This window comes from Oncorhynchus masou, chromosome 26, assembly GCF_036934945.1.
Source record: "Oncorhynchus masou masou isolate Uvic2021 chromosome 26, UVic_Omas_1.1, whole genome shotgun sequence".
Lineage (NCBI taxonomy): Eukaryota > Metazoa > Chordata > Actinopteri > Salmoniformes > Salmonidae > Oncorhynchus > Oncorhynchus masou.
Genome location: NC_088237.1, coordinates 9,090,192 through 9,372,216, shown reverse-complemented (window position 1 = coordinate 9,372,216; position 282,025 = coordinate 9,090,192). Strand labels below are relative to the sequence as shown.

Here is a 282,025-nt window from a genome sequence, read left to right as displayed (position 1 = left end):
TGGAAGGCCTTCTGCCAACTCATGGGGGCTTCTGCCAGTCTATCTTCAGGGTACCATCCGGAGTCCAACGGCCAAACAGAGAGGATGAATCAAGAGCTGGAAACCACCCTCCGATGTATGACTCGTAACAACCCGTCCACATGGTCGTCCTTTATTGTTTGGGCCGAATACACGCACAACACCTTGCGCTCCTCCTCCACTGGTATGTCCCCGCACGAGTGTCAGTTTGGCTATGCCCCTCCATTGTTCCCGGACCAGGAGGCAGAAGTCAGAGTGCCTTCAGCCTTGAAGTTCGTCAGACGCTGTCGGCTTATGTGGAGGAAGACCCGTCTTAATCTTATGCGTTCCTCACAGAGGTACCAACAACAAGCCAACAGACGTCGCCGTCCCGGGCCTACCCTGCGCCTCGGCCAGAGAGTCTGGCTCTCCACAAGAGACTTACCACTACGGATGGAGTCTCGCAAGCTGTCCCAAAGATACATCGGTCCCTTTAAGGTTGCCAGGAGAGTTAACCCAGTTTCTTATCGCCTACACTTACCCAGATCCCTTAAGATTAATCCCACGTTTCACATTTCCTTATTAAAACCTGTTGTTTTTTCTCCCCTTGTCCCGGCAGACAGACCTCCCCCTCCGCCTCGTGTCATTGGAGGCCAGCCGGCTTATACCGTCCATCGGATACTGGATTCCCGCCGGGTGCAGCGGTCCTGGCAGTATCTGGTGGACTGGGAAGGCTACGGTCCTGAGGAGCGCTCCTGGGTTCCTGCCAAAGACATACTGGACCCTGACCTCATTCGTCAGTTCAGGGCCCTCCACCCCGAGAGAGCTGGTAGGAACCGTTCCTAGGGGGGGGATTCTGTCAGGATTTGGCCAGGGTTGTTCCGGTTTTTGGTCACTAGATGCCCCCATTGTGCTTTTTGACCTTTTGCTTTCCCTTGATCCCCATTATTATTTGCACCTGTGCCTCGTTTCCCCTGATTGTATTTAAACCCTTAGTTTCCCTCAGTTCTTTGCTCTGTGTTTGTATGTTAGCACCCAGCCCTAGTATTCTGTGAGCTCTTGTTGATCCCGGTGGACGCTCTTGTGGAATTCTGTTTTTTGTTCTTGTTTGTTTGTTTTTGAGTATCTTTTGAGTCTTTTTGTGCTATACCTACCACCTTGTGGATTTGCCTTTCTGTCTTGGAGGATTACCTTGTGGATTACCTTGTTCTTGTGGAATTCCTTTTGAGGTTGTGGAGTTACATGTTTTCCTGAAGGACTTCACTTTTTACTTTATTAAATACACCGTCTCAAGTACTGCTGTGTCTGCCTCATCTTCTGGGTTCTGCCGACTATTCGTGGCTCAGTTGGTTAAGTGACTGTTTCTCACTCCGGAGACCCGGGTTCGTAACCGGGTCCTGACACTTCTTAATGCTTTTGAGCCAATCAGTTGTGTTGTGACAAGGTAGGGGTGGTATACAGTAGATACCTGTCACGGATTCCCCCGGTACTGCTGCTCATTCCATGCACCAGTCTTGGATGTCTATGTCACCGGCCTCTCGGCGTCACTGAATCGTCTCATTACGCACACCTGAATACAATTCCCCTGAGTAGTAATTGTATATATGTGCCCTCTTTTCACCCTTGTCTTGTCGGTTATTGTTCCCATGTCCGTTCGTCTTGTGAGTACCTGTGCATTGTTGTTTCGGCTTTCATGCTGCATGTATTGTGTACTCATTATTACGGGTCTCGTCCCATGTATTGTTATTACGTGTCTTGTCCCTTGAATTTATTAGAGGTTTAACCTCGCTCTTTTGCTTGGGTTACATCCCTTTGTTTTTGTATACGTGTTTGTTTTGGGCTTTGTCCTCGTGTCTTTTCATGGCATGTTGTATTTTTAGGTGGAGTATTAAAACCCCCTGTTACGTATTCCTGCGCCTGTCTCCAATTCTTTATAGAACGTGACAATATCCCTATTTCGTAAAAGACCGAGTCCATATTATGGCAAGAACAGCTCAAATAAGCAAAAAGAAACAACAGTCCATCATTACTTTAAGACACGAAGGTCAGTAAATACAGTGGGGCAAAAAAGTATTTAGTCAACCACCAATTGTGCAAGTTCTCCCACTTAAAAAGATGAGAGAGGCCTGTAATTTTCATCAAATGTACACTTCAACTATGACAGACAAAATGAGGAAGGAAAATCACATTGTAGGATTTTTAATGAATTTATTTGCAAATTATGGTGGAAAATAAGTATTTGGTCAATAACAAAAGTTTCTCAATACTTTTATATACCCTTTGTTGGCAATGACAGAGGTCAAACGTTTTCTGTAAGTCTTCACAAGGTTCTCACACACTGTTGCTGGTATTTTGGCCCATTCCTCCATGCAGATCTCCTCTAGAGCAGTGATGTTTTGGGGCTGTTGCTGGGCAATGCGGACTTTCAACTCCCTCCAAAGATTTTCTATGGGGTTGAGATCTGGAGACTGGCTAGGCCACTCCAGGACCTTGAAATGCTTCTTACGAAGCCACTCCTTCGTTGCCCGGGCCGTGTGTTTGGGATCATTGTCATGCTGAAAGACCCAGCCACATTTCATCTTCAATGCCCTTGCTGATGGAAGGAGGTTTTCACTCAAAATCTTACGATACATGGCCCCATTCATTCTTTACTTTACACAGATCAGTCGTCCTGGTCCCTTTGCAGACAAACAGCCCCAAAGCATGATGTTTCCACCCCCATGCTTCACAGTAGGTATGGTGTTCTTTGGATGCAACTCAGCATTCTTTGTCCTCCAAACACGACGAGTTGAGTTTTTACCAAAAAGTTATATTTTGGTTTCATCTGACCATATGACATTCTCCCAATCTTCTTCTGGATCATCCAAATGTTCTCTAGCAAACTTCAGACGTGCCTGGACATGTACTGGCTTAAGCAGGGAGACACGTCTGGCACTGCAGGATTTAAGTCCCTGGCGGCGTAGTGTGTTACTGATGGTAGGCTTTGTTACTTTGGTCCCATCTCTCTACAGGTCATTCACTAGGTCCCCCCGTGTGGTTCTGGGATTTTTGCTCACTGTTCTTGTGATCATTTTGACCCCACGGGGTGAGATCTTGTGTGGAGCCCCAGATCGAGGAGATTATCAGTTGTCTTGTATGTCTTCCATTTCCTAATCATTGCTCCCACAGTTGATTTCTTCAAACCAAGCTGCTTACCTATTGCAGATTCAGTCTTCTCAGCCTGGTGCAGGTCTACAATTTTGTTTCTGGTGTCCTTTGACAGCTCTTTGGTCTTGGCCATAGTGGAGTTTGGAGTGTGACTATTTGAGGTTGTGGACAGGTGTCTTTTATACTGATAACAAGTTCAAACAGGTGGCATTAATACAGGTAACGAGTGGAGGACAGAGGACCCTCTTAAAGAAGAAGTTACAGGTCTGTGAGAGCCAGAAATCTTGCTTGTTTGTAGGTGACCAATTACTTATTTTACACCATAATTTGCAAATAAATTCATTAAAAATCCTAAAATGTGATTTTCTGGATTTTCTTTTCTCATTTTGTCTGTTCTGGTTGAAGTGTACCTATGAGGAAAATTACAGGCCTCTCATCTTTTTAAGTGGGAGAACTTGGTGGCTGACTAAATACTTTTTTGCCCCACTGTATGTGCAGTTACCAGCCTCAGAAATTGCAGCCCAAATAAATGCTTCACGGAGTTCTAGTAACATCTCAACATCAACTGTTCAGAGGAGACTGTGAATCAGGCCTTCGTGGTTGGTTTGCTGCAAGGAAACCACTATTAAAGGACACTAATAGGAAGAAGAGACTTGCTTGGGCCAAGAAACACAAGAAATGGACATTAGACCAGTGGAAATCTGTCCTTTGGTCTGATGAATCCAAATTTGAGATTTTTGGTTCCAACCGCTGTGTCTTTGTGAGACACGGAGTAGGTGAACAGATGATCTCCGCATGTGTGGTTCCCATCGTGAAGCATGGAGGAAGAGGTGTCATGGTGTGAGGGTGCTTTGCTGGTGAAACTGTCAAACCATCTGATTCGCACTTAGTGGGACTTTAATTTGTTTTTCAACAGGACAATGACCCAAAACACACCTCCAGGCTATGTAAGGGCTATTTGACCAAGGAGAGTGATAGAGTACTGCATCAGATGACCTGGCCTCCACAATCACCCGACCTTAACCCAATTAAAATGGTTTGGGATGAGTTGGACCGCAGAGTGAAGGAAAAGCAGCCAACAAGTGCTCAGCATATGTGGGAACTCCTTCAAGACTGTTGGGAAAGCATTCCTCATGAAGCTGGTTGAGAGAATGCCAAGTGTGCCAAGCTGTCATCCAGGCAAGGTTGGCTACTTTGAAGAATCTAAAACATATTTTGATTTGTTTGACACTTTTTTGATTTGTTTGATTTGTTTGACACTTTTTTGGTTACTACATGATTCCATATGTGTTTTGATGTCTTCACTATTACTCTACAATGGAGAAAATATTTTTAAAACTTGAATGAGTATGTGTCCAAACTTTTGACTGGTACTGTATATTCACGGATTGCACGTTGCATCACAATACTGTTTTGAACGTTTGATTTAGGATTGATGCCCAACTGAGCATTCTACATCCTCATTGGGCACTGATGAAGATTTGGTGTAAAGTGCATTACTGTAGCTTTAAAACACAAATACTTAGCAGGAAAACCTTTTGTAATCATTTTGATGTTGCCAGATTGACTTTAGTTACAGACTTTAGTTACACAATTTAGTTACAGCTAGCTAGCTAAGATTAAAGGGATATCTTCAGATTTTAGCTAGCTAACATTATTTTTGAATAACTTTGCTAGCTAATGACAATATTGCCATCTGTCCAAAATAAATTTGACAACATGATGATTGCAACGTTGTTTCCTACTAAATATGTGTATACTTTAGCAATGTTATTGTATTCCCAAGCCCCTGTAGTGTAAATTAGATGAAACAGTAATTCGCCCTTGTTTAAAGTCCTTAGTCCCCATCCTAATTATGAGCATCAACATGGCTACGTGACTGAGTGACGGAGCAACCCTTATATAATAAATGTTTCATTAAGTTCTGAATAGCACCCCAGACCTAAACCCAAAAAGAGCCAGCTCAGGCAACAGTGGTAAGGGAAAACTGCCTAGTTAGGAAAAAGCAGATACTTGATTCCAACAGTGTGTTTCTATGATTCACTGGGTCATTGTAATATTTCCCTCATCATACTGTCCTGGTATGTGATATAACATTACGACTTGTATGAAAAGTGTGGTGGCTCTGCTAAGCGTGATACTTCTAGAATAAAGAATGTATTAGTGTTCTATTCCAAATTGGAATGTAGATGGTATGATCAACTCTTGTCTCAGGTAATGGTGTGTGTTTGTGTGTGTGTGTGTGTGTGTGTGTTTGCTACCTCGTCCTCATCCTTTCACCCTACTGCAGTTTGTCATTACCTCTAGGCCCTAAGTACATTATTGTTTAATGTTACAGGGGTCAGAGCACAATGATGATGCATACCCTGTTCTTATCTCTCCATCCTCTTATGATGGACACTCATCCATCTGTTTTCACCTTTCCCACTCTTCCACATGGTTTTAGAGAGGCTTTGAGACCCTTCCATAAATCTGCAGATTACTGCCAAGAGGCACTTAACCCTCCTGGATTTACCATTGTCTTCTGTTCTTCATCTCATCGGTCTCTACTGCTTCTCTTCTCATATGTCTCCTCTGTTTTTCAATCTCTCCCTCTCAGCCCCCCAACACACTGACCGGCCCAGGCCCTCTTTATGTCATAAAGATGTCAGACACGTTTTGATAACGATGCTATAACAATGTTATAGAGTTAGGGGATCATTTCTCTGGTTTTACCTGACTAGATAAGATGTGTGTAAATGTGTCTAACTATGAGCCCTTCAGGCCATCTACTGCCTCCTGCTCAATAATCCACAGCCGCAAATATGTGATAGCCCGCAGGCTCATTATTACACATTTACGAACCTAATTTCATTGGACGCTCACGGATGTATGTCAAATTTACCGCGCAGCTCGGCGCCTTTGAACTCAGTAGCACACTCTGCTGTGCTCTGCTGAACCCAGTCCTCTGTGTTAATGACTGTCAATCATTGAAAACTAATTTAGAGGTACACTAATACATCAGAAAAAAATACATTAAATCAAAGCGTTGATGTTGGTGACTGATAACGCACCCCAGGCTAATCGTAAGCTAATTACAACAGACTGATCAGAGAGAGAGAGATGCCAACCATAGTTTGTCCTGTGTAATTAAGCATTTGTAAAAATATATATATATTTTTTAAAGTGTCTGTTACAGGCTTTGGTTTTTACATTTTGAGGTTGGACATTAGCACGTAGGGTGCACCGATTGGTGTCACCTCGTTAGTCAGAACACTGTGCTGGTTGGTCAGCTTGTTAGTGGGAAGGTGTTTCTCCTGTGCTGGCCCAGGTGCTATTTAAGAGTGGCTGGCCCAGTTCTTCAGTTGTCTTGAGAAACATAGAGGGTTAACACCTTTAGTTGGTTCTCCCAATTTCATTTCCAGACAAACAATCTTTTATCTGATCTTCCCTGTTTTTGTTTTGCGTCCTGTCTTTAAGTTTGGTGTGGGATTTTCCTTTGTTTGCCTCTTCTTGGGCAAATTTAGTGGGTGCTGATAGTAGATGTCTTTTAGGTCCCAGTTCTTGCTGCTAGTCAACTTACAGTGGACACTCCCATGAGTGTCTATCAAAACACCTCCTAAATCCCCACCAATTTGCTCTGTTTGTCACGCACTGATCTGTTTCACCTGTCTTTGTTATTGTCTCCACCCACCTCCAGGTGTCTCCTGTTTTCCCCATTAGTCCCTGGGTTGTCACGGATCCCCCCGGTACTGATGCTCATTCTGTTCACCAGTTCCTGGGGTCTACGTCACCGACTTTCTAGGCTTCACTGAACTGGATTCATTATCATCAACCCCGGACTGTCTTGTCTGATTACACACACCTGGTTCCCATTTCCCCTGATTAGTATGTTATATGTGCCCTCTGTTTTTGTTGGTTATTGTTCCCATGTCCGTTGGTGCAGCTGTTATACTGCCTACTTTATATATTGTGTATTACGGGTATTGTCCCGTTTTGTTCAACGAGGTTCACCCTCGCTCTTTTGTTTGGGTGCAACCCAGTGTTTGTATACGTGTTTGTTTTGGGTGTATTAAAAACCCATATTGTGTATTCCTGCACCTGTCTCCAAATCCTTTACACCAGCGTGACACCAGTGTATTCATCCCTTTGTTTCCTGTCTCTGTGCCAGTTCGTCTTGTTTTGCCAAGTCAACCAGCTTTTCTTCTCGCTCCTATTTTTCCTAGTCTCTTTTTTTCCCTAGCCCACCTGGTTTTGACCCTTCCCTGTCCTGACGCCGTATCCACCTGCCTGACCACTCTGCCTGTTCTGACCTTGAGCCTGCCTATCCCCTTGTACCGTTTGGACTCTGACCTGGTTTATGAACTCTCGCCTGTCCCTGACCTACCTTTGCCTACCCCTTTTGGTATAATAAATATTGGAGCCCACCCATCTGCCTCCTGTGTCTGCCTTTGGGTCTCGCCTTGTGCCCTTATAGTCCGAACTAGCCATGACAGACCCATCAGACTGGGACCAGCTCGGTCACTCTGTCTCTCTGCAGGGAGCCACCATTGGGAGGCATGAGGAGTTACTGCTGGACCTTTTGGAAGGGCTTCGTTCCCTGACAGAACGCCACGACCAAGGGTTCAAGGCTAAAATGGAGCAAATCAGTGAGTTAGCTCATAGACAGCCCGCCACCTCTGAGACCTCCCAACCACCCAGTAACCTTTCTACTACTAGTGGATTTGTTCAACCTACCCCAGCTCCCCGAGAACCCCGCTTACCTCCTCCAGAGCATTATACAGGCCATCCTGGTACTACGGGCATTTCTTTCCCAGTGCTCCCTCATTTTCAAACTCCAGTCCTCTTGTTCCCATCGGACCGATCGAAGATAGCTAGATATTTAATCACGCTAATGTCCGGAAGGGCGCTCTCCTGGACAATGGCTGTGTGAGAGCAGCAATCTGCTGTGTGCCATAGCCTGGAGGAATTCATGGCAGAAGTGAGGAAGGTTTTTGATTCTCGAGTGAACGGGAGGGAGGCAGCTCAAACTACTGCAGGTACATCAGAACTCCAGTAATGTGGCAGACTACGTAGTAGATTTTCGCACATTGGCCACCGAGAGTTCCTGGAATCCGGAGGCTCTGTTTCACACCTTTCTCCACGGTCTGTCGGAGGGGATAAAGGACGAGCTCGCAGGTCGGGATATACCACCGGACCTCAATTCCCTCATCGCCCTGGCGATTAGGCTTGATGGGCGCCTACGAGAATGCCAGTGTGAGGTCGGGTCTCATGAACAAGCGTTCGTCTGCTGATGCTGGTGCCTGTCCGAAAGGAATCCCGAAATCCCCGAAGTTTGTATTTACGATGAGAGCTGAAAACACCAGAGGTTCCCAGAGAATAATCGGTGACGGGTGAGTTGGATACTCCCGAGCCCATGCAACTGGGAAGAGCTAGGTTATCGTCAGTTGGGGAACACTCACATAGAATTAAGCATAACTGTTGTCTGTACTGTACGGGACATTATATAGCCAGTTAAGAAACCCTTTTCTTTAGTGGGTACAAGTACTCTGGTGAACCAGACTGGGAGTCCCCTAACTTCCATCACCCGTAGCAGAGTCACCCACAGCACTGTTCCCGTTCATATACGGGTATCAGGAAACCACAGTGAGACCATAACAGTTCCTCATCGATTTTTATTTTTTATTTCCCCCCCCCCCCCCCCCATGTTCCTGTGGTTTTGGGATTTTCTTGGCTCCAGAAACACAATCCTGTTATTGACTGGACCACGAGCTCCATCCTGGGTTGGAGCCCGTTTTGTCATTCTCATTGCCTAAAAGTGGCACAGCCTTCCTTGAGACGTTCCCCTCAGGACGTAAGCAAGGCCATAGATGTTTCTGCCGTCCCCACTGAGTACCATGACCTCCTGGAGGTCTTCAGTAAGGCACGGGCTACTTCTCCTCCCCCGCACCACACTTATGATTGTGCCATTGATCTCCTCCCAGGCAACACATCACCTTGTGGTCGGCTATATTCTCTATCCGGCCCGGAAACCAAGGCCATGTTCTTCGTGGAGAAGGCCAAGACCCTGCGCCCGTGCATTGACTACCAGGGTCTGAATGATATAACGACCAAGAATCGTTACCCCCTACCACTCCTCTCCTCAGCATTCAAACCTCTACAGGGGGCTACCATTTTTTCCAAACTGGATCTTCGGAATGCCTACCACCTGGTTCGGATACGCGAAGGCGATGAGTGGAAGACAGCCTTTAACACAGCCAGTGGACATTATGGGTACCAGGTCATGCCGTTTGGACTCACCAGGCTCTAGTAAACAATATGCTCCAGGACATGCTAAACCGTTTTGTGTTTGTCTACCTTGACGACATCCTGTTTATTTTTCCGGTCTGCCCAAGAACACATTCTTCATGTCAGACAAGTCCTTCAGCACCTCCTGGAGAAACAATTGTTTGTGAAAGCCGAAAAGTGTGAGTTCCACCGCTCTACAATCTCCTTTCTGGGATATGTCATCGCTGATGGAAATGTCCAAGTGGATCCGGAAAAAGTGAAAGCATTGGTAGAGTGGCCTCAAACTACATCCAGGGTGCAGTTGCAATGCTTCCTGGGGTTCGCTAACTTCTACCTCCATTTCATTCGGGTCTACAGCACCCTGGCGGCCCCCCTCTCTGCACTCACCTCTCCCAAAGTACCGTTCACATGGTCTCCAGCGGTCAACAGGGTGCCTGTCACATCGGTCGAGCCTTCGTGGACCTGAAGTATCGGTTTCATCACAGCACCCATCTTCGTCCATCCAGATCCGTCCCTCCAATTTGTGGTAGATGTTGATGCTTCGGATGTTGGAGTGGGGGCCATCCTGTCCCAGCGATCTGCCCAGGACCAGAAGCTCCATCCATGTGCCTTCCTGTCCCATCGTCTCAATCCTGCAGAGAGGAACTACGACGAAGGCAACCGAGAACTCCTGGCAGTCAAGATGGCGCTGGAAGAGTGGACGCACTGGCTGGAAGGCGCAGAACAGCCATTCTTGGTTTGGACCAACCATGAAAATTTGGAATATCTCCATACAGCGAAGCTCCTTAACTCCAGGCAGGCGCGGTGGGCTTTAAGGTTCACAAGATTCAACTTCACCATTTCCTGCCACCCAGCATCCAAAAATGTGAAGTCTGACACCCGCTCCAGCCTATACAGTTCCTCTGCCACAACCTCGGTCTCCGAAAGCATTCCTCCTACCTCATGCCTTGCAGCTTCAGTGGATTAGGGTATTAAAACCTTGGTCCGCAAGGCACAACGTTCCCAGAATTAACCAGAAGAGGGCCCGGGCTAACCGGTTGTTTGTACCTAACTCAGTCTGGTCCCTGGTCCTGGAATGGGCTCATTTCTTCAGGCTGACCTGTCATCCAGGTTCCTGTCATACCCTAGCCTTCCTACGACAATGTTTCTGGTGACCCACATTCGTTCCTGGCATCTCTGCCTTCGTCGCAGCGTGCACAGTGTGAGCTCAGAACAAGACTCCATGGCAAGCTCCTTCTGGCATCCTTCAGCCACTGCCTGTCCCTCAACGTCCCTGGTCCCATATCTCTCTGGACTTTGTCACTGGGCTTCCCCCGTCTGATGGCAACACCATCATTTTGACAGTAGTGGATCGGTTCTCCAAGGCAACCCATTTCATCCCTCTCCCCAAACTACCCTCTGCCAAGGAGAAGGCCCAGCTTATGGTGCAGCACATCTTCCAGATCCATGGACTCCCATTGGACATGGTCTCCCACCGGAGTCCTCAATTCTCATCTGGAAGGCGTTCTACACCCTTATTGGGTCGTCGGCCAGCCTGTCCTGCGGATTCCATTCCCAATCCAACAGCCAGTCGGAGCGAGCTAACCAGGACCTAGAAACCACCCTAAGATGCCTGGGCTCAACGAACCCCACTACCTGGAGCTGACAACTGGTCTGGGTGGAGTATGCCCGGAACACCCTTCCCTTTTCAGCCACGGGACTCTCCCCTTTTGAGTGCTCTATGGGGTATCAACCTCCACTCTTCCCTCGGCCCAGATGTTTGTCCCACGCTGTTGGCGTACCTGGAGAAGAGCAGACCAGGTATTGTCGACAAGAGGACTGCCACAGGACTCCAGCTCCCCGCTACCGCATTGGGCAGAGGGTATAGCTTGCCACTCTGGACCTGCCCCTTTGGGTGGAGTCCCGCAAACTGTCCCCCCATTTCCTTGGTCCTTTTCCCATCTCTAGGGTGCTTAGTTCCACTGCTTTCCATCTTATGTTACCCTGTACCTGCCATATTCACCCTACTTTCCATGTGGCTAGGATTAAGCCTGTCTCATAGCCCTTTGTCTTCTGTCTCTGTGTCATCGATGGCCATCCTGCATACACGGTGAAACGTCTCCTGGGTGTTCGACCACGGGGCAGTAGTTTCCAGTACCTGGTTGACAGGGAGGGTTACGGCCCGGAGAAGAGGTGGTGGGTTCCCACTAGAGACATCCTGGACCCGCTCCTCATCTCCAACTTTCCCCGCTGACATCCCGGTCAGCCAGGTATGCGCCCAGGCAGGACGCCTGGTGGCATCCCTAGAGGGTGGGTGGGGGGGGGGGGTGCTGTCACTTCCTGATCTGCTTCACCTGTCTTTGTGATTGTCTCCACCCACCTCCAGGTGTCTGATCTCGAGCCTGCCTATCGCCTGGTACTCTTTGGACTCTGACCTGGTTTATGAACTCTTGCCTGACCTGCCTTTTGCTTTCCCCTTTTGGTATAATAAATATCGGAGCTCAACCATCTGCCTCCTGTGTCTGCATTTGGGTCTCGCCTTGTGCCCTTATAGTGTTTTTTAGACAAGTGAAACCCAATCTTTCCTGAATAAGTTCCTCAAAATCCTTTTGCATATAGATTATTCAATGCTTCTTTAGTACATTCATCCACATGATGTGTAATGTTAGATTTTCTGTTGTAAATCTTTTCTCTTTTCTCTTTTGTATTTGAAATTAAAATTGTATTGAATGGCCTTTAAAAAGGTACATTTAAAGGCATCCCATACGATAATTGGGTCTGCTGAACATGTATTGTGCTAGAATTTTTATAAATTCCTTAGTTTCTGTTAAGAAAGTACTGTCAATCCATAAACCCTGGTTCAATTTACAATATCCCTGTCCTTGTGGAAAGTCTGTCATAGGCATAAGGAGGAATATAAGTTGATGATCTGATTGAAGGACTGCTACTTAACTTGGCAGACTTCCGTAGCTGTGCTAATTTATAGACACTCCTGTGAATCTCAAATGGCTGCAAATCAATCAGGAAGACAACTTTGTGCAAATTGTCCCCATGGCCTACAAGTCGGAACGTGGGTCTCAGTCTCTCTATGCAATCAAATTCAAACAAGATTTAATATATTGTAAATGATGAATGATAAAAAATCACACACATCCAAAGCAGAGAGCTGCAAATCCAATTAAAGGTCCAATGCAGCCGTTTTGGCAGAAAGGTTTGGAACATTGTGATGCTACTATGGAAAGTGGAAACTCCCGCCCTTGCAAACCTGCTGAATAGAAGGTCCTTGTAGATTATATTTTCAACCAGCAACTATCAGGAAATAACACTACACTCTTAGAAAAAAAGGGTTCTTCAGCTGTCCCCATTGGAGAACCCTTTGAAGAACTCATTTTGGTTGCAGGTAGAACCATTTTTTGTTTCTGGCAGAACCCTTTTGGGTTCCATGTAGAACCATCTGTAGACAGGGCTCTACATGGAACCCAAAACAGTTCTACCTGGAACCAAAATGGTTTCTTCAAAGGGTTCCCCTATGGGGACAGCCGAATAACCCCTTTAGGTCCTAGATAGTAAATGTTTTTATTGTAGCTATGTTTCCATGCAAATATTCTAAAATCCGCATACAGAAATTGCTGCGGCTAAAAATCATTACGTGATGACATGCAGCACACAAAATGTACTTTTTTGCGAATGTTTTCATGTACTGAATAAAAATCTAAAGTTCAGTGTGTTTCTATCACATTTTCAACTCTACGGATTGTTTTGTCACAAAACTGTTGAACAAAATAGCAAATGTGCCTACTCTGGTCTAGGCACGTGCTCTCTACCCAACAGCTCGAAGATACAGTGCGGGTAGGCTAGTCTACATTTAATTGATTATTATGGATAAGAGCGAGAATATTTGAGCGAGTGGCACAGCGGTCTAAGGCACTGCATCTCAGTGCGTCACTACAGACCCTGGTTCAATTCCAGACTGTATCACAACTGGCCGTGATCGGGAGTCCCATAGGCGCACAATTGGGGGGGCTTTACTTGGCTCATCGTGCTCTAGTAACTGCTTGTGGTTGTCCTGACGCCTGAAGGCTGACCTCGGTCGTCAGGTGAACGGTGTTTCCTCTGACACATTTGTGCAGCTGGCTTCCGGGTTAAGAAGGCGGGTGTTAACAAACGTGGATTGGCGGGTCATGTTTTGGAGGACGTATGACTCGACCATTGCCTCTCAAGATGTTGGGGAGTTGCAGCGATTTAACAAGATCCAAATTAGGGAGAAAAAGGAGGGTAAAAAAATGGTATTGGTTGATTGGCCGATACACTTGAGTAGGAGTGCTGATCTAGGATCAGATCCCCCCCTGTCCATATAATTGTATTCATCATGATCTAAATCAGGCAAAACTGATAACAGATCAGCACTCCTACTATGAGACTTTCAGAGTAATTGTGAAGACTTTCTATGAATGTGGCCTGATTTAGGCCTTTTTTGTGAATCGGTCTCTATTCCCCCGAAATGTGACCTGGAATTGTGAGGGTGGGGATGTGGTGGGATTGACGGATTTCACACCATTCTGGCTCCTCAGAGGAGGAAGGGGAGGACCATCCTCAGTGAAGTTCAGAAAAATAAACATTTAAAAAGTTATCCTTTTTAGATAAAACTACACAAACAACATTCACTCCACCAAATAATTGATAACACACTATTATGCAATGAAGGTATACAGTAGCCTCAACAGCACTCTGTCGGGTAGCACCATGGTATAGCCTTAGGACACCTAGCTTCAGTCCTCCTCTGGGTACATTGACTTCAATACAAAATCTAGGTGACTCATGGTTCTCACACCCTTCCATACACTTACACTGTAATTATGACAACTTCCAGATCACATTCTTCAACCTATCAGAGGTCTTGCAGCATGAACTGACATGTCCGCCCAATCAAAGGATCAGAGAATGAATCTAGCACAGAAAGCATACAGTGCATTCAGACCCCTGGATTTTTTTCACCTTTGTTGCGTTACAGCCTTATTCTAAAATGGATTAAATAAATAAAAATTCTCAATCTACACACAATACCCCATAATGACAAAGAGAAAACGGGTTTCTAAAAATGTTCACAAAATAAAAACAGAAATGCGTTATTTACATAGGTATTCAGGCCCTTTGCTAAGAGACTCGAAATTGAGCTCAGGTGCATCCTGTTTCCATTGATCATCCTTGAGATGTTTCTACAACTTGATTGGAGTCCACCTGTGGTAAATTCAATCGATTGGTCATGATTTGGAAAGGCGCACACACCTGTCTATTATATTAGAAGATCCCACAGTTGACAGTGCATGTCAGAGCAAAAACTAAGCCATGAGGTTGAAGGAATTGCCTGTAAAGCTCCGAGACAGGATTGTGTCGAGGCATAGATCTGGGAAAGGGAACCAAAACATTTCTGCAGCATTGAAGGTCCCTAAGAACACAGTGGCCTCCATCATTCTTAAATGGAAGAAGTTTGGAACCACCAAGACTCTTCCTAGAGCTGGCCGCCCTGTCAAACTGAGAAATCGGGGGAGAAGGGTCTTGGTCAGGGAGGTGACCAGGAACCCGAATAGTCACCCTGACAGAGCTCCTCTGTGGAGATGGGAGAACCTTCCAGAAGGACAACCATTTCTGCAGCACTCCACCAATCTAACCTTTATGGTAGAGTGGCCAGACGGAAGGCACTCCTCATTAAAAGGCACATGACAGCCAGCTTTGAGTCTGCCAAAAGGCACCTAAAGAACTATCAGACCATGAGAAACAAGATTCTCTGGTCTGATGAAACCAAGAGGAAGCCTGGCACCATCCCTACGGTGAAGCATGTTGGTGGTATCATCATGCTGCGGGGATGTTTTTCAGTGGCAGGTACTGTGAGACTAGTTAGGATCGAGGGAAAGATGAACGAAGCCAAGAACAGAGAAATCCTTGATGAAAATGTGCTCCAGAGTGCTCAGGACTTCAGACTGGGGCGAAGGTTCACCTTCCAACAGGACAACAACTCTAAGCACAGAGCCAAGACAATGCAGGAGTGCCTTCGGGACAAGACTTTGAATGTCCTTGAGTGACCCAGCCAGAGCCCGTTCCTAAACCTGATCGAACATCTCCGGAGAGACCTGAAGTTGCTGTGTGGTGACGCTCCCCATCCAACCTGACAGAGCATGAGAGGATCTGCAGAGAAGAATGAGAATAACTCCCGAAATACAGGTGTTTCCAAGCTTGAAGCATCATACCCAAGAAGATTTGAGGCTGTAATCGCTGCCAAAGGTCCTTCAACAAAGTACGGCGTAAAGGGTCTGAATATTTATGTAAATGTAATGTTTTTTATTTTGACTACATTTGCAAAAAAACTGTTTTTGCTTTGTCATTATGGGGTATTGTATGTAGATTGATGAGGAAAAAACCCAATCTGGTTAATTTTAGAATAAGGCTGTAACGTAACAAAATGTGGAAAAAGTAAAGCGGTCTGAATACTTTCCGAATTAGATTTTGTGTAATTGGCCTACCCCCAATGCCCAATCATGTCAAAGTGGAATTATGTTTTTAGAAATAATAAACAAAAAAAAATAAGAGCTGAAATGTATTCAATCCCTTTGTTATTGCAAGCCTAGATAAGTCTTGATATCTTATAGTCTGGGAACATGGCAACAATGTTGATCGAATATTCTCCTAACCATCAGAAAATGTTTTTGCACCATCTCTTGAAACTTTGTCCAGAACATTATATTGTCTCTGAGGACCAGAGGGGGCTGGTGGGAGGAGCTATTCCATACATTACAATGATCCCATCCTTCTATAGTTTCTCTCACCAGCCTTCTTTGCTGAACACATGGTAACCACATTCTAGGTGCGTTCTGTTTGGCAAAACATGCTAAATAGGTTCTCATTGGTCTTTTTCCAACATACAGTTGAAGTTGGAAGTTTACATACACCTTAGCCAAATATATTTAAACTCACTTTTTCACAATTTCTGACATTTAATCCTAGTAAAAATTCCCTGTTTTAGGTCAGTGAGGATCACCACTTTATTGTAAGAATGTGAAATGTCAGAATAATGGTAGAGAGAATAATTTATTTCAGCTTTTATTTCACTCATCACATTCCCAGTGGGTAAGAAGTTTACATACACTCAATTAGTATTCGGTAGCATTGCCTTTAAATTGTTTCAAACGTTTCGGGTAGCCTTCCACAAGCTTCCCACAATAAGTTGGGTGAATTTTGGCCCATTCCTCCTGACAGAGCTGGTGTAACTGAGTAAGGTTTGTAGGCCTCCTTGCTCGCACACGCTTTTTCAGTTCTGCCCACAAATGTTCTATAGGATTGAGGTCAGGGCTTTGTGATGGCCTCTCCAATACCTTGACTTTGTTGTCCTTAAGCCATTTTGCCACAACTTTGGAAGTACGCTTGGGGTCATTGTTCATTTGGAAGACCCATTTGCGACCAAGCTTTAACTTCCTGACTGATGTCTTGAGCTGTTGCTTCAATATATCCATGTCATTTTCTTACCTCATGATGCCATCTATTTTGTGAAGTGCACCAGTCCCTCCTGCAGCAAAGCACCCCCACAATATGATGCTGCCACCCCCGTGCTTCACGATTGGGATGGTGTTCTTCGGCTTGCAAGCCTCCCCTTTTTCCTCCAAACATAACGATGGTCATTATGGCCAAAAAGTTATATTTTTGTTTCATCAAACCAGAAAAAAGTACGGTCTTTGTCCCCATGTGTAGTTGAAAACTGTAGTCTGTCTTTTTTATGGCGGTTTTGGAGCAGTGGCTATTTCCTTGCTGAGTTGCCTTTCAGGTTCGGTCGATATAGGACTTGTTTTACTGTGGATATAGATACTTTTTTCCTGTTTCCTCCAGCATCTTCACAAGGTCCTTTGCTGTTGTTCTGGGATTGATTTGCACTTTTCTCTAGGAGACAGAACGGGCCTCATTCCTGAGCGGTGTGACGGCTGCGTGGTCCCATCGTGTTTATACTTGCATACTATTGTTTGTACAGATGAATGTGGTACCTTCAGGCGTTTGGAAATTGCTCCCAAGGATGAACCAGACTTGTGGAGGTCTATAATTTTTTTTCTGAGGTCTTGGCTGATTTCTTTTGTTTTTCCCATGATGTAAAGCAAAAAGGCACTGAGATTGAAGGTAGGCCTTGAAATACATCCACAGGTACACCTCCAATTGACTCATGTAAATTAGCTGTTGTGGGGGTTCTAAAGCCATGACATCATTTTCTGGAATTTTCCTAAATGTTTAAAGGCACAGTCAACTTAGTATATGTACATTTCTGACCCACTGGAATTGTGATACAGTCAATTATAAGTGAAATAATTTGTCTGTAAATAATTGCTGGAAAAATGACTTGTCATGCACAAAGTAGATATCCTAACCAACTTTCCAAAACTATAGTTTGTTAACAAGAAATTTGTGGAGTGGTTGAAAAACGAGTTTTAATGATTCCAGCATTACATACAGTACCAGTCCAAAGTTTGGACATACTAACTCATTCAAGGGTTTTTCATTTTATTTAGACTATTTTCTACATTGTAGAATAATAGTGAAGACAGACTATGAAATAACACATGTGGAGTCATGTAGTAACCAAAAAGTGTTAAACAAATCAAAACCTATTTTAGATTCTTCAAAGTAGCCACCCTTTAGCCTTGATGACAGCTTCCTGTTTATTAGTTGCAACACGCACGCACATGGTGCTAGCAACCCAGCTCATCTCGAGGTGATATATTATACCCATGACCCACCTGGCAACCCTGGTCTTGTGGATCAAAGGTGATGTTAGATGTTGTGTAATTTGTCTCCATTGCTCTCACACCCTTCAATCCTTCTTATTTTATCTCCTTCTGTTTTTCAATTCAATTTTATTTTCAATTTACATTTAAGGGATTTATTGGCATGGGAAACACACGTTAACATTGCCCAAGCAAGTGAAGAAGATAATACATGAAAGTGAAATAAACAATAACAATTAACAGTCAACATTACACTCACAGAAGTTCCAAAAGCATAAAGACATTTCAAATGTCATATTATGTATATTACATTTACATTTACATTTAAGTCATTTGGCAGACGCTCTTATCCAGAGCGACTTACAAATTGGTGAATTCACCTTATGACATCCAGTGGAACAGCCACTTTACAATAGTGCATCTAAATCATTTAAGGGGGGGGGTGAGAAGGATTACTTTATCCTATCCTAGGTATTCCTTAAAGAGGAATATACAGTGCTGTAACGATGTGCAAATAGTTAAAGTACAAAAGGGAAAATAAATAAATATAAATATGGGTTGTATTTACAATGTGATGGCGCACTGTGGTATTTCACCCAGTAGATATGGGAGTTTATCAAAATTGGGTTTGTTGTAGAATTCTTTGTGGATCTGTGTAATCTGAGGGAAATATGTGTTTCTAATATGGGTCATACATTTGGCTCTGTTTCTCTCCCTCAGTCCTCTCTCTCTCACTTCTTCATTGTCAGACAGACCATAATTATCCTACTCCGTAGACACTTAAATACCACTGCCTGTTAGTGAAAGAGCATCCGTGCATGCCTGAGTGCTGGCGTATGTGTTCAGACTATGCAGATTAGGTCAATGTAGTTTTATTGTAGTAGTATGGTGAAGTGTCATTAACCGTCTGTTGTGGAAACCCAGAAACAAAGTTTCTTGGTGCTAGGTGTTGACTGGGGCCATAAAGAAGTTTCGCCAATCAGATGACTAAGCTGAACGAGCCACTCCATCTCTGGGGGTGTGTCTCTGTTGCTATGCCATCTCTGGCTAGAGTGAACCGCTCAGAACTAGAACCATGAGACAGGTTTACGGTCGATGATGAGCATTCAACCAAGGAATTATGTAGAGCAGATGGACATTTTGGAGAGGGACATGTTTTGAAAGCAGTGACCTACAGTACTACAGTCATGCCTCTTTGTGCTAATTCAGACCCGGCCTCGCTTCCACTCTCTTTCTCTCACACTCTTGATCTCCGTCTGTCTCTCGCTCCCTTTCTCCATCTCTCACTCTATCTCTCTATCTCTGAAACACAAGTGCAAACAAATAGATTCAGTACACTAAAGCTCTAAGTAAAACAATATGTCTCCCAGGTGGCTTGAGCAAAGCAATGAACATGAACACAAACACACAGCCAACACTGACTTTGACTGTATCATTTAATCTTGACACAAATCAGCGGATAGAAAGAACACTGAGACCTAGACCTACAGGCCGCACTCTGCTCACACACACACACACACACACACACACACACACACACACACACACACACACACACACACACACACACACACACACACACACACACACACACACACACACACACACACACACACACACACACACACACACACACACACACACACACACACACCTGGAAGGGTTACATATCAACACCTAGCATATCTGATCCTGTATTTCTAGTGTGTGATGTTGAGCTTTGGGGGACTATACTGAAGAGAACATTGATTATGTGTTGTGTCCAGCGATCCCAGGCACAAACAAGCTACTGTAGATCACTAGCTGTACATGGTCCCTGTCAAATAAACAAATGGAAAGTTTCGAGAAACTTTGCTTGTCACAGTAATCTATGAGCTATTTGCAAAGTTAACAGCATCTTTAAATTAAGCACTTGGGGTTGTTGACCCAAGCACTAACTTCCAGTTCATTGGGAGGAACGAGGTCAGGTCACTCTATATGACAAACGGTAATGGTCTTCTCTGATGTGTTCTCCATTTGGCCGTGTGTCTGTATTTTACACAGTGGTGGATTTAGGTATAGGCGACATGGGCAGCCGCCCAGGGCGGCATCTTGCCGGTGGCAGCACGAAGCGCCCACACAATTTTGGGGGGGAATGGTGACATTTGCGAGATCAATTTTCTATTGCTCATTTGCGCGTCACGTCAATAATATCATGTCACCGTGTGGGACTGTGGGTTAATTAACCTTGTCGGAATGGGCCCCTGATTCTAGTTGGGCCCCTGAGCTAGGTAGGCTACTGCCTGGGAAGGTCTCCCCACTCAGAAGTACGAGATGGGGCGGGGGTAGGTTGACCTCAGGTCTCCCCACTGGAAGCCCGAGGTAGGGGGAGCGGGGGAATCTATCAAATAGCACCCCTCTAACTTTGTACAGTACTAATGCAATTAGTAAAATCAGTCACACTACGAAATGCTACCAAATAAACCACAATTCATTCATAATACTGTGAATATATAGTTTCACAGACATATAATTTTTTACTGGTTTGTTTTCGAAATCGTTAAGAATAATATAAAACCAGTCTGCACACACCCAAGGTGAATTGCTTTAGTCTTGACTTTTGGTTGACTGTGTTTGGGGATGGATAATGTATTGATGCTCGAGTGCCAAATCAACACATTTGTTTCTATTTATCTTTGTTACTTATTTCTGATAATTCTGAGTCTTTTTTTACATGATTTCTGTATATATTATCTATATAAGTATATATTTTTATACTTATATAGGGGGGGGGGTGAAGGGGGGGTTCGCCCAGGGAGCCATACAAGCTAGAACCGCCACTGACTTTGCATCTCGTGTTCTTAAGCCAACTCTGTCCCTCGGTTATTGGTGATTCCAGTCTTTTCTGTCTGGAATTCTGTGTCTGCGTGTGCGTGCACACATTTGTGCGCGTGTGTCTGACATGTCAGTGACGATGTGGCTGAGGGATTCTGTTCCAATGTGATTTTGATCGAATCCATGATTCTTTCCAGCTGTAATCCAAACAACAAGTCAGTCAGTCTCTCCCTGGTCAGTGTACCCGGAGGAGCAGCAGTCAGGGAGAGGGAACCCTCTGCACCTCCTACGGTTTGTTTGTCAGCGGCACGGACCACAGCAAAACACATAAGCCATGTTTCAGTGCAATTCTGTGTTATTGATAACAGTGTCTGATTCTGCATCTAGCAATTGACCCCAAGGGAAACTGGACACACGGAAATGTAAATAAGACATTAGGTCCCACACTCTGGACTGTTACACTCACTCAGTTATGGGAGTTTATGAGTTATATATGTGTAAGGTACAGTACACTATATATGCAAAAGGTATGTGGACACCCCTTCAAATTAGTGGATTCCCCTATTTCAGACACACCCTTTGCTGACAGGAGTATAAAATTGAGCACACTGACATGCAATCTCCATAGACAAACACTGGGAGTAGAATGGTCTTATTGAAGAGCTCAGTGACTTTCAATGTATGCTCTGGATAAGAGCGTCTGCTAAATGACTTAAATGTAAATGTAAATGTATCACCGTCATAGGACGTCACCTTTCCAACAAGTCGGTTCGTCAAATTTCTGCCCTGCTAGAGCTGCCCCGGTCAACTGTAAGTGCTGTTATTGTGAAGAGTGAAATGTCTAGGAGCAATAACAGCTCAGCCACAAAGGGGTAGGTCACACAAGCTCACAGAACCGGTGAGGGCTGAAGTGTGTAAAATTCAGTTTGGGACTACAGAGTCCCAAACTGCCACTGGAAGCAATGTCAGCACAATAACTGTTCATCGGTAGTTTCATGAAATGGGTTTCCATGGCCGAGCAGCGGCACACAAGCCTAACATCATCATGTGCAATGTCAAGTGTCAGCTGGAGTGGTGTAGAGCTCACCGCCATTGGACTCTGGAACAGTCGAAACGCGCTCTCTGGAGTAATGAATCAGGCTTCACCATCTGGCAGTCCGACGGACAAATCTGGGTTTGGCAGATGCCAGGAGAACGCTACCTGCCCCAATGCATAGTGCCAACTGTAAAGTTTGGTGGAGGAGGAATAATGGTCTTTCTAGACGATTCTGTGTTTCCAACTTTGTGGAAACAGTTTGGTAAAGGCCCTTTCAGCTTGACAATTTTCAGCTTGACAATGCCCCCGTGTACAAAGCGAGGTCCATACAGAAATGGTTTGTCGAAATCGGTGTGGAAGAACTTGACTGGCCTGCACAGAGCCCTGACCTCAACCCCATCGAACACCGTTGGGATGAATTAGAACGCGGACTGTAAGCTTAAATGCCCAACATCTGTGCCCGACCTCACTAATGCTCTTGTGGCTGAACGGAAGCAAGTCCTGCAGCAATGTATCAACATCTAGTGGAAAACCTTCCCAGAAGAGTGGAGGCTGTTATAGCAGCAAAGGGGGGACGAACTCCATATTAATGCTCATGATTTTGGAATGAGGCGTTCGACCAGCAAGTGTTCACATACTTTGGGCCATGTAGTGTTTGTATACTGTGTGTATGTGTGTGTGTTGTATCAGGTCGCTGTTGCTCCTCTGTCTGTTCCACCATCCCTCTACCTTAACATCCCTTATTCCCAGTTGGCCTTTACCCTGCTCCTGTCTCCCTCACTCTCTCTCGCTCTCCCTTTTTCCCCTCGCTGGAGTCTTTCGTGACTTTTAAAAATCCATTATCCCCATGTACGGGAACTGTGTCATTTCGCTCTCACACTCACACACTGCTCTGTGGTTTCGTCCTGGGCTCTGGTGGTGATTTAAATCTCTAATGGCCACTTAAGGAATTCTGGAATTTTGTTGATTGTTCAGCCAAATGAACCTCAACTCAGAAGTCAGAACGCTATGTACTCTATGGATGTGACCAGAGTATAACACACACACACACACACATGCACGTACGCACACACACTCCCTCAATAACATATCTTTGAATTCATTGTCATTTGAGAAGTGAAACCCCTGAATTAAATAGAAGACGTACCTCTGTAAGTGACAGAAAGATGAATCCATAAAGATAATTAACCCCTCTCCTCTGGCTCATATAGCAAGGATCGCTACAGTGCCCCCCCAACAGAACAGGAAGGCATGTCCCTGTGCTTCGACTTTCTTTCAAGCCTCCTCACATGTCCACCTCTGGATTTCGATAGCCTCATGGCCGCAATCCCACTTCCGATACCAGTGTAACGAATGGTGGGGCAGGGAAGCGAACAAGGTTCGCTAGCGTGAAAGGCAGACACCATTCGCATCGCGTCAATAGGGTTAACCTTGGTGAGAATTGTAACGATTGCTACAATATAACTCACACACACTCTCTCTCATAGACACATACTCATATACACACACTCCCTCACTCACATATCTCTGAATTCATTGTCCTATGAAAAGTGTGTCACGCCCTGGCCTTAGGTATCTTTGTTTTCTTTATTATTTTGGTTAGGCCAGGGTGTGACATGGGCGATTTATGTGTTTTGTCTGGTCTAGGGGTTTTGTATGTTTACGGGGTGTTTTCTAGTCTAAGTGTTTATGTAAGTCTATGGTTGCCTAGATTGGTTCTCAATTAGAGGCAGGTGTTTATCGCTGTCTCTGATTGGGAACCATATTTAGGCAGCCATGTTCTTTGGGTATTTTGTGGGTGGTTGTCTTCTGTCTTTGTGTCTATGCACCAGATAGGACAGGTTTTTCACATTTGTTGTTTTGTATTTTGTAGTGTTCAAGTTTATGGTCTTTATTAAACATGTTGAACACTAACCACGCTGCATTTTGGTCCTCCTCTCCTTCAACGGAAGAAAACCGTTACAAAGTGAAACCACAGAAGGAAATAGAACTCTTCTCTATGGGTGACACAAGGATTCATCCATAAAGATAAATACCCCTCTCCTCTATATATTACTCATATACCATCTTAGACAGCTTCTGTTAATGTTCGATGCCCATAAGTAATCTCGGAGTCAAATGGTCTGTCATCTCCTAACTGTTCCCCGGGGGCCGTGGCTCGTGGTGTTCATATGAAGTAATCATATCATAGCACACCAAGACAGTCATGAAGAGGGCACGGGTCCTCAGATACTCGAAAGGTTCTATAGCTGCACCATCAAGAGCATCCTGATGTGTTGCGTCACTGCTTGGTATGGCAACTGCCCGGGCTCCGACCGCAAGGCACTACAGAGGGTAGTGCGTATGGCCCAGTACATCACTGGGGCCAAGCTTCCAGCCATACAGGACCTCTATACCAGGTGGTGTCAGAGGAAGGAAATTGTGAAAGAGTCCAGCTACCCTAGTGGTGCCCCAAGCCATAAGACTCCTGAACAGCTAATCAAATGGCTACCCAGACTATCTGCATTGCTCCCCTTTTACGCTGCTGCTACTCTCTGTTATTACCTATGCATAGTCACTTGAATAACTCTACATGTACATATCAATTACCTCGACTAACCGGTGCCCCCGCACATTGACTCTGTTCCCGGTACCCCTTGTATATAGCCTCGCTATTGTTATTTTACTGCTGCTTTTAATTATTTGTTACTTTTATTATTTTTTTTGTTGGTATTTTTCTTAGAACTGCGTTGCTGGTTAAGGGCTTGTAAACTAAGCATTTCACTATAAGGTTTACTACACCTGTTGCATTTGGCGCATGTGACAAATAACATTTGAGTTAATTTGATATCTGACTAAGTACAGCTCGGTAAATAGACTCCTCCTCACCAGCCCCAAGGAGAGGATACGGTGGTTCTGTCCTTGTCAGCAAAGAGAAACATTTTGATGGCTCCGAGAGTTCCATTTGATCATTTGGATAATGTCATCAAAGTACAGGATGTGTGTGTGTCTTTGTATTATTTTTTTGTGTGTGATGTGAGTGTGTGTTGTTTGGTGAGAGTTTAAGGGTGTGACTTTTCAGCAGGCAGGGAGTGACCACAGGCTCCGGGTCAGTATGCTGCTAGCTAGTACTATGCAGCGAGATACCCACCAGACAGTTTATTAGGTACACCACCCCGTTCCCCAAAATTGATTGCTCATACAAACAGCCAGTCACGTGACATTCAGTTGCTGTTCGATTGAACGCTAGAATGGGCAAAACGAGGCGCACCGGATCCAGTATGTCAGAAACGGCCGCCCTCCTGGGCTTTTCACCCACGGCGGTGTCCGGGGTTTAACGGGTGTGACAAACAAAAAACATCCAGTCAACAGCAGTCCCGGGCGTGAAAAACGTCTCGTTGATGAGAGCGATTGAATGAGAATGGCAAGAATCATGCAAGCTAACAGGAAGGCAACAAACAGACAAATAACGGCACATTACAAGAGTGGTGGGCAGAACGACATCTCGGAACGCACAACTCGTCGATCCTTGTCACGGATGGGCTGTTGCAGTGACCACAATGTGTTCCACTTCTGTGGGGAATGCTTTCCTGGCACACGTTAGGGCCATTGATACCAATTGAGCAACGATTGAACACCATAGCATATCTAAACATTGCTGCCTACCAAAGCCAATAGAGCATCTTTGGGCTGTGCGCAGTATGAATGTACCACCGTCCAATCTACAGCAACTGCGTGATGTCATCGTGTCAGCATGGACCAACATCCCTGTGGAACGTTTCTGGCACCTTGTAGAATCCATTCCCTGAAGAATTCAGGCTGTTCTGGAGACAATGGGGGGGAGGGGGGGGTGTACCTAATAAACTGTTTGGTGCGCGTATAACACTCACATGGTAGGAAAGTTCCATCTTCGTCAATGTTTCCGCTCAGGTAATGATCATGGAAAGGTTCGATTTAATGTATGGGTATGGTCTACCCACTCTAACCCCCTGATTTCCGTCTTTCTCAAGCCCCTCTATCTCCCTGCACTACCTCTGCTCTCCATCGCTTGCTCCCTCTTTCTCGCTGCCCCCTTCTATCCCCCTGCTCTACCTCTGCTCTCCATCGCTTGCTCCCTCTTTCTCGCTGCCCCCCCTCTATCCCCCTGCTCTACCTCTGCTCTCCATCGCTTGCTCCCTCCTTCTTGACTCCCCCCTATATCCCCCTGCTCTTCCTCTGCTCTCCATCGCTTGCTCCCTCTTTCTCGCTGCCCCCTCTATCCCCCTGCTCTACCTCTGCTCTCCATCGCTTGCTCCCTCTTTCTCGCTGCCCCCTCTATCCCCCTGCTCTACCTCTGCTCTCCATCGCTTGCTCCCTCTTTCTCGCTGCCCCCTCTCTCCCCCTCATGCCACAGTATGACCATGTCAGCACTCCCACACTCACAGCCCATGTGTCAATCCTGCATCTGCTTAACGCTTCCTAATCTATACCAGAACAGTGTGAGTTCACCATGTGTGTGTCTGCGTACACATAGTATGCGATGTGTATTTGTGTGTATGTGCAACAGCGCCTAGTGAAAGTCTACACACCCCTTCGAGTCTTTCCATTTTGCTTCCTTAGAATTACATTAAAAAAAAGAGATTACATTCGATTTTTCTTCCTGCAGATCTACACAACCAATGTCACACCCCGGCCTGACCAAATAAATAAAGACAAACACAATATACTACGAACAGGGCGTGACAGAACCCCCCCCTCTAAGGTACGGACTCCTGGACGCACACCAAAACCATAGGGGAGGGTCTGGTTGGGCGTCTGTCCATGGTGGCGGCTCCGGCGCAGGACGTGGACCCCACTCTATCAATGTCTTAGTCCCTCCTCCTCGCTTCCTTGGATAGTCCACTCTCGCCGCCGACCATGGTCTAGTAGTCCTCACCCAGAACCCCACTGGACTGAGGGGCAGCTCGGGACTGAGGGGCAGCTCGGGACTGAGGGGAAGCCCAGCACTGAGAGGAAGCTCAGCACTGAGAGGAAGCTCAGGCAGGTAGTTGGATCCGGCAGATCCTGGCTGGCTGGCGGTTCTGGCAGATCCTGGCTGACTGGCGGATCTGGAAGATCCTGGCTGACTGGCGGATCTGGAAGATCCTGGCTGACTGGCGGATCTGGAAGAGTCTGGTTGACTGGCGGATCTGGAAGAGTCTGGTTGACTGGCAGATCTGGAAGAGTCTGGCTGACTGGCAGATCTGGAAGAGTCTGGCTGACTGGCGGATCTGGAAGAGTCTGGCTGACTGGCGGATCTGGAAGAGTCTGGTTGACTGGCAGATCTGGAAGAGTCTGGCTGACTGGCAGATCTGGAAGAGTCTGGCTGACTGGCGGATCTGGAAGAGTCTGGCTGACTGGCGGATCCTGGCAGACTGGCAGCTCTGGCTGCTCCATGCTGACTGGCGGCTCTGGCTGCTCCATGCAGACTGGCAGCTCTGGCGGCTTCTTGCAGACTGGTAGCTCTGGCGGCTTCTTGCAGACTGGCATTTCTGGCTGCTCCATGCAGACTGGCATCTCTGGCTGCTCCATGCAGACTGGCAGCTCTGGCAGCTCCTTGCAGACTGGCAGATCCTTGCAGACTGGCAGATCCTTGCAGACTGGCAGCTCCTTGCAGACTGGCATCTCTGGCTGCTCCATGCAGACTGACATCTCTGGCTGCTCCATGCAGACTGACATCTCTGGCTGCTCCATGCAGACTGACAGCTCTGGCTGCTCCATGCAGACTGGCGCTCTGGCTGCTCCATGCAGACTGACATCTCTGGCTGCTCCATGCAGACTGGCAGCTCTGTCTGCTCCATGCAGACTGACAGCTCTGGCTGCTCCATGCAGGCTGTCAGCTCTGGCTGCGCTGAACAAGCGGGAGACTCCGGCAGCGCAGGAGAGGAGGAAGGCTCTGGCTGCGCTGAACAGGCGGGAGACTCCGGCAGCGCAGGAGAGGAGGAAGGCCTGGGCAGCGCTGGAGAGGCAAGGCGCACTGTAGGCCTGATGCGTGATGCTGGCACTGGTGGTACTGGGCCGAGGACACGCACAGGAAGCCTGGTGCGGGGAGCTGCCACTGGAGGGCTGGTGCGTGGAGGTGGTACTGGGTAGACCGGACCGTACAGGTGCACTGGAGCTCTTGAGCACCGAGCCTGCCCAACCTTACCCGGTTGAATACTCCCGGTCGCTCTACCAGTGCGGCGAGGTGGAATAGGCCACACTGGGCTATGCAGGCGAACCGGGGACACTGTGCGCAAGGCTGGTGCCATGTAAGCCGGCCCAAGGAGATGCACTGGGGACCAGATGCGTAGAGCCGGCTTCATGGCATTTGGCTCGACGCTCAATCTAGCCCGGCCGATACGCGGAGATTAATCAGTCATTGGGGATTAATCAGTCATTACATTTCCCTGTTTAGAGACAGACTCATCATTTGCTCTCTCTCTCTCACTCTCTCCATCCCTTCCCATCTCTCCCTCCCTCATATGGAACAGTTGGGGAGTGGCGTGAGGTAAAGGAATGTATGGTATTCTAACTACAGATAGGCAATATAGGTAGACGAGAGACAAAGTGTGTGTGTTTGCATGTGTTTGTGTGGTCCAGCTTCCCTCTCAACCTTGTGAAAAGGGTCTGGTGTGACTCTGATATACGAGTATGTTTACAGAGAATCCCTCAATGTCCCTGTTGACCTGAGAGCCAGTGATGACCCATGACATGACCGGTGAGGGGGTTCAGGCTGAGCCCTCTGTATCTGACCCCCTCATATCAGAGTTTACTAGGACAGGGCAGGGAGAGCGTGAGTTAGTGGACATGGGAAAGCCCTCTTATTGGGTCATCCACCTCAAAGTGAGTCTCACATTGTCAATGGTAGGTCAATGGGGAACTCCCTATGAAGACAGACAGATTGCTCACCTCTTTCCCTCTCTGAGCTCCCTGCATTCATCTCTCGCTGAGCTCCTGCCCTCCATCCTTCATTCTCTTCCTCTTTCATTTCCTGTAGGAAATATTTCCTTAATTCAATGTTGATATACTCACTGGAGCTCAGACATATTTATTTCCTCACCTCTGTAAGGATTGGGAATCAGCTTCTGTGTGTGTGTGTGTGTGTGTGTGTGTGTGTGTGTGTGTGTGTGTGTGTGTGTGTGTGTGTGTGTGTGTGTGTGTGTGTGTGTGTGTGTGTGTGTGTGTGTGTGTGTGTGTGTGTGTGTGTGTGTGTGTGTGTGTGTGTGCGCGTGTGTGTGTGTGTGTCATTTTGTGTGTGTGTATGTATTTTTTAAGGCTCTGCCATAGAACAACCTGTTTTCCAAGGCATGCAAAAGTGCAATCTGTTTGAACTCAGGAGAGCGGAAATGAGGGAATGAAAGAGAGAAAATGATAGAGGGAGATTGACAAAAGAAGGAGAGAAAAAGATGAGAGAGAGATCAGGACTGCTGCTGTGGGGGACAGTGATTGGAAGGAGAGGGACCCATTAATGAGGTTACATACAGGAAACAGTGAGGGGTAGATTGTCTGATCGCAGACAGCCTAACTACCTTTACTTCAGTTAGGACTGCTGTTAGCTCCAGGTGTAGAAAATCATTCCCAGACAATAGCTTCATTGAACCATGTCTTTTTAAAGGCAGAATGGAATCTAATTCCCCTTTTTCGGAATCTAACCCCGGACTCCGGTGGTGACATGTTCCCATGTTTTGAGTGAGTTTCTTTTAGTTTATTTCAGGTAGCTCTATGCTTGTCTCCTTTTATCAAATCATCCCCTTTGGGCCTCCTTATCTACATATTTCTTGGGTGGCCAACCCTTTTCTACCCCTGTCGCTCCAGAGTAATGTCTGTCTATTAGTCATACTGGAATCGGATTTCCTCAGGGGGAAAGAGAAAGAAGGCTGTTTATGTACTTTTCTTATGTACAAATACACAGATAAGCTCCATGCACAGATAAGCTTGGACAGGAAACTATAGATCAAAAACAGACCATCAAAGCACAAAATGCCTCTAACCATCCACAACAGATCCACAACTCCATATGTTAGTCAAATACACACATCCACTAATTTGCTGCTCTGTACTCATATAGACAGTGAGCGACACGATGCTTTAAGCCAAACACACCAGAAACACAGCCTGCGATCCAAAAACGGCACCCTGTTCCCTATATAGTGCACTACTTTTGGCCAGTGCCCAAGTGCACTATATAGGGAATGAGGTGGTATTTGGGACTATACCACAGTCTATCTATCATTCAGATCTGGTAAATGAGGGTTGTGTAACATGGACATGGTCCTCTCCTCTCTCGGTCCGTGGCTAACCTAATAGAGCTGGGCCTGTGGCTGGCTTAAGTGATGTGATGAGGGCACTTACTGCCTGGTTAGCCTGAACAGTCCTCAGGGGCGTCGAGTAGCCTCGTGGGGAGAGGAACAGGGAGTTTCTAGGATTTGTTTAATGGGGTGGCCAAGGGGAGACCAGGAACCAGTCATTGGTGGCCATGGGAAATCAGCAAATTATATCACAAATAGCATGACAAATTGGCTTAAACAATGATGCATTGTATTGAATAACTGTTTATTTGTATCTGCCTCTTAACCGATAGGCTACCTGTTAACCTTTTTATTGGAACCAATTTTATTTTTGTAAATCAACATTTACAATTTTTATTCCGAAAAATAAAGACAAATGGCATTGACACAATGATTGGCATCCCGGAGCTAGTCATGGTTGCACAGCCTTTGGCCAAGATAACTGCAGCTGAATGCTTATTGTAGCCAACAATGAGCTTGCTGCACCTTTCTACTGGCAACTTGGCCCACTTCTCACCAGCGAAATGCTTTCAATTATTTCATATTTGAGGGTTACTCTCTATTGCTGTTTTCAGAACTCGCCATAGGGTTTGGTTGTGATTCAGATTTGGACTTTTCTTTGGCCAGTCCAGCATCACTTAACCATTCATGGGTGCTTTTAGATATGTGTGTTTGGGGTCTTTCTCTTACTGGAAGACCCACAACCTTCAATGGAGACCCACCTTGTGGACACTAAGTTGAACATTGGACTATACAAAACACCTGATAATCATGATGCCTTGCGCAAGTTCACGGCCCCCAGTACCAGAAGCAGCAAAGCAACCCAACGGCATTATCAAATCTCCTGCATCTTTGATTTTAAGGAGGGTGTTCATGTCATTGAATGTTTCAAATTTGGTTGTTAGTAAACACAGCGCTGATCTGTATTGCCGAAGAGCTTTAATTGTGTTTCATTGGGACACAGAACTTTTCCCCAGGATTTAGGCTTGTTTTCAATTCAAATGAGGCTTTCTTGTGTCTCCTTCAGCAGTGGGATCTTTTTGTATTGTTTATAAAAGATAAAATAACATCTAAACATAAATGTAAAAATAGAACACCCTCCAAACAATAAATTATTGGCGAGGTTTGATAATGCTGAGAAGTGCAAGGATGCCGATATATTTTGCCACAACTGTACATAATGCACGTGCTCAGCACCAGGATTAAAAACTCTAGTTTAGTTTCCTGTCAAGTTAAACAGCAGTTACCTAGCCATCTTCTACCTTAACTACAGTATTTTATGTGAATTGTATGCTCCATACTTGTTAGGGGAGAGTAGGGTAAGTTGAGCCATTTTTATATTCAACATGACTACATCAAGGTAAATATAGTATTCTTTCCAACAAAGTTATCTACAGATATTTCAGGATGTTGTGTATCCCTGGAAATAATCATAATTCAAGTACACAAAACAGTTTTGAAAACATTGCAAAACTTAGCTAGCCTCGTACGAACCATCATGACCTTGCGAGCTCAACTTTTTATTTATTTTTACGTTACAGCGTTATTCTGAAATGTATTAGATTATTTTTACTCATCAATCTACACACAATACCCCATAATGACAAAGCAAAAACGGGTTATACATTTTTGCAAATGTATATAAAAATATTTTTAAAATGTAAATATCACATTTACATAAGTATTCAGACCCTTCACACAGTACTTTAATAAAATAAAAAGCTTTGTTGAAGCACCTTTGGCAGCAATTACAGCCTCAAGTCCTTTTGGGTTTGACGCTACAAGCTTGGCACACCTGTATTTGGGGAGTTTCTCTACAGATCTTCTCAACTTCTGTCAGGTTGGCTGGGGAGCATCGCTGCACAGCCATTTTCAGGTCTCTCCGGAGATGTTTGATTGGGTTCAAGTCCGGGCTTTGGCTGGGCCACTCAACGTGTCCTCCAGACCTGACGCTTGGCATTCAGGCCCAAGAGTTCATTCTTGGTTTCATCAGACTAGAGAATCTTGTTTCTCATTGTCTGAGTCCTTTAGGTGCCTTTTGGCAAACTCCAAGCGAGCTGTCATGAGCCTTATACTGAAGAGTGGCTTCCGTCTGGCCACTCTACCATAAAGGCCTGATTGGTGGAGTGCTGCAGAGCTGGTTGTCCTTCTGGAAATTTCTCCCATCTCCACAGAGGAACTCTGGAGCTCTGTCAGAGTGACCATCGGGTTCTTGGTCACCTCCCTGACCAAGGCCCTTCTCCCCCGATTGCTTGATTTGGCCGGGTGGCCAGCTCCAGGAATAGTCTTGGGGTTGTCCAAACTTCAATGATGCAGAATTTATTTTGGTACCCTTCCGCAGATCTGTGCCTCTTGTCTCAGAGCTCTACAGACAGTTCCTTTGACCTCATAGCTTGGTTTTTGCTCTGACATGCACTGTCAACTGTGAGACCTTATATAGACAGGTATGTGCCTTTCCAAATCATGTCCAAATCAATAGAATTTACCACAGGTGGACTCCAATATAGTTGTTGAAACAGCTCAAGGAAGATCAATGGAAACAGGATGCACCTGAACTCAATTTCGAGTCTCATAGCAAAGGGTCTCAATACTTGTGTAAATAAGGTATCTGTTTTTTATTTTTAATAAATTAGCAAACATTCCTATTAACCTGTTTTTGCTTTGTCATTATCGGGTATTGTGTGTAGATTGATGAGGAAAAAAAGTTAATGAATACATTTTAGAATAAGGCTGTAACGTACCAAAATGTGGAAAAGGTCAAGGGGTCTGAATTCTTTCTGAATGCACTGTATGCCTTCATTCAGATCAGTGGTGGTCAGTGCCATTTAAGATGAGGGAGGATGATTATTTTTTTCATGAGCATGGCCTTATTTCTATTACAGCATATTGGATGACTGTCATTCATATTCTATTCACCCAGTTCAATGTAACATTGATAGGTTTAGGCTACTACATGATACTCTTACTTTTCCCTATACCCATCTATGAACAAAAGTTTACAATGTAGCTGAACACAGGTCGAAAGAAAGATTTGAGGTGACAGAAAGGGACACATGGACAGACACGTTCAATACTACCTTGCACACTCTTGCCTGCATCTAGCTGACCCAGGATGTAATCATTAGTCCAGAAGTTGCAAACGAGAACTTCTATTGGACAAATTCAGGTATGTTTGTCCCAGTTTCGTTCCGTTTGCTTCCATTTAAGAAACGTTTTTCAACAGAATCGGAAGAATGAATACAAATTTGATCACATGTAAACAGTCAACTTTCATAGCTACATACAAACAGCTTGTTGTATTCCTTCTTGCAGCTATGCACTATTTTCCTCTCACCTTTTCCCTTCGCTTGTGGACTCAATGCACAACACATCAGCTGTCTGTGACCAGGCAAAAAAAACTTTCCAAGCCAAACCTTCATATCATAACCGCTACACATAGCCTATATCATTGTCACCATATTAACTAAAGTAATGTCATAGTCAACATAGCTAATAGAACTAACACATTAGTAAACTCGCTACAATCATGCAGTACAGTGTACAGTCAGTAAGCAGTTTAGCAGTTATGCCGGCGGGCCCCGGTGGCAATACATTTGCAAAACCAAAAGCTTATCTGGACTTGAAAGAGTTCCAGTGTTGGATAGTCATACCCAGCTAGATAACATAACATACCTCTTTTTGACCCAGGTGTTTGATTAGGCAAGCTGAATTTTCTAGCTATGTAAGTGAAAGTGAAAAGAAAATGAAAAAAATATATCCTCTCTCGCTCCTCCAACTATTGTTGTTCTCTCTATTTACACTGCACTGCAGTGCTAGCTAACTTATGCTTTCAGTACTATATTAATTAGCTGATCCTTTGATTGGGTGGACAACATGTCAGTTCATACTGCAAGAGCTCTGGAGGATGTCCTCCGGAAGTTGTCATAATTACTGTGTAAGTCTATGGAAGGGGATGAGAACCATGAGCCTCCTAGGTTTAAAAAAACCCTCAATGTACCCAGAGGAGGACGGAAGCTAGCTGTCCTTTGGCTACACCATGGTGCTACCCTACAGAGTGTTGTTGAGACTACTGTAGACCTTAATTGCAAAACAGTGTGTTTTACTTAATTATTTGGTGAAATGTTCATACATTTTGTATAGTTTTATCTAAAAAAAGGATAACTTTTTTTAATGTTTCACTATTTTTATGAAATATACTCAGTAGGATGGTCCTCCCCTTCCTCCTCTGAGGAGCCCCCACTGATTCAGATATAGTAGAGCTCTGTTCAGTATCACTTGCTTGACCAGTTGTCTGGGACTGGGATGTTGTTGTTTAGAAGTACCAGTTCATAGGAAAGTTCTCTGCATTTGAAGCCCATGAAACTGGACCACCAGATTTGTGATATGTTAAGCAAGCTAAGACTCCATGTCATCAGATAAGACATTGTGTGCCTCTGCTACTCTATCATAGCCTCTCTTTTGCACAGATACATGCTATTATTGTCAATGTACCTCTTCAGGGTCATTCAGTCTATTTTTCTATCCTTGCTGCTGCGCTAATGGATTTCTTCCCTTCTCTTACTTCCTTGGCTGCTTGGCTGCGCTTGTTTTATGTTTGTGTGACGCACACAAATATACAGTGCTGCTTGAAAGTACAGTATGTTAACTCCTTATGCAATTACAGATTATTTAAGTTATGCCATTAAATCTTCATTTAGAACCAGTCTTTTGATCTGACATAACAGGTTTATATTCACCAATACCATATGTGACCTGTTTCCTGCATCCTGTCTCCTGCTTTGTTTCTGAGAGGAAAGGATGTGAGGAATCAAGGAAGCACTTTTGAGATTCATTCAAACCCTAAACATATTATTGCCTGTCTTTTTTTTAACATGTAGAGATTTGCAGCGGGTCACTACTTCACAGGAGAGCCGTTTGAACGTAAACTTTTTTTTAAGTAAAATTTGTTTTTTGGCCTTCTTGAACATGTGAACTTTCATGTGCCTTAATAACAAAACTTGTATGCCATCTGTAAATACAAATAAAATTGTTAAAATTACGAGCCTAGTTGGTGTAGCCACAGAAAAAGTCAACAACCTTCCCGCTAGCCATGATTGGCTGAGATAATGAGTGGGCTTGACATGCTGAGAGATGAGCTTGGATTGGGCTGCCATATAGTACACTTCTGTCTATTTGAGCTCGTCAGTATGTGTAGGTCTAACGCTGCTTTAATTTTTTTTGTTGCGTAGTAAAACTGCATAAATGTGGCTCTCCACTTTCTGGAGGACCGAGTTTTGAAATCGGTGGAATTCGAGTATGATAGCTAAGGAGATGGAGAAAACACCTGTCTCCCGATTACATCTTCAAACTAAGGGCAACCATGGCATCTGTGACAGGCTCAGACCAGGAGACGGATAGTCTAGCTAGCTACATTTTCAGATATTACACGTCTCTAATTTTGACAAAGTGGTTTCATTTCAAGGTAAAGTGTACTGTTAGCTAGCTAACGTTAGCTGGCTGGCTCGCTATGCATATGATCTTATTATTCCTATCTCAGAGCCATTTGCTTGGCTAGTTATAGCCTAATGTTAACTAGCGAACATTAAACCTGGTTGGTTAGCTACCTGCAGATTCATGCAGGGTAGAAACGTCATGAGTTGGAATTATGGTTAATTGTTTAGCTAGCTACGTGTCTTAACAAAATACTCCCCTATGCAAGTATCCATTTCAATAGAATGTCACTGCAACAAATGTTTCAGAGCACTCTCATCTGAGTGTGCCAGAGCGCAGAATAACTGATGAATTTACAAAACGCTCAACACCTGTTGAATATGGCTGGTGTCAGTAAACGTCGGGGGAATAAAGCGTAATTGTTGCCAGGAGCACAGTTAGTTACCAACGCTCTGGATAACATGAAAACAGCCTAACCAGCTCTGCTAGGGTGAGTAAAATGGTCCGAGTTTTGGTCAGGGCTAAGGCTTAAGATGATTCTTGTGGCATTGCACACAGTCAGTGTGAAACAGAGTGACTTGACACAACGGGCCAAGCAAGCTGTACAAACAAAACGGAAATGACACAGGACATCTTTTTAATGAAAAGGGTTGCAGTCTGCCATGAAGCATTCATATATGTATACGGAGGACATTAGATGGCTGGCTCGCTAGCTGACATTGCGTTTATGATCTGCGTGTAGTAATGTTCTCAGAATGCCATTCTGTTTTTCTGCTACACGCATGATTTTTCCTCTGTACCAACATTGGTGTAGAGGAAATCATGCATGTAGCAGAAAACTAAATTAAAAAGGAATTAGTGCAGGTGCAAAAATAAGTGAACCCCAAGTTGCATTGGTTAAATCAAGTAGGTAAGTAGAATCAGGTGGGTAAATCATTGGGTACCAAATGAACCAATCAAAGCAGAGAGGAAAGAGTTTGAGCGGGACTCTGATAAATAGAGATAAGAAATGTGGCAAGTTTGGTGTTACCCATCCAGGTGAATGCAAAGCAGACCATGCTGAGAGGAAAGGAGAGCTCAGAGGACATCAGGACGAGGGTGGTGAGGGCACATCAGTCTGGGGAAGGCTATAAAATCATCTCAAAAAGATTTGAGCTCCATCAGTCCACTGTGAGGCAAATAATGTATAAATGGAGAGCCTTTAACATGACAGCAACTCGGCCTGGAAGTGGACACCCTTCCAAAATATCTCCAAGAGTCACAAAACAATAATAAATCAGGTAAAAGCCAACCCAAACATAACATGTAGAGATTTGCAGACCTCCCTTGCTGCATCTTAGGTAAGAGCGTCTGCCAAATGACTTAAATGTAAATGTAATGTAACTGTGCATGCTTCAACAATAAGAACACGGAATCGAAATGACATTTATTTCACTTGGCAAGTCAGTTCAGAACAAATTCTTATTTACAATTGACGGCCTACCAAAAGGCCTCCTGCTGGGACAGGGGCTGGAATAAAAAATAAAAATATAGGACAAAACACACAACAAGAGAGGCAACACAACACTACAAAAAAGAGACGTAAGACAACAACATAGCAGGGCAGCCATTAATGGGAGGGTTGCTAGGAAGAAGCCTCTGCTGTCAAAGAAAGAACCAAACTGCCCGTCTTAACTTTGTCAGAGACCACCTGGACAAATCTGAAGGTTTCTGGAAGTCCATTCTCTGGACTGATGAGTCCGAAATTGACCTTTTTGGTCACAATCAACACCGGTATGTTTGCCGAAAACCCAACACTGTCTACCACCAAAATAACCTTATCCCAACAGTCAAGTGTGGTGGTGGGAATGTCAAGATCTGGGGCAGCTTTTCCTCCTCTGGACCTGGACGACTCCACATTATTATTAGATGTTTTACCTTTGTTTAACTTTAACCTTAATTCCCTTAATTTAACATTAAGGGAACCATTGATTATTAGGTATACCAGGAGATTCTTGAACAGAACGTCAGGCCATCAGTCAATGAAGTTGAGCTGGGCCAAAAATGAGTCTTCCAACAAGACAACGACCCAAAGGATTCAAGCAAATCTACCAAAGGGCTCAGGAGAAACAAGATTTGTGTTTTGGATTGGCCAAGTCAAAGTCCTGACCTAAATCCAATCGAGATGCTGTGGCAGGACCTGAAGAGGACAGTTCATGCCAGCAGTGGCGGATTTAGGTATCGGCGACATCGGCAGCCGCCCAGTACAGCATGTTGTCGGGGGTTAAACGGGGCACACACACAAATGATTTTTGGAATGGCGACATTTGCGCGATTGGTTTTCTATCGCTTATTTGCACATCACATCAATGATATCATGTCACCGTGTGGGACTGTGGGTTAACTAATCTTGTCAGAGAGAGCACCCTGATTGGTAAGATCTCCTCACTCAGAAGTACGAGATGGGGAGGGGGGCGGGGGTAGGTTGATCTCAGGTCTCCCCACATGGGGGAGCGGGGGAATCAATCAAACAGCGTACCTCTAACTTTGTACAGTACTAATGCAAATTAGTCAAATTGGTCACACCATGAAATGCTACCAAATAAACCACAATTAATTCATAATACTGTGAATATATAGTTTCACAGACATATTGTTTTCAAGGAGTGCGTAACCGGTGGCATGAAAGTCAAACACAGGAGAGCAGAACTTGGTAAATAGCCGAAGCCATTTAATGTACATAACTACCGGCATACAAAAGTAACAAAACACATGGGCACAACAAACCGCATCGCACCAGTCACATAAAGCACACGTTTTAACAATAAACAATTCCCGACAATGACATGGGGGAAACAGAGGGAACATATACAACATGTAATTAGGGGATTGAAACCAGGTGAGTGCAACAACCAGACAAAACAAATGGAACATGAAAAATAGATCCAGGTTAGGGTTTGGTAGGCCGTCATTGTAAATTCGAATTTGTTCTTAACTCACTTGCCTATTAAATAAAGGTAAAATATGTTTTTTTTAATCTGGTTTGCACTTAGTGGGACTATCATTTGTTTTTCAACAGGACAATGACTCAATAACACCTCCAGGCTGTGTAAGGGCTATTTGACCAAGAAGGAGAGTGATGGAGTGTTACAACAGATGACCTGGCCTCCACAATCATCTGACAACCCAATTGAGATGGTTTGGGATGAGTTGGACCGCAGAGTGAAGGAAAAGCCAACATGTCATGTGCAATATTAGAATCAAATTATTGAGATGGTTAACTACATAGCCCATGAGTTTGGTGGTCTTTGAAAGCAATTGAAAAGTTTTAACCCGACTGAAAAACTGTTTGGCATTTTCCCCATTGTAAGTAATGAATGTTGGCTAGGTTGCTAATGGTTTATATGTAAGAGAAGGGATTAAGATGGCGTCTGAACTTTTTGTACAATGTTTTACGTCCTATTTGTTTTATTTTCTATGAACAAGGGCTCAGTTTAGTTCAAGTAATACAGTATATGTTAATATGTGATGTCACGATAAAATATGTTGTTAATATTAATATGGAAATAGCATTTAACAGTTTGCTAGATTTATGCTAACCAAATTTAGCTTGGCTAAGGACTAACTAGTTCTAGTCTAGGCTAGTTGGTTTCAGTTCATGTAAGCTGACATGTTAATGTTTATGATGCAATGATTGTGGCATTGTTTAGCACAGGCCTCCAGTCATTTATAGCGGTTTCTAAATTGACACTAATAGTACATTTAAGCAATAAGGCCCGAGGATGGTTTGGTATATGGCCCATACACCACGGCTAAGGGCTGTTCTTATGCACTATGCAACGCAGTGTGCCTGGACACAGGCTTAGCTGTGGTATATTGGCCATACATCACAAACCCTCAGGTACCTTATGGCTTTTATAAACCGCTTACCAATGTAATTAGATCAGGTAAAATAAATGTTTTGATGTACTCCTGGTATATGGTCTGATATACCACGGCTGTCAGCCAATCAGCATTAAGGGTGCAAACTACCCAGTTTACAATGACTTATATATAATGTGAGTGTGTAGATGTATGGTGATAGTTTTTTTGAGACCTTTTATTTTTGATACTTGGTTATGGAATGGGGAGAATTAATAATACAATGAAGTTGTAATCTACTGTTTCATTGATTTTGAGAACAAAAAAAGATTAACAAAAGAGAACAATATTTTAATACATCTTGGAGAGTGCCTACGACTAAACACTAACGTTTCTCCGTCTCATCTCACCCTGTTAGTTCAGGTTTCTCATCTGCTGACCACATCTCAGTCCAAGGCGTGTTACATTTGTATACATTGGGCACGAAGATAGTCCATTTTTATTGTTACAAAGCAGATATCTTGAGTTCATACGCATGATACATTGCACAAATACTATTCATATGGAGGGGATTCCAACCTGAGTTATTCATGAGATAATGGAACTTAATTCCCTTTTGATTCCCTATGCGTATACTGACCTTGAATTTAAGCATGAGAATGTCATACTATTCACCCGCTATTCTATAGATACTCCATATTCTGACATATTCCCTCATAATGCCACCATATTTACCCGCGATGAAACCGTGAAAAAAGGTTGAGCGAACCGGATCAAAGTAGAAAAAACTGCTTTCTTTCCCCCCTCCCCAATAGAAATAACAGCATTCTCCAATCACTGTAATGTATAAATCGATAAAGAGATAGGTAAATGAGTAATCCGTTTGGAGACCGAGATTGTAAATACAAAGAGTAATTGTTTTAGATTATTTTTCCTTATGATCCCTGGAGACTAATGTGAAACCAGTCATATGAAAGCAAACTGAAAATCATTACAACCTGACATGTATTGCGGCCCATTTTCCACAGTGAAGTAGGCTATAAATAGCTGTGCCTTTATTCAAAACTTTAATTGTGATTTGCGGGAATGAAATTTGCAGACTCAAGGGAAGGGAAAGGAAAATCGAGTCAGTTGCAAAGCATAATGTATTCAATCAAAATGTATCTTCTGCATTTAACCCAACCCCTCTGAACTAGAGAGGTGCGGGGGATGCCTTCATCGGCTCCGGGTAGCAGTTGGGGGTTAACTACCTTGCTCAAGGGCAGAACAGAATATTTTTCCAACTTGCCGGCTCGGGGATTTGAACTTGCGACCTTTCGGCTACTGGCCCAACGCTCTTATACGCTAGGCTGCACCAAGCTATAGGCTTTTGTAACGCCGAACCGATCAAGTTGATTTTTGCGCATTATTTTTTAATGATATGCCCTGTCTTTTCTCAGTTGTATTTTACAATTAGCAGAATGTTAAACATTAGCCAATATCAGTAATGCCCATATAATTGTAACTTTAGTGTTCGTTTCCTTCAATGTGTAGACTAAATGTTGCATCATTCCATTCCGTTAACCTTTCTCTGTCACATCCGTGTAGTTGTTCCTGAGGGTCGCTATAGTAGATCATATTAGGCTAACGTTGTGCAATAATTTGGGACATGTAGCCTATATGAATCCTTATGGAATGCAGACCATACGTAGCCGTATGGTCTGGAGCCTGGCGCACGGTTCACGATGACTGACCTTGGTCATTACAGTTCCGTTATTACTGAGGATTAGGGTAGAATAATTGGACTAGCCTATTGTTCAACCCCTATTGTACACTTTTTTTCACCTTCCAATATTTAACGGTTTGAACTTGAATATTGCAACTTTCAGGATGAATTCAACCAAAAAATGTATTCATCAATACATTGTGTGTAAAAGCTCTCCAAATACTTTCCTAACCTTAAAATGTGCCTAAACAATCTACAAAAAAATCAACATTTTATACCAGCTGGTGCCGAAACGGAGACAAATATTCATACATTTAGATGGCTTCCTTTCATTGATCACTAATATTCTGAAATGTTATGTCGATGCATTCTAGTGAGTCTATGACCAAATAAAAAGGTATTTAAAGGGATGGCTTAAGGTTAATGTACTAAAACTCAATTGAATGAAAACTCTACAAGAAAATCTGTTGGAAAATCTGTTGGCCAGCAAGTGGGAGGGTTTTCGGCGGTTTAATAAAATGTATTCAGACTGTGGAAGGGAACCATGCTTTCAAAGCCGGTTACGCGCCTGCATAAGGTAAGTCTGAATACCAATTACTGAGAACTGCGTAGTAATGACATGCGTAGGGAAAACGTAAATTTCCTAAGTCTGAATCGGCTTCATATGCATAAAAGAGACAATTTACCCCATGGACATTGGCTCAAGTTACCCCAAAGCAAACATTTGTACTATTTTAGCCAACACAGCTACAAGGATGCACTTTTATTCTAGGTTTAAGACCTCATATTGTAGACCCCAACTGATGTAATGAACAATCTTAAAAACAATTTTTCAACTAACTTTACCTGGCGAAAACATTACTCCCTCTCAACCTGGAAGTTACCGGTGTCTTCATCTCCCATCGATAGATGGAATGTAAGAATTTAGAAAATTCTCTTAATAAATTGAATACATTTTTGCTCCATGAGGTAATTAAATTCATGTAAATAAATGATAGTGAGAAGCTGAGACTCTGATTGGATGAGACATCCATCAATGTCAACAGTGCAGGTTTGTTTGCATGAACACCATAGTAACAGCATACAGCAATAATACACATAGCCTGTATGACTGACTATGCACGGATTCCTGCAGATGAGCATATGCTCTGAACCTCTCAACCAGGCCCAACATGATTGATTGTTCTCTGTCTGTAAGGGGCCTGTGTGGGTGCAGAGTTTTATTCCAGCCCAGTAGCATGAAGTACTTTGAACCTGATCGTGTATACCCCTCCCACAGTATCATGTCCTACATCCTCTCTATCCTTAATTTATCAAGCTAGATGTGGGAGACCACTAGGGCCAACACAACAGCACTGCCTGACAGTGGGGTTCTGACATATTATTTAAAGGGTAATTCTACCACTTGTCAACCTCATATTCATTATCTCCACCAAGAAACCATGTATTATATAAATATCTATACACACTATTCTATAAAGAGCTAGGTCCAGAGGATGTATAAGTGGAGTAACTAGCAGGACTCTGCTGGCATCTGGTGGCAGGGCCATAGGCAAGACTGCATCCTGAAGAGGGTTCTGTAGATATGTATAGTGTCACTAGATGGCAGACCAGTCTGCATCAACACACAGCGGAATGTGCAAGTCCTGGGGGCAGTGTAGATGTAAATCTTGGTGGGGCAAAGTAAAAAATAAATAATAATAATAATAATGTTTTAGATTCATGCCAGCAAACCCATTACACAACAATAAACAATACATGAATTGCACTATAACGGTGACAAACGGTTCCCACAAACTGTTTGGGTCTACATAAAGCTGTCCCAACAGCAGTGGTTTCTTTTCAGCACCCTGGAGTGAATCCTTACCACCGCTATACCTGGCTATCAGCAGAGACTTGTCTGGCAGCGAAAGTTAATTCAGCCTCATTTACTGCCTTTAAAAAAATAACAATAAATGCTGATATTACTGACTTCTTGGTGACAGGGGGGCAGTATTGAGTAATTTGGATGAATAAGGTGCCCAGAGTAAACTGACTGCTACTCTGTCCCAGATGCTAATATATGCATATTATTAGTAGTATTGGATAGAAAACACTCGGAAGTTTCTAAAACTGTTTGAATGATGTCTGTGAGTAGAACAGAACTCATAAGTCAGGTGATAACCTGAGACAAATCCAACCAGGAAGTGGGAAATCTGAGGTTTGTAGTTAGATTTAAGTGATTGCCTATCCAATATGCTGTGTCTATGGGGGCAGATTGCACTTCCCAAGGCTTCCAGCAGATGTCAACAGTATTTAGAAAGTGGTTTGAGGCTTCTATTGTGGAAGGGTGTCAAATAAGAGCTGTTTCAACAAGTGGACTAGGCTGAGGCCAATCAGTTGTTTACTGCGTGGTCACGCGCAGTAAATTTCACACGCAATTTCACTGGCTGTTGGCGAGGTGGGACGCTAGCTTCCCGAACGATCCCAGAGAGGTTAAACAAATGTGGTTTCTACTGACAATTGAGATGTACAAACTATTATATAAAGGAACGATGAGCAGATCAGAAGCAATCAGTAATTTTGATGAAGACAATGAGCATGCTAATACGGATGTAGTCAATATAACTATTTGTTAAGTACTTTTGAAATGTACAGAACATGGGCAGTTCTTACAGTATTCTCCCTGTACACCAAGTCAGAATCGTAGGATAAATAAAGGGGTCATATAAGCAGACAATGAAAGCTCTTACAAAATTCGATAACTTCTTGGGGCTGAGATCCCGCTAACGGGATCGATATGACAACAGCCAGTGAAAGTGCAGGGTGCCAAATTCAAAACAACAGAAATCTCATAATTAAACATCCTCAGACATACAAGTATTTCACACAATTTTAAAGATATACTTCTTGTTAATCCCACCACAGTGTCCGATTTCAAATAGGCTTTACGGTGAAAGCACCACAACGATTATTTTAGGTCAGAGCCAAGTCACAGAAAAACACAGCCATTTTTCCAGCCAAAGAGAGGATTCACAAAAATCAGAAATAGAGAGAGAATTAATCACTAACCTTTGATGACCTTCATCAGATGACACTCATAGGACCTCATGTTACACAATACATGTATGTTTTGTTCGATAATGTTTATATTTATATCACAAAATCTCAGTATACATTGGCGCCTTATGTTCAGTAGTTCCAAAGACATCCAGTGATTTTGCAGAGAGCCACGTCAATTTACAGAAATACACATAATGAACATTGATAAAAGATACAACTATTATGCACGGAATTATAGATTCACTGCTCCTTAATGTAACCTCTGTGTCAGAATTCAAAAAAGCTTTACGGAAAAAGCAAACCATGAAAATAATCTGAGTACGGCGCTCAGAGCCCAAACATGCCGAAAAGATATCCGCCATATTGTGCAGTCAACAGAAGTCAGAAATACCATTATAAATATTCACTTACCTTTGATGATCTTCATCAGAATGCACTCCCAGGAATCCCAGTTCCACAATAAATGTTTGTTTTGTTTGATAATGTCCATCATTTATGTCCAAATAGCTACCTTTGTTTTTGCATTTTGTAAACTAATCCAAAGTCACGTAGTGCGTTCACTAGGAGCAGACAAAATGTCAAAAAGTCCCGTTGTAGTCCGTAGAAACATGTCAAATGATGTATAGAATCCATCGTTAGGATGTTTTTAACATACATCTTCAATAATGTTCCAACCGGAGAATTCCTTTGTCTTCAGAAATGCAATGGAACGTGAGCTAACTCTCACGTGAACAAGTGTCACGAGCTCAAGGCATTCTGGCAGAGCCCTGACTCATTCCCCTCTCATTCGGCCCCACTTCACAGTAAAAGCATCAAACAAGGTTCTAAAGACTATTGACATCTAGTGGAAACATGACCAATATCCCACTGTATCTTCAATATGGAATGAGTTGAAAAACGATCAACCTCAGATTTCCCATTTCCTAGTTGTATTTTTCTTCTCAGGTTTTTGCCTGCCATAGGAGTTCTGTTATACTCACATGCATCATTCAAACAGTTTTAGAAACTTCCTAGTGTTTTCTATCCAAATACACTAATAATATGCATATATTAGCAACTGGGACTGAGAGGCAGGCAGTTTACTCTGGGCACCTCTGGGCACCTTATTCATCCAAGCTGCTCAATACTGCCCCCAGCCATAAGAAGATAATGACATTTCTCTAAAACAGGCTAGAGGCTACATGTGCACCACCAACTCAGAACAGTAGGCTAAGTTATGAGGCGGAAAGGAACCACATTATTAGGGTGAGGCACATATACTGTAGCTAAGAAAGTAATACTAAGTGTATCTCCCTGGCATATTACATAATTCATGCAGCAGCATACAAGACATTTTTGGACTCAACTTGTTGTGCTGTGCTCACTTGAAAAGGAAGATGGCGCGGCAGTCCTTCTTGTGGGCAAATTTTGTCATCAAAGTCTCATTTCTCAGTTTCCAGTTGTTTTGAACACGGCAGAAGTCATGCTGGATTGACAGCATGACCGATGTAGTCAAACATTTCTGGCCCATGGTGTTGCATGTGACTGTTTATCATTTTAAGCTTAAACCCAGATTTGGACCACACACCCTCTCCACTGAATAGCAGGCTAGTGATTGCTTTGCAACTGTTGCGGTTAGCCACTGATTAATTCCAAACCACTCATTGTTGAAATTGCGATTTGCAACATGTTGTGTAATGTTTATGTATGTATGTATGTATGTATGTATGTATGTATGTATGTATGTATGTATGTATGTATGTATGTATGTATGTATGTATGTATGTATGTATGTACACACACACACACACACACACAGTACCAGTCAAAAGTTTGAACACCTACTCATTCAAGGGTTTTTCTTTATTTTTTACATTGTAGAATAATAGTGAAGACATCAAAACTATAAAATAACACATATGGAGTTATGTAGTAACCAAAAAAAGTTAAACAAATCAATATATATTGGCTTTATAGCCTTTGATAGCTTTGCACACTCTTGGCATTCTTTCAACCAGCTGGAATGATTTTCTGTCTTGAAAGATTTCCCACATATGCTGAGCACTTGTTGGATGATTTTCCTTCACTCTGCAGTCAAACTCATCCTAAACCATCTCAATTGGGTTGAGGTTGGGTGATTGTGGAGGCCAAGTCATCTGATGCAGCACTCCTTCACTCTCCTTGGTCAAATAGCCCTTACACAGCCTGGAGGTGTGTTGGGTCATTGTCCTGTTGAAAAACAAATGATAGTCCCACTAAGCGCAAACCAGATGGGATGGTGTATCGCTGCAGAAGGCTGTGGTAGACATGCTGGTTAAGTGTGCCTTGAATAAATCACAGACAGTGTCACCAGCAAAGCACTCCCACACCTCCTCTTCAAAACTTCACGGTGGGAACCACACATGCGGAGATCATCCGTTCACCTATTTTTCGGCTCACAAAGAGACGGCAGTTGGAATAAAAAATCTCAAATTTGGAGTCATCCGACCAAAGGACAGATTTCCACCAGTCGAATGTCCATTGCTCGTGTTTCTTGGCCCAAGCAAGTCTCTTCTTCTTATTGGTGTCCTTTAGTAGTGGTTTCGTTGCAGCAATTCAAACATGAAGGCCTGATTCATGCAGTCTCCTCTAAACTGTTAATGTTGTGATGTGTCTGTTACTTGAACTCTGAAGCATTTATTTTGGCTGTAATTTCTCAGGCTGGTAACTCTAATGAACTTATCCTCTGCAGCAGATGAAACTCCGGGTCTTCCTTTCCTGTGGTCGTCCTCACGAGAGCCAGTTTCATCATAGCGCTTGGATGGTTTTTTCGACTGCACTTCTTGAAGGTTCTTGAAATTTTTCGGATTGACTGACCTTCATGTCACAAAGTGATGATAGACTGTCGTTTCTCTTTGCTTATTTGAGCTGTTCTTGCCATATATGGACTTGGTATTTTAACAAATAGGGCTATATTCTGTATACCACCCCTACCTTGTCACAACAGCTGATTGTCTCAAACACATTAAGAACCAAAAGGACCAAAAGGCTACTCAACAGCTTCTACCCACAAGCCATTAGACTGCTGAACAATTCATAAAAATCGCCACCCGACAATTTACATTGACCCCCCATGTACAGATTACCTCAACTAGCCGGTACCCCTGCACACTGACTCAGTACCGGTGCCCTCTGTATATAGCCTCGTTATTGTTATTCTTATTGTATTACTTTTTATTCTTACTTTTTATTTTAGCCTCCTTGGTAAATATTTTCTTCTTCTTGAACTGCACAGTTGGTTAAGGGCTTGTAAGTAAGCATTTTACAGTAAAGTCTACACTTGTTGTATTCAGGCGCATGTGGCAAACAAAGTTTGATTTGATGGAAAGAAATTCCACAAATTCACTTTTATTAAGGCACATCTGTTCATTGAAATGCATTCCAACTACCTCATGAAGCTGGTTGAGAGAATGCCAAGAGTGTGCAAAGCTGTCATCAAGGCAAAGGGTGGCAACTGAAGAATCTCAAATCTAAAATTTATTTGGATTTGTTTAACACTTTTTTGGTTACTACATGATTCCATATGTGTTATTTCATAGTTGTAATGTCTTCACTATTATTCTACATGTCGAAAATAGTAAAACATAAAAGAAAAACCCTTGAATGAGTAGGTGTGGGAAGGTGGTATTTACCACATACGACTGGGAAAAAACCACATGCTGACCTATGACGTAAGTAATTACCTCGATAACAGCATTTTTTGGCAGTTAAATGCAACAAAACATTATTTATAAAAAGCAATCTTGGTTTAATATGGTTTTTGAACACTATAATTTGTTTACAAGCATGATAGCTGTACTTTTAGTTTATGGTTGACACAGCTTGTTGCCATTAGCCAATCAAATCAAAATCAAATTTGATTTGTAACATGCGCCGAATGCAACAGGTGTAGACTTTACCGTGAAATGCTTACGTTTGAGCTCTTTCCCAACCATGCAAAGTTCAAAATAAGAAAATAAAAACATGAGGAATAAAATACACAAGAATGAATCTACTGTATATACAGGGAGTACCAGCACCATATTAATGTGCAGGGTTATGATATTTGTGGTAGATATGCACAGTGCCTTCAAAGTATTCATACCCCTTGACTTATTCCACATGTCGTTGTGTGACAGCATGAATTCAAAAATATGTAAGTATTCACACCCCTGAGTCAATACACGTTAGAGTCACCTTTGGCAGTGGTTACAGCTGTGAGTTTTTCAGGGTAAGTCTCTTAATTTCCCCAAACTTAACTCTTTGTATTCAGGACATGAAGTTAATTTCTTTGCCACATTTTTTTGTCATTTTTACTTTCGTGTCTTATTGCAAACAGGATGCAAGTTTAGGAATATTGTTATTCTGTTCAGGCTTCCTTCTTTTCACTCTGTCATTTAGGTTAGTATTGTGGAGTGACTACAATGTTGTTGATCCATCCTCAGTTTTCTCATATCACAGCCATTAAACTGTTTTAAAGTCCTTCCTCTCTAGGTTAGGAAGGACACCTGTATCTTTGTAGTGACTGGGTGTAGTGACACACCATCCAAAGTGTCAGTAAGAACTTCGCCATGCTCAAAGGGATATTCAGTGTCTGCTTTTTTTTTACCCATCTACCAATAGGTTCCCTTCTTTGCGAGACATTAGTGAACCTCGCTGATCTTTGTGGTTGAATCTGTGTTTGAAATTCACTGCTCATATGAGGGACCTTACAGATAAGTGTTTGTGTTAGGTACAGAGATAAGGTAGTCATTAAAAAGGTGATCACTGTTATTGCACACATAGTGAGTCCATGCAACTTATGTGATTTGTTATTAAGCACATGTTTACTCTTCAACTTATTTAGGCTTGCCATGACAATGGGGTTGAATACTTTTTGACTCAAGACATTTCAGCTTTTCATTTTTAATGAATTTGTCAAAATGTCTAAAAACAATTATTCCATTGACATTATGGGGTATTGTGTTTAGGCCAGTGTAACACAACAAAGTGGAAAAGGTCAAGGGCTAGGAAAATACAGAGATTATGTTCCTAGGTCAAGGCCAATACTTTCTGAAGCCACTGTACATGTAGGCAGGGGTGAATTGAAACAATCTACATTTCTCATCGAGTTCAAAGCACGTGAACACATCCAACTGGTATTTACGGCTTCACAACTAGGCCTATTTTAGGTACTCCAGATATAACTAACTATATTTATGACAATTTTCCATAGGATAATTCTTGGTAGATTTCAGTTAGTTGGTTGCCTTTCTAATTAATGCTTGGCTAAAGTGAAATCCAGTACAGTGTCCTCAGAATAAGAATTAAAAAATCTACATTTGCTGCATTTACACACATTTGATCACTTTTTGGCTGTTTCAGACTGCAGGAAAAAGAACAGATTCGAATAAATAAAATAAGATGTGAGTCACTTCAAACTGCCAATGTGAACAGGGCATAAGTGGTTACGGTAGGCCTTACTGTCAATCATATCTGGGTACCCGCCCCCGAGTCCCACCCTTTCCCATGGCATTGAGCAGCATGCTGGAGCGGAGTAGCGTAGCCCATAGTTTGTGTGAAAGGTTACTACAGTGTTAGATCACAGACACATATTGTTCATAGTACTCACGCAAACACCCCAAGAGAGACTTGTACAGGAGAAACTCCGGCGAACGAGAGACCAGGGTGTGCACCGCTGGAAAACCTAGTGGGCGTGCACCCCTCTCTTACCGCAGCCCAGTGTGTGTGTGTGTAGGCTACTGCCGCTGCCTCTCCCGCGCTCTTTGAGCTCGCTAATGGGAAATTGTTTCTACCTGCTTCCCAGTTGACAGCTCACAGAGAACCTAAACTTAGCATGGCTCAGGCAGTCACTGTTGGCTCTATGGAGAGGGTGATTCTGGATAATTGAGCATTTTATCCGCCATCCCTTGGGGAGGAATAATACATTCTGTTGTTGCGGCAGTGAGTGGATCTATTCCCTAGTATGTAACCTGTGGTTTGGGATAGCGCCTCGGGCATCGTAGACGCGCGGTGGAGCGGAATAATCAAGGTTTGGACCGTTATCTGATTGACCATCGTTAGTGCGCCGACATGTCGAACCTGGTCAGGAGCAAGAAGGACAAAGAGATAATTGCAGAGTATGAAAGCCAGGTGAAAGGTATGCTTTTTATTTGTTTTATTAGTAAGGCGTCACACGCACGCGAACCTGCACACACTGATATGCACGCACACATATACACCCCTCTCTCATAGGCACATTCATGTATATATATACACACACACACACACTACACCTGCCTATGTTATGTCTGATTCTACTGCCTCACACACGGCTTGTTTGGAGAATGGATGTGTAGTGGGGATGACACCTCAGTATGAGACGTCAGTATTTCTGGGTTCATCCTGAGTGCTGCAAGGTGCCTGAGGGGGAGAGGAGAGGGGGAGGAGCGGAATCTGCAGAGCCCTTGATCATTCTCAGCCATGTGGAAGTGTGGGTGTTTGACAGTAGTAGGCTACATTACAGTCAGTGGGTATAGAGTGGAGTAGTAGGTGGGTATAGAGTGGAGTAGTAGGTGAGTATAGAGTGGAGTAGTAGTGGGTATAGAGTGGAGTAGTAGTGGGTATAGAGTGGAGTAGTAGTGGGTATAGAGTGGAGTAGTTGTGGGTATTCGCCATAGCTGGGAGCTCTGTCTCTCTCTGTCTGTGTTGGTTCTGTTCCACTGTTGGTTTACCTCAGAGGTTGTGACTGCAGCAGGCTCCCCCCGGTGTGTGTGTGTGCGTGTGCGTGACGAACTGTATATAATGAGCACTGCACTCTGCATATGGTGGGAGAGGACACAGCGTAGGTTTCATCGTCTTGTCAACCCCACTGATGTCCTCGGAGAGAGGCTTGATGTGGTTACTGTGACAGTGACAGTGCTGTAACTATGGAACTGCCCCCCCCCCCCTCCCCACCATGATGCCCTGTGGAACAGTATGAGATGAGGGGGACACCTGGGGACTGCACTGACTGACTGTGCAGGTGTTCCACGTGAGACCGATTCTGTTAAATGTCACGTCTTCCGGATGGACGTTGGACACAGACTTGTATCACGGGTGACCTGGCTGACTAGTTTGTGTGGTGAGCGTTCTGGCGCCCAGGGCTGCTGGGGCATCACCATCCTACACTGTGTTACACAGAGTGGAAGAGGAGAAGTGCAGTGGCTGTAAGACTTGTCCGCTTCAAGATCATCCGCAGACTCCATCACCATCATCTACCACCCTCTGACCACCTCTCGTCATTCACCCATGAACTGACCTTCACCATCTTCGTAGGATGCAGCTGTCAAGGACTTGTTTGTTTTTTGATTTTTGAAATTCTTTGAGATTCTATGAAAAGCGCTATTCAAATGTAATGTGTTATTTATTATACTAAGGACTGCACACAGAACAGTAGGACATTCCAACCAAGATGGTAGCCAGGCCACAAAACTGAACATGGCTCTACACCCATCATAATTACATTGGCATGTTGCAAGGGCTGTGTGGGATGAACTCTTCCTCTCTCACTCGCTCTCACTCACAGCACCACAGAGCACATAAAACATTCTCACTTTATCACCTGCAGTGCCTTCATGCCCACGTGATCACTTATCTCAGAAAAGGAAATGGCTTTCACTTTTCACAGGAAAGAGCTCCACATTGTGAAAATGCCTGATGTCCCCTGCAGGTTGATATCAAAGAGAAAGGAGGAAATGGAGACGCTGTTGGAGAGTTTGGACTGAAATGATGTGTGTGTGTGTGTGTGTGTGTGTGTGTTTATGCATTCTGATCAGGAAAGGTCATGAATACATCCTCAGCTCAGCCACGCACACATTGCTGAAATTCTCATCTCTTTCTCTCCCTCCAACGGTGCTCTTTCTGTCACTGAGGAACTCTGAATGCACAGGCTCTTCCCTGGGCACACACACACTGAATCGACATCGACACAGTGACTTTGAGTGATTAGATTTAATGGAGAGCACCGGAGAGCGTGTGTGTGTGCGCGCCCATCCCCAGTCTGGCAGCTGGCCAAAACACTTGGGGATGCCCTGCATTACAATGACCACTTAAAGATACAGTGCCCGCTTTGCTGCTGCTCTCTCCCGTCTTAGCGGAGGTACCTGTATGTATCTGAATTGTCGCTATGTGGCTTTGCAGTCTGCCTTCCCTCCCCGGGCTGTGATTGGTCGGGAGCAGCTGTGTTTATGAGGGGGCAGTTCTATTCACGTGATGATGTCACAGTGAGAGTGTTGAGTGTCACGTCATCAGTGAGAGGGTGGATCTGAAGCCCAGGTATACCCAGGTATTCAGACCTCTGCTATGTATTCCACCATGCTAATGTCTGGCTGTCTCTGTGTGCAAAGATATGGGAGATTTTTCAAATGTTTGATAACATCAAGTGATGGCTTGGATCATATAAGCCTGAATGATGAATGCAAAATAGGGAGAGAGAGTGGGGAGAGAGGAATGGAAGTAGAGTGGGAGGGGGGCCCCTGTGAAAGTGAGCTCTGCTTTTGCCTGCGTCTGCATGTGTGTACGATTACTGACCCCACATCTACATGCCTGGGAGAGAACGAAGGGGGGAGGAGGGAAGAGAGGGAGGAAGCAAATAAGGAGAGAGAGAGAGAGAGCACTCACAAGAGTGTGTGGTTGTGAGACTGAAGGAAGAATAATTTGGTGGCCAATGCCAACACTTCTGTGTGTGTGTGTCCCTTTATGATCATCCAGCGGTGTTCTGCCCTTGTGTCCTTGGACCTGGTTGTCATGGAAACGGGCCAGGATGAGATTCCTCTTCCTGTTCAGCTGTGACATCACACACACACACCCACCCACTCTCTCCAGGTGTCTAAGCCATGAAAGGTAATCTAGTGTCAGATTGGTGAAATGAATTGTTCCTAGCTTGTGCAGAGTTGTCTTATTCACAATCATACATTCATACCAAAGACACCCTCCACTAATCTTAGACCACAAACAAGAGCAAAATCATTGTGGAAGATTTCTACAATGTCCAACAGAAGTTGTGTATCTCACTCACTCCTCAGGCCCGCTGTCTCACTCCCTCCCCTGTGTCTACCCCTCCATTTCTCCGTCCTTTCTTAATCTCTCTCTCAGCACGTCTGTCTCTAAGGAGTCATCTTGGACCGCATCCTTTGGCCACAATAACATTAAAGAACACGCACACATTAAACCCACACACCAATCCCACAGTCAGCATGGCAGTGCACACTTCAGTGGTTGTGCTGTTTCAGAGCGAGGGATCTATCTGACACAGGAAGGAGAAGAGAGGACTGGCAGAGAATACACTGATAACTCCCCCTTCTCCTCTCCCTCTCACACATACACACATTATATATTTCTCTCTCCTTATCTCAGTCTCTCCCTTTCACACGGTCTCTCTCACACACACACACACACATGCCCACGCAGACACACCAATCTCCAGGGGACCCTCTCCACTCCACTACCTGTTGTCTTGGCAACCACACACTGTGTGTGAACCATGTGACGGAGGAGGTGAAGACGGAGCTCAGATCTGCCGCATCGACATTGACACACAGACATACATATGCACAGATATGCTTCATAAAGATTCCAATAGAATAATATCATGGCCTTTAGCCTGAAGAATCTGATTTCCAGTCATGCATGCTCTCTCGTGCATGTGTGTGTGTTTGCACACGCATGCACGTCCCCCACTGTGATAGTGGATATCTAGTGGGCATGTGTTCTAACGCAAAATGGCTGCCATGTGCATCACCCAGGTGGGTGCCTAGCTTCACATTAGTGGGTGATGGAGAGAGGTGTTCCCATCATCTGTAAAGGGCTTTGAGACCTGGTGAAAAACACTATACGAATACAATTCATTAGTATATGGGCCAGTAGTCTGGAAAGGTGTTACGTCTGCATATGTTAGTGAGTGTGTATTACTAGAGGTGTCTGTGTAACTGAATGATTGTGTTTGTCTGTAGCGCTCTGGTTTAGGGTGTGTGCATGTGTAGTGGCTTCCTTTCCTCTTTACCATAGCCACTGCCCAAGCCTGAAGTGGGGTTGTTTGGTACGCATACAGTCCACACTCAAGGTTTCCAAACATTCAATGACATCCAGGGATATGGTGCAACAAAAATGTTTATTCTTCTTATATCTAACAAAGAAATGATTCTCCAATTAACTTAAAGCATAGATAGATTACTTGATATGGAAAATACATAATATGACCTGTCTGTATGTATGTTTGTATGGTCAAAAAACTATACCGCACCCGCATCTAGCAAGGAACCCCCGAAGGCCCAACTTCCTGCCTTTATCCTAACACACTTACCACAAAACAACGAATGGGCAAGAGGGGGGGGGGGGGCAAAAACTATATTTATCTCAATCAGGTAAATATAAATCATAAAGGTACGTACCTAATATTTCATAATGTACATGATTATTTAATATATTTACACAAATGTCCATGGAGCTCGGTATGTTCAGTCTTTTATACAAATATGTCCAAATCGTCTCTAACATACCGGCCCCTAATTGTTGACTGCACTGAATGCACAACAATTACTTAATATTCAAACATAGAGCCAATACACAAAACATTCTATACCAGAGCACTATTACAGTTCATAGCTATATACAAATATACAAGGTGCCATATAGGAAAATAGTCCATAGATCTCAGTCTGAGTTGAAGTGTAAAGGTGTTCAACTTCCAAAAATGTATGACTATTACATCAAAGAATGTAAGAGTACGACATCAACGAATCAGAGGTGCACGTGATTCTAAGATGGAGCACTGTGTGTGTATGTGTGTGTGTGTGTGTCACTCAGTCACCTCAAGGAGCAGACAGAGTTTATTGATAGGTCTCTGTAAGATATTGGTCTTAGTCTTAACCATGACGCTCCGGACAAGACCTTTGGCCCCTGGCAACTCCTCCACCACACGCCCCATTAGCCAAGAGTTCCTTGGGGCGGTGTTATCGACGATGCCCACAAGGTCACCAGGACTGAAGTTTCTCTTAGTTTTGTTCCACTTGTTCCGCTCCTGCATGAGTGGAAGATACTCCCTGATCCATCTCTTCCAGAAGAGGTCAGTGATATATTGTACTTGCTTCCATCTCCTTCGTGAGTATAGTTCTCTTGTCTGGAATAGTCCTGGTGGCAGGACTGGCTTTGCTTTCAGATGAAGGAGATGGTTCGGAGCCAGGGGTTCTAGATCATTAGAATAATTTGTTACACTAGTGATTGGTCTGTCGTTCATAATCGCCTCAACTTCACACAAGGCTGTCTACAAAGCCTTGTCATCATCCAGTACTTGCTCTTTAAGGACTGAATAGAGGATCTTTTTCACAGTCGGATCAACCTCTCCCTTACCCCCCCATGGTGGGCTCCAGAGGGAGGATTGAATGACCATGTCACTCCTTCCTTCAGTGATTAATTTTGAATCTTGTGATCCAGCTCTTTCAGAGCTTCTCCTAGCTCTCTGTGTGTTCCAACAAAGTTGGTGCCATTGCCTGTTCTGATACTTGTTACTGGGCCCCTTCGGCAGATGAACCTGCGCAGGGCATTGATGCAGGAATAAATATTCAGATAACTAGCAACTTCTAGATGGACAGCTCGACTCACAAGGCAAGTAAAGATCACACCATACCGCTTCACATGAACGCGGCCTCGCTTCACCTCTATGGGGCCAAAGTAATCTATGCCCACATGGGTGAAAGACGGCAAATCAGGTGACACCGGATCTTGTGGAAGGTCGGCCATCTTCTGTTCTCCAGCTCTAGCTTGCATCCGCCTGCAGAAGACACAGCTCTTAAGGATCTTCCTTGCTAAGGAGTTGGCACAGGGTATCCAATATTGCTGGCGAAGTCTAGAAAGCATGTGACCTCTCCCAGAGTGGCCAACCTGCTCAAGGATGTGGAGTAAGATCAGTCTGGAGATGTAGGAGTCTTTGGGCAGGATAATAGGATTCTTTAGTTCCGTAGGCATAGCAGCTTTTGCTTAACTTTCCTCCTACTCTCAGAATGCCATTGTCAACAATTGGATCAAGCTTACAGATTGAGCCGCTTCTCTTGGCACATTGTTTTCCTTTCAACACTAGTGTAATTTCTTGTTTAAAGTGCTGTCGTTGCTCAAATCAAATGATGACCTTTTCTGCTTCATCTAGGTCATCCAGACAGACTTTCTTTTCCAAATGTCAGTTTGAACTTGTCAATTTGTTCCTTCAATGAGTTTGTCAGACTCTGATTTGATCTTGGATCAGTTTGAGAGAGAATTTTCCTTTTCTGGCTTAACTGTAGAAGACGCCTCCGTTTCAGCATGATGGGAACTGCTTTCTTCAAGCTGTTCCATGTTGAATAGTACTCAATCAGTTTGCTGGTTGGACTCTTTTCTTCCACACTTGTACTGTTTACGATTACGTCTTTTCTCACCTCTGGATCATCCGAAGGGATGGAGCCAAGCTCCTCGGGGACTTTCGGCCATTGAGTTTCTGGTTTCTCCAGGAATTCTGGTCCTTTGCGCCATCTCTTTGAGTTCAGGAAATTTTCAACATGTAATCCTCTTGAGGCATCATTGGCTGGGTTGTGTTTGGAGTTCAAATACCTCCACTGTTTTGCTTTCGATAGGTCACAGATCATAGCAACCCTATTAGCCACAAAGGTATGGAATCTCTTGGTATCATTGCGGTTGTATTTTAGCACAGACTGGCTGTCTGTCCAGAAAGTTGACTTCTCAAGTTCAATCTGGAGCTCCAACCTTAACATCCTGTCCACTCGCACTGCCAATGTTGCTGCAGCAAGTTCCAGTCTGGGGATCGTCATCTGCTTGAGTGGAGTCACCCTTGATTTCCCCAGTATGAATGCAATGTGGACCTTTTCCATACCGTATGTGAACCGAAGGTAGCTTGCCGTGCCATAACCTTGTTCACTTGCCTCACCGAAGTGATGCAGCTGTGTGGTCTTGACTTGACCAAAGGTCTCAGGCATCATACACCTGTATCGGGAATCTGGAGAGCTGGTCCAGCTCTGAGAGCCATCTCTTCCATGAAATAGAGTGTTCTTCAGGGACTTCGTCCCATCCACACTTTAGCTTGCAGAGCACTTGAAGAATTTGCTTTGCCTTTAATACAAATGGGGCGAGGAAATCTAATGGATCATAAATAGAGCTGACAGTTGAGAGAATACCTCTTCTTATAAGGGGTCTGTTCTTGACAGTGACTCAGAAGGTAAACACATCACTTTCAATGTTCCATCGGATTCCAAGTGCTCTTTCAACAGGCAGCTTTTCTCTGTCCAGGTCCAATTCTTTTATCTGCTTGGCTTTGTGTTCATTGGGGATAGAAGCCAGCAGAGTGCGGCTGTTGCTGAACCACTTGGTCAATTTGAACCCACACTGAGAGCACACACCCCTGTTTTTCTTTTGTGAAAGCTATGGCTTGTTCTTCTGTGGCCACTGACTTGAGGCAGTCATCAACATAGAAGTTGGACTTGACTGTTTGAATCACCTCTTCATCGTACTTCTCACAGTTGTCTTCTTTCAAAGTGCAAAGTTTGCACAACTTGGAGAGGATATAGCACCGAAAAGATGTACCGTCATTCTGTACTCCTCCAATCTTTTGTTAGTATCACCGTCCGGCCACCATAGGAATCGCAGGAAGTCTAAGTAATCTTCATGGACGTGTACTTGAAACATTCCTTCAATGTCTGCCATCATGGCAATGTGCTCTTGCCGAAATCTTAGCAAGACTCCTATAAGCGTGTTTGCCAGGTCAGGGCCTTGAAGGAGTTCAATGTTAAGAGATGTACCTTTATAGGATGATGAACAGTCAAACACCACTCGTATCGTTCCTTTGCGCTTATGGTGAACGCCATGGTGTGGTATGTACCATACCTTGCCTTTCTCTCTGAGGAGCTGTTCTTGTGGTACCTTCTCGGCGTAACCTTTTGTTATCATCTCTTCCATGAAGCCTTTGCACTCTGCAGCGTAACCTTTGCCCTTCTTGAACTTCCTGATAATATTTAGAGCCCACTGCTTTGCCATGTCACGATTGTTTGGCAGGACTACATCTTTGTTGTGAAAGGGCAACGGTAAGTAGTAGTGATGGTCTAGTAGTGATGGTTTAGCTTGATACAATCTCCATAAACCTACGATCCTCAGCTCACATCTCACTTCTCTTCATACTCTCTCAGGGAAGTCATGGTTGTAGTGATTTACAAGAAGAACCCCCAGGTCGGCCAGTGAGATACGATTGGCCATCACCGTAGGATGCCCGGATTCTTCTGCCATGGTACAACTGTTAAGAGGACCGTTCATCACCCATCCAAAGAGGGTTTTCATTGCATACGGTCCGTTGCCTTGACTATTTATGATTTTCCAGGGTTCCATTGCCTTTGGAGCATTTACGCCTATCAGGAGTTCGACGTCGGCATCAATTTCCTTCAACTGAACCTCTCAGGTATGGCCACCTTTTGAGATCTTTCTGAGTGGGAATATTCTTATCTTATTTTGGGTGTAGACCTTTGGTAATGCAAGAAATGTGTCGCCTTCCACATTGCCAACCTCTAATCCAGATATCTCACAGCTCTTGGTAGGACTCTCCTGCCCCATTGTGCATAGCAGAATTTCAGTCTCACTGCCTTTAGCTTGCAACTGCCTCATGAGTCTCTCCGTACAAAATGTTGCTGAGCTACCAGAATCGAGAAATGCATAGGTTAATGCAGAGTTGCTTCCATTTGCCATCTTTACTTGAACTGGCACAATTGCAAGTGCACAATCTGTACCGGCCCCGCTATCTTCACCAGCTTTCAGTGAAACAAGAGCACTGCTGACAGTCTTCTCCCGCTTTACTGCTACACCCCTCGTATCTGCCTTCAGAGATCTAAATCTCTCTCTTCCTTCAATGTGCAGGATAGTGGGGTGCTTTCTTTGACAGCTCTGACAGGTCATCCTTCTTTTACATTCTTTGCTTAAGTGTCCTCATCAAACAGCCAAAACAAAGGCCTTTTGATCTCAGAAACTCAACCTTGGCTTCGTGTGGCTGTGCCTTCACCTTCAGAAATGCTCAGCAGCGCAAAATACACATGAGATACTGGGAGCATCAGAAGGGTAGGTGCCTGGTTTCTTGACTTTGAATGTTTGTGACCCTGAAAAACCTCTAAAAGAACAATCTGCCACTACAGCTACTGCAGTGGCAAAGCTGTTTCCCCTGCTCTTGGACTTGAACTGCTGTCAGCTTCTGTTTTGGTTTATAACAATTTTTTGTTGGTCAGGGGATCTTGAATATCTCCGTACAACAAATCCTGCAGTATTTTGGCCTATTTTTCCATGAACGTCACATGCCATAGACCTCCAGTTTGTAGGGAAGTTTTGACATGATCAACTTTATGTTGGAGGGAAGATTAAGCTCTTCCATGTTCTGTAGGTCTTGCATAGCATTACAGCATCCTCCAGTCCCTTTCCATCATCCGGTTTGATGTTTGTACAGTTCAAAGCTTTTTCCATGTAAGCAGTGATGACTTTGATTCCATTGCCAAAGTGTTCATTTAACAACCTCTGAGCCTCTGCTGGCTTCCATATGCAGTCAACTACGGACCAGATCCTTGAGCTGACCAGAGGTGTACTGTTCCAGGTAATAGAGCCTATCCTGGTGACTGCTTGTCTTATCTTCTATAGCATGCTCAAATGCACGCATAAATGGCCTAAAGTTTAGAGGATCCCCGTCAAACATAGGTGTCTCCCTAACAGGGAGTGTGGCCTGTTTGTGCTGTAGTACAAGGAGGTCAGATATTTCATTCTGCCTTTGCATGACAGTAGAGAGGTTATCATGGCTGGTATTATGGCTGATACCCGCAGTGTTGATTCTGTGTTGATTGTTAGACCTTGATGTTGGCTGCTGAAGTGTGTGGTTTATGACTGTTTTCTGAATAGGTTTTGATGGCTTTGTGGTCGGTTGTTGTAAACCCCTTTGTAAATGGGGTCTTTGGAGCTGCTCCTAATGCAGCAAACTCAACAGGTGATGGTTCGGGTTCCTCATAGACCTCGGGTTCCTGGTTCTCAAAATAAGAGTTCATTCCATCTTCTTGGCTTAGAAAATGGGCTGCCACAGCATGGGATTGAGAAGTTGACTCAACACTCTCCAGGACCTTCAGTTTGGCATTATATGCTGCTATGTCCGTTTCCAGTGCCATTTTTTCCATCCTAACATTCAGTTGAGCTTTCTGTTGTTCCAGTTGAGCTTTCTCCAGTTCCAATGCATGCTTGTCCTGTCATGATGCTTGGCGAGCTAGTAGAGCTGCTCATTCTGCCTCAGCTTTTAGGCATGCAGAGGACACTGAGGAAATGCTGTTGTGTGGCTCAATGAGCGTTTGTGGCTCAACTTCAGCTTTTTTCAATATTTCCACCTAATTCAGGAAATGTTCATAAGTTCTCATTCTTGAGTGATAATAGTTCATGCTCTCCTGTTCCTCCTCTGTCACCAGCTCTAGCACAGATTCATGAGCATTCTTAAAGTCATTGAGAACAGCATCAAATGCTTCAAGACCCTCATTCACAGTTTCAATGTTTCCTCCATGTAGGTAGAGTTATTAAAGTGACTATGCATAGATAATAACAGAGAGTAGCAGCAGTGTTCCGGAGGGGGGCAATGCAAATCCTCTGGGTAGTCATTTGATTAGGAGTCTTATGTCTTGGGGTAGAAGCTATTTAGGAGCCTCTTGGACCTAGACTTGGTGCTCTGGTACCGTTTGCCATGCGGTAGCAGGGAGAACAGTTTATGACTAGGTCGGCTGGAGTCTGAGACCGCCTTCCTCTGACACCGCCTGGTATAGAGGTCCGGAATGGCAGAAGCTTTGCCCCGTGATGTACTGGGCCGTACGCACTAACCTCAGTAGCGCCTTGCGGTCAGAGGCCGAGCAGTTGACAATACCAGGCAGTGATGCAACCCGTCAGGGTGCTCTCGATAGTGCAGCTGTAAAACCTTGAGGATCTGAGGACCCATGCCAAATCTTTTCAGTCTCCTGAGGGGGAATAGGCTTTGTCGTGCCCTCTTCACAACTGTCTTGGTGTGCTTGGACAATGTTAGTTTGTTGGTGATGTGGAAACCAAGAAACTTGAAGCTCTCAACCTACTCCGATGCAGCCCCGTCGATGAGAATGGGGGCGTGCTCGGTCCTCCTTTTCCTGTAGTCCACAATCCTCTCCTTTTGTCTTGATCACGTTAAGGGAGAGCTTGTTGTCCTTGCAACACACGGTCAGCTCTCTGAACCACCTCCCTGTAGGCTGTCTCAATGTTGTCAGTGATCAGGACTACCACTGTTGTCATCAGCAAACTTAATGATGGTGTTGGAGTCGTGCCTGGCCATGCAGTCATGAGTAAAAAGGGAGTACAGGGGGGGACTGAGCACGCACCCCTGAGGCCCCCGTGTTGAGGATCAGCATGGCGAATGTGTTGTTACCTACCCTTACCACCTGGGAGCGGCCCGTCAGGATGTCCAGGATCCAGTTGCAGAGGGAGGTGTTTCGGGCAGTATGGTGTTGAACGCTGAGCTGTAGTCAGTGAATAGCATTCTCACATAGGTGTTCCTTTTGTCCAGGTGTGAAAGGGCAGTGTGGAGTGCAACAGAGATTGCATCATCTGTGGATCTGTTGGTGCGATATGCAAATTGGAGTGGGTCTAGGGTTTGATGTGAGCCATGACCAGCTTTTCAAAGCTACAGACGTGAGTGCTACAGGTCGGTAGTCATTTAGGCAGGCTATCTTAGTGTTCTTGGGCACTAAGAATGCTAAGGTAACCTGTGTCCATATCAATGCAGGGACGTGTGTAAACATGTCTGATTGGTTTTCAGTATGTCTCTCTATAATCGTATGTGTGTATATACTCATAATCAGAGATGCACTGTGTCTGTGTGTAGATGTGCGAGCCCAGCTGGTGGAACAGCAGCGGTGTTTGGAACAGCAGACAGAGATGAGGGTGCAGCTGCTGCAGGACCTGCAGGACTTCTTCAGGAAGAAGGCTGAGATCGAGACCGAGTACTCCAGGAACCTGGAGAAACTAGCTGAGAGGTTCATGGCCAAGACACGCAGTACCAAGGACCACCAGCAGTACAAGTAAGAAGACGTGTGTGTGTGTGTGTGCATAGCTCATACTGTATGTGGTTACGCATAAACAGTGGCTTAATGCATGTGTTTGTGTTGATTTGAGTACAACCTCTGCGATCTTTCTCTCTCCTACAGAAAGGACCAGAACTTGCTGTCTCCAGTTAACTGCTGGTACCTGCTGCTGAACCAGGTAATGAAAGTGTTTATTTGAATGTGTGAAGGCACATATTGCTGACATGTTGGTTCTCTTCATTAAATAGTTGCCTGTGTTTAGGCAATGTAAACACTTGATCTCTCTCTCTTCAGGTGAGGAGGGAGAGTAAGGACCACGCCACCCTCAGTGACCTTTACCTGAACAACGTCATCACCCGTCTCACGCACATCAGCGACGACTCCGCCCGCCTGCTTAAAAGAGTGAGCCAATCACAGCCTCTTCTCATGCACGTGTCACAGATGACTTTCCCAAGGAAATAGAGGATTTTATAGCTGTAATGACAAGTCTGTTAGTATGAGAGGGAGCAAGAAGAGGACTAGAAGAGTTAACGTTTTCGAAGGAAAGGTAAAGGCTCATATTTCCCCGTGTATTTTCCCAGAAGCCTCTTGGTTTGAGAGGGAGCTATAAAAGGAGCCCCAGAGTTAACCTGATGGGCTTTAATCAAAAGTACAGAATCGGCCCACATTTTCCTCTGTGTATTTGAGTGTTTTCCCCTGTGTATGTTCAGAGAAGCCTGCCTCCCGAGTACTGTAGAACACGTTAAACACACACACCCACACAAACCCCTTCCGAGTTCAACTCATCATGTTCATTATTAATCTCTCTGTGGCTCCTGTTTTATTAATGAGAGCTAAAGTGCTGAGAGACCTGATAGCTAGTAGCTACATAAAGTACACCTAGACATATAAGCTTCGTAACTGTGTTATAACTGCTTATGAAGCTTTGGTTTTAGAAGTGGGGGGACATAATGTTTTGTGTATATTTTTTTTACAATTGGATAAACACTCCACTCTACCCGACCGCTCGGATGCGTCCGCATGGTCCTAAAGCACATCGTTGCCTCGTTTTGTATATCATTCCAATGATAAAACTGGGGGGGGGGGGGGACAAAAATGCAATTTCAGAATGTGGGAGGGACATGTCCCCAACCCCAGTGAAAGTTGCGCCCCTGTATGAAGCTCTAGAACACAGATGACACTTGTCAGTCACTGTGAGTGTGCCCAGGATGACACCGGCTGGTGACCATGACACCGCTGAGTTTCTGACAGCCTGGTGTCCATGGTGACAGGCTCAGCTGGTCCGCCTCACAGTAAGAAGGCTAGTGGAATGGGATTCATCCATTCTGGGATTTCAGAGTCATTTGGCTTAATGCAGTATTCATGCTGTACAGAATGCTATAACTCAAACTCCCAAACTGGAAGGAGCTGTTTAATACATGAGGACTCTCTCTCTCTCTCTCACACACACACACACACACACACACAGGAGCTACAGCCCAGCTCCTGTCACCATATGTTTTATTTATGGATTCATCAGTTTATGGATGTATTTATTTATCTGATTATGAAACGTTTCTCATTTGCAGTGATGACCTGTGTGTGCATTTCTAAACTCTACAGAGTTCTCCTCCCTTCTCCACTGGGTTGATGAAATATCTCTCCCCTATCTCTTCCTCCGTTACCCCTCTCTCATCTACCCTCTCCTCCTCCCCCCACTCTCAGAGCAAAGAGATCACCTTTCAGCTGCAGGAGGACTTGATGAAGCTCCTTAATGAACTCTACACCGTAAGTGACATCATCTATAACTGCCACACGCAGTCTCCATTAAACATTTCACTTTAGGGCTTTTTTTTACTGTCACTTTCCCTGTGCTTAAGCAAGACATCAGAAATGGCCACACTTCATTTTAAAACATTGCGACATGAACTTTTGAGGAATGAGTCGCTTTTGTGATTTCAGCAAAATGCTGCAAAGGAAAGTTGCTGATTGGAGCATTTAGTTAAGTGAAAGCTTGGCAGCCTTAAAAGCTGCTGGTGTAAATAAAGAAACACATGAGCTAACAAGAACTTAGAGAGGGGACAGATCTGTTCCGAACCTCGCAGGGGAAGGGTGGCGTACAACATTTATCAGGTGCAGTTCTATAGGTGATTATGCTATGAGCAGTAAGGTCACGTTCAGGAGGCACGAAACAGGAGGGAACCCTTTCAAAACAGAGGAGGTACTACCTGAACTTGTCAAATGAGGGGCATTCTTTCTGCCTTCCATGTCAAAACGTTTCCGACCATTAGTGCCTTCTGAACACGGCCCAGATGATTTGCCTGGGCAGACTTGTTGACAGATTGATGCATTGTGGGCTGTGGTTGCTAGGTGATGAAGACATACCACATGTACCATGGGGAGACACTGAATGCGGAGACCAAGCTGAGGGATGCCGAGCGTCAGGTGGGGGTTGGCAAAGTGGGGCCTGGTGGGGGAGTGGAGCCGTTATTCGGCATGCGTATAGAGGAACGCCACCAGAGACGCAACGCCGCCCGAAAGATGGAGAAGATGAGGGAGAAGGTACAGAGACCCACACACTCCTTTCCTGCATTCATTTAGATTTTTTTTTTACGAGTCTCTAAAAAGTCTCACTGTTATTTTCTCCCCACCTTCTCTCTTGCTCTATCTGCTCTCGCTACAGAGGAAAGCTAAGTACTCTGAGAACAAGCTGAAGTCTCTGAAGGCCAGGAACGAGTACCTGCTGACGATGGAGGCCACCAACTCCTCTGTGTTCAAATACTACATCCACGACCTGCCCGATATCATAGATGTGAGCACACACACAAACAAGCCGATTTCACTTTTACCAAAGCAGTGTTGGCAAAAAGTGTTAGAGAAAGAAAGACACATTACCATCTCATCTCTCTCCCTCCCTCAGTGTTGTGACCTGGGGTACCACTCCAGTCTGAGTCGTGCGTTGAAGACCTACCTGTCTGCAGAGCTGAGTCTGGAGGCCTCCAGGCGGACAGGGTTGGAAGTACTGGAGGGGGCCGTAGAGGGCCTGGATCCTGCCCGAGACAGACAGCGCCTGCTGGGCCTCTACCCTACCGCCTTCTGCCCCCCGCCACGCTTCAGCTTCCAGCCCCACATGGGGGACCCGGTGAGTGCGCAAAAGTGCAAAAACACACAAGCACGCATGCACACATATACATACACTCACACAGACATACGCACACCCAGTGACACACAAACCCCCCAGGTAAGCGCCCAGTCATGCTGTGTGTTGTTCCTGTTTCCTGTCAGGTGACCCAGATAGCCGCCCAGCCACAGGTGCAGGCAGAGCTCACATCTAGGCTGCAACAGCTCCAGTCACGCCTCTCCACCCTGAAGATCGAGAACGAGGAGGTGAGACACACACACACAGTCATATGTACTTCAGTTTCCCAGTGTGCTTTGCTGTAGTTTGGTTGATTCTCAGACTCCATGCTGTGGGAAGAAGGAGAGGAAGGTTGGGTTGATTTTATAACAGATGTAGACCTACAAATAAACAGTTTTCGTGCCCTGAAGCTATAGCTTTTTTGGGTTATGTATAGTGTGTTTTTGGAGTGTGGATTACTGTTGAGCAGATTGTATATGGATTGTTGTGGAATGGGAGGGCAGCTGTTGTCTCACCCTGAAGGGCACAGAAGTGTTGGAGACTGGAGTAATGAGCTGCATCTGCAGGTTTCAGCACACACACACACACACGCACACACACACCGTAATTACCATACACAAATAAACACCACCTGCACCATACAGATTTAAGATGTGCGTAAACACTCGCTCAAACCTCATATCCACAAATACATGAACAGACAATCTGTGAGTGATTACTTTGGTCTAACTCGATTTCCCCTACACCCAGGTGAAGAAGACATGGGGGGCCACTCTCACCACCCTTCAGGACATGACAGTGCTGGATGACTATGACGTTTCCCAGAGTTTCACGCACAGCCCCTCTTCAGAGTCAGTCAAGTCCAGCGTGTCGGACGGCTACTTAAACAAACCAAGCCTCGCCAAGCGCCGTGCCAACCAACAGGAGACTGAGCTCTTCTACTTTACGGTGACACACACACACACAGGCTAGATGATATAGACAGTTAGGTAGATGTACAGTTAATGAAAGCTGCATGTTCTTCTGTCTGTGGTCCACAGAAGTTCCGTGAGTATCTGGAGGGCAGTAATCTGATCTCCAAACTACAGGCCAAACACGACCTACTGAAGAAAGCCATGGCCGAGGGTAAGAGACACTCTCTTGCTTTCTCATTCTTTCTCGCTGTTGACCCTCTTTGTCTCTGTTAGCCTGGTCCACCATCTTGAACGCTGCACTCTCGTTTTGTTTCACTTGAATCCATGTCGTGAAACAGAATGTAAGTTCGCAATATCAGGATGGTTGAACGAGGCTTTCTCTCACGGCCTCTTTTACGGCTTAGAAATATGCCTTGTGTGCTAATGCCCTCCCAGTCTGACAATTAAACTCCTCTCTCTCTGTCTGCCTGTCTTTCACATCTCTCCAGGGTATATAGCAGACACGCTGACTACCAGGTACAGCTCATCAAGTGTTATTGACTGAAGCACTGTTTAAATCTTTTAGATTGTCCCACGTCTTGTCTTTTGAGCTCTGCAAAACAAAACTGAGTCACTCGTCTCTGTTTCTCTCCTTCTAGCCGTGGACGAAAGAACTCCCATAGCAAACACCAGGTAATGTTTCCACTCTTCCTCCTGCTGGTTGTGTGGTTGGCCTCTGCTGGTTGCTTAATTGCCTGGATGTGTTTTTTAGGATTCGACTAAAGCCATTCCTCTGCTGGTAGAGAGCTGCATCCGTTACATCAACCTCCATGGTGAGTCCGACTGTTGAAAATAACATGGTGGATCCTCCACTTAGCCTATTTAGGGGCTAGGGGCCAAATTCATACCGCTTACACCTATCAAGCCCTTTCAAGTTCCTCTGATGTGTACTGACTAGACTCATAACCGCCTCCCATCTCCGTCAGGTCTTCAGCACCAGGGCATATTCCGTGTGTCGGGGTCACAGGTGGAGGTCAATGACATCAAGAACTCATTTGAGAGAGGTGAGAGGTCATTGTGAGGTCATCATACTTGTGCTTCCAGGTCAGGGGAGAGGAAACTGACCATGTCCGTTTCTCTGTTGTCAAGGTAATGACCCCCTGATTGACGAGGAGAATAACCATGACATCAACTCGGTGGCCGGTGTACTGAAGCTCTACTTCCGGGGGCTGGAGAACCCCCTCTTTCCCAAGGAAAGGTTCAACGACCTAATTTCCTGTGTCCGTGAGTAGCATTTCCTTTCTCTATGCTGTGGGAAGGTGGCGGGACAGGAGGACAGGGGTCACTGTTTTAACGGGGGTGGGGGGGGGGGGGGGTGTTTTTTTGTGTGTGTATGCAATTAGTGTGTGTGTTTTGAAAAAAATAAACAGCTGTGAAAGTTTTGTGATTTACAGTGACATTTGAACAGCTCTAACATGCAATGTGTTGCAAAAACAACCTTATCAGCAGTCGATACGGCCCATCAAAACTTATTTAAAATGCAACAGATTCCAATTGCTTTGCATGCTTCACTTAAATGCAACTGTTTGTTTTAGGTCTCCATAAATTATCAGCGGCTGTTCATTGACAAAAAGAGCAGTTTTGAAATGCAGTAATAAAAAGTCTTATGAGTAATACATTCCATTTTGGCACTGTCAAAATGGGTCCCTCTCTCTCTCTCTCTCTCTCTCTCCCACACACAATCTCCCAGTCCCATTTCTTTGTCTTCAACTCAGTTTCTTTCTGTCTTTCTGAAACACACACAGAGCTATCCGCCTCTGTGGGCTGCTTATATTTCAGGATGTGTCAGGATTACACCTCATGAGTTCCTGGGAATATTACTGACAGCTGGTGTGTGTGTGTGTGTGTGTTCCCACAGGTATAGAGAGCCTGTATGACAGAGCTCAGTGTATTCGTAAGATTCTACTGGGTGTTCCACGGGTGACTCTGGTCGTGATGAGATACCTGTTCGCTTTCCTGAACCAGTGAGTGTCTGTACGCTAACACAGAACCGCATATTAACCACGTCTGGGTTAATATAGAACCCACAGAACCAGTAATGAGCAGAACCAGGTCTGGACTAGTCTAGAACCATGCAGAACCAGGTCTGGACTAGTCAAGAACACACAGAACCAGGTCTGGACTAGTCTATAACATAGAAACACACCGAACCAGGTCTGGACTAGTATAGAATCCAGAGAACCACACAGAACTAGTACTGGACTAGTGTTGAACACACAGAACCAGTACTGGGTTAGTTGAGAACACAGAGAACCGGTACCGGGTTAGTCTAGAACATATAGGTCTGCAATAGTCTACATCACACACACAACACCGTCTGTCTGTATTTGGCTGAACACGATGTCTCATCTCTGCAGCTCCAAATAGAGATGGAGGAGGAAGTGTGAACGGGGGGAGAGGGAGAAGTGTGAGGTGCTGGTGTGATCTACCACAGCAGAGAATGTTAGATTGCAGAATGTTAGATTACAGTATTCGGTACGAGTATGATGGACATTCAGTTTACTTCTATTTGTATCCTGTAGTGTTTTACTTCCTGCTTTTATTGCTGGCTCAGTAGCCCACATGTTTTATTTAACATTGTTATCGGGAAGTATTCCAAAAGCATGGAAATCTACATATGTGCTGCCACTCCATAAGAGTGGGGATAGAAATGATCTTGACAACTGTCACCCTATTTCAATACTACCTTCTTTAGAAAAGATTCTTGAATCCTTGGTTAATGTACAACTTTGTTGTGTTTTATCTGATAATTGCATTTTCATATAAACCAATCAGGGTTTAGGCCTGGGTGTAGTACTACCACAGCAATCATGCTAGTTGTTAATGATATTGTCAATGCATTGGATGCTAAAAAGAGCTGTGCTGCCTTGTTTATTGACCTGTCAAAGGCGTTCGACATGGTTGATCATTCTGTTTTGCTGAAGAAGTTATTTAACAAATAGGCCTGGGATATACAGCCAGTTTATGGTTTCAGAATTATTTTAGCGACAGAACTCAGGCCATCTTGACAGATTGGTTTGAATCGGAATTTCTTGAGAATCAAAAAGGTGTTTGTCAGGGTTTGATTTTGGGTCCATTATTGTTCACCTATATTAATGACATAGGAAACACTGTTAATACTTGGAACATTCATCTCTATGCAAATGACAGTTTTGTATTCCTGTGCCAACTCGGTGCAGCAGGCCATTCGTGAACTTCAGCATGACTTTGTTTCAATTCAGAAATCACTTACAGATCATAAATTGGTGTTAAAATACAAGTAAAACCAAGCTGCTGCTGTTCTCTAGGTCACGAAATGTTGACCCTGAGGACCTGCATAATTGCGCTACAAATGGAGCCCAAATTGAGCATGTTTCTCAATATAAAGTACCTGGGTGTCTGGATTGATGACAAATTGTCCTTCATAACGCATATAGAAAATCTGACTAAGATAGTTTTTTTTTTTATATCGAAATAAATCATGCCTCGGTATTGAAAATGGGAGAAAGATTGTTCAAACAACGCTTCTCCCTGTATTGGATTTTGGTGATATTGTTTACATGCACGCGGCAGCCTCTATTTTGAGACCTTTGGACGCAGTCTACGATGCCGCAATACGTTTTATCACAGGGGACAATTTTAGGACTTATTGAAGTCTGTATAAAAATGTGGGATGGAAGAGAGTAAGAAGAGAGCTGCATTCTCTTATTGATTTCCAAAGCAATCTGACAGACACTCCCTGTAACTTCATGAAGTTAAGAATCATAAGTTACCAAATCCCTTCTCAGGAATAGATAAAAATAGGTCTTCACGGATTTGGGAAAATCTGCATTTTTGCCTCTAATTTGTGGAACAGTTTGCAGAGATCACTGCAGTGCTGCTGCCACTCAGGCAGTTAACATTAATGATTAATGATTGAGGACCTCGATGTAATTTAATGTGATTGCTTTTATTCAATATGTTTATTTTGTTATTGTGTGCTGAATTATATTGGTTTATACACAATGTACACTGCTCAAAAAAAATAAAGGGAACACTTAAACAACACAATGTAACTCCAAGTCAATCACACTTCTGTGAAATCAAACTGTCCACTTAGGAAGCAACACTGATTGTCAATACATTTCACATGCTGTTGTGCAAATGGAATAGACAACAGGTGGAAATTATAGGCAATTAGCAAGACACCCCCAATAAAAGGAGTGGTTCTGCAGGTGGTGACCACAGACCACTTCTCAGTTCCTATGCTTCCTGGCTGATGTTTTGGTCACTTTTGAATGCTGGCAGTGCTTTCACTCTAGTGGTAGCATGAGATGGAGTCTACAACCCACAAAAGTGGCTCAGGTTGTGCAGCTCATCCAGGATGGCACATCAATGCGAGCTGTGGCAAGAAGGTTTGCTGTGTCTGTCAGCATAGTGTCTAGAGCATGGAGGCGCTACCAGGAGACAGACCAGTACATCAGGAGATGTGGAGGAGGCCGTAGGAGGGCAACAACCCAGCAGCAGGACCGCTACCTCCGCCTTTGTGCAAGGAGGAGCACTGCCAGAGCCCTGCAAAATGACCTCCAGCAGGCCACAAATGTGCATGTGTCTTCTCAAACGGTCAGAAACAGACTCCATGAGGGCCTGACGGCCACAGGTGGGGGTTGTGCTTACAGCCCAACACCGTGCAGGACGTTTGGCATTTGCCAGAGAGCACCAAGATTGGCAAATTCTGAGCACATGTGACAGACGTGACAGAGTCTGGTTGATGCCGTGGAGAACGTTCTGCTGCCTGCAACATCCTCCAGCATGACCGGTTTGGCGGTGGGTCAGTCATGGTGTGGGGTGGCATTTCTTTGGGGGGCCGCACAGCCCTCCATGTGCTCGCCAGAGGTAGCCCGACTGCCATTCGGTACCGAGATGAGCTCCTCAGACCCCTTGTGAGACCATATGCTGGTGCGGTTGGCCCTGGGTTCCTCCTAATGCAAGACAATGCTAGACCTCATGTGGCTGGAGTGTGTCAGCAGTTCCTGCAAGAGGAAGGCATTGATGCTATGGACCGCCCGTTCCCCAGACCTGAATCCAATTGAGCACATCTGGGACATCATGTCTCGCTCCATCCACCATGCACCACAGAGTCCAGGAGTTGGTGGATGCTTTAGTCCAGGTCTGGGAGGAGATCCCTCAGGAGACCATCCGCCACCTCATCAGGAGCATGCCCAGGCGTTGTAGGGAGGTCATACAGACACGTGGAGGCCACACACACTACTGAGCCTCATTTTGTTTTAAGGACATTACATCAAAGTTGGATCAGCCTGTAGTGTGGTTTTCCACTTTAATTTTGAGTGTGACTCCAAATCCAGACCTCTATGGGTTGATAAATTTGATTTCCATTCATCATTTTTGTGTGATTTTGTCAGCACATTCAACTATGTAAAGAAAAAAGGATTTAATAAGAATATTTCATTCATTCAGATCTAGGATGTGTTATTTTAGTGTTCCCTTTATTTTTTTGAGCAGTGTATATGTATACAGGGCTCTGTTGTAAAACAGATTTTGAATCTCAATGTGACTTAAATAAAGTTTTAAAGAACAAATAAGGGGGGGGGAAATAAAGTGATGTGTTTAAGTACTAACATTTGCCCTGTGCCCCCTGCACAGCTTATCCCAGTACAGCGATGAGAACATGATGGATGCTGGGAACCTGGCCATCGTCTTCGGCCCCACCCTGCTGCCCACGCCCGACGCCCTGGACCAGGTGGCCTGCCAGGCACATGTTAATGAGGTCATCAAGACGGTCATCCTGCACCACGACATCTTCCCCGAACCCCCGGAGCTGCCTGGGCCCGTCTATGAGAAGTGCATGACTGGAGACCAGTACTGGTGAGACAGATGGACTATACTGTATACTCAAGCCTTGCAACCATCTGTGCTTTTATCATTCTGTTCATCCATTTTGTGAAATATCAAGAGGGCCCGGTTCTACCAAGTTTGTCTAGTATTGCTGACTGCTGCAGTTATGGTACTTACACTGCCTTTTTCTTCCTTCTCCTCCCCCACACCCAAACTCTTTCTCTCGCTCTCGCTCTCTCCCCCTCTCCCTTTCTAGCGAGAGTCCGTTCAGCGAGCCGGGTGGGGAGGTGGAGCCCGACGGCGGCACAGAGACTCAGACCAGTGAGGAGGGTATGCTTTGACCTCTACACAATCACCCAGTGGGCTTCTCTCTCATCCACCAATGGATAGAGAGCTGTCTCCATGGCAACAGCTAGCATAGAGACCCCCCTCTCTCCCAGTGTAGGGGAGAAGGGGTGCGGTGGGGTGATGGTTAGCTAAGACTCTTATGCTCTGATTTCTCTTTCGCGTCCACCTCGTTCCTCATTGGCTGAGCTCGGGCAAGGTCGAGCCGGGGAGATGAGTTATTGACAGGTCCGATCATACGATCTGGCTCTTATCGCTCCTTTCTCTCTGTCCTTCTGCCTCCCGCTTCCTGCCCCCTCTCTCTGTTTCTCTCCATCTTTCTTTCTCTCTCCGTTTCTCTCGGTCTCTCAGAGGGGGAAGCAGTAGAAGCGGTGGCCAGGTTTGACTATACAGGCCGGTCGGGGCGGGAGCTCTCCTTTAAGAAGGGAGTGACCCTGCAGCTGTTCCAGCGTGCGTCACATGACTGGTGGGAGGGGCGACTCAACGGCACCCATGGCCTGGTGCCTCACCAGTACATAACACTGAAGGACAGGCAAGTACACGGCTACAGCATAGCTAGCACATAGCATACACGCTAAGTAACACAACCATGCCAAGAGAAGATGTCTGTAAAATATGCCTACAGCGGCATCCCGTTGTTAACTGTTATCAAATTAACTGTAGAATGAGGAATTGAAGTATCAAAGGAACTGCCCATTGTTTGATTATTTAAACTTGTTTTTTGGGATTTATGGATTGATGACCTAAGTTAATTAAATTGCAGTGAACAATTACTGGACACTGGTATTGATTGACTGATTTGATTTGTTTGATTAGTTACAGTGCCCTGATTGGTTGGGTAACAGGTTCTGTTTAAAACTGATTTGGTTAGGGAGCAGGTTCTATTTAGTGCTGATTATTTGATAAGAGGTGCTGTGTGGTGTTTCAGGCCTGACTCTGCATCGACAGTGGACAGCGACAGTGGAAGCACTAGCAATGACGACAAGAAAGCCAGAAGTGAGCTGAACTCTCCTACTGACAGACAGCCAGAAACCTACAACAGGTCAGTAGCTAGTTTGCCTGAGAGGAGGCCAAATTACAGAGGAGGAACTTCTTGATGCAATTCAATTCTGGGAAAACTCCAGGGCTGGATGGCATAAAACTTTTTTTATATACTCAGAGGACCATTATTAGCATGTTTTAACCACTCCTATATAAATAGTAGATTATCGGACACTCAACAAGGTCTGATTTCATTATTACTGAAACAGGATCCAAGTAGTATATATAAAGATGCAGTCTTTTTTTTTTTTTTAATCGGAGGGATCTTACACTTCAATGTTGTGATGCAAAAATTCTAGCTAAATGCTTAGATCATTGAATTAAAAAGGTTTTGTCAGTTATTATTAATCCTAATCAGACAGGTTGTTTTACATGGACTATATTTTGGAGATAATAAGACAAGTACTAGAAACAATAGAACATGATGAAATATCTGCAAAACCAGATTTGGTTTTTATAGCTGACTTTGAAAAGGCTTTTGATAAAGTACGACTGGAGTTTATATATAAATGCCTGGAATATTTCAATTTTGGAGAATCTCTTATAAAATGGGTTAAAGTTATGTATAGTAACCCAAGGTGTAAAAAAGTAAATAATTGCTACATCTCAGAAAGTGTTAAACTGTCAAGAGGAGTAAAACAAGGTTGTCCACTATCAGCATATCTATTTATTATTGTCATTGAAATGTTAGCGGTAAAAATGAGATCCAACAATAATATTAAGGGATTAGAAATCCATGGCTTAAAAACAAGTGTCATTATACGCGGATGATTCATATTTTCTTTTAAATCCACAATTATAATCCCTCCACAGCCTCAGAGGATCAAGATACTTTTTCTAACCTTTCTGGATTAAAACCAAATTATGATAAGTAAATATTGCGTATTGGATCACCAAAAATATTCTACTTTTACATTACCGTGTAGTGTACCAATAAAATGGTCTGATGGGGATGTGGACATACTCAGTATACATATCCAAAAATAAATTATCTGACTACAATACATTTTTGCTGAAAGTTAGCAAAAATACAGTGGAAAAATCACCCTGATTAACTCTTTGGTCATATCCTAGCTTACCTATTTGATTATAGTTTTGCCTACACCAAGCGAACGGCTTTTTAAATGATAAACTCTGAAACGGCCCTTTTTCGGGACCTTGTCTTTCAAAGATACTTCGTAAAAATCCAAATGACTTCACAGATCTTCACTGTGAAGGGTTTAACCTCTTGAAACTCCCCATCCCAGATCCGGGATTGTGACTAAGCCTCAGGCTCATTAGCATAACGCAACGTTAACGATTTCTGAAAATCGCAAATAAAATTAAAATAATGCGTTTGCTCTCAAGCTTAGCCTTTTCTTAACAACACTGTCATCTCAGATTTTCAAAATATGCTTTTGAACCATAGAAATTGACTAATTTGTGTAAGAGTATGCAAAGCTAGCATAGCATTTTGTGTAGCATGTAGCACGCAACATTTTCACAAAAGCCAGATAACCAAATAAATAAAATTATTTACCTTTGAAGAGCTTCTGATGTTTTCAATGAGGAGACTCCCAGCCACATACCAAATGCGCAGTGTTTCCTGAAAGCGTCTGTGTGTAGGAGAAATCGTTCCGTTTTCTACATTGCGCCTGGCTACCGAAACGAACCGAAATTGCAGTCACCTACAACGTGAAACTTTTTCTGGATTAACTACATAATATCGACCGAAACATGGCAAACGTTGTTTGGAATCAATCCTCAAGGTGTTTTTTCACATATCTCTTCATTGACATGCAGTTCGTGGAAGCTTGCTTCTCTCTGTGCCCCATGGAAAAATACTGGCAGGTGACTTTTGCGCACCAATTTCGGCGCAGGACACCGGGCGGACACGTGGTAAATGTGGTCTCTTATGGTCAATCTTCCAACGATCTGCCTACAAATACGTCACAATGCTGCAGACACCTTGGGGAAACGACAGAAAGGGCAGACTCATTCCTCTTGCGTTCACAGCCATATAAGGAGATCATGAAAGACAGAGCCTCAAAAATCCTTGTCATTTCCTGGATGCCAAGTCATCTTGGTTTTGCCTGAAGCTCACGTTAAAGGGCACGCACAGAGAAGATATTTGTATTTCTGGACACGTCAGAGTGTTTTCTTTCGAACAGTAGCAATTATATGCATAGTCGAGCATCTTTTTGTGACAAAATATCTTGTTTAAAACGGGAACGTTTTTCTTCCAAAAATGAAATAGCGCCACCATAAGTGTAAGAGGTTAAACACGGTTTCATGTGCTTGTTCAATGAACCATAAACAATTAATGAACATGCACCCGTGGAACAGTCGTTAGGACACTAACAGCTCACAGACGGTAGGCAATTAAGGTCACAGTTATGAAAACTTAGGACACTAAAGAGGCCTTTCTACTGACTCTGAAAAACACAATGAAGATCTGTGAAGTTACTTGGATTTTTATGAATTACGAGTTATATATATATATATATGGGATACGGTCTTCCCAGCTATGCAGATTTTGCTGCGAGGAGGCAGTCATTTTATTATTTATTTTGGTACTGTCCATATGTAGCTCGTTTTTGGTCACAGGTCCAGGAATGGCTGAAGAATTGCAACATTTACCTTGAGCTAACACTGCAAATACTGGGTGATTTTTAAAAGTCAGTCAATTGATAAATAATATAATTATTTTAGAAAAATGTTTAATCTTTAATTTACAATCTGTAGAAACTATGAGAATAGAAAGTTTTAGTACATTTGTGAAGCATCACGGCACAGTTGAAAAATGTATGGCAAATAGAAATCCAATATGGATGGTGTTAAGAGATAGATGGGAGGGGTTGAATGGAGCTGAAGGGTGGGACTAATAAGATAAATGTAAAACATACGGGGTCTATAAAATGTATATTGGTTCAGAACTTTTGAAATAACAGTTGCAAATAGAATTCAAACTGGATGGACATCAGAAATAGAGGAAGGCCAGGACTAAAAACAATCAAAATATAACTATTGTGTCTGTAAAATGTGTATAGTATGTATAAGCTGGAAGTAGAAGCCTAAGTGTTGTTTAATAGTTTACTTTAATTGGGGGAGGGGTGCTAGGGTTTGTGGGGAATAATAAAGGAAGGTAAATTCTAAAAAGGTATATGTTTATGTATGGTATGTATATCAATATATATATTTACCCCAAAAATATGGGGGATTGGAAGCAACAATCTATCAGCAATATTAAGCTGATCCACCCCATAAAATTAAAAAACAGGTCAGTAGTTACCCTGCCTGAGACCTACGACAGGTCAGTAGTTACCCTGCCTGAGACCGACAACAGGTCAGTTGAGTTACCCTGCCTGAGACCTACAACAAGTCAGTAGTTACCCTGCCTGAGACCTACAACAGGTCAGTTGAGTTACCCTGCCTGAGACCTACAACAAGTCAGTAGTTACCCTGCCTGAGACCTACAACAGGTCAGTAGTTACCCCGCCGGAGACCTACAACAGGTCAGTAGTTACCCCGCCTGAGACCTACAACAGGTCAGTAGTTAATAACACACCACCGATCTATAACTTGCACAAAGCTAAGCTAGTGGTTTGTGGAGTGTATAGATTTAGTCAAGCACTAATCTTAGTTAATGGTCTATACTGTACGTCTCTCGACAGCAGCCACCGCAGGAAGCGGACTGACATTTTCCGCCGCCCCCTCGGTCGCTCTAAAGACCATGGTAATGTGGGTGTGTTGGAGAGGAACTCGCCGCCCGTCACTGGTCACTTCAGCCCGCGGGAGCTCCTTCTGGGGCGGAGCACTGGCTTAACCCCGCCTCTCGACAGCCCCGAGCGTCGTCGCCGTTCCACTGCTGCGGTGACAGTTACCGTGAGCCGCCACGATTCGCTGCGTCGGCCTGAAGACACGCCCATCCGGCGCTCCTGCAGCGGGCAACACGGCTTCAGCTCCAGAACCCTGGACCCAGACACACTGGCACAAGTACTCTCTCACACGCACACACACATATACAGTTGAAGTCGGAAGTTTACATACACTTAGGTTGGAGTCATTAAAACTTGTTTTTCAACCACTCCACAAACTATATAGTTTTGCAAAGTTGGTTAGTACATCAACTTTGTGCATGACATGTAATTTTTCACAGATTATTTCACTTATCACTGTATCACAATTCCAGTGGGTCAGAAGTTTACATACACTAAGTTGACTGTGCCATTAAACAGCTTTGAAAATTCCATCATGGCTTTAGAAGCTTCTGATAGGCTAATTGACATAATTTGACTCAATTGGAGGTGTATCTGTGGATGTATTTCAAGGCCTACCTTCAAACTCTGTGCCTGTTTGCTTGACATCATGGGAAAATCAAAAGAAATCGGCCTCAGAAAAAAGTTGTAGACCTCCACAAGTCTGGTTCATCCTTGGGAGCAATTTCCAAATGCCTGAAGATACCACGGTCATCTCTACAAACAATTGTACGCAAGTATAAATACCATGGGACCACGCAGCTGTCATACCACTCAGGAAGGAGACAAGTTCTGTCTCCTAGAGATGAATGTACTTTGGTGTGAAAAGTGTAAATCAATCCCAGAACAACAGCAAAAGGACCTTGTGAAGATGCTGGAGGAAACGCGTACAAAAGTATCTATATCCACAATAATACGAGTCCTATATCGACATAACCTAAAAGGCCGCTCAGCAAGGAAGAAGCCACTGCTCAAAAACCGCCATAAAAAAGCCAGACTACAGTTTGCAACTGCACATGGGGACAAAGTTGGTACTTTTTGGTCCTCTGGTCTGATGAAACAAAAATAGAACTGTTTGGCCATAATGACAATTATTATGTTTGGAGGGAAAAGGGGGAGGCTTGACAGCCGAAGAACACCATTCCAAACGTGAAGCATGGGGGTGGCATCATCATGTTGTGGGGGTGCTTTGCTGCAGGAGGGACTGGTGCACTTCACAAAATAGATGGCATCATGAGGTAAGAAAATTATGTGGATATATTGAAGCAACATCTTAAGACCTCAGTCAGGAAGTTAAAGCTTGGTCGCAAATGGGTCTTCCAAATGGACAATGACCCCAAAGTTGTGGCAAAATGGCTTAAGGACAACAAAGTCAAGGTATTGGAGTGGCCATCACAAAGCCCTGACCTCAATCCCATAGAAAATGTGTGGGCAGAACTGAAAAAGCATATGCGAGCAAGGAGGCCTACAAACCTGACTCAGTTATACCAGCTCTGTCAGGAGGAACAGGCCAAAATTCACCAAACTTATTGTGGGAAGCTTGTGGAAGGCTACTCGAAACAATAATTTAAAGGCAATGCTACCAAATATTAATTGAGTATGTAAACTTCTGACCCACTGGGAATGTGCTGAAATAAATCCTCTATTATTCTGACATTTCACATTCTTAAAATAAAGGGGTGCTCCAAACGGACCTAAATCAGGGAATTTTTACTTGGATTAAATGTCAGGAATTGTGAAAGTGAGTTTAAATGTATTTGGCTAAGGTGTATGTAAACTTCCGACTTCAACTGTACTTGCAGACAGACACCTGCTGCACACATCAAACTACACTTCATCTTATATGTTCTCTATTTCCTCCACCCTGCCTCGTTCCCGTCTCTCCGTAGGATATAGAGGAGAGTGTGAGTGTGGCTCTGGGGCAGCTGAAGCAGATGGAGCGTGGGGGCTGCAGACCGGCTCCAGACGTGGTCCTGGACACTCTGGAGCAGGTTAAGAACAGCCCAATCACAGCCTGCTCCTCCGAGTCACCCAGCCCCCACAGCACCCCCTCCACCCCAGGGACTCCTGGTACCCCGAGTCCCCTTAGCCCTCTGAGCCCCCTCATTCCTCTCCCTGGCCCCCCTCCCGCACCCCTCCGATCCACCAACCCCTCCCCCGACACCCTGGGCACCTTCAAGCCTGTAGTGGGGACTCCACTCCGTATGGGGGCTCCACTTCGCCCCCCAGCCCTGAGGCCAAAACCCCTGGTGCCCCCCAAGAGTAACACCCCCCCTCTGCTGGACAAGTCCTGCACCATGTGATGAGCCAAACCAGGCCAAAATAAAGAATAGGAGAACAGGGTACCTGCTTACTGTTTCGAAACCTGAACAAGGGTAGAAAGCGGTAGGACAGATCTGAAACGAAAAGGGTTTTATGTAGTAATACAAAATAATACATGATATACCATGATATTTATGTGTGTTGTCAGGTTGGTGTGTACTCTTGTTGGTGTATAGGAGTTAACTTTCTCCATGTATCAAAGCATTTATCAAAGGGTAGCTATGTAAAATGGGACTGCTGAATGGGAGAAGTACAAGACAAAAGTACAAGCTAAAGAAAGCAGAACCCTATCCTGTAAAAGAGATGTAGTCACAGATGTGTGGGAAGTGTAGTTCTCCAGTGAAATGTAGTTTCAGTGATGTGAACGTTGATTTTGTAATGACAATAGGCTCTTCATCTAATGAAGGTCTATCACCAAAAGGCTGCTGTATTCTTAGTGTAGTTCAATTGGCTGCTGTATCTGCAAGCGATTTTCATTGGCGAAGCAAAAGAAAGGGACGATGCAGAGTGATGAGGTGCCTGATGGGTAAAGGGAGGCTCACAGTGTGGAAACAAGGGCGGATGTCTGATCTTTTTTATTTTCTATTTCACTTGGTTCCGCTGCTAAGCTCACTAATGCCTCAACTGAAGCCTCTCGAGGCATTGGTGACAAAACTCACATTATATTTAACCAATGTTCAGCTATTTTAATGAATGTTCCCGTATTTAATTAAGTTCAGCTCTCTATTGAATGTTCAGTGGGCACTAATGTCACAGGGCCGGCGGTGGCGTTAACCCTCACTACTAGAAAACAGCCTTCTCTTATGTTCAACCGATACACACACTCAGGCCAGGGGAAATCGTTTGGAGGCACAGTGGGTTAGGAGTTTGTAGAGTACGTTTCCCTCAGCCTGGGTATGTGTGATTTATTTCCCCATTGCCCTGTTTGTCTGTGTGTGTGTGTTTCCTCTGCCTGCCCTCGTTCTGTTCCTTTGTAAGTGCGATGGTGGATAAAATGGATTATTCATGTCTGCCTTTAGTACCAGAACATGTGCAGGACAGGGGTGCGTGTGTGCTGGCACTTAGTTTGTGTGTGGGAATATAGTGTGTCTGTTTGTGTTACACTGAAGTCACTAAATAACCTTAAGTTCACAGTAAGCAAACCGGGTGGGGCTCTTGGGTGTAAATGCCCAAAATCCACTTGAACAACAGCACACTGAATGTGTCCTCTTTACTGGGTTGGGAACTGGTTTGTGTGCATGTTTGAGGAGTCCTGGGGATGTGTGTGTCAATGTGAAAGTGCCTTTTTTTTTACCCTCGTCTTTGTGGGGAGTTGTAATCCACTCACGCATGTCCTGAACGAAGAGCAGCAGCACTTAGAATGAAATAATCAAAATGTTTTAGTAGAAGACTGAATTATGAATCCTAGAGTTAATCTATTGTGACATTGCACTTTGATGTATAGGAAAAATTGTGTACTTGGCATGTAGCATTATAACATGTGAACAGGTGCATTTTAAGGGGTGTTGGCTTCTCTCTGAATGTGTCTAATAATTAAAGGAAATGGTTTTGTCTGTTAGTGTTGCTGTATCTGAAACTCCTGAGCTTCCTAAAGACGAGCTCTTATAGCCAAATGCATAGTATCGATGTTGTATTTATATTATAAATAAAAAAAAGGGAAGAAATTAACAAGTGCGTTTTGCATAGTCGATCCTTCATTATTGCCTTTTTTATCACCTGCTGGGTGTGGGGCCGGATGGAGATGTGCTACAGTTGGCCGTCTGAACCCTCAGTCTTAAGAAGCTTCCGAAAAGTGTGAAATCACCTCTTACACACACACATTAAGCTTTTTTTTCTACAGTCATTTTGGAATTAAACAGATAAATAAGTACAACTAAATAGAGGATGACATACCAGGAAAAAAACAAAACAAATTAAGCACTTCTGTTGACGTTAAACAAACACCAATGTTAACAAAAGTATACAAATTAAGCAAAGGCTTTTTCAGTACATTGCACCATTGTATCCCTGACGGGTAGGAAGTTGTCTGGCCTGTGATTGGAATAGAATCATGTCAGTTCACTGTGAGAAGGCCACACTGCGTCAGTGATGCATCTCTTTTGGTCTGGAACTGATTTTACAAAACAAACTAAAAGATTCCAATCATGATGCTCAACAGAACAAGCAGTTGGACCACGGGTTGAAGCCATTCTCTGAATTAAAACAAGCCAATGTTGAGGTTCTAATTATATTGCAAGTAGTAAAGCAAAAGGTCCTGGCCGCCCATATTAAGAAGCTAAAACCAATCAGAATGTTGCAACAATGTCACTGGAAGCTTTCCTAATGATTAGACAACTTGTTCATCCTGTCTATGGAACAATGCCTGGTCTCTCTGTTATAAAGTGACACGCACACACCCATCTACCCCTTATGGGGACACAGTCAGTTTATGATGTATATGAAGTAGGGCATCTCTCGCTCAGCCCTTGGAGCCAGGTTTGAGGGTGCTGAATGGTTTGGAGTTCCTCAGTGAGCCAGAGATCTCCTGCAGGAAGGCGGTGATGTGCGAGTCCTTCTCGGACTTCCTACCGTCGAAGATGACCACCAGGGTGAAGTGTGATTCCGGTCGGGTCAGGTAGTAAGTGCTCTGGACTTTGTCGTCATAGAAGTGTACCACCTTGTCCGGCGTGTTGAGCTCCGCCTCGAAGTCGCCCATCATCATGATGACGTTGGGCCAGTGCGTGAGCGGCCGCTCACCCCCGGGAAGGGACACCACGGCAGGGAACTGCTCCACCCCCTTGGGCGCCTCGCGGTACGAGTGCGGGTGGTGGTAGCCGTGGCCCTGGAAGCTGTCCAAGCCACGGTTGTCGAACACCAGCGACACGTTGTTGGCATCGTATTTGCGGATAAACAAACAGATCTTGCCGTGGTAATCGGGAGTCGTGCGTGCCGTCAGGGCCTTCATGTCTGCGGACACCGTCTGGCGGCTCAGCGCCTCATGGAAGTAGAAGCTGAATTTAGCAAGGAGCGCCCCCTGGAAGCGCTGCAGCCACACGTACAGGTGGGGTGGCTGCACGGCCTTCTGGGACTGGCCTCCGAACAGGTGCTTGCGGGTCTCCCTCTGGCGCTGGAAGAGCTGTCCCCAGGCGGTCAGCTTAGAGCTAGCCCCATGCAGGCTGAGCAGGGCGGGCAGGAAGTGCCACTCTGACACCTGGGCCTGGCAGCGCAGGAGCTGTGTCACCACATCCACCTCTGTCTGGAAGCCCCCCTCCAAGCGGCCCAGGATGGGGTGGTGGAATCTGGGAGGGAGGGGGGGGGATGGAGGGGGTCATTGGAGAGCAAGCTATTTCTAATATAAGGGAGAAATGCTGGTGGTGTCAGATGGCAGTCTAAAAACTGATCACACTGCACTACGAATCAATTGTGTTCACTATTCAGTAAGACCAATTATCCTAATGATAAATAGCCTTATTAGTACTAATGCTGACTAATATACTGTAAGAGATGGACTGTGGCAGTGGAACAGTATTGGATGTTTCTGGTGTTCTCTGATGCTAAGGATGTGGCGACTGTGTGTGGAGGTGCTGGCCCTGATTAGCAGTTAATATCCTGTGTAGTCTCAATGCTGATTACGTTCCATGGCTGTGTCGACTGCTGTGCGAGAGAGTCACCTTCACCCCTGACTGCACAACCACCCGTGTGTGCCAGATCGTGACTCACTGCAGTGTGAACTGCACCTCAGCCGCACAGTGGGCTTTTCTGTGTTGGGCTTGCTTTGGTTCCGGCTGAGCTAAATTTGATATCTGCTGATTTCAGCAGAAAGCTCCCCACCCCTCCCTCCCCTGTCATGCTCCACCACCCGCCCCTCCCCCCACAAACTCTTGCCGTCTCTTTTTTCCTGCAATTTCTCAGCCACACACACTATTACAGCCTGCACGCACAGCTGAGCTGAGACACATGACACGCCCCACACACCTGGAGCTGTATTTCTGCACCACGGCCTCGAGGGTGGCGACCAGCTCCTCAGAGTTGACGTTCTTCTGGCTGCCCAGCGCATGCATCTTCTCGTACAGGTCAGCCATCTCCATGCGGGCCTGGGTGAAGTGGCACAGCTGCTCCGACAGGTGAGACAGCAGGTCCTCCAGGTAGGGAGCGGAGCCTGGCTGGGCGTGGCGCCCCATGGTCACCACCTTCCTCAGCGCGTTGAACAGGGAGGTGTAGATGGTGCGGATGGAGTCCTTGCGGCTGAAGAACGACTGGCCGCCTGCAAGAGTGGGTTATGATCCTGATTAACATATTAGAGCAACGTAGAGAAAACAGTCCATGTTGGAAATTGTTGTTTGGGGAGCTATAGCCTAACGTAGCTGATGTAAAAACACACTAGAGCGGAATCCCAACAACCGTTTTTCAGGGGAAATGGAAGTTCGGTTAAATACTGTATCTGTGAAAACCGGAAACATCTGTTTTCAGCCGACCCCTCAGAGAGTGGGGTAGACACGATGTGCTGTCTTTTTGTTCGGTGGGTTTTATCTGAGGTTGACATCCAACGTTATGGTGCATTGCCACCACCTACTGTACTGTGGCTTTTAAACTAATTTCCTGTATCCCCTTCTCCCTCAAACTAGATCTCATCCTCTCTCTTACCCTCCGATTCTGCCCAGACTGGAGCAATACATGCTTAACTGTCTGTTTCCTGGCAATAATCACACTTTCCTGTTGGATGCTTTCCTATCACATTTAAGGACCTATTCAACCGGCTGTGTCCCACCTTTAATCTTGTAAAAATAGTCTCCCTTCCTGCTGTCCTCCCCTTCCCTGACATTCCTCTGTACTTGAAATAAATGCCTGCCCTTAGTATCTATTCCACTACTCCTGCCATCGCTGCACCATCACTGTCCATATCAGGCTTTTTTTTTACCTCTGCTGTGCTCATTGAAACTACAACATAAAACATCCCTACTACAAAGTGCTTGTTTAGCCAGTACATCAACTGCCTCGTTCCCCTCCAACCTCACATGGGCTGGGACACAAGTAAATATTATCTGTATAACCATCGGTCTTATCCTGCCATGGGTTTGTAGTACCTCAAAGCAGGTCTTGTCTGCTACGTGAGCTACATGATTGACTTCCTCCACACACTTCAAGTCCAACGCTATGGCCATCAGCTCCTCCGTATATACCGCCAGATGATCTGTACATACGTTTCCTGACCCCCCCCCCCCCATTCCCGCACTACAAATTCTGACCCAGTGCATCCTGTCCTTGGATCTTTCGAACCATCTGTGTAAATGGCCACAAAATCCTGACACACAGTATCCAGACATCTCTTGAACAAATCAGATGGAACAACACGCTTCATATCTTTCTATAGTCTCTCCAACACTTCTTGATCAACTACTGGAGCCGGGAGTAGCCATGGTGGATTTACAGGAATAGCTAACGTTGGAATAAACTCCCCTCCATACAGTCCCATCTCCCCTTGCCTGGGTATTACCCAACCAAAGTTCATATTCTGTCCTCGCTCATGTTCCCAGCATGCCTGTAAAATCCCTTTTGAGCCACCCCATGTCCCTGTAGGTTGACCCAATAATTAATTGCCAGCTGCGGTCTCCTAATCTGCAATGGCATATCCCCCATCTCCACCTGTAGCGCAGCCACTGGGGACGTCCGAAAAACACACCACTACATAGAGTCCTTGTCCCTGTATGACATCTAGCCTTTCCAAGGAGGTCCGAGCTGCCGAACCATACTCTACACTGCCATAGTCTATTACAGATAGGATCAATCCAACATACACAGTCCTCAATGAGGAATGCCCAGCCCCCCACTCCTTCCCCGTCAGACAGCGCATCACTTTTCGCACCTTCTTACTTTCCCACCACGCTATCAATGTATTCTGCCCAGGTCAGTCTCGTGTCAAAGTACACCCAAAGGAACCGGAAGGACCCCATCCTCTACAAGTTTTTTTCATATGACCTCAAACATACCACATCTCCTGGTAAAGTGAGTTCTCTACAGAGAACCTGAATCATCACATAAATGCCCACCGCTCTACCTTATTGCTTCATGTACCTTGCTGGCTATGTATGGCACATTTCTTCCCCATCATCTGAAAATAACGAACTCCCAATATCCGACCATACCTGAGAGTAAACATCATTGACCATAATTGAGAACAGAGGTCTAATCACACTCCCCTGCTGTGTACCGTTATCTACCAGGTAGCTGCTTGATAGAGAATTCCCCACCCTCACCTGGATAGACCTTCCAAACAGGAAATCCTTGATCCAGTTGTACGTTTTTCCTCCTACCCCCATAATATCGACGTGATATTAGCTGCTGAATACACAAGTCATACAAATGTGGGCTTGTATCGCCACCTGCTGTTAGAAACCTACACTTCAACGTTCTATTATGGAACGTGACTTTCTAGCCTGGATAATAACGCCATGGTGATACTCGTCCCACACCATAAAGTGGCGTCATCAATTCAACTAGTTGACTGAATAGGCATCAACTCACCACGTAGCGTATTCTTAATGTTTGTCCATAGGCTACCAGAGTGAGGACAGACATTACACGTAATAAACGTGGTGAGTGAAAAACTTAAAATAGCCCACCATAGTAGGGAACCTGGTATCTTATTCTGCCGCTATACAACTTCGTATGCGTTGTTTGTTGACAACCTTGTTATTTACGACGTTTTTGAAACAGATTCCAAGTTGGAAAGTCCCACACATTATTCCCACCCTTGTAACAGGTTACAGTAATTGCACTGAGGAGTGTCATTTCGCCACACGAATGAGTTTTGTAGTGAAACAAAAAAATCATTTTCTGTTCGTGCGTGTTTACATGGGGTACTTTTTACCCAGCTTTTGTCCCAGGAACGCCATGTTGTGATAGGCCTTCTCCGCTGCAGAAAGGAGTGCGAAGGCGGCGAGGAGAGCGGCCCAAATGGCCCCTGCACTCTTGCTGCTGTCCTTCTCTTTCTCCACATAGTCCTTCGCCCGGTCGAACGAGAACATTCCGAGCTGCGTGAAGAAACTCTCCAGAATCGCCCTCTCACGTGGCACCGGCCGCAGTTCGTCCTCACTCGGAGCCTCCGTCATGCTTTTAGGGGAGCTAATACAGCAAGTTAGCTATTCGATTCACAAGTCATTGCCCTACTAAACTGGTCGCGCTACTGCTATCATGCTAGCTAGCCATCCATTTTTTAGCAACACCACTCTCGGCCCAATCTGTCAGAATGTATTGTTCATTTAGTACTGGCATAGAACAAACTAAATAAAATAAAAACATTATGCGTTAAATGTAAATGTGTCTACAAATGTAACTCTTTTTCCGTAGACGCCATCTTGGTTTCATATCACAATACTACAGCAAACAGCAAAGAAGTGACTGGCGGGACCGTGGGAAGTTGCAATCAACCTGTAGCGCCCTCTTCTGGCTTGGAGTGGTTCAAAACTACAAGTGGGAAGTTGCAATCAACCTGTAGCGCCCTCTTCTGGCTTGGAGTGGTTCAAAACTACAAGTAGATACAGAAACACACTTGAATGGAAATATGAAAATAAATAGTTTCATTCCATAATTTTCGTTGGATAGAGCTATGTTAATATTTAAGTACTTACCAAGTTGTAGGGAGTGTCATGTCATCCCTATGCCATAGGAATGAAACACCACCTGGATTTACCATTTATTTTCAAGTTCTGTTTTGTATGATGTAAAAATGTATTATTATTTTTAAACACCTGGATTTATCGTACAAAACATGCAAACAAACACTCAACGTAACACAATTTGGCTGTTAAAGTATCCTTGAACACCCTTCAGATTTGCTGGGGTGAGTGTTAAGCAGCATTTGACATGAACTATTATTGACTGATTTCAATAGTCTAGAAAAAAAAGTAATCTGCTAAAACCTTACACAGCACATTTTTGCCACACATGCAAAAAGAAGGTAAGGGTTATTGTTAAGGTTAGGGTAGGGACGTCCCAAGGGTACTGGATAGCACTGACCACTTTTTCATCTCACGCAGTTAATCAGTCACAGATGGATGAAGTAATCAGTGACCACAGACCCAGAGAGAGAGGGGAAAATTACACCACAACGACCAATAATATTTATCAATAGTATAATATAGGGGCTAAAACTGATTGTGTGCCATATTGGTAACATATTACTGAAAATAGAATGCTTGATATTTAGAATCGGAAAACTTTCCACTTTTATCCACAACGGGGCGACAATCGACATTGCATTTCTGTGATGCTCTGAATTGAACTCGATCGCCCCTGCGTGGAGAAAAGTAGAACTACTAGCACTGACAATCTGTTGCTGGTTTTCTGCTTCCGCCTTCTCATCCGCAAATGAGAGAGGCACCAACAATGTCCAGCTACTCCAGAGTAATTCATCATGCCACCAGTATATTATGCAGCAACAAGGGTTCCCTGGCCCTCCAGCAATTGCACAGGAAAGTATTCCAGCGTGTTGAAATAACTGAGGACGACTTTTGGTACATCGTGAAGAAGTGTTCTCGGTTTGTTGCGGTGCGGAACCGAGAGAGGACGGACGAATGGGGAACTGACTGTGTGATTGTCGCCAAAACGTCGCTGCGACTGTGTAAAAATTACACAAAACAAGATTGCAGAGATTGCCAGGAGCTTCACCTTTGCAAATATTTTGTTTATGGAAACTGTAGATTTGGGAAAGGCAGGTAAGAGAAACCACGACCGTGGTGAGTAGTTTTTGCTAGGTTGAAGAGGGGAGTGGCTAGCTCGCAGCAGCATAGCATATATGAGATAGCCATCACGCCCCCTTTTATTCTGTATTGATCAATCTGGACAAATAACACCTGCATCCTCTAGTCTAGTCCACTAATGTATGTAAAACTTGTGTTAGCACATGTATTAATATCATCAGGTATATTATAAATACAACATATTGCCATATGATGCAGAATTGCCTATTTGCTTAGATTCCTTGATTTGGAACAAGGCATATCATGATCATGAGTTTTCAGTAGCCAACATAAAAACAAAATGATGCTTGATGTCTTTATGGTACACTCCTGTCTGTTTACCTACTCTACTCCGGTCTGTGTGTGTTGTGTGTGCTGTTCTCTCTCTGTAGGAAGCAGTGTAAGTTCTCCCATGACGTGCGTTCAGAGCATAACTACACGCTCCTGAGGGAGTGCACTCTGCATGAGCTGCACGAGGATGATCTGTTCCTGTTACTGCTGCAGAATGATCCCACCCTGCTGCCGGAGGTAACACATACACACATACACCAACAGATTGCAGCCCAAATCAATGCTTCACAGAAACGCGCACAAAATAAAGCACAAGCCGCTCCACTACAGACTAGAGCCCCACTACACACCTGGATGGAGCCTTTACCAGGGCCTGGCGGTCTCCATTAAGAAATGAGCCCAGTTCCAATCCCTAGCACCTCTCCCTAAGCCCTTGTAGACTTCCATATACCCTTTCACCCTTAGATGAATACAGTAGAAAGGAAATGCTGTGTCTCATGCTCTCTTTGTGTGTGAATTTGTCTGTCTTGCTCCATGAAGTCTTGCTCCTTTAAGTAAAATGTGGGACGTTTCTGCATTACAGGTTTCTGCCCTCAGGGAGTGTAGCAGTGTTCTGAGTGCTCTTTGTGTACGAGCTCATGGGTAGAAGGCGTAGACCTCTATTTTTCTCTCTCACTCTTTTTTTTATCTCTCTCTCATTCTATCTCCCCAAAGAGGGGAGGACAGGAGTAGCTTACATCCTGGCATTCCAGAGAAGAGAATTCTGGACAAGTCTATAGGCAGGTTCAGTGCCAGTGAGAAGTGAATCCTGCACACTGATTGGACGATACCGCTCCAAACTAGATGCACCCGTAATCTGATTGGACAACTATACGGAGGCCTTGGAGAGACAGTCAAGTTTCTCAAAAAGGAAAAGGAAAAAAACGCGTGTTCAGTTTTCCGAGAGTAATGTTGGCTCATCCAGTCTTAACAAATATCACAAGTAAATCGATGAAAAGGTTGAAAAGACAAAATAAAAAAACTCTACGAATACCATCACGTTCAGCCTAAAGCCCAGTGTGGGTGAAGAGTGATCTGAGATGAAGACAAGCCACCTTGAACCTGTGGGACTTCTTGTGTGTAAAAAAAAAAAAAAGAAAAAGAAAAGAAAAGAACAAAAAAGAACAAAAAAAAGAGCAAACAAAGATGTTATATTTTTTTAAAGAATAATAAAAAATGGAAATATAAAAACTTACGCTGTTGATGTGGGTTTGTCCCCAGGAAGTATTCATTACCCAGAGAGGTAAAGTAGAACTTCTTGGTGTGTGAGGTTAGATCATTTTTTTGCCGGTGACCATGTAAGCCTTCTAAAGGCAACTGCTTGACCCAGCCCCTCTGGTTGGCTATGTGTGACTGCATTTCCACGATGATTGTCTCTAACGTTGTTGCCGTGTGTTCCTGACGTCAGGTGTGCTCTCACTACAACAAGGGCTCCGGGCCCCACGGCGCATGTACCTTCAGGGACAGCTGCACCAAGGTGCACATGTGCATGCACTTTGTGCATGATGACTGCATGTTCGGGCCCAAGTGCAAGAGGCAGCATGTCATCGACCAGCATGGCCGCCGCATGCTGGAGGAGAGGGGCCTTAGCGGTGACATCATCAACGACCTTCCCTTCGTCTACCAGAACCTCCACCGCCTCAACACACCCACTACACCCTACACTGCTAAAGGTACGTAAATCCCTCACCTGGAGTGTGTGTGTGTGTGTTCTTTTGGCTTGATCTGCAGTATATGTGCATAATCCCTCTGTATATGTGTGTTTCAGAGCGTGTAGGTGAGCTGGTCTCCAGTCCTGTGGTCAAGAAAGAGGACAGGAAGGAGATTTGTCTGCATTTCATACGCAAGAACTGTAGATTCCAGGGTGAGCTCTCTTCTCCTCGATATTTATTTATTAAATATTCATTTATTTTTGCCTGTTCAAATTGTATTTGTCACATGCGTCGAATACAACAGGCTACCCCCTCCCTCCAGGCTATGAAACTATGAAAAAGTGTTAAAGGAATCAAAATATATTTTTATATTTGAGATTCTTCAAAGTAGCCACCCTTTGTCTTGATGACAGTTTTGCACAGTCTTGGCATTCTCTCAACCAGCTTCATGAGGTAGTCACCTGGAATGCATTTCAATTAACAGGTGTGCCTTGTTAATTTGTGGAATTTATTTTCTTCTTAATGTGTTTGAGCCAATCAGATGTGTTGTGATAAGGTAGAGGTGGTATACAGAAGATAGCCCTATTTTGTAAAAGACCAAGTCCATATTATGTCAAGAACAGCTCAAAAATGCAAAGAGAAACAGAAAATGCCATGAAGCGCTATGATGAAACTGGCTCTCATGAGGACTGCCACAGGAAAGGAATACCCAGAGTTAACTCTGCTGCAGAGGATAAGTCCAGTAGAGTTAACTGCACCGCAGATTGCAGCCTAAATAAATGCTTCACTGAGTTCAAGTAACAGTCATAACTCAACATCAACTGTTCAGAGGAGACTGCGTGAATCTGGCCTTCATGGTCAAATTGCTACAAAGAAACCACTACTAAAGGACACTAAGAAGAGACATGAAACGTGAGCAATGGACATTAGACCGGTGGAAATCTGTCCTTTGGTCTGATGAGTCCAAATGAGATTTTTAGTTCCAGCTGCCTTGTCTTTGTGAGACAGAGTAGGTGAACGGATTATCTCCACGTGTGGTTCCCACCGTGAAGCATAGAGCAGGTGGTGTGATGGTATGGGGGTGCTTTGCTGGTGACACTGTTGGTGAATTATTTACACACTTAACCAGCATGGCTACCACATCGTTCTGCAGCGATACGCTATCCCATCTGGTTCGCGCTTAGGGGGACTATCATTTGTTTTTCAACAGGACAATGACTCAATAACACCTCCAGGCTGTGTAAGGGCTATTTGACCAAGAAGGAGAGTGATGGAGTGCTGCATCAGATGACCTGGCCTCCACAATCACCCAACCTCAACCCAATTGAGATGGTTTGGGATGAGTTGGACTGTAGAGTGAAGGAAAAGCAGCCAACAAGTGCTCAGCATATGTGGGAACTCCTTCAAGACTGTTGGAAAAGCATTCATCATGAAGCTGGTTGAGAGAATGCCAAGAGTGTGCAAAGGGTGGCTACTTTGAACAATCTAAAATAGATTTTGATTTGTTTAACACTTGGCTACTACATGATTCCATATGTGTTATTTCCTAGTTTTGATGTCTTCATTATTATTCTACAATGTAGAAAATAGTTTAAAAAAAATATAAAGAAGAACCCTTGAATGAGTAGGTGTGTCCAAACTTTTGTCTTGTACTGTAGGAAGGGATAAAGTGACTGCGTAGATAATTACCAGTGAGTAGCAGCAGTGTAAAAGCAAAGGGAGGGGAGGGGGGGCTCAATGTAAATAGTCTGGGTGGCCGTTTGATTAATTGTTCACAGTCTTATAGCTTCGGGGTAGAAGCTGTTAAGGGGCCTTTTGGACCTAGACTTGGCGCTCCCCTTTTGGTATATTTTCTATGCTTTTGGTATGTTTGGTTGTGGTTCTTTTGTGCTTGTTTGTGTAATGTGTTTGTGTGCCCAGACCAGTGTATCCGTGTGCATTTTAACTTGCCCTATAAGTGGGAGGTGTTTGATGGGAACGGCTGGATACGCCTGCATCACACTGAGGACATCGAGAGAGCCTTCTGTGACCCCCGGAACACACACAGGTCAGGGTTCACCACTGCCCACTAAAGTTGAAAGTGGACTCTTCCGCACCTTTCAAACCAAGACATTTTCCCTCCAACTTTAGCATCCTGCTAACTTTTATTTCCGTGAACCAACCTAGTCATGATTGCGGTAAAATTCTGCCTACGGCTTAGTATGAAATTTCGCCGTAATGCACTATGCTCTTTAAAGGGAAATTCCACCCAAAACACCTGTATTTTTGTATTTTGAAAGTTCTATATCTTAACCTGATTGCTGACATGCAAAACAATTTTGGACTACATCAACAATGGACTAATGAAACAAATACCAAAATATAGTTTTTCTTTAAGCTCTTGATGGTATCTCGGCAGCGCCCTTACTACTCTCCTCCTAGCCGTTCCAAACTTTGCGAGGCATGTCTCTTCACCCATCTCTTCACCTAGCACATTAACTGTTTTCTTAACCGCACCAGTCATAAATAATTACTTTGGGGATAAATATCACTGAATGATGCACATATTGGAATAAAGTAGGCTAACTCAATTGAAGGCATCAAATCGTTGCTTACTGAAACTCCGGAAGTCATCATTGTTATAATACATTTGAAGCGTAGCCTTACCTGTGTGTGATCAACTATTTTAGCACCGTTTTGCGCTGCTTTGAGACAAGTGTGGGGCCTCTTGATAATTCAATCAAAGTCAGAGTGTTATTTTCACTGAATCTCCATTTGGATGTTTGTTAGGCTACAATTAGGATGTGGAAATGTTAGCGAAGTTGAGGTGAGTGCTGCTCATGATCGTCTTGTCGAGTTGGCTCATGTATTGACACTGATCAGAACATTTTGACAGTATGTTATGTGGATTATTTTGCTCTTCACTTGCAGTTGTTTAGTAGCCTAGTCCTATCTGACCAAAAGATTGGGACTTGTCTTAATCAATGTGATTTTCTTTCACTGAATCTCCGTCTGTAGGATGTATTTGGTTAATTCTCTGTCTGGGAAAATAAGTAGAGGTGGTATAGCTCATCTATTTGTTCGCCCATCTATCACTGATAGAAACATTTAGCATGCAATAATGTAGCCTAAATCAAATATAGACCTAACTCCAAAAGCCTGCAGAAGTTGTGAAATATGAACACGAGACATGCTTTTTAAAATATAGATTGCTACTTTTTTCAGTCGGTTTCATGATAAAGATTCTCTCAATCTAAGACCCTACGCCTGCTCCGTAACAAAGCGGAGTGAGGGTAGGAAAGTGATGAAACGTGGATTTAAAAAAATAAATTTAAAAAGCATGGGCTTACCTTGGGCTCTGTTTCAAAATAAAACTTTTTATATGACAGCGGTTCCACACTTTGCCATGACGCAAGTTGTGTGGGACAAATATTCTTTGTAATTTAAACGTTCGTCCCCTACTATAAAATACAATGAACAAAAATGTGACCGACAACCTCGATTCGGTCTTATGTAGCAAAATTTAAAATAGCGTTTTTTTATTACATTGGATAAAAGTAGAGACTCAGAGCCACAAAATTGTAAATCTTACACTGCAGTGGAGGAACAATGGGGATAGTACTTCTGTTTCAAAAGTTGATAAACTTGTAACCTCACTTTTGAGAAAATGTCCCTTGAATGTTTTGGTACACCTTTTTCTTTGTCTATTGTTCACACCCTCTTAAGCCATAGCCATACAACAAACAGATTACCGACCATTTCGAATCTCACCATACCTTCTCTGCTATGCAATCTGGTTTCAGAGCTGGTCATGGGTGCACCTCAGCCACGCTCAAGGTCCTAAACGATATCTTAACCGCCATCGATAAGAAATATTACTGTGCAGCCGTATTCATTGATCTGGCCAAGGCTTTCGACTCTGTCAATCACCACATTCTCATCGGCAGACTCGACAGCCTTGGTTTCTCAAATGATTGCCTCGCCTGGTTCACCAACTACTTCTCTGATAGAGTTCAGTGTGTCAAATCGGAGGGTCTGCTGTCCGGATCTCTGGCAGTCTCTATGGGGGTGCCACAGGGTTCAATTCTTGGACCGACTCTCTTCTCTGTATACATCAATGAGGTCGCTGTTGCTGCTGGTGAGTCTCTGATCCACCTCTACGCAGACGACACCATTCTGTATACTTCTGGATCCTTCTTTGGACATTGTGTTAACAACCCTCCAGGCAAGCTTCAATGCCATACAACTCTCCTTCCATGGCCTCCAATTGCTCTTAAATACAAGTAAAACTAAATGCATGCTCTTCAACCGATCGCTACCCGCACCTACCCGCCTGTCCAACATCACTACTCTGGACGGCTCTGACTTAGAATACGTGGACAACTACAAATACTTAGGTGTCTGGTTAGACTGTAAACTCTCCTTCCAGACCCATATCAAACATCTCCAATCCAAAGTTAAATCTAGAATTGGCTTCCTATTTCACAACAAAGCATCCTTCACTCATGTTGCCAAACATACCCTTGTAAAACTGACCATCCTACCAATCCTCGACTTTGGCGATGTCATTTACAAAATAGCCTCCAATACCCTACTCAACAAATTGGATGCAGTCTATCACAGTGCAATCCGTTTTGTCGCCAAAGCCCCATATACTACCCACCATTGCGACCAGTATGCTCTCGTTGGCTGGCCCTCGCTTCATACTCGTCGCCAAACCCACTGGCTCCATGTCATCTACAAGACCCTGCTAGGTAAAGTCCACCCTTATCTCAGCTCGCTGGTCACCATAGCATCTCCCACCTGTAGCACACGCTCCAGCAGGTATCTCTCTAGTCACCCCCAAAACCAATTCTTTCTTTGGCCGCCTCTCCTTCCAGTTCTCTGCTGCCAATGACTAGAACGAACTACAAAAATCTCTGAAACTGGAAACACTTATCTCCCTCACTAGCTTTAAGCACCAACTGTCAGAGCAGCTCACAGATTACTGCACCTGTACATAGCCCACCTATAATTTAGCCCAAACAACTACCTCTTTCCCTACTGTATTTCATTTATTTATTTATTTATTTTGCTCCTTTACACCCCATTATTTTTATTTCTACTTTGCACATTCTTCCATTGCAAATCTACCATTCCAGTGTTTTACTTGCTATATTGTATTTACTTTGCCACCATGGCCTTTTTTTGCCTTTACCTCCCTTATCTCACCTCATTTGCTCACATCGTATATAGACTTCTTTATACTGTATTATTGACTGTATGTTTGTTTTACTCCATGTGTAACTCTGTGTCGTTGTATGTGTCGAACTGCTTTGCTTTATCTTGGCCAGGTCGCAATTGTAAATGAGAACTTGTTCTCAACTTGCCTACCTGGTTAAATAAAGGTGAAATAAAAATAAATAAATAGCCCCACCCATCTCTTTTTAATGATTCACATGTGAAGCCATGTGAGTAAGCAGTGTAGTAAACAACCAAAGATGAAGACTAAAAGTGGTGAAAGTAGTGGCCTACAATAAAGGAAAAACTCCAGGTGAAATACACTTTATTTAGTCCTTGGCCTATATCCTAATCTGACTTTGGTGCAGGTCATGTTGTTATTCACATTACCGTCTCTGGCAAACACACACTATATCAAATAAAAGCAAAGTATATTTGTCACAGGCACAGGATATAGAAGGTGTCAACGGTAAAGTGAAATGGTTGTCAAAAATAATGTATAAATATTTTATAATTATTAAATGATGCTTACCCAGACAGACACACTTGTCTAAATTGATGGGTCATGTGAAACAAATGCTATAACCACCTGCCAGCCACATCTGCCTAATTGGATTGGTCACTATTGTCTAGACATGTTCATGAAATATAATAAATAGATGGTCGTAATCACACCCAGACACACCTGGCTAAGTTGCTGGGTCATGTAATCTGGCAAAGTGGAGTCTTTTTGTTTAGACATGTAGCAACAAATGAACCATAATCCCAACCCATACCGCTAGCATTACAAACTGATTGTCATAGCTAGCCACCATGCATGAAATGCTGTAGTATGAACCTGCAGGTAGCTAAAGCTTACCAACTAGGTTCAATGTTCGCTTGCTAACATTAAGCTACAACTATCAATGCAAATGGCTTTCTGAGATACGAGTAGTATTAGTACACAGATCATACTTGTAACATTAGCTATCGAGCCAGCAAGCTACTGTTCCCTAGCTAGCTAACAGTACGCTTTAACTTGCAATGAAAATGACTTTGACAAAATTTGAAATGTACAGTATAATATCTAAAAATGAAGCTAGATTCTTACCCGTATACATGGATGAACGCTTCACGGCAGACTGGAACCCCTTTTTACTCCGTTACAACTTGTTTGGCCCCCGTTGTGTCAAGTCACTCCAGTTCACACTAACCGTGTGCAGAAAGTCGTCCATCACAACTTTTCCCTCTGATATTTGTCGATAGCGCCTGCTAAATTGGTTAACTTGTATGCTCTCGGTCACTGGCCTTCGCTTCATATTCGTCGCCAAACCCACTGGCTCCAGGTCATCTATAAGTCTTTGCTAGGTAAAGCCCCACCTTTATCTCAGCTCACTGGTCACCATAGCAGTACCCACCCAAAGCACGCGCTCCAGGGTGGGTACTGGTCACTGGTCACTCACAAAGCCAATTCCTTCTTTGTCCGCCTTTCCTTCAAGTTCTCTGCCACCAATGACTGGAACGAATTGCAAAAAACACTGAAGCTGGAGACTCATATCTCCCTCACTAACTTTAAGTATCAGCTGTCAGAGCAGCTCACAGATCACTGCACCTGTACATAGCCCATCTGTAAATAGCCCATCCAACTACCTCATCCTGTTGTTTTTTTGTTTTTTTTTGCTCCTTTGCACCCCAGTATCTCTACTTGCACATTCATCTTTTGCACATCTATCACTCCAGTGTTTAATTGCTAAATTGTAATTAATTTGCCACTATGGCCTATTTATTGCCTACCTCCCTTATCTTACCTCATTTGCACACACTGTATATAGACTTTTTCTCTATTGTGTTATTGATTGTTTTTTTGTGTAACTCTGTGTTGTTGTTTGTGTCGCACTGCTTTGCTTTATCTTGGCCAGTCGCAGTTGTAAATGAGAACTTGTTCTCAACTAGCCTACCTGGTTAAATAAAGGTGAAATAAAAATAAAATAAATTCAGGGCACTAAAGTTTTCGAGAGCAGTAGCAACACTTTTGCAGTTCTCCATTGATAACGTTATATCTTTCAAAAAAAGCTGCAGTAACAAGGATCATTTACACATACTGAGCAGCTCACGTTATAGACCGAAGCATGCGAAATCGAAAACTGTGATTTATTTTTTAAATTATTGAACTTTAACCGAACTTACCTCAAAAAGTACTAATCGCTTACCACTAGTCGTATCCTAAACCTATCGATGTTCCATTTAGCTGGGTGAATGGAATATGAATGACAGTCATCCAATATGGTGTAATAGAAATAAAGCCCTGCTCATGAAGTAAAAAAAACGTCCTCCCTCATCTTAAACGGCATCGACCACCACTGACGTCCCCCCATATCGGCCCACATGCACTCTCTCTCTCTTCAACTTGCCGGCATGCGCACGCGAGATATACAGGGCTTATCCAAGCAAGAATGTGGTAAAAATAGAACGGTATGAACTGGGTTCTAATAAACATTAGCAGATTTTTCTTTTACAGGCAACATACCGTAAGTCTGACTGTAAAATTAAAACAATCCATGAATGTCTCTCTCTCTCTCTCTCTCTCTCTCTCAGTCCGGGCTCTCGGCCAGTAGACTTCCTAACGATGACACAGGAGTCAGACCCCGTGCGGCGCCTGTCCACGGTTTCCTCGGTAACAAAGCCAGCTCACTACATCCTGACCACTGAGTGGCTGTGGTACTACAAGGGCGACCACGAGAACTGGATTGAGTTTGGAAGACCCGTGAGTCTGGAGGGAGAAGGGGAGGCATTGAGTTTTGTGGTGGTTGTTTTGTGGTTGAGATATGGTTGTGAGGATTCAGTGATGTTAAGTTGTATTGGTGCTGTTATGGTTTAAGAGCATTCATTATTGATAAGGGCCAAGATTCAATGCAAGGCGCTCTATAGAGCAGCACATTACTCTCGTTTTAATTTAGCATGAGCCGACATGCACAGCGTTTACCATGAATGCTATCTCCACGAATGTCGGGGAAATTACCATTAAATGGCGCATTGTCGGCAGTCCAGTGTGCTGCTCTATAAAACGCCTTGGATTGAATCCTAAAATATGTGCTGGTGTTGCGGTCAGGACGATAAACAGCGTACGACATCCCTCTCGTCCCGGGAGCTGGAAGAAGCGTACCTGGCAGACAGATCTGCTGAGGTCACCATTATGAAAGGTCACCGCAACTACTACCTCAGTTTTCAAGGTAAAGCCCTTGTTACACCCCCAACATGTGCCTGCACTGAAATAGCTGTGTAAGAAATGAACCTGATCAATATGTTTATATCAAAAACGTACAGGGACCAGGACGAGGAGTCATTCATCTTTGACCTCTCCCTTCTTTTTTTTATTGTACCCTTCCTTTCTCTACCCTACCCTCATTTCCTCTGCCCCTCTCCTCATCAACCTGTCCTCCACTTTCAAACCTTCCTGCAGACATGTACCAGCGGAACCCCAAACATAACACCAAGAGGAGGGTGCGTCGCCGACCACGCTTCATCTCCATCATGGAAGTGGAGAACAAGACTGGATCGTAGAGAGAGAGAAGGGAGAGAGAGAAGATAAATGGAAGGAATAAATGGGCAGATCTGTAGCTCTCTGAATGAATGGAGTACCTTTACTCTGGATCTGGTGAGTGGGGATAAATTGGACTGGCTGACAGTCACCCCAATACAACACAGTATGTAAATCACTCAATACCACAGGGATGACTACCAGGAAGAGCCAGCGACGGGAGGGCTGTGTGTTGATCGTTTCAAATAATGTTAGTGATATAATATGCATTTTGTTTGCAATCATTTTTTTTGGGGGGTTCATTGGGAAACCTGGTGCCCTCAACTGAAGTCTGTTTTTATGTTTCCTGTAAGCAAGTAATCAATATCTAGGTACAACTCATCTTTTATGTACAAACTGTCTGACTGTAGACAAATGAGGAAGTAAGTTTTTTTGTGTATATTTTAACATTTAGAATATCTATCAAGTTATGAGTTAATCGCTGTCTGTAGTATATAACTCTATTTCCTAGCATGCATCTCTATATTTGTGTGAAGATGTGATAATAAACTATAGACTGGTCTGCCATGTTTATTTGTGGAATAGTTTTGTCTATTTTATGTTATTTAAGACCATACTCAAACTATAATTTGCATGTATCCCCGTGTTTATCATAATTAATTACACAGAAACCTTATTTTGAAGATCATTTGGCCCTAATGTTCTACATGAAATCCATAATCCATAAAGATCCATGATTCACAAGGGCCTATGCCTTGCATCGAGCAGGACAAGTTAACCGGTATTTTGAGTGCTATTCTCCTAGACAATGACCAGGTATGTTGGCACACGCATTTGAGGAATGCTAGGGCTGTTGCAGAGAACGCTCTGCTGCAAAACCATCTAAGCGATGCGCGCCTCCCAATAATAAACCCAATTATAGCGTGCTCATGATTTGTGTGTGGAATCGAATGTAATTTTCGGGTATTATGGACAAAATTCGAGGCGTTATGATAGATTCCTATTTGAGGCGGACAGTATGATACTGAGACGTGTCCAGAATCTCAGGTTTTCCAATAATGAGCGTGTGACGTTTCACCGCGAGATGAATACGGCGCGGCTTACGTTCAAGTGCTCGGCCGCGAACAGATTCAGTCATTACTGGCGACATTGGGAGTTATTTATCTAACGGAAAAAACGGGTTTTCAGTTTCTGCAATATAGTAATTGTTTTCGTTCTCTCCTTGCCGGGGAGCGCGTGGCTGCATGGGCCTGGGAGAGGCGTGACGCGCCTGTACCGCATCTCCTGGATGGCAGGTAGGCTCCATCACATCGCTGTGAAAAAAAATAGGCTATGGAAAGAAAGAAATGCGCCGAATGCTATAGGCTAACTGTGTGTTTGAGATATTTTGATTAGGCTTTTTTCTTTTCTTTCAGTTACACTTAGGTTGGTTTAACATTATCAGCCGATTGTCAGCATTCAGTCTAAAAAAGGCTTCCAAATTTGAGCTATTAACAGCTCGCCCTTTTTATCACTGAAATGTATCAATTTGTCTATTGCTGCGAACGTGTAGGCATACTGTGGGAAACTGTAAGAATGTCCGCTAGACGAGGTAGCCTAATGATAAAGATAGGATAATAGGTTTGGAATTGTCATGTCCGACAGTATTATAGGTTAATTAAGATACAACTAAATCCATTGGCTATCTCAAATAGACCTAATAAATAAAGGAACTGCACGGTGGCCGTCGGATGTGTGAGATGCATGATGTTTGTTGGCAGCCGTGGCCTAGTATAAGCCTCCCAATAATGGGGTCAGCCAGCTATCAAATGTGTCAGGACACTGGTAAGGCGTCTGTTGCTTTAGTAGCCTAGTTAAAAATAGGCATTAACCCATTCAATGTATCTATACAATGTTATTATTAGGCCTTTATCTCAATATATTTGTATTATTAGATATTTGCATATAGGGTCGCCTGAAAGCATGCAGTGATGATGCTATTGAGGAGAGATGGCATCGCACGTGTGTGATGTGACAACTAGCGTGCCACGGAGAGTCTGATTCTGATGAGCGCGTGTTCGAGGATGTGCCCCGGAGTCTCTCAGGGCCTGCGCACTAATTGTGCGCACCTGTTGGTAGCATCCTTGCTGGTGTCCATGACGATGTCAAGCTCACCTGTTGCAGGTACGTGACATTTAATTGTCTTACCCTCATAGTCATGGATGGCTGCTTGCTTTGAGTCAGAATGATAAGAACTACTGTTCACACCTGGTTTCATCAAGGTACACTGAGACAGGGCCAGTATTTGACTTTCATTTGACTTTCCCAGTATTTGACTTGCCCTTGACTTTTGGAGCTGGCCTTGGTGCTGAATGCACCAACTTCCATATTCACCCCCATCTTGTCACCTAGTGTCTGTCCATCCTTTTAACTCTGTCCATTCATCCTCCTCCATCTCTGTGACTCGGTTATGTCGTCGGGGACAGATGGACAGTGGATGCCTACACACACAGTCATCCCTCAGTCTGTCCCACTCACCGGCCTTGATGCATCACACACACACACACATACGGTGCATACAAGCACCCCCTCAAAGTCAAAATATATCCTGACTTAAAATAAAGAAATCTGTGGGCGGCTGTGCAACAGGGGCAGACGGACAGCTGCCCGGTGATGAAGGATGTTTAGCACTGCTGATTGGATCATTGTCATCACAGCCATGTGGATCGACCGTAGGGTGCTGCATGCTATTCTTAGAAACACAAGGCTTTTCTCTCACCCATCTTCATTCCTGCGGTCTCGTTCTCTTTCTTTCTCCTCTCTCTCGATTACTCTTCCCCTCTCTAATTCTGTTTCTCTGTATTTTTTCTGCTCTCTCCATCACTAACTCCCTCTCTGTATCAATGTAATGCGTGCATGCGATTTGATCCTGCTGTTGGCTGGGACGCCTCTGAGCTGTGTGCCGTGTCTGCAGCATACCAATGAGCTTGCCGCCACACAGCACGTGATGCTGCCGCAATGCACGGCAGAGCCTAGTCAAGGCTAGGAGGAGGAGGCAGGGTCCTCGCCATAATGTAACTTACTATACTGCTGGTGTGTGTGTGTGTGTGTGGGAGAGGGAGGGGATGGAGAGGCAGGGAGAGCTTGGAGATTGTTCATTTATTCTGTTTGAGTCAAGGTAACCATCCCAGAGTGATTATCATACATCTGTACTGTGATAAATCTGTATTGTGATACAGTATATTGTGCATAAAATCATGATAAATGCACTGTGGCACAATGCACTGTGGCACTGGGTGTTTTTCAATGCCTATCTGTGCGTGTAAGACTCCTCAGTGTCCTGTTGAGTGACGATTGTGTGCGCAGGGCCGACCCTCCAAATAACCGACAGTCGGGGTCTCAACTTAGTGCTGAGAGTTAGAATGATAGAATACACAAGGTGGCATTTTGAAATGTGGTACTGCATCAGCAGTTTTCCTCTTATGTCAGTCACTCAATTATCACATGTCGGCTAACATTTTAGCCAGCTATCTAAAAATTGTATGTAGTAATCATGCAGGGCACGTGCCCAGGGGCCCTGACCTCCAGGGGGCCCCCATTTGATTTGTTAGTCACTCCCCCAGATATTGTATTAACATGGCTTAAGTCATATGGCAAAATATGTGGAATTGCTGGAAATTGACAGTAAAACAAATATTCACTTTTTAGCAAAATGGTGTGTAAATTGCAGGAAATTGGATTTTAAAACTGCAAAATTTCTCTCTGCCCCATGACAAAATGTGTAAAATTGCAGTACTTTTAAAAATGTGTTATGAGCCAAGAGGGGGAGACACAGATGTTTTGCCCATGAGATAGAAGTCACACAAGCAAATCTCGCTTAGGGCCCCTAAAAGGCTCGGGTCGACTCTCTCTGTTTGTGTGTGTGTGAGAGAGAGAGAGAGCTCAGTGCTGGCCTCTATCCTCTGCTCATTGTATTCTCTAGATGGAGCTCAGCTTTAACTAGGTCTCTCAGCCATCTCTCAGTCTGCTGTGTTCATACATGAATTTGAACCATGCACACATGTACACGGAACTGCGAAAAACTAGCGTCCTGTCCAGGGTGTGTACTTGTACATCAAGCTGCCTCGCGCTACAGAAACAGGAGAGGCTCCTGCACTATGGGCCGTTCTGGCCTGGACAGTCACACGCGTTGTGACGGTAGTTTATCTCTCCACAGGCGGTGTGGACTCCAATGGAACGACAGCAAAACGGTCCTCATCGCGGTCGTCATCGTCACCCTCTTCCAGATGGCCAGGCGCCACCCCACCCAAAGACACTAGTCCCCATGGTAACACTGACGCTGCCTCAGTGGACGATGAAGCTCAGGGCATACATCTCCTCCTGAGACCCCCGGACCTGCTGTCCCCCAGCCACCCCCCTCCTCTGCCCCCCCACAGCCAGCCCACCCTCACCCCGCCCCCGCCCTGGGAACACGCCCCCTCCCTAGAGGAGGCCTGGGGGTCCGGTGACTACCTGGAAACGCTCTCCTTCATGGGCCCAGAGGGGGAGGAACTGACCCTGGCCACACCCTTACCCAGTCACACCTACGACCCTGATGACGGGGCCTCCTATGACACCTCCTTCCCCTCCCCGCCCAACCCTCCCCCTGTCCTCCAGCCTCCTCCGACCCTATATGTCCCCCACCTACCCCCTCCGGGAGGGTCTCCCCTTCACTCACCCTGCCCAGCCTGAGGGATACCCTCACTGGGATGAAGAAGACTATGACCTGGGGGACATTTTTCCTCTGGAGCCCACGGAGCTGCTGCTGCCGGATATGAACAGTCTGGAGTACTACACCAATCTGCTGGCCAGAGAGAGAGACGAGGAGAGGGAACGGGAGAGAGAGAGGGAAAGGGAGCGAGAATGGGAGAGAGACAGGGAAAGGGAGAGGGATCGAGATGGAGAAAGAGACAGAGATAGAGAAATAGTCATCCCACCCCCAAAGACCACCCCCAAACTTGGCATCACACCCACCACTACCACAAAAACACACATACACACTCAGCCCCCATCCCCCTCCCCTAGCACAGGGCACCCTCCTGCCCAGGACCACAAGCACCCTCTTGTCCCCTCAGCAGGTCCCACCCCTCCCCTGACCCTCTCACCCACTCTCTGGGAGGGTCAGGGTACCGCCACCCCTGGAGTTAGACCCACCTCCAGAGTACCCCCTCAGCCTCCTGTTCCGCGGCCCAGAGTCCCCCCAGCTACCCCTGGCAGACACCCTCCACTGCCCCCATCTAACACCACCAGCCTGGCTCGCCCCCCATGCTGCGACCTCCAGGGAGGGAACCCATAAAACCACCACCACCTGTGACCGAGGTCCCCAGCAACCGACCGACAACCACTACCAAGGCAACCACTGTTACCACGACAACCCCTGGTACCCTGGCGAGCATCACTCGGACTCCCCCAGCCCCTCCAGGACGCCAGTATCTGTGTAACGTCACCAAGCCTGACATGTACCTGGTCAGAGTGGGTAAGACAACACCAGTAGAACTCAAAGTAGACTAGAGATGGAGGTACATATGAGAGGCAATTGTATGCCAATATTGTAGATGGGGATGCATTGCACTGTTCTGGCCTGTCAATTGTGTTGTGCTGGGATCTCATGGTCACCTTTTTTAAAGGGAGCACATCCCTTGGTTAACATATAGCTTAGGAGTGTGTTTTCAGGGAATACGTTGGCAATAGTTGAATGCAGGTTGTTTGAGGTTAAACCTGTCTCTTCCTAGTCCTGCCGAAGTCTGGCTCCACTGTGGGCTTTGGCCAGGTCAGGGACATCTTGAAGAGGGAATTCAACCGCTCAGTGGAGTTGCAGGTAGGCCTACTATCAATACTCATTGGGGAAGCTTTGGGGAAAGAGCATGATTGTAATCATGAGATGCCTTGCAGGAATGTGCAAATTTGTCCTTCACAAATGTCTTGAAAGCCAATCATGCCTGGCTTCCTTCTCCACTCTCTCCCTCTGCTCTCTTCTCTTCTCCCCCCCCCCCTCTCTCCTTCCGCCAGTTCCTGAGAACTCCGTCTAGCCTTGCGTTCCGTGTTGTGGCGGGACCTCTGATCTTCACCGCCATGTCTGTCGTCAACGCTCTGCGCCAATCAACACGAAGCTCCTCCTTGTTCCCCACTGTCTCACCTCTCTACGGCATACCTGATCACAAGTACCAGATACACTCTGGTAGGAACCTCTCTCTCCTCTCTCACTCTCACACACACACATATATATATATGAATGAATCTATCCTGCTATAGGACTCATTGCGACCAGCAGGTCAAACGAACGACTAAAATGAACGAGTCACTCAGAAGTGAAAGAGATTGAGTGAGTCGTTCATTTACATCATTCGTTTGACCTGCTGGTCGCAATGAGTCCTATAGCAGGATTGATACACGCTCCTCCGGCTCAGAGGCTCCAGAGACATGGTGGTCAGGTGTCTGTCATATATTGGCACATGGAAGTAGATCATGATGCAGGCAGCATAGAGAAGAAAAATACATGTTCAGAACTGATCATTGATCTCCCGAATCAATGATCAGGAGTTGTATGCCTAGCATTCTACAAAATAGACATAGTTTAAATCAAACTTTTCCAAGTCTGTCACAAAATGCAGCTCCAATAAGCTATGGTGAACTAGAGGCTTGTAGAATCATGACTTGAGTTTTCAGTTCATCGTTGGCTGGTAGGCGGTCCTGCATGCTCTGGGCATTACTACCTCAAATGAACTGAATTAGTCGAAAGATTTGATTTGTTCTTTTGACTGAACGAGTCAAAGTTCTGAGCCGAACTTCCCATCACTAGTGTGTGTGTGTGTGTGTGTTTGTGTGTGTGTGCGTTTTAGTGCTGCATTGTACAATGTGTGTGTACTGTCAGTGTGATAATCTATAATGTGTGTGTTTTCTAGTGCTGCAGTTTGTGCCCGGTCACGTGGATGTGCGTGTGTGTAACTTCAGTGAGCGAGTGGAGAGAGGACTGCTGATGGCCTACACAGAGACACGCAGACGTGCACATGAATTTGGCAATGTTACTGTACAGGTAAGAGTCGTAGCCGTGAAGGTGTGTGTACTAGCCATTTACTTGGGTAGGTTCAGCGGAGCTGAGGAAAGCGATTCAGATCAATCAAAAAGTTTGTCAATCTGTAACGTGTGTGTGTGTGTGTTTACCTCCAGCTTCTGAACATCACCATGGGTCAGGCCAAGCCGCAGGGTGACCAGAAGGTTCCGGTGGACATCACGTTTGCGTTGCGTGATGGGCGGGGCTACCTGTTGGGGTCAGAGGTCAGCGGTCACCTGAGACACCTAAGCACGGTGGAGTTCAGCTTCTACCTGGGCTTCCCCGCGCTGCAGATCGCTGAACGTAAGTCTCACACACACCACACACACACACACATCTCATCTACCCCTCACTGACACTACACGCACACCCCATCTATACACCAGTTACTATCCCACACATGCATGTGCACACACTTATACACTCTCACACCTGGGTGCCGTTTATAGCATCCTGACCATATGCATGTACTGTACTCCCACACATACCCATTCTAAATGAGTTGCGTGCCCCACGGACATCAGTGAAGTAACCTGACGTCCTGTGTTTCTCTCCAGCCTTCCACTACCCCGAGCTGAACGTTTCTCACCATCTACGCTCCTCCTGGGTCCGCACCGGTACGAATGTGGAGAGAATTACCGCGCTAGAGCTGCATGCATGTGTTGCAGTCGCGGCGGCCGTTTTTGAGAAGTGCATTAGTGTTGAGTGTGTGTATTGCAGTGTTACTGGGTGTCCAGGAGCAGACGGTGACTGAGCGGAGCTTCAAGGCTCGTCTGGAGCGCCGTCTGGCCCTGCTGCTGGAGGAGGGGCTGGGGAGGGAGTAAACGACCCCGCTGGAAAAGATCCACGGCCGCGGGCAACAACAGCTTACAGGTACTCGACACACTTATCCACTCTCGCACCCACTACGGGTGCTGTTCGTAGCATCCGTACCATATGCACATGCTGTACTCCCCCACACACTACACACACACACACTCTGACTCCACGGCGTTATCTGCAGGTGGTGCGTGTGTCGAGGCTGGCAGGTTCAGGGCGTTCTCTGGAAGTGGTGTATTTCGTGGAGGGACCAGAGGGGGAGAGAGTCCCTGCTGATGCCACCGCTGCCACCCTCAACCGCCTGGAGCTGCAACGGGCTGCCATCGTACTGGGGCACCGCGTCCAGAGACCCCTTGCCCAGCGTGAGTCTATGCATGTGCATGTGCGAGTGTGTGTCCGTACACCAGCTGGGTGGCCACATGTGCACTTGTGTATGTGGGATTTCGATAAGTAGTATCCAGTGATTCGCAATTGTGTGCCCATGCAGGTTGGCTGCACTCATTTCCTAATGTACAGTAGCATATTGCTTAAATAAAAGTGTAAGCTGATTGTATATGTACATACTGTACTTGTCTTCTGTAGCTGTGGAGACCCTGACGGTGCCCCCGTCTGAGACTCAGAGCAGCAGTGTCTGGCTGATTGTGGGGGTGGTGGTGCCTGTCCTGCTGGCTATCTTCATCATCATCATCCTCTACTGGAAACTGTGCGGCTCAGAGAAGCTGGAGTTCCAGCCTGACGCCATCAACACCATCCAGCAGAGACAGAAGGTCAGGGGCAGGGTTGAAGGGTTAAGGGTCGACCTAGATGAGGGACTGGATTTGTTATCTGACCGGAATTGCATCAAAATAAGAAGGGCATTAGGCTGTAGTCATGCATACATACAGGTCTTGATGTGCTTGGATCTCTACTTGTTCTACCCTTTTCTCTCTCCCCATCTCTCTTTCTCCCCTCTTCCTGTCTCCCTTTCTATACCCCCACCCCTCTCTCTCTCCAGCTGCAGGCTTCCAGTGTGAAAGGGTTTGACTTTGCCAAGCTCCACCTGGGGCAGCACAGTAAGGATGACATCATGGTGATCCAGGAGCCTGGTGCGCTCCCCGTGCCCATCAAAGAGTCCACCCCCTCTGAGGGAGGGGATCTCAACACTCCCAAATCCAAGGGCTCCTCCACCAAGGCTGCCCGCGCTAACCGCCGTAGGGGGAGGTTGGTAAACACATCCACACGCAGGGATACATCCACACTAATCCACAACCCCACACTAACCCGCTGTTTTTCTCTGATTGGCCAGACTGTCCCCGTCAGATGGTGACTCGTTAGGTAGCGACCAATCGAGTGGCAGGGAGTCTGCAGAGGAGACCACCAGACATGTGGGCACGCCCCACGAGGGGAAACCGCACCGAAACAAAACGCCCAAGAATGGCAAGAGACACAGCCATTTCTCTTTACCCTGAGGCCTTATTCAGAACGTTCTGATAGAAATGTACCATAATAGAACAAACTGGATTCTTTGTCAGGTAGATTACAATGAGGAATCAGGTCATCTCTACATGTATACTATTCTGTATACTATGCCCATGCTGAAACACAGAGGAGAATAAGTGGTAGAGGGAGAGATTGTGTGAATGAGCGAGTGCGAGTGTGTATATATTTTTGTGTGTGTGAATGTGCGTGTACGTATGTGCGTGTGTCCTAGAGAGAGCTATGCGCTGAATCAGCAGGAGAACAACTGATTAAAGGAGATGCATCAGAGCGAAAAAGAGAGGGAGAGCGAGTGGAGGAGGGGGAGGGAACAGAAACAGAGGGGAGGAAAAAGCTTGCAATGTGAACATGTCCTGAATCGCTCTCCCTGATCACCAAGTGATAATGCTTCTTGCCCTCTCTCTCTCTCTCTCTCTCTCTCTCTCTCTCTCTCTCTCTCTCTGTGTCTCTCTCTCTGTGTCTCACTCTCTCTCTCTCTCTGTGTCTCTCTCTCTGTGTCTCTCTCTCTCTGTCTTTCTCTCTCTCTCTGGCCTCCTTTCTTTTTGTTCTGGCCTGGATCATAGGGAGGAATAAGATGGGAACGTCCTCGCTTCATGTTGAGTGGTTCAGTAAAGCTGCAGCTTGCCAGGAAGAACCCAGTTTAGTGCTACAATATTACTAGTTTACCTTACTCTCTTTCTCCCTCTCTCCTCCCCCTCTCCTCTCCCTCTCTCCCCCCTCCCTCTCTCCTCTCCCTCTCTCCCCCCTCCCTCTCTCCTCTCCCTCTCTCCCCCTCCCCCTCTCCCCTTCTCCTCTCTCCCTCTCTCCCCTTCCCCTCTCCCCTCTCTCTCTCTCCTCTCCCCCTCCCCTCTCTCCTCTCCCCCTCCCCCTCCCCTCTCTCCTCTTCCCCTCCCCTCTCTCCCCTCCCTCCTCTCCCTCTTTCCCGCTCCCCAGTCCTTCCTGCAGGCAGTGGTCCAGATGAGTTGCTCTCCTCTTCCTCCATCTTTGACCACGTGGACCGTCTGTCCCGAGGCTCGTCTGATGGCAGAGGTCGCCAGGCCAACAAGGTCCAGCTGATTGCCATGCAGCCCCGGCCCAGCCCACCACAACGCTCACACAGCCCCACCATCACAGAGAGGGTCAGCGCAGAGGTGAGAATACACACTATTACACACACACACACACCTTAAAACTCCTTAACACCTTGGTGTGTGCATTTATCTAGGTGGCTCTGAGACATAAGTCTGAGATCGAGCACCACAGGAACAAGCTGCGTCAGCGGGCTAAGAGGCGGGGCCAGTGTGAGTTCCCCTCTATGGATGACATCCTGGATGCCTTCGGGCAGGCGCAGGAGGAGGCGGGGCAGGGAGGGTGTCCCCAGCGCCTCTACAGCTCAGCCCATGACCACATGGACAGCATCTTGCACCCCGACCACCCCTCGCCCCCCACCCCAGGGGAATCCAGGAAGAGGTGAGATGGTCGTACATACTCAAACTCTTCGTCTTTCCTCCATGGTCAACTTGTTTCATAAATACCTCCCACTAGCATCAGGTGGTTTTCATTCTTTGTATCAAGATTCTCCTTTTCGTTCTTCTGCATCGACCTCTCGATAGAAGATATTTGCATCCCTTGAACACGGTTTCCCTGTAGATCCCAAAGAATAGTCACACTGAATATGTGTGACCGATCTGTACTAGTGTCTGTGACTGAATTAGATGGTTCTGTGTGACTCCGTTGTATGAATGTGTCTGTGACTAATCTGTGCCGATGTCTTTCCCTGCCCTGCCAGGGGGAGGCGCTCTCCTCGGGGCCGGCGGAGGCAGCAGGGGAACGGCAGTCTGCCAGACACAGACAGACTGACGGACAGAGACCGCCTGCTCACAGACAACAGCGCCACCTACAGGAAATACCCTGGACTCAACAATGTGGCCTACATGGTGAGAAACACATACTATGCGCATACTGTGTGTGTGTAGGTGCGCATAGTATGTGTGTCTCACCATGTAGGCCACACACACACCATATACATGCTCACTCACACTTCCTCCTCTTCTCTCTCCTCCAGTCTGACCCAGACCTTCCTCCAGACCACGGCAGCCCCTCCCCTAACAACGAGGTGTTTGACCACGCCCCTCCCCCGCCCCCCTATGTGCCCCCCCAGCCGTCCATCGAGGAGGCGCGGCAACAGATGCACTCCCTATTGGACGATGCCTTCGCCCTGGTGTCGCCCTCCTCCCAGGGCAGCGTCAGTGTCGGGGTCACGCAGGTCAGCCCCGCCCTGCCAAGCCCCTCTCCCTCCCCACAGACACACCCATCACGCCAGTGGGGCTCCTACCCCGCAGCCCCCACACACAGCCCCTTCTCTGCGGTAAGAGTGTGTGTTTGTGTGTACTCCCAGGGTCTCTTCTGTGAAGTATGAATCGTGCTGTCTCTCTCAACCTCTCAGCTTCTCTCTCTCCCTCTTTACTACTTTGCATCTACATGTTTCTCCTCTCTCTCTCTCTCTATATATATATGTTCTCTCCCCTCTTCCTGTCCAGAGGTATGCAGAGTTGGGGATGTCTCCCTCGTCAATACAAGGTCTGTCACAGAGGTGAGACAGACGTTACTATACTACCCAAGCTGAAGTACATTCGGTGAATGTCAGCATTTCTAAAATCTGGTGTATGTGTGTGTTTCAGGCAGGGCCTGGGTTCAGGGGCCTATGTTACTGAAGAGGAGCAGTTGCAGGATTCTGTTTACGCCAACAGGGGGCAGTATGAAGAGCCCCCCTCCTCCTCCAGACCTCGGCCTGTTGGGGGAAGCACAGGTAAAGGCACCGTGTGTGTGTGTGTGTGTGTGTGTTAATTGGGATGAATGTGTGTAGCTAATGATTACTTACATATGGTGTGTTTGTGTTCTCAGGTGCTCAGTTGCATCACCTGACTCAGGTGGGCTTGTCGAGCCGGATCAGTGCGTACCCTGGGGTGGGCCGCAGCGTCTCTGGGCCAACAGGCTCCAGCTGGAACCAGCAGCCTTTAGACCAGGACCACTCCAGACCCGGAGCCAGCAGGGAGACTGTGAGTCCAGACTACATGATGACCAACAGGGACAGCATGAGAATGTACTGGGCGGACCATATGTCAGAGATGAAGAGAAACATTTGTTTTCCAGAGGAGTCATCTAGTTTACAGAGAAGTAATTTGATCTCTCTCGCTCTTACCCCTGTCTCGGGATCTATCTCCCTCTCTTTAGGTGCTGTCGTTCCCTGAGTTCTCCTCCTACGGGGTGTTTCAGATGCCCAGCTCCTCTCTGGGAGACCATTCTGTCCCCCCAATGCTCCTGGCCCCTCCCACTCCAGAGTTCCCCCTAGACGAGTCCTCCCCCTCAGCCCAAAGCTCCGCCTCCCTCATCAAGGCCATCAGGGAGGAGCTACGACGGCTCGCCCAGAAACAGGTTGCTGTGGCCAGCAGTTACTCCTAGACCAGTGTGAGCCCCTACCCCATAACTGGTCAAAACTACTGACTCTAAACTGGTCCAAACCAGTTTGAACTACTCATCCTAAGCAAGTATGGATTGACCGGAACCACTACCCCAAACTAGTTTGAAACAGTCAGAACCACTTTCCCTAAACTGGTGTAAAGAGGCTCATACTACTATTCATAAGCTGGTCTGAACAAGACTGAACCAGTCTGCAACAGATACGATTTCCTTACAACAATAACATCACCGTTCTTTACAGGGTTCTTCTCTCTGTAAAGGTTCCCCGTTCAACAGCACAGTGTTTCCACTGGACAGGAGGATCGAGTTTGTTTTCTTCAGTTCCATAGAAATGCTTCCTTGAGAGGGGTCGTCTCTGCCCTTCCTGACCTTGTTGTATGTGGTGCTCAACCTCAGCCTCATGTCTCCTGTCATTAAGTTTAACCACGCATTGCCTTCAACACACATTCATCATCAGCCATATTGGTGAGGTCTTGTACTGTAGAGAGATTTGGAGTGTAGTATACTTTGGGCCTGGGGGACTTGAATATACAGATGAAAAAAGTATATAAAAATGAAAATATTAGTAGATATAAAAATCCCAAAAGAGCACAATATGAATGAATAAGCGTGACCAATGGAGTATTGAAATTGTATTTATTTTGTATTGCTCTGAAAGTATACTTTAAATCCTTTATTTTGTTCAAAAGAAGATGAAAAAAAAGACCAATGCTGTTTGGATGTTCTATGGCTGTATTCTCCCTGTGTTTGCGCTCACTGTTGCCGTGGAGCTGATCATAACGTTGTTTATCGCAGTGGAGACGTTGCTTAGCATAGTCGCTCCCTGCCCGTGTGTTCATGTGTTGACGGCACAAAAATGAAGAAGGAAAAACCATGGATTTGCAGATATAATGTGAATATATATATATATATATATATATATATATATATAGCTCTTTTCAGTAGGTGTCAAAAGACTTGACATGGGGCTATAACCTATCGCATCCACCACCAATGTGACCTTCTGCGGCAGAACAAAGGCATTTCTGGGGTGATGATTGACTCTGTCAAATTGTGATAGTGTTTCTCTTGTGAAATTCAAGATTGGAATAGGAATGATTGTATACAATGGTATGAACATCGACAAAACGTGTTGCAAAGGTGATTTTGATGGGGTGGTTTATAGCGAGTGAAAAACACTGTCTAATTTCCCCCAAATGGCTTCCTTTCTTTATCTCCTTTCCTTGGTCAGCTCTTATCAAAGGTGTAAAGGTGAACATCTCGAAGGAGGTGGATCTAGGAAACAATGCTATTTAGGACAAATCGACATATACTATACTGTAGTAGTTGGTGGGTTTGGTGGTGGTTATGAAGTGCTCTTTGTCTCCATCTGCTGGTGGTATGGCTGCATGGCTGGCTTCCATCTCTGCTTCAGGCTGTTTTCTCTGTGGTCTTATTGGGTTTGGTCAATGGTCAGTAATGTGTGGGTTTGCACAGGTGAGAGAAGGTTTGCCCATACAGCTCTGTGCTCTAGCTATCTACAGCATGTTGACTACGTTTGAGGCTTCGGCTAGCTAGCTATTAGTGATGTGACAGTTAATTGTTGTCTTCTCTCAGGCATGCTGCTAAAATAAGAACTTTTTTTTAACAAAAGTTCAACTGAAGAGTTGTAACACAAGTAAAGAGTGAGAAGTGCCACCCGAACATGATCCATCTAAGCACATAACACATCGTAATAATCAAGCAGTAGAAAATATACAGTATGTTGGTGTTATTCTCTTGTTTTGCCTTTTCTAATAATATTTTTGAACCTAAATGAAAATTGATAACAATAAATATAGTATATAAAAGAAAATACATATAAGCAGAAAATATGTCAAACTATTTTATCTGTGATTGCTCAATTATATGGACAGCCTTCCAACAGAAGGACTAACGCATCATCTTCCCTGTGGACCAATCCTGATTCAGAACTCTTCATCTGCTGGGACTTATAACCTTCCTGATTGGACCTAGTACATGTCAATAAGGCTGTGGGATTATACGGAGAGTGGAGTCACAGATGTGTGTGTGCGCGGACGACAAAACCGATTCACCTGGTGCTACTAAGTAACAATAACAGACCCCTCTCTCCCTCTGTACAGGGGGTTGGAGTGTGTTGATGTCTCTTCAGTCTAACAGCATCTCTCACACAGCCTATACCGACATGGGGAGCACAGACACACACTGATGTTGATTGATATTCCTATCTAAAAAGATAGGATGCTCTTGTCACTTCTAGCTCTGGACTTTGAGTAGCTGCGGGCGTCTCATGAATGTTTCATAGATCTGTGTTTTCTAGATCTGCGTTTCATAGTTCTGTGTTTTCTAGATCTGTGATTCTCCGTGTGTGTCTCCAGAGTGTCGGAGCAGGTGTGTTGTTGGCCCTGATATCATATGCCTATACTCTGTCCCCAGAGGGTATGTGTTTTGTTTACCTTTGAGACTGGGGCGGGCTCATCTATAGGCCACACCATGGGGCGTGTCTTTGTAGTAGACGCTGGGGTGTATTAAATGGCAGACCAGGGTGGGGTTCCTGCCCGACTAGATTCACAGACACTGCATTGCGTCAACCAATGGTTGCATGCCACGTCATCGACTGCTCAGTCAAAAATCACGTTGTGGTTAACTGGTATGTTAAACACCTATCCAGCTGTTGTCTGGCATGTGTCTGCAATGTTGTCGGGCAGGACCACCAATACCTGTTTTTACAGCTCTCTCACCTTCCCACTCTTCATACCTCTCTCCTTCTGAGCTGCATCCCTGTGGTGTATTGAGTCTGAATGATATGTAAATCAAACATTAAAGAAATGTGTTTAAACTCAGCCTTTGCTGTCTTCATCTTTTCTTCTCTACAAAAGTGTAAAAAAATTATAGTATTTCAGTTGCTGGTACCTTTTTGTTGTTGTCAAGATTGGCTAAGGCTTACAGGTGAGTGCAGCTGTGGAATAGAAGTCGTTTTGTTCAGTTTTGCACCTCCTTCCCAATTCTGATAACTGATACCTAACCCTTCTGTCCCTTCCAACACACACACACACACAGAGGGGGGAGAAACAACAGGATAAACCTGACTGAATAATGCCTCAACTATTGTCAACCCATAATCTGCAACCCAACCTCTCTCCTGTAGCTTTGCTCTCACCAACACACACCGGCAGATATCTTTCTATCGCAACAATACCAGGTAGGCTAAAATATATGAATGTCCAAGGCAAGTTGTAATTCTCTTTGGGTAGTCCTGTTTGAATATAATTGATCGTGGACAGAAAAGGAAGTGGCAACCTTTCGCGATCATTTTACTTATGGGAAACCGAGATCGGTTTGAATATGGTTGTTTATTAACTTTTTTTTACAATATTTGAATACTAATTATCACATGTAGTTTCAGACGTCGTTAGGCGGAACCTGAAAACGTGTCGTCTGACTTTTTTAGGGGTGTTGTCATCAACTTCCTGATTTACCTGTCCCAAGGTGGGCAGAACGCGCCGAGTTTCTGCGTTGACATTGATTCTCAAGATGGCTAATATATGAAAAGTTATTCATCAGGACAAAGATAGCCTTCTTCAATAAAGTTGCGAATTCATCACAAAGAGCAGGTAACAGTGATTCCCGGCGGTGCTGTGATTTACCGCATAGTTTACTTAGTGCATTATTATTGATGTGCGGTTAACGTCGCATAATACGTCTATGCGCTGTTCAATGTATGATAACGTTCAGTATATATATATTTTTTAATTGAAAACTTTGCCAAATATTTGTAGTTTTATTTTAGCGTTTCTGAACATTATTACAGAGTGTCGGGATTGTAGTTAACATGGATTCAGCTGTGGTCCATTATGTTCAACTGAGAATACAAGAGAGGGAAGCTGTAAGCCCGCTTGGGCCCCCTTGTGTTCTTGAGAGCTAGTTGACAGGTAGACTTAATGTTGTTGGTTATGTTACATTATGGCCAGCTGACGATGTTATATGTTGTGGTAGGTTTTTGGCAGGACATCTTATCTGTAATAATATTAAAGGGACAATTTGCGATTTCTACTTCTATTTTTTGCACAGTAAAACGAATTGATTCTTAAACAAAATAACTTTGACATGCTTCATGAGCTAAACTCAACTGACCCCCTCAGAACTCAAAATAAGCTTGTTTAACTCTGTTGTTTGTAAACAATGTAATTGTAAACAAACTATATAGCCTCAAACCATTATTAAAGCTATAATTTTGATCTCATGGGTCCTTGCATCCATAGCTCTGTCTGTGCATAAGATTTTATATTAATAGTATGGTAATGGTGTAGACTGCAGTGGCTATGGGCAGTGTAGGGAGACAGAGGAGGTCCTCCATGAAGACTCAGCTGGTTAGTGCCATCCAGCTAGAGGAAGTGGAGATGGAGGTCAATAACCCTCACCAAGAGGTCAACGGCCTTTACCAAGAGGTCAACAAACCACACCAAGAGGTCAAAGGTGAGTGCCGCTCATAAACCACCCAGTGTGTAGAGTGTTTGGTCATGTGCTGGGAATGGATAATGTGGGGGCGAAGTGTGTGGGATTTGAACTTTGACCTTGTGTTTCAGAGCCGCAGACGTACAGTGTGGAGGAAGCGGTGGAGACCATCGGCTTTGGTCGCTTCCATGTTCTGTTGTTCATCATCATGGGCAGTGCCAGCGTGAGTGTCTGTGTGTGTGTCTAGCTGTCTGTCTATTTGTCTGTCAGTATGTAAGTGAAAAAGACTCTTGATAAAGGATGTGCACAAGCATATAAGTGTGCATGTATTATTGTAGATAGCGGAGGCCATGGAGATCATGTTGCTGGCCGTGGTGTCTCCTGAGATCCGCTGTGAATGGCATCTGGACGACTGGGAGGTGGCTCTGGTCTCCACGGTGAGGAAATACACCAATGAGCATGCAGATACATTTAAATATGTGGTCGTACCTATTAAACATGTATATGATATAACTTCCTGTCTGTCTCTGTCTCAGATGGTGTTTGCAGGGTTCATGGTGTGTGGAGTGCTGAGTGGATACGTGGCCGATAGATATGGACGCTGGAAGGTATGTCCCTTTACAGATTTATGTGATGAACTAAAGATGAAATCTTCCGGAAACTGTTTTTATCGGTTTTAACCATCTGTGTCGGAGTGAATGTGTAGATGTGTCTGACAGTCTATCAATCTATCTAGGTGGTGTTTGGGGGTTCTTTGTGGGCAGCATATTTCTCCCTGCTCACCTCCTTCTCTCCGTCCTACGGATGGTTCATCTTCCTCCGCCTAATGGTGGGCTGTGGCGTGGCTGGGTGCTCCCAAGGGTAAGACACACACACACACACACACACACACACCTAGTTCCCTGTTCTGTGACACGTTGTTACTGATGTCACTCTCCTTTCTCCTAGGTTTGTCCTAAAGACCGAGTTTATCCCTGCAAGCTACAGATCCTACCTGCTACCTCTCGCCTCAGTAAGTCACCATAGCCTCACTTAGCCATCATCATCACAGTTGTTTCAGCTTTAGTTTTGTCTTCCCCTTTAGATTTTCTGGATGGTAGGCTCCATGCTCATCATCCTGCTGGGTATGACTGTGGTTCCAACGCTGGGCTGGCGTTGGATGATCCGCCTGTCCGTCATCCCCAGTGTCATCCTCCTCCTTCTCTTCCAGGTAGGAGTCCCGCCTCTTCTGAGTCTCAGCAGCATCTCTCTTTGACACGCCCCTCACACTCTGGGACTCTCCTTCCTTACTCCTTCTCTATCCCCTCCACCCCCCTTCTCTCCCCATGACTCCCCAACTTCAGAATAGTGTTGAGACTAGCCTCTCTGGCACTTTCATCCTGGTTAACTTTCCTGGCGTGCCCATGTGTCTGTAGCTTATCCCGGAGTCGGCTCGCTACAACGTGTCAGCAGGGAACGTGCAGGCTGCCGTGGAAACACTCCAGCGTATCGCCAGGATGAACAGGGCCTCCATGCCACCAGGGAACCTCGTGGAACCTGTGGTGGTGAGTTGTGTGTGTTTGGGTGTGTGTGTGTGTGTGTGTGTTTATTGATGTCTCTGTATGTGTTTCAGAAAGACAGGGGCAGTTGGCGCCTCCTGGTCAGTCCAGCATTCAGGAGGACCTCCCTACTACTGTGGTACTCATGGTAATGCCCCATACACTTTTCCTTCTCCTCCTACTTCCCTGTTTGTATTTGAGTATGTGAGGACGGTGTGGTGTGGAAGGGTGAATGACATTCTATTTTTCAACATCTATACGTGTGCCCTAGGTTTGTCCTTTTCTTACTGCAGCTCTGCGCTGTGAAGCTCTAACTGTGTGTGTGTGTGGTTGTTTATTGATTTATGTGTGTCTAGGTTTGTGGCGTCCTTCTCCTACTATGGCTCTGTGTTGAGCAGCTCTGAGCTGCTGGAGAAGAACCTGCTGTGTGTGACAGACGCTGACGCAGAGCACCAGCAGAAACACAGCCACCCAGAGGACGGGCTGTGCTACTGCATTCCCTTCGGCTTTAGCGACTACCAGACCCTCCTGATCAGCTGTCTAGGGGAGGTTGCACGTGAGTGAGGGGTTGGAGGTGGAGAACTATGGGTGTGCGCGTGCATGTGTAACACATGTCCAGTGAAGACAGGAAGATTGGTCTCGGTACTAGTGTAACAGATCGTTCTTAGTAACTCTCCTGCGTTGTTTTTATAAAGAAAGGAATACCCAGCCTGCGGTCCCAGTTATTTGGTGTTTATTCTGACAATAGACATTAAGGAAGCACATTAGATGTGCAGGACAACAGTGTGTTGATGGCTGTAGATGCATGATTCGTCTGTTAGCATGGAAATAACTGTGAATTAGCAGGGAGCTAATGCAACCATGACAATTAGAGCATGCTAGCTAACTCGCGCTTACAGCAATAACATACAATCAGAGCATGCTAGCTAACTATCACAACAATAAAATACAATTAGAGCATGCTAGCTAACTATCACAGCAATAACATACAATTAGAGCATGCTAGCTAACTCGCTCTTGAAACAGCAATAACATACAAAAGCAAGTCGGTTAGGACATCTACTTCAAAATACTTCAAGTTTATTTGTCACGTGCGCCTGAATACAACAGGTGTAAACCTTACAGTGAAATGCTTACTTACAGGCTCTAACCAATGGTGCCAAAAAAAGGTTGTGTGTGTGCGTGTGTGTAGGTAATTAAAGAAATAAAACAACAGTAGAAAGATATTTGAAAAAAGAGTAGCAAGGCTATATACAAGACACCTGTTAGTCAGGCTTATTGAGGTACCGGTAGTATGTATTGTGCGAAAAGTACTTTGTGCATGACACAAATAATTTTTCCCAACAATTGTTTACAGACAGATTATTTCACTTATAATTCACTGTATCACAATTCCAGTGGGTCAAAAGTTTACATACACTAAGTTGACTGTGCCTTTAAACAGTTTGGAAAATTCCAGAAAATGATGTCATGGTTTTAGAAGCTTCTGATAGGCTAATTGTCATCATTTGAGTCAATTGGAGGTGTACCTGTGGATGTATTTCAAAGCCTACCTTCAAACTCAGTGCGTCCTTGTTTGACATCATGGGAAAATCAAAAGAAATCAGCCAAGACATCAGAAACAAAATCATAGACCTTCAAAAGTCTGGTTCATCCTTGGGAACAATTTCCAAACGCCTTGAAGGTACCACGTTCATCTCTACAAACAATAGTACGCAAGTAAAAACACCATGGGACCACGCAGCCGTCATACCGCTCAGGAAGGAAACGCGTTCTGTCTTGTAGAGATTAACATACTTTTGTACGAAAAATGCAAATCAATCCTAGAACAACAGCAAAGGACCTTGTGAAGATGCTGGAGGAAACGGGTACAAAAGTATCTATGTCCACAGTAAAACGAGTCCTATATCGACATAACCTGAAAGGCCGCTCAGCAAGGAAGAAGACACTGCTCCAAAACTGTCATAAAAGCCAGACTACTGTTTTCAACTGCACATGGGGATAAAGATTGTACTTTTTGGAGAAATGTCCTCTGATCTGATGAAACAAAAATATAACTGTTTGGCCATAATGACCATTGTTATGTTTGGAGGAAAAAGGGGGAGGCTTGCAAGCCGAAGAACACATCCCAACCGTGAAGCTCGGGGGTGGCAGCATCATGTTGTGGGGGTGCTTTGCTGCAGGAGGGACTGGTGCACTTCACAAAATAGATGGCATCATGAGGATGGAAAATTATGTGGATATATTGAAGCAACATCTCAAGACATCAGTCAGGTAGTAAAAGCTTAGTTGCAAATGGGTCTTCCAAATGGATAATGACCCCAAGCATACTTCCAAAGTTGTGGCAAAATGGCTTAAGGACAACAAAGTCAAGGTATTGGAGTGGCCATCAAAAAGCCCTGACCTCAATCCTATAGAACATTTGTGGGCAGAACTGAAAAAGCGTGTGTTCAAGGAGGCCTACAAACCTGACTCAGTTACAGCAGCTCTGTCAGGAGAAATGGGCCAAAATTCACCCAAATTATTGTGGGAAGCTTGTGGAAGGCTACCCGAAACGTTTGACCCAAGTGAAACAATTTAAAGGCAATGCTACCAAATACTGATTGAGTGTAGGTAAACTTCTGACCCACTGGGAATGTGATGAAAGAAATAATAGCTGAAATAAATAATTCTCTCTACTATTATTCTGACATTTGACATTCTTAAAATAAAGTGGTGATCCGAACTGACCGAAGAGAGGGAATTTTTACGAGGATTAAATGTCAGGAATTGTGAATAACTGAGTTTTTAAATGTATTTGGCTAAGATGTATGTAAACTTCCGACTTCAACTGTATATATACAGTGGGGAGAACAAGTATTTGATACACTGCCGATTTTGCAGGTTTTCCTACTTACAAAGCAAGTCTGTCATTGTTATCATAGGTAGACTTCAACTGTGAGAGACAACAATCCAGAAAATCACATTTGTATGATTTTTAAGTAATTAATTAGCATTTTATTGCATGACATAAGTATTTGATCACCTACCAACCAGTAAGAATTCCGGCTCTCACAGACCTGTTTGTTTTTCTTTAAGAAGCCCTCCTGTTCTCCACTCATTACCTGTATTAACTGCACCTGTTTGAACTCGTTACCTGTATAAAAGATACCTGTCCACACACTCAATCAAACAGACTCCAACCTCTCCACAATGGCCAAGACCAGAGAGCTGTGTAAGGACATCGGGGATAAAATTGTAGACCTGCACAAGGCTGGAATGGGCTACAGGACAATAGGCAGGCAGCTTGGTGAGAAGGCAACAACTGTTGGCGCAATTATTAGAAAATGGAAGAAGTTAAGATGTCAATCACCCTTGGTCTGGGGCTCCATGCAAGATCTCACCTCGTGGGGCATCAATGATCACGAGGAAGGTGAGGGATCAGCCCAGAACTACACGGCAGGACTGGTCAATGACCTGAAGACAGCTGGGACCACCGTCTCAAAGAAAACCATTAGTAACACACTACGCCATCATAGATTAAAATCCTGCAGCGCACGCAAGGTCCCCCTACTCAAGCCAGTGCATGTCCAGGCCCGTCTGAAGTTTGCCAATGATCATCTGGATGATCCAGAGGAGGAATGGGAGAAGGTCATGTGGTCTGATGAGACAAAAATAGAGCTTTTTGATCTAAACTCCACTTGCCATGTTTGGAGGAAGGAGGATGAGTACAACCCCAAGAACACCATCCCAACCGTGAAGCATGGAGGTGGAAACCTCATTCTTTGGGGATGCTTTTCTGCAAAGGGGACAGGACGACTGCACCGTATTGAGTGGAGGATGGATGGGGCCATGTATCGTGAGATCTTGGCCAACAACCTCCTTCCCTCAGTAAGAGCATTGAAGATGGGTCGTGGATGGGTCTTCCAGCATGACAACGACCCGAAACACACAGCCAGGGCAACTAAGGAGTGGCTCCGTAAGAAGCATCTCAAGGTCCTGGAGTGGCCCAGCCAGTCTCCAGACCTGAATCCAGTAGAAAATCTTTGGAGGGAACTGAAAGTCCGTATTGCCCAGTGACAGCACCAAAACCTGAAGGATCTGGAGAAGGTCTGCATGGAGGAATGGGCCAAAATCCCTGCTGCAGTGTGTGCAAACCTGGTTAAGAACTACAGGAAACGTATGATCTCTGTAATTGCAAACAAAGGTTTCTCTACCAAATATTAAGTTCTGCTTTTCTGATGTATCAAATACTTATGTCATGCAATAAAAATGCAAATTAATTACTTAAAAATCATACAATGTGATTTTCTGGATTTTTGTTTTAGACTCAGTCTCTCACAGTTGAAGTGTATCTATGATAAAAAAATTACAGACCTCTACATGCTTTGTAAGTAGTAAAACCTTCAAAATCGGCAGTGTATCAAATACTTGTTCTCCCCACTGTATATCACACACACACATCAGGACATAGTGAACTCGTACACATTGTAAATATGAAAATAGAATATAGAATTTCAGAACATGACCTACCGCTTGCATGTAAATATCAGACGGGAAGGTATTTACTTTCGCTATCTCTGCAAGCGTAACCAATGGCATTAACACCTTATTGATATGTAAATTTAACCAACCAGTAGAAATACATATTTCTGCAGTGTCAAGTGGAAACCCTGTATGTGTGTGTACAGTTGTGGTCAGATTAAATCTATTTTATTTATTTTTTCTATCTGAATAATAGTACTATTCGTATGTAAGTCTGATTCGTTTTTGTGCTCGCTCTCTGTCTCTTTCTCTGTCTGTCTGTCTCCAGTCATCCCTCTGAATATATTCCTGTTGAACGTGTTTGGGAGGAAGTTGAGCATGGTTCTGCTGGAGCTCATGGCAGCTCTGTTCTTCATGCTGGTCAACATTTGCTCTACTATGTATGCACTGTAAACACTTGGGGGTGGGGGCGTAGTTATTTGACTGTTTTTTATTTTGTCAATAATTTCAAATACAGTATCAATACTTTTGTTCATCAGATTCTCTCTCTGTCACTCACTCTCTCTCGCTCTCTCTCTTTCCAGGTTTGGTTTTACCATTTTGCTCTTCCTGATCAGGTCTCTGGTCTCCATGAATTTCAATGTGGTTTATATTTATACCGCGGAGGTATGTGGACACAACTTTTACATTCCAGCCGTAGATCTACTGTGAGTGTATAACAATGTGTTGTACAGACCTCTCTCAGGTGTATACCGCGTGTGTCTGACGACTCCTTCGGGTCTCTCAGGTGTATACCGTGTGTGTCTGACGACTCCTTCGGGTCTCTCAGGTGTATACCGTGTGTGTCTGGTGACTCCTTCGGGTCTCTCAGGTGTATACCGTGTGTGTCTGACGACTCCTTCGGGTCTCTCAGGTGTATACCGTGTGTGTCTGACGACTCCTTCGGGTCTCTCAGGTGTATACCGTGTGTGTCTGACACTCCTTGGGTCTCTCAGGTGTATACCGTGTGTGTCTGACGACTCCTTCGGGTCTCTCAGGTGTATACCGTGTGTGTCTGACAACTCCTTCGGGTCTCTCAGGTGTATACCGTGTGTGTCTGACAACTCCTTCGGGTCTCTCGGGTGTATACCGTGTGTGTCTGACGACTCCTTCGGGTCTCTCGGGTGTATACCGTGTGTGTCTGACGACTCCTTCGGGTGTGTGTCTGACGACTCCTTCGGGTCTCTCGGGTGTATACCGTGTGTGTCTGGTGACTCCTTCGGGTCTCTCAGGTGTATACCGTGTGTGTCTGACGACTCCTTCGGGTCTCTCAGGTGTATACCGTGTGTGTCTGGTGACTCCTTCGGGTCTCTCAGGTGTATACCGTGTGTGTCTGGTGACTCCTTCGGGTCTCTCAGGTGTATACCGTGTGTGTCTGACGACTCCTTCGGGTCTCTCAGGTGTATACCGTGTGTGTCTGACGACTCCTTCGGGTCTCTCAGGTGTATACCGTGTGTGTCTGACGACTCCTTCGGGTCTCTCAGGTGTATACCGTGTGTGTCTGACGACTCCTTCGGGTCTCTCAGGTGTATACCGTGTGTGTCTGGGGACTCCTTCGGGTTTCTCAGGTGTATACCGTGTGTGTCTAGTGACTCCTTCGGGTCTCTCAGGTGTATACCGTGTGTGTCTAGTGACTCCTTCGGGTCTCTCAGGTGTATACCGTGTGTGTCTGACGACTCCTTCGGGTCTCTCAGGTGTATACCGTGTGTGTCTGACGACTCCTTCGGGTCTCTCAGGTGTATACCGTGTGTGTCTGACGACTCCTTCGGGTCTCTCAGGTGTATACCGTGTGTGTCTGACGACTCCTTCGGGTCTCTCAGGTGTATACCGTGTGTGTCTGGTGACTCCTTCGGGTCTCTCAGGTGTATACCGTGTGTGTCTGACGCCTCCTTCGGGTTTCTCAGGTGTATACCGTGTGTGTCTGACGACTCCTTCGGGTCTCTCAGGTGTATACCGTGTGTGTCTGACGCCTCCTTCGGGTTTCTCAGGTGTATACCGTGTGTGTCTGACGACTCCTTCGGGTCTCTCAGGTGTATACCGTGTGTGTCTGACGACTCCTTCGGGTCTCTCAGGTGTATACCGTGTGTGTCTGACGACTCCTTCGGGTCTCTCAGGTGTATACCGTGTGTGTCTGACGACTCCTTCGGGTCTCTCAGGTGTATACCGTGTGTGTCTGACGCCTCCTTCGGGTCTCTCAGGTGTATACCGTGTGTGTCTGACGCCTCCTTCGGGTCTCTCAGGTGTATACCGTGTGTGTCTGACGCCTCCTTCGGGTTTCTCAGGTGTATACCGTGTGTGTCTGACGACTCCTTCGGGTCTCTCAGGTGTATACCGTGTGTGTCTGACGACTCCTTCGGGTCTCTCAGGTGTATACTGTGTGTGTCTGACGACTCCTTCGGGTCTCTCAGGTGTATACCGTGTGTGTCTGACGCCTCCTTCGGGTTTCTCAGGTGTATACCGTGTGTGTCTGACGACTCCTTCGGGTCTCTCAGGTGTATACCGTGTGTGTCTGACGCCTCCTTCGGGTTTCTCAGGTGTATACCGTGTGTGTCTGACGACTCCTTCGGGTCTCTCAGGTGTATACCGTGTGTGTCTGACGACTCCTTCGGGTCTCTCAGGTGTATACCGTGTGTGTCTGACGACTCCTTCGGGTCTCTCAGGTGTATACCGTGTGTGTCTGGGGACTCCTTCGGGTCTCTCAGGTGTATACCGTGTGTGTCTGACGCCTCCTTCGGGTCTCTCAGGTGTATACCGTGTGTGTCTGACGACTCCTTCGGGTCTCTCAGGTGTATACCGTGTGTGTCTGACGCCTCCTTCGGGTTTCTCAGGTGTATACCGTGTGTGTCTGACGACTCCTTCGGGTCTCTCAGGTGTATACCGTGTGTGTCTGACGACTCCTTCGGGTCTCTCAGGTGTATACCGTGTGTGTCTGACGACTCCTTCGGGTCTCTCAGGTGTATACCGTGTGTGTCTGACGCCTCCTTCGGGTTTCTCAGGTGTATACCGTGTGTGTCTGACGACTCCTTCGGGTCTCTCAGGTGTATACCGTGTGTGTCTGACGCCTCCTTCGGGTCTCTCAGGTGTATACCGTGTGTGTCTAGTGACTCCTTCGGGTCTCTCAGGTGTATACCGTGTGTGTCTGGCGACTCCTTCGGGTCTCTCAGGTGTATACCGTGTGTGTCTGACGACTCCTTCGGGTCTCTCAGGTGTATACCGTGTGTGTCTGACGACTCCTTCGGGTCTCTCAGGTGTATACCGTGTGTGTCTGGGGACTCCTTCGGGTCTCTCAGGTGTATACCGTGTGTGTCTGGGGACTCCTTCGGGTCTCTCAGGTGTATACCGTGTGTGTCTGACGACTCCTTCGGGTCTCTCAGGTGTATACCGTGTGTGTCTGGTGACTCCTTCGGGTCTCTCAGGTGTATACCGTGTGTGTCTGACGACTCCTTCGGGTCTCTCAGGTGTATACCGTGTGTGTCTGACGCCTCCTTCGGGTCTCTCAGGTGTATACCGTGTGTGTCTGGCGACTCCTTCGGGTCTCTCAGGTGTATACCGTGTGTGTCTGACGCCTCCTTCGGGTCTCTCAGGTGTACCCGACAGCGGTGCGTTCTCTCGGGATGGGTTTCTGCACTTCTTTCAGCCGAATCGGAGGAATGATCGCCCCCTTCATAGCACAGGTCTGTGACTGTGTGTTGTTCATGTTGGCTGAAGATTGTGTGTGTCTGTATTAACGTGTGAGTGTGTGTTACAAGTGTTGATCCTTCAATGTGGGTGTCTGTTTTTAATGTTTGACTTTTTGTGGGTTGTAGGTGTTGATGTCACACTCAGTGATTTTAGCTTTGCTGCCATTTACTGTGGCCTGTGTGCTTTGTGCCGTTGGAGCCTTTCTACTGCCTATCGAGACAAAGGGACGAGCGCTACTGGTACGACACTGTCTGTGTTATTGTGTGACTTTAAGACTATCCTCTGTATGTGATATACAAGTCATGGTTGTGTTACTTTATTTCATTCAATTCACTTTCTTCTCTTCACAGCAAAGTTCCTGACTGTGTGCATGTGATTCTCAACACATTCATGTCATTGCATATTTACGCATTAAAAGTTGTATACTTTGACCACTGTCTTTTTGTGTTTTAAATGATCTAGATATTGATATTTCAGAAGATGTGCATGTACACTTGAGTGAAAATAACTAGTCAGGCAGGGGAATTCAGTCTCACTTCCCATCACTAGATGATGACATTACCCCGTAGGGAGATGTCGCTGTCATCTATATAAATTATAAGACAAAGTTCTAATCCAATGGGGTTATGTGAAACAGTGGGAGACTTGGTTGGGTTTCATTGGAAAGGTTGAGAAGCCCAGTCATGGAGAGGTTCATGTTAAAATTAGACTTTAACACCACCCGCAGCTTAGTGGTGTGTGTGTGTGTGTGTGTGTGTGTGGTGGGGAGCGGGCATTATACTGAAGTAGTTACTGGGAATATAGTATGGATCAGTGAATGTGATCAGGTATTAGCTGCAGCTTAAGCCATGGGGTCAGGGGTTAGCCACAGTGTCCAGCCATAGATTCAGCCCTGTGTGACTTTTTCACCCACCCTCTCATTAGGCTTGGGTCTTCAGCTATGGAAAACATGGATCATTTTGGGTTAGCAAAGATTCATATGACCGTAACTTGAACATTGTGGGTAGGCCTATAAACGTGCATTTCCTCTGTCATGTGTAGGTACCTCTACACAGACAGAATGTGTAACCCAACCGTTTCTCTCTGACAACACTAGTGGGTTTGGGTCTTGGCCATATGCACAAATAAGCCTCGACCTGTGTGTTCTGTTCACACATACCCACTGTTTTTGTGTGGCTATGAGCGGGATCTCTCTCCCTCAGCGCCACGTTCTTACAGAATGATCTCTCTCTTCTGATCCCTCTACTCTTTAAGCTTGTTAGATCCCAGTCTGTTTCCCAGGGACACCATGAGATTAGGTGTGTGTGTGTGTGTGTGTGCAGGCGTGCCCGTTTGAGTGTGTAGCCTGTGAACATGCTGTGTGGGAGGAGTCTGTACTTGGCTGTTCCCTGACCTTGGATGAGAAAAGTGTCTGGGTGTGAGAGAGCGAGAAAGACAGACTTGGAGAGTTTGGCATCAACAATGCACATCAAGCTATAAGGAAGGGAGGGGCACAGACCGAGACAATGGGAGCTGCAGTATAGGCTACTGCAGTGCAGGTTTGTGGGGTGTTGTTTCTGTGGCTGAAGAGAGATTTGCATTAGGATTCTGAGGGACACCTGGCAACCCGTGGCTGAGCCGAGGAGTGACGATGTCTGTACAGGCCAGAAGACAACACAGCATTCAGTAAGTCCCACACAGCAGTTTGTGTGCGTTCTTCTGTCAATGTGTGTTTGTCTGTGTACTTGAATGTGTTATCTGGAATGTATCGAGTGGACATAACGGACGGGCAATACTGAATGAATGAAGGAAAGCTTGTCGATGTTGAAGGTAATTATGTAGCATGTCTTGGACACCTATACGATCCATTTTAGATGAGTGTCTTACTTCTGTAAGGTTGTTAGTCTTGTGGGGTCATATTGGTGGGGTCATTGGGCGGCAGGGTAGCCTCGTGGTTAGAGCGTTGGACTCGTAACCGAAAGGTTGCAAGTTCAAACCCCCGAGCTGACAAGGTACAAATCTGTCGTTCTGCCCCTGAACACGCAGTTAACCCACTGTTCCTAGGCCGTCATTGAAAATAAGAATTTGTTCTTAACTGACTTGCCTAGTAAAATAAAAGTAAACATAAAAAAAATATATAAAAAAATATGCTGCTGTTTCTCTCCCTTTGGTGGATTAACAGAGTATCTATCAAATGTTCTAATTCAATCTAATAAACTACCATTCTGTACATCTCCCCCTGCTATGCTGACGGTGTGTGTGGGTGCTGGAGTATGTGTGTGGGTTTCTCTCGGTGCATGGTACGGTTGGGCTCCACTATGTATGAGGTGCATTGTGTCCCCAACCCACCCCCCAACCACACACATTCCCTCCCTCTTTCTCTTTGTATTGTCTGGTGAATGCTTTGGTTATTGTCCCAGTCTTGGGATGTGGGCACATATTCTATCTCCTCCCCCCCAAGTCCTTATGTACCCTATATTTTTATTGTGTAAAAAGGGAATATGTTGATCATGTATTCAAATTATGAGATAATGTTGCCTGATTATACCATACAGAATATACTGTATAATGCTCTTTATGTTCACACACCTGCGTGCAATGAATATAATGCACTTTTCTGAGGGCTTTGATTGTGTGACAACCAGAGTCTCAGCAGCAGATATACTACATTACCCATAAGCCCAGTGCACAGCATGGAGAGCTGGTTTATCTGGGATCTAACAGTATAAGAACCTCTCTAGCCCTACCTCCTAGCAGGGGACCTAACATCTGATATGCAGCCAGCTCAGACCGAGAACACCTCACACACACACACACACACACAGCTTCTTGCAAACTTAGAAATGTACTTAGATGTTTTAAAAGCAATTTATTACGCATGTAGCCTGATCACATATCTGTTTGTGCTTTTGCAAATGCCAACTTCATTGCTGTCATTGGCGTGGCAAGGAGTTGGAACGATAACACAAACAGACTGGCTATTAGGCATGGATTCTACATGGGAAGTCAGTGTGGAACACTGGAACGTAGTCTCTGTCTGTTCTCTCATTCTAGGCAGCCAATGAAAGAGCCCGGAACAGGAAGCTGAGATGGAGTTCTCAGGGTGCCCTGCTGCTGCCGGTGTTGCCGACGAGGCCCAGGAGGCGGAGCAGGCGGAGAAGGAGGGCCACGCCCAGGTTCTATTTGATGAGTTTGTCCAGGCGTCTACCTGCAGAACGACACTCCGTGCCTTCAACCTGCTGTGTGAGCACCTTCAGCTCTCACACACACACACACAGCCACAGACATACCCCCCGACTCGGCCGCAGAGGCCTTTCTACCACACCCTCAAAGAACGCCTTAGCTACTGGAAGGCCAACGCACTGTGGGCCAAACTGGACAAACGGGCAGCCCACCACGAATACGGGAAGGGCCGTGTCTGTGCCAACACAACGGTACTTATTAGTCATTTACTATCTGGTAATTAAAATGTTCAAATACATAGCCCAAAACAAGTACATTTATTTGAGTATTTGAATGGTTATTTGTCAAAATGAAATAGTCTACCAAATAGAATTTTCAAATATTATTTTGTAATGCCTGTGTTAAATGCATGGGAATTTGAGTCAGTATTTTCAAATACTTTCCAAGTGTATTTCCAAATACATTAAAATATTCAACTGCTTGTCTTTTCGATTAAAATATATCTGAATATTTACATTCAAAGTACGTGAAATTAATTGAGATATTAGAAATTGTATTTGAACACAGGTCTGATATGTATAGTAATTGGATGTCAAGTGTGTGTATGTTTAAGTGTGTACGTTTCTAGCTTCTCATCCCAGCTATCCTCTCTCCCAGTGTGTGATCATTGGGGCGGGGCCATGTGGTCTGCGTACAGCAGTAGAGCTGGGGTTCCTGGGGGCCAGAGTGGTGCTGCTGGAGAAGAGGGATGCCTTCTCCAGGAACAACGTCCTCCACCTCTGGCCTTTCACCATCCATGACCTCAGGGGCCTCGGAGCCAAGAAGTTCTATGGAAAGTTCTGTGCTGGAGCCATTGACCACATCAGTGAGTATGGAATAACCCCTGACCCTTGGCCCCACTGTCTCCATGGTTACAGCTATCGGGCTTCAATGTTCATTAGAGAATCCTCCCTCTATTTCTCTCGCCCTCTCTCTCTCTCTCCCTCCCTCCTCTCTCGCTCTCCCTCCTTCTCTCTGTAGGTATACGGCAGCTACAGTTGGTGTTATTAAAGGTGGCTCTGTTGTTGGGGGTGGAAGTCCATGTCAACATAGAGTTCAAGGGACTTGTGGAGCCACCTGCAGACCAGGAGCAACAGAGTAAGACCTGCCGTGTGTGTGTGTGTGTGTGTGTGTGTGTGTGTGTGTGTGTGTGTGTGTGTGTGTGTGTGTGTGTGTGTGTGTGTGTGTGTGTGTGTGTGTGTGTGTGTGTGTGTGTGTGTGTGTGTATTTAATGCCTTTGTGTGTGTGTGTGCTTTAGAGGTAGGCTGGAGGGTGGAGGTGAAACCCAAGTCTCACCCTATTAACACACTGCAGTGTGACGTGGTGATCGGAGCTGATGGACGACGGAACACACTGCCAGGTAAATCATCTAGTAGCACCTACTGAAACACTGAACTGAAACAGCAACAGATCTCATGCAGCATCAGTCAGATGCAGATTTCTTAGTAAATGCCTTTATAGGAAGGGAATTTTTCTAGCCCTCTGATCCCAGACTTCCTGTTTGCAATCACATCCTGTCTCCCATGTGTCCAATCAGGGTTCAGGCGTAAGGAGTTCCGAGGCAAGCTGGCCATTGCTATCACAGCTAACTTCATGAACCGTAACACCACGGCTGAGGCCAAGGTGGAGGAGATCAGCGGAGTGGCCTTCATCTTCAACCAGAGGTTCTTTCAGGAGCTACGGGACGCCACGGGAGTGGACCTGGAGAATATAGTGTACTACAAGGACGACACACACTACTTTGTGATGACGGCTAAGAAGCAGAGTCTGCTGGAGAAAGGAGTCATTCTGCGGGTAACAACGCACACAGACGGGCCTACCTCTAAGTCACTGCATCGGGAGACCCATGAGGTGGCGCACAATCGGCCCAACGTCGTCCGGGTTAGGCCGACCGGGATGTTCTTGTCCCATCGCGCTCTAGCGACTCCTTGTGGCAGGCACGGGCGAATGCATGCTGACTCGGTCCTTAGTTGTACGGTGTTTCCTCCGACACATTGGTGCGGCTGGCTTCCGGGTTAAGCGAGCAGTGTGTCATGAAGCAGTGCGGCTTGGCAGGGTCGTGTTTCGGAGGACGCGCGGCGATAGGACAAGACTGTAACTACCAATTGGATATCACAAAATTGGGGAGTAAAATATATATAAAACAACGCACACATACACACACACATACTGTATGACGCACTGATTGACTGTGTAATTATTTTGCTCATGTTGGTCTCACTGCTGTGTTACTGCCCTGATTTTGACTGTATAACTGTGTTATTGTTCAAACAGTGATTGCATTCTATTGTACTGATGTTTACTGTGTCATACCTATCAGGACAATGCAGACACAGAAACACTTCTCTCACGGGGAAACGTGGACCAGAGTGCACTGCTGGCCTATGCCCGCGAGGCGGCAGACTTCTCCACCAATCACCAGCTGCCGTCCCTGGACTTTGCCATGAACCACTACGGGCAGCCTGATGTTGCCTTGTTTGACTTCACCTGTATGTACGCGTCAGAGAACGCTGCACTGGTCAGACAGAGACACGGACACCATCTACTGGTCACGCTGGTGGGAGACAGCCTTCTGGAGGTGAGGCGCAAGGGAGAGTAAGAGAGGAGCAGAGTTGAGGGAGAGTAGAAGAATGTTAACGTCAGCAATCCTAATGTACTCTGAAAGGTATTCTGTTGTAAGTAGCATATGGTTGTAATGTGTATGTGTCTGCTTGCGTGTGTGTTAGCCATTCTGGCCCATGGGGACAGGTATAGCACGGGGGTTTCTGGCAGCACTGGATTCTGCCTGGATGGTACGGAGCTGGGCTCAAGGCCTCGCCCCTCTGGACTTACTTGCTGAAAGGTGAGATGGCAGGTCTGCAGTTAGGAGAGCACGCGCACCAGCAAACAGGGAATGGGCACACTGTCAAAATACACATTGTAAAACCTCTAGACAAGCACACACTGCCAAACCCACACAAACATACGTGACATGCCAAAATCATTGATAAACACACACAGGCACCTCGGCTAGGAAACCAAACAATCATTCACCTGATTCCATAACTAAATAATCCTCTCTCTCTCTTTTCTTTCTTTCTTTCAGAGAGAGTCTGTATCGTCTCCTTCCTCAGACCACTCCAGAAAATGTCAACAAAAACTTTGGTCAATACACCGTAGACCCAGCTACCCGCTACCCTAACATCAACCCTCAACTCATCAGCCCCGCACAGGTATACACAGGCACACACACATACACACACACACAGGTCTGATGATGATGATGATGGTGACAATCTCTGTAGGTGGGCCATCTAATATACACAGGAGAGAATGGAGGTTCGGGTGTGGTCCAGGAACCGCAACCCCGATCCCCCTTGCCGAAGCTACTACGACAGGGTGAGTCTGACCCTCTGAGTACTGAACGGTACACAACATAACTCTAACCATTGGCTTGATCACTTCTTCACTCATATTTTTTTTTCTATCTGGTTCCCCAGAGTCCTTTTCTCGCTCCAGTAAGCTTTTGTCGTGGTGCCAGCAGCAGACGCAGGGTTACCGTGGAGTTGCTGTTAGCGACCTCACTACATCCTGGAAGAGTGGCCTATCTTTGTGCGCCCTCATCCACCACTACCGCCCTGACCTCATGTGAGTCACCTCTGACCTCTAGCCTCGTGCTCGTCACAAATCACCTCGCCTCTCGCCTCATACAGCTCATCCCAAAGGTAGCATTCAGGCGCAATGTAGTTGGACTGGAACGTTACCAATGCCTCACTTCTCAGCCCAACTCTCACCTTTCGAACCTTAGTCTCACCTTTTCACGCTCAGGTGCGTGCGTGTGTGTGACTCTCTTACTTTGACTCTTTCGTCCCATCTCTCTGCAGTGACTTTGCCTCTCTAGGGGAGGATGAGGGGGAGGTGAATATGAGGTTGGGGTTGGAGGTGGCAGAGAAGGAGTTTGGCATCTCTCCTGTGATGACTGTCGAGGAGATGGCGTCTGTCAGTGAAACGGACACTCTCTGTATGGTCATGTACCTCAGCCAGTTTCACCAGCTCTTCAAGGACGCACTGCCCCCAAGTGGTGAGTTTCTCAACCACAGTAGTCAGCTTAAGAGCTGTCAATGCTCAATTCTCCTCATCACCCTCTATTCTTATCCTACCCTCTCTCATCTCAAGCCCTCTCCTTCATAACCACGTATCTTCAATGCCTTACGAAGCAAAAGCAAAGTGGTGAAACTGTTTCTATTCCTATTACCTGTTAGTGGTTGTGAAGGAAAGGAGGTGAGGAATGGTTGTGCATGATGGTTCTTCTCCTCTATTCTTTTCTGTAGAATCCCAGACTGAGAGCCCAGATGGAAGGGCTGCTGTGATCGGTCCTGCCTCTCTCCTCAGCCGCCTGGGCCACAGCCCATCCCGTAAGCGCAACCCCAAGGTACACACCCCTATTTGTTTAAGCAGGGACTCTGTTTGTCTTTGTGTAGGTGTATAGGTGCGTGTGTGTTTTACATGTATTTGTCTGTGTCCCTCCCACCAGGAGCAGAAGGAGAAGGATGCGGTGGGGAAGAGGAGAAAGACCAGTCGGCCATGTCTGGAGGACGTGAAACAAGATCTCAGATTAAGATCTCAGGACAGTTATGAGGTGAGAGGGTGTAACCTTTACCCCTTGGTTAGGTAACAGAAATTGAAACTGCCGGTAGTTCTGTGACTAAATGAATGAGATGACCTGCAATAATGTGAAGTATTTTAGAAGTTAGAACAGCAATACAACACCTTTGGCCTTTCAGTGACTCTGGTCAAACTCTCCTCCATTCTGCCTTCCACAGGAAGAGGCTGCCCTGTGCTCTGTGGGTGGAGCAAGCCAGAGCAGAGTGCGCTCGATGGCCAATCAGCTGCTGGCCAAGTTTGAGGAGAATGCCCATTGCCCCTCCTCCACGCCAGCTGCAGCTCTACGCAGACAGGTGAGAAGGGATGGAATTCAGAACTCCTAGCTGCTATAAGTTTTCAGGTGTTTCTAAGAGTGGTTTCCCTCGCTCAAAGCGTCAAAGTTTTTTTTTAAATATTCTTATTGAAAATCTGTGCTTTAATCTGAATAAAGGAAGTTCTGCAGCACGAGTTCTACAGCACGGTCTGTCATCAACAGCTGTTGGTAGTTTAGATCCTCCAGGTGTGAGCCGACTGACTTCCTCTTGAGGTTTCAGAGGATAAGACAGATTAGCTGCACTGTGATGGGCATTCTGGGTCAGGGCCAATGGGACTCACTGAGCCATGGAGCAGTAAGTAAAGGTTGATTTGGTTGAAGGGAGCAGCTATGGTTGCAGCAATATAGGTTAAGATTGACCGGTAGTTAGGGTTAACAGCGGTAGCTCTTGGCCTAGGCCCTAGATTCTTAAGGCAGTGGTTGTAGTATAGTATAAAGGTAGCCATGGCTGTCCTGGCTCCACAGCCCTCAATCCCTCTACTAACTGACCACCAGGGGGACTCCATGCCCACGCTTCCACCTCCTCCAGCATCCCCTGACCCCCAGGCCCAGCCAGCCCTTGTGGCCTCCGCTGCCACCTGGAAACAGGTACAGATATGCTTCACCTGTGGTTCTTAGAGGACTGTAGAGTTATATAGCTGTATCTCTCTGTGTCACCACATGGGGGTGCATGATGTGTGCTGTGTAGTTCAGTCGCGTGGCATTTTGTCATAGCCCTTTCTTAGCCTTAGAGTTCCCTAGATATTCCAGTATTTCACTATTTTGCAAAGTCAACCACCCACTCACATGATGCCGTCTAAACCCATCTAACCCCAGAAGAAGCGCACGCAGCAGCAGGAGCAGATGAGTTTCAAGTACAAGGAAAAGGTCAAATGTCACACTCTGCCCAGCAGGGGGGAGCAGGTAGGCCCCCCCCAGAGGATTCTGGGTAATGTAGTTGTGTGTAGACCAGATGGCATGTAAGACTAGTGATGACGTCCCATGCCACCCATAAATGTTCCTAGACTCCCCAAGTTCCCAGTAGCCATCTGTAGACTGTGTGTCATTGGTGTGATGACTTTTGAGGTCTCTTCTCGGCTACATCAGTGGTTCCCTGATATATCTCCAGGACAGAAGAGACCAACTATCAGAATTGTCTTTCGACAGGTGGCGTCAATCCTACGTGACTCGCAGTCCGTCAACCAACAGGCGAATGTTGCGCTATATCTGGCGTAAGACAATGAATTGTTCTAGCAGTGTAGTGAAAACAATAGACTGAGAGAACACATCAAATCCACGTTTAGATCTGGACAGATGCATGGTGAACGTTGGCAGTAAGCGTTGCCCACGGTCAAAGCTTTAACCATACCCCTCGTGTGGACTTACCCCATTCATAGACACTAACTACCTTTTAGTGCCAATTGACGATAGAAAAGCCCCGAGGCTCGCGATGAACATTAACCCGCATCGCTTGCGGTACGGTTTTGGAGACATATGGAAACCCGTCTTTCATATAAGCAATAAATCAATTTTCAAAAATCACATTTGTTAAATTTCTTTTCTTCTTTTTAGGGTTTAGTGTTCTCACACAGCCATTTCCATGTTGCAGTGTTTGTTTGTGGAAAACAGAGTGGACTACCTGTGCTAATTAACTATCTGTGTCCCCGTACACCTCTGTGTATACTGAAGACAGACGCCTCGAGTGTGTTGTCACTGAAAAATGCAGTCAGCTGCAACTGGATTTTGTATTTTTGAAATTATTTTGATGTGATATTGAAAGGGATTTGTTTTTCTAGAACCGTACCACAATTGAGAATTGATTCACATTTAGATGGATTATTTGGCTGTTTTGGCTTCCAGAACCAATTCAACCTTTAATCAGAATATGTAAGATCCTTGGACTATAAGGAGTTACGTGGGGCTCCATTTTTCCATTAGTTGGCTAGTGTGGACCATAAGTGGGCTACAACTTGACCTGTAGTCATTGAGTTCAATCTATGGGCCTCAGGGCAGTGCCAGAGGGTTAAATGATACTGTAAATCATATTAACAACTGTTGTTTCAGAGAAAGAGGATTAAACTGGACTGAACTGGAGTCAGAGTACATCTTGTTTGGTCTTTTAAGAAAGTATATTTGTATAATTTACCGCAGGGCATGTGGCATGTGACAACACTGCAACTGAAATGTTCCTTTTTAAGATTAAAAAAATCAGAGGCCTGTGAATAGTTTTTGTTAATATTTGCACAGCCTTCTTTCCTCGGACTACTCTCTTATTTGCCTACAAATTCAGTTTGATTGGTGTGAAATAAGGGCCTAGTGATAACATTTATATTTATTCTTTTGGACAAGGATTACACTGCAACAGAAAGAGGGTTAAATTAGTATAATGATAGAATCCAATAGAGGTTTGATGCTTCTAGCTTTGTGGTCCATTTCCACATCCATAACACCACATCAAAACGCTTTGTTTATGGCTCCGATTGTGTCATCCCTAGTGAGTGTGTCTGTTTACTGTTTGTTCTGTCCTTCGTCCTCATCCCGTCTGTCTTTTCTCCTGTTGTCTTTTAGAAATATGTTCAGATGTACACAGGGGGAGTGAGCTCATTGGCTGAACAGATATCCAATCAGCTTCAAAGTCAGGAGTCACCTTCACCCCAGCACACTGCTGATAGGAAGGAAACGGTAAGAATTGATTTGAGTGAGTCGACTCACCCATACTAACACTGTCGATAGGCCGAAACTCATCCAGCGTTGGATTATACCCTATCTAGGCTTGTTCTGAAGTAGGTCATTTCCATGTAAAAGTACCCATGAGTACCAACATGTGAAGTTCATAGGAACATGTCAAATTGGATGTCGAATTAAAGCTAGGAGTCCATTTAAAAATATATATATATTAAGGCATGTATACATTTTTCAAACATTTTCCATGCCAAACAATTGGAATAAACAAAGGCTTTGATTTCTGGACAAACAGATGGAAAATGGGTCTTTTAGAAAACATCTACCTGAAAAGGTCTTACATTGAAAATACATTTATCAAAACACATAATGTTGAAATAAAGACCGCTGCCAACTAATATCAACACTTCTATTTAGTTTTAAGAAACATTGCCTTGTGCTGTGAAATTCTGTACCAAAAACCCACATATCTTGAAGATATTTTCAAATTTCTCTCCCTCGTGTGGAGGGAGGATAATGAAAGTTTACAGAAGTAACAAGTAAAGGTATACCTATCAATTAGTTATAGTGTTTTTACGAATGGTGTAAAATATTTAAGTAGTACTTTAAATGTATTTCTACTTAAGTCATTTTGGGAGGTATCTGTACATTACTTACAATTTATATTTTTGAAAACTTTTACTTAACTACATTCATAAAGAGAAGTATGTACTTTACTTCATACATTTTCCCTGACACCCAAAAGTACTCGTTACATTTTGAATGCTTAGCAGGACAGTACAATGGGCCAATTCACACATTTATAAAGAGAACATCTCTTGTCATCCCCACACCCTCTGATCTGGTGGGCTAAACACAAATGCTTCGTTTGTAAATTATGACTGAGTGTTGGCGTTTGCCCCTGGCTAAAATAATGGTGTGATCTGGTTTGCTTAATATAAGGAATTTTAAATGATTTATAATTTTACTTTTGATACTTAAGTATATTTAAAATCAAATACTTTTAGACTTTTACTCAAGTAGAATTTCACTAGGTGACTTTCACTTAAGTCATTTTCTAATAAGGTATCTTTTAGTTTTACTCAAGTGTGATAATTGGTTACTTTTTCCACCACTGGTTTTTACTGATATCAATTCGGTAAATCAATCGGTAACGTCATTTCTGCAATTGAGTTGGCTACAATGGAAACCATAGTGGTCTCAAACCACAGTTGGGTTCACAATTACATTTCAGTCATTTAGCCAGACACTCTTATCCAGAGCGACTTAAAACAGCAATTAGGTTTAAGTGCCTTGCTCAAGGACACATTGGCATATGTTCACCTAGCATTCTCGGAAATTCGAACCAACAACCTTTTGGTTACTGGTCCGGCTCTCTTAATAGTTAGGCTACCGACAGCCCCACAAGTTTGCACAGCACAGTAAAGTACAATACAGCACATTAGAGTACAGGAAAGTAAAGTATTATTCAGTACAGTAAAGTGGTGTATAATTCAATACTGTACAGTAGAGTTCAGTACAGTACACAGTATGTATTTTCCTGGGGTCCACACAAAACATGAAACATTACATAAGATAGATAGAACTACATCAATTTAAAAATGGCACACGTAGCCTACATATCAATACACACACACACACACACACACACACACACACACACACACACACACACACACACACACACACACACACACTATCTACGTCAAATGGAGGCGTTGTGACGTGTTGCTTTATCTGTTTGTTTTTCTTAAACCAGGTTTGCTGTTTATTTGAGCAATTTGAGATGGAAGGGAGTTCCATGCAATAATGGCTCTATATAATAGTGTACGCTTTCTTGAATTTGTTCTGGATTTGGGGCCTGTGAAAAGACCCCTGGTGGCATGTCTGGTGGGGTAAGTGTGTGTGTCAGAGCTGTGTGTAAGTTGACTATGCAACCAATTTGGAATTTTCAACACATTAATGTTTCTTATAAAAATAAGAAGTGATGCAGTCAGTCTCTCCTCAACTTTTAGTCAAGAGAGACTGGCATGTATAGTATTTATATTAGCCCTCTGATTACAATGAAGAGCAAGACTTGCCTCTGTTCTGGGCCAGCTGCAGCTTAACTATGTCTTTCCTTGCAGGACTCAACCACAGGACTTGTACAATAATCAAGATAAGACAAAACTAGAGCTGGCAGGACTTGCTTTGTGGAGTGTGGTGTCAAAAAAGCAGACAATCTCTTTATTATGGGCAGACCTTTCCCCATCTCGAAGAGCACACTAGAGTTGAGTACACTATAATGTATTGTACTGTACTATAATGTACTCTATTGTACTGTACTGAACTCCACTGTGCTCTACTGGGCTGTGCTTTGATATCCAAACTTGTGAAACATAGACATCGATGATTGGATAAAATTTGGTCGGATCCAGACCCACCAAATTTGGTCTTGTTTGGGGGCAGCGCTCATTTAAATAATATAATAATACCCAAATATCTAAAGGAGGATATTGCATATTTAATTACTCCATGACATTTGGGTGTACTCTGTATTGAGTGCACACGCTTGAGCGTTTTTTTATGGGCCTAATAATAAAGCCAATTTAAACAGTAAAATTGAATTAGCTTTTAATTTTGCATTAACATAAATTGTATTTTCATCTGATTGTCAAACAAATCAATTCAAAAAGTAGTCTAACTGTGCATGTGCCTCCACTCCAAAATAATTCCAGCATCCAAACGGCATGTATAGGCCTACTCGCGCCATTTGATGATTAAATGATAATGCCCGAGAAACCGGGTGTTTGGAGGATATATTTGCACGGGTGTTGTTATGGCAAACCGTGCCAATATATTCTCCAAACACCGGTTTCGAGGGCATCATCACTTTTATACAACGGGTTACGTACATATTCATATAATGATTGACACGTTTTAATTAAAAAACGTTATTTTGATGAATTCATTCATACTATGTCATCATTCCACAAGATATAGTCCCGACACAAATCTAAGGATGCTACCCGAGCCGACTGGTCTTTCGTTCTATTGGTTCGGTTGCCAGTCTTTTTGTTCTGTATCTATGGACTCGACCCAGTCGTTCATTCTAAATGTTCCATTGCCATACTGGCTGGCAACGTTGTTATACCATGCTTGCTAGCTCGCCAACTACGACTAACGTACAGTCACGTCAAACAGTGCAGCCAGACAGAATAATAGTAGCTGCATTTGTTTAAGCTGCTTTCTAGTGACATTTATTTGGATACATGCATAAAAATGTGCTAATGAGGCACGATTTCGCCTGGCATAGAACATGTGCTCTCTCGTTAGGACACTGTTGACCAGGGGAGCTAGACAACAACACTGCTAACACAATCACTTCAAACTGACGCTGGAAAGACTGCAAACTAGCTGCACTTCGTTTCGTTTGACCTTTTTTCAATTGACATTTCTTTGTATATATCCATAAAAATGATGCCAGCTGATTCATGACTGGCTGAGAAACGCTTCCTGCCTCTCTCTCCCGTCCCGACTACTACACGTTCATTACAATGGGTCAGCTGGAGATCGAATTTGAATATTGAAACAATGTTGCAAATGTCGGAGAGACAGACAGCAAGGTTTATACAAATCTCCTCTGTTAAAAAAAACACATTTTGTCTAAAAGAAAGGTGAGATAATGTCTAGATGCTTTGTTTTATATATTGGAGATCAAGTTTTGAATTTCCCTGCCTGGGTTGATAAAACAGTGGACTGGCAATCAGATGGAACAGAGTACATAGTCATTTTAATTTCATAGATTTAGCCGGTGGTGATTTGTGGATTATAAACTGGGTGGTTCGAGCTCTGAATGCTAATTGGCTGAAAGCCGTGGTATATCATACCATTGGTATGACAAAATATGTATTTTTACTGCTCTAATTGTGTTGGTAACCAGTTTATAATAAGGCAATAAGGCACCTCAAAGGTTTGCAATATATATGGCCAATATACCACCGCTAAGGGCTGTTTCCTCCAGTGTTGCGTCGTGCATAAGAACAGCCGAAGACGGGAGGGTGTATTATCATGAACATCAAATAGGCTGACCCGTAGCCAGTCTGTAGTGGTAAAAAAAATAATAGGTGAGTAAATTCTGATTGCAGGTGTTGTGCTGAATATCCCCCCCCCCCCCCCTCTGCCAGAATCCCCCCCACCCTTCGCGTGAACGCGCACACACTCCATTCTTCCTTGCTGTGACTTGCTTGCTAGTTGAGATTTCTGCTCTTCACTCCGTTGTCAGTTTAGAATACATTTAACTGATTTTAGTAGCAGAAAGCATTTTCTATTTGTGTCCTTCAAGGCAGCTGTCAATGATCTATGTGAGAATGCTGTTCATCGACTACAGCTCAGCATTTAACACCATAGTACCCTCCAAACTCGTCATCAAGCTCGAGACCCTGGGTCTCGACCCCGCCCTGTGCAACTGGGTATTGGACTTCCTGACGGGCCGCACCCAGGTGGTGAGGGTAGGTAACAACATCTCCACCCCGCTAATCCTCAACACTGGGGCCCCACAAGGGTCCGTTCTGAGCCCTCTCCTGTACTCCCTGTTCACCCACGACTGCGTGGCCACGCACGCCTCCAACTCAATCATCAAGTTTGCGGACGACACAACAGTGGTAGGATTGATTACCAACAACGGCGAGACGGCCTACAGGGAGGAGGTGAGGGCACTCGGAGTGTGGTGTCAGGAAAATAACCTCACACTCAACGTCAACAAAACTAAGGAGATGATTGTGGACTTCAGGAAACAGCAGAGGGAACACCCCTCTATCCACGTCAATGGAACAGTAGTGGAGAGGGTAGTAAGTTTTAAGTTCCTCGGTGTACACATCACAGACAAACTGAATTGGTCCACCCACACAGACAGCATCGTGAAGAAGGCGCAGCAGCGCATCTTCAACCTCAGGAGGCTGAAGAAATTTGGCTTGTCACCAAAAGCACTCACAAACTTCTACAGATGCACAATCGAGAGCATCCTGACGGGCTGTATCACCGCCTGGTACGGCAACTGCTCCACCCACAACCGTAAGGCTCTCCAGAGGGTAGTGAGGTCTGCACAACGCATCACCGGGGGCAAACTACCTGCCCTCCAGGACACCTACACCACCCGATGTCACAGGAAGGCCATAAAGCTCATCAAGGACAACAACCACCCGAGCCACTGCCTGTTCACCCCGCTATCATCCAGAAGGCGAGGTCAGTACAGGTGCATCAAAGCTGGGACCGAGAGACTGAAAAACAGCTTCTATCTCAATGCCATCAGACTGTTAAACAGCCACCACTAACATTGAGTGGCTGCTGCCAACACCCGGACTCAACTCCAGCCACTTTAATAATGGGAATTGATGTAAAATATATCACTAGCCACTTTAAACAATGCTACTTAATATAATGTTTACATACCCTACATTATTTATCTCATATGTATACGTATATACTGTACTCTATATCATCTACTGCATCTTTATGTAATACATGTATCACTAGCCACTTTAAACTATGCCACTTTGTTTACATACTCATCTCATATGTATATACTGTACTCAATACCATCTACTGCATCATGCCTATACCGCTCTGTACCATCACTCATTCATATATCTTTATGTACATATTCTTTATCCCGTTACACTTGTGTGTATAAGGTAGTAGTTTTGGAATTGTTAGCTAGATTACTCGTTGGTTATTACTGCATTGTTGGAACTAGAAGCACAAGCATTTCGCTACACTCGCATTAGCATCTGCTAACCATGTGTATGTGACAAATGAAATTTGATTTGATCAGCGGCAGTGTAGCCTAGTGGTTAGAGCGTTGGACTAGTAACTGAAAGGTTGCAATATCGAATCCCCGAGCTAAAAATAAAGTATTTGACTCTGATGTGTGCCACAGAAAGTATTTGACTCTAGCTACAAGGGGAATTCAGAAGGGGGATGATTTTTCTATAGAAAGTACGGGTGTTAAATTAAACATGGAGGATGGAGTAAATGTAGGCAAGCAATAAACATTTCAGAACAACTACTAGTCGAATACGACATGGGAGAGATGTCGAATTTTGGCAAAGATATTTATTGATAGACTGATACACTTGAAACAAATAGCCAAACCGAAAACTGCAGACATTACTAGTGCCTCCCCGGTGATAAAACGGCCATTAAAAAAAATCTAATCGAACGCAGCCTAAATTCTGCTACTAAAATCAGTGAAATTTAGGATAAACTGACAACGGATAAACTGACAGCAGAAATCTCAACTAACAAGCAACTCACAGCAATAAAGAATTAAGTGTGTGCGCGTTCACGCGAAGGAGGGAAGGGGGGGATTCTGTGAGGGGAGATTTTCTGCAAAACACCTGTCGTGGTGGAAAAAGAAACGCACCCTATACTTTCAATGCATTATTTTTTAAGGTGTTTACTTGCGTTTACCCTCCACTAAGCCTACTCTACTGCCCGGTAGCCTACCCTCTCAGCCATGGCAATTTTAAACACATGAACACACTCAGAATAGTTAGCCTACATTCAATATAATATATGAGTTGAATCAAAATATGTTTTGAGGTGTCCACAATTCATGAGTTAATGCTTTGAGTCCTCACAGATCGTGTGACACAAAACACGACCTTTATTTCCTTACATGATTGACCGTGTTATTTGTCATTATTGAGCATTTAACATTTGAATTAGAACGGTGATCTTCAACACTGTACAAATCATGGATCTTGGAGATCTCGGGAAATGCACTGTATGTGTAACTATGGCTACATAACATTTCCTTATGTTTCGCCGTGAAAACCGTTTCCATGGGCACACAAATCCCAAATAATGTAGTCCTATACCATTGCAGAATCGAATGCTTCTAACCGAAAGAGTCAACTATAGGCCTACTTGTTGGATGGATTGGATGCGCATTGGGATCTAGCTGTAGGCGAGTTGTCTAGTGATATTGTCGACCATCATCCGCTGATCCAGGAAAGACAATTATTATTGATAGGAAATAGTCAAGCTAAATAAATGGTCTACTACTTCTGCCCACGGATGGCACGGAGAACACCAGTGCCCGCGCCAACCTGAAAAACAAAGCAATGAGCGCTCTAAACAGCTGACTGACGAAATCAAACCATTATAAATCAACGGAGAAGTCTAATGCATTGGAATAAAGGCATAGGATTTTTTTTTTGTCAAGGACGCATGGCAAACAAATGTCTCATTCAGGGAAACTGAGCCCCCCTCTGGCTCCCCGTAATCCGCACCATGATTATACCTTGTGTGTACCTATTTAGGAAACATCACCATGAAGAGAATGACATTCATATCCATAATTATACATTTATATGTAGTACAGATCAGGGACCCATAATGAAATTCTGTTACCGGTTGTTCAATAACCCAAAAAATAATAATCAAAGTCAATGTGTCATGTCATAGTTGACACCGGATTCTTTCTCCAGACATCGTTGATTCTTATTTTATCAAAAAAAATCTGAATCTCTGCGCAATGCTGTACCCTATTTGGTAGTAAGCTAACTCTGAAGTGAGGTGATCCATCTATTACAGCTCATTCTCCCCCCCCATCTCTCTCTCGCTCATTCTCCCCCCCATCTCTCTCTCTCTCTCTCTCTCTCCCTCTCTCCTCTCTCTCTCTCTCTCTCTCTCTCTCTCTCTCTCTCTCTCTCTCTCTCTCTCTCTCTCTCTCTCTTCTCTCTCTCTCCTCTCTTTCTCTCTCTCTCTCTCTCTCTCTCTCTCTCTCTCTCTCCTCTCTTTCCTCTCTCTCTCTCTCTCTCTCTCTCAGGCTGCCGTTCGCTCTGTGTTGGCAGGGTCAGGAGGGGCCAGTGATGTGTGTTTCTTCTGCAGTAAGCGCGTGTACGTGATGGAGAGACTCAGTGTTGAGGGACTGTTCTTCCACCGGAGCTGCTTCCAGTGTGACCACTGCAGCTCCACCATCCGCCTGGCCTCCTACGCCTACGACCGGCCTAACGGTGAGCCCCTGAGGAGGGAGACCTGGGAGGGGTGAGGGCAGGGAGAGGGTGTCACTGAGCTCCATGGAGTTGGAGAGTAATGGTAAAAATGGGTGACTCCGATGAAAGACAAGGGCTGCCCTACCACACACACGCACACTGGAAATACCACGACCAGCATGGCCTTGGCATCGAAACGCAGCTACAACTTTTTATATGCTCTACCACAACTTGTGTTATCTTGAATGCAGCTCTGACCTGCAGTTAATGAGGGTTAGTGACACTCAAACACGCTGTTTTTATACAGATTTCTCCAATCTGCACTGGGCTGGGTTGATGTTACACCGCGTGATCACTTTGTAAAGCTTCCAGGTTATCAGCAGACCAGAGACCAACTCAGTTAACACATGATGAACACAAACTCAGTGTGTTGCTTACTGCACCGTTGGGGCCTGGGGCTCCCTGGACCGACTGCGTGGTTGTTTATCTTTGATTACTGTAGAATACACAAGGTGCAAGAAGAAAATGTGGTTGGACATTAGCAGTTTTTCTCTTCTTATGTCAGTCACTGACAGTCACTCAATTAGCCATGTCAGCTAACATTTCTTTAGATTAGGGGGCCCCAATTACGGGGCCCCCTAATTGGGTAGAATTGCAGGTAATTTGCTGTAAAATTGCACAATTTTCTTTTGGCCCCATGGCAAAATATGTAGAACTGCAGGAAATTAAATGTAAAACTTAAATGTTTATTTCTGCCGTGAATAGGAGGTCCACCAAAATGTTTTGCCCACGAGGTAGGGGTGGCCCCCCAACCAAATCTCACTTAGGGCCCACAATAAGCTATGGTGTGTGTGTGCATGCCTGCTTGCGTAAATGTGTGTGTGTATTGTACTTCTTAGAGATGTGATGTGTGTTTGTAAATGGAGGGAGGGATGGGGGGAGGGGGGGCAGATACAAAAGATGTCTGTCATGTCAGGAGTTGATTTCTAAGTTTAATTCAAACCCTTCAACCAATCAGGGATGAGGTGTCACATGATAGCCGTTTGAGTGTGAGGCGGGAGAGAAGTGTGTGTAGGGTAGACTATATATGAAGTGGTCTGTCAGTGTAGGGACCAGATCAAGTGTGTCTTCCTGTCGGTCTGTCGACCAGCGCTGTTTTCTATGGAGGAATCCCACTGTAAGACACAACACTATTTCATTCTCCCCGTTCTTTTCCCGGGAGGCTGAGAGATGTAGCTTTTCCTCAAGGTCGAGGGACACTGTTTTCTTTGTGTGGAAATGTGAATGAGATTTAGCTGAGGAGGAGACCTGTACGATATTGAACACGGTTTTCTCTGTACTTCTACTGTAGTTAGATAACACTTTGTTTTTTGTTTAATGTTCTTCTGTAAGATGCATGGGAGCTGCTGATCTCTGTAGCGAGGTTCTTAAACTGCTGCTGTGTGTCGGGCGGTTCGGTGTCTCGTGTTCTAACTCATTGGTTCTGTGTGTAGGGAAGTTCTACTGTAAGCCACACTATGACGTCCGTCTGGTTGGGCCGGTCCAGAGGAAGAGGGCAGCCCCCCCGACCTCCGATCAGCCCTCGACCCCCTACGAACGGACCCCTTCTCAGCGGATCCACCTGGTAAGGACTTCTGCCTTTCCCCTCGTACTCTGGCGAAATAGAAGCTCTTGGCTGATCTGGGGTTTTAACTCCTGATATTTGTATAGACATAGCAATTAAGGTTTCAGTTAATGACGAGCTCTCTCTCTCTCTCTGTATATTATAATGTTTTGAGGAGAACACATCATGTATGTATGAGGTTTTCTGTAGATCAATACACTGGTCCTTGGAAAAATGTTTGGTAAAAATGTTCTTTTTTTTCTTTCTTTGACCCCTCCTTCCAGGAGTCCCACGCTGCTCTGTCCACTAACCCTCGCTCCTCAGTGACTGTGGTGACAGCAGATCGCAAGTCCTCAGGTAAGCCAAGAGGTTCATGTATCTGTGTCATGTGTGTGTTTTCAGTCGTAATGCGTGTGCCGTGTGTGTGTTTGTGCACAGAATGTGTGTCTTAGTGACGCCGCTGAGTGTGTAAAGAATGTCCTGAGTTTGACTTTGGCTAAGTGCATGTCTGTGTGTGTGTGGCTGGTGTGTGTGTCTCAGTGGCGTCTCTGATTGGGAGTGGGTCCGGCTTGGTAAAGCTTCTATGTGTGTGTGTGTGTGTGTGTGTGTGTGCGTGTGTGCGCCCAGTGGCATCTCTGATTGAGAGGGAGTGCGGCTTGGCTAAGCGCGTGCACGGCACGCCAGAACGTATAGAGCTGGAGAACTACCATGTGAGCCTGGGGAGCCTGGAGACTGAACAGCTAACATATGAGCCGGAGGAGGTGCCAGAGGAGACGCTGGCCAATTACAACCTCAGTCTGCTGGTGACAGAGGAGAAGAAGGCCAATCACAAGCGCAGCCCGTTGTGGGACAAGAGCAACGAGGGCTCCAGGTCAGCATTACAAAAACAAAAATGTATCTTTATTTCTATCTAGCATGTCCTCTTTCCCTCCCCCTCTTTCTCTCTCGCTATCTCTCCCTCTCTCTCCTTCTTTCTCTTTCCCTCTTTCTCTCTCGCTATATATCTCCCTCTCTTTCTCTATCCCTCCCCCTCTTTCTCTCTTGCTATCTGTCTCTCCCTCTCTTTCTCTTTCCCTCTTTCTCTCTTCCCCCTTTTCTCTTGCACACACACTTACACACACGAACACACACACACTAATTGCCTTCCTCTCTCCTCATAGTTCAGAATCAGAGACGGAGGAGGAGGGGGAGAGGCAGCGGGCTCAAACCAATGACCTGGCTAGAGACTCCTGGAGGAAGGCCATGGAACTACATGCACGCCTCCGAGGAGAGAGAGGAGACGACGAAGAAGAGACAGAAGAAGGAGAGGAGGAAGGAGAGGTTGATGAGGAGGAGTTATCTAGTGATGGTAATTGTGCCTTTTTCTCTGTTTTCCTGTGTGTGTGTCTCTGTGCTGTCAGTCAGAAAGATTCTTTTCTAGACTAGTTTCCTTTCCTCTCTTTTGTTCTCTATTCTGGTCTCTCAACCCTCTTTCTCTCGGTGTTTGTGTATGTGTCCTCCCTCCCTGTCCGTCTCGCTATCTGGTGTCTCCCCCTGCTGGTAGAAGGGGAGTACTCTCCGTGGGAGAGGGAGCGTCACTCAGGTCTGTGGCTCCTCCCTCTAGAAGAGGTGGAGGAGACAGATAGCACCGCCACAGGAGAGAAAGCTAACAAAACATGTTTATCCTTTTTATTATGGTAATTGTTTTGTTACTAACCATTTAGCATGTTTTGTTGTGTCAATGAGAATAATGACACACTAGCAGGCAGAAATTACAGTAACTTCCTCACCTATTGCACCCCATGGACTTACACAAGTGATTTTTGGTTCTGTATACCAGAACCGGCCACTGGGTCGCTGCCTGGGTGAGCCATTCCCAGTGTAGGGGCACTGGGTCGGACCGAAAGGGAACGGGATGTCTCTATCTGCTTTCATTTCCGAGATATTCGTGGTTTTGTGCACCAGACCCGGCCAGCAGCGACCACTGGGTCAGCCGGGTTTGGTACTTATTAAAGACAGTGTTTGAGAATACGTGTCTCTGGCGCCGGAACAGCATGGGTGAACATCACCACAGGCATCGCTGCCTGGGTACTTCACTCCCCGCACCGGAACACCAATGTAGGGCCACTGGGTCAGGTGGGTCGGCTGGGTCTCGCACGGACGGGGCGCGGCTGGAGCTTGTCATTAACACGGGGATAACCGTCTCCGACAGGTGCTCCCCCGATAGAGGCAATTCCACATGGGGCGGGAGGAACCGTCTGTCTGAACACCGGCTAAAGGCCGGCCGACAAGGGCCCTCCCAGGTGGAAAACGAATGCAACTCGGTCACCCACTGTCCAATGGTTTTGGTGGCTGTGGTTGCCCAAACCTTATTAATAATATCATTTGCCTCATCAAGTCTACAGTGTTGCCAACCAATGGCAAAAATACCTACTACCTACTCTAGCTCAATACCAACTGTGGCTCACAATCAACATTTCCTGTAAGACACAGGAGGTTGCTATCTAGAGTCTCTGTAGAGATTCTGACTTTCTCTTTACTTCCTCTCCATTACTCTCTCTCCCTTCCGTCTCCCTGACTCTCCTCATCCCTCTCTTTTCTCTCTCTCTCTCTCTCTCTCTCTCTCTCTCTCAGAGGAAGGATCATCCCCCCTCACTGCTGAGGAGGTAGCCTCGTTGGACGAGTGGCAGCAGAGCGCACACTCTCAAAACACACACTCTCCAGACACACTCACGCCTGACTCGACCTCCACCACCTTGGGATGCTTCCCCGGTCCGGAAGTGGGAGAGGAGGATGGGGAAGAGAAAGAGAGAAAAGAGGAGAGAGGAGGGGGGGAGAGGGTGCGTGACCCCAGCAGTAGTTCGGGGATCGGTGTGGGCGGGAGCTCCACCACCTCTACCTCGGACCCTCTCACCCCTCCCTGCATCCTTCCCCCCGCCCAGCACAGGGCATGCTGGGACAGCCTGCCTCTCCCTGATGTGGAGGCGGAGTCACTGCAGAGCCCCGCCCCTCGCCCTGCCCCTCGATTTGTCCCCGCACCTATCATGGCGTCGGCTGTTGTGCGGGGGGTCGGGGGTAAGAAAATGAATCCGTGGGACGTGGGTGGGGGAAGCGGGCCTGCCGCGGGGGGGTCTGTTGGAGCGGGGTCTCTTGGGGAGCAGCTGTGTAAGGGTGAAGAAATAGACCCCTTAGAGGACATCAGCTCCCCCTTGTCCCCCCTGAAGCCCCTTAAGGCAGTGCCCAGAGACGAGAGAGAAATCGGGAGGAAAAGGGAGATGGAGAGGAGGAGGGAGATAGAGAGAGCAGCCATGGGGGTGGGCTGGGAGGACATGAAAATCACCCTAGGAAGGGAGCCTCTCCCAGGGAAGAGCAGAGGAGGTCTGGACCCCCGCAGACTCACAGAGAGCCTGCCTCCCCTCCTTCTCCAGGGGGGCTTCATCTTCCCTTCACGTAAGTGCCGCAGGGACAACCAGCCCCCCAGCCAGAGTGTGCCTGAAGCAGGCATAGGAGAGGGTGGACCCCTGGGCCTGTGGAGAGCTGTCATCTCTGGCTATAAGAGGGACAGGAAGAAGAAGGGCAGGACTTCCCTTCCCAATTCGACAACAGCCCCAGCCCCCAAAGAGCAGGGCAGGAGGAAAGCTTCTGCAGAGAGAAGAGGTAACACACACAAACACACACACACACACACTGGTGATCTGGTATAGTGAATTCCTAAGGTGAACCTCTGTGTTTGTGCAGGTGTGAAGTTCAGGGAGCGCCAGAGCTGGTTGGAGCAGGAGGAGTCAGACATCACCTGCTCTGTTGTGATGGAGAGATGCTCCATGAACCCCAAGGCCAACGTAAGAGCATCACTACTAACACTACCACTGATCTCAGAGCAGCAGGCTGACATTACACTACAGCTCTGACTGTGAGAGTCAGTGATGTCACTACAGCCCTCTGATCAGCTCTGTGGATGCCAGCCATCTTTACGGTCATTGTTTGGACGAAATTCATTCACACTATAGGAGGCTGTTGTCATATGTGTTAGGGGATATCTGGTCTTTGTTGGCTACCATATCATCTCCTGTCTTCAGAGGTTCAGGTAAATCTCTTCCATGGATGAATGTTTTCAGCTTCGTCTGGAGCTGTTTGACCTAGCGTCAGACCTTCAGAAGGAAACCATTGAGGAGGAGGAGGAGAATGAGGAAGGGGAGGTATACTACTTTGTGGCAGTATGATGCAGGCTGTTGTGTCCTAGTCTAGTTAGAGATAGTTACAGAATAGATGCTGAGCGAAGTTACACTTCTCCCATTCCGATTCAGAGCATGTTTTGTGTGAACGAGACATACTATAAATTGTGTGCCTTATTTTGATTGTTTTTTGGTCTTCATCTTTCCAAGTCTGCATATGTGCCTCATGCCCTGGCCTTTAAGAGGGCGTATGCCATTAAGGTAGTGTGAACATTCCCATTAAGGTAGTGTGAACATTCCCATTAAGGCAGTGTGAACATTCCCATTAAGGCAGTGTGAACATTCCCATTAAGGCAGTGTGAACATTCCCATTAAGGCAGTGTGAACATTCCCATTAAGGTAGTGTGAACATTTCCATTAAGGCAGTGTGAACATTCCCATTAAGGCAGTGTGAACATTCCCATTAAGGCAGTGTGAACATTCCCATTAAGGCAGTGTGAACATTCCCATTAAGGCAGTGTGAACATTCCCATTAAGGCAGTGTGAACATTCCCATTAAGGCAGTGTGAACATTCCCATTAAGGCAGTGTGAACATTCCCATTAAGGCAGTGTGAACATTCCCATTAAGGTAGTGTGAACATTTCCATTAAGGCAGTGTGAACATTCCCATTAAGGCAGTGTGAACATTCCCATTAGGCAGTGTGAACATTCCTATTAAGGCAGTGTGAACATTCCCATTAAGGCAGTGTGAACATTTCCATTAAGGTAGTGTGAACATTCCCATTAAGGTATTACGGTAGTGTGAACATTCCCATTAAGGCAGTGTGAACATTCCCATTAAGGCAGTGTGAACATTCCCATTAAGGCAGTGTGAACATTCCCATTAAGGCAGTGTGAACATTCCCATTAAGGTAGTGTGAACATTCCCATTGGTTGCATCAAGCTGTTCTGTGCTCTGTGCTGTGTCCTTATCGTCCCTAAACCCCAGTAGTGTGTATACTCAGAATTTGCTGCTGTGGTCGAATCTTAACGGTGTGTGTGTGTGTGTGTGTGTGTGTGTGTGCGCGCATGCTATGTGTGTGTGTCTGTGTGTATGCTGCTGACGCTCTCTCTCTCTCTCTCTCTCCTAAAGAGGCACGTGGGGAAAGAGAGGGAGCGGGACAGCTCCCCCCTTATGGATACACAGCGGAAGTCATCGTGCCCTACGGAGGTGGTGGGGGTACTGGTGCACATGAAGGACCCGTCCAGCCTGGATGTGTCAGAGGCCATGTTCCACAGAGACCGAGACCCAGAGGAGGAGGAGCTAGATGCCAGGTTAACACGCAGGGTACAGAGGGCAGCGCGCAAACAGGCCAAACAGGAGCAACTCAAGAGACTGCACAGAGCCCAGGTAGGATGTAGGTTTCTCATGTATGTGTGACGGTGCGTATGATTTGTTTGAAGCCGCATTGATGTTATAGGTGGCGCTAACATGCATATTTTGTCCTGATCTTGTCCACATTCTGATTGTGCCCACATGTTCAGAAATATGTTCAGTCGTGGGATTAAAATATCTCATATCCGTCCACATTCTGAGAGTCAGTTTACGCAATAAATGACTGGGAGTTTATACATTGAGTCTGCGACTCTCTTTGTTTTTATAGCTTCCAGTTTATCCCCCCCGTTAGTCAGCACCTCTACACCAATCAGAATGTGGACAGGATCAGGACAAATAACGCATGTAAGAATCAGGTATAAGCAGGGCTTGAGTGTATAAAATGGGCCTTGTCAGATGATCCAAAGGCAGTTGGAGCAGGTGGAGGAGAAGCAGAGGCAGCTGGAGGAGAGGGGTGTGGCTGTGGAGAAGGCCTTGAGAGGCGAAGCAGGTAAACGCACTATTTACAAACCTGTTTGACATCATGGTTTGTTTTAACTATATTACTCTTAGTTAGTTTGACTAAGCATATGATCAGTGTACGTGTGGTCAACTGCCTGGTATGTTCTTATTTTAGACTACTGGGGAGAGTCGAATGACAGTGAAGAGCTGGACTTGCACCTGGGAGGTATGTACCTCATACTATGCTGCATTCCATCCAGTGGATCTGCTGAGGGGAGAACGGCTCATAATAATGGCTGGAACAGAGCAAATGGAATGGTATCAAACACCTGGAAACCATGTGTTTGACGTATTTGATACCAATCCACTGATCCGGCTCCAGTAATTACCACGAACCCGTCCTCCCCAATTAAGGTGCCACCCACCTCCTGTGATTCCCTCCAACTATTATCTTCCAATCTTACCCATGGTTCCTGACACTCCTTCTCTCTTTCTCTCTTCCCCCTACCCCTCCCTTTCTTTTCCCCCTACCCCTTCCTCCCTCTCCTTCCCCCTACCCCTCCCGTCCTCTTTGCCCCCCTACCCCTCCCTCCCTCTTTGCCCCCCTTACCCCTCCCTCCCTCTTTGCCCCCTCTACCCCTCACTCCCTCTTTTTCCTTCCCTCCTACCCCTCCCTCTCTCTTTGCCCCCCTACCCCTCCCTCTCTCTTTGCCCCCCTACCCCTCCCTCCCTCTTTGCCCCCTCTACCCCTCACTCCCTCTTTTTCCTTCCTCCCTCCCTCCCCACCCCTCCCTCCCCCTACCCCTCCCTCCCCCTACCCCTCACTCTCTCTTTCCACCCTACTCTCCCTCCCTCCCTCTTTCCACCCTACCCTCCCTCCCTCCCTCTTTCCACCCTACCCTCCCTCCCTCTTTCCCCCCTACCCCTCCCTCTCTCTCCCCTACCCCTCCCTCTCTCTCTCCCCTACCCCTCCCTCTCTCTCTCTTTCCACCCTACCCCTCCCTCACTCTCTCTTTCCACCCTACCCCTCCCTCCCTCTTTCCCCCTACCCCTCCCTCCCCCTCTATTTCCCCCCTACCCCTCCCTCTCTTTCCACCCTTCCCCTCCCTCTCTTTCCATCTTCCTCTCTCTCCTTTAGTCATGGGCAGGCAAGATGATCCAGCTCTGATGCAGCAGTGGTTCAAGCTGGTCCAGCAGAAGAACTGTCTGATGCGCTATGAGTCAGAACTCATGATATTGTGAGTATCTATATGACCTTTGACCCCATATGTCACCACTGGACTCAAATGTATGATTAGTATGAGCGCTCATGACGAAATGGCAGTATGTAGTATGCCTGGTCACAGTATACAATTATCTGAGTCATCAGTGTCTTTGTGCTCGACCCTGTGGACTGATGTGGTCTCCATGGCAACTGTCTCTCCCTCAGCGCTCGGGAGCTGGAGTTGGAGGATAGACAGAGCCGTCTTCAACAGGAGCTCAGAGAGAGGATGGCCGTGGATGGTAAGTACACTCATACATATGCAAGGAAACACACACACGTCATACAGTACCATAACACTTGTAATATATTGTCTGTTTTCAGCCTTCTCTCACTCCCTCTCTCCCTCTTTCAGACCATCTGAAGGGTGAGGCAGAGCTGGCTGAGGAGAAGCTAATCCTGGGGGAGATGTTGGAGGTGGTGGAGCAGAGAGATGCTCTGGTGTCTCTGCTGGAGGAGCAGCGGCTGCAGGAGAGCCAGGAGGACAGAGACCTGGAGGCCATCATGCTGTCCCGGGGCCTGGGCCTGCACAACTGGGCCTGAACCTAAACAACTGGGCCCAAGCACAGACACCTCACTTCCCCTCTAAAGCTGCGATCAGGGTCACGGTTGTGAGGTCACTTCCCCTCTGATACAACGTTATGACCAGGATCAAGGCGGTACAGTGTCTGGATGATCAGTTTTTAGGATTGAAGATGTTTCCCCAATCCCCACTGCTACACACATCTTGCTATACCCCTGACTGACTGACGGGCCTGTGAGACTGATGGCCCTATGCTCACTATACTCACCCAGGCTGCTGTTATGGCGATATGTGGCATGTATGAATGATTTGTATTGTTATTTATTAACCATTTAGAAAAATGTATATTATGTAAAAAAGAAACAGCACTGATTTTTTTTTTAAAACCTTTTTTAAAATGACATGAATAATGTTTTACTTCACACATTGGATAATAAAGACATTCTGACAGCATGTCGTCATGTTTTAACATTTGAGATGATAAGGGGGAGGAAGGGAGAACGACCTGGGGATTCCAGTGAGATAGGGAGGGAAACTTTTTATGCAGTCTATCTCCTGCACAGGTGTGGCTATTGTGTTCAATCAGAAATAGCTGCTGAGATTACTCTCAGCTTGTTCATTCGTGTCTAAACCTGCCACTTGTATAAAGATATAGTATGTGAAGGTGTTTATGGCTCTGGGGTTAAATCCCTGCCTTGTGGCCAAAGAGTTGTAGGTTCAAACACCTGTTTTGTGTGGATTTCTTAAAAAAGTGTAAAGGAGTCTGTGGCTCCAGCTCTGTGGCCCCTAAAGCACATGGTCCTAGGCATGAACTCAGGGGCCTGCTCTGGAACATGGTTGGATACTGAGGACTTCACTGGTCGGTGAGTCAAGGCCACCTGAGGGAGTGGCTGCCACACAATGATGGCTGATTGTATAGGAGGTGGAGGGGGTACATTTTTAAAATCGCGATCAATGTGTATCGCGGAAGAACCGAGCTAAAGCCCAATTGTAATTTAAAGGCAATGTATAGGGCCCTCCCTCCATTTCTAAATCTAGAGAAGTCTCAATTGAAAACAAATAAGTGCACACTTTTTCTTGTTTTGATTGTCTCGACCGCTGCTCATTGACTGAGTAGCATCCCCTTGTTCTGAATCAAAACATTCCAGTGCTGCACACAGGTCTTGAACCCATGACCTTTCATTGGAGGGTAAGCTCCTTACACCTGAGGCACCAGCTCATTTACACTATAAACATGTCTCTTCCTATATTTATATTTAACATAGACTATGAAAATGCATTCAAAATAGTCAAGGCAGATGGGTTGCCCCCCCACATTGTTCCAGCATACTAGTGCTGTTGCCTTAGGTCTTGGATTTCCGAGGCTACATTCAAAACAGAGTGGAGATTTGAACCCGCAACCCCAGAGCAACAAACTCAGGTAGGGATTCAATCAGATCACGTGTTATAGGCACTGCAGCTTCTAAAAGCAATGTTCCCGTGTTCCCAGAGATCCCATTCACAGTAAAAAAAAACGCATGCTGGCGCAATTGCAAGTTATATGCCTATAACCCGCAATCGGATTGAATCCTGGCCTCAATCTGGGTGCCCTATATCCTACACAGCACAAATCCCAGATCCAGCACATCTACCTACCAGCCTTTCTCTCTCTGTCTGAAGCCAGCAGAATGGGATGGAAGTCTGTAGAGAGTCCAGTATTGGCTGGTAACCATCTCTGATTCTTTCAACAATTCTCAGGATTACTGCTAGAGGGCAAATGCTGGGACGTGAAACTGCCTAATACTGTCAACTGATCATGAAAAAACACGAGACATTCACAACTCTATGATCATGGTGTTTAATGGCATCAAATAAAGGATGAGATATTGTAACTAATCCACACAGGTTCTGTATTTGATTCTGGATAAAATGTAAACCATTCTAAAATGAGATTCCCTCCCCAAATTAAAAAAATCTTAACTTTTTTCTCTCTTTACTTTTCTGCCCTGAGATGAATACCTCAATGTCAAAGTTGGGGTCAATTCTGAATTGAGTTATACATTCTTTTCAAACTATTTGAAATAATTGCAGTGGTGTGAAATACTCTTAAGATCATGTTGTGGGTTGTCTATAATCATTTCCTTAATGTCTTTATATATCCGAATACATTTCCCAGAATGCATTAGATCAAACACTAGTAGGAAAGGGAATAAGCTAACATCTCATGACAAAGAAAAATACTAGTTTGAGTTATAATCAAACTAAAGCCTATATTCAATCAGTTTAAGCGTTGACCGCCAATAGTCTCACTTGCATTAGAAATTCAGAACAAGAAATTGTAGGCTATATAGAAATAATTTAAAAATCATTTAACAAAATAATGACAATTTCTATCATCCTAATCGAGGTATAGATTACATCTCAGTGTTCAAACTTGTAAAAAAGGCTTCATGGGATTTCTGTTAATGCAACGCCATGCAGCCAATGGCAATGTCCGCTTTAGGTATAATGCTGGGAGTCACTTGTTGATTTGACAGTTCCACCTCAGTTGTCAAAACAACTGCTATGCAGATATCTGCTAAAGCAGATCTGATTGAATAGAGCCATAGTATTTGAAATGTTATGTGTATTAACATGTGGCATATGCTTTTTATAAAAGATTTGTCAAATTAAGAGACATCCATGTCTTAGTATAATTGGTTTGAATTAAATTCTACTTCCTGTGGGCTGTGGCAAATTAGTTTGAATTGAATTAAATTCAATATTGACCACAACTCTGCTCGACGTATCATAAACCTTAATGTAAAACAAACAGAAAAAAGACAAATTCTGAATAGCGGCCGAGCAAAGTAGACAGTTATTAAAAGTGGGGGTGTGACTGAAAGCTTCTCTCGAGCTTTCTCCGGTCGTTTTGGGCAATGGGGCGGGGTGTGTCCCGGGTAAAAATGCCGGTCTCAGAGTGCTTCCGGTGGGGATTCCAATTAGAATCAGGTGCTCTTGCCAGTGTCCACCTTCAGGTCCTTGGCCACCAGATTAGACGTCACTGGGTGCATGGCTGCCCGGTGGGCTATGAACACACACACCGCCTCCTCGCGATACTTATCGAAGTTGTACACCTCTCTGAAAGAAGGGGAGGGAGAAAGAGCGGGATTAAGTAGAACACACACACAAAGGGTGCCTAAGTAAGAGAATAGGACTCGTGTCTTTAACAAGATGCTGCCTAGAAATAATTTGATCCAGAAAGCACAACAACGCATGGCATCTCATAACAGAGATCGTGTCTCAGATAGTGGCGCCACTGGTTACTTGAATAGCGGCCGTGTGAACTTCATCCTCCCCTGCTCTGTCGCCATCTTCAGCGCCATAGGAACGGCGTCCTCCCACTTGGACTTGACACACAGCCGCAACCACCTGGAAGAAAGGAGCCAACCGTGAGAGCCAATGACACACACTTTGCCAGTACATACTGAACGATGGGACCCCAGAACAGGAACTCACCTGAAGCGGATCTCTGCGTTGTTGAGGGCGTTGAGTCGGTACACTTCCTGCATCCTCTTCACATGGCTGAGGGGGAGGGGATCCTAGGGGGAGAAGATAGGGTCATTGGTCTGCTTTGGAGTCCAATAGAACGATCACATGGCTTATGGAAGGTTGCTATGATGACCAGGTGAGTGACAGTGAGGCGTGTCTACCTCTTGCAGGAGCAGAGACAGGAACTCTATAAGCTGGTGGGTGGAGAGAGTCTTCATATCCACCTCACTGAAATTCCCCAGATCCCCCTCTTTGGTCTCGAGAGGGAGAGAGAAATGAACATACAGTAAAACTTGTAAAAATGCTGTGTCCTACCATCATGAGGTTCTAGAACCTACGCATTATCAATGTGGAGCATGTACCCTCACCTTCACCCATCTCTTACACAGCGCGATGCAGGCGTCTGCCATGGTGGTGTCATATCTGTGGGGAGGGGGGAGGGGCATTGATTTAACACACACCTCAGATTGTGTGGACAGGTAAACGGTGACACAGACCCACAAACTAACAGAAGTGTGGCTCAAAAGGGGTAACAGGCAGCCACGGGGAGTGATTCTCGAGTGAAACGGTTAGGTAAGGTAAACCCACTGTGGTTTGACGGGGGCATCCCAGGGGTGTGCATCCAGGCGTTCCAGTCCACCTTATTCAGGACGTCCACCTGGGATCGGACAGGGAGAGGTAAAGGTGACACAGAGACACGTTCAACAGCCACAGCACGGGGCTCTGATAGCAGCAGGGTTAGGTAGAGAGTGGCGGTTACTGCACCTTGTTCTTAAAGTAGGTGAAGAGGTACTTCTTCCACTCCTCAGTAGTGACGCTGCTGTAAGCAAACATCTGGATGTACGACTTCACAAAACCCATAAACACCTCTGTAAGAGACACAGCCAATTAACACGAAGCAAGTGTCTTCAATAAAGAAAATGGACTGAATGAAATGTGTGTGTGTGTGTGTGTCTCTCTCTCACCAGGTCCTCCCATGAGCTCCTCCAGGTGGTATAGAAGAGCGAAACCCTTCTCGTAGGGGACAGAGGAGAAGGCATCGTCAGGGTCCACCTCATTCATGTTGGGAACCAGGTTGGTCAGAGGGTTGTTGGCCCCAAACGTGTTCACCTGGGAGACAGAGGTAACAGATCAGATAAGACACTGACTGTCCAGACAGCAAGTTACAAGCGACAGAATCGGATTTCTGTGGGTTCAGACAGGAGTCATTTACTGACATGTCTACGTTAATTGTTATAGTGGGCACAGTGGTGTAGGCTGATTGGCGGCGGTGCTCGTTCTTCCTGTCACTCAGAAGTTATGTAACAATCTAAGGTGACAACAATGCCTGCCATGGACGTTTCCTAGTTACTTTGAACGAGCAAAATCACAGCGTTTGAACACTTTGAAAGCCTCAAATGACGAGACGATTTAACTTTCAAAAACAAGTCCTTTTTGGTTAGCCACAGCAGTCCAACTAGCTAGCTAGGTAGCTGTTTAGCTCTCTACCGCTGACTCACTCATTTGTTGGTGAACAATTAACAAGCTAGTTAGCTACCACATGTTCTTGTCAAACTGTCAATAGAGTAGCTAGCAAGCAACAAGATATGCCAAATCAAAACCACTTGAGAGCAAATTCATCAAATTTGACTGTTTAGACAAGTCGCATGGCCAGGAATCAGATGTATATCGGACTTCAAACCACCTACGAAAGTTGGTTTGAAATGTGACTTGAAATATCCGATTCCATGTGGTTTTTGGCTGTTCAAACTTCCGGAAAAATAACAGATTATATTAAAAAAACTGTGATTTGAATCAAACTGCCAAACGTGAACAAGGCTTTGTGTACCAGTGTGTGTAACAGTGTTACAGTGTACTCATGCATGTGTGTGTGTGTGTTCTCACCGATTCCTGCAGGTCCTTCCAGCCGCCCATGGCCTTGAACTGTCTGAACTGTTCACTCTCCATAGACCTGCCAATCATTCTCTCAAGGTACACCGTGTGACCCTCGTTCAACCTGGAGAAGGAAGGGTCACACACACACTAATTATGAACTCATTAACTCCGGAAAGCGATCTGCCCTTTTCTATCTCTCCATCCCATTTGTCCGATACTCAGTTATGGCTCATTTCACCAATTGACATGATATCATTCCCATTCATTCAAGTGAGAAAAGAACAATGGATAGAATGTTTAATCTGTGCCATACCAGAAGTGCTCCCAGGTCTTGTTGGTCACCAGGTTGCCAGTCCAGCTGTGAGAGATCTCATGGGCTATGACCTGGAGAGAGAAAACAGGAGGACACAGGTTAACACACCCATTACACAGATATAAACATATACTTGAGAAGACAAGTACACCTGTGAACTGTGTTTACTTACATTGGACAAGGATCTGTCTCCAGCCTAGAAGATAAACATAGGAACAAAGGAAGGTAAAAGAATAAATATATATATATATATATATACACACACAGGCAGGTGGATTTGGTATTGTGATGTGTGTAAGGTGTCTCACCAACAGTGTGGGGGTGGCAAAGGTAAGGCAGGGGTTCTCCATGCCTCCATACGGGAAGGAGGGGGGCAGGACCAGAATGTCATACTGGCCCCAAACATACGGACCCGCAAGGTCCTCAGCTGTCTTCAACATGGTCTCTGTCTGAGAGGGTCACACACACGCACGCACACACACACTTCAATATTAAACTCTGCTGATGTAGAATGAGTGGGACATGGACAAATCACCGACGTACCTCACAGATACACTAAATACTGAGAAACTCACCTCTGAGAACTCAAAAGCTGCCTTGTCCACAAACTCCTTCTCTGACCAAACACGAGACCTGGGCCCAATCTCTCTTGTAAAACAACAAGCAAACATCTATTACTAATATTTCACGGATCATTTATTAATTTAAAATAATTAGTAGGAAAAGAGGGCAATAGTTACTTGTGTGTGTGTGTGTGTGTGTGTGTGTGTGTGTGTGTGTGTGTACCTGCTCTCCAGAGCTCCCACCACGATGGCAATGAGGTAAGAGGGCATGGGCACCTGGGAGGTGTCAAAGGTCAACAACAGCGGTCAGACACACACAGCCATGTACCTGCTCCAACACCAGTCTCTGAGAATGGGCTTCATTCAGATTGCAGGCATGCTACGACGGGTTCCTTTTGTTATCTGGCTGTTTCATCTCAACTTTCCTTGTAATTAACTCCTTATTGCTTGGTCAGCAGCTACTTTGGCAGCGCTGTACCTTGAACAGTCAAGCCAAAAAAGCAAGACTGGCAGCATTAAGCTATGGATGACAATGGATGGTTGGATGGAGAGATGGATAGAAAGTGATAGAGAATAGAGACACTGACTGGTTGTCTGAAGCGGTAGATGGCCCGGCTGCTGTCCTGGGGATCAGGCTCCTGTCCATCCCGTACAGCGCTCATCACAGCCACCAGCTCCTTGGGGACAGACACCTGGGCATAGTAGGTGTGTTTCATAGCGGGGGTATCCTGGCAGGGTACCATGCTCCTGCAATGGGTGGCCTGGAGGGGTTTGAGGTGGTTATTAGCACATTGCTACATCAGCCACCTAATCTGGATTTTCTCCAAGAGGGGACAAATACACTTAATTGAAGTAAACAAAGACATATTGAGTGCAGTAATATAGAAAGCTGCTATCAATATCAGCGACAAAGGAGCCAATGATCAAGGTCCTCTCATAAAGCTTATCTGTGCCGCAGCGGGACACTGCACCTTTGGACACACAGGTGATACAGGAAGAAGAGGGAGAAGAGGGATGTATAATGGAGAAAGAAAGCAGGGGCGAAAAGCAACCTCAACTGGCACAGGTTACGATCAAATTATTACATCTTCCTTCGGCTAAGAACTTCAAAGAGCAGCACAGGTCTCTGTGTGTGACTACAATACAACTGGCCGAATGTTGCAGAAGATGGGGTTGGGGAAGTGTTCTTTTGTGATGTCTTTTGAGGCAGTCTTACAACTACTCTGACAGTTAAAATGACCGTTGAGCAAGACTGGCATCCAACCCAAAATTAAGACTTTTTATGTTTGTAGAAGTGCATTATTTGTCTCACATCCGGCACTGGCTATAACCATTTTACAGCACTTTTCCACTGATAAGAACTTCTAGCTACAGAAGTGGGTTCTGTGCGTGACTACAGTTACACTGGGCAGACGTTTGCGGAGGAGGTTGTGTAAACGTTCCATTTTGATTCCGCAGCAACAACTTTTACCATAAAAGTACTGTTCGTGGCGCAGTCTTTTGTAAAAAAAAAACAACAACAATAAGACTTCATGTTTATGCATGTCCATAAACTCACACCGTGTGTGTGTGTGTGTGTGTGTGTGTGTGTGTGTGTGTGTGTGTGTGTGTGTGTTACCTGGCACTGGCTGAAGAGGTAGGGGTGTTTCTTCCCAGCAGTCTGTTCAGGAGTGAGCCACTGCAGCGCAGAAGCACTAGGTGAGGTCTCATAAGTCACCTCCACGATCACATGCTGACCCCTGAGAAACAAACACGCACACTAAATATTACCCCTAAACCATCATCCATCAGTTCAATGTCTGAGGGTTGAGTTACCCGGGGTGCAATCAGTGGTGTGCAGTCTTCTGAACGTTACAGATAGAAATGGAGTGAATAGAGAAGACACTATTCCCCTACTCTATATCACAAACAATCGTATATGTTCTACCCAATTCATTTCTATCTTAACGTTCTGTAACATTACATCCTTCGGAACAGGCCCCTATGGTGTGGTTACCTGGAGAGGTCAAAGGGCAGTGTGATCTCCAGAGGGGTTCCCATGAAGCTGTGCTTGGGTCCCAGAGTGAACTTTGCTGCCTGTCCATTGGCTGTTACCTTAGAGACCTTCAGGTCCTTCGTGTCAAGGGTCTGATCATAGGAAGGATAGATAGATAGATAGATAGATAGATAGATAGATAGATAGAGAAGAAGAAAAAGAAAAAAAGGAAGTGGGGAAATAAGTTTGGGTAACCAACAGTGTTTGTCAGCAACTACAAGAACCACATCACCCATCTACCCCCAGATTGTGACTGAAAGCAGCTGTCACCATAAGAAATACATCATGCTGTCTCTATCTGGCCCCAAGTTGCGGACTACATTTCCTACACCTGCTCTGAGAAACACAGTATGGACTCAGTTCTAAAGTTCACGTGCCTGGTATCACATGCCAACTCGACCTGTCAAAGTCTTACTGTCACTGAGCAGAACAGTGCCAAAAATAACATATGGCTAGCTACATATCATTCCTGAATTGACCCACTAATGATCAGATTTAAGATGAGTGATATTCAGAGCGTGTCTGTGATACGTTGTGTCTGATAAACTCAACCAAATGCTTTGTAGCAGTGTACTGAAACAAGTGAACTGAAACAAGGCTTCCAACTGAAACAAGGCTTTTTCCCACGTCAACTTTAGTAGCAACATAAAGGCATTTTCTAGGAAGAATTAATGAACTTGGCTAGCTAGTTTAATAGCTTGCTGGCGAACCAGATTGAGAAATGAGATGAATACTGTACCAAAGACGTGAAATTATCCACTAAAACCTCCACGGTGAGCGCGACCTTAGCTTTGATGACATGGCTGTCAAAATCCACATGGTAGGTGAGATTCAGGTGCTTGGTAACGCACTTGGAGAAGGAGGAAAATGAGCAGGGGTCTGTAGCTGAAGCCATGTTCGGGTCCAGAATCATGAAGAGTGAGCGCAAAAAACGTGCATGAGCAATGAACTACAACCCGGCTCACCGCACGTCCATGTGACAGCGCCCTGCTGCATGCATTGTGGGGGTTGTAGTTTAGTCTGGACCGGAATGTGTTGAGTTTCTTTCTAAATTAATAATGAAACCACTACATGTACCAGAATGAGTTGGTACATTTCCGTTCCCTTTCAACAATCTATTTCTTTGCGTTAATAAATACGTCGTGGGGAAAACATTTTAATCATATGAAAAGTGATGTAGATTTCTAAGCAGTCTTTGTATTTCGCTTGTTTTTTTAAATATATATATTTTAGCTTTTATCAGAACAACTATCTGTTAATACAGGACGGGCGATTCAGCTGTCACTTCAAGCCCTTCTCACTGGAGAGCGAAGCAAATAGCCAACAGGGCAGCACAATAATTAAGGGCAATGAGGAAATGGACCCTTTAGACAGCTCCGAATCGCGTCTTGTTGAGTCGGCGAATGCGGCAGAGAATACAGAATCGAGTTTGCCATGGGCCCGTTTCTCGTCGTGGCTGGAGTGTGTCTGCGTCGTTACCTTCGACCTCGAGCTCGGCCAAGCCATAGAGGTATTGTGAGGTTGCAATGTACTGTACTGTAGCATCCGTAGCAGGTGTTGTTGACATCCGATCTAGCTAGCTAGCGTGCTAATGTTCCTGTGTGCAAAGTCTTGTTTGCTTGCAGAAAGAAATCAACATGATCCATGTAACCTGGCCCACATCAACCTCTCATGTGTTTCATAATTTGGCCTGCCGGCGCATGTGTGGAATAGTGACATGACATTTTGGCACTTTCTCCTCTATTCCAGCTTGTGTACCCACACGATGTGAAACTAACTGAGAAGGAGGTAGGAAATTAGTATCCCCCCACCATACATAACAAGCTAGTTGCCTGTCAATAATTTTGTATGTCCTTGATTGTGCTTCCTCTCCTTTAAACTCCAGAAAACTAGCATTTGCTACCTGTCCTTCCCTGACTCTTACTCAGGTTAGTGTATTAGATGACACAAACTATCATCACAAAATACATTACGGTCATAGGCCCAACCCCAAATCGATCCAGGACCCTAAGCACTTGTGGAGATCTGACATGATTTGATGGCTTTTAGCAATATGGTGAAACTTCCACCGATCCTATCAGAAGTTGGAACTATTACCATATTGCAGGGTTCCCCAACTGGCGGCCTGCAAGCCGAATTTTGCCCACAGCGCATTTTATTTGGCCCCCAAAGTTTTCTGTGCAAAAACAAAAATAGTTTTAAAATGTTTTTATTTTAATTGCTTGACACAAAAGACTGTTATTAAAAACACTAGCAAATCAGCTCCAAGTGACTTTAACTTTGGCAATCTGTTCCAAAGTATTCCCACACATAGTAGAGAGATACATGTGATCGTATACAAATGTAAGCAAGGCTTGAAATTATTAGGTTTTTAGTCAAATATTATATCTGTTTGGGCTACGTGCGGTCAATTTGCAGTCTACAAATGATTTGTAATTATGTTCCGTCCCTCTGAGCATCTGCTCAAGAAAAGATCAGCCCGCGGCCGAATAAAGTTGATGATCCCTGCAAAATTGCGTACACTGTCAAATCCACTCCGATCTCCACGTGTAGGGTCGATTTGGGATTGGGCCAAAAATGTATATCAGTCACATGACCTGTGAGATGTGTTTCCCAGGATGCCTTGGAGACACCCAGTTCAGCTTCAGACTGCGTCAGTCTGTGGGCCGCAGGGGCTCCTGGTTCGGAGAGGAGGACGCCTACAGCAGAGACGCACCTGTCACACTACAGGTGAGCCCTCGGTCTGGCCCAATCCCAAATCACACTTTTGGAGATCTGATTAGATTTGACAGGTGTAAGCAATAGGGTAATACACTCTGATAGGCTAGGTGAAAGTTTCACCATATTGCGTATATCAACCAAATCCTCTCACATTGCTGCAGGTGTGTAGGGTTTAGTCTTAGGGGGTGATTTGGGATCGGGCATCGGCCTGACTGAATAAGTGGTCCAGGTCAGGGACAGTTTGGTTGCTTACCTTTTAGGGTTGTGGTTGGTTCTTTGGTAGGGACAGCTAATCTTAAATCATTGACTGGAGTGGAATATAATGTCAGCCACCACTAATTGTCTGTCATTGCAATAGCTTGACTATTCTCATCTTTCCCTTTCCCCCTCAGCGAGAGCTGGCCCATTTCTATGGCTATGTCTACTTCAGACAAGTCAAGGACGCCGCTGTCAAAAGAGGCTACTTTCAGAAGGTGAGAAGCTTCGGTTACAGATCTGATTCGTCATCAGAACCACAATGTATTCACATTTGGTTTTCTCTTTCATTCTCTTTCCTGCCTTTTCTCTTTCACTCTCTTATCTCTCTCTAGTCTCTTGTACTGGTGTCCAGACTACCGTATGTCCACCTCTTTCAGTCCCTGCTGCAGATCATAGCTCCAGAGTATTTTGAGAAGTTGGAGCCTTGCCTTGAAGCAGGTGGGGAGATATAACTTCTTGTCTTTTTTTTTCCTTCCCAGTCTATCTTATTTCTAATTAATCTCCCATTATAGTTACCTAGGGCTCGAATGTACAGCCTGGACTCTACATTCCTAACCTTTTCTTTCTCACTCTCCCACCATGCAGTGTGCAACGAGATTGACCAATGGCAATCTCCGGTGCCGGGGCTGACACTCAACCTGCCTGTGATGGGCGTGGTCATGCAGGTCAGGATCCCATCCAAAAACGACAAACCAGGGGGAAGCCCGGAGAAACAGGCACAAAAGGAGGTTGGTGTAGCTTTCTATGTGATGGGCCACATGCCCATAAAAATATGACTTCTCCATGATGTTAGTAAAGTTGATATTAGTTGATTGGTATCGCTAGAGGACTGTTCATCTAAAAAAAAAAGTATGTTTCTGTTATATCAGAATCTTCTACCAGCCCCTATGATGCTACCGACCATACATGAGCTTGACCTGTTCAAGTAAGTGAAAATCTAAACTTCATATACTGTAAATAGTTACGTATCTGTTTGTGTTTATGTAAATTACATGGCTTGAACTTTAAGCTGTATTTTCAGTTTAATTTGAGGATGCATTGTATTAGTGAAAGCAGCATCCATCGTATATGAACTGACCTTTGCCCTCTGACCTGTCCAGGTGTTTCCAGTCCTTCCTGATCCACCTGCAGATGCTCTGGGAACTCATGCTGCTCGGGGAGCCTGTGGTCGTCATGGCACCCTCTCCCACTGTCTCCTCTGAAACCGTGCTGGCCCTAGTGAGGTAAACAGAAAATGCATGAAATATGCCATATGATGTATGACATTTAGTGTCTCGTGTGTGTGTGTGTGTAACGTGACTCAATGTAATTCGGGGAGTTTGTAAAATGAAATTCTTATTTCTCCCATCTCTACAGCTCGATTGCGCCACTGCGGTATTGCTGTGATTACAGGCCCTACTTCACCATACACGACACTGAGTTTAAAGAGTATACCACTAGGACACAGGCACCGTGAGTAGGGCTTACTCTAAACACTGTTTATACTCTATCATACCCGGGGGGCAACTCAACTCACCCTGCTCCCTTTCTCTCTCCAGTCCCAATGTGATACTGGGGGTCACTAATCCCTTCTTCATAAAGACCTTCCAGTCCTGGCCCCACATTATACGCCTTGGAGAACTCAAGATGTCAGGTGATCTGCCCAAGCAGGTGAAGGTGAAGAAACTAGCCAAGCTGAAAACGCTGGACTCTAAACCAGGTAAAACATCTGGAGGTATGGAGCCAACATGGTTTGAGAGAGTGAGTTATTAGTGTGTAAAAACATGTTCTCCCTACCTGTAGGTATCTACACAGCACATAAAATGTTCCTTCAAAAAGACAAGTCCCTCATCAAAAGACTCCTAAAAGGGATCCAGAGGAAGAGGCCGTCTGAGGTGCAGAGCGCCATCTTGAGGAGACATCTGTTAGAACTCACCCAGAGCTTCATCATCCCACTGGTGAGGGGACTGCCTTCCCTATCACACTAACATCCCACCCCTATATAGACTGTCTGTCTGTCCTGCTGTGTGTCCCACCTGTCTCTCTGGCTGTCTCCCCCAGGAACGTTACCTGGCCAGCCTGATGCCTCTGCAGAGGTCTGTGACTCCTTGGAAGGTGGGTGATATTGATAACAAACCTGTTTCTATAGTATGGTGATACTGTTTGAATATGGTAATAACGTGTGTGTTTCAGACCCCTCCTCAGATCCGTCCCTTCAGTCAGGAGGAGTTCATGGGGACTCTGGAGCACGCTGGACCTCAGCTCACCTCTGTGCTTAAAGGGGATTGGGTGGGCCTGTACAGGTATGTTCACCTGCCACCTCATCTGTCATGTCTAACTATTGTATCTTGTTGTGGCATATGTTTTTCTAAACAAATAATCCATAAATGCATTGCACTTCAATGTATGGCCTTGTAGGAAATTTTTCAGGTCCCCCAACTTCGATGGCTGGTATCGCCTGCGACACAGGGAGATGACCCAGAAACTAGAATGTCTCCATCTAGAGGTTGTCTGTGATGCTGTGAGTTGACCCCACAGCCTTCTTCACTCACACCTCAAGACATTAGTTTTAACTCTACTTCCAGAGCATCATGTGACCAATAAACTCAACCACACACGACTCCACTGACTTCACTTCAGTTAGGAGTCCTTTCCCTACCCATAAGAGTTGATTAGTTTAACGTTTTGTTTATGGTCTGCTCGCCCCAGGACCTGCTGGGTTGGACCAAAGACAAGTCAGAGGTGGAGATCGTGGACCTGGTTCTGAAACTGAGAGAGAAACTGGTCAGTAAAACCCATCAATATGTCCATTACACTCACCTCAACGGGTGCCATTTGTAACATTCTGTATTTAGTGTTGGGAAATGAATTCTGTGCCGCAAACCATTGCCTACTCTAGTCTCTGTCTGTGTCCCCTACTCCAGATGAAGGCTGGAAAGCAGCAGCTCCCGGTGAAAGAAGGGGTGCTGGAGAAACTAGAGGGATACCTCCAGACTGTCATCAGCTCTCTACCAGAGGACCTGCAGACTGTACTACACAGATACTGACGCGAACACTGACGCACTTCTGAATATATATATATATATATACACACACACACACACTGGATAGTGTTTTGTTTGACGTCTTTTTAATAACAACCTGAAACTAAAAGTATTGCCATCACCCAAACCACTACCCCCTCTGAGTAAGATAATGGAAGATTTATAACTAGAAGTGTAGGTAATATAAGAAACGTAGCGGTTTCATCATGACAGTAACATTAGGTCAAGGGGAATGGAGAGTAGTTGAAATGTAGGCTTCATGAGATTATGCCTTCACTATTATCGTGATTGTTGCTAGAGGGATTGAAGCATATACCTGGGAAGAGGGACATGTGAGTATAGCCTTTTGCTCTAATCCAGTTATTTAGACGTAACATGCATAGTTGTTAGCGTAAAATATAACTAGCATATGCACCTTTTACATTTTTATTTATTTGTCATTAAACCCATAAAAGGGGTGAATTCCATTTAAGTGACTACATTCTGAGTCTTTCATCAATCTCAGTATTTTATATTGATCAAGCACAAACAAATCACACTACATTGAAACACCTCTAAATATCCAGGTTACGAAAGCTTAGATTGCAGATTTCAGTTTAGATTTGTGTGTATGGATAAAAGTATGTAGACACCCTTTCAAATTAGTGGATTTGGCTGTTTCAGCCACACTCATTGCTGATAGGTATATAGGTATATAAAACCGAGCACACAGCCATCTCCATCGACAAACATTGGCAGTAAAATGGCCCGTACTGAAGAGCTCAGTGACTTTCAACGTGGCCCAATCATAGGATGCCACCTTTCCAACAAGTGAGTTTGTCAAATTCCTGCCATGCTAGAGCTGCCCCGGTCAACTGTGTTGTTATTGTGAAGTGGAAAAGTCTAGGAGCAATAACGGCTCAGCCGCAAAGTAGTAGACCACACAAACTCATAGAACGGGACCCCCCCCCCCAGGTACTGAATCGTGTAGAAATCATCTGTCCTTTGTTGCAACCCTCACTACCGAGTTCCAAACTGCCTCTGGAAGCAACGTCAGCATAAGAACTGTTCATCGGGAACTTCATGAAATGGGTCTCCATGGCCGAACAGCCACACACAAGCATAAGATCACCATGTGCAATGCCAAGCGTTGGCTGGAGAGGTGTAAAGCTCACCGTCATTGGACTCGGGAGCAGTGGAAACATGTTCTCTGGAGTGATGAATCCCGCTTCCCCATCTGGCAGTCGGGCGGATGAATACGGGTTTGGCAGATACCAGGAGAAAACTCCAATGCATAGTGCCAACTGTAAAGTTTGGTGGAGGAGTAATAATGGTCTGGGGCTGTTTTTCATGGTTCAGGTTGGCATCTTAGTTCCAGTGAAAGGAAATCTTAACGCTACGGCATACAAAGACATTCTAGACGATTCTGTGCTTCCAACTTTGTGGCAACAGTTTGGGGAAGGCCCTTTCCTGTTTCGATATGACAATATCCCCGTGCACAAGTGAGGTCCATACCGAAATGGTTTGTCGGAATCAGTGTGGAATAACTTCACTGGCCTGCACAGAACCCTAACCTCCCCCATCGAACACCTTTGGGATGAATTTGAACGCCGATTGCGAGCCAGGCCTAATCGCCCAACATCAGTGCCCGACGTCACTAATGCTCTTGTGGCTGAGTGGAAGCAAGTCCCTTTTCCAACATCTAGTGGAAAGCCTTCACAGAAGAGTGGAGGCTGTTATAGCAGCAAAGGAGGCACCAACTCCATATTAATGGCCAAGATTTTGGAATGAGATGTTCCACGAGCAGGTGTCCGCATACTTTTGGCCATGTAGTGTATTTGGTGCACAGTAGACATATGGCTGAAACTGCGCTTATTTATTTAACGTTATAGTGGTCAATGAGTGCAAAAAACATGTAGTACATTATCTTATGGGTATGTGCAGGTTGTTGTTTTACGAGGTTGACAGTGCCAGTCCTAGCCAAAGCCACACCAGCTCCAAGCTAATTCTGCTTAGATATTCATCCATCAGCTAACATCTTTCCTAAACTACAACCACTCATTACATTGCAGGTTAACAGTGAATGTAAAACGAATGCAGCTGATCAGGGCTTCTACCTCACTCCCTTTTGTCTGTCTACAAGGCCTGCGTTTTACATAGGCAGTCCAATTATGATAATTGTTGAACTAATTGGTCTTTTGATCAATCAAATCAAAAGATATGTGAAAAGATCTGATATGATTGGTCAAAAGACCAATTAGTGGAAAAAGATCAGAATTGAGCTGCCCTTGTAAACGCAGCCCTATTATTTCTCAAATAGGTACAGTATATGTGGTACTTAAATACGTTTTCTTCAGTTTGTTTTGTGAAGTACTGTAAAGGCATTTGGTCACTAGGGAAGCAGTAAACTGCAGGTTTGCCGATTGAGTATTGATAATACTGATCTACTATTTGGATCCTGCTGTTTCCTTATTTGTAATAACCTATAGTTTTTTTGTATATAAATAAAGTTTATGGTTTCTGATGCAAATATACTGTTACAAATAAAAGTTGGAAACTGTGCTAAAAGAACTCAGAGGCTGTGATACATCCATGCACCCACACGTTTAGAGAATCGCTGAGAAAGAAAGTTTAATTTATGTTGAGGGAATCAAAAATATGCATTTCATTAATAAACATTGTATTATCCACACAACTGTATACTAGAAAATACTGTAATTACCAACCAAAGTATTCTGTTTTTTTATCATACAATTATTTACAACACATCTAGCATTAAAGGGACACTTCGAGATTTTGGCAATGACGCCCTTTGTCTACTTCTCCAGAGTCAGATGAACGGATACCATTTGTATTACTTCATTTAGGAAGTTAGCTCAGCGAGCCAATGCTACCTAGTGTTAGCGCGATGACTGGAAGTCTGTCATTGCGCTAACGCTAGTTAGCAACTTCCTTCAAACTGCAGACAGAAACATAAAAATGGATTCCATGAGTTCAGGGAAGTAGATAAAGGGGCTTCATTGCCCAAATCCTGAATAATCCCTTTAAAACTGATTGTAGCTCAATATTAAAAAGGAAAGATTTACAAAGTTACCCATTTAGATGTTATCATATTTGTGCATCTCTGAGCAACGTTCTATCGATTCCCAGGGTCATTTCATGTTTATCGGCGCAATTCGACCTACAAGCAGACAAAGAAGTAGTATGTAGAGTTTTACCATTTTTTTTCCACTAATTGGTTTTATTTCAATATGATGCAAAACTTTTCATACCCGTCTGTGTTTCTGCCTGCTTGAACAGGGAATCTTGCCTTTAACGTCATTATGGCTGTGCTTACACAGACATCCCAATTATTAGTAAAATATCTGATCTGACTAGTCAAAAAAAATACTTGTGGAAAGATATCAAAATTGGGTTGCCGGTGTAAACGCAATCTATCTCACCAAGATCAATCGAAAATGTATTTTCAATATATGCAGAGGTATAGTTTAAATATTAAATAGAAGCAGGAGATCACTAGTGAACAAAGGCAAATGAGGAAACTCAGACAAATTTTTGGGGACCTGTGTTACAGATAGGATCCTACTTCCTGTGGCGCACTTAACCGAGATGGACAACCCAGGAGATAATCAGTGAGAAAAACAACTCACACAGGTGATAAAGACTGAGGTTGTCAATAAGTTAGATTCTGTCCTTATCCCTCTGTAAGAACAGTCAATATTTGGTTCCCTTTTGACAGAAACTCTGGAAACACAGATGTGAGCCTCATGCTATGATTCGATCTTATCAAAGAATCAAAACAACCAAACATGCTGCTTCACATAGTGACAAATACAAACCCACACTTCTAGAGCCACTCATTAGATTGCGAAATCCAATGTTGTGTGCTTTCACACATAAAGCAATCCTTTTGAATAAAGTCTTGAGGAAAATAAAATGTAATCAACAGCGTCAAAGCTCAAATGTTGGTTGCCATTTCATTTGACACCACACCAGAATCCTGGGAAAACAACACACCAAAATAAAGACTTCATTCAGGAAAACTAAACACACACACTTGTTGACTGTCCGAGGAATGTTTCAAATGAGTTCACATTATTTGCAGAGTGAGGAGCTGAACTCATCGCCTCATCCCTGCCGTCCACCACGCCTGGTTCTGGTGCTGTTTGACCACCGCCTGCTTCTCCTGAGGGCTGAAGTGCAGGATGGTCAGTATGGCTGTGAGGGTCTGCTGACGCCCCCTAGTGTCCTGAAGGGTGAGGAACTTGTAGATTACATTCTTGAGGTACTCCAGGTTGGCCCCCTCCCTGCCCTGGTCCCTGTGCCGTTTGTCTAGCTGGCCGCGGAGCTCAGCCACCTCCTCGTCGTAACGCTCTCCGTTGGCGATCAGCCTCCCCTGCAGCTGGTGCACGTCCTCCTCCAGCCGATGCTTCTGCCGCCGCAGTGAGCCGATCTCCACCTCCTTTCTCGCCAGCTGCTCGGCGTACAGGAGGAGCGTGGGCTCGTTGGGCCCCGCCAGCCGCAACGCCTGGCTGATGATGTCACTCTCCTCCTGCGCCGTGTCGTCCATGTTGTTGGCGTTTTTACTCCTGCCGATGTCCGCAGTCGCTCTGAAGTCCGCCCCTGTGTCTCCTTCGTCGCTGTGGTGGCCTCTGTAACCAGCAAGACTGTAGCCGATAGACTTCAGCTTCTCCAGCTCCTGGTCCTTCTCTTGCAGCAGGGCCATAGTGCGGTCCCTCTGCCGGTGCAGTTCTCCCTCCAGCCTGAGGAGGCTCTCTCTGTATTGGGCCTCAGCCTGGTCAAGCTCCTGTTTATGACCCTGCTGCAGCATCCCTATCCCCTGCTGACACTCCTCCAGCTCCCGGCAGTGCTTGGCCTCCGCCTCGTCGTCATGGATACGCAGGTTGATGTACTTCTCCTTGAGCTCAGCCAGCTGGTCACGGGCCTCCTCCAGCTCTTTGGCCAGGCTACAGTCTTTAGCGTTCTTGTTCTTCAGCACCACCTGCGCCCGCACCTTGTAGCGCTCAAACTCCTCCTTCAGCTGCCGCAGTTCCTGCTGGTAGTAAAGCGCCGAGGCCTTCTCCCCGTCTGACGACTCCCCCCCTCTGCCCGTCCCCTGACCCAGCCGCCCCTCCATCTCTGCCAGCTTCTCTATCTCCATGGTCTGCTCTGGATGGCTCTTCTGTGTGGCTAGCAGAAGAAGCCTCTTCACCTTCTCCAGGCACTCCTTCAGCACATTCACATCCAGGCTGGCCTCGTCCATGCTGAGGTCCAGCGGGGAGCCCCGGGTGGAAGCGGTAATGGCCAGGGTCTTGTTCTCCGTGTCCAGTTGCAGGATGCGCTCTCTCAGTCGGTGGGCGTTCTGCTGGTCCCTCTGCCGGGCCTTTTCACAGGCCCCAAGCAGCTCAGACAGCTCAGACACCCGCAACTCCAGGCTGGCCACACGGCCCTCCTCCAGCTGGGATTGCTCCTGTAGACGCTCCTCTGCCTGCGACACCTGCAGATAGAGAAAGGACAGGCACATGACAGCCATGAGACATAAATAGACAATGGAAGACAACAGTTTCCCTGAAAAGCAAGTGTCTTTATAATGCCATGTTATTCTCTGCCATGGCATTTATATTTGATCAAGATATTTCTAATACAAGAGGTCAAGGGTTGTTGAATACATTGTTAAAATTCAGATCATCAAATATTTTATATGTTCAAGTCATTCACCTTAATACAGGATACATTTTTAAAATCAGTGCCGGGTGAATCCATTTGAACTCAATCACTTTCTGACAGCACCCCTTTTGATTTGAAGGAAACATTTCACACATATTTACCCATTATAAAAGTGCTCAGAAAGTGACGTTTTGATACTGAATGCCAAAATAGTCAAGAGATATAGTTGATATAGTTGCTCAAAGTTGACCTATTTTGCATATCCCGAGACATCCATGTTTTCATCACTGGAAAATAAACTGTCGTGATTGATATCATTTAAAAGCTTAAAAAACAGGGTTGTCAAAACTATTTCATAATTTCTTGGAGGATTTTTTACATAAAAAAAAAAAATTTTTCTAAAAAAAAAAAAAAATCCTGAAACTTTAATTATATAAATATGCATAAACTCAGATATTTTTTAATATTTGCATATGTTGTAGCTTAGACCCTAATTTACATAATCTAAGGTTTTTGCATTTTGCCCGCCATCGGTTGAGACAACATGCTCTTTAATACAGAGTGGGTGTCAAGTTTGGGCTGAAAAATGTACTAAAACGGGAATAAAATTGATATGACAACTTTAAAATGATACCCAAAGATGGTTGGGGGTCCACACATCAGAGAATATTGACTTGAATGGGAATATTGGTTTTAAATTAAACTTTCAATCCTCCATAGGAAATCTATTGAAATTATATAAATATAGATAATAGAATAGACATAACCATTTAAATTGACATTCGAGGGTGGGTGGACAGGCAGCCAGCTTTGTGGTAGTAATTAGTTCAATTAAAATGGTGTACCAGCTAAATTGCAGTGGACTGAAGGGATAGGTCCATTCTATGAGTTACATTTATGATTGGCACCCAACCTGTATTCAAGAGCATGTTGTGTCTCAACCGATGGCAGTCACAACACAAACACCTCAGCTGATGTAAAGTAGGGTCTAAGCTACAAAAATCTAAAATCAGAGTACACGTTTTTAGATAACTGATGTTGAAAGTTAATTAGATAATTTAAAGAAATGATCAAAGTTTAACAACCCTGTTTGGAAGCTTTGAAATGATATCAAACTGAATATTTTACTGTGATGAAGATGTGGATGTCTAATGGTATGGGTATTTCCATCTTTAAATGGACACAAGCAACAACATGCCGTCTTTCGGATGGGACGTTAAAAAGGGTGTCCTGACTCAATAAAGATCCCGTAGCACTGATCGTAATAGTCAGGGTGTTAACCCCGGTGTTGTGGCCAAATTCCCCATCTGGCCCTCATACCATCATGGCCACCTAATCATCCCCAGCTTCCAACTGGCTCCCCCATATTTCTGTGAAATTACATTTTTCAACCATTTGCCTCCTGCATTATCTTCTGTAAATTTAATAAACATTGCCTTGTGCATTGTAATTCTGATATCAAGAAATTTTTCAAATTTCTCTCCCTCATGAGGGAGGAAAATGAAAGTTTACAGAACTAACAAGGTAGACCTACCAATTAGGTTTTTACTGATATCAGTTTGTTAATGAATTAAGCGATTCAAACTCTTTTACCAAATCGGTAATGGAATTACTGAAAAATGTATCAGAATTACTGCAATTGAAATGGCTACAATCTCCTGACTCTTGACACCTGCCCCCTTTCCATTTACTGTAAAAAGCAACCTCGCCCACTGAGCACCGACCACTGAGCACCAGATGTCCTCAGACGTTGAAAAGTTGTTGAAATTTGGTCAGTCCGCCCTGGCCAGACCAAATCTGAACCAATCATAGACTTCTGTTTCACAAGTTTGGACAGTACAGAAGAGCACACAGTACAGTAAAGAACAGTATTATGTACTTCATTGTACTGAACTGAACTCTACTGTGATGTCCAAGCATAAGACTATGATTGGTTCAGATTTGGTCGGGTAAAGACCAACCAAATGCAGTCTTGTTTGGGGGCAGAGCTCAATATAATAATAGCCAGTGTGTAGAATACCCAAATGTGCAAAAGAAAGATATTATGCATGTTCACATTCGTGTATCTATTCAGGATACATCACCAGGAAATGATATTCATAGCCATAATTATGCATCAGGGACCGGTGTAAATCCACTTCACCTACTGTAGTTCAATAACCATTTTTTTTTTTTGTTAAACTAAAGGTGTCATAGCATAGCACGACACCCCATTCTTTCTGCAGACATCTTTGAATCTTAATTAAGAGCAGATATTTAACAGTGTTTGGAAAATGTTGTCACATAAAAAAAATAAAACTGGGAGATTTTACTGTAATTCTGTTACCAAACTTTGCACATTTCTTCCAGTTTTTGTGAAATTCTGTGTAAATTGTTCAAAGTAGTCCTTGTGCATCGAGTTGTATGGAATGTTAAACTTGGAAATTAACGGTCTTGTTTAGCATACATTCTAAAGTGAAACATCAGAGTCATAGCGTAATTCCGTTACCATTGAATTGCCTGTATTAAAAATGGATTACTTTAAATACCTTTATCTCCTGAATATTTTGCATTCAGGTCCAAAGAGTCCCTTTCTGACTACTATTCCATGAGGAAACATACATGGAAAGTGTTGTTTAAATACTGTTAAAATGTGATTGAATTCAAATGGATTTACTGTACAGTCTTTCCTAATCATGACCATACCTTTCTGATCTCATGCTGCATCTGCTGCTGAAAGTGGTTCTTGAGTGCCGTCAGCTCCCTCTGCAGCTCCTCCACCCGGGGGTCTGGCTTGTTCCTCTCCGCCTCCACAGTCTGCAGGCTCCTCCTCATCTCCTCCCTCTGCTGGGTCACCTCTTTTAGCCGGGCCTCATAATCGTGCCCCCGATCTGCGGCCTGTGTGACTTCCAGCAGGACCACCCTGGCGTCCTCCAGCCGAAGCTCGGCATCCTGCCTCTGGCCTCTCTCCTCCTGCAGCAATTTCTGGAGCTCTCTGAGCATGTGGGCGTGGTCACCCTGCTCCTGCTCTCTCTCATGTTGCTGGGTTATAACCCGAGCCTTGCTCTCCGCCAGCTGCTCATGCAAGGCATGGATCTCGGCTTCATGTTGCCTCCTGGACTCCTCCAGCCTCCCCTGGAGCTCATCCATGTCCTGCTTGATCTTCCGCTTGTCGGCCTGGAAGTTGGCCTCCATCCTGGACTTTTCCTGCGTGACCGTGGCCAGGGAGCTGGTCAGGGTGGTCAGCTGGGTCTTCAGCTGAAGAACCCTCCGGTCAACCTCCATGGACAAGGTGGGTGGGGGTGTAAGGTGCTGCTGAACCTCAGACCCTCCACTACTGCTGGAGCTGATACCGCTCTCTGACCCATTAGCCTCCTCAGACCTCTGGGACACTGAGGGGCCTCCAGGCCCGGTCGCCCCCATCTCTCCTGGGCTGCTACCCTGCTCCTCTTCAGCCTGGTCGCCCTTGGTGCTCCCACTGGTAATGCTGGTAGCAGTGTCGGCGGAGGCTGCTGTGTCCAGACTGTCCTCGCTGTGCACGGAACAGTGATCATCTTGTAATTCAGAGTTCAAATGGCTGCCACTGGCAGAGCCTTCATCTCCACGCTGGCTGAGGTCAACCTCCTGGGAGACAGTCAGTACCTTCAGACTAGCTTCCAGAGCCTCCTTCTCCTTCAGCAGGCTCTTGTAGGCCCTGACCACATCCTTGAAGCGTGTCTGATACTGGACCATCTGCTTTCTCTGAGTCTCTATGGTGTCCACAAGCTCCTTCTTGCTGGGGCCACCCCCAAAGCTCATCCCAAACTTCTCCATGGCTCAGTGGGTTTTTGGTTTTATTTTCAGTTGCTTGACTTCCAGCTGGGATCCATGATTACTGGCTCAAACAAAAACCCTGCATGGAATATAGTAAGAGGAACCATTGTTAGATAGCATCATAAAACAGTAGCAAGCTAACGCTAGTGCCAAAGATACATTGGCTTCAGAAAGTATTCATACCCCTAGACTTATTCCACATTTTGTTGTGTACCAACCCAAATTTAAAATAGATTAAATTGCCCCCCCCCCCCCCCGTCTACACGATCCCCCATGAAGACAAAGTGGAAAATGTTTGCAAATATATTTAAAATCAAATACAGACATCTCATTTACAGAAGTATTCACACCCCAGAATCAATAGTTTGTAGAAACACCTTTGTTTGCAATTACAGCTTTAAGTTGTCTTGGGTATGTCTATCAGCTTTACACATCTGGATTTGGGGGATTTTCTCCCATTCTTCCTTGCAGATTTTCTCAAACTCTGTCAATGGTGGTGAACAGCAGTCTTCAAGTATTTCCACAGGGATTCAAGTCTGGGCTTTGTCTGGGCCACTCGAGGACTTTCACATTATTGTTCTGAAGCCATTCCAGTGTTGCTTTGGCTGTATGCTTAACGTCATTGTCCTGTTGGAACGTAATTCTCCCCCAGTCTAATGTCAGTTGCATTCTGAAGCAGGTTCTCTTCCAAGGATTTTCCTGTATTTGGATCAATTAACGGGTGATGAGCTATGACTGGTTCTCTCCAGACACAGCACTTTGCATGCAGGCCAAAGAGTTAACTTTGTATCTCAGCCGATGACAGAATCTTTTGCTGTATGATCTGTGTCTTTCACATGTTTTTTTGCAAACAACAGGCGTTCAGTCATGTGCCTTTTTCTCAGGAGTAGCTTCCGTCTTGTCCAACGCCCAATTGGTGAAGTGCTGCAGAGACTGTCAAGGAACTACGTAGTTCTGTCAGAGTGGTCATTGGGTACTTGGTCACCTCTTAGACCTAGATCATGGTCTTTCTTACCCGGTTGCTCAGTTTTGTTGCACGGCCAGCTCTAGGCAGTCTGGGTTGTTCCATATTTTTGTCAATTTCCCCAATGATAGAGATCCCTGTGCTCTTGGAAACTTTCAACACTCTAGAAATGGTTCTATACCCTTCCCCAGATATATGTCTCATGACAATACAATCTCTGAGATCTACGGACAGTTCCTTGGACTTCGTGGTATAATTTCTGCTTTGACATGCAATGTTAACTGTGGGGCCTTATATTAGGCCGGTATGTTTCTTTCAAAATCATATCCAAACAATTGAATTGGCCACAGGTGGTCTCCAATCAAGTTGCAGCGACATCTCAAGGATGTTCAAAGGTAATTGGATGTACCTGATGTAAATTTGGAGTGTCATGCAAAGGGGTGTAATGACTTATGTAAATGAGAGATTTCTATATTTCATTTTCAATAAATGTGCTCAAATTTTCTAAAAAAACATGGGTGACAATTATTTTTATTTAATACATTTTGAATTCAGGCTGTAACAAATGTGTAATAAGTCAAGTGGTATGAATTCTTTCTGAAGCACTCTGTGTTCGTGTTGTCTACTGGTCTGTTTACTTTACAAGACATATTTCAACCGACATGGGCAGACTAGTTGCAAATAATAATAATGTATTATTCGACAGCTAACATTAGCTATGCTAAACTCCACAACAATCTGGAATGGTCTTCGCGAAAGACCTCTCTCTCGCCCTCCTTGACAGTATAAAATTTGCAACAACCAGTTCGATACACCAATGTACAATCAAAAGGACACTAATATAATTAGGATGTGCAATGTCATAACTTTAAAGTAAACTCACATTCGGAATACGACGTGCCAACAAACGACGGTTTTCCAAGCTACTTCCTGTTCTTCACAGTGGGATTTTTTTAAATGTGAAATTTATTTTTACTTTAAGCAGTCTTTAAAAGCGGCCATTTTGCGAAGGTCGAAATAATCCATTATCTGTCAAATACAGAGAAGATTCTCTGTATTCAACATTCTCAATGAACGACTTCTGTATATTTTCATATTTTGATACTGTACACTATATGCATTGAACAATGAAAAGCTCAATAAATGACAGCTACATGGTTCAAAAATGAAGGAGAGAGTCTGTGAATAAAGTTATGTGGAAGCCCTGACGTCATATATTCCGCGTTGGCCTGGACGTGGCATCTGAGAAGACTGTGAAAGGGAAGCTGCACCCACTTTCTGTCTGGTTACAATAAACACCTTTGGTTTTCTATTTTATTATCGTCACGCGGAGCTCTTTCACACCATGGGGCTCACAATTTCGTCGATATTTTCCAGGCTTTTTGGCAAGAAACAGATGAGGATACTTATGGGTGAGCAATCCTCTTATCAACCTGTCCAAGGAACTAGCTGGCTGCTAGCTAACGTTAGCTAGCTAGTGGGAGGGGGTTTCCATATCAGGGATGTACTTAGATTTTTGTGACATTAGTTATAGTAAACTACCTGTTCACATGTCTTGTAACGTGAACATTACTCGTTTGAGAGCAATCGGAGTAAAAACACATACGAGCTAGGATAACACTCAGACGGAAAATGGCTAGCTATTGCACAATAATTATTGGTAGTTTTTTCACTTAATACCAACAAATGGCTTAGCTACGTCATATCTCAGGTCTATACAAGTTGGTAGATGTAGTGAACTTCTTTTAATTAGGTCTATAGTTTTCAATACAACGCATCTAGATTCATGTCCATTCCTCTTGCCATAACGTGTACATCTATGTGTTGGACAGCCTGTATTTTGGGGTTGTGGATGTTGGTCCTAATTTGAGCTAAAGGCTCAGATTCTACCCTATATATTTATATACGTTGTCCAAATCATTGCAGTTTGATAACTGTCAGAGGGATTTCATTTGACACGGAGACAGACCTGTTTTGTAATAGATGCCTATCTCTTTGATGAAGTTGCAGTACAATACGTTTGTCTTGATTGTTTTTTTTTTTGGTAGGTTATTTATTTTCAATACAAAAAAAATCTATATAGATTTATTATGATTGAGAAGTTTGACATTACTCTTTTCTTCTGTAGTTGGTTTGGACGCTGCTGGAAAGACCACTATTCTCTACAAACTGAAGCTGGGGGAAATTGTAACCACAATTCCCACCATTGGTAAGAATAACTCTGGCTATGACCAGAGCCAAAGATGGATAGAGCTCTAGCATACACAACCATATCTAAAACATGGGCCCTCTCAGCTCCTGGCAGACTGTCTTTAAAAGCATCTTTTCACAGTAATCTGATTTAAATGGGTGACTTGCTTTCTCATGGAGCTTGTGGGCAAATGATTAAGATTTCTTTTGATGTCTTGTCCTGTGACTGATGTAGCATGACACACACACTGAGCCAAATCTTTCAGGAATGTATGCCTACCTTGTTTAATGTTCATGGAAATGGTCAATAAGGTCCATACAGAGCCGTGCACTCAACAATTCAGTCTTTCAAATTTCAGCAATTTTTATTTATTTTTGGGCATGACAGTGAGGTATAGAACTGGAGCTGAATGGTTTTAAGCCTTGCATAACTGTAGTTCTGGGACAGAGAACAGTAGATGGCTACACTGCCTCCATGCTCCAGAGCTGTTGGGGCTTGCTGTGTGAGTGGGCTCTTTTGATGGAGCAGATTGGTCGATTCGTGTCTAAACTCCTAGACAAAATAAGTAGGGAAGAAAATAATGGTTTGTCACACCTGAGATCAGATAGACAGAATTGGGTCACCATTTCATCGTTTTTCAATTTGAGCTACAGGTAATAGTTTACTCCTATTGCAAATTGGTTTTAATTAGCTTACCATTTTATACAGAAATGTATTTCTAGCATAATGATCTAGATCGGAGCTGTTTATGCTGGTAGAGGACAGACTGGTGACTGGATCTAGTCTCTGTGAATTCCTGTTGCTGATGCGCTCTCTCGCTCTTTGGTGACTGAGCAGGTTTTAACGTGGAGACTGTTGAGTACAAGAACATTTGTTTCACCGTGTGGGATGTGGGCGGTCAGGACAAGATCCGCCCCCTCTGGAGGCACTACTTCCAGAACACGCAGGTATGACACACCTGTGACACCAGTGACATACATCAGTGATGTCGTCATAGCATATCTTTTGATATCTTAATTCAGTATGTGTCAGAATGGACCCTGTCAAAATAACCCTTGTTTATCTTAATAGCTAGGTGAATATATAGAGTAGACAAAGTACATAACAGTAGCCTGACTTTTGAACCTTGACTTCACAGGGCCTTATCTTCGTAGTGGACAGCAACGACAGAGAGAGAGTAGCAGAGTCGGCAGAGGAGCTGTCTAAAATGGTAAGTGTTGCATACATGTTTATTTATAAGCTACTGTTTTTGGTCAAGGAACAGTATGCTTTTTGTGTTGGCATTTACCATATTACTGTGAAAAGGAACCTAAAACTGAGCTCATGGTTGACATGGGAAAATAAACCGTAATTCAGTGGTAAGTAATGGTGTTATTTATATAGTTGCCATTGTGACTGATCATTTATCATCCATGTTGACACACACAGCCTTCTGTGGCCAATGGTTTCCCATTGACAATGGCTGCCTCCATAAATGTTTTCCTCCCCTTGTTCTCCCTACCAATTTTCTAATATATATATCTCTCTCTACAGCTGCAGGAGGATGAGTTGAGGGAGGCAGTGTTGCTGGTGTTTGCAAACAAACAGGACCTGCCCAACGCTATGGCAGTGAGCGACCTCACAGACAAACTGGGCCTGCAGAGCTTGCGCAGCAGAGTTGTGAGCATATATCTCTCTCTCTCATGCACACACACTTTAACAGTCCTTCCAAAGAGTTGTACAGTAAAATGTATTTCTGACCAGATAAAAATGTGGTCCATGTAGTATACACTGGCAATGCAGTTTTTCAGAAGTATGACATTACTGGCTTTTATGTACAGCAACTCATTATGTCTCTCTCCTTCCAGTGGCATGTCCAGGCTACCTGTGCTACCCAGGGCACTGGGCTATACGAAGGACTGGACTGGCTTTCCAACGAGCTGTCGAAACGCTAAAGAATGGAGAAATCGCAGGACCGGAGCGAACGAGATCTGAACACGCGAGCAAGAGAAGGGGTGCAGGCTGAGCATTTCATCAATGGAAGAAGAAAAAAAAACTGCAACTTTTAAAATGATCAGTGTGTCTGTCTGGTAGAACTTGCAGTTATGGACTTTGTGATCAGTTCCTGTTCTGAAGCCTTCTTTCATCATTCTTCCCTTTTATTCCCATTATTGTCAACCCTGCAGATGTCTCTTAGACTGTTTCTTCCTTTATGCCACCCAACTTCCTCAACAGTAAAATTGTTTTAAGTTGCATGTTTTAAAAAAGCAGATTCACATGATGGTTGTGTGCGGATGTTGATCGTTGAGGAATGGAAGGGTGGGCCACTAGGTTTTGTTGGTTGGGGGGGGGGGGGGTGTTATTTGGATACCGGGAGTTTGTTGGAAACAGTATATGGGGGAGAGGCGGGGTTTTGGATGCAAAACCCCTCTGGCCTTCCCTGACTGAATCATTCCAGGTAGCTGAACCTGGAGGCCAGTTCCATTCCTAGACAATGTGAAGAGAACAGGACCTTCAGTCATTTCAAAGGCCATTATGATGCAATAAAATGTTTTTTTTTCTTTTCTCAACTGTTGAAACATTGTCTTCTGAGTGCAAGGTGGGACATAGTTGGTCATGAAGGAATGGAGAATCTTGAGATGTGGCCCTGGTTCAAATAGTTGTGAATGTTTCTTAACTTTACCCTAACAACCTGTTCAGTTTTAGTTTGTACGTTTTAAGCAAAGAGAGCAGATTCTTAGGTTTATCAACAACTCTGATACTTTGAAAAGTAAATTAAAACTTGGGGGGAAATTGTGTAGTTGAGAAAGTAAACTGCTTTCAAGTGCTTATAAAAACAGTTCAATGCCAATTTACATTTCCCACTTAATTTTCAGATTAAAATCCTACTTGGATATTTTCATTATGACTTGCTTTAAAGCTGCAATGTGTAACTTTTCGGGAACCTGACCAAATTCACAAATGTAAGTTAAAGATATGTAATTCATTGAAAGCAAGCCTAGTTAAATAAAAATAGACAAGTCAGTTAAGAACAAATGACTTACAAGGACGGCCTACCCCGGACGACGCTGGGCCAATTGTGCGCCTGCCTATGGGACTCTCATTCACAGCTGAATGTGATACAGCCAAGACGCAGTAGATTTGTTCACTTTCTATGCTTCACCTTCCATTTAGTTTTTGCATCTTACTTTCAGTTTTGTACAACAGCTGAAAATATAATTTTTGGTTATGGAAAAAATATTTCAAGTTTAAATGCTACAATGATTCCCCACCCTATGCTTTATGGTTTTGTCACAAACTGAAATTAGGCAAACTATTACAATATTAGCAACCAGGATATAGCAGTGATTTCAGCATAGTGCAACTTTAAAAAGGCATTTATAAACAAGTTCAAAGCACGTGGATGTTTATAAGCAAAGCTTGATTTGAGATAATCAAAATAGTAAAAACCAAGGTATTTCATTTAGAGAAGGACCCTAAATATTTCAGACAATTTAACATGCAATGACAATAGCTCACGATAAAACAGTCACTGCATGTGTATATACACACATTACTACTGATAGCAATTACATATAAACATTGCACACATGACACTCAGTACAGGTTAGGAAAAAAACATTCACCTTAAAAATATCAATTTCCATCAAGCCACATTTCGTAGGGCATGACATTAATACAAAGACATGTATTTAGTATAACAGACATACCTCGGAGGTATTTAAAAGATGTCAGCTCTGTCCATGGTATTTCTATCTGCAACATTCAGTATGTTAAACAAAACCCTGCTGGGTTATTAGGGATCATTCGAACCAAATAGCATGTGCACAGATACTATAAACTGAATAGATTGAATTCCAGTCTACCTGCCACACACAAACCAACAATTCATTATCACATACTGTAGGGACTAATACACCACGGCACTATTCTGTTCCATTTCTCATTACAAAGTTACCAATTAAGATGACATGCAGTTTGACGTGCATATTTTGGCCCATTCAATGTGAATTCTTCAATATCTATACTGAACAAAAATATAAACTTTACATGTAAAGTGTTGGTCTCATGTTTCATGAGCTGAGATAAAAGATCCCAGAAATTCTTTATGCACAAAAAGCTTATTTCTCTCAAACTTTGTGCACAAATTTGTTTACATCCCTGTTAATGAGCATTTCTCATTTGCCAAGATAAGCCATCCACCTGACAGGTGTGGCATATCAAGAAGTGTATTAAATAGCGTGATCATTACACTTGTGCTGGGGACAATAAAAGGCCTCTCTAAAATATGGAGTTGTCACACAACACGATGCCACAGATGTCTCAAGTTGAGGGAGTCTGCAATTGGCATGCTGACTGCAGGAATGTCCAACAGAGCTGTTGCCAGAGAATGTAATATTCGTTTCACTACAATAAGCCACCTCAAACGTCATTTTAGAGATTTTGGCAGTACATCCAACTGGCCTCACAACTGCAGACCACGTGTAACCACGCCAGCCCAGGACCTCCACATCCAGCTTCTTAACCTGCTGGATCATCTGAGTAGGGGAATGGGGAGTGTTGAGGAGTATTTCTGTCTGTAATAATGCAATTTTTGGGGGAAAAACTCATTCTGACGGGATGGGCCTGGCTCCCCAGAGGGTGGGCCTATGCCCTCCCAGGCCACACCACTGCCCACTTATGTAAAATCCATAGATTAGGGCCTAATGAATTTATTTAAATTGACTGATTTCCTTCTATGAACTTTAATTCAGTAAAATCTTTGAAATTGTTGCATGTTGTATTAATATTTTTGTTCAGTACAACTTCATATGTGCTTTCTTCTGTTGTTCTAAAACCTTATATAACTAGGAATGGAACAAAACAGTTCAGTGGATTACAGAGTCCCTGTCCTGTGTGAATTGATTGGAGTGATGTCCTTCGTCCTCCCAACCCATCTTCACTACACGGTTCTACACCACTACAGGTTCCCTCTTGTTGTTCTGACGTTTCACCACAAACACCTTCTGACCAGACACGGTCACTGTGTACACATAGTCCTCTAGCATGACTGTGAAGAAATAGAACACAAGGAGGTCTGGTTAGAACAGCATGTTGGTAAAAGCAATACCGTGTGTATGTGCTTTCGAGTGAGTGACCCTAGGTCCCAGGTGTGTTGTCTGACTTACCTGACATGCGTTTGAAGGGTGGCTCAACAGCACCCTGCAGTCTGAAGTGACATGCTGTCCGCACCATCTGCATTATGACGCCAGCTGTGTGCTCATCATTCTCCAGCTCCCCCGCAGACTGAGAGAGGGGGGTGACAGGGAGTCAGATGGAGTGGAGGATAGGCGTGCTGCAACCTGGGCTTTATCTAAGCTGCTACCAGGGCAGGACATACATGTATGCATATTTGTGTGAACATACTGCCAATACGCCATCCTCACTGATCACCAAATATCCCAGTTGATCAGGGATCCTCTCCAGACCCTGTGTCAGAGCGCTAGTAGTCTAAAACACAAACAAATGACATACATGGACACATGTTCGGATCTGTGGCAGAGGTACAATTACCTGCCACCAAACACTGTTTTCAAGGCTCAAATGAGATTACATTTGCATCAACTCTGCTTTTGTCAATAGTAGAAGTGACCACAAAGAATCAGTGTTTACAGCTAGTTAGCGAGACATCGGAGCCAGAAAACTATCACGCTCACAAAAGTACACACGAAATAGGCTACAATGTAGCTGACGCAACAGTATGGACCACCGAATACGTAGCTTTTACACAATACAACGTCACAGAATATCAGTAAAGCAGAATATAAGAGTTTATACCATTTTCACTTGTTTTGCCCGATGAGGAAGCCCATCTGAAGTGTTTCCTCTTTTTCACGTAACTTCCTCAGCTGATGTGACGTCACGTCACTCCGATATAGAATGATTTTATCCTTTGATGAGGCATAAACCCAAAACCACTACTTCGTTTACAAAACAATTGAAAGCTATTCAATGTATTGCATTGTCATTGATAGACAGGTCATGTTTTCCTGCTCGCCATTTCGTGATATGGAAAATGATATAGACCAGTAGATGGCGCTATCTGCGTTTTGTGACAGCTGACATCTCCAAAGAGCTCATCAAGAGCGGAAGTACTGGTCAGCTGACAGTTTCGTGATTCAGAGAAGGAAAGACGATCCAGTCATTGCTTGTTTTTTGCAGTTTTATCTTGTAGAATTTAATAATGGCTGGGCGAGGTAAATTAATTGCCGTCATTGGTGATGAAGACACGTGTACCGGGTTCCTACTCGGTGGCATTGGCGAGCTGAATAAAAATCGTAGCCCGAATTTCTTGGTGGTCGAGAAGGAGACAAGCATCGCAGAGATAGAGGAGACCTTCAAGTAAGTTATAGCCAGCTATCTACCAAATGTTAAGATTGAAGATAAATAGCTAAAAGCAGACAAACTGTGCGCTTGTTTGCACACAGGGTGAAGACAGTTGATGCTCTATTATGTTTGTAATTGCATTGGTAAAATCGAAAATTAGCGGGGCGGGGGGGTATAAATAACATTATCTGGTGCTACAATCTGTAGGTAAGTGGTATCATGATATCTGTATTCCATTAGACCTAGTTGCGCGATTTGATTAATGATATCACCTTGAAATACTAATAGTATCTCTTTCAATCCATATAAGTTACTGCTGGACAACATACCTTGTTTTTTGGTGTTTAAAGACCTGCACTGTAATGTTCAGTCATCATCTCTCTAATTTACTTCTGTTATGTTCCCCCCTAGGAGTTTCCTGACCCGCAATGACATCGGCATCATCCTGATCAACCAGTTCATAGCAGAGATGATCCGTCACGCCATCGACCAGCACATGGAGTCCATCCCTGCCGTGCTGGAGATACCCTCCAAGGAGCACCCATACGACGCCTCCAAGGACTCAATCCTACGCAGGGCCAAGGGCATGTTCTCTGCTGAGGACTTCCGATAACCACACAACACGTACCCAAAGATGCAGGGACCGAGATGGAAGAGGGGATTTTGGAGACTGTCATGATCCTAAATGAGTTATCTTGTGTAATACCATGAAAGGCTGTAAAGAATGAATTGGCCTGATGGCAGTTTCATGTGTTATCCATATTGACATGAGGCCATATGTGGTACCTACAGTCCCACTCATCTCTTGCCAGGGTCTTGTTCCATTCAGCCGCCAATGCATTTTCTCCAGACCCAATGTTGAATTGTTTGATGTAATATTTAGTTTTTCATTCCTTTTCTGGAACATTATGCTATTAATATTCATTGACCACATTGATGGTTGAATTGTTTTGCTGTATGCCTTTCCGGGTTATTCATGTTGTACGAAAATCTTACACAGGTACTGTATCTTGTGATCTCATCCAGTTTGATTTTCAAATGCTTGCTTCATTTTGTCATAACCTTGGGGAGAGTATGCTTGCATAAGACCTCTCAGCAAAGAATTGTGGATGGTCATCTGCAATTCAGGGAGTGTTAACATTTGTCAGATCGTGCATGTGACCATGGCTGTGTCTGTTTTAACGTCACATTTGTAATTTATGGAAACATTCCCTATGTGTATCTTAAACTGTAAAGTAGATTTCATCATCTGGTGACATGTACCCTGTGGATGGGGGAATAGTACTGTACATATCATCAACAGAAGATCCACACAAACAAATTTCACAGCTTGAAACAACAGTGTTGAGCATAATGTTGTGATGTATTGCAGTTGTGACAGTATTAACTTATACCTGTACAAAAATAAAAAAAGATTCTATCCCAACCTGTTCTGTGTAAGTTATTCATGTTAAGACCAGCACGACTGTCTTAAATGTTTGACATTTAGAAGTCAATCACACTATTCACAATCTCACAAAAGCCAAAACAATTCCCTGCGTGTTTGTTAGCTTGGAAGACTTCATTATTTTATGCTGTACACAATCTTGAAATTAGATCCAGCAGTCCTCCATGCTGATTCTAAGGTCTTCTAGTGCTAGTAGCCTGAAGTAAGACAAGAATGTTACATGTCAGTCATAATAAAAACCCCACTACCAACTATGCCTGTCTGTAAAAGAGACAATCTTTCCTGATGATGTGACTTGACCAGGTCATTTCTTTTGGGAAGTAGGGTAAAGTTCCCATGAAGCCACTGTTTGTTTAACATCTCACTGCATAGTTTAGGCCGAAGTACTTCCCAGCATCTCTGTGCCAGTGACGGAGGAAAAGCTTCAAACCTTAAAGCTTATTATATTAACCCTGACAATAAATCTGATTCAGAGTGGTTCCCATGATTAAAGCCTGACCCTGAGACTGAACCTGATGTATTACAGTATGTGGGGGCCTGCACACACGGATGCTGTGAACCAACTGGCAAATATTTGAACAACCTTGTGACGGGCCTCATCATTTATCTTGGTGGACGTGTGAGTCCTTCAATTCTCCCATGTTCTTCAGTGGACCAAGGACAAACACCAACACACAAACACAGCTCTGTTCTTCTACCTGCACTTTATAACAATATGGAAGGGTTGCCAAAGGTGCTCAGTAAGCTATATAAGAGGTCCTCCCAGAATGAACCAGTACCTGAACACGGGATTTTTCACAGACCTGACATCCCTTACGGAGAACAGATGATCCCTGCCTGGTCTCTCGGTGTCCTCCTCCTGGGCTACGTCTTTGGATTCCCAGTCCCCTTCAACAGCACTCAGAGGTAAGATATCTATCTATCTGTGGAAATAGGAGATTAAAGGTTGTATGGATGGATGAATGAATAGATGGATGGAGTTGTAACCTGTGAGGCATGTGCATTTTATCCCTCTGTAGACAATATGAATATGAGACTCTTCTTCAACTCAACGACACAGTGGGCAAATCTACACAGTGAGTGTTGGGTTCTAATACTACTAAAAACTAGGAAGTGTTTGACTAAACGTGAGAATAGTGAGACCAACATACTGCTTTGCTCTTTCAGACCCTTCATGTCGAATGACACAGAGTCCAATGAAACAGAGATTCCCTTCCCATTTCAGTGAGTATATTTATGGGTTTATATTTGTATTTTGTTGAAACCAAATGTTGTAAACCATTTAGAAGAAATAACAACTACATTGCATCTCATGTTGGGCGGCAAGTAGCCTAGCGCTTAGAGAGGCAAACCAGTTTGAATCCCGGGTCTCAAATCCTAGATGCCATTACCTACCAGTATGCCCTTGAGCAAGGGACTTAACCTCCCACAACAACATCTCCCTGGACGCCCAGTGTGGCAGCCCCCCGTACCTCTCCAAAATCATGTGTGTGTCTTTTCGGAGTGGTTGGGTTAAAAGTGGAAGTACAATTTTGGTTGGACCTTGTGTGCAATTGACCAACAAAGTTATTCTATCTTGTTCTATCGTTACAGAAGTATACTTCCAAATCAAATCAAATCAAATTTTATTTGTCACATACACATGGTTAGCAGATGTTAATGCGAGTGTAGCGAAATGCTTGTGCTTCTAGTTCCGACAATGCAGTAATAACCAACAAGTAATCTAACTAACAATTCCTAAACTACTGTCTTATACACAGTGTAAGGGGATAAAGAATATGTACATAAGGATATATGAATGAGTGATGGTACAGAGCAGCATAGGCAAGATACAGTAGATGGTATCGAGTACAGTATATACATATGAGATGAGTATGTAAACAAAGTGGCATAGTTAAAGTGGCTAGAGATACATGTAGTACATAAGGATGCAGTCGATGATATAGAGTACAGTATGTACGTATGCATATGAGATGAATAATGTAGGGTAAGTAACATTATATAAGGTAGCATTGTTTAAAGTGGCTAGTGATATATTTACATCATTTCCCATCAATTCCCATTATTAAAGTGGCTGGAGTTGAGTCAGTGTCAGTGTGTTGGCAGCAGCCACTCAATGTTAGTGGTGGCTGTTTAACAGTCTGATGGCCTTGAGATAGAAGCTGTTTTTCAGTCTCTCGGTCCCAGCTTTGATGCACCTGTACTGACCTCACCTTCTGGATGATAGCGGGGTGAACAGGCAGTGGCTCGGGTGGTTGATGTCCTTGATGATCTTTATGGCCTTCCTGTAACATCGGGTGGTGTAGGTGTCCTAGAGGGCAGGTAGTTTGCCCCCGGTGATGCGTTGTGCAGACCTCACTACCCTCTGGAGAGCCTCACGGTTGAGGGCGGAGCAGTTGCCGTACCAGGCGGTGATACAGCCCGCCAGGATGCTCTCGATTGTGCATCTGTAGAAGTTTGTGAGTGCTTTTGGTGACAAGCCGAATTTCTTCAGCCTCCTGAGGTTGAAGAGGCGCTGCTGCGCCTTCTTCACGATGTTGTCTGTGTGAGTGGACCAATTCAGTTTGTCTGTGATGTGTATGCCGAGGAACTTAAAACTTGCTACTCTCTCCACTACTGTTCCATCGATGTGGATAGGGGGTGTTCCCTCTGCTGTTTCCTGAAGTCCACAATCATCTCCTTAGTTTTGTTGACGTTGAGTGTGAGGTTATTTTCCTGACACCACACTCCGAGGGCCCTCACCTCCTCCCTGTAGGCCGTCTTGTCGTTGTTGGTAATCAAGCCTACCACTGTTGTGTCATCCGCAAACTTGATGATTGAGTTGGAGGCGTGCGTGGCCACGCAGTCGTGGGTGAACAGGGAGTACAGGAGAGGGCTCAGAACGCACCCTTGTGGGGCCCCAGTGTTGAGGATCAGCGGGGAGGAGATGTTGTTACCTACCCTCACCACCTGGGGCGGCCCGTCAGGAAGTCCAGTACCCAGTTGCACAGGGCGGGGTCGAGACCCAGGGTCTCGAGCTTGATGACGAGCTTGGAGGGTACTATGGTGTTGAATGCCGAGCTGTAGTCGATGAACACCATTCTCACATAGGTATTCCTCTTGTCCAGATGGGTTAGGGCAGTGTGCAGTGTGGTTGAGATTGCATCGTCTGTGGACCTATTTGGGCGGTAAGCAAATTGGAGTGGGTCTAGGGTGTCAGGTAGGGTGGAGGTGATATGGTCCTTGACTAGTCTCTCAAAGCACTTCATGATGACGGAAGTGAGTGCTACGGGGCGGTAGTCGTTTAGCTCAGTTACCTTAGCTTTCTTGGGAACAGGAACAATGGTGGCCCTATGGAGAATATGAGTCCATTATTGTAAATCAGCTCTTCAAACTCAGCATGGCCCCTGAGGGCCAAACACATGTACTTTAGCTGTATAAACACGATTGACTCTTTTCAATCTTATTTTGCCAGATTTTTAAAGAACAAGTTTTATGGATTCTCACACATTTTTCAAAAATATCTAGTGTTTTTTTCTTTCTCCTTCGGGGATTACGACCATGCAATACCGTAGGTCTTCCTAAATGTAGGCAAGTACAATGCGATTGAATGATTTGACTGAGCACACGAGCCTGTGTGTGTGTCCAACTGTTGTGTGTCCAACTGCACTTAAAGTAATAGGGCACATACATAACCTTAACTGTTTCTTTAGCAGCAGCGACACGGTTATTCCCATAACACTCCAGACTAACCTGACACTCCCCTCGTTTCAACCCAGAGACAGTGTGTCTCTCTGCCATCTTCCCACCTGCATGAACGCTAATCTGGGGTCAGCCCTGCAGAAAGGGGACGAGATAGCAGGCGCCTTCACCAATGACCCCCATGGGATAGGCAGAAAATGACACTGACACAGGACAGCTTGAATTGGCACACCATTTTTTAATAACACATCTTATCACATTGGTTGCAGCATGACTTTGGTAATAGGTGTTGTGGCTCTCTAACAACAACAAAAAATGCACTACAACTATTTCTGAAATGTAGTGCACCAGAGTTGATGTAAATGGTGAGCATGAAAAGGAAGGTGTAATGCTAGGGGGGGGGGGGTTAAAGTAGATTAACTATTGTAATAGTTCATAAATCACATTCAATGTGTTGAGTACTTTATGTCAAATACTTACTTGTTTTGTTTAAAGTGACTAAACCTAATATACTTCACTTCTTTTGTACGCAAATAAAAGCTTTTTACAAACCAGGAGTGATGCAACAAATGCCTGCTTTTCACATAGAAATGGAATCATAAATGTCTGTCTGCACTTTCCTTGATTCAACCCACACTCACTCTGGTTCATAAAAAATTATAGGCATTACTCAACCATGAATATCTAGTTGGGAAACCAAGTACAGACAGACAGAGTACCTGTTAAAGTGATACTCTTCTGTTGAATCTAAAGGACTTGATGTGTAGGTTTTTTATATGACCTGTGTGTGTGTGTGTTTTGTATATGTATACTGTATGTAGGCAATGAATCCCAGCTGAGTAAACAAGAAATGTTCTATAACTTGAAGTGACAGAGTAGTTTAACTCACTACTGATATCCCCTGTGTATCCACGCAGGCTCTGTATTCTTTGAAACAGCACTGACACAGAGTATGGCTCAACGTGAGGAAGATCGCTGGTGGAAAGCATTGTGGGTATGCTATAGAAAATATATACTGTTACAGTTCAACTCCCACTCTGTTGTTGCTCTTTTGCCAACAGGCCTGAGGACTTGATGCAGAGTCAGAACGAGACAGATAGCAACTCAACATTAACTATGTGAGTTCCCTTATTCTATTACTATAAACAGGCATCTACCCTTAAATTTTGCACATTTTCCAATGTCATTAGTCATTTATTTCCCCTCGACTGCACACAGACACAGGTACAACGGTCCTCCTTCCACTACGAATATAAGGAAACTTGTATTGTAAGTATGTGTATTCAGTCACTCATCATACATTTTATCAGTAGGTGGCACTTTATCTCTAAAGGAGGGAAGACAAAACAGCATTGCAAAACTGTACATCGTTGAAGTGAAATCAATGTTTCCTATGTCCTTCTTGGCAACTCTTTTTAGGCACGGATATGTAGTACCTCCTCCAGGCTGCGTGGTGAGTCTCTGTGCCCTGATTAACCTGGGCCATGCACTGAACCAGGGCGGGGACGAGAGTGCAGGCGGGGCAACCAGAGACCCACATGGCAATGGCAAGAGATGAGAGGAAGAGGAGTGGAGGAAGATGAGAAGAAGTGTGATGTGGGGCCTCATACAGGAGCTGCTGGCTGTGCTCTATTTGTCTTAAACTATTACTTTTCTTTGTCAGCTTTCCTTTGTCACTACTGATCTGGAAAGACAAGAGGATTGAGAGAAATGTGGAAATATTGTAGTCACTCCACCGGCCTATTGCTTATGTGCAGCACTTGGTGATGGAGGAGAGGACACAATAGGAGAGGAGTTGTACAGAGGGTGTAATTTGTGTGGTAAATTGAAAAGGTTGCTATTTATTAAAGACAGATTCTAATTATCTTCTTAATTAATTTGAGATTATCCACTTCTAATAAAGAAAATGATCAAATATTTGTCATTGTGTGACACAGGGCCTGCTTGACATAAGCGGTTTTTTAGGGCCCCCAATCGGGTTCTCAACTGTTGAGAGTTAGAATATTAGAATACACAAGATGCAAGTTCGAAATGTGATTATGCAGTCACTCAATTAGTCATGCCAGCTAACAATTTTTAGATTGGTAAATTAGTCTAGCCAGTTATCTAAACTTGTAGTAATCATGTCCGAATAGCAACCGGGCAAGCAGGGGACGTGGTCAGGGGCCTGTATTCCAGGGGGACCCCATTGATTTTGTTAGTCACTCTCACTCAGATATCAATAGCATGGCATAAGTCATGGCAAAATGTGTAGAATTGCAGAAATGTAGCTTTAAAACAGCATATAGCTTACCATATTTCTCTCTGGCCCATGGCAAATTGAGTAGAATTGCAGAAATGTAGCTTTAAAACAGCATATAGCTTACCATATTTCTCTCTGGCCCATGGCAAAATGAGTAGAATTGCTGAAATGTAGCTTTAAAACAGCATATAGCTTACCATATTTCTCTCTGGCCCATGGCAAAATGAGTAGAATTGCATGAAATGTATTATAAAATTGCTAAATATTCTCTCTGCCCCATGGCAAAATGTGTAAAACTGCAGACAACTTGCTTTAAAACTGCAACATTTTCTCAACACCCCATGGCAAAATGTGGAGAATTGCAAGAATTTCCCATTAAACGTACATTTTTTGTCTTCAATTTCAAGAGGGGCGGGGGGGTACAAAAAAAATATTGACCGCTTGGCCAATCAAATCTCGCTTAGGGCTCCCCAAAAGGGTGGAACCGGCCCTGGTGTGACGAAATAAACCTATTGTTACGCAAATGTTTGGAGAGATCTCACGAGCGCACACATTTTGGTGATGGAAAATTCATTCCTACACCTCGTGCAATTTCTCTTGCACATTTAATGTGATGGGGATTGTATTGGTGCTGAATGTATCCAGATAATAAAAAGGATATTCCAAATCTTTTATTGCTTTGGGTGACAGTTGTGCATAACCTCAACCCGCAAGAAGACTAGCTGGCTTTTTGGGAAGAGCAGCGGACATGGATTCTCAAAAACAGGAGTTTTGGAAGGAGGCTATTTTGAAAGAAAAAATTGTCAGACTAAATTGGTTTCGAGATAACTGGATCAAACCTAAACTCGTCAAAAAGGTGGGTGAAAAACGAGGGATGAAACTGCCACAAATCAACGAACCTCAACGTGAAGCGAAACCGTTGAAAACGCTGACCAGAGATGGGGCGCAGGTCAAAAGTAGAGATGAGAAGGTACTTATTGATGTGATGCGTCCGGTTTCGGGAGAGACTCGGGATGTGCTGTATGATGGCTTTTCGTTAGAGGAGACTGGACGCTACAAATACCTCCTCCTCAGGAAGCAAAAGGATCCTGAGGTCAAGTACCTCTACCCTATAACCAGCAACTGGCAGTATGGATGGGGTCTGGGTAAAAAAACAACAACATTTTTTCTTTTAAATTATTAGGCTTAATTGTTGATTAACCAATTAAACAGGCATTCTAGCAACATAGTAAAACCACTCATGGATTTGGAATGTTTAAAGTATAAATAGCCTAAATTAACTGGAACATCACATGCAATGGGGCATACAGTAGATCAACTATTCAGGGGGTGACGTCATGGTCCTGCCCAGCTTTTAGCTCTACCACATTCCATGTCTTATCTCCAGTTGTCATGGTAACTGTCCCTGCTGCGCCCCATTTCTGAATACAGGTGACATGAACAAGGCCTACGTCCCGATGTACGCACTCAACGCCATTGTGAAAGAGAGCTTTTTCCGCAAGAACGGCGTCTTCCCTCGCTCCGCCACCTCAGACACCGTGGCGTGATGGTGCCTACCCGGATCGCACAGGACTCAACTGACAATACAGACCCAACGCCTGCAAATGGTTTTGTGAAGACGAAAATGAAGCTGATAAATAGAATGTGTAAAATAAAAGGGTGTTTCTGGAAACTTGTCCCACTGGAGTTTGAGATGGGTATTGCCATGTTGGCCTAAGCCCCCCCCCCCCCCCCCCTCAACACACACTGTCTCAATTATAAGTAACTAAATTATCAATGTGAAGTAATCCACCAGACACTCAGGCCTTTGTCCCTGTTGGCTATGAGGCCATGGCCTAATGTCATGAATCATTCACCTGCTGGGTTAGTATCGTATTAAGCCCTGCTTTTCACAAGTGGGCAGATCAGTTTACTTTCACCTGGCTGCCACATGTGGGCAAGGAGAGTGGGTCTGTAGCCAGGGATGAGTGAACCAACGCTGAGCCTGGAGAATAGAGTGGATTCTGTTACAGTTTGCTACTCTGGGAACAGCGAGAAGAATTGAGGGCCAGACACAGGTGCCTGAATGTGTAGGGAAAGAGGCATGCCAACCAGCCCCCTTACCTTACCTCTCTAAATTAGAGGGAGGTAAATATATTCCCTCACCACAGTTTTATAGGTAGTAGCCTATTAAAGACAGACTATTCTGATGTGTCTAACATACAACATAACAATGAGTTTCCTCTTTTCCAGAATTCTATTTCTGCCTGTTCAAACAGCCCTAATGCAGAGCGACCCAGTAAAGCTCTGCTGTGAGTCTAATTTTACAGTCACCACAAGGGGGAGCCCACACCTCACAATAGACAGAGCAGTGAGCATGACAACGTGATATGGCAGTTTGGTCGAAAGGCTCTCTGAAATTACATGAATAGTCATTCAAAGCAATGTACTGTAACCCAAGGGACAAAGGCTGGCATTTATGTGAAATATAACTACCCCAATTTATTTATTACCTCAGTCAAAGATTCTATTTGAATCACAGCGTTGACCACCAGACAACACAGGGGAGAATGACCTCCAGAGAGTGCCACTGTTTTTTCATAGACAGATCAATGCCAATACTCTATTGTAACAGAGAGCATTAGAGGAGATATTGTCAAAAGAATGTGAGACGTGCGATGGCAATTAACTCCATTGGCACTTTAGCTATCAAACAAACAGGAAATTACAAGCTCCTCTTATTCCTAGTCTGATGATGCTCTCTCATCACAGGGCCCCATCAGGACAGCAGGCTGTGCTCTGTCAGATAAATAGCTCTCATTACCCACCCAGACACTCCCATAGAGACAGCATTAGCACAGGCAGCCAAATGTCACCACAGCCAGATTCCGAAACACTGTGATGGGAGCAGTGAGAATAGAAATATACTAAACAAAAAAAGATAACCCATCCACCTGACAGGTGTGGCATATCAAGAAGCTGAATAAACAGCATGATCGTTACACAGGTGCACCTTGTGCTGGGAACAATACAAGGCCACTGTAAAATGGGCAGTTTTGTCACAAAACACAATACCACAGATGTTTGAAGGAGCGTTCAATTGGCATGCTGACTGCAGGAATGTCCACCAGAGCTGTTGCCAGAGATTTGAATATTCTTTTCTCTACCGTTTCTCTGCTGCCTCCAAAATCGTTTTAGAGAATTGTGAGAATACGCCTCGCAACGACATACCACGTGTAACCACGCCAGCCCAGGAACTCCACATCTGGCTTCTTCACCTGTGGGATCATCTGAGGGGGTGCTGAGGCATATTTCTGTCTGTAATAAAGCCCTTTTGTGGAGAAAAATCTATTCTGATTGGCTGGCCCTGGCTCCCCAGTGGGTGGGCCTATGCCCTCCCAGGCCCACCCATGGCTGCGCCCTTGCCCAGTCGTGAATTGACTGATTTCCTTATATGAACCGTAACTCAGTAAAATCTTTGAAATTGTTGAATGTAGCAATTTGTTTAGTATATCATTACTATAATGGTTGAAGTGCATCAGGACATTGGCAATGATTCAGGCTTCTTAGAAGCTGATTATTGTTTCAATCAGTGAGTGAATCAGCTTGTCGTTTTTGATGAATAGAGCTCCTTGCCAATCAAATTAAATAACCAATATCTTCCCGGTCGATGGCCTATTACTTGATTTTCAAAATTGGTCCTGGATTATTTTTGGATTGTTTCATAGATAAGACATTCACAGCTCTAGTTCTTCCTGGAACACTTCCACAGCACAACAGCACTAACGGAAAAAAAAATGAATCCATCTCTGAGACTCCGAAGGGATATTTACAAAAGTTTCAACCACCCACTTCTATCAATAAATATGCATATATGCAATTCAAATTACACCAGTTCCTCTGTTATTCCTCTCCATCATGACTCATGGTGTGTGTGTGTCTGTCTGTCTGTCTATCAGTGTGTTGCACTGAACTGCAGACTAGTTCTTTCATCCTATCCTGTGACTCACTGCTGCCATCTTCATCTATAACAGGGGGTCAACCCTGCTACGCTTCTCCCACCCACCTCTGGCACATCACACATTTGTTTTTAATGAGTGTGTGTGCCCGTGCGTTTTATGTGCGTGTTGCAATAGAAACAAACTGCACACTTGTCAGTTGAGTGATGGAAGGTCTTGTCATCCTAACCCAGGCAGAACTGATCTCTGGCACGGTTAAACAATTCACACCTCCATCTATGACTGTTATCACCTGCCCTTTCACCATTGGACAGATTATGTCCATACAGGCGCTATACCGGTCTCCAATTGGGCAGGAAACGAAGATGGAAGATTTGGCACGGACCCATAGATCAGTGGCATGGCTAACAGAATTTAATGAGTCAGAGTAGACTGTAAAGATGTTTAGTTAATGGTTACATATCGGACTTCCAGCCTTCATTCTTCATATGAAGTGGGTTTTAATGAGCGACCACTTTCAACCTACTCAGCGTCCACCAGCGTTTAATGGAGAGGAATAATCTCTCACACGTTTGAGTGATTCTGAATAAAACGCCAAAGGTTAGCTAACCTCGGTCTGCTGAAAACTTTGCTTACGACCCTTTCCCCCAGCAAGCCTTCTGTCCTTGAGTTGTGGGCTAAGTACCTGTCTCTGTTTAAACTATGTAGGCAGATGAATTACTCATGCTTACAGGCCGTGAACGCTGTATGGCTAGACAGGACACGCATGGTTAAGTCTTCCTAAATAATCAAGTATCTTCACCCTTTTTCTTTTCCTTCCCTCTCGCTTTCTTTTTTTGTTGTTGTTGTCCATACTTCATTCTGGTTCAGTCTCAAAGAGATGAGGGTGTCACTACCAAGTTTGCTGAAAAGGTTAGTTTTCAGTGCTTCATCTCTCTTTCTCTGTCTCTCCTGCTCTTCTAACCGTTTCTAGCTGTCCCTCTTGGTTTTTGTTTCCTCTCTCTCTCTCGGATGTATGAGGATGACTGTGATCTCTGTGCCAGTGTTGGGGGAGCATATTTTGACTTCTATTTTTGTGTAAAAACAACACCTGCCATTTCACCTGCAGATATCAATCCTGCCAACAGTTTATTTCCCCAAAGTCATAACCGTCCAACAGAACCACTTGGTGCGTGAAACAAAGTGGTCCAAATATGATCCCAATCCCATTCCAAGTCTTGCAGAGATAACAGAACATGTTTTTCTGTCTGTGTTCTTAGCCTCTGTTTACTTGAGTAATTATATCAGTAAAAAGACCAATCCAATCCCGGAGACAAGAAAACACAATCCATGACATCACATTCCATATCTCGTGTTGGTCGTATACTCATCAGTGCATCAGAGAGAGGGTTAACTGATTGGGAATGCAATCACACCACGCTGCTGCTAGCTGATTAGATAATTATATCGTAGGCTGGGCTGCTCTTTGAGCAATCAAACATGGCAGGGAGAGACACAGGAGCAGGTGTGTGTCACAGCTCTTTGTCTAGGCATGTGTGGCTGATGCAGGGTGAACACAGGGATGGAAAACAGAAACAAAAGCCCTGGGAGGAGAGAGTGACGCAGAGAGACATAAAGAGAGATGCGGAGAGAGAGAGGCAGAGAGAGAGAGAGGCAGAGAGAGAGAGAGAGAGAGGCCTTCTGTTCCAGGGGATCCTGTCCAACAGGCGACTCAGTAGTGCGCGTGGACAGCGCTTCAACTTTTTCATATAATACCAGCGTGTAGGCTGCCACGAACACAAACACACCCACTCATAATAGCACACAGTAAGCACACACACACACAAGTAATGACACATGCACGTGCACACACCAGTGGAGGCTGCTGAGGGGAGAACGAATCATGATAATGGCTGAAACGGAGCAAATGGAATGGCATCAAACACCCTACCATGAGCCCATTCTCCCCAATTATTGTGCCACCGATCTTCTGTGGCACACACGCACACAAACACACAAACATCGGGCCATTTTGTTAGTGCGCTGTCAAACCTGATCCGTTTTAATAGCTGCCACGATGGGGGAGGGGTTCTTGTACGTTCACATCACTCACAGCTAAATGGATTGGCCTGGAGGAGCGATTGACAGGCACAAGCACCTCTTTATGGGTTTGTCAATATTACAATTGTTTGGAAGAGGGCTAATGGACAGAACGGGTGGGGCGGGGGATGGTTACAGGCTGCCCTAAATGGACCATGGAACTCACTACTCCATGAATTATACAGTCGTGGCCAAAAGTTCTGAGAATGACACAAATATTTTCACAAAGTCTGCTGCCTCAGTTTGTATGATGGCAATTTGCATATACTCCAGAATGTTATGAAGAGTGATCTGATGAATTGCCATGAATTGCAAAGTACCTCTTTGCCATGCAAATGAACTGAGTCCCCCAAAAACTTTTCCATTGCATTTCAGCCCTGCCACAAAAGGACCAGCTGACATCATGTCAGTGATTCTCTCGTTAACACAGGTGTGAGTGTTGACGAGGACAAGGCTGGAGATCACTCTGTCTTGCTGATTGAGTTTGAATAACAGACTGGAAGCTTCAATAGGAGGGTGGTGCTTGGAATCTTGTTCTTCTTCTGTCAGGTTACCTGCAAGGAAACACGTGCCGTCATCATTGCTTTGCACAAAATGGGCTTCACAGGCAAAAATGTTGCTGCCAGTAAGATTGCACCTAAATCAACCATTTATCGGAAAATCAAGAACCTCAAGGAGACAGGTTCAATTGTTGTGAAGAAGGCTTCAGGGATCCCAAGAAAGTCTAGCAAGCGCCAGGACCACGAAGTTGATTCGGCTGCGGGATCGGGGCACCACCAGTACAGAGCTTGCTCAGGAATGGTAGCAGGCAGGTGTGAGTGCATCTGCCCGCACAGTGAGGCGAAGACTTTTGGAGGATGGCCTGGTGTCAGGAAGGGCAGCAAAGAAGCCACTTCTCTCCAGGAAAAACATCAGGAACAGACTGATATTCTGCAAAAGGTACAGGGATTGGACTGCTGAGGACTGGGATAAAGTCATTTCCGAGAGCAACTTCTCCCAACCATCCAGGAACAGTTTAGTGATGAACAATGCTTTGTCCAGCATGATGGAGCACCTTACCATAAGGCAAAAAGTGATAACTAAGTGGTTCGGGGAACTAAACATCGATATTTTGGGTCAATGGCCAGGAAATTCCCATGACCTTAATCCCATTGAGAACTTGTGGTCAATCCTCAAGAGGCGGATGGACAAACAAAACCCCAGAAATTCTGACTAACTCCAAGTGTTTATTATGCAAGAATGGGCTGCCATCAGTCAGGATGTGGCCCAGAAGTTAATTGACAGCATTCCAGGGCGGATTGCAGAGGTCTTGAAAAAAGGGGTGGGTCAACACTGCAAATATTGACTATATTGACTGTAATTGTCAATAAAAGCCTTTGACACTTACGAAGTGCTTGTATTTATACTTCAGTATTCCATAGTAACATCTGACAAAAATATCTAAAGACACTGAAGCAGCAAAGTTTGTGGAAATTAATATTTGTGTCATTCTCAAAACTTTTGGCCACGACTGAACATAGTTACATATATAGGAGATTTATCTTATACTGTCCCGGCCGATAAGCAACAGGGTCTCTGTGGTAGGGCAAGGAGTTGCACTATTGCACAAATACAGTATATTACACCCCCTTTTCTGTAATCCGGTCCTCGAGGTGAGAAATAGTTCTGATTTTCATTCTTCTTCTCAGATTCAGTCCTGGGACACCCGGTGAGTGGACGGTCTGGTAGTACTAAGCGATAAAGCAACATAAACATAAAAAAATATGTATATATTAAACAACTAATTGGCGGAAGTCGGTTCCATTTAGTTTGATTTTTTGGGAGCCCAACATGCAATTTCTCCAGAAAGAAATCAAATAATTCACGACAGGAGAGAAATCAAGTCAAGAACTACGTGGGACGCTGGGCTGAAGGGAGTTTTCATTAAGCAAATATTCAATCGAGTTCAGCTCAGAAACATGTTTATTAACTACAACGACCATAATCCATTGCACCTGTTTTTTCTGTCCCCGACAGAATGAGGACGAAGCAAGAGGTTTCACTCTCCCAAAATCTGTCCAAAATAACCCCAATGCTTTTGTATGGGCTTATTTTGGACCTAAGCGTGTCGTCTTCCTCCCAGCCTTTGGGACAACGACATCTATTGTTAGGGTGGAGACATCAACATCTCTTCATTATATTCAGATCTCTGGACGGATACACTTTTACGCCTGATACAGTACGTTAGGTTACATACACCCGGAGAGAGAGAAATTGTAGCCTACACCACACAACGACCACACGGACAGAGACAGTTTGTGAAAGTATGCCTTATCTAATTTGAAGAACTAGTACAATGATTTTATCAGACAGCTCTGCAGCATACTGAGGCAGGCTAGCTATATAGGATGACTACAGACAGTATGGGTAGAACATAGACAACTGGCTGGCTGACTGCTACTGCCTGAACAGAGATGAGATGATGACTTTAATAAGGAATTAAACATAATAAAGTCATCAAATAAAACGGAGTAATATATACAACTGAAATATTGTATTATTTCAAAGTAATTTCCTATTGATGTCTACGCAATGTGGACCTGACAGAGACCATTTCAAAAAAAAATTGGGCAATTTAATGTTTACTATTTTGGGCTTTGGAATTTCCATTAAAAAGCTCTAAAATCATTGTAATGTCATAATTTGTTTAATTTGAGAAACTCCGTGATAATTTAAAAAAATTATCTAACCGAAACCGAACCAACCTCAAAAAGCATTAAACTCACTGGCTAATCAATCACTTATTAACTTCCAGAGAGAAAATAAAATCAGAAGTATTTGGGGCTCACAGTTGAGTGCCCCTGCACTACATACCCTAGACTCACATGCCAGGCCTCTAGGCTCGCCACCAAGAAGCAATTACGAAACCAGTTAAATCAACTCCTTTCTCTTTGACTTAAAAACCTTTAAAAAAAACACTGCATTCAAGGAGATGGTCATCTGCACAGAAGTGATCTAGTTGTTGTAATGAAGTCTTGGATCACTGAGGTCAATTGAGGCTTAGACCTTGGTGACGTCCAAAATGGCCCCCTATTCCCCATGTAGTGCACTACTTTTGACCAAAAGCAGTGCACTATATAGGGAACAGGGTGCCATGTGGGATGCAGGCTTGACCTGGAAGTTACACAAGAAGAACATCAACACTTCTTGATGGGCGATGAAGGGGTAGTAAGACTGCCATAGAGCCTTATATCTAAATATATAAAGATTAGCTTAGCTTCAGAGACAAGGCAGCATTGGGATGCAGGGTGGTATTCTGCTGGTAGACTCCAGCTAGGAGGGCCATTGCAGTAGATTGACTTAATTTATCCTGAGCACAGCTATGCAGCATTTGTGATTGGTAGCAAACTCTCTAGTGAGTGTTTATAGGCCTAGAGCTGAGTTGGTTGGGGACAGCATGTCCTCTTTTAACAGATGTTAGATCAGGTGGTATTTGCAAACAGTCTAAATGTAATGAATTCCTCCAGTGGCAGGCCAGAGCCAGGCTTATTAATGTAATTCCTCTTTAATTAAAGCTAAGGACTGTCAGGCACTCTGCTGATACCATAGCCCTCTGTTAGCCTGCCTGCTCATCTCTCTATACCCCTCCCTATATCACCCTCCCTCGCTGCCTCTCTCTCTCTCTCTCTCAAACTATTTCTATGTCACCCCTCTTTTGGTGCCCCTCTCTCCCCTATTTCTTCCCCTCTTTCATCCTTCCCTCTACCCCACTCTATATCTCCCTCTCTGTTCCTGTATTTCTCTCCTCCTTCGCCAACTTCTCCCCGCACTCCTATCAGGAAGTGCTACATCACTTCCGTGAAGTGCCGTAGTGGTATAATAAGGAATCACTTTAGTCAAAGCCTGTAAAGTGAAGTCAAGTGAAGACCGAACACTGCTCAGGTGGAGGAAATCATGCTGTTTACAATAGGCTGCCGTTTGTCATTGTTCCTGCCGATAGTGTCTGGTAAAAGTTTTGATTAAATATAAAGCTCCTCGGTGAGAGTTTTGATCTTCACACAACGGCTCTCCTAATATGAGCCGACTAAGAGCAGACTGAAAATAAAGAAGGAGAAAGAGAGCGAGAGAGAGAGAGGGGAGGGAGAGGAGGTGGATAGACTGCTTTTAACCTGTCAAGCTCACTTCTCACCAATTCAATCATCTCAGACAGAATAAATAACCCTGTAAAGGGGATGATTAAAAGGTCACACACACACACACACACACACACACACACACACACACACACACACACACACACACACACACACACACACACACACACACACACACACACACACACACACACACACACACACACACACACACACACACACACACACACACACACACACTACTTATACATGCACCCACCCTCTCTCTAAATTGTAGCTGTTTTTCCACATTCGGACATTCAGTGCATAACAGCATTAGACATGACATTCACTCGGGAAAAGCTCCTTGCTTATCTAAACTGCTTTGCTTTCAAACGGTGAGCCCTCTCGGTGTGCGTACAGATCTCCCAGTGTTTAACAACAAAGACAACAGCAATTAGGATGATGATGGTCATGTTATGGTAAGAATCCCTCCTGGACCTTTTCTACAGTATTTCTCTGAATGGGTTTGATGTCCTTCAGAGGGCCCTTCGGCAGAGAATGATGGAGCACACACAACCCTGATTTCCTTTCACCCGGGTGACTGACATTTATTCTGAGACAGTAAAACGACTACAAGAAAGGCACACAGAAGATTTGAATATAAAAAAACGATGCTTTTTTATATTGTAGCTGTATTGCAACTGTTTCCACTGAGGTGTCGTTTGAACGTTTGAGCTGGTGGCGGGTGTTTATTTGTACAGTGCAAAATGAATGACTAAATTACATCTAAAACGGATTGTTCGAGCCTTAACCTTATATCCACACCTGAGCCTTTTACTGTTTACTTAAAGGTGTGTTAAAGCCTTTGAAGGAGTAGTCTCTGTTTGAAATCCCTTCTGGTGCTGATGAGTGATGTTCCTATCAGGTATCAGGGGAAAGCAGGCCATCAGCACAACACACATGGGACAGGTGAGAGCAGACTTGGGGCAGTCAGGGGATTAAAGACAGGCCAGCCAGCACTCAGCCCAGCAGGGGAGATGGGGTCTGGGGGGGAGGCAGGGGCACGTTAGTGGGTTCAGCTGGCTCTGATCAACCAGAGAGACAAGTCCCTATTTGACCACCTGTGGAAAGAAGGAGGCAGGTGAGGAGGAAAGGAAAGGAGAGATGGTTGGTGAAGGTGAAAGAGAATATGAGAGTAGGAAAGAGAGGACGATGGTGTAGTGGATTATGGTGGGGAGAACAGAAGGAGAGGACAAGGGAAGGGTGATAAAGGAGGAGGGAGAGATGAGGGTTAGAGAAAGGGTGAAGGTAGAGGAAGATGTAAGGATGGGGAAGAACAAAGCAAGAACGTTACACTTGAAGGAAGCTATGAGAAAGGAGGATAGAGAAGGAGGGAGGGATCTATGTCCTCAATCCCTCCCATACCTTTTTAATATGAACAGAGTCACACTCTGATGCATAAAGACAGACAGACAGACAGACAGACAGACAGACAGACAGACAGACAGACAGACAGACAGACAGACAGACAGACAGACAGACAGAGACTTGATGGTAAGAGATGGTTAATGGTAAGAGGAAAAGGGAAAGGTGTCTCGAGCATATTTGTTCCCTGTATCTTTTATGGGGGATATAAAGAGAGAACACATAGGTATTTTGAAGCAGACAATGTCAGAGTGGGAGACATCTGGCTCAGGCATCCACTCAGAGGAAGCAGGAATGGGAGGGAGAGGGGCTAATAGCCTCCTAAAATACGCAGTAAAAGGAAGTGGCCACAGTCATGGCCCTCATAAAACCCATTTTCAACTGATCCATGAAGGATCTATTGTCTAGAACAGAACACTCCATGTAATCCCATTAACAAGGAGACACAGCACAATCACACCCAGCCACAGACACACACGTGCTGAAGACGCGCACATACATGCACACCAGTGGAGGCTGCTGAGGGGAGGACGGCTCAAAATAATAGCTGGAACAGAGCGAACAGAATGTCATCAAACAGATGGAAACCTTATGTTTGATATATTTGATACCCTTCCATTTATTCCACTGCAGCCACTACCACGAGCCTGTCCTCCACAATTAAGGTGCCACCAACCTCCTGTTAAACACACCCAACCAAATACAAACATACACTATATTTACAAAAGTATGTGGACACCCCTTCAAATGATTGGATTCGGTTATTTCAGCCACACCCGTTGCTGACAGGTGTATAAAATCGAGCATATGGCCATGCAATCTTCATAGACAAACATTGGCAGTAGAATGGCATTACTGAAGAGCTCAGTGACATTCAACATGCAACCGGCATCAAATGGGTTTCCGTGGCCAAGCAGCTTCACATGAGCCTAAGATCACCATATGCTATGCCAAGCATCGGCTGGAGTGGTGGAAAGCTCGCTGCCCTTGGACTCTGGAGCACTGGAAACATGTTCTCTGGAGTGATGAATCACACTTCACCATCTGGCAGTCCGACGGACGAATCTGGTTTAGTGGATGCCAGGAGAACGAACGCTACTTGCCCGAATACATAGTGGAGGAATAATGGTCTGGTGCTGTTTTCATGGTTTGGGCTAGGCCCCTTAATTCCAGTGAAGGGAAAACCTTAAAGCTACAGCATACTACGACATTCTAGGCGATTCTGTGCTTCCAACTTTGTGACAACAGTTTGGGGAAGGCCTCTCAACCCCATCAAACACCTTTGGGATGAATTGGAACGGCAGCTGCTAGCCTGGCTTAATCGCCCAACATCAGTGCCCAACCTCACTAGTAATCTTGTGGCTGAATGGAAGCAAGTCCCCGCAGCAATGTTCCAACATGTAGTGTAAAGCCTTCCCAGAAGAGTGGAGGCTGTTATAGTAGCAAAGGGGGGACCAACTCCAAATGAATGCCGATGATTTTGTAATGAGATGTCCGACGAGCAGTTGTCCACATACTTTTGGTCATGTAGTCTATATGCGCAAAGAAGACTTGCCTAATTAAATAAAGGTTCAAATGTTTTAAAAAGAAGACTTGCCTAGTTACATAAAGGTTCAAATGTTTTAAAAAGAAGACTTGCCAAATTAAATAAAGGTTCAAATGTTTTAAAAAGAAGACTTGCTCTGCAGCGTCTCTCTCTCTCTCTCTCGCTCTCTCTCTCTCTCTCTCTCTCTCTCTCTCTCTCTCTCTCTCTCTCTCTCTCTGTATAGGCTGACAGCCATCCTTGCCTCTCGCTTGGCTCCTCTATTTCCCATAATGCTGGGTAATAAGGCAATCAGTGCCTAATTGGAATGGAAACATTCAGCTGTGAATGTATCATAATGCTGGAACAAAAAGCTTTTGTCAGGCTTTTAACAACATCACCATCCCCATCACTGGGCCCGGGTCCAGATGACGAATCATACACAGATGGAAGTTTAAGTACTCTCTCATTGTAATGTTAACACTTTTTTTGTAATATCTGTAGTTATTGTTTCCACCAGGCAGTTACCGCTCAAATTAGCAATAAAATACTTTTAGGGTGGTAAAGGGAGGAGATGTTGCCAAAAGTAACGTAAAATATGTCCCCACTAGAAATTCTCAACGGGACCTTTAATTTCCACTACAGAAATGTCCTTTATACTTCAAAACGTGTATGATTATTCTCTCAGAGGGAAATGCAGAGGTCACGGTTGTGTTTTTATGTCTTTTTTTTTCTATAAGAGAGATAGGAGTCCATTGTATCCGGGCCGGGCTGAAGTCTAAAGGAGTGGGCTGTCTCTGGAAGCTGCATTGCCATAATTGAAGTCAGTGTCAGCTTCATAGCTTTTCACTTTGTCCTTTCTTCCAGACCCCAAGGGACCAAAAGTTTTGGAATTCCCACTTCAATGGTGAAATATTATTGGTGATCCACCTCCTGCTCCTCCTATTTATGCATTTAGTACTTCAGCCACGGTCACTTTCATTCCAAGAAATGGTAATATAGCTTTTAGTATGCAGCCACTTGACTGGCTTGATTAAGTAAAACCAAGAGCAGAAAATAAAATGACCTAAAAATGCGTACACCCCTACAGACTGACACACACTCACATACACATAATGAGAGCTGGGGACTATAAGAAGACGATTCTGAGATAATTGGCTTCAACATTCCGAAACCTCATTGGTTTGAATGGTGTCAGCAATTTCTATTTTGTCTTCTTTTTAACTTAACATGAATTGGGGGTATTTCTAGTACTTTCTAGGTAGACAACATTGAACAGAACAAGGTTATGTCAATAATAATAAATAAGAATAATAACAAATTCAGATAGAACCTTATAGTTCCATGCCCTCCAAATGTCAAATGGCAGTCTATAACTCTGACCTGTATTCTATTTCATAAATGTCGTAATATAGTCCACTGTAATAATATCTATGGCCATTACAGCACAACATACTTCTCTACATTCAGAACAGAACTAACCTTCCCCTCTGTGTCTCTTCCAGCCCGAAACCACCATTTGGAATTCAATTATGAGAAGTAGCCGGAACCACACAACCTAAAGAGGTCCGTCATTTTAACGTATTGTCAATACTGCCAATAAGTCTCAGTTTGACATCTCATGCAGGTTCCTGTCATGTTTACTGCCCTGTTTGAGAAGAAGGATGGATGAAGGGAGAAGAGCCAGCCTTGTTGGGATAACCCCAGGGTTTTTACATTACTGAGCACTTTCAGTGAGGTCTTCTGGATGAGTCTCTTAGGGGACAGAGGCATCAAATTAAAAGGGACCTGATGAAGGAACAGGCATCAGGGAAAGGGTGACAGATAGAAAAAGGACTTGGTGACATCCCCTCAACTCAACCACGGGCCACACAAACAAACAAATGTCTTCTGAATATAAATGAATGTGGCCGTATTCTAATACTGTCGGCACACGATGACCACACAACGTAGGCACACAAAGACAGAGATACACGCACGCACACACCCTCTGGTCAGCCCTTCTGTCCTCTGCTGCTTACTAGCTGCTTATTAATCGTCCGTGCATACAGCATACGTCTCCTTGGGGCCCATAGTGTGGGCTTTGAGGTCATTTATTGTCACACACATCGCATGCACACACACACGCACACACACGCGCGCGCACACACACGCACACACACACACTGACACAGAGTCTCTAGACAGAACATATGCGGAGGGTACGTCAGCAGATCCCAGCCTATCTTTTCTTTCCTCTCTTTCTCTCTCGCTTTTCATCTAAGAATCTCCAGATCGCTCACACACTCTCCCCACACAGTCACACTTGTTCTCTTACACTCATTATTGTCCTATTCATCCTTCCAAGTACACACGGGAAAAAGCCACTGTCTCAGTACTTTGTGAAAATAATACAGATGCATAGTTCGAGGAACTGTTTTGTCAAATGTGGATTCTGAGAACCGTATCTCTTTTCGTGGCATGACAAATGTTACAGTGCATTCGGAAAGTATTCAGACCCACATTTTGTTAAGTTACAGCCTGGAGGCTACTGGGTTCTTGAGGACCTTTAATGCTGCAGAGATTTTTTGCTACCCTTCCCCAGATCTGTGCCTCGACACAATCCTGTCTCTGAGCTTTACGGACAATACCTTATATAGACAGGTGTGTGCCTTTCCAAATCATGTCCAATCAATTGACTCCAATCAAGTTGTAGAAACGTTTCAAGGATGATCAATGAAAACAGGATGCACCTGAGTTCAATTTTGGGTCTCATACCAAAGGGTCTGAATACTTATGTAAATAAGGTATTTCTGTTTTTTTATATTTAATACATTTGCAAAAATTCCAAGACCTGTTTTTGAATTCTAATTATGGGGTATTGTGTGTAGGTTGATGAGGGGGGAAAACAAATTCAATCCATTTTAGAGTACGGCTGTAATGTAACAAAATGTGGAAAAAGTCAAGGCGTCTGAATACTTTCCGAATGCACTGTATGTTTGGTTGATCGTGTTTTCTGAGTGCTGGAAGGAAAGATCCTCTATTTATTGCATGACAAATGCACATATCATTTCCAGCCTCAGTCATGCCGTTCATGGCACGTATTTCTACCTTCTTAATGCCTAACAATGACAGGTATGCCATAATTACAATCATATGGAGTGTGCAGAGTGCAGTGTGTGCTGGGTGAACCCTGATGCGCACGCTGTGAATTACATTCTTTCTGCATCAACCTGCTTGAAAAATCACCATATAAAGAGGTACTGTACGTGTTCTTTTATGACACTAATGGTGGCCTTTTTCACTGTGCTGTAACAAAATGTATACATTCATAGAAGGAAGGGATGGTGAGAGCAATACAAGACCTCAGGGACATCATTAAAAACTGAGGATTGATCAGGTTTAATAGCCTCACCCGTTGGTTATGGGGCCACGGGTTGTAGACACACACACACACACACACACACACACACACACACACACACACACACACACACACACACACACACACACACACACACACACACACACTGGACCCCAGGAAGAGTAGCTGCTGCATGAGTAACAGCTAATGGGGATCCTAACAAACAAACAAACAAACACACACACACACACACACACACACACACACACACACACACACACACACACACACACGCGCACACACACACACACACACACACACACTACACATCTAACATTACCATCACTCCAGTCTCCTCATCATCTCTCTATATTGAAGCCGGAGGATGGCTGTATCTTTAATAGTTAGTTGAGTCCTATTACAGTTTTTTTGGATTGCTTACACACTAAAATTAAAAGTAGTACACTTTTAGCAAAACCCTACACTCAAGAAGCAAAACATCAGCCCATATTTGCACAACTATAAGCACATTGTCAACCTCACACTTGTTGCAAAACTCTACACACAGTGATTTGCAAAACACTAAACACACTTAACATACATTACACACAAAAAAATCTATCATGAAGTCCCGTCCTTGCAATACCAAAGCACTGACTGTCAAATTACCGTCCAACCAATTGGTTCAACACAGTCATCAGGTGTGCAAACACTCGTTTGCTTAATTGTAGACACACCAATCAGGTGTATAAGCACTATAAAAAGCAGCAGGTGAGTTCATCGGTCTTCAAGCACAATGGAAAGAGTCAGAGAAAGAGTAAGACGACGGTGAGGAGGAGAACGAGGAGGAGGAGGAGGAGGAGGAGGAGGAGGAAGGGAGAGAACATTTCGACTGGAAAATAGGTATTGTAAAAATATCATCATATCAAAAACATCTGCACGGTTTCAGTAACTGCTTACAGTACTATATTCTATGCACTATCAGCACTTCTGTTACATTTTCCTGTGAAATTACTGTACTATTGTATACAGTTTTTTTTCTTCTACATAGGATTGAGGGTCAGGGCCGACAAGGGGGAAGGCCTCCTATGTTCACAGAACAGCAAGAGAGGGAGATAGTAAACATGGTTTTGGCCAACGATGCTATAACACTCAAGCACCTCCAAGCTAACATTGTCAATAACCATGCCATTTTCAACGATATCCATTAGGTCTCAACATCAACAATGGCACGCATCCTAAAAATTCAAATGAAGCAAATTTATCGTGTGCCTTTCGAGCGCCATTCCAAAAGGGTGAAATGACTGCGGCATGATTATGCAGAGGTATGTATTCACTTTAACAGTGTGATCTTGCATACTGTCTCATAATCTTTTACTGTACTGTAATATGTATACTAGATCTACACTGAACTACACAATTTTGCCTGACACTGTTTTTCAGAGTTTTATGAATGGATGGAGAGTTAATTTACGTAGATGAGGCTGGGTTCAACCTGACGAGAACACGAAGGAGGGGAAGAAACATCATTGGCCACAGGGCTTTAGTCAATGTCCCAGGGCAACGTGGGGGTAATATAACACTCTGTGCAGCCATTACACAGAATGGGGTCCTCCACCGCCATGCCCATATGGGCCCTTACAACACAGCCCTCTCATACTTACATTCTTGGACCAACATAACAGCAGCAAATCAAATCGATCATATGCAATACATTGTTGTCTGGGACAATGTGTCTTTCCACTGCTCTGCTCTGGTTCAGAACTGGTTTCAGCAACATCCACATTTCACCGTCCTATATCTTCCACCATACTCTCCATTCCTCAACCCTATAGAATAGTTTTTCTCGGCATGGCGGTGGAAGGTATATGATCTCCGTCTCCAGGCTGAGGTACCCCTCATCCAAGCCATGGAGGAGGCCTGTGACCAGATGGAGGTAGCAGCAATACAAGGATGGATTCGTCATTCAAGACGTTTCTTTCCAAGGTGTCTTGCTAATGACAACATTGCCTGCGATATTGATGAAATTCTCTGGTCAGATCCAGCTAGGCGAAGAGACAATGTCTAGTTATTTATTTATTTTTTAGAACTTACAATACGTAAAGTGACGTTTGGTTACAGTATTATGAATCTCCATGTCAACATTTTGGGCGTGTTGAGAAATAAATGAGTTTCTTCAGTCTGCAACATTGGGCTTGTGTAGTGTTTGGTGAATTTACATTGTATTTGTACTTTGTTGATAGTAGCCTACTCTAATCATAGGGAAGTGCTAAAATGTTTTGGGTTTATCACAGCAGAGTGTAACTCGTGCAAACAGAGTATAGTAATGTGAAACGTGTGTGTTTCATATGGTAACAAAGTGTGGTTTTTAAAAAGTGTATAGTTTTTGCAAGAGTGTTTAATTTTGCAAAGTATCTGTAGTGTTTTGCTAATTGGGTGTGTGGTTGTGCTAATTGTGTGTAGTGTTTTGAAAACACGGGCCCTGTTTTGAAAATCGTGCTTAAGCAATCAAAAAAACTGTAAAAACATAATGAGCAAAAGAACTGTACAATCAGGTTAAATTCAATGAATTCTAAAGCATTACTACGAGAATAGGTTGACAACAAAGGAAGAAAGACAATTAAATACAGCACATAATGCTTTCATAGAGGTGGTTGCGGTGGGGGGGGTGTCCTAATTACACCAACTAGGTGTCACACGTTGATCTGTCTCTCCTGTCTTTGTGTTTGTCTCTACCCCCCTCCAGGTGTCATCCATCTTCCCCATTCTGCCTGCCCTGACCCTGAGCCTGCCATTCTGTACCTTGTAACACCACTCTGGATTATTGACCTCTGCCTGCCCTGACCCTGAGCCTGCCATTCTGTACCTTGTAACACCACTCTGGATTATTTGCCTGCCCTGACCCTGAGCCTGCCATTCTGTACCTTGTAACACCACTCTGGATTATTGACCTCTGCCTGCCCTGACCCTGAGCCTGCCATTCTGTACCTTGTAACACCACTCTGGATTATTGACCTCTGCCTGCCCTGACCCTGAGCCTGCCATTCTGTACCTTGTAACACCACTCTGGATTATTGACCTCTGCCTGCCCTGACCCTGAGCCTGCCATTCTGTACCTTGTAACACCACTCTGGATTATTGACCTCTGCCTGCCCTGACCCTGAGCCTGCCATTCTGTACCTTGCAACACCACTCTGGATTATTGACCTCTGCCTGCCCTGACCCTGAGCCTGCCATTCTGTACCTTGTAACACCACTCTGGATTATTGACCTCTGCCTGCCCTGACCCCGAGCCTGCCATTCTGTACCTTGCAACACCACTCTGGATTATTGACCTCTGCCTGCCCTGACCCTGAGCCTGCCATTCTGTACCTTGTAACACCACTCTGGATTATTGACCTCTGCCTGCCCTGACCCCGAGCCTGCCATTCTGTACCTTGTAACACCACTCTGAATTATTTGCCTGCCCTGACCCTGAGCCTGCCATTCTGTACCTTGTAACACCACTCTGGATTATTGACCTCTGCCTGCCCTGACCCTGAGCCTGCCGTTCTGTACCTTGTAACACCACACTGGATTATTGACCTCTGCCTGCCCTGACCCTGAGACTGCCATTCTGTACCTTATGAACTCTGATCTGGATTATTGACCTCTGCCTGCCCTGACCCTGAGACTGCCTGCCGTTCTGTACCTTATGAACTCTGATCTGGATTATTGACCTCTGCCTGGCCTTGACCTGTCGTTTCGCCTTCCCCCTGTTCTAGTAATAAACTTTTACCTCGGCACTGTCTGTAATCTGGGTCTTCACCAGAACGTGATACTAAGGCTGTTTTTTAAAGGAAGAAACTTCTATCAAAGTTGTCTGTAATTGTCTCTAACCTCCTACAATAAGCGTTCAATTCCACATGCTTTGAAATCAGCATTATACTGGACTGGCATCATGCGACTGATTTAATGTTGAGACATTCCAGGTTGTCATAATAATGCTGTTGCCTTATTACCTTTCATTGACTCACGTTAATCTCCAAAGCATTATGTCGGCTATGGTGCCAGACTCCATAGGCATTGCGGCTAAGGAAAGAGCCTCTAGGCTTAGAATTGTGTCTCTACTAAGCATTCATTCAGCATCATTCATTCAGCATCATTCATTCAGCATCATTCATTCAGCATCGACAGAGAAGCAATATAAATGCAACACTGGCGTCGTGTCTTTTCTGTCTTCGGGCCGAATTCGGCCGACTTTCACCCTTCACCGGGTCTCCGTTCACCTGTCACTCTCGCAGACTATTCTTACACCCGTGGGTGAAAGGGGAGGGGGGTCCTGTACATTTGTGTGTGTTTGTGTGAGAGAGAGAGAGAGAGAGAGTGTGTATATATGCGGAATAACAGTGCCAATGTGTGACTGTATATATTGTATGGGAGGATGACACGTGTAAATATGTAAATGTGTAAGTGTAGTCCTGTGGGCAGTTGAACCTATTCAAGCTAGTCCCATTGCACCAACAAAGCTCTGTAGAAACAACATTAATAATGCCATGTAGTCTTGAAACGTGACATGTTTTGAATGATCAATTTATCCTAGAGCCAAGAAAGTTTCTCAGCCTAAACAGGGAAATGATCACGTTCAATGCAAGGTTTTTCCATGGCCCTTTCCCTCTAGGTTGGATCATTCCCCTTTGTCTCAGGGTCTTGATAATAAGCCATTCTCTGTCTGCAGTCCTATGGGCCATGGTCAAAAGCAGGTTAGCGTTTTTCATCATGAACTGGTTCTGGAGGCAGCTCTGCAAAGTGGGCACTAGCTGGCACAGCCACAAAGTCGTAAAAATCTGACTAAACCTAACCCGACTGTTAACCCCACTGCTAAACCATGATTCTTAACCCTAACCTTAAATTAAGACCAAAACATATTTTTTTGTCAACAACACATTACCTCCTTTTGCCAAGCTCCATGTGCACTCATGCCCACTTCACTTCTCTTCATTGAATGGAGCTCTGTTGTTTCATCGCCCCCAAAATGTTCAAAGAATCACTGCCCAATACTGATTGACAATGCCTCAACAGCCAAAGCTCTATGGCAGTGATCACCAATGTTCCCTCTAAGCTGTGGTGTGCAGTAGTCCCTGGGACTACGTGCAAAGCACAGAAGATCAGTCCATGGAGAGAAGCACAAAAATAACTCTGTCCATGGAGAGAAGCATGGCATTTACCTTTCTAGAGTTTTTCCTGTTAACACTATCAACGTTTCCCTTTTCTGTGGTAATATTAGCCACTTTCAATGCAATCTACAGTACCTATCAGGTGTGAAGGTAAGACCTAGATGCAGACCACATCGAATAAACAATTGTTTAATAATCCAACAGAGGCAGGCAATAGACAGGTCAAGGCAGGCCGGGGTCAATAAACCAGAGCTGGGGCAAGGGTACCGGGCGGCAGGCAGGCTCAGGGTCAGGGTAAGGCAGAGTCGGTAATCCAGAGAGGGGCAAGGGTACCGGGCGGCAGGCAGGCTCAGGGTCAGGGTAAGGCAGAGTCGGTAATCCAGAGAGGGGCAAGGGTACCGGGCGGCAGGCAGGCTCAGGGTCAGGGTAAGGCAGAGTCGGTAATCCAGAGAGGGGCAAGGGTACCGGGCGGCAGGCAGGCTCAGGGTCAGGGTAAGGCAGAGTCGGTAATCCAGAGAGGGGCAAGGGTACCAGGTGGCAGGCAGGGTCAGGGTAAGGCAGAGTCGGTAATCCAGAGGGGGCAAGGGTCAGGCAGGCTCAGGGTCAGGGTAAGGCAGAGTCGGTAATCCAGAGAGGGGCAAGGGTACCGGGCGGCAGGCAGGCTCAGGGTCAGGGTAAGGCAGAGTCGGTAATCCAGAGAGGGGCAAAGATACAGGTCGGCAGGCAGGCTCAAGGGCAGGAATAGTGGTCAGGCAGGTGGGCTTGGAGTCAGGACAGGCAAGTGTCAAAACCAGGAGGGCGTGAAAAGAGAGACTGGAAAAAGCAGGAGCAGGAGCAGGAGCTCAATGTTGGTTGACTTGAACAAACAAGATGAACTGGCAACAGACGAACAGAAATCACAGGTATAAATACACAGGGGATAATGGGGAAGATGGGTGACACCTGGAGAGGGGTGGAGACAAGCACAAGGACTGGTGAAACAGATCAGGGTGGGACAGTACCACCCCTCTAGGGGTGCCACCTGGAGGCCTACCTGGGCGCATACCTGGTTGACCGAGGTTCTGGCGTGGGAAGTCGGCCATGAGGGCTGGGTCCAGGATGTCTCTAGCGGGGACCCAGCACCTCTCCTCCGGGCCAACCCTCCCAGTCAACCAGGTACTGGAAACCCCAGCCCCGTGGTCGAACCTTCAGGAAATGTCTCACCATGTACGCCGGATGGCCATCGATGACACTGGGAGGAGGGGTGGGTCTGGAAACAGAAGACAAAGGGCTGTGAGACACGGGTTTAACACAGCACACATGAAAGGTGGAGTGTATACGATGAGGGCTGGGTTCAGGATGTCTCTAGCGGGGAGGACAACAGAAGACGAACAGCAGAGGGACTAATCATTTTAGAGATAGGAAACGGGCCAATAAACCGGGGAGAGTTTGCGGGATTCCACCTGGAGGGGCAGATCCCGGGTGGATAGCCATACCTTCTTCCCAAGACGATAACGGGGTCCGATGGCGATCCGCTTGTTGTCGATACCTAGAGGTGGTCTTTTTTTTTTACCTTTATTTTACTAGGCAAGTCAGTTAAGAACAAATTCTTATTTTCAATGACGGCCTAGGAACAGTGGGTTAACTGCCTGTTCAGGGGCAGAATGATAGATTTGTACCTTGTCAGCTTGGGGATTTGAGCTTGCAACCTTTCGGTTACTAGTCCAACGCTCTAACCACTAGGCTACCCTGCCACCCCTTCTTGAGGAGGACCGACCGGGCTCTCCTCCAGGTACGATGACAGTGGCGGACAAACATCTGGGCAGAAGGAAGACGCCGACCTCTCCTCCTACTCGGGGAAGAGCGGGGGCTGATATCCCATGGAACATTCAAAGGGCCCGTGGCAGAGCAGGGAAGGGTGTTGCGTGCGTATTCCACCCACACCAGCTATTGGCACCAGGTGGTGGGGTTGGCGGAGACCAGGCAGCGCAGGGTGGTTCTCGAGGTCCTGGTTGGCTCGCACCGTCTGGCCGTTAGACTCGGGGTGGAACCCGGAGGACAGGCTGGTCGATGACCCAATGAGGGTGCAGAACGCCTTCCAGAACCGGGACGAGACCATGTCCACGGGCAGTCCATGGATCTGGAAGACGTGTTGCACCATGAGCTGGGTCATCTCCTTGGCAGAGGGTAACTTGGGGAGAGAAATGAAGTGGGCAGACTTGGCCCACTTCACGGTCAGCGATCCACCACGGTCAGGATGGCGGTATTGCCATCAGACGGGGTGAGACCTGTGACAAAGTCCAGGGAGATGTGAGACCTGGGGGGATGAGGGATGGGAAGAGGTTGGAGGAGGCCAGCCGGAGCTTGTTGAGGGTCTTGTTCCGTGCACAGACAGTGCAGGCGGCAAAGGCGGCAACATCCAGAACCATGGTAAGCCACCAAAAGTGTTGTCACACAAAGGCAATGGTCCACCAGGAGCCCGGGTGGCAGGCAAGCCTGGAGGAATGGAGGCAGGGACATCCGGTTATCTGAACCCCCCCAGGGTTCAGCTGGGACCTGTTTCCCAATACCCCAGCTGTGCCGTCACCAGGCACTTAGCCTGGGGATAATGAGGAAGATGGGCGACACCTGGCGGGGGGTGAAGACAATCACAAAGACAGGTGAAACAGATCAGGGTGTGACATTATCGAAACAAAACAAACGACACGAGATTTTGTTGTAGGCAGAACTCATCAGAGTAGGATTCTATTGCGCATGACTCAGCGCATACTCTACCTAGACCGGTTCGGCATAACCAATCAGAGCTGCAGTAGGCCTATATGCAAATAGACCATTGCCATATGGATCTGTGCCATTTACTATGAACTGAACTGTGTTTACAGATGTGAGTAGATGTGTTTGTTTTGAGATCAAAGCGAGAGCTGCATGTAGCCACGTGTGCACATTTTGTACATATCCTTTGTTAGCTATTGAGTTATTTGCCCAGTTATAGATCATTTGTAGTCAGAAATAGGGGAGTGATTGCGTCTTGCAAGAGCACAACATTCTTACATATCTAGACTTCTAGACATTTCAGGTAAGTAGCTTTTTGTTTGTCTTAAAGGGGCAGTGTTGTATTTGGAGACGGGGTTGAAGAAGCTAAGTAGCCAATAGGCAGAAGGTAGCATCATTTGTCTGATTCTCTAATAATAGTATGGGAAAAATAATGCATTTTATTTTGTAAAGTGGTTTCTTGCATCAAACAAAAAAGTATGTCACCTTATCTGAAGGACAAGTGGATAAACAGGTCAATGTCAAGCCTGTTTTTTTTTCATAAGACTCATGGAATGTAGGCCTACATTGAACACAACACATTGGCTTCTACTTTAGGCTGAATGATAGAACAGCTATAGAACAGCTATTTCTATGTTATGGGACACATTTTTCCCATTGTTTTTGAAGGTAGGCCACTCTGATAGGCCTACATTATGATCAAATAGCCACAGTAGCCTACTTGGCCACGGTTAAAAATGTACCTTAAAGCGGGTACAGCCTCAGTGTTCACAGTAAACGTGCGCTGGAAGTTGCACAGAATTTTCACAACATTCAAGTTTCCACTCAGCAGATCTGAAATTTGCTTAGTTCTGCCGTAAAAAAAAATTGCTTGAACATGGGTGGTCACCAACCTTTTCTGAGTCAAGATCACTTTGAGTCAAAATGAATGCCGAGATCTACCACTCAGATTTTTTTTTTAAACACGACTTCAAAAACGTAAGCCTACGTTAACTAATTAAAAACAGTTCTATGGCAATGAAGTGTGTGCAGTAGGCTATAAGCCCAATACATTATCACTGAATATTGGCTATTCTTGAATTGCCCTGCCATTGTTGTTCTTCTCAGACCATTTTGAAATTATATTAAACAAATAGGTATATGATCACACTGGTAATAGATAATGTATTGTGTTACGAGTAAGGCACAGCTGAGTGAGCATAATAATTAGCTTCTTTTTTTTACTGGACTAATGGCCTGTATACACCTGATTGTCAGTCTGAGGGGAGGTGAGGCTGCTCCCTCCTGCCTGTCCTTCCCTCCCTCCTCCACTGAGAAAAGAGGACACAATTTTCCAGCTGAAGACAAAACTTAAGTCGCATTGCATTCGGCCTCATGCACCAATTCATGTTGTTACTCCTGTGACCTGTTGTCCTGATTAAAGAAGCGATAAAACTGTCCTTCTTTAGACTAGTTGTGTATCTGGAGCATCAACATTCTTGGGTTTGATTATAAGCTCAAAATAGCCAGAAACAAATAACTTTCTTCTGAAACTCGTCAGTCCATTCTTTTTCTGTGGGAGGGATTATACGCGACAGTGAGGGAGTATGAGGGAGTATACGTGTATGAGGGAGTATACATGACAGTACCCCCTCCCTGACACGTGACTCCAGCTGCAAGGACGCTGACCAGAGGAACGTCCCGGGGACCAGGAGCGGGCCAATAGCTTCTGCTGAGGTGCAGGAACCTGTCAAGCCAGCTGAGGCATGGGAGCCTGATGAACCGACTGAGGCATGGGAGCCTGACAAACCGGCGGAGGCATGGGAGCCTGATGAACCGACTGAGGCATGGGAGCCTGATGAACCGACTGAGGCATGGGAGCCTGACAAACCGGCGGAGGCATGGGAGCCTGATGAACCGACTGAGGCATGGGAGCCTGACAAACCGGCTGAGGCATGTGAGCCTTATGAGCGGGCTGAGGCATGGGAGCCTGATGAACCGGCGGAGGCATGGGAGCGTTCCGATCCAACCGAGTCTTATGAACCTGTTGAGCTAGCTGAGGCATGGGAGCCTGACAAACCGGCTGAGGCATGTGAGCCTGACAAACTGGCGGAGGCATGGGAGCCTGATGAGCCGGCTGAGGCATGTGAGCGTTCCGATCCAACCGAGTCTTATGAACCTGTTGAGTTAGCTGAGGCATGGGAGCCTGACAAACCGGCGGAGGCATGGGAGCCTGACAAACCGGCGGAGGCATGGGAGCCTGATGAGCCGGCTGGGGCATGGGAGCCTGCCAATCCAACCAAGTCTTGTGAACCTGTCGAGCTAGCTGAGGCATGGGAGCCTGACAAACCGGCTGAGGCATGGGATCCTGCCAACACGCTGAGGCATGGGAGCCTGACAAACCGGCGGAGGCATGGGAGCCTGACGAACCGGCTGAGGCATGGGAGCCTGATGAGCCGGCTGGGGCATGGGAGCCTGCCAATCCAACCGAGTCTTGTGAACCTGTCGAGCTCGCTGAGGCATGGGAGCCTGACGAACCGGCTGAGGCATGGGAGCCTGACGAGCTAGCTGAGGCGTCCTCGGTAGCTTCGACCATGGATGCTTGACGGGCCAACCAAGTCTTGTAAACATGATGAGCCAGCTGAGGCATGGATGCCCGACGAGCCAGCTGAGGCATCCCCAGTAGCGAAACCCAGACCCGACGTCATCAACAAAACAAAAACAAAAAAATACTCCTTGATGCTCCCCTCTGGTGAGGTGTTCTTCTGTATGCCATTGTAACGGTTACGCAGGGAGTCGGGAGGCAACATGGAACAAAACAAGAAACATGAAAAGTGTACAGACATGAAACAGAAACAGATTAAATAAACTGAGGAAAGAAGAAAAGGGAGTGACAGATATAGGGGAGGTAATCAGAAAGGCGACGGAGCCCAGACGAGTGCCATGAGGCCATGGTGCGTGTAACGATGGTGACAGGAATGAAAGGTGAAAGGTGCATTGCTTCTATGGGTTGTTTATTCTACATAACATTTAAATGTTATCAAAATACTTTGTTTAGAATACCTACATAAATTCAGCAATTGCATTTCTCATATAACTCTGTAGGCTACTGACCTTTTCAAAGGTTCCTGTGGCATCTCACCATACATCTGCCTGTAGTTATTGATCTCAACCTGCAGGGGGTTTGTTTGTTGTGATTGAGTGGGGGGAAACAGCTGCGGGCAAGGTTCTGACAGATGGGTGTGTCTTGGTGGTGGCAAGAACACACCTAAGAAACACCCACATCAAACCACATACCCAAGCCAACTCACATTTGGCTTCTGTCATGGCTGCCAGTATTTCTTGAGGAGCAAGCCAAAAATGAGGCCAAATCCGAGTGTGCATTTCCCCTTTAAATGTTGTCACTCAAAGACTTCCTGCCTGTCAGCCTTGCGTCACTATGTATCCCTCCACCCATTTCCCCTTTTTTTATCCTCACCCAGACTATGATTAAGAATGGGGAAATGGTGCTCAGCAGTTGACTGGGTATGAAGAATTAGGTAATTAGTCCACTGGGCTGGGAAATAAGAAAAATGGCCTGCCACAGCCATCACTATCTAGCTGCTTAAACACAAGGTACGCTCTGTGTAGTTGCATTCCACCTTGTGATGTGCTGTGTTCCACTGTTTTTTCACAAGCCAGGTAAATAAAGACAAGAGACATAGCACAGAGCACAAGCAGGAAATGGTATTTCATCAAATCAATTCAAATGTATTTATATAGCCCTTCTTACATCAGCTGATATATCAAAGTGCTGTACAGAAACCCAGCCTTAAACCCCAAATAGCAAGCAATGCAGGTGTAGAAGCACGGTGGCTAGGAAAAACTCCCTAGAAAGGCCAAAACCTAGGAAGAAACCTAGAGAGGAACCAGGCTATGAGGGGTGGCCAGTCCTCTTCTAGCTGTGCCAGGTGGAGATTATAACAGAACATGGCCAAGATGTTCAAATGTTCATAAATGACCAGCATGGTCAAATAATAATAATCACAGTAGTTGTCGAAGGTGCAACAAGTCAGCACCTCAGGAGTAAATGTCAGTTGGCTTTTCATTGCCGATCATTGAGAGCATCTCTACTGCTCCTGCTGTCTCTAGAGAGTTGAAAACAGCAGGTCTGGGACAGGTAGCACGTCCGGTGAACAGGTCAGGGTTCCATAGCCGCAGGCAGAACAGTTGAAACTGGAGCAGCAGCACAGCCAGGTGGACTGGGGACAGCAAGGAGTCATCATGCCAGGTAGTCCTGAGGCATGGTCCTAGGGCTCAGGTCCTCCGAGAGAGAGAAAGAAAGAAAGAGAGAATTAGAGAGAGCATACTTAAATTCACACAGGGCCCCGGATAAGACAGGAGAAATACTCCAGATATAACAGACTGACCCTAGCCCCTCGACACGTAAACTACTGCAGCATAAATACTGGAGGCTGAGACAGGAGGGGCCAGGAGACACTGTGGCCCCAGCCGATGATACCCCCGGACAGGGCCAAACAGGCAGGATATAACCCCACCCACTTTGTCAAAGCAAAGCCCCCACACCACTAGAGGGATATCTTCAACCACCAACTTATCATCCTCAGACAAGGCCGAGTATAGCCCACAAAGATCTCCGCCACGGCACAACCCAAGGGGTGGCGCCAACCCAGACAGGAAGATCACGTCAGTGACTCAACCCACTCAAGTGACGCACCCCTTCCAGGGACGACATGGAAGAGCACCAGTAAGCCAGTGACTCAGCCTCTGTAATAGGGTTAGAGGCAGAGAATCCCAGTGGAGAGAGGGGAACCGGCCCGGCAGAGACAGCAAGGGCGGTTCGTTGCTCCAGAGCCTTTCCGTTGACCTTCACACTCCTGGGCCAGACTACACTCAATCATATGACCTACTGAAGAGATTCAGTAAAGACTTAAAGGTTGAGACCGAGTCTGCGTCTCTCAAATGGGTAGGCAGACCGTTCCATAAAAATGGAGCTCTATAGGAGAAAGCTCTGACTCCAGCTGTTTGCTTAGAAATTCTAGGGACAATTAGGAGGCCTGCGTCTTGTGACCGTAGCGTACGTGTAGGTATGTACGGCAGAACCAAAACGGAAAGATAGTTAGGAGCAAGCCCATGTAATGCTTTGTAGGTTAGTAGTAAAACCTTGAAATCAGCCCTTGCCTTAACATTTCATCCAGGTTGCTGCCCCTGTTTGTGTCAGCCATTCACTCTGTGGGCTAATGGATCAATTGTGCAGCAGGATTAGTCAGGAGAATGGTAAATAAGAGATGTGATCTCAGACAGAGCACCCTATTCCCTATATAGTGCACTACATTTGACTAGAGCCCACAGGCTGTGGTCAAATGTAGCGAGCTATTTAGGGATCTATATATATTGTCTTCTCAACATTGCCACGACATCTCTAACAACTCACTCTCCTTCACCTGCTGTGATAGCAGGGTTGTTGTGACTCAGTGCAATCAAACAAGTCAAATACTGTACAGGAAAGATGTACAGAAAAACAACATATTGCACATACTTTCAGAGGGAGATTTAAAAAACTGCTTCCCAAATGGCACCCTATTCCCTATAAAGTGCACACCTTTTGTACACTATATAGGGAATAGGGTGACATTTGGGGCATAGCCCCCACTCAGCACAGACAAACCCAATGTCGTCGATTCCCATCAGTGTGGCCTTTGGCAAACTGCCAGTCCCAATGAGAGGGCTCTGACCCATTGAGTGATCCATCGTTCATGGCGTCTATTAGGTCAGTCTCGGGACATCAAAATGGCAATGAAGCTTTAACCTTTAGTCCTGTCCCTGTCTTGGCTGAATTGAATTACAGCGCTAAATTGAAGTTGGGAAATGTTATTCACAAGGTCGACAGGGCTGGAATATCTGAGGTTCTAAGGTGCAGAAACACTTGTCTGTCCGCCTCTAACTCCTTCCTGTCTCTCAACCCTTATTTTTCCTCCTCTTTTCTCTCTGGTCTGTGTTTATTTTTATTCTTGTCTGCTTGTCTTTGTCTGTCTGTGTCTTTGTTGTCTTTATTTTGATCACCACTCTCTCACTCACTCACTCACTCACTCACTCACTCACTCACTCACTCACTCACTCAGATGACATTGTGTGTGGGTATGATGGTCCGTCCCTTGTTTATCTCAAATAGACAGCCTTGAGGTCCAGATTAATCTTCTGCCCAGGGTGAGAGAACAAAGCGGAAAAGGGGAGGAGATGAGGGAGGACGTAAGGGGACACTTGGGGGTCAGTGGGGGAAGAAGAGGGGAGAAGGCGAGAGGGGACAGGATGGGGAGGAGAATGATGGTGTATGAGGGTCAGTGAAGGCAGTTAGGGGTCAGAAGGGTTGAGTGAGTGAGCACTTCAAATCTGCACTAAATCAAGAGAGTGAAGCAGAATCTACTGCTGTTGCCAAAGGGTCAAATTGGTTTTATTCAGATTTGATTCAGATTGTCAAGGTTGAGAACCTTCTTGCGCATCAAGAAGGACACAGGGAGATCAGAGCCACGGACGACAGGCACATGAAGCGAATGATGAAACGTGATTACATTGTGAGAGCAATTTCACAGAGACAGAGGAGAGAGAGAAACGGAAGACAGAGAAGGAGAAAATGAGAGGGAGAAAGAGAAGGGGGCAGACAGAGAGAGAGAGAGAGGGGGGAGAGAGATCGAGAGAAACGGAAGACAGAGAAGGAGAAAGAGAAGGGGGGGCAGACAGAGAGAGAGTGAGAAAGAGAGATAAAGAGAGAGAAGAGGAGGTGAGACAGACACCTGAGATGCAACTGAAATTTTGGGGGTGGGGAGAGAGCGAGAGAGGATGGAGGAAACTTGACTTGAAGTGCTGGGCATCTTATTCTGACCTGCATTATCTGAATTAGCCCACCAGAATTATACCTACGGAGTAGCGTCTTCTATGGAGGAACTTTGAATGTCTTTTAATGTTGTACTAGAGAAAACGTTAGCTAGCTAACAAGCTTGTGTGTGCAGAGCAGCACTAGAATTCAAAACCTTTATGTAGTTAATAAATACAATGACAAACGTGATAACTACAGTGTCCTTAACTAGCATTGGAAAAGTTAATGCATTCTCTCCCTAATTTCTGAATCATGCTTGTACAGTTGTCAGTAGGCTACAGTAACCTATGCTTCAAAGGGGAGGGGCAGGTACCCTACATACACCTACTAGGAAAGATTTCCAGCTGGCAGGCAGACGCTGGAATACGTTTCTGAGTGACAGAGTGAGGGCTTTGCATAGGTTTTTTCCCATGGAACGTTAAAAAAAATGTATTGACACCGTTCCTATGCTTTTAAAATAACGGTTTGGTTCCGGAACAGTATAGATCACTTTTGTTTCCGGTTCGGGTTCTGTTCCTCAAATAATTTCGTTATTTTCCTGTTTTCGGGTACTGTTCCCTGAACCGGTTCCAACCCTTGCAATGGACCAAGGAGAAATAAAAGACTGAACCTCTCAGCTGTCAGCTCCGACACCTGAGGGTAAATACGAGGTCAAAGACTAGGCTTGACAGCTTCGCCACTGGAAGGACATAAGTACAGATGTAGGACCAGTGGCAGTGATCAATGTGAAGAGCGCCAAAGCGATGTGTGGCACTGTGTGTGTGTGTACTGTATGTGTGCGTGCGCACGTGTACGTGCATGTGTGTGAATGCGTGTTAGAAGTAGTATCGCGAGGGAAGCGAGGGAATTTGATTCCACTTTTTCATTCAGCCGCAGCACACAACGTACTGTAGGGCAGAGAGAAAGGTCAGTATAGAAGCAGCTAAAGACAACAGTTGAATGCACATTTCTATTTAAGAACTACTGTTTCTATAGATGTATGCTTCTAAGAATAAGAGCACATTGTCCGCTACAGTAGTTCTCTGTTGAAATGAGCTGTACCTTAAACGCACAAACATGCAGAGCCATTTCTATACAAATGAACTAGTACTCTATCTGTAACATCGAATGAAGCCTACGCTGCATCTGCTATATTCCAGATTTGACAGAGGTTTGATACCTCTGTCCCCACTATCCATCATCTCTTCGTTCTACCTTATGAATGGGCATAAAAAGCCCCTTTCGCTTTCATCTCCCTCAAAATGCAAATGACAGGCAGAATGGTGACAGTCAGTGTACCGTGGCCTTCAGAGCTGACCATTTGCATAGCGACTGTCACCGGGGCCGTGCACTCCAATAGAAACCCTCTGACAGTGATAAAGAAGACGGTGGAGAGACAGACCAGCATGAGGCCCTCTGTATTTGAAATGTACATCTTTTTAAAAACCTTTATTTAACAAGGCAAGTCAGTTAAGAACAAATTCTTATTTACAATGACGGCCTACCAGGGAACAGTGGGTTAACTGCCTTGTTTAGGGGCAGAACAACAGATTTTGACCATCTCAGCTCAGGGATTCGATACATCAATGTTTAGATTACTGGCCCAACGCTCTAAACACTAGGCTACCTGCCAGAATGCAACCTTCACAAAGCCTTAATATAAAACCCCTCCAGGTATGATAAGAGTGAGCCGACCTGGCACATGTTTCTTGAGGAATCAGTGTGGAAAAATGTCCACATAATAACGGATTTGGATTCAAAAGCCACCAACTAAAAGGGATTGATCAAAAAAACAAAAAGCAAATTCTTATTTTTGACACATTTTTCTGTTTAAGAAGAATCAGCTATTTAAAATGTAGCCGGTGTGAGTCACTGAGAACACACACGACAACAGCAAGTCACAGCGTGTGTTAATCTCTCAAAGCAGGACCCCGATCTCTCCCCCTCTCCCTCTCTATGGCTACATATCTAATCTCCTCCTTTCTTTTTTTATCTGCCTGAATAACAGACAAATAAAGGGAAGCGGATTGGAGGCTGCCCGCCTAGATCAGAGGACTTCAACCACACAACCAGCAAGGAACTCTGAGAGAGATACAGTGCCTTCAAAAAGTATTCATAACCCTTGACTTATTCCACATTTTGCTGTGTTATCGCCTGAATTCAAAATTGATTAAATATATTTTTTTCTGAACCATCTTCACACAATACCACATAATGACAAAGTGAAAACATGTTTTTTTAAATTAAATACAGAAATATCTCATTTACATACAGTACCAGTCAAAAGTTTGGACATACCTACTCATTCAAGGGTTTTTCTTTCTTTTTACAATTTTCTACATTGTAGAATAATTGTGAAGACAACAAAACTATGAAATAACACATATGGAATCATGTAGTAACCAAAAAAGTGTTAAACAAATCCAAATATATTTTATATTTGAGATTCTTCAAAGTAGCCACCCTTTGTCTTGCTGACAGATTTACACACTCTTGGTATTCTCTCAACCAGCTTCACTTGGAATGCTTTTCCAAACGTCTTGAAGGAGTTCCCACATGTGTTGAGCACTTGTTGGCTGAATTTCCTTCACTCTGCGGTCCAACTCATCCCAAACCATCTCAATTGGGATGAGGTCGGGTGATTGTGGAGACAAGGTCATCTGATGCAGCACTTCATCACTCTCCTTCTTGGTCAAACAGCCCTTACACAACCAAATAATAGTCCCAGTAAGCGCAAACCACAAGGGATGGTGCATTGCCGCAGAATGCTGTGGTAGCCATGATGGTTAAGTGTGCCTTGAATTCTAAATAAATCACTGACAGTGTCACCAGCAAAGCACCCCCACACCATCACACCTCCTCCTCCATACTTTACGGTGGGAAATACACATGTGGAGGACATCCGTTCACCTACTCTGCGTCTCACAAAGACACAGAGGTTGGAACCAAAAATCTCAAATTTAGACCAAAGGACAGATTTCCACCGGTCTACTGTCCATTGCTCGTGTTTCTTGGCCCAATCAAGTCTCTCCTTCTTTGTGGTGTCCTTTAGTAGTGGTCTCTTGCAGTAATTCGACCATGAAGGCCTGATTCACCCAGTTTCCTCTAACAGTTGATGTTGAAAGTTACTTGAACTTTGTGAATAATTTTTTTAGGCTGCAATTTCTGAGGCTGGTAATTCGAATGAATTTATCCTCTGCAGCAGAGGTAACTCTGGGTCTTCCTTTCCTGTGGTGGTCCTAATGAGAGCCAGTTTCATCATAGCGCTTGATGGTTTTTGTGACTGCACTTGAAGAAACTTTAAAAGTTCTTGAAATGTTCCGTATTGACTGACCATCATGTCTTAAAGTACTGTCGTTTCTTTGCTTATTTGAGCTGTTCTTGCCATAATATCTTTAACCAAATAGGGCTATCTTCTGCATACTACCCCTACCTTGTCACAACACAACTGTTTGGCTCAAATGCATTTAGAAGGAAAGAAATTCCACAAATTAACTTTTAACAAGGTAAACCTCTTAATTGAAATGCATTCCAGGTGACTACCTCGTAAAGCTGGTTGAGAGAACGCCAAGAATGTGCAAAGCTGTCTCATCACATTGAAGAATCTCAAATATAAAATCTATTCTGATTTGTTTAACTCTTTTTTGGCTACTACATGATTACATATGTGTTATTTCATAGTTTTGAAGTCTTCACTATTATTCTACAATGTAGAAAATAGTCAAAAAATAAAGAAAAACCCTAGAATGAGTAGTTGTGTCCAAACTTTTGATTGGTGCTGTAAGTATTCACAGCCCTGAGTCAATACTTTTAAGAAGTCTTTCTGGATGCGTCTCTAAGAGCTTTGCACATTTAGATTATGCAACATTTGCACGTCGTTCTTTTCAAAATTCTTCAAGCTCTTTCAAATTGGTTGTTGATCATTGCTAGACAACCATTTTAAGGGCTTGCCATAGATTTTTAAGTAGATTTAAGTCAACACTGTAACTCGGCCACTCAGTAACATTCGACCATGAACAGGGTTGAACACTTACTGACTTAATTTTTTATTAATTAAAAAAAATGAATAACAGAATTCCATTTTGATATTATGGTGTATTGTAGTCACTTGGAATGCAGGCTGTAACACAACAAACATTTACATTTACATTTAAGTCATTTGGCAGACGCTCTTATCCAGAGCGACTTACAAATTGGTGAATTCACCTTATGACATCCAGTGGAACAGCCACTTTACAATAGTGCATCTAAATCATTTAAGGGGGGGGGTGAGAAGGATTACTTTATCCTATCCTAGGTATTCCTTAAAGAGGTGGGGTTTCAGGTGTCTCCGGAAGGTGGTGATTGACTCCGCTGTCCTGGCGTCGTGAGGGAGTTTGTTCCACCATTGGGGGGCCAGAGCAGCGAACAGTTTTGACTGGGCTGAGCGGGAACTGTACTTCCTCAGTGGTAGGGAGGCGAGCAGGCCAGAGGTGGATGAACGCAGTGCCCTTGTTTGGGTGTAGGGCCTGATCAGAGCCTGGAGGTACTGCGGTGCCGTTCCCCTCACAGCTCCGTAGGCAAGCACCATGGTCTTGTAGCGGATGCGAGCTTCAACTGGAAGCCAGTGGAGAGAGCGGAGGAGCGGGGTGACGTGAGAGAACTTGGGAAGGTTGAACACCAGACGGACTGCGGCGTTCTGGATGAGTTGTAGGGGTTTAATGGCACAGGCAGGGAGCCCAGCCAACAGCGAGTTGCAGTAATCCAGACGGGAGATGACAAGTGCCTGGATTAGGACCTGCGCCGCTTCCTGTGTGAGGCAGGGTTGTACTCTGCGGATGTTGTAGAGCATGAACCTACAGGAACGGGCCACCGCCTTGATGTTAGTTGAGAACGACAGGGTGTTGTCCAGGATCACGCCAAGGTTCTTAGCGCTCTGGGAGAAGGACACAATGGAGTTGTCAACCGTCATGGCGAGATCATGGAACGGGCAGTCCTTCCCCGGGAGGAAGAGCAGCTCCGTCTTGCCGAGGTTCAGCTTGAGGTGGTGATCCGTCATCCACACTGATATGTCTGCCAGACATGCAGAGATGCGATTCGCCACCTGGTCATCAGAAGGGGGAAAGGAGAACATTAATTGTGTGTCGTCTGCATAGCAATGATAGGAGAGACCATGTGAGGTTATGACAGAGCCAAGTGACTTGGTGTATAGCGAGAATAGGAGAGGGCCTAGAACAGAGCCCTGGGGGACACCAGTGGTGAGAGCGCGTGGCGAGGAGACAGATTCTCGCCACGCCACCTGGTAGGAGCGACCTGTCAGGTAGGACGCAATCCAAGCGTGGGCCGCGCCGGAGATGCCCAACTCGGAGAGGGTGGAGAGGAGGATCTGATGGTTCACAGTATCGAAGGCAGCCGATAGGTCTAGAAGGATGAGAGCAGAGGAGAGAGAGTTAGCTTTAGCAGTGCGGAGCGCCTCCGTGATACAGAGAAGAGCAGTCTCAGTTGAATGACTAGTCTTGAAACCTGACTGATTTGGATCAAGAAGGTCATTCTGAGAGAGATAGCGGGAGAGCTGGCCAAGGACGGCACGTTCAAGAGTTTTGGAGAGAAAAGAAAGAAGGGATACTGGTCTGTAGTTGTTGACATCGGAGGGATCGAGTGTAGGTTTTTTCAGAAGGGGTGCAACTCTCGCTCTCTTGAAGACGGAAGGGACGTAGCCAGCGGTCAGGGATGAGTTGATGAGCGAGGTGAGGTAAGGGAGAAGGTCTCCGGAAATGGTCTGGAGAAGAGAGGAGGGGATAGGGTCAAGCGGGCAGGTTGTTGGGCGGCCGGCCGTCACAAGAAGCGAGATTTCATCTGGAGAGAGAGGGAGAAAGAGATCAGAGCACAGGGTAGGGCAGTGTGAGCAGAACCAGCGGTGTCGTTTGACTTAGCAAACGAGGATCGGATGTCGTCGACCTTCTTTTCAAAATGGTTGACGAAGTCATCTGCAGAGAGGGAGGAGGGGGGGGGGGGAGGAGGATTCAGGAGGGAGGAGAAGGTGGCAAAGAGCTTCCAAGGGTTAGAGGCAGATGCTTGGAATTTAGAGTGGTAGAAAGTGGCTTTAGCAGCAGAGACAGAGGAGGAAAATGTAGAGAGGAGGGAGTGAAAGGATGCCAGGTCCGCAGGGAGGCGGTTTTCCTCCATTTCCGCTCGGCTGCCCGGAGCCCTGTTCTGTGAGCTCGCAATGAGTCGTCGAGCCACGGAGCGGGAGGGGAGGACCGAGCCGGCCTGGAGGATAGGGGACATAGAGAGTCAAAGGATGCAGAAAGGGAAGAGAGGAGGGTTGAGGAGGCAGAATCAGGAGATAGGTTGGAGAAGGTTTGAGCAGAGGGAAGAGATGATAGGATGGAAGAGGAGAGAGTAGCGGGGAGAGAGAGCGAAGGTTGGGACGGCGCGATACCATCCGGGTAGGGGCAGTGTGGGAAGTGTTGGATGAGAGCGAGAGGGAAAAGGATACAAGGTAGTGGTCGGAGACTTGGAGGGGAGTTGCAATGAGGTTAGTGGAAGAACAGCATCTAGTAAAGATGAGGTCGAGCGTATTGCCTGCCTTGTGAGTAGGGGGGGGAGGTGAGAGGGTGAGGTCAAAAGAGGAGAGGAGTGGAAAGAAGGAGGCAGAGAGGAATGAGTCAAAGGTAGACGTGGGGAGGTTAAAGTCGCCCAGGACTGTGAGAGGTGAGCCGTCCTCAGGAAAGGAGCTTATCAAGGCATCAAGCTCATTGATGAACTCTCCGAGGGAACTTGGAGGGCGATAAATGATAAGGATGTTAAGCTTGAAAGGGCTGGTAACTGTGACAGCATGGAATTCAAAGGAGGCGATAGACAGATGGGTAAGGGGAGAAAGAGAGAATGACCACTTGGGAGAGATGAGGATCCCGGTGCCACCACCCCGCTGACCAGAAGCTCTCGGGGTGTGCGAGAACACGTGGGCGGACGAAGAGAGAGCAGTAGGAGTAGCAGTGTTATCTGTGGTGATCCATGTTTCCGTCAGTGCCAAGAAGTCGAGGGACTGGAGGGAGGCATAGGCTGAGATGAACTCTGCCTTGTTGGCCGCAGATCGGCAGTTCCAGAGGCTACCGGAGACCTGGAACTCCACGTGGGTCGTGCGCGCTGGGACCACCAGATTAGGGTGGCCGCGGCCACGCGGTGTGGAGCGTTTGTATGGTCTGTGCAGAGAGGAGAGAACAGGGATAGATAGACACATAGTTGACAGGCTACAGAAGAGGCTACGCTAATGCAAAGGAGATTGGAATGACAAGTGGACTACACGTCTCGAATGTTCAGAAAGTTAAGCTTACGTAGCAAGAATCTTATTGACTAAAATGATTGAAATGATACAGTACTGCTGGAGTAGGCTAGCTGGTAGTGGCTGCGTTGTTGACTTTGTAGGCTAGCTGGCAGTGGCTGCGTTGTTGACACTACACTAATCAAGTCGTTCCGTCGAGTGTAATAGTTTCTACAGTGCTGCTATTCGGGGCTAGCTGGCTAGCTAGCAGTGTTGATTACGTTACGTTACGTTAAAAGAACGACAATAGCTGGCTAGCTAACCTAGAAAATCGCTCTAGACTACACAATTGTCTTAGATACAAAGACGGCTATGTAGCTAGCTAGCTACGATCAAACAAATCAAACCGTTGTACTGTAATGAAGTGAAATGAAAATGTGATACTACCTGTGGAGCGAAGCGGAATGTTGACCGGGTTGTTGAAGTTCTATTCGGTAGACGTTGGCTAGCTGTTGGCTAGCTAGCTAGCAGTATCTCCTGCGTTAAGGACGACAAATAGCTGGCTAGCTAACCTCGGTAAATTAAGATAATCACTCTAAGTCTACACACTCTAAACTACACAATTATCTTGGATACGAAGACAGCAAAGACAACTATGTAGCTAGCTAACACTACACTAATCGAGTCGTTCAGTTGAGTGAATAGTTTCTACAGTGCTGGTATTCGTTAGCTAGCTGCTGGGCAGATAGCAGTGTAGACTACGTTAGGACGACGAAATACGATAATTACGCAATTATCTTTGATACAAAGACGGCTATGTAGCTAGCTAAGAAGAAATTGCTAAGATTAGACAAATCAAACCGTTGTACTATAATGAAATGTAATGAAAATGTAATTAAAATGTAATGAAAAGTTATACTACCTGCGGACCGAAGTGTAGATGCGACCGCTCGCTCCAACCCGGAACCGGAAATGAAATGAAATGATGGAGAAAGTCAAGCGGTGTGAATACTTTCTGAAGGCAGTGTATGGGGTGAGTCTATGATATCCCAAGTAGTAAGACGCATACATTTATCTCACTAAAGCTAGGGTTTCAAAACTGCTGGTCATTTACTAAAGTTACCGGAACTTTCAGTCATTTTGGTAATTAACAGGTAATCTATGGCAATCTATGGTTTGTAAGGTATACATAAATAACGACATAAAATGTAATAATGCATAGTATTAATTTGTGTCCATATTGTCCATTAGTTTCTAATGGATAGACCATATGGTTCAATGATAAAAGCATCTAATCAACAATGGCATTTTTTTCAATTAACTCTGAATCTCTTGTAAACTACTGAATTTTGTTCACAACTGCCACCTGCCACCTGCGCCAAAACATTTAGAACAAACAAATATTGACATAGTCATTATAATTTTTTGCCACATCTTAGATGTCATGAAATGAAAAGGCCACTAAAATTTACAGACACCTGTGAAAAATGTAAAAAATGTGTGTAAAAAAATATAAAGGATATTTCATGCTGTTACTCTCATATTAAACATCAGTGGAATTCACTAAATTGATGGTTTGCATTTAGGATCATGTTTTCCAGCTTTTTCATTATATATTTTTGAATTGGAAATCATCTTATTTGATTACTTTCTATATTTGAAATGTGAAAAGGCCACACAGAAGGACAGAGGTAATTACAGACACCTGTGATAATCTGAAGTACCGCAAAAGGCCACTAGATGTCATGTGATAAAATTCCCCAAAAATGTAAAAGTTACCAAAATTCTTGAAAGTTACCAGCAATATGCCCTCTCTTTGCAACCACAACCTGAGATTAAACCATGCATAAAATATGAATGGAGCAATTAATCAAAAAATAAAATTCTAACAGGAGACAAGTAGAGAATTATGAGGAGCCTTTAAATGGCTTTTTGCAGACATTGTGGAAGCCATTAATTGGAGTAAAGCTTGGTAGAGCACACACACACACACACACACACACACACACACACACACACACACACACACACACACACACACAGGAGACATGGACACTCGCAATTAATGACAATATGAACAAAGGACTCTTAAGGGGAAGGTTCACACACACACACACACACACACACACACACACACACACACACACACACACACACACACACACACAACAAACACATCCTAAATTAAATAAAACATGAAAAGAACATCCGGAGCACACTGTTCAAATTGAGCATTTGGAAGTCAATGGATTTTGAAAGGTTCCATAAATATCACCTGTTCTGGGACATGTAAATCAATGTTGATGAGACTAAGTTTTGGCACTTAATCAGATGTTTGCCAAGGATGTAGTGTAATCCATTCAGATATGATCACCGAGCGGGCGCCCATCTGACCATGACCGCGGGCCACTTTAATAAGGAGCAGGGAGCCTGTCCAGGTGAATAATGATTTGAGTGACACACACACACACCACACAAGCACGCACACACACCACAACAACAAATGGAGCCAATTAGCGGGGGCAGTGAGAGGTTCACCTTGTAGCTGAGAGTATAGAGAGCAGACAACTCCATCACGTCATTCCTTATATATGTACAGTGTACCATTAGAAGGAACACACACAGACCAGGTGCCGATACAACGGATCTCATAGGACCAGAACAAATGCAGCATGACAGCTCCTAATACATCATATTATGTGACCCTTGTTTTACAGTGACCTGCACAAAATGGACCGGTCGTAACATGCATCATTATTGAAACACAATGACCCTGAAAAAGCAATATCAGTAGAGCATCAACAGTGAACATGGTTTCAAAATAGGTCGGCGTGTGGGAGGGGAGGTGACAATAGGAGCAGGAGGGAGGGCAGAAAGAAATAGAAGGAGCAGATGGAGAAAGAGACAAGAAGCGAAAGAGACACAGAGAAACAAATATGTGGAAAAAGAGATGCAGGCACAGATATTGAAAAATAAAGTATGTGCAGTAAAGGGTGGGAGGGAACATTAAGAAAACAGAGAAACTATGACAACCATCAAGGGACCCAGGGAGAGAACTAGAAATGGAAAAAGACACACATTAGCTATGTTTCCATCTAATTGGCAACAGATTTGTATTATTCTACAATCTGCATAAAAACAAAGGCACATTTCCCTACCAGAGATTTGTTTCCATCAAACAGACTTATTGTGGATAAAAAGCTGTGCGTGATGACGTAGTGCACATCAAAATAACTTTTGCAGTTAAATTCCCATGTACCGATTCAAATAATACATGTGAAATGGGTTTCCATCGCATTTTCAACTCTACTGACGGCTTTGTCAAAAACAGTAGCATTATACACTGTGTACAAAACATTATGAACACCTGCTCTTTCCCATGACAGACTGACCAGGTGAATCCAGGTGAAAGCGATGATCCCTTCTTGATGTCACTTGTTAAATCCACTTCAATCAGTGTAGATGAAGGGGAGGAGACAGGTTAAAGAAGAATTTTTAAGCCTTAACACATTGATTGAGTATGTGTGTCGTTCAGAGGGAGAATGGGCAAGACAAAATATTCAAGTGCATTTGAACAGGATATGGTCATAGCTGCGGGAAGCAGGGGTGCAGAGGTTGCTGCAGCACCCCCTGAAAAATCTGAATATTTATATGTATATACAGTGGGGCAAAAAAGTATTTAGTCAGCCACCAATTGTGCAAGTTCTCCCACTTAAAAAGATGAGAGAGGCCTGTAATTTTCATCATAGGTACACTTCAACTATGACAGACAAAATTAGAAAAAAAATCCAGAAAATCACATTGTAGGATTTTTAATGAATTTATTTGCAAATTATGGTGGAAAATAAGTATTTGGTCACCTACAAACAAGCAAGATTTCTGGCTCTCACAGACCTGTAACTTCTTCTTTAAGAGGCTCCTCTGTCCTCCACTCGTTACCTGTATTGATAGCACCTGTTTGAACTTGTTATCAGTATAAAATACACCTGTCCACAACCTCAAACAGTCACACTCCAAACTCCACTATGGCCAAGACCAAAGAGATGTCAAAGGACACCAGAACAAAATTGTAGACGTAGGTGTGATGTTGTGGGGGTGCTTTGCTTGCTGGTGACGCTGTCAGTGATTTATTTAGAATTCAAGGCACACTTAACCAGCATGGCTACCACAGCATTCTGCAGCGATACGTCATCCCATGTGGTTTGCGATTAGTGGGACTATCATTTGTTTTTCAACAGGACAATGACCCAAAACACACCTCCAGGCTGTGTAAGGGCTATTTGACCAGGGAGAGTGATGAAGTGCTGCATAAGATGACCTGGCCTCTAAAATCACCCTCAGAGCTACAAAATGGTACAACATACATGACAGTTGAGGAACAATGGGAAAGTAATTTTGCTTTGAAAGATGATAAACTTGTAAACTCACTTTTGAGAAGAGGGCCTTTGAATGTTTTGGTAATACTATTGTAGAGCCTTTCTTTGTCTACACCCATTCAGCATCATTCACACCCTCTTAAGCTTTAGCCCCACCCATCTCTGTAAGGGTTGATCAGAATGTACTATCAGCAATCTAGCACCCAAGCTAACTTGCCAGCTACTTCCAGACATCTAAGCAAGAGAGAACATCTCACTGAACATTACTCACCCTGGCAGAGCTGGTTAGGCTGTTATGTTATCCAGAGCGTTGGTGACTGTGCAACTGTGCTGTCAGATTGTCTGTTTGTAAATTCAGAGCATTTTGTGTTCAGAGCGCACACCGGACGCTCTGGCTGATGAGTTTACTGATGTTTACTGACACCCCGCCATATTCAACTGGCGTTGAAGGTTCGTAAATTTATCAGATATTCTGCGCTCTCAGGCACACTCAGACGAGAGTGATCTGGAATCGGAGTAGATGGCCAGACTGAATTTACGAACGCACCCAAAATGGTTGCTTGCATAGTGGAGTCTTTTGTTAAGACATGTAGCTAGCTACATAATAATTACAACTCGTGACCTTACTACCCTGCATGAATCTGCAACCAGGTTCAATGTTAGCTAGCTAACATTAGGCTATAGCTAGCTTAGCAAATGGCTCCGAGATACGGATAATAAGGTCATACACATAACGTTAACTAGCGAGCCAGCCAGTTAACGTTAGCTAGCTAGGTCAACAATTGTCACGCTCTGGTCATAATATATTGTGTTTGACTTCATTTATTTGGTCAGGCCAGGGTGTGACATGAGTTTATTGTGGTGTGTTTTGTCTTGGGGTTTTGTGGGGTGTTGGGTGTGTGGCTTAGTGGGGTTATCTAGCAAAGTCTATGGCTGTCTGGAGTGGTTCTCAATCAGAGACAGGTGTTTATCGTTGTCTCTGATTGGAAACCATATTTAGGCAGCCATATTCTTTGAGTATTTCGTGGGTGATTGTTCCTGTCTCTGTGTTTGTTGTCACCAGATAGGCTGTATAGGTTTTCACGCTCCGTTTGTTGTTTTTGTATTGTTCTTGTTTTTTCATCGTCATTAAACATGTCTCAAAGATACCACGCTGCATTTTGGTCCGCTTCTCCTTCACCAGACGAGAACCTTTACAGAATCACCCACCAGAACAGGACCAAGCGGCGTGGTAACAGGCAACAGCAACAGCAGAAGCAACAAAGAGAGGAATGGACATGGGAGGACGAATTGTTTGGAGAAGGACCCTGGGATCAGCCTGGAGAATATCGCCGCCCCAAAAAGAACTGGAGGCGGAGAAAGCTGAGAGGCGCTGGTATGAGGAGGCAGCACGGCGAAGCGGGTGGAAGCCTGAGAGTCAGCCCCAAAAATGTATTGGGGGGTGGCTCACAGGGAGTATGGCGACGCTAGGTAGGAGACCTACGCCAACTTCCTGTGGTTACCGGGGGGCTAGAGAGACCGGGCAGGCACCGTGTTATGGTGTGGTGCGCACGGTGTCTCCAGTGTGGGTGCATAGCCCGGTGCGGTATATTCCAGCTCCGCGTATCGGCCGGGCTAGATTGAGCATCAAGCCAAATGCCATGAAGCCGGCTCTACGCATCTGGTCCCCAGTGCGTCTCCTTGGGCCGGCTTACATGGCACCAGCCTTGCGCACGGTGTCCCCGGTTCACCTGCATAGCCCAGTGCGGGCTATTCCACCTCGCCGCACTGGCAGAGTGACCGGGAGTATTCAACCGGGTAAGGTTGGGCAGGCTCGGTGCTCAAGTGCGCCTGCACGGTCCGGTCTACCCAGTACCACCTCCACACACCAGTGCTCCGGTGGCAGCTCTCCGCACCAGGCTTCCTGTGCGTGTCCTCGGCCCAGTACCTCCAGTGCCAGCACCACGCATCAGGCCTACAGTGCGCCTCGCCTCTCCAGCGCTGCCGGAGCCTTCCTCCTCTCCTGTGCTGCCGGAGTCTCCCGCCTGTTCTGCGCTGCCCGAGCCTTCCTCCTCTCCTGCGCTGTCGGAGTCTCCCGCCTGTTCAGCGCTGCCAGAGCCTTCCTCCACAGCGCTGCTGGAGTCTCCTGTCTGTTCAGCGCAGCCAGAGCTGACAGCCTGCATGGAGCAGCCAGAGCTGCCAGTCTGCATGGAGCAGCCAGAGCTGTCAGTCTGCATGGAGCAGCCAGAGCTGCCAGTCTGCATGGAGCAGCCAGAGATGCCAGTCTGCATGGAGCAGCCAGAGCTGTCAGTTTGCATGGAGCAGCCAGAGATGTCAGTCTGCATGGAGCAGCCAGAGCTGCCAGTCTGCATGGAGCAGCCAGAGCTGTCAGTCTGCATGGAGCAGCCAGAGATGTCAGTCTGTATGGAGCAGCCAGAGCTGTCAGTCTGCAAGGAGCGGCCAGTCTGCAAGGAGCTGCCAGTCTGCAAGGAGCCGCCAGAGCTGCCAGTCTGCAAGAAGCCGCCAGAGCTGTCAGTCTACATGGAGCAGCCAGAGCCGCCAGTCAGCATGGAGCAGCCAGAGCCGCCAGTCAGCATGGAGCAGCCAGATCTGTCAGTCTGCCAGGATCCGCCAGTCAGCCAGACTCTTCCAGATCTGCCAGTCAGCCAGACTCTTCCAGATCTGCCAGTCAACCAGACTCTTCCAGATCCGCCAGTCAGCCAGGATCTGCCAGAACCGCCAGCCAGCCAGGATCTGCCGGATCCAACTACCTACCTGAGCTTCCTCTCAGTGCTGAGCTTCCCCTCAGTCCCGAGCTTCCCCTCAGTCCCGAGCTTCCCCTCAGTCCCGAGCTACCCCTCAGTCCCGAGCTACCCCTCAGTCCCGAGCTGCCTCAGTCCCGAGCTGCCCCTCAGTCCCGAGCTGCCCCTAAGTTCAGTGAGGTTCTGGGTGAGGACTACTAGGCCATGGTCGGCGGCGAGTGTGGACTATCATAGTGCGCGAGGAGGAGGGATTAAGACATTAATAGAGTGGGGTCCACGTCCCGCGTCGGAGCCGCCACCATGGACATGCGCCCATCCGGACCCTCCCCCATTGTTTTGCTGTGCGTCCGGGAGTCCGCACCTTAGGGGGAGGGGGGGGGGGGTTCTGTCACGCCCTGGTCGTAATATATTGTGTTTGTCTTCATTGATTTGGTCAGGCCAGGGTGTGACATGGGTTTATTGTGGTGTGTTTTGTCTTGGGGTTTTGTGGGGTGTTGGGTGTGTGGCTTAGTGGGGTTATCTTGTAAAGTCTATGGCTGTCTGGAGTGGTTCTCAATCAGAGGCAGGTGTTTATCGTTGTCTCTGATTGGGAACCATATTTAGGCAGCCATATTCTTTGAGTATTTCGTGAGTGATTGTTCCTGTCTCTGTGTTTGTTGTCACCAGATAGGCTGTATAGGTTTTCACGTTCCGTTTGTTGTTTTTGTATTGTTCGTGTTTTTTCAGCGTCATTAAACATGTCTCAAAGATACCACGCTGCATTTTGGTCCGCTTCTCCTTCACCAGACGAGAACCGTTACAACAATGATCCATAATCACAACTAATGATGTTATACAACCCTGCATAAATCTGCAGGTAGCTAACCAACTAGGTGCAATTTTAGCTAGCTAACATTAGGCTATAGCTAGCCAAGCAAATTGCTCTTTCTGTCAAAATTAGAAACGTGTAATATCTGAAAATGTAGCTAGCTAAACTATCTTACCCATATACTGTACATCCTTCATGGTTGGACGTGTCTCCTGTCGGATGCCATGGTTGCCCTTAGTTTGAAGACGTAATCAAGAGACAGGTGTTTTCTCAATCTCCTTAGCTGTCATCCTCGAATTCCGCTGATTTCAAAACTCAGTCCTCCAGAAAGTGGAGAGCAACACTTATGCAGTTTTAATACACAATTAAACAATTTTAAAGCAGCATTAGACAGGATTACCTAGACATACTGACCAGCTCAAATAGGCAGACGCCGCTATATGGCAGACCAATCCAAACTCATCTCTTGGTATGACCAGCCCACTCATTATCTCAGCCAATCATGGCTAGCAGGAAGGTTGCTGCCTTTTTTTGGGCTAAACCAATTAGGCTGGTGATTTAACAATTTGATTTGTATTTACAGATGACATACACGTTCTTATCAAGTCACATGAAAGTTCACATGTTTGAGAAGGCATTTCTGCTCCCAAAAAATGCGTTTTGATAAAAAAAAATGTTTATGTTTGGCTCTCCTGTGAAATAGTGACTCGCGACATACGCCTAGTTTGCTGAAACGGTCACATATGTGGGAACTCCTTTAAGAATGTTGGAAAAGCATTCCTCATGAAGCTGGTTGAGAGAATGCCAAGATTGTGCAAAGCTGTCATCAAGGGTGGCTAATTTGAAAAAACTAAAATGTAAAATATATTTTGATTTGTTTAACAATTCCATATCTATTTCATGGTTTTGATATCTTCACTATTATTTTACAAAGTAGAAACTAGTGAAAATAAAGAAAATCCCTTGAATGATTGGGTGTGTCCTACATATACTCCTGGTTGAGTATATACTGTATAATTATAAAAAAACAATTTTTCCACAAAGGTAGTGCGCTGGGCCTTTACTAGTCCTGTATTAGGCTTCCTGTATAGAGCAGGCAACAAAATACATTCTGGAAAGGAACAAAGAGGCAGGAAGCCAGGAAAGAGGCAACCAGACAGAGAATAGAGAGGGATGGAGCTAGTCAAACGTAGGCGATCTCTGTGGAAACGGCTTAAGCGGAGAGATAAAAGGGGTGAGTGAAGAGGTGAAGGAGGGAGAGCTGGAGGAAGAGGAGAGCTCTGGTGGTAGTGGGGGGGGGTCCGGAGGAGGATGGGAAGAGAGGTGGATGAGCATTTCGCAGCTTCGCCCTCACCCCCTTCAAACATGCAGTTTACATTTACAAGTTTTCATATGACCCCTTGCTGAGATCTGTCAATTAAAAAGCAGAGCTCTTTAGAAGGGCAGCAAGTGATTTAATAGATCAAACACACTCGTCTGACACTTTAACTTCTTCTCTCTCCTTTCTTCTCGCTCTCGCTAAGTAAACCTTTAAACATGTAAACGGCAACGACGCACATGTGTAACAGAACCTCATTGCAGCCTTGAGCTGTGATAAAGACCCTCAGGCACACATTCATCTTCACGTGTTATCTTTAAAACCAGAGATCAAAGACAGACAGGAGCTGCTGTTTGAAGTCTAATTAAACTATTGTTCTCCCCCTTGGCTTGCGAGCGGCCGACGGCGAGCAACACCGTAGACTACATAGAACAGGGTGCCATTTGAGACACCTCCATAGTGTAATCAGTGCTACTTTTATTTGTTTTTTACTTCACCTTTATTTAACCAGGTAGGCTAGTTGAGAACAAGTTCTCATTTACAACTGCAACCTGGCCAAGATAAAGCAAAGCCGTGCAACACAAACAACAACACAGAATTACACATGGAATAAACAAACATACTGTCAATAATACAAAAGAAAAAGTCTATATACAGTGTGTGCAAATGAGGTAGGATAAGGGAGGTAAGGCAATAAATAGGCCATAGTGGCAAAATAAGTACAATATAGCAATTAAACCCTGGAGTGATAGATGTGCAGAAGATGAATGTGCAAGTAGAGATACTGAGGTGCAAAGGAGCAAAATAAATAACAATACGGGGAAGAGGCAGTTGGATGGGCTATTTACAGATGGGCTATTTACAGATGGGCTATGTACAGGTGCAGTGATCTGTGAGCTGCTCAGACAGCTGGTGCTTAAAGCTAGTGAGGGAGATATAAGTCTCCAGCTTCAGTGATTTTTTTTGCAATTCATTCCAGTCATTGGCAGCAGAGAACTGGAAGGAAAGGCGGCCAAAGGAGGAATTGGCTTTGGGTGTGACCAGTGAACTATACCTGCTGGAGCGTGTGCTACTGGTGGGTGCTGCTATGGTGACCAGTGAGCTGAGATAAGGCGGGGCTTTACCAAGCAAAGACTTATAGATGACCTGGAGCCAGTGGGTTTGGCGACGAATATGAAGCGAGGGCCAGCCAATGAGAGCACACAGGTCACAGTGGTGGGTAGTATATGGGGCTTTGGTGACAAAACGGATGGCACTTTGATAGACTGCATCCAATTTGCTGAGTAGAGTGTTGGAGGCTATTTTGTAAACGACTTCGCCGAAGTCAAGGATCGTTAGGATAGTCAGTTTTACGAGGGCAGCATGAGTGAAGGATGCTTTGTTGCGAAATAGGAAGCCGATTCTAGATTTAATTTTGGATTGGAGATGCTTAATGTGAGTCTGGAAGGAGAGTTTACAGTCTAACCAGACACCTAGGTATTTGTAGTTGTCCACATATTCTAAGTCAGAACCGTCCAGAGTAGTGATGCTGGACAGGCGGGCAGGTATGGGCAGCGATCAGTTGAAGAGCATGCACTTAGTTTTACTTGCATTCAAGAGCAGTTGGAGGCCACGGAAGGAGAGTTATATGGCATTGAAGCTCGTCTGGAGGTTAGTTAACACAGTGTCCAAAGAAGGGCCAGAAGTATACAGAATGGTGTTGTCTGCATGAGGTGGATCAGAGAATCCCCAGCAGCAAGAGGGACATCATTGATGTATACATAGAAAAGAGTCGGCCCGAGAATTGAACCCTGTGGCACCCCCATAGAGACTGCCAGAGGTCCGGACAACAGGCCCTCCGATTTGACACACTGAACTCTATCAGAGAAGTAGTTGGTGAACCAGGCGAGGCGATCATTTGAGAAACCAAGGCAAACACACAAACCAATCAAAAACCAGACCCTTACTGTCTGTCGATGAAAATTCCATTCACGTTTAAAGGAAAGAATAAACCAATAGAAGTAGAGCTCTGTAGAGGATAGAGCAAGGTTGGACCTAATGGAAATGACTCACTCTGTCATACTGTTCTAACCCAACACATGGAGAGCAGAGAGGAGACATTATAATCTCATCTGACTCAGAACAGAGAGTAATCATTTGGTACTCACACACAAAATAACCCCAAATCATACCTTCCTGTCACAGTAACCTTCCAATATACTGTCACTGTAACCTTACATTCTACACTTTTTCCTTATTTCCAGACGTATGTAGGCATCCTGGAGTACTGCAATGTGAAAAGCAGAATAGCTCCCAGTTGAATTCAATTTAACAATTGTCTCATTTACAGAATAGCCCATCACTTAGAGCAGGGATGGGCAACCCACAAGGTGCCATTTCGAAATGTGGTTGTGCATCAGCAGTGTATCTCTTGTTGTGTCTGTCACTCAATTAGCTCATGTCAGCTAACATTTTAGGATTGGTAAATTAGTCTAGCTAGCTATCTACATTTGTAGTAATTGTGGTTTAAATTACCGACCAGTGTGCACCCATTGATTTTGTTAGTCTCTCTCACTCCACCCCATGGATTTTGTTAGTCTCTCTCACTCCACCCCATTGATTTTGTTAGTCTCTCTCACACCACCCCATGTATTTTGTTAGTCTCTCTCACTCCACCCCATTGATTTTGTTAGTCTCTCTCACTCCACCCCATTGATTTTGTTAGTCTCTCTCACTCCACCCTATTGATTTTGTTAGTCCACCCACCCCATTTTTGATTTTGTTAGTCTCTCTCACTCCACCCCATTGATTTTGTTAGTCTCTCACTCCACCCTATTGATTTTGTTATTTTGTTTTGTTAGTTAGTCTCTCTCACTCCACCCCATGGATTTTGTTAGTCTCTCTCACTCCACCCCATTGATTTTGTTAGTCTCTCTCACTCCACCCCATTGATTTTGTTAGTCTCTCTCACTCCACCCCATTGATTTTGTTAGTCTCTCTCACTCCACCCCATTGATTTTGTTAGTCTCTCTCACTCCACCCCCCATGGTTTTACCTGGTCTCTCTCACTCCACCCCATTGATTTTGTTAGTCTCACTCCACCCTATTGATTTTGTTAGTCTCTCTCACTCCACCCCATTGATTTTACATAGTCTCTCTCACTCCACCCTATTGATTTTGTTAGTCTCTCTCATTGATTTTGTTAGTCTCTCTCACTCCACCCTATTGATTTTGTTAGTCACCCCATTGATTTTGTTAGTCTCTCTCACTCCACCCTATTGATTTTGTTAGTCTCTCTCACTCCACCCCATTGATTTTGTTAGTCTCTCTCACTCCACCCCATTGATTTTGTTAGTCTCTCTCACTCCACCCCATTGATTTTGTTAGTCTCTCTCACTCCACCCCATTGATTTTGTTAGTCTCTCTCACTCCACCCCATTGATTTTGTTAGTCTCTCTCACTCCACCCCATTGATTTTGTTAGTCTCTCTCACTCCACCCCATGGATTTTGTTAGTCTCTCTCACTCCATGGATTTTGTTAGTCCCTATTGATTTTGTTAGTCTCTCTCACTCCACCCCATTGATTTTGTTAGTCTCTCTCACTCCACCCCATGGATTTTGTTAGTCTCTCTCACTCCACCCTATTGATTTTGTTAGTCTCTCTCACTCCACCCCATGGATTTTCTTTACAATTGCATGAAATTAGTTATAATAATGGCAAAATCGTCTCTCTGCCCCATGGCAAAATGTGTAGCATTGCAAGACATTTACTCTAAAACGTTGTTTTTCTTTCCGCTGTCAAGCGGGGGCTGCTTAAATGTTTGCCCGCAAGTTGGGGGGAGCCCCCCCCAACAAAATTTCACTTAGGGCCCCCAAAAGGCTAGGGCCAGCTCTGACTGCATGTGTGGGTATGGATGTGGGTACGCAGATCCGCGAGCCACATGGGGGCAATGGGTCAGAAGAGACAAAGTGTCTCTACTATGACTTGCAGTGTGGTTACTCCCTCACAGCTTAAATGCAGGAAGCGGCAGCTGAGCCTGCCTGACATGTCCAGGGAAGGTCTGACTCCCGGATTAGCTATGTGAGATTTCCATTCTAAGGCCAGGTTGAAGCTTTCTATAAGGAACATTCATGTGTTGAAAATTCCAAATTGTTTGCATAGTCAACTTACACACAGCACTGACACACCCACTTACCCTACCAGACATGCCACCAGGGGTCTTTTCACAGTCCCCAAACCCAGAATGAATTCAAGGAGACGTACAGTATTATACAGAGCCATGATTGCATGGAACTCCCATCTCATATTGCTCAAGTGAACAGGAAACAAGGCTTTAAAAAAACAGATAAAGCAACACCTCACAGCACAACGCCTCTCCCCCATGTGACCTAAATAGTTTGTGTGTATGTACTGATAGATCATCTAAATAACACATGTAGGCCTAGAATAGTAGGTCTCTTTGTTGAGTCAGTATAGAACCTTGAAGTTATATCTTTCTTGTTTTAAATGTATGTAGTTCTGCCCTTCTCTATTACTGTTCTACGTCATGTGTCATGTTCTGTGTGGACCCCAGGAAGAGTAGCTGCTGCTATCGCAACAGCTAATGGGGATCCTAGTCAAATACCAAATACCAATTCCACAATCCATCAGGTCTGACCAAGGCAGCCAGGGAAAGGTTAGGTTATCAACCTGTAATGGATTTCGCTGGCGTTTCTCAGGGTGCTGTTTTTCCCTCTTTCCCGGTCTTATAAGCCTCGGTGCAGACTCCCTGCTTTACTTCTGTCCGCCTGGAGTATAGGACATCCGGGGGCTGCATTCTGCAGCTAAAACTCACCTGATAGGATCAGACACACTCACAGGGAGCGTGGAGTGGCCCAAATGTTTAACACCCTTTCCCAGGTCCATTTCACACACGCCTGACTGTCACGAGATAAGGTTGCAACTCCCTCTAACAGACACACGTCAATACATAGTAGTCAATAATACAAACACACACTCACACACGTGCGCACGCACGCACGCACGCACACACGCGCACACACACACACACACACACACACACACACACACACACACACACACACACACACACACACACACACACACACACACACACACACACACACACACACACTGACACACACATGAATGAGCATACATTGTATGTATCTTTTCAAGAACTCTCCGGTTTGCCCTCCACTATTGAATAATCCTGATTTCAATTGAGATGAGTACAAGACTCACTACTCTCCTTAGGGCAGGTCACCGACAGGCAAGTGTTACTCACGCTTAAAATGCTCACCCTTACAGCCACTTCTATTAAGAGGTCATTGAGATATATGCCTAGTTAATTTTCTATGGTGGGTTCCATGGAAAACCAAATAGAATGTAGAACCATGTCTATTCTACAAGTTCTATTTTTGTAGCTGGCAAGAAGCCCTGAATCACTGATTCAGGTACAGAGGCAGTAAAAGAGGGGTGGAGTCAGAACATAGCGAGACCCAGTGATAGGGCAGCAGCTGTTCTGTGAGAGTGAAGGGAGCGGGTAGGGGTGCACAGCAGCCTTTAACTGTTAACCAATCACAGAGGCCTCAGGCAGATCATGAGTAATTAAGCAAGTGATGGTCCCTCAGCATCCAGAGAGAGAGGGAGAGAGATGTACAGAGACCGACAAAAGTGAGGAAGGAAAAAAAGAGAGAGAGAGAAAATAGAGAGAGATAAATAGAGAGAGCGAGGGAAAGAAAGAGAGAGAGAGAGAGAGAGAGAGAGAGAGAGAGAGAGAGCGAGACAGAGATACATTTAGAGAGTGAGAGGCGAGAGTTTGTGAGTTTGAGCACACTCTGTGGCTGAGTCTTTGAAACGGGAGACGATGTGGGCTCAGTCATGTTGTGTCATATCATAAATGTGAAGGCAGGGGGACAAGTTTCTGACAGACGGCTCAGCAATAGTAAAACTCCGCACAGTTGCGGCGCAGGAGGAGATGGAGTAGTGAGCGTGAGTGTGAGTGCGGAGCGGGAGAAAACAGCTGTTGACGGACAGTTTTGTGGAGCTGAGTGAAGGAAAGCAGCGGACTAGACAACATCAGGGCTGACTGAGACAGTTTGGACTGGGAACCTCGGAGTGACAGGGATAACAGGATTGATAGACTTCATGGGGTCAAAGGCTGAATGTTGATGTGAGTACTTTTTTGCCTTTTGTGCTATATTTGTTGTTCTGTGTTTTTGGATTGTTTTACTCTTGTTGAAAATCAAGTCCTCTAATACCAAAAAAAAAAAAAAAAAAAAAAACGTGTAATTGATACAAACGTGATGACAAAAAAAAGTCTAAATAAAAAAGATCTGCAGAAAATGGTGAAAATGGTTATTGGAAAATGGTGATATGATTCTGCATATTAATACATAAAATGGTTGTTATACCCAAATGTTCAACAGTAATAAACAAGTCATTTGTGTTTTCAAAATGGAAAAGCACACTATTGGTATAGCACAATATTTTTTCTTCCAAAGATTGTCCTATTAAAGAGAATGATTATAATTATTTCTTAATCAAAACAGATCAGGCATGATTAGTATCAAGACGGAGAGAACGGGTGCAGAACTGTGTTGTCCTCCATCGAATCATCTTAAGGGTATCATCTCTATTCACCACTGAGTTTGACATCAAAATATATTGCACCCTTATTTGCACCACTAAACATCTCTGTGGAGAGTGCATACGTGTAGCCTTCGACCAATAAGACAGCACACGGCTGGCCTCCTCTGACCAGTGTGAGCCTCAAGGGGAGGGGGGGGGTAGTGTCAGATTCTGTCTGTGAGATAAGACCCCCCCCCCCCCCCAGGGTGGCATGGTGCACAAAAGGAAATAACCACAGAGCCTTAAAGCCATCGAAAAACCAGCAGTTACTCATTTAGTACTTCCCAGACCATTGCAGAATTATTCCACATAGAAATGTAGTTCATAGAACACTTGTTCTCTATTAGTGTGAGGGGTGAGAAAGACCAGCGTCCCAACTATATTTCAGTATTTCCATTTCTAAGACACCAAGAGACTCTAGCCTACTGAAACACGCTCCCATGGCGCGCTCCTACTGTCTCCTGCTACACACTACAGCACAGCCACATGTAGGGCATACGCAGCATCATAACCCCTTGTTAATACAGTCCTGGCTCCGTTTCTATCTTCTCTAAACCCAACGCCACCACGCTTCCTAGTAAGCAGCTGTTGGCACAGTTGGTCGCAGCAGCTCCGGGGGCTTAATTTGGACCCCCTACCACCCAGGCCACCACCCAACACCACCCAGCCCAGTTTGATGAGCTCTGGATGGGCTCCAACACAACGATAAAGACCTTGCGTCAGCCACAACTGGTGAGCCACATGTGCAATGGATACGGAGCGATAACATGGGACAGGACAGGTGGTTCCTAAAAACACAGTTAAAGGGCAATGAAAACATAAAAGAGGCTAATTCAGCAAACATTTTTTTGATATTGATAAACACAAAGTAAGTTTAATTTCTTATCTGTCAGACTGTCAGTAGACTATATAGAGCTGTCAATGAAATGGACGGATAGCAGACTCTGGAAAACAGCAATGCTTTAACGGAAAAGACTACCCAGGTTACATAAACTACGCCTAACTCGACGTCAGAACATTTAAGGAGCAGAAAACAAAAGATAAACAACTTTCTTCTTTAGACAAGCTTTACCTTCTACTAGGTTCCCAAGGCACCACACTGTGCAGCTCTCTTTAACAACTGTCTCAGGCATGGAAAGATTTCCCAGACCCTCTCTTTAACAACTGTCTCAGGCGTGGAAAGATTTCCCAGACCCTCTCTTTAACAACTGTCTCAGGCGTTGAAAGATTTCCCAGACCCTCCCTTTGACAACTGTCTCAGGCATGGAAAGATTTCCCAGAACCTCCCTATATTATCAAATGTCTCAGGCATGGAAAGATTTCCCAGACCCTCCCTTTAACAACTGTCTCAGGCATGGAAAGGTTTCCCTAGACCTTCCCTTTGACAACTGTCTCAGGCATGGAAAGATTTCCCAGACCCTCCCTTTAACAACTGTCTCAGGCATGGAAAGATTTCCCAGACCCTCCCTTTAACAACTGTCTCAGGCGTGGAAAGATTTCCCAGACCCTCCCTTTAACAACTGTCTCAGGCGTTGAAAGATTTCCCAGACCCTCCCTTTGACAACTGTCTCAGGCGTTGAAAGATTTCCCAGACCCTCCCTTTAACAACTGTCTCAGGCGTGGAAAGATTTCCCAGACCCTCCCTTTGACAACTGTCTCAGGCGTGGAAAGATTTCCCAGACCCTCCCTTTAACAACTGTCTCAGTCATGGAAAGATTTCCCAGACCCTCCCTTTAACAACTGTCTCAGGCGTGGAAAGATTTCCCAGACCCTCCCTTTAACAACTGTCTCAGGCGTGGAAAGATTTCCCAGACCCTCCCTTTAACAACTGTCTCAGGCGTTGAAAGATTTCCCAGACCCTCCCTTTGACAACTGTCTCTGGCGTTGAAAGATTTCCCAGACCCTCCCTTTAACAACTGTCTCAGGCGTGGAAAGATTTCCCAGACCCTCCCTTTAACAACTGTCTCAGTCATGGAAAGATTTCCCAGACCCTCCCTTTAACAACTGTCTCAGGCGTGGAAAGATTTCCCAGACCCTCCCTTTAACAACTGTCTCAGGCATGGAAAGATTTCCCAGACCCTCCCTTTAACAACTGTCTCAGGCATGGAAAGATTTCCCAGACCCTCTCTTTAACAACTGTCTCAGGCGTGGAAAGATTTCCCAGACCCTCCCTTTAACAACCATGTGTTTATATTATTTCAGTTGAACTTTTGATACTTAAGTATATTTAAAACAAAAAATACTTTTCGACTTTTACTCAAGTAGTATTTTACTGGGTGACTTTCACTTTTACTTGAGTCATTTTCCAATAAGGTATCTTTACTTTTACTCAAGTATGAAAATTGGGTACTGTTTCCGCCACTGGTCAGCAGCAACATCTTGACTGTTGTATTCCAAAAAATGTCATAATAACTGCACTTTTTCTTTTCTACTAGCACTTTTGCTAATAACTATTTTATTGAGGGAAAATGTACTTACTACGATGGTGATATTTAGTTGGCTCGCCTAGCTATCTTAATCATCCATCACCTGCCACGACCCTGTCCAATTTAAACCTTCATGGAGGGAAGAGTAGAGAAAGTATGGTTCCGTCTCAAATGGCACGCTATTCCCTATATAGTGCTCTACTTTTGACCAGTTCTGCACCTTATGGGGAACAGGGTGCCATTTGGGACACACTTGAAGAAACTCAGATTAAGCCCTCTATAAATCCATATGTCAGGTGAGCTACGGGTTGGTTCTAGAGCACCGAGCATCCTAATATGTCCGCCTGCCGTCTCATTTGCTATTGTTTCGATGAACACGGTCATTTCAGAATCAATGGGAGGTGCACTGCTAACCTACATGCCATTGCTGGCATCATTGGTATGTATGCAGCCTCCAAGTCAAGATTCAATCAAGCCACGCTCTATACATTCCCCAACATCCCATAAAAAAAGGTATTGATAGACGAAGTCATGGCCGTATATCTGCTTCTATACTACAGAATCCCCTACTTAAGTCCTGTCAGATACCCCTGACAAACTTCATCTTCCATTCACGACTGTTGTTAGATAAACATACACATATACATACATATATATATAGGACTCATATATAGGACTTATACCTTTCTCCAAGAAGACCTGTCAGATCAGTAGGCGAGCAGTGAACAGTGATCAGTGGTGGCTTGTTTGGTGACTCATTGTAATGGTTGGAATTAAATGAACGGAACAGTACAAAACACATTTCAAACATTCCATTCTGGCCATAACGATGAGCTGTCCTCCCCTCACCAGCCTCCACTGAAACAGACCATGCCCTGCTTTCAGACTGACTGGCTGAGACATGCAGCACATTATGCTGTTAGTTTTTTTTTTAGCGTTTGCTGCCTGTTGCAGACATTTTTTACAACATCTGTGGTCTCGCATCACTTATGCGTGGACAGAGAAATGACGTTTCTATATCACGGAGAAATCACCTCTCAATAAATCTCTCACAGACCCGTGATGATTCAAATGGATCCTCTCCTCATGCAAAACGACATGCAGCTCATTAGCCAAGTAAATTAAATCTGAGGCCCCGGATCAGCATCATCTTTATGACAAAGGACGTTTCTAGGATACCGACCGGCTCGTCGTGTGTGTGCGGAGACTGGAGAGACACAAGTGTCCAGTTGTTGCTGCTACAGTAGAATTAAAAGACTAAGCCTAATACTGACCTGCAGACATCACACCGCAGTAGGCTGACGATGTACATTTTGGGGGATTTTAGCGGGTTGTTTGGCACGGCTAGGGTGATGTGTTTGATAAATGGCAGCAGCAGCACTAGTGGTGGCGAGGCCTGCGGAGAGTGGTGTTGGACAAACGGCCACTCAGGCAGCCACGGCCGACAGAGAGAGAGAGGGAGAGAGAGAGAGAGAGAGAAGAGAGAGAGAGAGAGAGAGAGAGAGAGAGAGAGAGGGGAGAAAAGGGAAGAGAGAGAAAGAAAGAGGGTTAAGAGAGAGACCACAGAGAGAGGGGGTGAGAGAAAAAGAGAGATAGGATGAAAGGAAATTATTGATACAGGAGGGAAAGGGTCGGGAGAGAGAGAGAGAGAGAGAGAGAGAGAGAGAGAGAGAGAGAGAGAGAGAGAGAGAGAGAGAGAGAGAGGGGAAGGAAAAACTACAACCGGTGATTAGGATAGAGAGTAAGAGAGACAGACAGACAAGAGAGCGAGATAGAGGGCAAATACAGGTCAATGCTGCTGGGGGCACTGTATTGGTATGCAGATGCACACACACATAGGCAAACACATGTCATACACACTCCATTCCAACCGCATATGAGCTAATAGATGTGACAGGAAGCTAACACATTGCCCATACACACACCTGCAACATAAAACGATTATGTCACAAACAGATGCTTTTAAATGGTTTCATGTTCTTGTGCTTTACGCGAGTCTAAACTTAGCGTGTGGAACAACACCTCGCCCCAGGAGTCAATACAAACACCCAAGCTGACAATCATGCTATCCTCCTCTCCCAATACACATTATGTCGTCTCCATGTTAGCTGTTGCCTGTGGTCCTGCCTGGCTAATTGACAGTTCAAGTGTTGAGGGTGACGGACTGAGACAAGACGAGATGCAGCCAGTCTGTGATGTGTTAGCGCTGTAAGCTCACACATCCATGCAGGCAGGGCTCCCAGGACCAGTCCTTTCGGTCATTTCCGTCATGTAAATGGGTTGAAGAAATGACCACTTGACTATCAACACCTCTTAAAATGCCATTACACACTCTCTCTCTCTCTCTCTCTCTCTCTCTCTCTCTGGGCTTGCAATTCTTATCTTTCTACACATATTGTTAACCCACACACACTACTCAGACAAGCAAACACACACAACGACAACCTCACGGACATACATCTGACCATGTTTTCTGATTCTGACAGGTCCTTGCCCCATCTTCTACTCTTGTCTCTAATGTGTCCCAGCATGCTCTCTGGCCCAGCGCTGATGGCCTCTGTGAACAGAAATGCTGTAAAAAAATATATTTGCAAAGCAACACAAAAGGAAATGTCACGGGCTGTCTCCTGTTCAAGTATATCTCAGCAACAACTAAAAACACTATTAAGCAGCATCTGCTGTCAAACTTTGGAATTCAGAAAAAGTTAGTTTCAGGCTAGGCTTCGGTTGGAAAACAAATTGACATTCAGCAACATAAGGGGTATATCTATGTTTTGTTGTCAAGGCTGCTTGATTTCTCGTTATATCTCTCTTCATCGCTTTCACTCTGTTTTCCTCCTCTCCCTCTTCCTCTCTCTGTCCCCGCTCACTCCCTCTCTCTGTGCTATGGGCAAAGCTGGCGGGTGATTTACAGTTTTTCTCAATTGCTAAAACACCATTTTTGAAACCTTGCTCCATTTCCTGAAAACATTAAGCAGAAAACCTCATCCTCAAGCACTATTTACATAACCTCTGACTCCTCTCGCAAAATGAATCATTCGCCTTGAAACAGTTCTACCTGTGTTCAAAATCTAACACTGCTCTCAAATCATTAACAAAGTGATCAAAATTATATACACTCTCAAGCAGTCAGTAAACAATACACCGAAAAATAGAAAACACATTGTTCAAAACCTACAATTCTCAGGGAATCAAAAAAAAAAATTCATATTTTTCCATCATTATCTTTTGATTAACGAAAACATGTTCTATCATAGTAGCTCAAAATTGATCAGAAATTACTACTCTGCTTTGCTCTTTGCAATTTTGTTTTTTGTTCTTCCTCCTCCTTGTACGCCTATTTTTACAGTTCTGTATCCTGCATCTCACAAACTTGTCCTTTGTCTCTGTGATGCTGTAATTCTTGTTCTTTGTTGATATGAACCTGCAACCAGTCAAAATCTATTGAGCAGTCAGTACTGTTAATAAATGGAAAGCACAATGTTCAGTGCCATACAATTTGTCCATTGTACAGTATACAGCCTACAATGCACTGTACTACAGTATACAATACTAAAAGGGACAAAAGGAGTAAACGTGATCAATGTGCTTCTTCTAGTCTTTGGGCTGGGTCAGGCCAGAGCACTTCGTCGACATCACAAGCAATATTGTCCCTCCTGAGGCAACGGGGGAAGAAGCCTCTTGTGTGCCGTATCCAGCCCTGACATGATTCCTCACCTACTGTATATCACCACAGGCTAAATCCATGGCTGGCAGCAGATTTACTCTGGTGTAGAGTTGTCTATCATACACTTTCCATCTCCAAGAGGAGAAAAACTCCTCAATCGGATTCAGGAAAGGCATGTATGGAGGGAGGTACAAGTTCATAAACTGCCCATTGATGTTAAACCATTCCCTTACCTGTGCAGCTCGGTGGAAACTGACATTGTCCCACACTATCACATAGGTGGGAATGGGATTCTCATTTAGCTCTTGACCCTGCTGCTCTTGAACCTGCTGCTCAAATAAAATATATCTTAGATTGGCAATAAATCTTAGAAAGTACTGGGTGTTATATGGCCCGAGTGTAACATGGTGATGTAGAACACCATGGTTGATGATAGCAGCACAGATTGTGACATTACCACCTCGTTGCCCAGGGACTTCAACAATGGCCCGCTGTCCAATCATGTTTCGGCCTCTCCTTCTCCTCTTTGTTAGATTGAAGCCTGCTTCATCGACAAAGATGAACTCATGGGGTCTGTCCAAGGATTCCAAGTCAAATATTGTCTGTGTAGAAATACAATATACTGTATGTAGGATTTCGTAAGTCGTACAGAGACAGTGCTATACTGTAGAGTACAATTAGGCTTCTGATTCACATACATTGCATGTACTGAAGAGTAATGTCATTCAAATAGTATGTGTTAGTACTGTAGACAATCTGGATTACAGTAAGTGTTTCTGAATGTACACTTACTTGCACATACTGAGCTCGCAGTTCTTTCACCCTTGGTGAGTTGCACTCAGAAGGTTCTCTGTATACTTGTTTCATTCGCATCCTGTTACGATGGAGGACACGGTCAATTGTGGAAATGCTCACACTGTCGATTCCCTGGAAGTGTGTGTTGTCTTGTATCACTCGTTCCTGGATTTCTCTGAGTCGTATTGCATTATCTTGAAGGACCATGCCAACTATAATGGCCTCTTGCTCCCGAGTGAATATAGCTGTCCTTCCACCTGCATGTGGCAGCCTTGCAATTCTACAAAAAGTAGTTGTGCAGTTACAAAACATATTCATGCAGTACAATACATACAGTGATTAACTTTACAAATGTCTATTGAAACAGCTGCATATAGTGTAGTACAGTAAATTTGCAATTACAAACATACAGTAGTATCCTGTACCTGGTCTCTTCTCTGAATGTCCTTACTATGGTGGACACAGTAAATCGGCTCAAATTGGGTTGCACTCTAAGTCCTGCTTCCCTCATTGTCAGTCCATGGACAAGAACATGGTCTATAACTGTTGCTCTAATTTCATCAGATATTTCCACTCTTTGTCTTCCTCTTTGTCCTCCTCTTCCTCTTTCTTGCCCTCCTACTCCTCTTCCTCCTCGTCGCCCACCTCGCATACGCACTCGTCCCTGTCCTCTCACATTGTTTCTTCTATCCATTCTCAGACTTTCTCTTTCCCACCTTCAACAACCTGTTTGCTCTCTGAACTGTCTTATATTGGGGCGGCAGGGTAGCCTAGTGGTTAGAGCGTTGGTCTTGTAACCAGAAGGTTGCAAGTTCAAAACACCCGAGCTGACAAGGTACAAATCTGCTGTTCTGCCCCTGAACAGGCAGCTAACTCCTGTTACTAGGCCATCATTGAAAATAAGAATTTGTTCTTAATTGACTTGCCTAGTTAAATAAAGAATAAAATATTGGTTGTGTCGCATCATTTGAAACAGGTTAAATCAATTTTGAGTGTTTGTGTTCAATCAATGACATGTCTTCTCTATTTGTATTTGATTGTTGCCACTTGTGTTTACCAGTATGCATGACATGTGCATTAGAGTGCAGAATGTGTTTTGAGAATGAGAATGTGTTTAGCTGAAAAGTCTAAGTGAGATCTTCAAATTGTGTTTTACCATGTGAAATGGTTTAAGGTATTGACAACAGACAGCATAATTAGCCACATTTATTTATTTATTTATTTTACTAGGCAAGTCAGTTGAGAAGAAATTATTTAATTACTTATTTTCAATGACAGCCTAGGAACAGTGGGTTAACTGCCTGTTCAGGGGCAGAACAGCAGATTTGTACCTTGTCAGCTCAGGGGTTTGAACTTGCAACCTTTCGGTTACTAGTCCAACACTCTAACCACTAGGCTACCCTGCCACCCCAAATGAGTCCAGGCAACTGAGAACTTTGTTCAGCCAATGGGCTTTTAGTGTTTTAGCAATTGAGAGAAACTGAGCTGGGTTGGGCAGAAACACACCAGCATCCATTATTGACAACAAGCCAGAGCAGCATCAATACATCAACCGAAGTCCTATGATCACCACTTATCAGTGGCTGTCATGTAACGTAAAGGTGCAAAGTGGAGGTATATAATTACAGAATTCCATTGTTCCTTTTTAAGAAGAATATCCACCATGGATTAGATTCATTGACCATAATTACTGTAATGGTCTCGTGTTCAGGGGCTGTTGAAGGTGTGTCGGTGCTCATGTTGGCGTGTCCAGAGGTGTGGGGGAGTAGCCGTGGTTGTGTGATGTATTTTCTTACAGAGATGGAGAAAGAAATGATCATCACTGAACAGCATCTCCGAACAACAGCTGAAAGTTCCTACAGCAATACAGACACACAATGACAGTGGGAAGACATTTGCGCTTCCGATGCACCATTGGTAGTTGACCCTTTCCTGTCACAATCACAGCATCTGTAAGGAAACACTTGAAACTTGCAACAAAACAATACTTAGCCTATATTAAAAAAATTCTCATGTGCAACTTTATTTGACAGGGTATGCATGCAGGGATTCCACTTGCCCAAATTATAGTAACACAACAAGACGTTTTATGGTTATCTAAAATATTTGCTGTTTAAATGAGGGCAGCAGAAGTGAAAAACTACCGATAGGATCCTCAGTAGACGCTACTGTGATGCGTTTTCATGTAATTCTAGCTCTACCTGACAATGTTCACCTGACATACTCACCTTGATAGTGGGACTTTGGTAGGTAGGTCATCACAGTTGGGCTGTAATGGCACTTCTAGAGAAATCCCATGTCCAATTAAACAGGAATTGGAGCCGAACAATGTCCAACTCTGACAGCCTGACAGACAGAGCCCGGGGGAGGAATGTTGCTTTGACTTAATGGTCTTCCGACTGGGCACAGACTTCGGTTCAATGTTTTTATTTACATTTGGTTGCGCTGTCAATCTAACATGAATTCAACATGAAATGCCCTGATATTGATGGCTTATTGGCAATCTAATCAGTTTCCCACATTGATTCAACATCGTTTTTTTTGGGGGGGGGGGTTGAAATGGCGTGGAAACAACCTTGATTCAACTAGTTTTCGCCCCGGGGGGTTGTTTATGCACTGCAGAGTGGTTTTGCCCCGGGGGTTGAGGTGTGGTTGTAAGAGTGGCGGTGGCTGTCCACATCCTGCTTTACCAGTCCATTCCATCTGATCTGATGAACCTCAATAACTCCCACTTTATTCCCCTGTCTTGTTTTTTTCCTTTGCGCCGCTCTCATTCTAAGCTGCAAGCTCCCGCTTGGTTTGACATTTAAGGCTGCACGCCGAGTCCGCAGACCACGGAGATGAATTACCTGCTACACAGCAGGCCTAGGAAATGCTTTGTGTGTGTGTTTGTGTGCATGTGTGTGTGTTTTTTGTCCAGATTGCTCTTTTGAATTTAACCAAGATATTAAACACTGCAGTGAGCTTGAACACCCTCTAGATCACAATTCAAATTTCCACCATGGATCAAAATTCAAAAGATCAATCCGAGTCTGCTTGGGACAAAATGCTTCTATTTGGCAAACTGTGGCTATTATCAGGAGAGATCACTGGAATAAGAACATCATCAATATAATCACCAATGAATGTATCTGGACTGCCCAGATGTGAGAAGAAAATGCTTTTTGGACCAGAGCCATAGACACACAGAACATGACAAACTCTGTCTGTACATACAGTCATGTATCAATTGCGCAAAAACAGTTTGAATCAATGTTTTTTCCACATCATAAAATGTTTTGGTGACGTCGAATCAACGTGGAAAACTGATTGGATTTGCAAAAAATGTAATTAACTTAACTTAATTTTCATATTTTTCTTCACCCAACTTCTCACCTAAATCCAATGACATGGGACATTGTTAGTTGATTTCACGTTGAAGTCACATTAGTTGACAACTCAACAAAGGTAAATCAAAACTAGGCCGAACCACTCCAAAATTGGAAAAACAAAAAACACTGCTTTCATACCTCATCTATACAAGTGAAATGAGCTGGGACAGTTCGAGTGGGCCTTTTTGTAGATTGTGCGAGCTCTCATGGGTGTCATGGCAACCCTCACCTGTAGCCCGCAGGAGAAAAAGACAGTTCCATATCACAGGAAAAAGTGCTCTGATCTGGAGCACGCTCAGTGGGGAGACTGTGGGAAAACAAGTGTTATTTCAGAACAATATGCAAAACAACAAACCAAAACAACAATAAGACAGGGAGGGAGGCTGCATACGATGAAATCTGAATTCTAGTTAGAGTTAAAACTATGACACGAAAGAGGGGCCAAGGGAATAGTAATAAACTTTCCTTTAAAATCTGTCCTAAAACTGCAAAGCATTTTGGGAATATATCAACAATAGACTAATGACGCAAATACCAAAGGATCGTTTTTGGGTGGAGTTTTCCTCTAAACTGCATCATTTGAAAACACAGATGCCTACTGTACCATCACTTCGGATGAAAAATACCGGTCACTCCGGGCTACTGAGTTGCAACACAATCAGGTTAAAGAAAATGTGTTTTCGTTTTTTTTTTTACATCCCACCTCTTCCATGGCAGGTGTGATCTGTGATGTCACTCAGGGAGACAAGCATGACTGAAGAGTCATCTCTGTAAAACATGGCTGTCACGGGTCTCAGCGAGGGGAAGCAGTTGGCTGACACACACACGCTAAACACGCGGGGTCTAGAATCAGCGGTCAGGGCACACATCACGCTCTGCCCGTCTCCCGGCCTCACTTCATCAAGGTATGAACAGATTTGGCAGGACTTGCACACTATCACAGATTACATCTGAGTAAGACCATTAAACAGGTTAACATCAGCAAGGCCGTGGGGCCAGACAGAATACCAGGACGCATACTCAGAGCATGCGCTGATTAGTTGGCAAGTGTCTTCACTGAAATGTTCAACCTATCCCTGACCCGGTCTGTAATACCAACTTGTTTCAAGCACACCATCACAGTCCCCGTGCCCACGAATGCAAGCCTAAATAAGTTCAGGAGTACAAATGTGCAAAACAAGTCACATAATAAGTTGCATGGACTCTGTGTGCAACAATAGTGTTTAACATGATTTTGAATGACTACCTCATCTCTGTACCCCAAACATACAATTATCTCTAATGTCCCTCATTGGGGAGGGAATTTAAAACACATATTCAACAACAAAGTCCAGGGAGGTTTTCCAATGCCTCACAAAGAAGGGCACCTATTGGTAGATGGGAACAAAATAAAAATAAACAGATGTTGAATATCCCTTTGAGCATGGTGAAGTTGTGAAGTTATTAATTACACTTTAGATGGTGTACCAATACACCCAGTCACTACAAAGATACAGATCAGCGTTCAACACCATAGTACCCTCAAAGCTCATCACTAAGTTGATGTTCTGAAAGAGCTGCAAAATCTGGACCCCTACAAATCAGCCGGGCTAGACAATCTGGACCCTTTCTTTCTAAAATTATCTGCCGAAATTGTTGCCACCCCTATTACTAGCCTGTTCAACCTCTCTTTCGTATCGTCTGAGATTCCCAAAGATTGGAAAGCAGCTGCGGTCATCCCCCTCTTCAAAGGGGGGGACACTCTTGACCCAAACTGCTACAGACCTATATCTATCCTACCATGCCTTTCTAAGGTCTTCGAAAGCCAAGTCAACAAACAGATTACCGACCATTTCGATTCTCACCATAACTTCTCTGCTATGCAATCTGGTTTCAGAGTTGGTCATGGGTGCACCTCAGCCACGCTCAAGGTCCTAAACGATATCTTAACCGCCATCGAAACATTACTGTGCAGCCGTATTCATTGATCTGGCCAAGGCTTTCGACTGTGTCAATCACCACATCCTCATCGGCAGACTCGACAGCCTTGGTTTCTCAAATGATTGCCTCGCCTGGTTCACCAACTACTTCTCTGATAGAGTTCAGTGTGTCAAATCGGAGGTTCTGCTGTCCAGACCTCTGGCAGTCTCTATTGGGGTGCCACAGGGTTCAATTCTTGGACCGACTCTCTTCTCTGTATACATCAATGAGGTCGCTCTTGCTGCTGGTGAGTCTCTGATCCACCTCTACGCAGACGACACCATTCTGTATACTTCTGGCCCTTCTTTGGACACTGTGTTAACAACCCTCCAGGCAAGCTTCAATGCCATACAACTCTCCTTCTGTGGCCTCCAATTGCTCTTAAATACAAGTAAAACTAAATGCGTGCTCTTCAACCGATTGCTACCTGCACCTGCCCGCCTGTCCAACATCACTACTCTGGATGGCTCTAACTTAGAATATGTGGACAACTACAAATACTTAGGTGTCTGGTTAGACTGTAAACTCTCCTTCCAGACCCATATCAAACATCTCCAATCCAAAGTTAAATCTAGAATTGGCTTCCTATTTCGCGACAAAGCATCCGTCACTCATGCTGCCAAACATACCCTTGTAAAACTGACCATCCTACCAATCCTCGACATTGGCGATGTCATTTACAAAATAGCCTTCAATACCCTACTTAACAAATTGGATGCAGTCTATCACAGTGCAATCCGTTTTGTCACCAAAGCCCCATATACTACCCACCATTGCGACCTATACGCTCTCGTTGGCTGGCCCTCGCTCCATACTCGTCGCCAAACCCACTGGCTCCATGTCATCTACAAGACCCTGCTAGGTAAAGTCCCGCCTTATCTCAGCTCGCTGGTCACCATAGCATCTCCCACCTGTAGCACACGCTCCAGCAGGTACAGTGCCTTGCGCAAGTATTCGGCCCCCTTGAACTTTGCGAACTTTTGCCACATTTCAGGCTTCAAACATAAAGATATAAAACTGTATTTTTTTGTGAAGAATCAACAACAAGTGGGACACAATCATGAAGTGGAACGACATTTATTGGATATTTCAAACTTTTTTAACAAATCAAAAACTGAAAAATTGGGTGTGCAAAATTATTCAGCCCCCTTAAGTTAATACTTTGTAGCGCCACCTTTTGCTGCGATTACAGCTGTAAGTAGCTTGGGGTAGTTTTCAGTTATTTCCACAGATTCTCGATTGGATTCAGGTCTGGACTTTGACTTGGCCATTCTAACACCTGGATATGTTTATTTTTGAACCATTCCATTGTAGATTTTGCTTTATGTTTTGGATCATTGTCTTGTTGGAAGACAAATCTCCGTCCCAGTCTCAGGTCTTTTGCAGACTCCATCAGGTTTTCTTCCAGAATGGTCCTGTATTTGGCTCCATCCATCTTCCCATCAATTTTAACCATATTCCCTGTCCCTGCTGAAGAAAAGCAGGCCCAAACCATGATGCTGCCACCACCATGTTTGACAGTGGAGATGGTGTGTTCAGGGTGATGAGCTGTGTTGCTTTTACGCCAAACATAACATTTTGCATTGTTGCCAAAAAGTTCAATTTTGGTTTCATCTGACCAGAGCACCTTCTTCCACATGTTTGGTGTGTCTCCCAGGTGGCTTGTGGCAAACTTTAAACGGCACTTTTTATGGATATCTTTAAGAAATTGGCTTTCTTCTTGCCACTCTTCCATAAAGGCCAGATTTGTGCAATATACGACTGATTGTTGTCCTATGGACAGAGTCTCCCACCTCAGCTGTAGATCTCTGCAGTTCATCCAGAGATATCATGGGCCTCTTGGCTGCATCTCTGATCAGTCTTCTCCTTGTATGAGCTGAAAGTTTAGAGGGACGGCCAGGTCTTGGTAGATTTGCAGTGGTCTGATACTCCTTCCATTTCAATATTATCGCTTGCACAATGCTCCTTGGGATGTTTAAAGCTTGGGAAATCTTTTTGTATCCAAATCCGGCTTTAAACTTCTTCACAACAGTATCTCGGACCTGCCTGGTGTGTTCCTTGTTCTTTATGATGCTCTCTGCGCTTTTAACGGACCTCTGAGACTATCACAGTGCAGGTGCATTTATACGGAGACTTGATTACACACAGGTGGATTGTATTTATCCTCATTAGTCATTTAGGTCAACATTGGATCATTCAGAGATCCTCACTGAACTTCTGGAGAGAGTTTGCTGCACTGAAAGTAAAGGGGCTGAATAATTTTGCACGCCCAATTTTTCAGTTTTTGATTTGTTATAAAAGTTTGAAATATCCAATAAATGTCGTTCCACTTCATGATTGTGTCCCACTTGTTGTTGATTCTTCACAAAGAAATACAGTTTTATATCTTTATGTTTGAAGCCTGAAATGTGGCAAAAGGTCGCAAAGTTCAAGGGGGCCGAATACTTTCGCAAGGCACTGTATATCTCTCTAGTCACCCCCAAAACCATTTTTTTCTTTGGCCGCCTCTCCTTCCAGTTTTCTGCTGCCAACGACTGGAACGAACTACAAAAATCTCTGAAACTGGAAACACTTATCTCCCTCACTAGCTTTAAGCACCAACTGTCAGAGCAGCTCACAGATTACTGCATCTGTACATAGCCCACCTATAATTTAGCCCAAACAACTACCTCTTTCCCTACTGTATTTTATTTATTTATTTATTTTGCTCCTTTGCACCCCATTATTTTTATTTCTACTTTGCACATTCTTCCACTGCAAATCTACCATTCCAGTGTTTTACTTGCTATATTGTATTTACTTTGCCACCATGGCCTTTTTTTGCCTTTACCTCCTTATCTCACCTCATTTGCTCACATCGTATATAGACTTGTTTATACTGTATTATTGACTGTAAGTTTGTTTTACTCCATGTGTAACTCTGTGTCGTTGTATGTGTCGAACTGCTTTGCTTTATCTTGGCCAGGTCGCAATTGTAAATGAGAACTTGTTCTCAACTTGCCTACCTGGTTAAATAAAGGTGAAATAAAATAAAAATAAAACATGTGACAAATACAATTTGATTTGATTTTGAGTTGATCTGATACCGGCGTCCTTCCTGGAAGGCCAATGGTGATTTAAAGCAGTTACAGAGTTTATTGGTTGTGAGAACTGAGGATGGACATCAACACTGTACTTACGCCACAACACTAACCTAAATGACAGAGTGAAAAGAAGGAAGGCGTACAGAATAACAAATATTCCAAAACATGCGTCCTGTGTGAAAAAATGCACTTCAGAAATATTGGGGTAAATCCAACACAACAGGAGTTTTAATATTTTGTGCATGGTGGTGGGCTGCATCATGTTATGGGTATGCTTGTCATTGGCAAGGACTAGGGAGTTTTTTGGGATAAAAATACATGTAATATAGCAGTCTGCTTTCCAACAGACACTGGAAGAGGAATTCACCTTTCAGCAAGACAATAACCTGAATCACAAGGCCAAATCTACACAGGAGTTGCTAACCAAGATGACATTGAATGTTCCTGTGTGGCCTAGTTACAGTTTTGACTTAATTCGGCTTGAAAATCTATAACAAGACTTGAAAATGGCTGTCTAGAAATGATCAACAACCATCTTGACAGAGCTTAAAGAATAAAAATATATATATATCATGGGAAAATATTGTACAACTCAGGTGTGAAAAGCTCTTAGAGACTTACCCAAAAAGACTCACAGCTATAATCGCTGACAATGATGATTCTAACATGTATTGACTCAGGGGGTTGAATACTTATTTTATTGAGTATTAGTATTTTATTTTTCATAAATGTTTAATAAATGTTCACATTTTTCTTCCACTTTGACATTACAGAGTATTTTGTATAGATCAATGATAAGAAATACAATTAAATCCATTTTTATCCCACTTTGTAACACAACAAAACGTACAAAAGTCAAGGGGTGTGAATACTTACTGAAGGCACATACACACCACAGCAAACACTCTCCTCTCGCCTCCTCCCTAGATGTTAACTTCAGAGCGACAGTGCAGCCCGGGGCCTCCATCATCGACATGGTCAATGTGACGACATCACCCAGCAGCAATGCCACCCCAGAGGGTCTGACTGAGAGGGGGCTGGTGGTCCTGGGCCAGAGGAAAGAGTATGATTACAACTACTTTGCCCTGGTGCTGGGTGTGCCACTCATCCTGATCATCATCCTGGGCAACGTACTTGTGTGTCTGAGCGTGCTCACTGAGCGCTCCCTGAAGACTGCCACCAACTACTTCATCATCAGCCTGTCTGTGGCCGACCTACTGCTGGCTGTACTGGTGCTGCCCCTCTACGTCTACTCTGAGGTGAGGGAGGAGTGGAGAGTGTGTTAGTATGTGTGTCTGTGTGTGTGTGTGTGTGTGTGTGTGTGTGTGTGTGTGTGTGTGTGTGTGTGTGTGTGTGTGTGTGTGTGTGTGTGTGTGTGTGTGTGTGTGTGTGTGTGTGTGTGTGTGTGTGTGTGTGTGTGTGTGTGTGTGTGTGTGTGTGTGTGTGTGTGTGTGTGTGTGCGTGCGAGTGTGCATGCGTACCTGCGTGTAAGTTGACCTTCCCTCCATGACCTCTTAAATTGGGCGTCAGGTAGCCTAGTGGTTAGAACATTGGACAAGTAATCGAAAGGTTGCTAGATTGAATCCCCGAGCTGACCAGGTAAAAATCTGTCGTTCTGCCCCTGAACAAGGCAGTTAACCCACCGTTCCTATTGAAAACAAGAATTTGTTCTTAACTGACTTGCCTAGTAAAATAAAGGTTAAACATTTTTAAATATATATGTATATTGAAGAAACATATACTGCAGTTTTGTCCAATTTACCTGCCCTGTCTGTCTCTTCGTAGTTTAAAGTCCATTCCCGACAGGACTGACAACCTGTTGTTGGTGTTGTTGTCGTTGTTGCTGTGTTTCTCAGTTCCTGGGTGGTACCTGGACCCTGAGCACATACATCTGTGATGCTCTGATGACCATGGACGTCATGCTGTGCACCGCCTCCATCCTCAACCTATGTGCCATCAGCGTGGACAGGTGAGTCCTTCTGTCTCAACTTCACCTGGGCACTGTGGTAACACATGGCTGTCAGTTCACACTAGTTTTCAATACCACAATACCCTCTCTGACCTGTCTAGTTACGGTACACTGGACTCTGAAACCTAGTAACGACACATGTCCACCCACAGGGCACAAATTGGTTGAATCAACGTTGTTTCAATATAATTTGTCAACATATTGTGATGTGGAATATACGTGGAAAATACATTGGATTTGAAAAAAGTAATTAACTGTTGTTCTGAGGACTACATTTCTACCACAGGATTATGTCATCATGGTAACCAGCTTGTCAACATAGGGATATCCTGTATATAATGAATTGAATTTGTATCTCTAAAACAATGTCAGATCTTCAGTGTTATATCTGCTGTCCGAATTTTTTAAACAATAGGCTGGGTAGCACCTCCTACTGGAGAACTGATCTATCTACAGTTACCCAGTTACAGTTAGCTCACTGGTCACCATAGCAGAACCCACCCATAGCACGCGCTCCAGCAGGTATATTTCACTGGTCACCCCCAAGGCCAATTTCTCCTTTGGCCGCCTTTCCTTCCAGTTCTCTGCTGCCAATGGCTGGAACGAATTGCAAAAATAAATCAATGAAGCTAGAGACTCATAACGTTAAGCAGCTCACAGAGAACCTCACAGATCACTGCACCTGTACATAGCCCATCTGTAAATACCCCATCCAACTACCTCATCCCCATACTGTTATTTATTTTATTTATTTTGCTCCGTTGCACTCCAGTATCTCTACTTGCACATTCATCTTCTGCACATCTATCACTCCAGTGTTTAATTGCTATATTGTAATTATTTCGCCACTATGGCCTATTTACTGCCTTACCACCCTTATCCTACCTCATTTGCACACGCTGTATATGGACCTTTCTATTGTATTATTGATTGTATGTTTGTTTATTCCATGTGTAATTCTGTGTTGTTGTTTGTGTTGCACGACTTTGCTTTATCTTGGCCAGGTCGCAGTTGTAAATGAGAACTTGTTCTCAACTAGCCTACCTGGTTAAATAAAGGTTAAATAAAAAAAATAAAAAACCTTTGGTGTCTCATCCAGGGTTTTTAACCAAGCCCTATAACTTTGATATTTGGTACTGACTATTACCAATGTGCTATCGTGAGAATGATTGATGAGATATCTCCACTTAAAACTAAAAACTAAATAGATTCACTGCTGCTACCGAAGTCAGTAGAAAAGGGTAGGTTTAGCAGAGTAAATAAAATGTGACCATACTCTTAACACTCATATATCATAAATTATGTTATTTAGGCCTATAAGCTATAGGATTTGCAAAGTCATCCACAGCTATTGTTTTATTTCAACCCAGAATTCAACAAAAAATAGACAATACAATAGGGCTAGGGTTTCAAGCACTGGTTGATTTCTAATTTAATGATATTTAGTGATGTTGAATTGTGTATTTGCTGTGGTTGTCAGCACAACCAAATATCAACATTTGAAGGAGATGCATCTTCTGCTTGGATAGTTCCATTTGTATGGCTGACTTAGTCTGCCTTTAATTCCAGTTTGTCTACAAATTAACAATTGATACGTTGGATTCACATATTCATCTCAAACTAAATCAAAGTGAAACTTGATTTAAAGTGTTTTTAAAGTTTGATTTGATCTAGTTCTATTATTTAACATAGACAAACTGGAATTAAAGCCAGAGTTAGTGGCACAAATAGAACTATCCAAGCAGAAGATCATGTTGATATTTGACAACCAAACACAATTCGATACTACTTTTGTAATACAGTAAATAGTCTAAAGTTCAGGCTATCTCACAAACGAATGTAACACACACGTTGAGGATACAGTAACTATGAATGTATTCTCACGTAATCATTAAAATGTCATGAATAGCTCGTCGCAGGTCTGTAGAGATCATCACAAGTTCTGTAATTATCTGTGCAGAATCTTGAACACCATTGATCACTTGCACCATGTCCTTTTTTTTACCCACTTTTCTCCCCAATTTCATGGGATCCAACTGTTTTAGTAGCTACTATCTTGTCTCATCGCTACAACTCCCGTACGGGAGAGACGAAGGTTGAAAGTCACAACCCAACCAAGTCGCACTGCTTCTTTACACACCGTGCATCCAACCCGGAAGCACCAATGTGTCGGAGGCAACCTTGGTTAGCGTGCACTGCGCCCGGCCAGCCACAGGTGCGTGATGAGACAAGGACATGCCTACCTGCCAAACCCTCTCTAACCCGGACGACGCTAGGCCAATTGTGCGTCGCCCCACGGACCTCCCGGTCGCGGCCGGTTACGACAGAGCCTGGGCGCGAACCCAAAGTCTCTGATGGCACAGCGCCCTTAACCACTGTGCCATCCGGGAGACCGCACCATGTACTTATAATGTAATCTCAAATGCAATCCAGGTAATTTGGTTACACTATTAGATGAAGCACAGTGATAACACAGTAATCTTTTCTATAAATAAACCACAAATGAAACATTGTTTGACATTGGAATTTGTTTGTGCCTTTAGATGGTTGAAAGCATCGTGATAACACAATGGATATTCAACTACTCTTGGCCCTCTTTTTGAGTGGGTGAATATGGGTTGTAAATGTCTTTGATCAACATGTCAACCAAATATTACCCAATTATCCATTTTGAAATGACGTGTCTCCAGTACGATTGATGAGTTAACAAAAAATTCCAAAGAACTACTGCAATATCTCTGAGTTATTGGTCGAACAAGGAAAAGATTGATAACATAAGCTTTTCTTCAAAAAGATTTATTCAAGAAATACGGAGCCCTTGTGTGTATTCTTTATTCCCACTTATGAAAGCAACACAGAGATTAAAAACACCAAAAACAATATCTTCAACTTGTAAGTTCAATATTTCTTCCTAATGTCTGTAGAAAGCCCTGTCACTCACAGTAATCCCCCAAATCATTCTGCCAGTCTGTGAGAAGAGCGTAGCTAGACCATTAGCAGACATCACACAGTGAATGCTAACTGATGGCTGTGGTCTATAGGAGGCTAATGGAACCATAGCTCTGGAACCCCCTCATCGACCCAATCATCAAGGCCCACTAATTACTTAACACAGCGAGAAGCAAACTCACGCCAACCACCCAGGGGACTCTACCCAAAACAACATCTAAGGGCTCCAAGAGTTTCTAAGGCAAAGCAAGAACAAACCAACTGTAAAATATAAGATAAGCATTCAATAGGTTCCACACAGCACACACTTCCTGCTAGTTAAATGTTATATCCCTAGCGTTGTGTGGCTCCTGAGGCTGACAGGTTCTATAGCATTGTGGTGTTGTTAGATTTCACAATGTAATTCATTCAACATGGTATCTAATCAATAGATTGAGATTCATTGGATTTATTAGACAGGAGAAGTAGGGTAGAGCCAGGTTGTGGAGGGTGGAGTTGAGTGGAGTTATGAATGAAGGTGAATATTATTGTAACTTTATCTGTGGCATTCTAGTGCCTCCACATCTAAGTTTACTTTGAAGGAGGATCACAGAACAGCTTTGAACAACTTTCAGGTTTTTCAAATGCTTCCAAAACAGACACTATGTCCTCTGAGTATTTCCCTACTGTATTGGCCTGTTTGAAGTCCTCCATGTTAAATTGATGTATTTATGTATTGTAAATGTAGACTATGTTATTTACTTTGATCTGTGTCCCTGCAGGTACATAGCCATGGTGGCAGCAGTGCCCCTAAAGTACAACAGGTGTGCTCTATGTATTTGAAATATATTTTATCCCTTGATGTGTGTGTCCCTGCAGGTACATAGCGGTGGTGGTGCCACTGAAGTATAACAGGAACCAGTTCAGCTTGCGGCAGCTGGTCCTCATTACAGCCACCTGGGTTCTCTCCCTGGGCGTCGCCAGTCCCGTCATCTTCGGCCTCAACCAGGTGCCGGGTCGCGACCCCACCGTGTGCAAGCTGGAGAACGACAGCTTCGTGGTCTACTCCTCCGTGTGCTCCTTCTTTGTGCCTTGCCCTGTCATGCTCTTCCTGTACTACTGGATGTTCCGGGGGTTGAGACGCTGGAGCTCAGGCAGGAGCCGCTCCCAGCTGACGAGGGGAGGAAAACGGAGCCTGTCCCTGCGCCTCAGCTCCGCCCTGCAGAGGGAGAACGCAGGGGTCAGGGCGGGTGCCAAGGAGAAGATGGTGTACCTCATGCCCACAGCTCTCAGCCCGATGTCACCGTCGGCTGTATCGATGGCGTCACCTACAGCGACCCTGGGGGTGGAGGACAAGCAGCAGGATGGTTTGGGGGCAGGCGTGGCGGAGAGCGACCCCATGACTACCCAGATGGACAGCGTTTCGGACGCGGACCCCACGGAGAGGCCACTTAGGCAGGGGAAGAGCCTGAAGGAGAATGGGCTGGCCCACGCTAAGGCTAATAAGAGGGGGCGCCGTAACAGCAAGAGTAGCAGAGTGAGTGGGAGGGAGCGCAAGGCCATGAAGGTTCTTCCTGTTGTAGTTGGTAGGTATGTGTACGTGTGTGTGTGTGTGTGTGTGTGTGTGTGTGTGTGTGTGTGTGTGTGTGTGTGTGTGTGTGTGTGTGTGTGTGTGTGTGTGTGTGTGTGTGTGTGTGTGTGTGTGTCTTCCAAGGTTTACACAAATCATACCAACAAAGCTAATTTAGCATCGTTGGTGCAAGAAAACAGGGGGTTGCGGTGAGCTTAAAAAGTATTCATTCCATAAACATGGGGGGACATGGAAATGAGGGGTTCCTGATTGTTGACACATCAACTAGGATTAAAGCGCATGGCTGTTTGTGATTGTTGCTGTTTTGGTAATCAGTGCCTGTACTGGTTCTCTGAGTATACAGTATATCCAGCTTCTCAAGCTCCTGTTCAGTGTACGTCAATCCATTTCAGCTAGAGGACTCCTACTCTCAAAGAATTTGTTGTCTTAATTTGTTGAACGCATCTTCTCACTTTGTCATTACGGGGTATTGTGTGTAGATGATTTCATAGTATATGGGATGTTATAAAGCAGAGTTTAAGGCTATATTGAGGCATTCTCTTGAGACGGGAATTAAAACTACTTCCCTGAAAAGGTACTCCTCTGACTAGACATTCACGTTATATTATATGGTGTCAGAGGTAGGAGGACAGGCTCACGTTCTACTAAGATAGTGGGCTATGGCGAAGTTTGACCCACCGCAAAACTTTAGCTTTGATAAACCGACAGAATGGATGGATTGGAAACAACGTTTTGATGAGATTCAAAACCGTGGACCAAGTTGGATCAGAGAGATCAAAAGTACAGGTCAGTTCCCTCATGCCATGGGCAGCGAGGCAGAGAACATTTTCTAATCGCTCACCTTTGCATCAAAGGATGAGAAAGCAGACTTTCTCATCCTCTGAAAACTGTTTTCTCAAACGGAGTGTTATTCACGAGCGTGCCTGTTTTTATCAACGAGTACAGCGACCTGGGGGAAAAGGCAGAGACATTCATCAGAGCCCTTAGCGAGCTCTCAGAGCATTGTGACGTTGATGCGAATAGAGATCAGCATATTCAGAACCAAAGTGTTGTGGGCATACTGGACAAAGGACTGTGTCCTACACTGCAGTTGATGGCAGATCTCACGTTAGCAACTACAGTCCGTCAGTCAGAGAAAGATAGCACGCAAGTAAGCCAGCAGGGAGAAGCCGCGTGCTATGTGCAGGAGATTGCACGGGGGCACAAGAAGATTGCAAAACAGCGCAATGAGAACAGAGATTCAAAGGACACGGAGAGTGCAGAAGGAAAATGCCGCAGGTGTGGGAAAATGTAACATAAAGAGCAGGAAAGATGTCCAGCTTTCAACTGGACATGCAACAAGTGTCAGTAAACAAGGCATTGGGAAAGAATGTGTCACACAAAATCAGTTGGTGAATTTATTGTTTTCAGATCCGTTAGCAATGCCGATAGGAGTGATGACCAATGGGCAGTGCAATTTCTCATTGGTGCAACACCTGTAAGATGTTTAATTGACACTTGAGCAGATGCTCGTGGGGCGGCAGGTAGCCTAGTTGTCAGAGCATTGGGCCAGTAACCGAAAGGTTGCTGGATTGAATCCCGAGCTGACAAGGTAAAAAAAATCTGTCATTCTGCCACTGAGCAAGGCAGTTAACCCACTGTTCACCGGGTGCTGTGGATGTTGATTATGGCAGCCCACCGCACCTTTCTGATTCCGAGGGTTTGGGTTAAATGTGGAAGACGCATTCAGTTATACGACTGACTAGGTATCCCCCCTTAACCTAGTGTAAATGCATGAAGAGACATTTGATATGCTCATTCCAGAGAAAACACTGCAGACAGAGTGTGAACAACTAACTCAGCCGGTCAACAGCAGCCGAGGTGAAACGCATCGAATGACGCTTGTGACGCATTTGGAGAACGTGGCTCAACACAGCCAATGAAAATACAACTGAAAGAGAACACACAGCCATATGCAGTGCACACAGCGCACAGGATCCCAAGATGCAGAAGGTGAAAGAGGAGCTGTGCAGAATGGAGGAACATGACATTGTGGAGAAGGCGATGCAGCTAACAGATTGGTGTGGACCCATGGTGCCTGTCCTGAAGAAAAAGGGAACAATATGTGTGGGTTTGAAAAGGCTTACTGAAGCAGTGAAAAGGGAACAGTTCATCCTACCACCTCAGCAAAGCTGAGCGGAGCCAGAGTATTCTCAACAAAGGGATCCGGCAAGTGGCTTTTGGCAAATACCCCTACACTGTGACAGCAGAAAGTTGACAACCTTTATTGCACAATTTGACAGGTACTGTTTCTGCCGTCTGCCGTTTGGGATCTCGAGCCCTCCAGAAATCTTCCAAAACAAAATGGAGACATTGCAAGGCCTTATGACAGCCCCCGTTTTTATGGATGACATTTTGGTATATGCTAATACTATAGAGGAGCACAACGAGTGACTAAAAAGGGTCCTGCAGAAGATTGAGGCAACCGGACTAAAGTTGAACAGAGAAAAGTGAGTCCTCAGGCAAACAAAGCCACGCTTCCTGGGACACCTCATTGACTCATCAGGAGTCGAAGCCATCAGGCAACTTTACCCACCAGAGAACTTGCAGGAGCTGAAGAGAGTTCTTGGGATGGTTAAATAACTAGGGAAGTACATCCCCAACCTTTCCACAGTGGGTCAACCACTGCATGAGCTCCTGAGGTCAAATCAAATTTTATTGGTCACATACACATGGTTAGCAGATGTTAATGCGAGTGTAGTGAAATGCTTGTGCTTCTAGTTCCGACAGCGCAGTAATATCTAACAAGTAATCTAACAATTCCACAACAACTACCTCATACACACAAATCTAAAGGGATGGAATAAGAATATGTACATATAAATATATGGATGAGCAATGGCCGAGTGGCACAAGATGCAATAGATGGTATAAAATACAGTATATACATATGAGATGAGTAATGTAAGATATGTAAACATTATTAAAGTGGCATTATGTAAAATGACTAGTGATCCATTTATTAAAGTGGCCAATGATTCGAATCTGTATGTAGGCAGCAGCCTCTCTGTGTTAGTGATGGCTGTTTAACTCATGGCTTTGGGCGTGGGAGTGGGATCACGCACAGCAGGCGGCGTCCCAGCGCCTCAAAGTACTTCTAACGACTTCCCCAGTCCTGACGTTCGAGACAATTCGAGAAATATCTATATGGCCTGGAGGTTTTCAAGCCAGTGACCCCAAGCCCTTGGTCCCACCAATGAACAGCGAAGACTTGGATGATGTGGCTTTACGGTGCCAGAGACTACTCCTACAGCTCATGAGGTTCTAACCCACGGCGGGAGTACGCGCCAGGCAAAACGTGGGTCGTGGCGGACACTCTTGTCAAGGAGTCCGTTGACACTCGAGGAAGAGGAAACTGACACACACACACGGACGTGGAGTGTTCCATCGCGGCCGTAATCAACAACATACCTTTTACACAGACAGAAGAACGGAGAGCATCAGAGTTGCCACTGCAGCAGATGGTAAACTACAGACAGTGATCGAGTACATCAGGTCAAGACTGGCCTGAACATGTGAGTAAAACCCCAGTCGCAGTCCGAGATTTTTATTCAGCGAAAAGTGAAAGAGTAGAATTGTGTGGTCACAAGAGGGAATCGCATACTAGTACCGCAGACAGAGCGGACAGGCAATCTTGATAGAATACACAACGGACATCAAGGTCTGACTAAACCCAGAGAGAGGGCCAACGCCTCAGTATCTCATCAGAGCTAAAGATAAAGTTTATGTCAGTCTCGTTGTGAGCTTCGAAAGGAACAGCAAAGTGAGCCACTCATCTCAACGCTGGTCCCTGACAGGCCATGGAAAATAATTGCTCTGGATCTATGTGAGCATAACAAACAAAACCATCTGATTTGTATATATTATATCTGACTATGACTCCAGATTCATTGAGATACTACACATGCCTACCACCACAGTACACAGGTCGCCCTGCAGCTGAATGGAACCTTTTCAAGGTATGGGATTTGCGGATGAGGTCATTAGTGACAATGGGGCCCCAATTCCCTAGTTCCGAGTTCCAAGAAATGGCAAAGCAGCTTGAGGTTAAGCACATTACTTCCAGCGCGCACAACCCTCAGGGTAACGGTCACGCCGAAAGGGCAGTGTAGACAGTGACGAGGATTCTGAAGCAGAAAGACCCACTGGTTGGTCTCATGTGCCACAGATCAAACCCAATGCACGACAACGGGAGCAAGCCCAGCAGAGCTCCTCATGGGTAGAGAAATCTGAATGAAACTCCCAACGTTGGAGACAAACCTCCAACCTAAGTGGCCCAACAAAAACACATCAGGACGCCGTAGAAAAGAGGAAACAAGCCTTCTACTACAACCAGCCATCACAGGGCGAGACCATTACAGTTGCTACTGCCAGGAGAAACAGTGCTCACCGAAACGAGTAGACGACACCTGCATGGGTAACAGGGGAAAGAACCACACCCAGGTTTACGTCGTAGAGATGCAGAAAAGAAAAAAATTACGACGCAGCTGTCGCCACCACCAGGCAGTGCCTACCCCAACTAAAGGTTTAACGCCTTCTTCTCCTGAAAGAAGAGAAAATAGTCTACTGCCAGACAATGGTCAGCAAGAGACTGTTTCACTGAACTCGAGTGACAGCACAAAGACTGCTTGTCAAGGACTTTTACTTACCAAGTCTGGAAGGGTTTGCAAACCCGTTGTCAGACTGGACCTGTAAAGAACAACTATAGGAACCAAGAGACATTGAAAAGAGACACTACAGATCAATATACATTTTTTTGGAGGGGTACATGTGAAATGTTGCTTGCTTTGTTGTTCTTTCAAAACCTTTTCGGTAACATTGTTTCTGTGTACTGCTATTCTGAAGTGCGGTTGCTTTTATTATGGTTACACTCATTTGTAGAAGGTGTTAAAAGGCAAATGTGTTCAAGTTAAAGGGGGAGATGTCATAGTATGCACCACAGTGGAAGGTCATAAAGCAGTATGTTAGTTATCTTGAGTCTATCCGGTGAGACGCGTATCAAAACAACTTACCTAGAATGGCTGTAGAACGACAAAATGTGGCTGTAGCACGACAATTGTGGAATAAGTCAAGGGGTGTGAATACTTTCTGAAGACACTGGGGAGACGATGGTGTTAGACGGTGTTGTTGTTCCACAGATTTAGCAGGATGTGTTGAGCACTATGCTAGTGTTGTTGCTCCGCAGATTTAGCAGGATGTGTTGAGCACTATGCTAGTGTTGTTGCTCCGCAGATTTAGCAGGATGTGTTGAGCACTACGCTAGTGTTGTTGCTTCACAGATTTAGCAGGATGTGTTGAGCACTATGCTAGTGTTGTTGCTCCACAGATTTAGCAGGATGTGTTGAGCACTACGCTAGTGTTGTTGCTTCACAGATTTAGCAGGATGTGTTGAGCACTATGCTAGTGTTGTTGTGAAAAATAGAGGAATGAATAATACCACCCTCCACAGTATAGTCTCTTCCCACAATGCTGGGCCTGTTTGCATACTGTACTAATGCAGGACCGCATCTATCCACTGACAAACCAACTCCCGCTGTGTCTGAACAGAAAAAGCAGGGAGAAATAGAGTCCGTAGTCTATGTGTTGTGGATCTAAGCTGTGTCATACCATATGTGTGTGTGCGTGAACAGGTGTGAGTGTTGGCACGAGCTGAATGAGTGGAAAATATGACATACACACACCCGTTGTCTACGTACATCTACGCACATCTACTCGGAGCAAGTCGCTCACACCATGACTGGCACAGGCCATGTGTACAGGCAGAGCTGACTAACTTGACTGGAAAGGTGACGATGTGTTACCAGCTAGTGAGCTTGCGACCAAATATAGAGTTAACACGTGATGTAAGTGTCTGTAAGGCCTCGTACATTATGGTAATGCAGCTCGCAGTACAAGAGGAGGACGCTATCTCCTCGGAAACAGCCACTTGATTGCAATCTTCTACCATGGTTCACATGATCTGTGCAAACACTTTTTCATGCCACATGCATCTGTTCTACACACCTGCACACAGAAAATACAAATCCAGTAAATTTATATGCAGTGAGCTACAGTCTGACTGTCATAGACAGCTTTCCCTCAATGGGACGTCACATGATATTTACCATCTCACGTTATACCAACATACTTGTATCAAACACAACCTCTATAAGCAGTGTCTGTCACTGTCAATGTCATAGCACATTGATGTTTACCATCTCACATTATGGTAATATACTGTAGTTTTGTATCCCTTGCCATGTATTGATTCATTGAAAATACTGACTGTTTCACCTTTTCCCTCTTCCTCCCCCCTCTTCTTCTCCTCCCCTCCCCTCCGTCTCCTCCCCTCCTCTTCCGCCCTCTTCTCACCTATACCAGGTGTGTTCCTAGCCTGTTGGACGCCTTTCTTTGTGGTACATGTGACCAACGTGCTGTGCGTGTCCTGCAAAATCAGCCCCACTCTGATCTCCGTGGTAACGTGGCTGGGCTACGTCAACAGTGCTGTCAACCCCATCATTTACACTGCCTTCAATGCAGAGTTCCGAAATGTCTTTCACAAACTTCTCTGCTGTCGAGCATGAGACCTGAGTTCTGAGATCTCTTTGACAAACTGTTCATTGAGATAGAACAACAATTATCTTTATGGTTCACCCTGTGACCTGAATTCTAGAATGTTGCTCTCGGCCATGAGACCTGAATGAAATGATCTTTCACAAAACTCCTCAGTTGCTGGATGTGAGACTGACTTCTTTACTCAAAGGGGTTTTCCTGGATTTAAGTGCTGGCAGAACGTGAGGTTGTCAAAATGGATGAACAATACAGGGGGACAACATGACAGGATTTGACTGATGCCTTAGTTGACATATTGTGAACTGAACGACAGTGGCTCACTGTATCTGATGTTTCTACATTGAAGTTGATACTGTGCAAAATATTGCTTGGTTACAGAAGATGGTGAATACTGTTAATATCATAGCCCAAAGGCATAAAATATGTGAACAATGTGCACACTTAAGAACATCTAACTATTTGATATGTGAGTTTTGATCTCTCTCAGAATGAAATGTTGATGTTATGTACGGTTCTCAGTTTTGATTTAATAATGTGCAGGTTTTCTGTATTGGTATTGCATTTCATTTTCTTTAGAATTGACTTTGTCTCCATTTATCCTGAGGATTTGGGAGACTTTAGGGACATAGGGTGGCTCAAGAGGAACTTCAATTATACAGCAAACATAGTTAAATCAAAAATGCAAAAAAAACACTCCATTTTCTATCTTGTGGATTACAGACATTGCCTGCAGATACTATTCTGAACATTTACGCCACAAGAAGGGACAAATGACAGACTTCAGGGCCAACATTGTGGAAGGAACTATTTAAGATGATGTCATTTGTAAAGTTATACTACGACCTATTTTGACGAAAGTGCTGTGAATGTGACAAATGTAAACAACTCTCTTTGTTGTCAATGGAAAAATAATAAAACATGTTCCATATGATGATACTAAATGATACGCAGTGTGATACTTTACTATATGATGCGTGTGCCATATTTGCCCTACGTACAAAACTGAGAACACTAGTCGCAATCAGAGTTAAATCATTTCAGCCCAAATGACATAGATCAAATCTATTTATCCATGTCACTGAGAGCGACACGGAATGTTGGTCGATTCCCTCATCAAAAGCCACAGAAGACCCTGCCATATTACACAACACAGGAAATGACCATTACATGTGAAATGATCATTGTCTGTTATCTACAAGGGGGAGAGAGAAACTCAATCATGCAATTTCACCTCAAGCGTTACGGCTTGAGTGCTGGGCTTAATGCGGTGTCTTTGCTGTGGCTGGTGGACACAGCACTCACCCAGCTAGAGGAGCACATACACTCAGAGATAGGGAGCTGAGATTTGGACCAGTGAGTCATACTTAGTGACCAGCCACCATGTATGAAATCAATCCACGTAGATATGATCCACAGCCAGCCACCGACCGACCACACTAGCAATCTTCCTCACAGCAGGTCTGAAAGCCAAGGCAGAGCAACAAGAGTGATAAATCACAGTTTGTCGTTTTAATCTCTGGCCATGCTATGATGACCTGTCACAAGGAAATGTAACTCTACTTAATTTGTATTTTATTTAACCTTTATTTAACTAGGCAAGTCAGTTAAGAGCAAATTCTAATTTACAATGAAGGCTTACCAAAAGGCAAAAGGTCTTTCGTGGGGACGGGGGATTAAAAACAAAAACAAATTAAATAAAAATATAGGACAAAACACATCACGACAAGAGAGACAACACAACACTACATAAAGAGAGACCTAAGACAACAGCACTGCATGGTAGCAACACAAGATGACAACAAAATGGTAGCGACACAACATGGCAGCAGCACAACATGGTATCAGCACAACATGGTAACAGCACAAAACAGGGTGCAAACATTATTGGGCACAGATAACAGCACAAAGGGCAAGAAGGGAGCGAACAATACATCACGCAAAGCAGCCACAACTGTCAGTAAGAGTGTCCATGATTTGAGTCTTTGAATGAAGAGTTCTTTCACTGTCCAGTTTGAGTGTTTGTTGCAGCTCATTTCAGTCGCTGAAAAGACGAGCGACCCAGGGATGTGTGTGCGTTGGGGACCTTTTATTGAAAAGTTTGTGGTCATACGCAAATCCTTAAAATCATATAGTGGGGAGAACAAGTATTTGATAACCTGCAAAATCGCCAGTGTTTCCTACTTACAAAGCATGTAGAGGTCTGTAATTTTTATCATAGGTACACTTCAACAGTGAGAGACTGAGTCTAAAACAAAAATCCAGAAAATCACATTGTATGATTTTTAAGTAATTAATTTGCATTTTATTTGTAGCCCATTCCACTACTAAGTGGGGAGTACTGAAGGAAGCATTGAATGCGTTGGTCAGGAGGGCGAGAGGTTTGGGCGTGAGGCTGTCATCCCCGGTCATATTTTTATAACATTCCCTTGCGTCGTGAAGCCATTCCTCTGGGTAACCCCGCTGTCTGAAACGCTCATCCAGATGGTCGGTTTATTTGACATAGTCACTCTATGTACTGCGAATCCTACATATGCGACTGTATTGGCAAATGGGGATGTAGGGTGGAACCCTCTTTTTTAGGGGTGTAGGTTGGAAGCTGTCTCCGCGTAAAAGCAAGCCAGAAGCATCTCTCCCCATTGATATTGTGCATTGTCTTGAGAGTGTTAATCACGTCCATAGAATTGCGTACATATGCAGGGTTTTCGAAAGAAATCTACAAAAGCAGAAATATCTTCAGTCAGTGAGCCAATGGAGGCCACAATCGGTCTCCCTGGTGGCATATCCAGTTGTTTTGGTCATTTATGATGCTCCTGATTGGACAGTCTACTTTCAGGAACTCATATTCTTTTGCATAATGTCTCCACATTCCATAGGAGACTTCAGCTTGCAGTGAATCTCACCTTTGAACAGTGGTGTAGGGTCACGTGACAATTTCTGATACAAATGTGTGTTGTTCAATTGTCCCCAGATCTCATTCACATAGTCATCACGGTTTAACAACACCACTATCAAAGTTGGAATGATTTTTTGAAACATCCAATGCTTGCCTCTGTTCTTTAGGGAGATTATTGTAGACTCTGTATTCTCGTTTCTTATTCAAAATCCCACAACACATCTTTTTCCACTAATCTGTATTATATTTTGAGGGAGAGATTTCAGTATATGGGCGGACAAAAGGTGGATTTAGCTCGAAAAGGGGACATTTAACAGAATGTGACTGGCAGAAATGGTGTTGTATGTGGAGGATGAGTGCTGCAGTAGATATCTCAGAGAGCGGGGTGTGAGGCCTAAGAGGGTTTTATAAATAAGCATCAACCAGTGGGTCTTGCAACGGGTATACAGAGATGACCAGTTTACAGAGGAGTATAGAGTGCAGTGATGTGTCCTATAAGGAGCATTGGTGGTAATGGTAAAGAACATCTTGTCGTTCGAGAGCATCCATACCTGCTGTTCTATAAATTACATGTCCGTAATCTAGCATGGGTAAGATGGTCATCTGAATCAAGGTTTGTCTGGCAGCTGGGGTGAAAGAGGAGCGACTACGATATAGGAAACCAAATCTAGATTTAATTTTAGCCTGCAGCTTTGATATGTGCTGAGACAAGGTAAAACCAAGAGATGACGCCAATAGAGATGTTCGCCTCGCTTCAAGTCATTAGGAAACTATGCAGTATTTTTTTATTTTTTTTATATATTATTCACAGACACCGATGTCTTGCTTCCAGACAAACAAAACGCCTTCTTTGCCCACTTTGAGGATAATATAGTGCAACAGACCCGGCCCGCTACCAAGGACTGTGGGCCCCCCCTCTCCTTCTCCGTGGCCGACATGAGTAAGACATTTAAACGTGTTAACCCCCGCAAGGCTGCTGGCACAGACGGCATCCCTAGCCACATCCTCAGAGCATGCACAGACCAGCTGACTGGTGTGTTTACGGACATATTCAATCGCTCCCTATCCCAGTCTGCTGTCTCCACATGCTTCAAGATGGCCACCATTATTCCTGTACCCAAGAAGGCAAAGATTACTGAACTAAATGACTCACTTCTGTCATCATGAAGTGCTTTGAGAGATGAGTCAAGGATCATATCATCTCCACCTTACCTGCTACCTGCCACCGTAGACCCACTTCAGTTTCCATACCACCCCAACAGGTCGACAGACGATGCAATCGCCATCACACTGCACACTGCCCTATCCCATCTGGACAAGAGGAATACCAACAGTTGAAGTCGGACATTTACATACACCTTAGCCAAATACATTTAAACGTAGTTTTTCACAATTCCTGACATTTAATCCTAGTAAATTCCTTGTCCCGGTCAGTTAGGATCACCACTTTATTTTAAGAATGTCAAATGTCAGAATAATACTAGAGAGAATGATTTATTTCAGCTTCTATTTCTTTCATCACATTCCCAGTGTGATGAAGTTTACATACACTCAATTAGTATTTGGGAGCATTGCCTTTAAATTGTTTAACTTGGGTCAAACGTTTC

General features: G+C 44.8%; 13 protein-coding genes across 22 annotated transcripts; 9 read left to right on the top strand and 4 right to left on the bottom strand.

The window, feature by feature from the left end:
* Nucleotides 1–49,826: 49,826 nt before the first annotated feature.
* LOC135514749 (SLIT-ROBO Rho GTPase-activating protein 1-like) lies at nt 49,827–79,726 on the top strand. 2 transcript variants are annotated; one of them, XM_064938313.1, is made up of 23 exons: nt 49,827–50,419; nt 62,183–62,378; nt 62,505–62,559; nt 62,676–62,783; nt 64,086–64,148; nt 64,731–64,922; nt 65,044–65,172; nt 65,281–65,502; nt 65,646–65,747; nt 66,250–66,447; nt 66,540–66,624; nt 66,902–66,929; nt 67,052–67,085; nt 67,165–67,225; nt 67,379–67,456; nt 67,542–67,676; nt 68,311–68,416; nt 72,075–72,296; nt 72,523–72,596; nt 72,963–73,143; nt 73,540–73,653; nt 77,309–77,627; nt 79,279–79,726. In XM_064938313.1, the coding sequence occupies exons 1-23, from the start codon at nt 50,353–50,355 to the stop codon at nt 79,690–79,692; spliced, it is 3,183 nt and encodes a 1,060-aa protein (XP_064794385.1). In that variant the 5' UTR covers nt 49,827–50,352; the 3' UTR covers nt 79,693–79,726. The 2 variants fall into 2 exon arrangements, with proteins under 2 accessions (XP_064794385.1, XP_064794384.1); XM_064938312.1 differs by having other exon boundaries at nt 77,306–77,627.
* A 1,600-nt stretch (nt 79,727–81,326) lies between these two features.
* LOC135514750 (KICSTOR subunit 2-like) lies at nt 81,327–87,085 on the bottom strand. Its single transcript, XM_064938314.1, has 3 exons — nt 86,559–87,085; nt 83,666–83,954; nt 81,327–82,989 (listed from the first exon to the last, which is right to left on the bottom strand). Exons 1-3 carry the CDS (start codon nt 86,797–86,799, stop codon nt 82,170–82,172), a joined length of 1,350 nt encoding a protein of 449 aa, XP_064794386.1. The 5' UTR covers nt 86,800–87,085; the 3' UTR covers nt 81,327–82,169.
* A 936-nt stretch (nt 87,086–88,021) lies between these two features.
* Nucleotides 88,022–99,693, top strand: LOC135514748 (protein mono-ADP-ribosyltransferase PARP12-like). Its single transcript, XM_064938311.1, has 8 exons — nt 88,022–88,404; nt 88,821–88,956; nt 90,167–90,431; nt 90,527–90,622; nt 92,331–92,457; nt 98,184–98,352; nt 98,698–98,818; nt 99,049–99,693. The coding sequence occupies exons 1-8, from the start codon at nt 88,058–88,060 to the stop codon at nt 99,147–99,149; spliced, it is 1,362 nt and encodes a 453-aa protein (XP_064794383.1). The 5' UTR covers nt 88,022–88,057; the 3' UTR covers nt 99,150–99,693.
* Nucleotides 99,694–100,236: 543 nt separating this feature from the next.
* Nucleotides 100,237–114,786, top strand: LOC135514747 (UPF0606 protein KIAA1549-like). Its single transcript, XM_064938309.1, is given in 24 exon segments — nt 100,237–100,421; nt 101,061–101,289; nt 103,322–103,734; nt 103,736–104,410; nt 104,413–104,620; nt 104,877–104,962; nt 105,154–105,322; nt 106,047–106,177; nt 106,312–106,498; nt 106,753–106,812; nt 106,916–107,013; nt 107,015–107,068; nt 107,199–107,376; nt 107,597–107,781; nt 108,009–108,214; nt 108,300–108,430; nt 109,424–109,620; nt 109,695–109,939; nt 110,259–110,406; nt 110,535–110,837; nt 111,010–111,062; nt 111,151–111,278; nt 111,374–111,528; nt 111,704–114,786. Coding segments are annotated over 23 exon segments (4,338 nt in total). The 5' UTR covers nt 100,237–100,421; nt 101,061–101,189; the 3' UTR covers nt 111,932–114,786.
* Nucleotides 114,787–115,003: 217 nt separating this feature from the next.
* On the top strand, nt 115,004–126,557 carry LOC135514746 (putative transporter SVOPL). Of its 2 annotated transcripts, XM_064938307.1 has the most exons (17): nt 115,004–115,151; nt 115,401–115,563; nt 116,260–116,425; nt 116,536–116,627; nt 116,743–116,841; nt 116,941–117,012; nt 117,141–117,265; nt 117,353–117,416; nt 117,489–117,614; nt 117,820–117,948; nt 118,017–118,090; nt 118,299–118,498; nt 122,735–122,846; nt 122,991–123,072; nt 126,030–126,119; nt 126,252–126,365; nt 126,477–126,557. In XM_064938307.1, the coding sequence occupies exons 3-17, from the start codon at nt 116,272–116,274 to the stop codon at nt 126,486–126,488; spliced, it is 1,545 nt and encodes a 514-aa protein (XP_064794379.1). In that variant the 5' UTR covers nt 115,004–115,151; nt 115,401–115,563; nt 116,260–116,271; the 3' UTR covers nt 126,489–126,557. The 2 variants fall into 2 exon arrangements, with proteins under 2 accessions (XP_064794379.1, XP_064794380.1); XM_064938308.1 differs by lacking the exon at nt 115,401–115,563.
* A 206-nt stretch (nt 126,558–126,763) lies between these two features.
* LOC135514745 (protein-methionine sulfoxide oxidase mical3b-like) lies at nt 126,764–154,729 on the top strand. 6 transcript variants are annotated; one of them, XM_064938306.1, is made up of 32 exons: nt 126,772–127,791; nt 129,160–129,539; nt 129,946–130,153; nt 130,309–130,425; nt 130,586–130,687; nt 130,865–131,121; nt 131,648–131,905; nt 132,054–132,169; nt 132,413–132,539; nt 132,612–132,705; nt 132,807–132,954; nt 133,191–133,387; nt 133,638–133,738; nt 133,841–133,945; nt 134,130–134,264; nt 134,780–134,872; nt 136,832–136,945; nt 144,759–144,945; nt 146,418–146,548; nt 146,812–146,884; nt 147,155–147,398; nt 147,688–147,875; nt 149,141–150,163; nt 150,245–150,345; nt 150,622–150,702; nt 150,889–150,939; nt 151,812–152,069; nt 152,451–152,544; nt 152,671–152,721; nt 153,634–153,733; nt 153,925–153,998; nt 154,112–154,729. In XM_064938306.1, the coding sequence occupies exons 2-32, from the start codon at nt 129,195–129,197 to the stop codon at nt 154,297–154,299; spliced, it is 5,361 nt and encodes a 1,786-aa protein (XP_064794378.1). In that variant the 5' UTR covers nt 126,772–127,791; nt 129,160–129,194; the 3' UTR covers nt 154,300–154,729. The 6 variants fall into 6 exon arrangements, with proteins under 6 accessions (XP_064794377.1, XP_064794376.1, XP_064794378.1 ...); XM_064938301.1 differs by lacking the exons at nt 150,622–150,702; nt 150,889–150,939 and having other exon boundaries at nt 126,773–127,791; XM_064938302.1 differs by lacking the exons at nt 126,772–127,791; nt 150,622–150,702; nt 150,889–150,939 and adding an exon at nt 127,827–127,935.
* A 1,371-nt stretch (nt 154,730–156,100) lies between these two features.
* On the bottom strand, nt 156,101–163,539 carry LOC135514742 (leukotriene A-4 hydrolase-like). Its single transcript, XM_064938296.1, is given in 19 exon segments — nt 156,101–157,378; nt 157,565–157,669; nt 157,757–157,839; nt 157,951–158,046; nt 158,158–158,212; nt 158,378–158,387; nt 158,390–158,447; nt 158,555–158,658; nt 158,755–158,899; nt 159,674–159,785; nt 159,978–160,048; nt 160,150–160,173; nt 160,286–160,426; nt 160,553–160,625; nt 160,764–160,816; nt 161,128–161,301; nt 162,159–162,279; nt 162,537–162,667; nt 163,315–163,539. Coding segments are annotated over 19 exon segments (1,863 nt in total). The 5' UTR covers nt 163,489–163,539; the 3' UTR covers nt 156,101–157,245.
* A 123-nt stretch (nt 163,540–163,662) lies between these two features.
* Nucleotides 163,663–171,127, top strand: dennd6b (DENN/MADD domain containing 6B). Of its 3 annotated transcripts, XM_064938297.1 has the most exons (17): nt 163,663–164,085; nt 164,325–164,363; nt 164,461–164,503; nt 165,193–165,305; nt 165,689–165,769; nt 165,887–165,992; nt 166,140–166,282; nt 166,424–166,479; nt 166,655–166,777; nt 166,911–167,006; nt 167,093–167,253; nt 167,337–167,491; nt 167,595–167,648; nt 167,727–167,836; nt 167,952–168,054; nt 168,243–168,317; nt 168,458–171,127. In XM_064938297.1, the coding sequence occupies exons 1-17, from the start codon at nt 163,933–163,935 to the stop codon at nt 168,578–168,580; spliced, it is 1,734 nt and encodes a 577-aa protein (XP_064794369.1). In that variant the 5' UTR covers nt 163,663–163,932; the 3' UTR covers nt 168,581–171,127. The 3 variants fall into 3 exon arrangements, with proteins under 3 accessions (XP_064794369.1, XP_064794371.1, XP_064794370.1); XM_064938299.1 differs by lacking the exons at nt 164,461–164,503; nt 165,887–165,992 and having other exon boundaries at nt 164,050–164,085; XM_064938298.1 differs by lacking the exons at nt 163,663–164,085; nt 165,887–165,992 and having other exon boundaries at nt 164,323–164,363.
* Nucleotides 171,128–171,170: 43 nt separating this feature from the next.
* On the bottom strand, nt 171,171–179,919 carry LOC135514741 (GRIP and coiled-coil domain-containing protein 1-like). The gene is made up of 3 exons (XM_064938295.1): nt 179,863–179,919; nt 176,909–178,094; nt 171,171–174,053 (listed from the first exon to the last, which is right to left on the bottom strand). The coding sequence occupies exons 2-3, from the start codon at nt 178,013–178,015 to the stop codon at nt 172,677–172,679; spliced, it is 2,484 nt and encodes an 827-aa protein (XP_064794367.1). The 5' UTR covers nt 178,016–178,094; nt 179,863–179,919; the 3' UTR covers nt 171,171–172,676.
* A 276-nt stretch (nt 179,920–180,195) lies between these two features.
* On the top strand, nt 180,196–183,719 carry LOC135514739 (ADP-ribosylation factor 4). Its single transcript, XM_064938293.1, has 6 exons — nt 180,196–180,391; nt 181,108–181,188; nt 182,008–182,117; nt 182,309–182,380; nt 182,704–182,829; nt 183,018–183,719. The coding sequence occupies exons 1-6, from the start codon at nt 180,325–180,327 to the stop codon at nt 183,102–183,104; spliced, it is 543 nt and encodes a 180-aa protein (XP_064794365.1). The 5' UTR covers nt 180,196–180,324; the 3' UTR covers nt 183,105–183,719.
* Nucleotides 183,720–184,508: 789 nt separating this feature from the next.
* On the bottom strand, nt 184,509–187,179 carry lamtor4 (late endosomal/lysosomal adaptor, MAPK and MTOR activator 4). The gene is made up of 4 exons (XM_064938294.1): nt 186,967–187,179; nt 186,556–186,639; nt 186,318–186,435; nt 184,509–186,199 (listed from the first exon to the last, which is right to left on the bottom strand). The coding sequence occupies exons 1-4, from the start codon at nt 186,967–186,969 to the stop codon at nt 186,102–186,104; spliced, it is 303 nt and encodes a 100-aa protein (XP_064794366.1). The 5' UTR covers nt 186,970–187,179; the 3' UTR covers nt 184,509–186,101.
* Nucleotides 187,180–187,278: 99 nt separating this feature from the next.
* On the top strand, nt 187,279–188,941 carry LOC135514738 (V-type proton ATPase subunit F-like). Its single transcript, XM_064938292.1, has 2 exons — nt 187,279–187,530; nt 187,927–188,941. Exons 1-2 carry the CDS (start codon nt 187,373–187,375, stop codon nt 188,126–188,128), a joined length of 360 nt encoding a protein of 119 aa, XP_064794364.1. The 5' UTR covers nt 187,279–187,372; the 3' UTR covers nt 188,129–188,941.
* A 32,904-nt stretch (nt 188,942–221,845) lies between these two features.
* On the top strand, nt 221,846–278,466 carry LOC135514597 (D(4) dopamine receptor-like). The gene is made up of 5 exons (XM_064938023.1): nt 221,846–221,945; nt 265,374–265,705; nt 266,303–266,415; nt 270,223–270,929; nt 277,334–278,466. Exons 1-5 carry the CDS (start codon nt 221,846–221,848, stop codon nt 277,534–277,536), a joined length of 1,455 nt encoding a protein of 484 aa, XP_064794095.1. The 3' UTR covers nt 277,537–278,466.
* The last annotated feature ends 3,559 nt before the right edge of the window (nt 278,467–282,025 follow it).

What these genes read in the sequence shown, in the direction of transcription:
- LOC135514749 (XM_064938312.1), top strand. Translation starts at nt 50,353, where the DNA reads ATGTCGAACCTGGTCAGGAGCAAGAAGGACAAAGAGATAATTGCAGAG. An exon ending in CTGTTCGCTTTCCTGAACCA is followed by an intron (nt 68,417 to 72,074) that starts GTGAGTGTCTGT and finishes CCCCCTGCACAG; the next exon opens with CTTATCCCAGTACAGCGATG. An exon ending in CAGCCAGAAACCTACAACAG is followed by an intron (nt 73,654 to 77,305) that starts GTCAGTAGCTAG and finishes GTCTCTCGACAG; the next exon opens with CAGCCACCGCAGGAAGCGGA.
- LOC135514750 (XM_064938314.1), bottom strand. Translation starts at nt 86,799, where the DNA reads ATGACGGAGGCTCCGAGTGAGGACGAACTGCGGCCGGTGCCACGTGAG. An exon ending in GTTCCTGGGACAAAAGCTGG is followed by an intron (nt 83,955 to 86,558) that starts GTAAAAAGTACC and finishes CCACTCTTGCAG; the next exon opens with GCGGCCAGTCGTTCTTCAGC. An exon ending in GTGCAGAAATACAGCTCCAG is followed by an intron (nt 82,990 to 83,665) that starts GTGTGTGGGGCG and finishes CCTCCCTCCCAG; the next exon opens with ATTCCACCACCCCATCCTGG.
- LOC135514748 (XM_064938311.1), top strand. Translation starts at nt 88,058, where the DNA reads ATGAGAGAGGCACCAACAATGTCCAGCTACTCCAGAGTAATTCATCAT. An exon ending in ATCCCACCCTGCTGCCGGAG is followed by an intron (nt 88,957 to 90,166) that starts GTAACACATACA and finishes TCCTGACGTCAG; the next exon opens with GTGTGCTCTCACTACAACAA. An exon ending in TACACCCTACACTGCTAAAG is followed by an intron (nt 90,432 to 90,526) that starts GTACGTAAATCC and finishes TGTGTGTTTCAG; the next exon opens with AGCGTGTAGGTGAGCTGGTC.
- LOC135514746 (XM_064938308.1), top strand. Translation starts at nt 116,272, where the DNA reads ATGGGCAGTGTAGGGAGACAGAGGAGGTCCTCCATGAAGACTCAGCTG. An exon ending in GTCAACATTTGCTCTACTAT is followed by an intron (nt 122,847 to 122,990) that starts GTATGCACTGTA and finishes CTCTCTTTCCAG; the next exon opens with GTTTGGTTTTACCATTTTGC. An exon ending in TCGCCCCCTTCATAGCACAG is followed by an intron (nt 126,120 to 126,251) that starts GTCTGTGACTGT and finishes TGTGGGTTGTAG; the next exon opens with GTGTTGATGTCACACTCAGT.
- LOC135514745 (XM_064938306.1), top strand. Translation starts at nt 129,195, where the DNA reads ATGGAGTTCTCAGGGTGCCCTGCTGCTGCCGGTGTTGCCGACGAGGCC. An exon ending in CCGCTGCCACCTGGAAACAG is followed by an intron (nt 134,873 to 136,831) that starts GTACAGATATGC and finishes GTTGTCTTTTAG; the next exon opens with AAATATGTTCAGATGTACAC. An exon ending in GCTGGACTTGCACCTGGGAG is followed by an intron (nt 152,722 to 153,633) that starts GTATGTACCTCA and finishes TCTCTCCTTTAG; the next exon opens with TCATGGGCAGGCAAGATGAT.
- dennd6b (XM_064938297.1), top strand. Translation starts at nt 163,933, where the DNA reads ATGGACCCTTTAGACAGCTCCGAATCGCGTCTTGTTGAGTCGGCGAAT. An exon ending in CTTCCCTGACTCTTACTCAG is followed by an intron (nt 164,504 to 165,192) that starts GTTAGTGTATTA and finishes TGTGTTTCCCAG; the next exon opens with GATGCCTTGGAGACACCCAG. An exon ending in ACGCACCTGTCACACTACAG is followed by an intron (nt 165,306 to 165,688) that starts GTGAGCCCTCGG and finishes TTTCCCCCTCAG; the next exon opens with CGAGAGCTGGCCCATTTCTA.
- LOC135514741 (XM_064938295.1), bottom strand. Translation starts at nt 178,015, where the DNA reads ATGGAGAAGTTTGGGATGAGCTTTGGGGGTGGCCCCAGCAAGAAGGAG. An exon ending in TGCAGCATGAGATCAGAAAG is followed by an intron (nt 174,054 to 176,908) that starts GTATGGTCATGA and finishes CTCTATCTGCAG; the next exon opens with GTGTCGCAGGCAGAGGAGCG.
- LOC135514739 (XM_064938293.1), top strand. Translation starts at nt 180,325, where the DNA reads ATGGGGCTCACAATTTCGTCGATATTTTCCAGGCTTTTTGGCAAGAAA. An exon ending in AACCACAATTCCCACCATTG is followed by an intron (nt 181,189 to 182,007) that starts GTAAGAATAACT and finishes GTGACTGAGCAG; the next exon opens with GTTTTAACGTGGAGACTGTT. An exon ending in AGAGCTTGCGCAGCAGAGTT is followed by an intron (nt 182,830 to 183,017) that starts GTGAGCATATAT and finishes CTCTCCTTCCAG; the next exon opens with TGGCATGTCCAGGCTACCTG.
- lamtor4 (XM_064938294.1), bottom strand. An exon ending in GTGAGGATGGCGTATTGGCA is followed by an intron (nt 186,436 to 186,555) that starts GTATGTTCACAC and finishes CCCCTCTCTCAG; the next exon opens with TCTGCGGGGGAGCTGGAGAA. An exon ending in ACCCTTCAAACGCATGTCAG is followed by an intron (nt 186,200 to 186,317) that starts GTAAGTCAGACA and finishes ATTTCTTCACAG; the next exon opens with TCATGCTAGAGGACTATGTG.
- LOC135514738 (XM_064938292.1), top strand. Translation starts at nt 187,373, where the DNA reads ATGGCTGGGCGAGGTAAATTAATTGCCGTCATTGGTGATGAAGACACG. An exon ending in GAGATAGAGGAGACCTTCAA is followed by an intron (nt 187,531 to 187,926) that starts GTAAGTTATAGC and finishes GTTCCCCCCTAG; the next exon opens with GAGTTTCCTGACCCGCAATG.
- LOC135514597 (XM_064938023.1), top strand. Translation starts at nt 221,846, where the DNA reads ATGCCCGACGAGCCAGCTGAGGCATCCCCAGTAGCGAAACCCAGACCC. An exon ending in CCCTCTACGTCTACTCTGAG is followed by an intron (nt 265,706 to 266,302) that starts GTGAGGGAGGAG and finishes TGTGTTTCTCAG; the next exon opens with TTCCTGGGTGGTACCTGGAC. An exon ending in GGTTCTTCCTGTTGTAGTTG is followed by an intron (nt 270,930 to 277,333) that starts GTAGGTATGTGT and finishes CACCTATACCAG; the next exon opens with GTGTGTTCCTAGCCTGTTGG.